The following is a 206,115-nucleotide window of genomic DNA, read 5'->3' on the forward strand; positions in this document are numbered from 1 at the left end:
TGCTCAACCCGCTATGCCACTGGGGAGGCCCATTGATATACATGATATTAAGAAAAAAAGGCCTAGATTGCTTGAAGTAAGCATTGGTAGAAATATGCTATCAAAGTCAATTCTGATACGGTTCAGATGCAAATGAGGAACACAGTGGAGAAAGTGTCTATCATTTTAGAGACTATTAATGCATATTTTCATGAGCAGACAAGTAGTAGAATTATGAATTTTAAATGTGTTTCTAGTGAGATTGTGGGACAAAATGAGGAACATGTTATTGGACCCTGGAGGAAAGGTGATCCATGGTGTAAGTGCCAGGCAACTTGGCTGAATTGTGTTCCATTGTTGGGTGTAAACCAAAACTTGTAGATGATGAACTTAGATATCTAGTTGAAGAGATTTCCAAACAAAGTAGTGAAGATAGAGCCTTGTTTCTCCTTGTTACTTTTTTTTTTTAAGAGTTTTTTTTTTTTTTTTTTTAAGATTTATTTATTTCTTTATACAAGCACTGGGTACAGTCAGATGCACGGGAGGGTGAGAGAGTTCACCAGAGCCAGAGCGGGGAACAGAACAGGCAGACGGATGAAATACACTGCTGAGGGGAGCAGCGGGTGGGGCAGGAGAGATCTGCGCACCATGTGGGACCCTTGCTGGCAGCTGGGGATCCAGCCAGAGCTGCAGAGGCTGCTGGCAGCTTCTCAGCCCAGCAGTCAACCGCTGCACCACCAGGAAAGCCCTCTCCTTGTTACTTCTAATAAAAGTGTAAAGAGATAAATTGAAGATGGAAACAGTGCAAGAGACCTAGAAGACACAGTGAGTGAGAGTGTTCAATATACATGAATTTGAAGTCCCGGAGAATGGGAGACTAGAGCAGAAAAGAAAAACAGAAGATATAATAGCAAAGATTGTTTTAATCTGATATGAGATACTGTTCTAATGATTCAAGATTCTCTTTAAGTACCAAATAGGAGGAAAAGGAAAGCATACATAAATACATTGTTGATGAATTGGTACTACACTTTTTTTCTACCAAAGTTGAACATTCGAATATAATGTCATAATTTCATTTTGAGGTATATCTAACAGGACTGTATGTCTATGTGCACCAAGAGATACAGACAAGAGTATACAGAGAATCATTATTTCCAATAGTCTCTAAATGAAAAGAGCCAAAACATTTTTCTGGGGTTAAATGAATAAATTGTATTCTATTCAAACATGTGCTTTCACAATGCAAATCACCTACAACTACACACAACAACAATTATTTTCACAAAATATATTTTAAAAACTGAAACAGAACAACATACATGATTCAATTTATATAAAATTTTAAAATTAAGTTAGATTCAAAATAATAACTAAATTCATTGGTAGCAAGGAGTAGTAATTGAGGGGGCTCAAGAGACACTTTTTTGGTTTTGGCAGGGATGGTGTTTATAAGGATGTTTTCTTCTTGATAATCTTTTGATCTATACTTTTTTTTTTTTTTTGCTTTTGTATGTGTTTTTTTAACTGTGTTATATAGATTTAGGACACTGTTAGGACATTTCCTTATGATTTGTCACTTAGAAATCTAAAGAATTAAAAATAACAGAAGGTGTCATTTATGCATTTTTGTTTTGAAAGCTTCTCTACCTTTTGAGCTGATGACATGAAACTTCCTGTCTCTAACTAACCTTATTGTCTGTCTAATACGCAATATTGTAGCCTTGATGATTTTGCTCCATTGATGCTGTCTTTGCCCATATCCTTTACTTTCCTGGGACTTGCCCCTTATGAAACACTACTCCTAAGACTGCCATTCACATGCACTGAAACATGATTAAATACCTCAACTTGCCTAAGAGATCTGTCTAATAAAGAGCTACTATAGCCAGTACTGAAGTACTTCTCACTTTTGTATTTTCTCTGTCCAGAACAAATACTGATAATGATGTGGGATGAGTGGGGGTTTCTTGGATCCCTTCAAGAATGAATTCAACAGTGACTTTAACTGGCACATAGCATGTTTCTTAAGAGAGACACTTGAATAGATACAAGCAGGCAAAGGCCACGTTTTTAATGGACAAGGGTGGCCTAATACATTGTTCTTTGGTGGAATTTCTCACTTTAGAATTAGGTTGGTTTACTGTAACATTTGTTAGTCCTCTCTACTCACACCCCATCTCCAGTTTGTGGCCTCACAAAATTTGCATAGCTGGTCATAATGACTATGTTAATCATCCCTATCCCCACCCTGGTTTGGTCCAGGAGGCCAGCAATCTAGACACAGGAGTCAAAGGATTTAGCTTTCCCAGCAAGGTCTACAGTACAACAATCAGATGTTTCTGATGCTACTATCAACCCAAGAGAGACACAGAATTACATTAGGCATATAACACAGTCAATTTTTCAAGTTTCCAGGAATGCAATTGGAGCCAGTTAATAGTTGGTCACTAGTAGGGGGTTTAAGGGCAATACGCTGAGTTATCAATTAATCCTAAAAAGGGACTACAATTCAGTGGTCAGAGTTTAATTCTGTTTATTCCTAATTTTTTTGTCTAGGGGAGTTTTTGTTGCACAATGGAGGAAATCTGACTACAATAACATTTCAGTGTATTGTATTAATTTAAAAACAAATTACATTAGACCACAAATGAACTGTGAAAACATTATGCTAGTTAAAGTAAACCAGATAAAGATAAGCATTTTTTTTTAAAATCCATTTATAGGAAATGTCTAACACAGACAAATCTGTAGAGACAGGTTATTAGGGCCTAGGAGTAAAGATAAAGGGGAATAACTGCTAGTGGTTATTGAATTTCTTTTTGGGGTGATGTAAATGTTATGAAATTAGACAGTGGTGATCACTGTACAATTTTTTAATATGCTAAAAATCACTGAATTGTATACCATGAACTGTAAATGATGAACATAGGTTATTTAGCTGCATATTTTATGCATGTGAAATTTATATCAAAACTATTATGAAAGCTCAGCCCTGAGCTATGAGCACCTCACAAAAAAAGTCAAAAACAATAAAAAATCTTGTTATGCATAGGATTGACTGACTAGCTAGAACACAAAGGTAAAATGAAATGTAGTTTTCATGGCATGCATTTGCGCAATTTAAAATCATGCTATGTGTATGTAATATCTATGGAGATATAATTGATTAACTTAAAATTGTTTTCAGTATTCTTTATTTATTATATGTATGGAAAGTTTTTACTCATGTAGTAATAGACTGGAGCTTTGTTACCTAAATACTTCAAGAAAATTCTATAATAACTGTATTTTACATTATTTGAAAAGGGTGATTACAATGAACCCTTTGTGAGAAAATAAATTATTTTACACACTCCCTAGTCAACTAAAGTTGTAGTTTAGAATTCAGATTCAAACTTGGTTTCTATTTCTGTGTAAATATCCTGTCTGTCTCTCTAGGAGCATTTAGGATTGATTCTCTTGAAGTTCAGAAACATTGGGACAATCTTTTCCTATTTTGTCAATACTGTTTTCTTTTGAATATCTCTGAAAATGTTAGTTATGACAATAAAATTAGCTATGGACTATCTGCAAGGGATATTCTTAAATGACAACTGTTTTGCTGATTGCTGCACTTTTCAAATTAGCACTACAAAGTGAGAGAAAGAGGGATTTCTCTGGAAAATGTAGGAGTCATTTTTGTTTATTGTTTAAAAGTTATGTATCTATCAAGGTACAGTGTACTAGTAACAGAAACCCCTCCCAAGGTACAGTGTACTAGTAACAGAAAGCAAAAAATAATAGTGGGAATAAGATATTTATCAGATTAGTGGAGAAGAAGTTAGCTGTCTTTAGACTCTACTACTACACAACTGTATGTGCAATTGAGATGTCAGGAAGCTGGTGCCATTGCAGCTTTTGCAGCTACTCATACCATAAACAGGTAATCCATGGCACTCATATCTAGACACTAGAACAAGGAATCTGGTCACCACATGTTGAAACTCATGCCTACTGGAACTTGATTGTTGCCTGATTCCAAATTGGCTACCACCTTCTGCTTTCAAATCTGTTTTATCTGCAGAAGTTAAACAACATCTACAATCCTAGATTCAGACTCCTGAGGGAGTCTAACAGAATTTATTCTAGCAGAATACCTGTGGGTCTGCTACTCCTATGCAGCCTATTCGGCCACCATTTTGTCACCTAAACAAGGTCAAAGTGGTCCGGCCAGTTAGGAACAGGAACCCAAACCCTTAAGCCCTTCAGATCAAAAAAGAACACAAAGCTGGATCACACTGGGAAGGTTATGCATCACAAGGTATGTCCAGAATGCCCGGAGGGCTGAGGACGGATGCATAACATATACTCCCGATTTATACATCACGAGGTATGACTGGGAATGCCCGGGGGGCCGAGGACCGATGTATGACAAGGGACCCCAGAAGCTGATCAGTGGAGAGCCTTGTTGATAAGATTAGAACCATGGCTGGGGATTAGGTTGTAGCATCAAGTAGATTAGAAGTATCTGGAGGGCAGATTCACAATCCCTAATCTTCCACACCCTTCCCCTTTCCTTAATCTCCCTAATCTCCTTAAAACCAATTACATGTGTCAATAAAAGGGCAAGGATCTTGCTCTTCAGCAGCATCCTGCATTATGTAGCCTGCTCCACGACTCCCGTTTGTCAGTGTGGTGTTGTCTCGACGCAACAAATACCCTTCTGTTACAGAAAGGGATCTTCATAAAACTGGGAGGTTCCATGTTCCCTGCTCCATCTAACAAAGGGTGGAACTGAATGGAGAGGAAAAGTGAGAGAACACTCAGAGAGACTAGGAGGAGGCACTCATAGCAGAGAGACATGTGAAAAAGTTCCACTTGCTTCTTGGCTTTAGACTTGTACCAGGGAGTTAGGGACTTGGAAAAGACATGTGGGTGAGAGGCCTGTGGGGAAGCTGACAATGTCAGCCTTTATCTTGATTTGTACTTTGATTTTCCTCCTTTCATCCCAGACTTGTCTGGCCCCTTTAGTTGTCTGTCAGAAGTTGCCTTAGACTTGTGGCAAGTTTTCAGGCTTCAGCAACTGCTTTGACCAACCCTATTTGGCTGGGCATTTACCCACGAGGACTATTTCACCGGAAAAACTCTTATCCTTTCTTCTCTTTCTATGTTCATCAACTCTATTAAAGTATTTTTTTTCCTGTTAAACTCTTATATTATAAGAGTATGCTTTGTCTTTATACAGCAGATGGCAGAATCCATTTAGAGCATGCAAGTTTGGGAATCCTAGGGTTACCCCTAGTCTGCACATTAACACTTCTACACATAAACGTCCCCACAACAATAATAGCACTACAAATATGCTACCACCAAATGTAAGGCAGTTATTCCTAATATAATTGAGAGCATTGTCTCCTTTAGTATCAGAATTTGTCCTTGTCCCTGGGGGTATCTTGGGATCTGACTCTAGTTACAGGCTGCAATGAGGGAATGCAATAGGGGTGGAGGAGAATCAGCATTCTTTTGCAAAGAAATGACCTCTGGCAAGGTCATGTGTTACAAAGTCTTCAACAAGGTAACTCACCTTGACAGATGAGAATGGTCTGATTCTATGGGGGGAAAAAAAGGAGTTTCTGAGATTTTGGCATACAACTTCCATTTCTCAAGGTACCATTTTTTCCTACTAAATATCCTAAATTCATATAAACCTGTCTAAAATTGGGGCCACTCTGGTGGCACAAGGGGTTAAGCATCAGCACTCTGAAGCTATCCACAGCTACTGCAGCACAAGTTCGATCCCCAGCAGGGAGGTGACCCACTTGGCGTAGCAGACCTGTCCTGTCTCGCCTGCTGCTCCCCTTAGCAGTGTATTTCAATCAATCTGCCTCTTCTGTTCCCCACTCCGTCTATGGTGAATTCTCTCACCACCCCACACCTTTGGCCTGTACCCTAGTTCTTATATGCATAAATAAATAAATCTTAAAAAAAATCCTGCCTAAAATTTCCAACTTGTGGGTGTTTACTCATTAATTGTTGACCCATCACAGGATGAGATTATTTTATAGCAATGATTCTTAAGAGAGGGGTTGCAGATATTGATGTTGGGGTTTTCAACCCCACAACTACCTTCTCCAGAGAATTTTTGGCAATGTCCAGGTACATTTTTGGTTGTCATAGCTTGAGCCAAGGGGTACAATTATTGCTATCTAGTGGGTATAAGCTAGGGATGTTGGTAAGTATCTCACAATGCATAGCCACTCAGAACAAGGAATTATATAACCCCAAATAGTGATAGTGGCAAGGCTGAGAAATCTGCTTTAGAGAAATCATAGGAGCTTTCTTTGTTTTTGTTTTTTTTTATAACAATTTTTATTCAAGAATTTAAAAACATGGTCTTGTCATCATTCTTCTCTAACGTCTCACAGTTTATCAAAGCTGCCATCCCAACCCAGGTCAGAATTTCTTATTCCCACCTTACTATTCTATTATAACACTTGTTACCAAAGACTGGTCTTCAAGGGACAACTCAGCTCCACCTATCATTAAGTGGGGTAGGGGCCACCATACCTCCCCTTTGTATGGAGATGTCTGTGTAACTGCAATGAAGTCATCACTTCCTTTTCATCCACACCAAGTAAAATAATAAATGAAAAGTTTGGAGGGGCCTCCCTGGTGGCGCAGTGGGTTAAGCACAGCAGTATGAAGCTATCCACAGCCTCTGCAGCACGAGTTCTATTCCCTGCCAGTCACATGGCGCAGCAGACCTATCCTTTCTCACCCACTGCTCCCTCAGCAGTGTATTTCAATCACTCTGCCTGTTCTGCTCCCCACTCTGTCTCCGGTGAATCCTCTCACCCCCACCCTGCATCCACCACACCTCTGGCCTGTACCCCAGTTCTTGTATGCATAAGTAAATAAATCTTTAAAAAAAATTTTGGAGAGGCTAGCAATGTAGTTCACATATTCAGTTGTCCTTTGTGAACCAGAACTATTATCCTTAAATTTATAATAAAATTGTACTTTTCTTGCTACTTAAAAAAAATAATCAAAATCTGCAGCTTTTCACTAAAACCAGGTAAGATGATTCCATTTTATTTTTCATTTCTTCTGTTTTAGTTTTCATGTCTTTTATTTTACTTTTCCCAAGAGCCTCATCTCTTTATCTCCAAATCTCTTGGACTTGGTTACAATCGTTTAGATTTACGACTCCTAGTTTACTTATTCATGCTTAATAATTGTATTATATTCCACAATATCGTTATCAATAGTTACACATGATTTAAAATTTTATTTTCCTTTTCTCAAATAAAAGTTTTTGTTGAATGTCCTATTGTTTTTTTTTTTCATTTTCCTAGAGTGAAGTACTCTAGAAATAGAGTGCCATGTGGTTCTTACCAATTTTTATTTAACTAGAAAGGTTATTGTTATCATCCCTGTATTCCAAATGGTGAATCAGAGACTCAGAGTCAAGTTGATTGTTTTAAGTTAACATCGAAATTCAGGGGCAAAGCCTAAACTCATATTCAGGACTCCAGATAATGTTTGGTACTTTTTGTTTTTACATTTCTTTGTTTTACTGTATCAAGTGTCCATGAGACAGCCTCGGTAAATGAAATGTCAGGCCATTAGGATAAGAGTTGCTCTAGTTCCTGTTTGAACAGGTGGACTAAATCATGGACTAGAGATCCCTGTCTAAACAATTTGGCCCACCACATTGACCATAGGTACCATGATAGAAAAAAAGGGTTAGACCCTAAATAATGATTATCTTAAAATTTTCTGTAGGGAGAAGGCCTAGAGCTCCATGTGCAGTTGGAATGTAAGTTGTTTGCACATGTCTGTATGTAGCCCAACCTAGAACAAGCTATGTCACTTCTTTCCTCTATCCCTTTCTCATAGACCTACCCTTTAAATATCTCCTCCAACTCTCTTCAGGGAGCCTTGCTAATTTTTTCTTTCTGGCATTGGTTCCCTCATGCATAAGTCTCTAATAAAACTTTGCCTGGTTACTAAATCTAGCGCTCTCTGGTGAATTCTTTAAAAATAGGGCAAAGGACTCATTCTTTGGGGTCAAGGCCTGAATCCGCATCAACGATATATTGTTTACCTTTTTATAGACCATTTCTAAATTTAAATCTTTATAAATAAATATAAATATAAAGTTTTATAAGTATTGTTGATGATGCATGTATATCATATTGTCACATTTAGTTTGCTTAGTTGAACAGAATTGTTGACATTAAGATTATCTTGGGCAAAATATTACATTAAGATTGTGGTTGTCACTATTAGGAAGTAATTATTCTTACATTATGTGTAATAATGTATCAATACTTTAAATCTGACCAAAACAAAAGGAGAAACATAATAATGAATTATATAACAAAAATACTTTAACAAGAATATGGCAGATCATTAAGAAATTCACTTCTTTTTTTTTTTTAAGATTTATTTATTCATGCATACAAGAACTGGGGTACAGGCCAGATGTGCAGGAGGGTGAGAGGATTCACCAGGGAGAGTGGGGAACAGAACAGGCAGACTGACCATAATATACTGTTGAGGGGAGCAGCAGGAGAGACAGGAGAGGTCCACCATGTCACCTGGGTATCTCCTGGCTGCGAACAGCTCCACAACGCTGCACTCAACTGCCTGAGCCACTAGGGAGGCCCGATGCACATTTTTCTAAGTGAATGTTATTAATAAGTATACAACAAAGGAAATCCAGTCTCATAACTCTTATTTAACCATGTAGAGAAGGTTTTAGCCCCAGCAACTAGGCTAGAAAAAGTAATTTAAAAGTTCCAGAAAAGGAAGGGAATAGTTCAAGCACTTTTATTTAATGTCATTTCCTCGAAATTTTATATAAATTTCTGATGTTATCCAGTGGACCAGAGCTTAATTACGTAGTCACATATACCTGCATGGAAGTAAGGAAATGTAGTGTCCATTCTTGGGAAGCTTGTGAATAGTTTAAAATTTAGGACTTTATTTATTTTTAATAAGAAATGTAAACTGTTAACATTGATTGAAGCTGGGTGAAAGGTATATAGGAACTCAGTATTATAGCTGCACTCTTCAGTCAGTCTATAATACTTCAAAATTAATAGTTAAAAATGACTGCTAATACTCAATGGCCAGGGGTTTAAAAAATTGGAATGAATTTTGTGCATTATTGGTGGTTATATACACTAGTCTCTAGTGTATACTCAGTGTCTATTTTCTGTTTTAATGAGCAATTGGGAATTATTTATTAAATGTGTGTTTAATCTGGAATACATAATCTATTGGGCTGTTATACAGCTTTAACACCTTTCTCAGTTTATGATTTTTAAAAAATATTTATTTATTTATACAAGAACCAAGGTACAGGCCAGAGGTGTGGGGGTGGGGGTGAGAGTATTCAAAGACAGAATGGGTTGGGCCTCCCCTGGTGGCACAGCAGTTGAGTGCCGGGTTGCAAAGCTGCCCACAGCCTCTGCAGCACCGGTTAGTTCCCCAGCCCCTCGGGGTGAGGGTCCCACATGGCGCCCACTGCTCCCCTCAGCAGTGTCCTTCGTCAGTCTGCCTGCTCTGCTCTCCCCTCTGGCTCTGGTGAGTTCTCTCACCCTCCCGCGCTTCTGACTGTACCCAGTGCTTGCATAAATAAATAAATTAAAAAAAAAAAAAAAAACAACCAAAGACAGAGTGGGTAACAGAACAGGCAGACTGACCAAAATATACTGCTGAGGGGAGCAGCGGGAGAGACAGGAGAGGTCTGCTGCACCATGTGGGTAGCTCCCTCGCCAGGAATCGAACTTGTGCTGCAGTGGCTGCAGATAGCTTCATAGGTTTTGTCTTAACCTCTTGCGCCACCAGAGAGGCCCAGATTTTGGTATCTTAATCCATTTTAAAAAAATAGTTGTATAAGTAAATATTTTGTTTGAAACTGTTGAAGGACTGCCATATATGGTTGAATATGTTGTCCTTATTTTTTTTGTGTTTAAAAGTTTATTGTAAAAATAAATTATCTGAATGAAGGTACGATGTAGGAATCCACACTCATGAGATAATACACAATATACTTGGGATTGGGGACATTTTCCCCTAGATATATTCTTTAATCAGCAAAACTGATTTATATGAAAATGTCGATCCACACTATAATCATCATTAAAACAGGTAATATATTTTTTTCTTAGAGCTATATTTTTCAAAGCATTCAAGAAGTTGTACTCCTAAGGTCAGTTATGTAAAAGATAGGCAAATCACAAATTTTCAGGAAAAAAAATAAAACAAGGCAATACACATGGTATTACATTTCCCTTTCATTTTCGCACATATTAAGACATTTTAAGAAATCCAATTTATGGAAACAGCAAGTAGAGTATTAGGTTTTTTCACAGTGACTTAAGATCGCACCAGTTCTTTTGTAGAAAGCTTATTCCGAATAAATCCTTAAAAAACGAAAGTCAAATTGACATCCCATGGACACAGAACTGAGTAAGGCGCAGGAAGGGCGGAGCCTCAGGGTTTGTGGGCGGAGGCTCGAAGGGTGTGCGCTCCCTTTGACAAACTTCGTCAGTTCTCGGCTCGGCTCGGCTCGGCTCGGCTCCCTCTCGGCTCTTTTCGGCTCCTCCTCCGGAGGGAGCGCTGCGGCGAGTCCAGCGCATGCGTTCTGGGCGCCCGCTGCTCTCAGGGCCGCGCTCTGCCTTGTGTTTTCACTTCCTTCTCTTTAGAGGTGTATCCGGGTCGTTGCTTTTTCTATTGTCTCAGGCAACTGGCCTCGGACTGTGCAAATTCTGGGTCTTTTGTTGTTTCTGTGCAGGCTAATAAAGTTTTTCTTTGTTTTATTATTTTTTCTAGCAGTCTTAACGGGGAAGATCCCTCTCAAGGGCCGCCGTGTGGGCCGTGCTGCTTGGGCCGCGGGCGCCTCGGGCCGAGGAGCGCCTGGGGAAGGGGCGCGAGCGGCCGGGGCCGGTTTCGCCAGGGCTGGGGGGCGGGAGGGGACCTCTGGGCTGCTTCTGGGACGCCCCGGTCTGGTCGGCGGCGCCGCGTTTAAATAGCCTCTGCCGACTTGCTTCCGCGGTGTCGGTCCCCGACCTCGGCGCTGCCTGGGCTCTCGCAGCCACTCCCTAGGTCTCCTCCGAACGACTACCTCACGGATACCTTAGTAAGTGTGTCGGAGGCCTCCGCGGGGAGAAGGCAAGGCCCGCTGCACCCCTTCAGGGAGTGGGAGCAGAGCGGGGGCGGGAGGGTCCTGCGGGAAGTCGAACCCTTCGTGGACGCTCCCCCTCCACGCCCGCGGGAATGAACGCGGCTTTTATTCCTTGGGCTTTGCGGTTTCCTTCGTTGGCTGTACTGGTGTCTTAAATGAGGGAATTCGAGCGAGGTGCAGAAACATTACAAGATAGGCAAAAAAGGTCGGTTTGATTTTGGCCCGCCTGGGTTCGGACCACTGCCACTCCGGCGGCTGCACGGCCGTCCCCAGCTCGAGTTCCCACCCCAACCTTCCCGAGACCGTTGCCTGGAAAATGCATTAGACAGAAATCCCCTGCCCGAGGTCGTCTGTGTTCTTCCTTTAGCACAACACCTCTCTTCAGAGGTTGGTGTGATGATGAATGACGATGTAATATTTTTCTTTTCAACAGTGGATCGCAGCTCCAAGAGGAGGCAGGTGAAGCCTTTGGCAGCTTCTCTGCTAGAAGCCCTCGATTATGATAGTTCAGATGACAGTGATTTTAAAGTTGGAGATGCTTCAGGTAAATGTTTCCTTCTCTCTTCTCCTTTCCCCAGCTTTCTGGAGTTGACTTACTTTCAGGTTTTTTCTTTTTTAAAGACTCCTTGGGTTTTGATTAAAATGCCAATTCAAAGTTAAAGCACATAAACCTCATTTATTTTGTCCATTTGATTTTCCCACATTTCCCACATCCTTTCACTAGATCCTATCATTGCTTCTGTTTTTGTTGAGACTCACTCAGATAATTAGCAGACAGAGAGGGACTTACTTCAAAGATGCACAAGCATTTGTTCATTCTACCACTTAAAATATATTTATGCTTATTTCATGTATAGAGGGGGAATAATCGAGATATCCCAAAGTAAAATAGTATCCTGAGAATAAAGTGAACCATGAGCAGGGTTCTTCTCTTTTCAGATCAGCGCCCTGCCAGGGGAGTTTTGCTTTTTGTCAGTTAGACCTCTTAACAGAATTGACATAGGAAAAAGCTGTATTATGTGTAGGTGCTGGACCTTATGAATTGGGTCTTTCAAAAATCTGATTACTCCTTACACTCTGTGATTTAAAAAATAACTTTTGGAAGGTCATATATCACATTGCGCAAAATTGGGAAACTTAAGAGTATGGTTTTCCTTTATATCTGTTGCATGTGTCTTAACATATACACATACAATTTTAAGCAGATATTTGAGAAGTACATACAAATTATGTTTAAGTACTTTATGCAAAAAATACTAATAAACACAAGCAATAAAAATTATTTATAATTCTATCCCTTTGGATGGAAATTTAAATAAGGTGAGAAATTAAAGCCTTCCAATTTCATCCCTTTAACAGTTTTAAAATATTCTTTCAGAAAGTTTGCCTTTCTTAGTTACAGCTTTCTCCTTGCCTCTGGGTTTTGTTTTTTTTTTTTTTCAGGAATGGTAGGAAGTGATGAAATTAGGTTATGTCCTGTGTTACTATTATTTCTTTTAATAACATCAGAAAGCAAAATAACGTTGTGCTTTACTGAGAATGTTTGTTCCATAACCCCAAGTAATTTTTTATAACAACTTAGAGAAGGAGAGACTTACAACCAGAGTAAAAATATTTACTTGAAGTCACTCCGGCAGTAATAGATCTAAACCTTGTCTTTTGACTCCAGAATTTACATCGTTTTACTGCATAATCCTAGAAGTAGATGGGTGAGCTCTTGAACTGAAACCACGTGTATGTGGTAGTGTCTAATTGAAGTCACTCCCAGCAATCAGAAGTTATTAAATTACCTTGAGTAATTGTTTATTAACCTTTGATTCTTAGCTCTTTCATATCCCCCTTTAGTAGATTCACTGATGTTTGTGCTTCCAGACAAGGGGAAAGAGAGGGAAAGGAATAGAGATAAAATCCTAAACTATTTCAGATATTTTGGTGAAAATCTTAGCCGATAAAAATATTCTTGGCTACAGTGTAGTTTTGGTTTGTTATGGTTGAAATTGTAAACTAACGAAAATAGTTGGGTTTCTGAAGTTTTGACTTACTTAAATATCATTGTGGGAAAAACTCCCAAGCTTAAATTCTTTATTCCATAATTACGTCTATGATAGTAAATACTGACTGCATTGATTATTTTTTTCTATTTGTTTATTGAGATGGAGTCATTCACAGGTATTACTTCTTTTTATAAGGGTTACAAGAATTTAACGATACAAAACACTTTCTCAAAATAATTTGTCATCAGACTAGAGAATCCTAACCTTGTAAATCATAATCAGAATTAATGGGAATTATGTAATATTTGTAAAAAATGGTAATGTGCTTTTTTGTGTATGTTGTTAGATAGCGTTTTCATTCTTTTGCATGTGGTTGTCCAGGTAAAAGTCGTAGGTTGATTTTTGTTAGGCTGATCATTAAAAAATAGTATCTCGCTCCTAAAAGCACTCAAAAAATATATACTTCCTGTTCCTATTGTCACAATACCTAGTCTGTTGTATTCTGTGATTTACTTACATAGCCCCTGTGGAACTAAGATCCCACATTCATCTGTGTAGTTCCTCATATGTTACTGTAAATTAAAATTTAGTAGAAAATGATTTTGTTTAAAATAGTTTATAGTAGAAATTGAAATGTATTTTGTTTTCTTGATTAATGTGCGCTGATGTCACCATAGCTGAGACACTGACTTATTCTTGATCTCTAGATTAAGTGTTTTCTTTTTGAATCCCTTTTCTTCTCTGCCTGGTATTGGACTCTCACAGGAAAGAAGACATTAGACTTACCACTGGTTTTCAAATACGCCGAAGTTGTAGAATCCCAACCCTGTTGATGAATAGATTAAATTGGAGGTGGAAAAATAGTTGAATGTCTGTCTGATCATAGCTTCTTTCAAAACAGTCTCTAAAAATTATTTATTGAATGAACAACTGATTTCCTTAGAACTTAATGTTAATGTTCCTTTTAACTTAATGTTAAAATGATTAGGTTGGGTGGCCTATATTTTTGTTACCTGATTTTCATTTTGAAATTTAAAATTCTGATTATAAAACTTCATATTTGTATTTGATTCAAGATTAAGTATAGAAAATTCTGGAAGGTTAACCTATTCAAAACCCTTGCAGATAAACATTTTACTGATATGCTCTTATGACAGAAAAAGTAAATTTTGCTCAAAAATGTTTTGCCATTGCTGTGATAATCTTCCATCCACCACACCCACCCAACTTTGAAGTCCAAGCTCAGATACTACCTCCGCTCCTATTTGGGGCCAAGAACACATTCTTCTTTGAATTCCTACAACCCTTGCATCCCCTTGAATGTTTCCCATTCTGTATTGCCTTTATTGTATAGCTTATTTCTCTTTTCTCCATTGGACTTTAAGGTCAGTTTGTTGTTGTTTTTTTTAATTACTCTACAGAACCAAACATTCAGTAACTATTTGATGATGAAAAAGAATATCTTGCCATAAGACTGCCAAGTGATAATTTACAGTTAATAAGTCTCTACCTTCAGAAAATTGTGAACTGAAAAGTTTATCTTTTAGAAAAAGTAGAGCTAAATTTTTCATTTTTGATTGGGGTCAGTCAATAAATTTTAAAATAATAAGTCCCAAAAAAGATATTATAATGATTGATAACCACCAGAGGAACTATATGTTGAAATGTTAGGTGCAACCAACTGATGTTAGTGGTTCTGGTTTTGTGGGTCTAAAACAGTGGAATATTGGCAGTTTCATGGTTGATCTAGCAAAAGTGGTTATATTTGAGATTTAGACCTGGGATTGGAATAGGCTGGGAGACATTTAGGACAGAGCATTTAGTAATCTGCTCTAAAAGTGGAATATTTTAAAAGATGAGTACATAGATTACTTTCATTAAACAAGATAAAATAGTATGTCCTCCCAACTCCCTGCTCAAAGTAAATGGTTAACTTTGATTTTTTTTTTTTTTTAAAGATTTATTTATTTATTTATTTATACAAACACTGGGTACAGTCAGAAGCGCGGGAGGGTGAGAGAATTCACCAGAGCCAGAGCGGGGAGTAGAACAGGCAGAGTGACGAAGTACACTGCTGAGGGGAGCAGTGGGCATGGCAGGAGAGGTCTGCGCGCCATGTGGGACCCTTGCCAGTGGCCAGGGATCAAACCAGCGCTGCAGAGGCTGCAGGCAGCTTCGTAGCCCAGTGCTCAACCGCTGTGCCACCAAGGGAGGCCCTGGTTAACTTTGATTTTGAGCCACAGTTTAGTTAGCCCATACTTCCAGAATAATAATTTAACTGGAAGAGTTAATCTAAGACTTTGCTTTGGTAGTATTTTGTGCTTAATCTGACTTTGGGCAAATGGATCAAGAGCTGGTCAATGATTGTGTCATTTTAAGAGTATTTTGCTGAATGTTCTGGTGAATTAACAAAGAAATAGTAATATTAGAGTCATTACATAAAACAAAGGATGCATAGATGATACAAAACTTGTGTTGTTCAAGTCTTTCATAAGAGATGAGACTACTTTAGTCTTGATTGAGCAATTGAGGTGATAAGAGTTGAAGTCGGAACTAAAGGAGGAACAATCTAGGTGGGGGGAACACTAAAAATGTAACAGCTAGAAAATGTCATTTATATTTGGGGATCAAGATTGAGTGAAAGAATAGAAAAGGTAAGCATGGAAAGTTTTAATTGAGGTTTTCTGTTCTAGACCAGGGTTTTTCAACCTAAGGACTATTGGTATTTTGTGTTAGATAATCCTATGTTGTGGAGGCAAGTCCTGTGTATGTGTTATAGGATGTTCAGTAGTATCCCTGTCTTCTATTTACTAAGTGCCATGAGCATTTTCCCTATGTTCCTCTCTACCATCCACCCTTTTCTGGCAATCAGTGTTTGTAGACATTGCCACATGTCTTCTGTGGGACAAATTTCCCCTATTTTAGAGTCACTGGCCTAGACTTTTCTGTAAAATACAAAATAACATAACTAGAACTAGAGTCAGGAATAGAGTATGAAGTGATGTACAGGTTAGTCAAAGCTATGAGAGATGTACAGGTTAGTCAAAGCTAGCTCTAAGATGATAACTGAATAACCTGTAGATTAGTTATCTATTATTTATTGTGTTTGTTTATATTACTAATCACCATTGCATGAGATCATTGAACAGAAAGAATATCTGAATAATTAAGGTTGATGAGCAAAAATGATTGCATATATTGCAAAACTAACATAAAACTGGATTAGATCATACTGATTTTATTGTCTAATATTTATCATGGAAAAAACTTGTGCACTGAATATTGTGAAAGAGTTCTTGAAGGTTGTTTTTTTTAATTTCTGTAACTGTAATAAATTCTTTAACTGCCCATCATTTGAAATAGTAATTGCTTGGAGAGATTCTGATACATCATGTGTTTGAGAAAGGTTACTTTTATTTAACTTAATAGGAAGTAGGGATTTCAATTTTAAAGTTTTTTTCCTAATGTAGAATGCTTTATTATAGACAGAGAATTAACTCCGTCTTTATGCTTAAGGTAACTACACTTGAAATACCTGGCTTATTGTAGTCTACTTTTTGGGGGAGGGAGGTAAGAGCTGATGGATTTAAAACATGGTACAGGGTCATTATTTGAATATGTAGTAATAGGAAATTTTTCATTGTAGCCTACAAAAATATATAGATAGTCAAGGACTCTGATTTTTTTCATTGTCATTATTACCAAGCTGTGCTTAGTAACTAAATATTGTTTATTGCCACTCCTCAAGTGCAGATGTATCAAAAAGAAGTGGTGGTTAATCAGATGAAGATGTTTTTCAGAGATCAAAGAAAGATAAACTTTGATATGTTCCTGATCTTTGAAGATGGAGTTTGAATAATGTGTTACATTTGGAAAATGAAGTGAACTACTAGGATTTATATTTGTGGAGACAAGGTCACATTCTGCTGATAACAAATGTCAAGAATTTAAAACTTTGTTTTTTCTTTAGTCCTGATTACAAAAACAAGATCAAAAAGTATCAGCTTCTTCCTCTGCTTTTAAAAATTAGTTGATTAGCATTGGCAACAACCAAAATAGAATTGCAAATGTTTCTGTCATTCTGTAAAATTACCAAGTAATAGTAAAGATAGATTGGTCTCAGTTTTGGTCAGGTACTCACATTTCCTCCACAGTTCATCTTATTTTTTATCTGCTGTAATATTTATGTTGCTTAAAAGTATTAAGAGTACTTTTTAGGTAGGTACTTCTAAAGAGGTCTCTAGAAGATCACTCAAAAGAAAAATACCTTTACATTTCCTAGCTCTCTTAATTTTGGCATTACTTGTAAGATGTTCCAATTTTCTTTAATCAGTATGCACAGTTGCTCCTCCATTTAGTCAGCTCTGATTATTGTTTATTATATTCTTGTCTAAAAATATCTAGTTATGCCTTTTATTACTTTTTTTACTAAATATTTTATTAATAAGTTGGGTTTAATTCTTATGAGTGGTATAAAATTCCCATAATTGTTTTAATGATTTGTAGAGCTGTTGGACTGAAAAGAACCCATCCATTTGTGAGTGATGTTGGGTCCTTACTCTTTGAAATTCGAAAAGCTGTCAAATCCAAAGGTGTTTCCTAAGTTTAGCACAAACTTATTTGAAAGTAAAATATGACTGGAACGGATAGGAATTTATTTGTAGTTCTTAGTTATCATGCTCATATATATTCATACTTTTCAATGCAGAAACAATGTGTTCGATTATAGGATAGTACCTTAGACCTCACTGAAGGTATTAATGTATTGATAATAAGTTGTGCATATACCATGCTGCCTTTCTAAAATCTTAAAATAGTCTAAATTCTGCAATATACCAGGCTCCAAAATTTTGTATAAGAGATTACTGATTTGCATGATACTGCTCTTGTGTCTTATTGCAAGTTCATTTAGGATAAGAATGTTTTTCACAGCAGTCATGAATAAGCTGTGGGTACCTATGTAATAAGCTTCAGATTAATGATAATGTTATAGCCTTAGTCAACATCTAGTAAATGTTAATCTTTCTCTTTTATATGATTTAACTTTCAGAATATATGTATTACATGTACATATTAAGCAGTCATTTATAAAGAATTTCTAAGGCACTGTAGATTCCAGATACTAATTACAGACAGATTTCTTTGCTTTTGATGTCTAGTTAATTGTAGAGGCTAAGGGTTATGGTAACATTAAAATGGTATGGAAATATTTTTAACCATTATTTTCTTGGTTATTGGTGCAAAAAATTCATTACACTGCAGATTTTTCTGTTGGTATTGGACAGGGCTTGAATATGATTGGTTTGTTTCCAAGGTTTTCTCCTGCACCCATCCTTTTTTCCTCTTCTTCATTATCCTCTTCCCATATACTTTAGATTTAAGTGCAAAGAAGATTAAAAGGTTACTGAGTACTATAAAGCTGAGAGGGCCTGGGTGACTAGGTAGAAATGGAAGAAACTTCCTAGAAAGCTTCTTGTCCTGCACGTACTCATTAGTGTACCAGCCTATCTTTTCAGTGACTATTGTGGTTGCTCATTTCCAAGATGGGTTAGTTTTTAAAAAAAAGTCATCGGTTTCTTTCATTCTAAGGGATAGTTACTGCCTAGAAGCTTAGAAGGTTTAATAATGTCATTTGATATGAACAGTATCCTAAATAGTAGGAAAATTGATCATTTCTCCTGCAATTTCCTGTTCTATGCCATTGTTCTTGTCTCTTTTCACTTAAGTCTTGGTACTTAAAACTGATTTATTATATCAGTAATGTGGTACAAGTTGACTGTCATAAATATATATGCTCATTTTTGCTGGATGAATAGTGAAGTAAATGAAACAGTTTTTTTGTGCTAGATTTTTCTTGTTCTGAATGTCACTCAATGCTTGTAATTCCATATAGCTTATAAAAGAAAGCCAGGATGGAAGATGAATTTAGTCTTAATTTTATTATTATTAAGTTAAAATCAAGTGCCCAAGTTAAAAAGCAGCACATACTTTTAGAAAAAAAATGCCTCTAGGGCACCAAATACAGTTTAAGATATATGACACAAAATACTGTTCCTTTTTTAAAAGCATATTTTAATTTAGAGTTATATATATTCATCTTCATTAGTGTTATATTAACTAAAACCATTATACCAACTTCATTGATTTATTATTTAATCAGGTTGGGAATGTCTACCATCTTCTGACTTAAATTTGTTTATATTGTTTTGCAAGTTATTCACAAACTTTGGTGGTTTCATTTGTGTCAGCGTTGTGTGTGTGTGTGTGTATGTATATACATATGTGTGGTTTTTTTTTCTCATATTTTCAACAGATTCAGAAGGGAGTGGTAATGGAAGTGAAGATCCCTCAAAAGACAGTGGAGAAGGTTCCTGTAGTGATTCTGAAGAAAATATTTTAGAGGAAGAACTGACTGAAGATGTTAAAGTAAAAGAAGAACAACTTAAAAATTCTGCAGTGGAAGAAATATTATCATCAGAAAAGCAGTTAATTAAAATAGAAAAGAAGGAGGAAGAAGAGAATGGCGACAGACCTAGAAAGAAAAAGGAGAAAGAGAAGGAAAAAGAAAAGGAAAGGGAGAAAGAGAAAGAGAAGGAGAGAGAGAAGGAGAAAGAAAAAGCAACAGTGTCTGATAATGTGGCTGCTTCTGCTGCCCCCATCACACCAGCCACAAGTCCTCCTGCTATTAACACGTCTCCTTCTGTCCCCACCACAACGACCTCTGCTGAGGAACAAGTCAGTGAGCCAAAAAAGTGGAACCTTCGTCGAAACCGACCGCTTTTGGATTTTGTCTCCATGGAAGAGCTGAATGACATGGATGACTACGACAGTGAAGATGACAATGACTGGCGGCCGACTGTAGTAAAGAGGAAGGGGAGATCTGCCTCTCAGAAAGAAGGGAGTGATGGCGACAATGAGGATGACGAAGATGAGGGAAGTGGGAGTGATGAGGATGATAATGATGAAGGCAATGATGAAGATCATAGCAGCCCTGCCAGTGAGGCAGGCTGCAAGAAGAAGAAGAGTAAAGTTCTTAGCAGAAACAGTGCTGATGATGAGGAACTGACCAATGATAGCCTGACACTATCTCAAAGCAAGAGTAATGAGGTAGATCAACCCAATTTTTATGATATCTGTCTGTCTGGGGAAAAGGGACTTCTTCTCTAAGTCATTCTACTCATTATATTCAGTGGCTTCCTTGAACTCTATTTCTAGACAGCTGTGGGAGTGGATGAGCACCCTCTAACTGTAGCATTTATTAATTTGGTCAACCATCCTTTATTCGGTATCTACTATTTTGTCACCGTTCTCAAGGAACTCACAATCACCGTCCTCAAGGAGCTCACAATCTATATATTTAGAGAAATGTTTTTGTATCTATGAACTTGGGGAATGGTAGCATTTTCCATTCCCCTTCTATTCCCTCAACCCCATTGTTCATAAGATTACCGAGAGGTACTGAGTGGATTATGAAAACAAAGGTCAATTACTTTCAACTTAGTTATGTCCATAGCCACATAAAATTTAGACTTTTAGAATACTTAGATCAGGGCAATAGACAGTCTAATGATTGTCTCAGACTTTTAGACATTCATTTTAAAGGTTAATTTCTTTACTAGTTATGGCACCCATCATCTGAATCATCACCAAATCTTTAAGATGTATGGGAATATATGTGAACTATATGTTTACATATATTTAGTGAATAAGTTCTACAAAGAAATGAAAAAAAAAATAACATTCCTATCACAAAACAAACATTTCTATCATAAAACTGCAGTAATGACTCAGTTCTTCCACTTGAAGTTCTACTATTGAAAGTTAGGTTTATCCATTGGGCCCAAGATGCAACATTCAAGACTCTTCAGTCAAACATATTTGTGTCTTTTTGTCTGTGTGTTTATGTATATGTTTTTTCAAGAGAAAGACTGAGCTGTCATTTTACATGTAGATGTACCTGTTACATCACATGTAGAACTCTAATAATTTAAGTCTCTCATTTCTGTTCATGTGTTTATGGTCACCAAAATTCACTTCTTTACCTAGCACTTGTTTTGTTTTTTCATTTCACTGAAATAGATTAAATAGGTAGAAAGATTTTCCATCTATGCTTTATCTGTCCTTTTACATTTTTTCTGCTTACAAGTTTTACATAGCAGTGATTATCTATTTTTACTAAGTTTTATTTAAAAATTTAGTGATTTTCTTACCAAAATATTAGCAGGCTCTGAGGGTTACCTATATCAATAGATATGAAACAGCAGCTTACATTTTAGATTATAAATATTGGTTAATTTCTGAGTTGCCCACTTTCATATGAAGAATGTTGCCTGCCTCCAATGCTCATATTTTTTATCTTTAGGTAAAGAAAAATTGTCTTTTGGAATGTAATACAGTATTTATACTGATATTGCAAAGCAGTTTCATATAACCAAAGTGAATTTAGGATAACAGAGGTATGGAAAATCCAATTGTTCGTATTTGATTTAGGCATGTTATTTTAGAGTACTTAGCATTGATTACATATTTGCTGAGAGGATTACCTTTGGCAGTATCACTTTCTTTGTTTTTATTAGGCTGACATTCACACAAGTAGTCCAGCTAATGATAGAGGCAGAATAGATTAGATTTTATGCTAAGGTATGGGGAGCACCTGCACATGTTTAGAAATTTGCCACATAAAATAGATACATTAGTCATTTGTTAATAATATGTAATATATAACATTGTTTAAGAGGCTTTATAGACTGCCCTTTTTGATTCATTTGAAGACCACATGTGTTATTTAGTTTTTCCTACTAGTAATAACTTCCTACTAGTGATAAATAATAGTGCTTTATGTATTTAGGTTAGCATGCCAGAAAGGATGAGATTCCAGACCACTTCTTGGAATACTGCCTTGATAAAGTTGTCAAGAAGTTTTTTCTTATAGTAACTAATTTTTTGTGTGTTAATTTTCCTTTTGCTGTAATCTATGCAGAAGTATAGAAGAACTTTAAAAAGTTAATTTCCTCAATACTATTCTACCTGAAAGATTCATAACTGTTCCCCCCAACTATTATTTAAACTCTTCAATAATAATTGAAAATTATAAATGATGCCCCCCAAATTTTATAATTTTGAAGTTCTTTGGGGGAATGTGATATATTTTTGAGGGAGGCTCTGTTATAACTGTTGCTTTTAATGGTCTCAATATACCTTTCCATATGCCTTGAAATACTCTAGAGCAATGAGTCTCAAACTTGTTGGTCTCAGTTCTGGGTAAAAGGAAATCCTCTCATTACAAACTGACACAGGTAAAAAGTAAAAGATTTTTCACTGCAGCATAAACCACATACTCAGAAACAGATCGGGTTTAATACAAGTGACGTCATTACTAGTCATCTATGGGTACTTTTATGTTTAATTTCAAAAAGACAGGTTTATTTGAAAAAGGAGAAAGAAGAAGAGAGGTACCTGCATAATTACAGGCAGGCAACATTTTTCTCCCCTTTATGCTCAAAAAATTGTTGAGCTCCCACCCTCGCCCAATTATATTTGTGTAGGTTGTATGGACTGATAGTTGTCCTTTCAAATTAAAGCTCAGGCAGGAGAGCTGTTGCTGCTGCTTTGCAAAGGGAACAGATTTGTGAGAAGAAATAACTGCATAGTCACAGGTGAGCAGGAGAGCTGCCCATCTACTGCTACTTTCATAACTTCATATGGGTAGTGAATTAGGCTAAAATGCACTGTAATATTTGGTAGACTTCAGGACCGGTATCCTAAGTACATCACAAAATTCATGTTGATACCCCAGAGAATCAAGACTTCCCAATAGGCATTTTGAACACAACTAATCTACAACTACAAAGTTCTATTCCTGATAGAGTCTCCCATTCTCTAAAAGATAAAAGCAGAGAGTAGAATTAGTATAGTATATACACAGAAATCCATATTGTGAAGGCTATAAATTTGTAGCACAGTGAGAAGATGACTTCTGCTCCTTTACACTACATACAAATTATATGAATTTCATTATTTATCTCTTGGTGCTATTGTCTGGCTAACCTGTCATGTTCAGCTCTGTGGGTCAAATACTGAGTAACTATGTTTCCAGCCAAAGGATCCACAGAGTTTCAGTCTATCAAAAGAGAACAAATTGACAGCAAAACTTTTGAGATAATCAAAACAGGACTCCATTTTCTTTTAAGATATCCAGACAGATGACTCCCTGACTGTTGATATTGCAGTGATAAATTCTAGTTTGGAAAGTAACCTTTGGTGGCTTAAACAGATAATTGGATGAAAATGGGATATCCAGAAAAAACACCTTCATATGTAGAACCTGGCGGACCAAGTATAGTCAGTCTCCATTTATAAATGTTATCTCCTTTAGGCCCAGCATTTAGGGCCTATGGGGATGTTAGGGAAAGGAAAAGTTAGCTCCAGTGGATAACTTAGTGGTTTGGCTACAGAGTTTGGTTTTCTTCTGCTGAGTGGCAGATTTTCTTTTTCTTGTTCTTCAGTCTCTGGAGTGACTGGGTCTCTCTAGTCCACATCTAAACTGCCACTGCTGGTGCTAGAGCTCTCATCTTCAGACCCTTGCATCTTGGTGAAGTTATTTCTTGGAAAATTTCTGCAAAGCTCCCAGTGCCATCAAGGTTCCTCGCTAAATTTTTACATCATGGACCAACATTTTTTTCTCCCCCTTTATGCTCAAAAAATTGTTGAGCCCCTCTCCCTGCCCAATTCTGTTCTGTAGGTTATATTGATTGATAGTTATCCTTTCATATTAAAGCTCAGAAATTGCAAAAAATAAGTGATACAGAAGCACACAAATGGTCAGGTTGGTGATGTTATCCCATGTCTTGTAGCTGGGAAACTTCACATGTACCTGTGATAGAGGCAGTGCAAAAGGCAGCAACTATGCTACTACCATAAATACAGTCTCTACTTTCTCCTGAGAGTGCCCCAGACCACACCTTGAGAACTGCTATTCTAGAACTAGATATTTGATAACCTGCATTTTTTGTATGGGCACTTGCTTTTGTCAATGGAATTATGGCATTTTTTGAATATAGTGCAATCTGAACAAAACTTTATAATATGGTTATATGTTTCTTTAAAACTTTTATTTGAAACTTTTGAATTTCATTAAGGTTATTTTTTAGTCTTTTGAGGTCAGTTCTGAGGCCAAAAATGCAGCATTTTTGTATGTAGCAGTCTTTATAGGTCTTTGAAACTAGAGCTTTGAATGGGAATTAATATGATAGAAAATTATGTCAATATATGGAAACTTTTTCCCCCATAAAGATCTCTGCTATAGATTAGATTTCAGAAATGGAAATTGTCAACAGATTTTTACCCTTAATTTTGCCAAAATTTATAAATAACCACTTGTGTTTGGGCCTAATCATTTGCCTTCTTACAAATATCAGAATAAAACAAATTGCTCTAATACCTAAAGAATATCAATTTGTAACATTGTATAAAAATTGAGATTTTTGAGAAGTTAATCTTTAAAAACTTGGAGAAAGAATTGTTGATCAAACTTCTTGATATACTGATTAATTAGTTAGGGCAAAGGATTTTTAAAATTTTGGCTTTACATGAAGTGTGCTGGAATTTCTTCTGTTAAACACATAACTTAGAATTTATTCTGTTGTATATATCATTTATGATATATATATATATATATTATATATATAAATGAACATCAAACGTATATTAAAGCCCACAGAGAGCATTGGGCAATGTTATCATTGTTGGTGTAAATTTTAAATCCAAACGGAAGAAAGAAAATAATTTACTATAAGTGGTGACTGATTTATTACAATGTGTCTTTTATTTTTGTAGGTACCATTAGATTCCATTAAATTATTCCATAATATTAAAGATAGTCTAGATGATACTCTTGTGCCATTAAAAACCCACTTTTCTGATTTCTATCTTTATATAAAAATATTTTCAATTGATATATTTTGAGGTAAAAACTTTATCTTAATTATTGTTTTCAGAACCTTGAAAGATGGTCTACATCTTCAGAAATATGCTAATAGAAATTGGCACTAAATTGGCTTTTACATTCTGATCATAAGTGTATCTAAACTTATGTTTGCTCTACTAAAGTAAACTTAAATCATCATTTTTTAAGAGAATGTATAATTTAGATTTTTACATTGAAGCATTATCGGTCAGCCACTTCATTATGGCTTTTGTTTCCTCCATTTTTTTTTTTTTTAATATTTAAAAGAGCAGGTTTATTAGAGAAAGGGACAGAAGAGTAAAGGACTCTTGCATAGACATGAACAGGCAGAAAGAGCTGCCCTGAAAGGGACAGGTTTGCTCAGAGGCCTGCATGGCCACAGGTGAGAGGCCTTGAGGAGAGCTGCCTCTGCTGAGGGAGGTCAGTGAAGAAAAGGCCCGGCATGGAACAGGTCATGGGCAGGCAGGAGGCTGCTGCCCTGCAGAGGGAGAGAGTAGGTGAAAAGGAGCATCTGCATTGTCACAGGTGGGCAGAAGAACTGCAGCCCCTCATTTTTTTCTTTGCATTATACTTGTATAGGAGTCTTTTAAGTGATGGGAATTAAAGGACCAGACTGTAACAACACATAACTGTAACACATAACTGTAACACAAGTAGCCTTTCAGTCATTAATCTCTGGTGGTTTGCTAGGTCTTTCCTAATCTGATTTTTTTTTAACCTAGATGTAGTATTGCAAGAAAAAAGTTTTCTTTGGGCTTAAAATGGGAAAGTATATCAAATATCAGAGTTCATTGAGGCTTATACGTTAGTTCATTTTTCTTCTTCCGTCACTTAGAAGAAGTTCAAAGGAAAGGAAAAAGGAAATGAACACGTATAGAAAACTTGGTATGTCAGGAACATTCACGTCATACATTATCTTGTTAATTCTCACAATACCACCTTATGAGGTTCCTGTTATTTTTATTATCTGTATTTTACAGATGAGAAAACTATAGTTTTGATGTTCAATAGCTATTAAATGAGAGCTGAGAATGAAACCCCAAAACATTTGACTTTTTGAAATGTTCTTACATTTGAAGAATAGCCAATGGGATGAAAATTGTGGCAGGTTTTTGTTTTGCTTGCCATACCAAAATACTAGAAACCGTGAGTTTTCTTTGTAGGAAGACTTTTTAGTAATTATGACGATCAAGTGTCACTTTTGGATTGCTGTTTAAGTGATGACTCTAAATATTACCTTTGGATATTAGTTGAGTCTAAAAGGATATAAAAATATTAATATGAAATGGCAGTTACTGAATGGAGAATATAGAACTAATTAATTTTGGTTCTGAATATATTAGGCTCTTAAATGAAAATATGGACTCAAATTCATCTTTATTATATGTAATGCTAGACCCAGTCTGTTAAATATAAGAATAATTATTTTCATTTAAAGTTTAAATCTATAATGCAGGGGATTTAATCAAAAAAAGCAAACTGTTTCCTCTCTTGAAATTTTATCTTTATATTTGTCTATTAATACATCTTCTTTTTCCTTTTATATTATAAATGTGTTTACTGCCAGTTTATACTAGATATTTGTTGACATAACCCTAATAGAGTATTCTTAATCATCTAGCAACAGATCCTTTCTTAGACTATATGCACAAATGTTCCATACTTGTACAATCACATGTACCTGTGCACACTTTCATGGATCTACCATCTAGTAGTTTGATGACCCTGAAACTTATGAATTTCTCTAGTTAAGGAGTATAAAGTCTGTAACTGCCATCAAATACAGATATGCTTCTATGTTATCTTAAATTGATTCATTCCTTTTTAATATATGTATGTCTTATTTCCCCTTGGTAGGATTATAAACTGCCAAAAAAGGAACTCTGTTAGGCTTTTTAAACCTGTATGCAGGATTGACAATTTTGTGTTAATTTTTCATTTTTCCTAGTTTAAGAGGTCAGATTATAATCCAGAATGGTAAAACAGATGAAGAGTTTTTATTTGCTCACCTCCTTTTTCATTTCTTAGAAGAGAAAGAATATGGGAATTGCGTATAATTAAAAAAAAATAGGGAAAGGGTACTTAGAGGGCCCTTTGAAAGGGTCCTTAGAGGTGTTCTTTTAAAATGTAGCATGCTTTGAATTTGCTAAAAGAATGGAGAATGTGGCATAATTTTGGAAATGTATAAAAAATTGAAAATGAGAACTTTATAAGATTACCTTTTAATTTAAGTATGTGATTTTCTGATATATCTTAATATTAGGACTCGCTGATTCTTGAGAAGAGTCAAAATTGGAGTTCTCAAAAAATGGACCATATTCTGATTTGCTGTGTTTGTCTTGGAGATAATAGCGAGGATGCTGATGAAATAATTCAGTGTGACAATTGTGGCATTACAGTTCATGAAGGTAATTTATTTTCTTTCATCTTTTAGAAATGACTGCTTGATACTGCATTTAAATAAATAAAATCAGTTCTACTTAGTAGTATTCTATTCTACATTTTTTCTTCAATATTTTATCATGCTTCATTTGAAATAAGATTTTCTGAATCTTTGTGATAGTGTTAAAATACTTAAAATAGAAATTTTATTGTATGAAATTCCATTTTTTTTCTGAAATGTAATGTTTAGTTTTTAAATGAATTTTAGATATAGAAATAAGTTTAGTAGCATGTTATTCCAGTTAAAATGTATTATTAAAAGAATTATAGTCTAGTCTGCTGACACTATACAGTTGATTCCTTCATAGTAATAATTTTCTATATTGAACTTGAAAGGAGAATTTGTAGAGATCTTATTTTAAAATCAGAAATAGGAGCTGCTGTAATATACTGAAAGTTTTTCCTAATTAAAATTTCAAGACTATTTTGTTTTTTGGTTTTTTTAACTTAACAATTGTTTTTACATAAAATGTAGATTTCCAACTTAATAGAAAAGTTGTAAGAATAATATAAAGAATTCTCATAAACCTTTCACCTAGATTTCCCAAATGGTAACATTTTCCTACATTATGTCTCATTTTGTAGACAAAATGTCCTTTTTATCTTGCAGACTGGATTATGTCAATTCTAGCAAAATGAAATCCAGAGGCATGCATGATACTCATTTGTAATATCTATTTTAGCATCTTTAATCGAATATTTCTTGATCGCTTCTTGGCCTTTTGGCTAAGATCAATTGTAGAATATTTCTTGATGCCAATATTTCATGCCATTAACTTTTTTGAAGAATATTGGGTGGTTCTTCTATATAATGTTCCTAATATGTCTTTTTCTTTTATTTTCTTGTGATTAGATTCAGGTTTTGTGCTTTGGTCTTGAATGCCACAGCAGTTATGTTGTGTTTTCATTATATCATGTTAGGAAGCTTAAAATGTATTTTTGTCCAGTTACTGGTGATATTACTTTGATCGCTTGGTTGAGACAATGTCTTCTAAATTTCTCTGGTAAAATTACTGTTTTTTCTACTTATTTTTTAAATCAGGGCCATGACAATATTTACCACAAGACAATATTTATTTGCCCTTGCCCTTACCTGCCTTTTTGATAGTATAACCCTTCTCCTGAATAATTTTGGGAGTCTATTGTACTTGTGGACTATGTGGAGCCTGTGATTCTTTAGCCAATGCTGTTTTCATATGGAGCTGCCTTCATATGGAGCTGCCAAGCCCCCCTGTGAGAATGCCTCCTGATATTTTTATTCATCAGTTTATTTTTTCAGCAGTGTTTGTTGAGTACCTTTATGTACTAATCATTATGTAGGTCTTAATGATGTAAATAGAATGTACACATTTACTAATCTCATGGAGTTTAATGTCCTTAAGAGAGACATGCAATTAAAAAAAAAAAAATGTTAGGTGATGGTCTGGACCATGGAGAAAAATAAAGTAGGAAAAGGAATACTGAGAATGCTATGGGTAGGTTGAAGTGGTTGGGCAGAAATTTGTATTTTTAAAGGGTGATAAGGGAAATCTTGACAGATAGGCAGTGATGGGAAGGAAGGGAGGGAGCAAACAATATGACTATTTGGAGAAAGCACTCCAGGAGAAAGGAGTATTAAGTATAAAGATCTTGAAGTAGGGAGAAACTTGGAGTGTTTGTGTAATGGCATAGAGGTTAGAGTTGCTGGAACTGAGTGAATGAGCTGGCTAATGGTGCAATTAGAGTTAGAGTCTTGTAGGTTGTAGTTCTTGACTTAGATTTTACTATGATGGATATGGAAAGATATAGATGACTTTTCAGGAGAGTATTTGTATGATTTGATTTATATTTTGGAAGGAACATTCTGACTGCTGGGTTGGGAGTAGGCTACAGTGGGTCTAACTAAGGTAGGAATCAGGGAATCCATTTAGGATACCATGGCAGTGATTCAGGAGAGGACTAAATTTAGAAGTAGATAGAAGCCTTTTGTTTAAATTGTCTGGAATTTAGGTAAGATGTTGGGTCTCAGATATAAATGTGCAACTCATCAGCCTGCAGATTTTATTTAAAGCTGAACTTGTTGTGTGTCCAGGAAGTTGTAAAGTGGACGAGATGGAGAACACTTAACCAGCGAGCTAGGAGAACAGTGGGTAGTGAGTGCCCCAGAGGCCAAGTAAGGAAAATGTCTCAAAAAGGAAAATGAGTAATCTTGTTAAATACTGTCTTTAGAGTCAGATTCCTTAATGCAGTGGTAGACTACAGGTTTACTACCAGGCTACCCATCTCAGAGCTTATGGAAAAAAGGCTCACTGAAAAAAGGCTTACATCACATGGTTTATTAAAATCATGTGGATGTAAAATCCCTGAAGAGAAGCAACGGATGAAAATACAGGGTTAGTTAACACACTGAGGATAGGGTACAAGTTGGGTGGAATGACTACACTACCTGAATTCTGGGTTACACAGTGCTTATATATCCTTCCTGTTTGCCTCTTCCGTCTTACCTGCTTGTGTGGTTATGAGGACTAGCGCCTTCATGGAAGATACCCTGGGACAAAGACACTTAACAGAGATCGAGGGACAAATATGCCTGGCCATAGCTTTAGTTCTTCAGTTTATCTGTGAAATAGCTATGGGTTCTATTTTTGTGTCTTAGACTGTTAGCACATGCAGCAAGAATAAATATCACTGATGGGTGACCAAATTAAGAATTTAGGATATTGCATTCTTCATTCATGTATATCCTGACCCTTCACTGTAGATGACTTAGTAACTAGATGACTCAAGATATTAAGATTTAGTAACTAGATAACTCAAGATATTAAGTATCTCTTGGTTCTTCTGTCCCTTTCTGTTTACTATATACATAGATTTACTTACTTTTTCTTTATACATAGCGTATATATACATAGCATATATGTTTTATCTATGACTTTTTTTTTATAGCAGAGTTGAATATTACTGAACAGTACAAAAAACAATATACTTGTGGGTTTATCGTTGAAATTAGTAACATATGAGGACCATTGATCTTTTTTGATTCTAGAGTGTTCAAGTGAGAATCAAGAATCAAGAGGGAAAAGATAGTGACTAAATGTAATCCCTGAAGAGTTTTTAAGTAAAGCATTGAGATGGGACTTTAGCTAATGGGAATTTAAACCTGCAACAAAGTTGTAGTCAAAATTGTTGGCCTGGACTGCAGTCACTTCAAGACTTGACTGGGACTGGAGTACCTGCTTATAAGCGCACTAATAATTACTGGCAGGCTTAAGTTCTTTTGTGACTGTTGGCCAGAGATCTCAGTTCTGGACAACAGGAATCTCTGTATAGACTGCCCATGGTAGAACATCTGGCTTTAGAATGGCAGAAAGACAATTATATGAGAGAGCTAGTGTCTTTTGTAAACTAGTTTTGAAGTATATGCTGTCATTGCCTTATTCCATTGTTCACACATACCAACCCTGCTGAAATGTTGGAGGGGCTATTTCAAGAGTGTTAGTACCAGGAAGCACTCATCACTAGGGGGTTATCCTAGAAGCTGCCTACCATCCATGCAGAGATTATATAGTCTACTTGTGGAAGTGAACAGTAGAAAGGAAGAGTTGACAATTGATATAAGGAGAGCGAGGGGGAACAATTGCTGGAACAACTTTTCCTTAAACATTTAATGGTTAAACATGATATCTTAATTGTTTTATTTTAGAAAAAACTGTCCATCTTAATATAATACATGAGTATTAAATAAAATGTGTAAAACATAGAACAGAGAGTCCAAATATTCTAACAACCTTGGTTAGTGTTTTTGACATATTTCTTTGTCTTCATTCTTTTCTGTTTTAAAAAGTATGCTTATTCTTAAGTAATCATAATTAGGAAGGCTTTTAAGTTGAGATTTTGCTAAAAGATAGTACTCCTACTGGTATTTATTAAAAGTGTAGCTGTTTGCTTTTCAGAACACTCACTTCATCTGAATGTAAATAGATCTCCTTTTTTGAAATCCAAAGGTTAGAACTTGTCACTTTGTATAAACACCTTTGTGACAAGATCTTGTGACTGATTTGTTATAGGCAGGTACCCCTCACTTGATGTCAGATATCTATATATTTTTTAAAGATTTATTTATTTATTTATTTATTTATTTATTTATTTATTTATTTATTTATGCATACAAGAGCTGGGGCACAGGCCAGCGATGCAGGGTGTGAGAGGATCCAGGAGACAGAGTGGGGAACAGAACAGGCAGACTGAAATACACTGCTGAGGGGAGCAGCGGGCGAGACAGGAGAGGTCTGCTGCGCCATGTGGGTTGCTCCCTGGCTGGCCGGGGATCAAACTCGTGCTGCAGAGGCTGCAGATTGCTTCATAGTGCAGCGCTTAACCCCCCTTGCGCCACCAGGAGGTCCCGATGTCAGTTATATTGATGTACTCTGCACTGTGTCTGAAGAACAGTGTCAGATACGTCATAGTACATGACAGCATTACTTGGTGTACTTGTCAGTAGTAACTCTTAGGTTTAGTTGCTATTCATTAAGTTAAGATAGGGCTATTGCGAACTGTTTCTCTCCCCCCCACCCACCCAGTTGTTTATTTTTTGGTTTACTATTACCCTGGCCCCTTGTAATTTTTATTTCTTACTATGCAAAAATATATCCTCATGAGCATTACTGGATCGTGAAGTTACGTTCAAGTTACAGTCGTTGGGACTTTATAAGTTAGTGGGCACCTTGACTTTTATGTTTTAGGATGTATTTGTGACAGGTGTCATGCATGCTCTCAGTTCTTTTTAATTAATAATACTCTTGTTAAAATCTTTTTTAAAGTGAAAATTGTAATCATAGGTCTAGTGATAGAACATTAAGCACAGAAAGATTGTTTAAAATTTTTAAATGATAACTTTTGTGTTCCTACTTTTTCCTTTTGTATACTGAGAAATAATTAGGATAAATATATTTAGTAGATGAAGTAACTCATGGATGTAATTTGTCCAAAGTCACATAGTTAGAAAGAAAATTGGTTTGGATTATTCATGACCTTGTATAATTCAAAACAATTGAAAGCACTTTTTATATTATTTTTCTTAAAATGTGATACCTGTATGTTGCATGTGTTACTCAGAAGTTGATACTAATTAGATGCCTCTAAAAACTTATTTCTATGTTTATCTATTTGAAAACATGAAAATTCCATATGAGATGGATTTTATGTTTCAATTTTTTATTTTATATGTTTGTCATTATGAAAAGTGGCAGGTGAAAGTGGCAAGTAAAGAATTCTGTAAAGTTTTAGCGGTCGTCATTTTTCATGGCCAGTGAAGTTGAAAAAGACATTTATACATTTGCCGGTTTTCTTGGAGCTGACATGATACCAGTCTTCTAGGTTACAAAGTAAGAATTTCCTAGGAGAGACTTTCAAAAATCATATATTTTTTCTTTCTTTTTTTTTTTAAATCATTTTGAGGTTGATTGTAGGTGGCTTAATGTCCATGCAAATGTTTTTATTTTATATTGTATATTCTTTTAAAAAAGAGAATGAAATTTTGCTTTATTTTAAAAAGGTGAACTGCTGTGATCTACCTTGATTTTGGTGAATGAAATGAATAAAATGGATAGACCCTTGGATATTTCATTGTCATGGTAATTGCCTACTTTGTATGACTACAGACTAAAGAATTTGCTTCAAAGGAACATTATCTTATAAAGAAAATAGATTTTTTTCTTATATTGCATAACCCTCTGAGAAAACAGATTGACAATGTTTTATTTTTTTCTTTGAATACTGTATCTTGTTTACTGTTGCCATCACTGAAAAATTTTCCTTTATTGGTGACTTCAAGTTGCTCCAAAGAAGAAAATTGAATTTCCTTTCATTTCATGATTTGTCATTTTGAAAATGTCTATCTAAGCTGAGGTGATGAAGATGATAATTACCAACCACAATTTAACAATATTAGAAAAACCATGGACATTAATCTCTTTGTTCATATTGTACTCTATACTCTTCTAAAAAATTTTTCTTTGGCACTCTTTTATCTGATTTTTTAGATTATTTTGGGATTCACTGTCATAAAACCTTTCTATAGCATAAGGATGACAATGATTACGGGATTTGCTTGAAGCATCTTATGTAAGTCATAATAGCAAGCCAGTTTTTAGTTTTCTGCATACTAAGCTATTGGCTATAGGTACTACGTGTAAACATTGTGTAAATAAAATACTTTCACTTCACTGTTGATATATTAATTACATCCAGTAAATTGATGTTAGGTACTTTAAAGTTATCTACCCATTGCTTATGGTTCTTTTTTTCTTTCTGGGTGATATGACTAAGTATGTTTATTTATATATTTATTTATTTTAATTTGGGTATCTTTGGTGGTTAGAAGATGTCACTCTCCAATTTAGGCCCCTGTTTTCTGCTTAGTGTGTAACGGGTTCAGATAATCACCTGATCCTACATTATATGCATCTTGTGAATGCATATATGCTTAAATAGTTTTGCTAAAAGATGTTTTATCGTGAGGAAAGTGTCTTCCTTTCTAGAAGAAGAGAAATTATATGTTCTAAAGTTGGTGTATGTTCAGCACAATTAGGAAAAAGAAAACTACTTAGTAATGATTATTATAGTCATTAGAGAAGTGCTTGTTATTGTTAACCATAGATCATCATTTTTTTTTTTTTCAATAGTCTGGGTGAAATTATCTTTCAATTTTTCAGTTCCTCTTTATCAGATTCCTTGTCTATCAGTACTTTGTTGGTGCTAGTACATTCTTCTTTGTATCTTTTTACTGAGAAAGAATTATTCATGGTAATGGATATGACATTTTGTAGTGTGTCTAGTTGGGAACCTTTTCATAGGCAAAATTGAGTTTCAAATTTCAGTGATTAGATACTGGTCTTACCAAGATGTTGACAGTGATTCCTGCATAAATTTCTGGGTGGGGTACCTTCCTGGTGGCATAGGGGTTAAAGGCACTGCTATCAGGCTGTTGCCAGACACTGCAGCATGGGTTCTATCCCCAGCAAGGGAGGTCAACCACATGGCACAGCAGACCTCTCCTGTCTTGCCTGCTGCTCCCTGCAGTGTTTTTCAGTCAGTCCACCTGTTCTGTTCCCCACTCTGTCTCTGGTGAATCCTCTCACCCCCTCACCTCTGGGTTCTTGTATGCGTAAATAAATAAATCTTTTTAAAAAATTTATATAATCTTTTAATCTCAAAATCAAGGAAAATCTTTGATTTTATAAGAATTCTAGTGAGATCTGGAAACCCAAATAACTTTCAATACAATTTGTAATTCCAGATACGCATTTTTGAGTAAATAAGGAAATTTTTGATTTTGATAATTGGAGGGTTTTTGAAATATAATATGTTCTACTCCAAAATGTAAGGAGTTGTTAATATATCTTCTTTGTTCAATACACTTTGAGTATCTTTAAGCGTCATATTATCTGCTTAAAAAATTTAGCTCCTCAGAGTATTGTTATTAGTGAATGAGAAGAAGAAAAATAATCTCCTGTTTGTATTCATTTCAGTTATAGGTAAAGTTTAATATAAGAGAGAAGAATTAAATTTGTTTAAAAAGATCAAATACTTCATAGCTAGAGTTTGGCTGTTATGAACGGGACACACCTGGTCTAATCCTAGTCTGAACTATTGAAATATTCTTTTTTTTTTTTTTAAAGATTTATTTATTTATGTAAGCACTGGGTACAGTCAGAAGTGCGGGAGGGTGAGAGAATTCACCAGAGCCAGAGCAGGGAGCAGAGCAGGCAGAAGGACCGAGGTACACTGCTGAGGGGAGAAGCGGGCAGCAGGAGAGGTCTGCGCACCATGTGGGACCCTCTTCCGGTGGCCTGGGAGCAGCCAGGGATCAAACTGGCGCTGCATAGGCTGCAGGCAGCCTCGCAACCCAGCGCTCAACCGCTGCGCCACCGGGGAGGCCCCTATTGAAATATTCTTAAGAGTTAGTTTAGAGTTGAGGAAAGGAAATTAGTCCTTTCACTTTGTTACATGTAAGTTTTCAATAATTAAGTCAAGTTGGAGTTTTAAGGATTTGTTTTTTGGTGAGGGGGGAATGCGCCACAGGGTGATGACTTCAAAATAATGGGCTCTGATTGGGCAGCTACACATTTGAGTTCTTTCCATTTGACAGAATTTAACTGGTAAAATTAAACTTGAGTTCATGAGCTCAAAAAAAAAAAAAAGAGTTTACGTGTGTTTCTGTGCATTCCTTTTACTTATACTTACTTTGCATTTGATTGTATGAGTTTGTTTTAATCTGCCTCCAAAATTAGATCGAGGTTTTTTTTTTTAAGTTTTTAATGTTGGTTTTGCATGAACATGATCTTACAGATATATTTAAGTGACTAATACAAAGGGAGTTCAATAAATATTACTAATCAATAATTCTTAGACTAAATTTGCTTTCTTTTTAATGAAAACTCGTATTTTTAATAAAAAATTTTGAAACTATAATTTTTCCCTTCCTGTAATGCTTTTCCGTAAGTCTAAACTGATTTAAGAAAGTAATTAATTTCATTGTTTATATACAAAAGTCATTTCATAAAATGATTTCATTTCTGAAATAAACCATTAATTTTTCAGAATACTTCCCTTCTTTTGTGATTTTAAAAATGTGAGTTTAAAAAATAACTTCTATTTTTTATTTTTTACTTTTTTAGGTTGCTATGGGGTTGATGGAGAAAGTGACTCTATTATGAGTTCAGCTTCTGAAAACTCCACTGAACCTTGGTTTTGTGATGCCTGTAAATGTGGTGTTTCCCCTAGCTGTGAACTATGTCCCAATCAGGATGGAATTTTTAAGGAGACAGATGCTGGAAGGTTGGTATTAATTATTTCGTGTTAATAATTTTTGTGTTAATTATTTTGTGTTAATAGTATGTCTGCTTCTAACTGTTCTTCTATCTGTAATTTTCTGAATTGTACACTTATGATTGCTTCATTGTATGTCTTCCCGGCAATGAGAAACTGGGCAGTAGGCTATATAGAACTGGGTGAGGAGGAGAAAAGACCATTTGCTGAGTATTTGCATTTGCCTTTAATCCATCAATGATCCTATCATGAGAGAGATAATAAAGCTTCCCATTTTATAGGTATAGTACCTGAGGCTTAGACCATTGTCATTTTAATTTGATCAGGGCCACAAAGTGGAAAATAGTCAAATTTGAACCCAGATCTATCTACTTAAAAGAGTTTGTCTAAAGTGACAGAACCCATACATAATTTAAAAAGGGGAGATTTAATTTAAAGAATTGTAAAGCTGTGATAAAGAGTAACAATAAGATATTAAAGAATCCTAAAGAATACCCTGGGGTAGAGAGAGTATCTAGGGGATGACAAAATTGGAAGGATGACCCCTTCCTTCAGACTGGGTTTTAGATCTTTTTAAAGAAGGTATAGTTGCAATGTTCTGGATGTCATAGAGGATGCCTGGGCTGGACTTGGTTTGCAGTTCTTGGCAAGGAGGTGACTGGGCACAGGTTGCAGAGAGAGGCTGGAGTAAGTGGTGTCTGTGTTGAGAGGACCACACAAGAGTCATCTCCAGGTTGGGCCTATGTGGTTACTGTGAGACAGTGCATGTGAGTGCATGTGGCTGGTGCAAAGCACTGGCTTGCCCAAGACCTCTTGATAACATACTGAGGAGAAATGCTGAGGGGATATTATTCATTACTGCAGAGCAGATATTGAAGGGTGAATTTGGAGCTGATAGACAATAAATTGGGAACTGTCACAAAGATCTTATTACCAATACTATTCTACTTACTTACTACATTCCCATGTATCTCTATTAACAAGTTTGCAGTTGACATCTTTCATGGCTTCGCAGCAGACTACTATCTGGGATTGGTAACTGAAATACAAGAGTAGTTCCTAATCTTTTTATGTGTCCTGGATCTCTTCCTTCAGCTCTATATGAGAGGGGGTGCCCAATTTAAAACTATTTAATGTTTAAATAAGAACAAGAAAACAACTTATACAAAGTAATAGTATCATTTCTCATATTTTGACATAGAATGGGGTAGAATATGTTTATCTCAAAAAAAGATGATGCTTTTAAATTTAATAAATTTTAATTTAAAGTAAAAAGAAATTTTCCTTATTTTTGCTTCAAATGATAGACAGTCTTTTGAGAAATGTTGCCATACAAGATTGTTGGTATAGCATAGTCTCTACCCTGTGTGTGTTGATATCTAGAAAAAAATGACAAAAATCTTACCTCTTTTTCATTGCCAATCCCCTAAATGAACTAATTATCCTTTATCACAAATGATTTGATATACTGACATGAATCTTGTCTGTATCATAGATATGAGTATTATTTTATATTTTAACTGACTTTAACCTAAATTAGGAAATTTAGGAAAGCATTAAAAGTGTATTGTCAAGTTAACTGCCCATACTTGGATTCTAGTAGACTCTTTACTAACTGGGGTTTTAGATAAGTAATTTAACCTTTCTATATCTCAGTTTCTATATTTTGCTTAACCTTTGTATATCTCAGTTTCTATATCTAAGTACTTTTGAGAGGAATTATGAGTGATTCAGTTAATACAGTTTTTGGAACATATTAAGTTAAGTAAATAAACTTTGCTCCTGCTACTGCTACTACTACTACTTTCTTATTACCAATACTATTCTACTTAAGGTAATCATGGAGTACTAGCTTTATAAATTCTTTCTGGTAAATCTTCTGTCCTGAGTATTGAAATTATGGTGACAAATTGTGTTGCATAAGTTAGGCAACTTTGGAAAACATAGACCTTCTTTTTAGGAAAGAGAATTTGTTTTACCTTCTTTCTTGATATTAACTTGAGAATGCTGTTGGAAAACTATAAAAGTAGCTTTCTCTTCATGATTTGATAATCCATAAAATAGCTAGTAGAGTTTTTTCTCAATGAAGAGAAGGAAGATCTCTAACCATGTAAGTTTACTGAGAGACACTTGTATTGACTCCTATGACTTATATATGTAGTCATTTTCTTCAGTGGTGTAGCCTGGACTTCTGTCACATTGACTGATTAGACTTCTTCCCCTCAGTTTCTGAGAGGAGCTTAAAATTTTACACAGAAAAGTTGTGACTTTATGGGAGAAAACCATCAGGTATATTCTTGTGTTTAAATTTCTATTTTATTTCTTAGGGACAATATTTTATTCTATATTAAGTAGCCTTACAAAACGTAATTATGGGAAAGATAGCTTGCCAGGCACTATGTTGCAAGCTCTTCACATACGTCATAGTTTGCAAACTCCCTACATGGTGCTCTGTTTCTAGTACACACTTAATTAGTAACTTTAGGAATAAATGAAGAAGTGAAAATAACATATTAGAAGTGAGTTTGTCATATATTGTAAAGACACTACATGTACATGGCATATCAAAACTAAATTTGATTCCCATTCTGAAATGAGTCTGTATTTCTACTTAAAGAATTATCTTTCTGCTTAGTTTGTTAACATATGTGAATTTAAAAGACTCCACTAATAGTTTCTATGCTAGAATGACAATTATGACTGATTTTTCGTGAATTCACGTGTGCTTGTTTTCTGCTCCTTTCCTCAATCAATATTTGTCATCAGCTCCAAGCAAAATGGGTGGTCAAGTAACAAGGAATATTGTTCCTTTTAAATATGAGCAACTAGAAACACCAAAAACTATTTATAATAGCTATAAAGAAAAGACCAAAATTGTCTCAACTGTTTGATATGTATTTTAATAAAGACTCCAGTTGGCATCCTTACATGAGTGGTTTGGGAAAATGATAACACTTGTGTGACAATCACATTGAAATGGCAGTTTAAATCTGCAGAACTTGTGTGACTTGTACTGAAACATTTTAAGAAGGTCAGTATGAAGCAAGCAGCCAGCTGTTGAGTTTATCAAAGATAAACTCCTACAGAGTACAGCAGCATTTAATACACCAGTGGAGCATGAAAAACCTGCGTAAATTAAATTGAGAAAGCAGCTGCTTGTTAAAGATGTGTATCTTTATATTGAACTCAACAGGATGCTTTGGTAATGTTGGATTAAAACATTTTATCAAGACTATCTCAAAACCTTGTATTTTCTTCCCTATAAAAAAGGTAATTTTTATGGATTTATAGCTATTTTTCTTAGTAACTATAAAATGATTCTTAGTCTTTAAAATTCATAGTGCATCACAAAACAGAGCCATGTAGCAATCATAGCCTCTTAAACTGATAAAGCAGAATTTGTTGATAATATAATCAGAAGGTTAAGGCAGATTAGCCATCTTATCTTTACCCTTTCTTCATTTTTAAAATTTCAAATCCAGTGATCGCATGTTTTATTTGGTTATTTATTTGGTTATTTCAAAATTCTGATATTGAAAATTTAGAATTTGATCATTTTCCTCTTGTACCAAGAATATCCTTGAACTCTAACCACCAGCTCACACTCCACCCTCACACTCCACCCTCACCCACTTAGCTTGGGTATTTTCTATTGAATTCTATGCACGTTTTATTTGGAGATATATATATCTATATTATATATATATTTCCCCTTAAGGATTATCCAACAGCTTTTAGTAAAAAGTAACAACAGTGTTCAGTATTCTTGAGTGTCTTGACTTATGAGATCTGACCATAGAATTCTTACAGTAGTTATTTGAGATGGTACATATTTTATTTTCTATATGGCATTATATGAAAGAGTTTGAAAGCAAAATTCTATGTTCTCTTTTTATAGATGGGTTCACATTGTTTGTGCCCTATATGTTCCTGGAGTAGCATTTGGAGATATTGACAAGTTACGACCAGTAACACTAACAGAAATGAACTATTCCAAATATGGTGCCAAGGTGAGACAAAGTATTTTTGATTGTTTAAAAGAAAAAGTTTTTAGTTGTTAGTTTACATAACTTTTCAATATCATTGTTGACTATAGAAATATTTACTAGTAACCATGCCATTTGTAGGGCAGTTAGTGCTAAAGCACTTATTAATAGTAATTTACACAGAAAATCAATAAAGTATTTCTTTCATGTATTTTTAACACTGCCTAGTGCTTAGTGAGTTCTCAGACCAAATCATTATTTTTATCCAGTTGGATCAAATACAAACCTAATTTCTGACTTTGCATTTGAAGTGGAATTTATCAAAATTATAAAAAGAGTACAAGAAGCACTCATTATTTTACTCAAATTTCAAAGATTGGTTATATATTTAGGACTACATGATTTGCGTAGGAAATAATTCTCAGCTTTGATATTTTATGAAATGCTTTATATGATTTAGCTTTAGGATTATAGGTAATAAAATGCCCACTTATTAAACTTAGGTATATCACTATATAAACATCTTTGGAATACTAGAACAAATTAGCTACTGGTAGATTTTTCTCTTCATTACTGGCTACTGGGAAATTGGGAAGGGTTACCTTTAAATAACATCAGTACCATTAAATGTGGGTTAGAGTAATCATAGAATGTTGGAAAAAATTCTGATATTGAAAATTTAGAATTTGATCATTTTCCTCTTATACCCAGAATATCCTTGAGCTCTAACCACTAGCCCCATATCTTACCCTCCACCCTCACTTAAGTACTTTCAAGCTTTAGCTTGGGTATTTTCTGTTGAACTATATGCAGCTTCTCTCTCCAGAATTAGCTAAATCCCTTAAGGAGAAAATCAGGTCCAAGCACTCACTTACCTTTCTGGTACTCAAATAATTCTGGACTATCTTGTTACCTCTCTAATACCATTAAAGGGTAGTTTTAAAAAAAAAAAAATTGTCCACAGTTTCTGGTGGCATTAATACAAATTATCTGGCTCACTTATTGGAAAATGAAAGTTCTGCTTTTCCATAGCATCTTCATAATTCACAAGCACAGAACCTAGAAAGAAACTAACAAGTCATTTTCAGTAGGCCCATACTATTACCATAAAGTGAAAGAAAACTAATCCGATATTACTACTACATGTAACTAAAGCCTACAGTGACCTTTAGATAGAAAAGTTATTAAATGTGCAATTGTCAGCTAACTTTTTTTTATTATCCTCTGCTTTTGTTTTGAACTATTATTGGGAAATCGAGTAAAAAATTATGTACTCATTAGTTTTATCTGCAAAATCAAACACAGCATTATGAATTATAATTAGGACAGCTCTTATAGACCACATTGTCTGCCTGTTTCCTACTTCTGATTACTTTTTCCCTTGTGTTCTCAGTTGCTCAGTATTCTAACATTTTAAATAATTCAGATAATTAAAGATTCTGTTTTATTTATTAAATCTTTCTGTTGTCTTATAAGACTATTGTTAGGAAATTTTTCCTTATTGTCAAGCTGAAATCCCTTGCTCAGTTTCATCATATTATAGAAAATTAGGGAGTTATCCTAAACAATTTCAGTACTTTATATCATACACAGCTACTGTTATTGGGAAAAGACTCTGAATGAAGCAGTAGGGTATTAGGATTTGGGAGTATTTTCATACCTGTATTCAGAGTCCTGTTTCTGTTTTCATTCATTGCTGATATATCAGTCTGGTGCTATCTACTCAGTAGGAAGTCACTGTTATGTATTAAAACAACATATTACTGTCTACTGAAACTTTATATTTTCCTCTTCATAGGTTTCCCTCATATTTAATTTACTTAGAATACATTTACTAAACAGTTTTTCCTTTTAATTGTCACTGGCCATATTTACGTTTTTAGCAAGTTTTTTTCTTAATACCAGTGCAGTTTATATTTTTGAGACTAGGTTTTTTGTTTTTTTTTTTCTTCTCTATGGTTAAGATAGGTAAAAGGATTGAAAAAATAAAGCTTTTTGGGGGAGGTGTTGGTGTAATTTCAGCAGTTTATACTTTCGATTTTACAGTTTTTTTCCTTTGTAGACAGAGGCATATAAATAATTGGCTAAGTTATGTATCACTACTAATGTCACCAAATTGATTACTTAAGTTTACTTTTCATTCTTTTAAATGTATTGCAAAACTGCATGATTTCTTTTGTTGTAAAACTTAATTGTTTTGGTGAATTTTCTCTGATTATTTCCATTTTTTTCCTCCAAGCAGTATTTTATTATTCAAGTAAGTGTAGCTGAAAGGCTAAGAACATGGAGTTTATTTATTTATTTTTTTAAATAATAAATTTTATTTTTATATTCCCCATACAATTGCAGCCCCCCCCATTCTGACCCCAATCCCTCCCCTCCCGCCCCCGCCCCCCTAAAAGTGTCTCTGGTTCATAGTTTTTTGTTGATTTTGATTTTCACTTTCTTACAGTTATTCATTTTCCTGGTCCCTTATTTAAGTTTTCTAGATTCCTGCTATGAGTGAGACCATCCGGTATTTTTCTTTTTCTTTTTGGCTTATTTCGCTGAGCATGATCCCTTCCAGCACCATCCATGTTGCTGCAAATTGCATGTGTTTATCTTTTTTGAATGCTGAGTAATATTCCATGGTATATATGTACCACATCTTCTTGATCCAGTCATCTATTTTTGGACATTTGGGTTGTTTCCAAAGCTTAGCTATTGTAAATAGTGCTGCTATAAACATAGGGGTGCAGGTGTTCTTTGGAATTGATGTTTCTGTGTCCTTTGGGTAAATACCTAGGAGTGGAATTGCTGGATCATATGGAAGCTCTATGTTTAGTTTAGTCCAGAAATCTCCACACAGCTCTCCACAGTGGTTGGACCAGTTTGCACTCCCACCAACAGTGCAGAAGAGTTCCTTTTTCTCCACACCCTCGCCAACATTTGTTGTTGCTAGTTTTTTTAATATGTGCCATTCTCACTGGTGTAAGATGGTATCTCATGATAGTTTTGATTTGCATTTCCCTGATTACAAGTGATGTTGAACATTTTTTCATATGCCTGTTGGCCATTTTCATTTCCTCTTCAGAGAAGTTTCTTTTTAGCTCTTCTGCCCATTTTTTGACCGGATTATTTTCTTTGTTGTTGTTGAGTCTCATCAGCTCTTTGCAGATTTTTGTGATCAGTCCTTTATCATTAGTGTTGGGTGCAAAAATGTTCTCCCAGTTGGTGGGGTTTCTCTTTGTTTTTGTTATTGTCTCTTTTGCTGTGCAGAAGCTCTTTAATTTGATGTAGTCCAGCTGTTTATCTTTGCCTTCACTATCACTGCTTTGGGTGATGTGTCTGTAAAGATGTCTTTGATGTGCAAATCACGTAGTGTTTCGCCTATATTTCCTTCTATATATTTTATGGTTTCAGGTCTTATGTCTAGTTCTTTAATCCATTTTGAGTTGATTTTTGTGTATGGTGTGAGGTAGTGGTCAAGCTTCATTCTTTTGCATGTAGCGACCCAGTTTTCCCAGCACCATTTATTGAACAAACTTTAAGAACATGGAGTTTAAATTAAGATTACTTAACCTAGTTTGAAGACTGACTCCTAATTTTTTGTGTTATTTTGAGCAAATTTCTTAACCTGTCTTCACTTCAATTTTCTCATGTATAAAATGGGGAAAGTTGTAGTACCTTTTACATCTATTTGTGTAGTATAGTGGCAAATAATTACATATGTAAATATGTAAAGTGATTAGACTAATGTGTGGCATATCATACCCCTTAAGTAGTAATAGTAATTATTATTTTTATTATATTAGTGGAATTTCAGTTTACTGGAACTGTATTTTTTTTTTATATGAACTCTTGGCTTGTCTATAATTTCTCTTTATACTAACATACTGTTGGCTCACTATTTGTACTTGTTGGATGCTTTGTATGAGAATGCAGTAGTCATTGTTTTGGAAATATCTTTACTCTTCAGTTTTCTTGCTATCCCATTGTAGGAGTGTAGCTTCTGTGAAGACCCCCGTTTTGCTAGAACTGGAGTTTGCATTAGCTGTGATGCAGGGATGTGCAGAGCTTATTTCCATGTGACCTGCGCCCAGAAGGAAGGTCTGCTTTCAGAAGCAGCAGCAGAAGAGGTAGGTTTATTTAAATCCACAGTTGATGAATTTCAAAAGAGTTCTCATGACTCTGTGTGACTTGCAACAATTATGTATCATAAAAGGAATTTACAAGTTTATTCTTAATGTCTTTACCTGGATCTCTGGTCTGAAACTTGTTTATAAGAGTAAACAATATATATTAACTTTTCAGTCTGAAATCTAGTCAGAGATTTGAAAAACATGTTAAAATTTTTATAACGAGACCTGACAGATAAGTGAAACATAAGTGAAACATAATCCAAGGTGTTTTAAAGTATTAAGATGTCAGCATATTTTAAATGGAAATATGAAATTGTATTTGGATAACTTTGCTGTTTCCTCCTAAATAAGTCATCACCCTGTCTTCAGTATATGTATTTCTGCATCTTTACAATTATTTTTAATTCTATACTTTTCCTTCCAGGTTTATTGACTGTAGATTAAACAATTAGCTTTTTTCAAAGTATATTTTGGAGACTCCTTAATATTCTTTAAAGACGTTTGTGAAGTTAAAATCATCTTCAACATATGAAAATGACATACATTTTTTACTCTTAGGTCTCTCACAACTAGCAGTAGAGATTTCAAGATATTATATTATATATAATGATATCACATACTGACTGTGGAAGTGGTGTAGAGAATCCAGCTTTTCTTTTCATATCAGCTCTCTAGACATTAAAGAGATTTGCAGAAATGTAAAGTAGTGCCACTGCTGTCACTGTTTTTGTTTGTAAATTACAGTGTTTTTCATAGAAGTGTTATTTAACATATTCTGGCTTATTGTTATTTTAAAATAAATGAATGGATGCTTTTAAAATTCCTCAATTTTAACTTCTAAATGTTAACTATCTACGGATTTAGTACATATAAGTCGTAGGGTCTTCCCTCTAATTTTTTAAGAATGTCAAAGGAGTCCTAAGACCAAGTTGATTCTGTTGTAAACTTTTATGTAGGCAGGGGATTGAGTGTTTGCTTGGTAATTCTTGTTTTATATTTATGATAGATATGTATTACTGTCTATCCCTCCTCTTGTTATGTTCCTTTTTATTTGGTCAGTTTTCTGTTTTATATTAATATATGTATTATATTGGGCTTTTATCCCATTTGTTTCATAGACAGGAAATAAAGAAGATAATCTGATGAACAATTGTTGAACAAATTTGAGGATATTTTTTATGAATATATGGGCCTATAGCAGTTATATTTTGGATACAGATATCTGTTTTTGTGTGAGTCTCTGATGAGTTGTACTTTGATGAGTGATACTAGATTAAACACTGAGCATTTTCACAACTATTAGGCAGACATAGAGATAAAATTACATAATAGTATCATTTGGATATTATTATCCAAACCAAGATTAGTCTTGGTTACAATACAAAATGGTATGTAGAAGTTCAAACAGGCAATGCAAATGAGACTCAGACCAGATACATTCCAGGTGAGTACCTGTATCAGGCAACCCATAGGTTAAGGTTATTAATCTACTTCTAGAGATCTTTGAGCTATACCATCAGGAAAGTTTCTTTGTAGCCTGTTCTTTTAGAACTTCTTAAGTTTGCTTTTCATGTTATGGTAGATTGTATAGCACCATCCTCTGTTAGTTTTGACAGTAGCAAGTTAACTAATGAAAATGTATGGGTACCTAAATTTGGGATGTGGAGTCTCATGGCATCTGTAGTGACTTAAGAGAGTGCACCCCTCCCTGCCAAGACATTAAAATGGAAATGAAATCAAGCACACTATTTTACTATATAAATAGGTTGCTGTCTGTGGTTCTATATCTGTATCTGTGATGTAATCTGGGGATATTTACAGGGCAAGGTGAAATAAATCAGGAAGTAGAAACAGCCTGAGGTTTTTTTCTTGCCTTGCTGCCTCCAGGAATTCAGGATGCTGGAATAGTAAGATGTGACTTTTCTCCCCATTAACTGCCTTGCTAGGTATACTCTTTTTTTGGGAAATTATTTGAAGCATATTACATATGTTTCTGGTTAAACACTTACAGAATTGGAAAATTATAAAGATTTCGGAACACTATTTTAAAACCTAAGTATTTGTGTGGATCAGTATCAGTGAGATTAACCCTTGACAGTAATCATTCTGTTAAAATGAAGTTTTGGATATTTCTCATGGTTGAACATCTATAGATTAAGATTCATGTAATGTAATAATATATTTAATTTTAAATTTTTAAAATTTTAATTTTAAAACAGACCTATTTGTGTTTCTTCTGTTTCAGTTTTATAAAGACTTTAGAATTTTTTTCTTTTTTAACTGGTTTATTAAGTTGGATTTCCTCTTGATGGCTGTTTCTTATATAGACAATAAAATAAAAGTTGAAAAAAAGAATGTGTACCTCAGTTCATCCAATTATATCATACAACTTACTATATTTTTCATGATGTTTTATACCTTTCTGACATGGTACTATATCTTATTGGTGAGAATCCATTTGAAGTTTTCTTTTTAACCCACTTTGTGAAAATTCCAGGTTATTTAGAATTAAAATCATGCAATAATATATCTTACTATTACTATAACTGAGCTATAGCAGAGGCTTATTTATGTTTCATATCATACAGCCTTAAGGCTACTTATATTCCATCTGAATCACAGAAATATCTTTGAAACAATATGATTATTTATAGATGAAATTGATATTTTCCCACAGCCTTTGACTTAATGGACTGAGATGATTGGTGGATACATTTCAAGGCTTCAAATTGATTTTTAACTATTGAATTGATGCCCTTATATAATTAGGAAAGCCAGAATTGATAAGAAAGGACTCTTGGTGGGTCAGATAATTTAAAATGAATTCATCAAGAAGTTACATTGCTGGGGGAGGGTCACTTCTATCAGTCAACTTTTATCTGATTCGCTATTTAGCATTTAAGGCCCCTTTTTTTGGGAGGGGAGATAAGATTTCAGAAAAGAATTCTCGAGTAAAGTTTTCAAACCATCATTTTTGTGTTGTGATGTTTTGCAAGTTTAATTTCTCACTATTCTTGTTTTGATTTTTCTATTTAAAGAAATTACCTAAGGATATACTAATAGCACACTTCTGGTATTGGAGCATCTATTCATACATGTGTTTCTTAGGTCTTTGGTTTCTGTAAGGTGATGTTCATTGCTACCACAGATTAATTGACTATGCATATGTTAAAGCATATGTTAGCAAATAGGTCAGTTTCACTTTGGTACTTCTCTAAGGCTATAATCTTGTTTAACCATTATTTGAAGTTCAACTATAAGAATATGATTTATTTATTTGGAGTATATGCAGAACATCCATTCCTCTAAACATTTTATAGTCATATTATTTGACACTTAAGTATCTGGACTAATTATTTTGATTCTTACAGCTGTTCCTTTTGTATTAATTAGGAATGCTCATCAGCACATTTTTCAGTAAATTACATAGTGTTCTTTTTCTCAGTTCTTAATGCTATGTATGTCTGTGTGTTTGCTGATTAAAGAATTTATCTTCTAGATATTATCAATTATCTCATTTGATGTATTAACCTCTGTAGCTGTCTGGAAATTTCAGAGCCACGTTTGGAGTCTACTACCTAGGTACATGGGGCCTTTAAGATAGATGTTTTGGTGGTTCATTTAGGCTTTCAGCAACAAGTAGAATACTTTCCTGCAGTGACTTAAGTGGTAATATATTACTCCTATAATATAGCTATCTCATATTACAGGACTATAAAGATAAGTAGTTCTAGGTTGTTTCAGCAGCCCAATGATTTATACTATTTTACCCTTCTGTTTAACTAATACCAGTATATCAATATGCTTTTATGTTTTTCTTCCTTTCATATTTTTTTTTCCTTAAGATTATTGTCTCATGGTCTCAACATCACTGAAATAACTCTAAGCACTATGGTCTTGTGTTATAGAACTCAAAGAAAAAGATGAGGAAAGGGTTCTCTTTTTTATGGAAAGAAAATTTTTCTCATGTTGACTGGTGGATATTTCAGTCATGTAATTTATTAAATAGAAATCATTATTGCCAACATCAGTAGTGAAAAAAGTTAGGAAGGTAAATCTGATAGTTACTGTCAAAGAAAATAGGCTTTGTAAGTAAGGAATATGTTAAGAGGAAATGACTGGGGAAATTAGCCACAACTAGCCTAATAAATTGGCAATTTAACTTCCATTCACTGTAGCATACCTATATATTTAGACCAAATGAAATAATGTTTATAGCAGGCATTAAAATAAGGAAAAGAAGAATTGGGTATTGAAATATAAAATGTAAAAGGTAGGAAAGGTAAGAATGTCACCTTCCCAGTTTCCCTTCTTTGACAGGGAAATGGGGTAATGCTATTTTATGTGGGACCCTCAGAGAAGGTTCGTAAGGTGACATTTCATAATACAAAAGGAGAATGGTGGAGGAGCAAGTGCTTATTTCAAAGGAGAACATTATAGGTAGGAGGACTAGAATAGGCAGACTCTGAAGTAGGCACATGCTTCTTTTGAGGACCAGCAAGGAGAATGGTATGGCTGGTACAAAGTTAGCAACTGGGGTTGGTAAGAGGCAGAATGGAAGTCATGGCAGTCATGGAGCAGGGGGCCATGTCATGTAGGATCTGGAAGACCATGAGAAGGACTTTGGATTTTTACTCTGAGTGAGATGGAAAGTCACAGGACTTTTGCTTAGAGCACATGTGAGGCAACTAATGTTTTAAAAGGATCATCCTGATTATTACGTCAAGTATAGAATGTGGGAAAACAAGTATGTAAGTAGGAAGACCAGTTAGGAATCTTACTGCAATAGATTTGGGGCTGGAAATAATGAAAAATGACGAGTTTGCAGGTATTTGTTGATAGACTGTTTGTAGAGTATAATAGAAAGAGAGGGATCAAAAATGACTTCTCTTTGGCCTAAACCTTTAGTAGAATGGAGTTGCAGATGGAAAAGATTTTAGGACGAGCATAGTTGTTGCCAGAGAAAGAGAAATTGAATGCAGTTTTGGACATGTTGGGTTCAAGATGCTGTTAGACATTGAAGAGGAGACATCAAGTAGGTAGTTGACCATCAGGTAGATAGGGAAGTAGTCAAGACTTAAAAAGTAGTCAAGATATAAAATTGGGAGCTGTCAGGGTATAGATAGTATTTATTGATATGTTGAGATGAATAGATGAAATTGCCTGGAGTGTAAGAGTAGGTAGAGATAAAAGATCTTATGACAGCTGTGGGCTATTTCAGCACTCAAGATTGGGAAGATAAGGACTAATCTACCAAGGAGAGCTTGGTGAGGTAAAAGCTAACTAAGATAGTAGTATCCCTGGGGTTTCAAAGACATGTTTCCAAAAAAAAAAAAAGGGAATGAGCATTTCTGTCAAATAAGGTTGAAAAATGACCACCGGATTTGGCAAAATGGAGGTAATTTTCATCTTGATAGTAACTTTTGGAGTGGCTGGTAGTAGTTATGAAAACTTGGGAATGGAGTAGAATTGAAGATAATATATAACTATTATGATATAAGTAGCTAATAGGGTTAGATTTTTTCTATTTAAGCAGAACTTAGAAGTGTAACAGCATATGGGAACTGAGGAAAGATCTTTAAAACTTTTTTATAAAGAGATTCTACCATATGTTTAGTATGCAGTATGCTGTAAGGAGTGATCAAGTAGAGAAATAAATGCAGAAGAAAGATAGTGTTGCTGGAGGAAAGAGAGGGTGAGATTCAATACACAGTGAAGGAGTTAACTTTAGGTAGCAGAAAAGCAGACTTGGATGGGTTATATGTATTGATTGGAGGATTTGGGAATTCCCATTTTATTACCTTCCCCCTCCCTTCCCAACCCACTCTGGGAAAATAAGAAATAAGGCGAGCAATACTGGCAGGAATAGAGAGGCAATATTGAAGGTGTGAGGGAGAGATGAAGATACTCAACATTACCTACAAAAATTCTAATTGGAAATGTTTTCAACTGCTTAGATGTAGGTACAAGTAGGGAAAGAGTTGGATTTACATTTGTTTCAAGAGTTATTGAGAGAAGACAGGTGAGAAAGAGAACAGCAAGATAATCCATGCTCTGTGCAAAGGATATAACTAATATACCATAGAATAATTAGGTAAAAAGGGAGCTATAGATCATCAGTAAACAGAAAGTTAGTGAATTGGAGATCCAAATGGTTAAACACTTGCTTGAGTCATAGAAAGAGTGAAAAAGGAAAGAGAAAAGGTAATGTTAGAGAATGATATTTTAGGCATTGAATTGTTGATAAAGTACAGAGTTTAGGTATAGTCACAGCAATGTGGTGATTGAAGTGCGATGGAGAAGAGCACTGATGATGTTATAATTGAGAAGATAAATGTGATATGCTGCTAACTCACTATAAGAGTCTAAACTCTTCCCTTAAACACTTAAATTTTATTATTAAGGTACCAGTAAAATATCTCTACACGTTATTAAAAATATACTGTTTTTAAATATACTGGTTTTATAAGGTCTAGTTGCTTCTCAGTTTATAAGTCTTCCTGTGCTAATATGTAACCAGGTGTCTTAAGACACCCCCCCACCCCGCCAAATTTGCATGTGCTAAAGGGATCTAACCATCAGTGCACACAAAGACAAAATATGCTCTTAATGTGAAAGAACTTTAATAGAATTAGTGTGTGTGTAGTGAGAAGAGAAGGAAGAATAATCCAAATTAAATATCTAAAGTTGCCCTTCCCCTTGTGGGTAAGTCCCCAGCCAAACAGGCTCAGTTCTGACTGGGAACCATGGGAAGCGGGGTGGGGGTTGGGCAGGCAGGACCAGGCAAGTCTAGGACAGAAGGAACAAAATCAAAGTGTTACAGGGCAGGAAGAGGGGCACCCAGAACCCCCAAATCTGCCTGCTCTAAATAGGTTCTGCCATCTGCCGCATCAAGACAAAACATTGAAGACCTTTAATGGAAAGGAACTTTAATGCAATTAGTGAACAATACAGAAAAGACAAAGAATATAGTTTCTCATGGGTAAGAATATAGTTTCTAAATCAAGTTACCCATTCTTTCATGGGTAAGTATCCAGCCGAACAGGGTTGGCCCAAAGCAAGGCCCAAAAGCCTGCCACAAGTTTAAAGTATCTTCCAGCAAGGACCCATCGAAAAGGGTCAGAAACAGCCAGACAAGTCTGGAAGGAAAAGAGCAAAATCAAAATAAAGATAAAAGCTGCCATTGTTAACCTCCCACCGGTCTCTCACCCACATCTATTCCAACTACTCCAGGACTGAAAACCACGTACAGCTTCTTTACATGTCTCTCTGCTTCATGAGCTTCCTTTAGGTCTCCTCATTGTTCTCCATCCTGTTTCCTTCCTTTTTCAGTTTCCTCTCCATCTTTTTTTTCCTCCCTACTCAGCTCCACCTTTCTTTGGGTGGGGTAGGGAACCTGGAATCTCCCTTTGCCTAGGCATCACCCTATTACAAAAGTACAAATAAAGATAAGCAGCTGCCTTTGTATCAACCTCTATAAGTTTCTCCATGCATATGCTTCCATGACTCATTCCCAGAAGTACAGGGTGCAAGTCAGGCCACAGAAACAAGAGCTCTCCCTTCTCCACTTGCCTTCCTAGAGACCACCTGCCTTTTGTCTTACATAGTTTCACATGCTGCTAAGCTCTGCCCCCTGGTTCTCAGTAGCAGGTCTAAGGTGACTACTTGTAAGTGGAGGTACCTCCCCATTTTATGTAACTGTAACTCCTATAGTCTCTACTATCAATTTATGCTCATTTGATCTGCTCTGTCAGTACTACTCTGGCAGCTGTGTTGACCAAACTACGCAATCTGGAGGCCCTCAAGCTAAATTTGACCTAAAGATAGATTTTCTTTGATAGGCAAATTGTTAGAAACGAAAACCTTGAATTTAGATACCCTTAGATGGGATAGTGCAATTTGCTACAGGTCCTACAGTTCTTACCATTTCCTATCATTATCCCCTCCTCCCTAACACCATCATTCACTGTTATATTTTTTCCAGTATCTCTCAGACCTTTTCACTTATGCATTTAAAGTCCTTGCCATAGACATATCCAATCAGAAGCTTCCTCTTTAAGTGACTCTAATGATAGTCAATTAGTGACTGAAAAAGACAGATCTTATCATGAATCTTGAGTCAGCAATTTAACATCTCTGGCTTTCTAGTCACAAAATTGACATTAAAATAATAGATCCCACCTCTTGTGGTAGTATAAAGGATAAATAAGATATGTTAAAAGTCACCTGTGCCTGGCACATAGTGGCTATTGAGAAAACTTTTTCCCTTTCCACTGGGTATAGGATCTTCACTCCATTTCTCCAAGCAGATTGACAGGATATTCCAAGTCAACTAATGCATTAATTTGGTCACTATTTTGACTGGTTTAACACCACCAAATAACTAGTGACCTAAACATGGGAGATGTTTAAATCTCTCTAAGATTTCACAGTGGTTTAATATTCAGGGAAATTTGGTTCCAGGACCAAATGCATTCTTTTTAAGATTTATTTATTTATGCATATAAGAACTGGGGTGTATGACAGAGGTACGGGGCGGCAGGGAGGGTGTGTGAGAGGATTCACTGGAGACAGAGTGGAGAGCAGAAGAGGCAAATCTACTGAAATACACTGCTGAGGGGAGCAGTGGGTGAGACAGGAGCAGTCTGCTGCACTATGTGGGTTAGCTCCCTGGCCAGGGATCAAACTTAAGCCACAGTGGCTGGTAGCTTGATAGGACTGAGCCTTTAACCCCTGTACCACCAGGGAGGCTCCCCAAGTGCGTTTTTTTTTTTTAAGATTTATTTTTATTTATACAAAAACTGGGGTAACAGGCCAGAGGTATGGGAGGGTTAGAGAATTCACCAGAGACAAAGCAGGAAGCAGAACAGGCAGACTGACTGAAATACACTTCTGAGGGGAGCAGCAGGCGAGACAGAAGAGGTCTGCCGCGCTATGTGGGTCTCTCTCTGGCCAGCTGGGAATGGAATGCAGGCTGCAGAGGCTGCCGACAGCTTCTCAGCGCTGTGCTCAAACCACTGCACCACCAGGGAGGCCCCCAGGTGCATTCTTAACTTGTTCCATCTTCCCTTTGTTGCACTTCCTGACAGTTAGAGATGACTTGTCAACACCTTGACTGGGTTTCACTTTATAGGAAGGAGAAAGAAGAGGATGTGGTTTCTTTTCAAGGGCTTCCATGTACACACTAAAAACTCAGAGGATTCCAAGTAGTTTGTAGAAGGGGAGAATAACAGTGAAAGATCATTAGCGGTTTCTGGCACAGTTAATATTTGTTTGGTGTATGTGTTATTTAAACAAGTTAATCCCTTGATCATATGGCCTCTAATCTCAAATTAATTAGTTAAAAATATTTATTTGAGGGCCTCCCCTGGTGGCATAGGTGGTTGAGCACAGCGCTGTGAAGCTCTCCACAGCCTCTGCAGAGCCGGTTCCGTCCCCACCGGCCTCGGAGCAACCCACATGGTGAGCAGACCTCTCCTGTTTCACCCGCTGTTGCCCTCATCATTGTATTTCTTCAGTTTGCCTGTTCTGGTACCAACCTTGTCTGGTGAATCCTCTCACCCTCCCACGCATCTGGCCTGTACCTCGGCTCTTGTATAAATAAAAAAAATAAATGAATTTTAAAAAATTAAAGTTATTTATTCCCTTTCAAGTATCTTTTATACTAGACCAGAAATCACTGGTCTTTTTCCTAAGTCAAAATCTTTGTCTTGATGCTTAACTCACCTATGTAAGCATAAATTTTTTATTTACCACTTTAATAGAATAATTTTATAGATCTGGTCATTTTGGCTAAGGTTCAATATAATCTTTTTTTTTTTTAAAGATTTATTTATTTATGCATATAGGAGCTGGGTGTAGCCTGAGGTGCGGAGCAGGGTGAGAGGATTCACTCCAGACAGTGAGGAGACAAAATAGCTGATTAGCTGAAATACTCTACTGAGGAGAGCAGCAGGCGAGGCAGGAGAGAGAGGTCTGCTGAGCCAGGAGGGTTAGCTCCCTGGCCGGGGATCGAACTTGTGCTGCTGTGGCTGCAGATAGCTTCAAAGTGCTGAGACTTTACCCCTTGCTCCACCTGTGAGTCCCCTCAATATAATCTTTATTACCATTTAGTATCTTATGTCTCCGAGATTTAGAGCATTTCATAAAAAAAAAAAAGGAGCTGTGTGTGTGTGTGTGCGTGTGTGTATGTATATGTGTTGATGCATTTCTTACCTAGATTTTTATTTTTATAGCCATATGAAACAGTTATTAAGTCCATTTTACTAATGAGTTAACAGAGGTCAAAAGATGTTTAGCATCTTAATTTGAAATTGAAAAACCAGTGAGTGGTGGAACCAATACTTGTGTCCATGATCTTATATTTCTGTATTCCATGATTTTACCCTTGATGCTACACCATGACATCTATCACAGAATTGGCTCTTATGCATTATATTATTTATCTTAAGGTCTTATTTTTTTAAGGTCATATTTATGTTAAGGTCTTATTTTTTTTTAATTGAAGTAACATTGCAAATTTTACTTGTATTTTATTATCATTTCTCTTTCCATTTTTTTTTTTTTTAAGTGTCTTGATTTCTCTTTGGATTGTAAAATCCCACCTTACTTAGACACTCTTTTAATATAACTTAGATAAAAAATAACTTAGATGGATAGCTTTACCTTTATTTCTCCTTGGGACCAACCTAATATGTGAACTCTTACATTTTGCTGCCTATTGCAGATTATTCTCTTTGGTTACATATTTACAGGTTATTTCTGGTTTTGATAGAGTAAATCATCTTTTTTTATGCCCTACTCTTTATGAATAAAAAATATTTCCTCTGGCCTATTCCTCAGTCAGAAAAATGACTGAGAGCTCTATCTGCTTTCGCATTAGAGAGTTACACGAAGAGTTAAGGGAAATACCTCAAGCATTTTTTTACCAACAATGCTTGGCCTTGTTAATTCATTTTCATACTGGGTATAATCTATCCATTGCTAGCCAGTTAGAAATATCACACCCATCTTTGTTGGCTGTTCCTATGTTTTCTGGATATGTTGTTTTATAATACTAATTTATATATGCACAACTTTTATATTTAATGAAAGTTTCTAGGTAAGATTATTAAAATTCTGTTTATTTAAAATGGTGATTGCTTTCTAAGTCCACATATAACTATATGTAATTCATAAGATTTAATTTCAGTATTTTTAAATCTACAAGGTCCTTTAAAGGAAAATGTGTTGTTAATCTGAAGTTGATACACAGGATTAAGTTTCTAAAGCAACAATCTTTATCACTATAAAAACTATATATAAAAACCACCTCTGTGATTTATTTTTTTTAACCTTTTCATCTTGAGTCTTTTTATTTTTTTAATTTAAATTTCATTTTTATATTCCCCATACAATTACAACCCCCTTATTTTGACCCTAAGCCCTCCTTTCCCCGCCCCCACCCCCCATAGAGTGTCTCTGGTTCATAGTTGTTTGTTGATTTTGATATTTTCTTTCTTATAGTTACTCTTTTTCCTGGTCCCTTATTTAAATTTTCTAGATTCCTGCTATGAATGAGACCATCCAGTATTTTTCTTTTTCTTTCTGGTTTATTTCGCTGAGCATGATCCCTTCCAGCTCCATCCATGTTGCTGCAAATTGCATGTGTTTATCTTTTTTGAATGCTGAGTAATAGTCCATGGTGTATATGTACCACATCTTCTTGATCCAATCATCTGTTTTTGGGCATTTGGGTTGTTTCCAAAGCTTAGCTATTGTAAATAGTGCTGCTATAAACATAGGGGTGCAGATGCTCTTTGGAATTGATGTTTCTGTATCCTTTGGGTAAATACCTAGGAGTGGAATTGCTGGATCATATGGAAGCTCTATGTTTAGTAGGTCCAGAAATCTCCACACAGCTCTCCATAGTGGTTGGACCAGTTTGCACTCCCACCAACAGTGCAGAAGAGTTCCTTTTTCTCCACACCCTCGCCAACATTTGTTGTTGCTAGTTTTTTTTAATATGTGCCATTCTCACTGGTATAAGATGGTAGTATCTCATTGTAGTTTTGATTTGCATTTCCCTGATTACAAGTGATGTTGAACATTTTTTCATATGCCTGTTGGCCATTTGCATTTCCTCTTTGGAGAAGTTTCTTTTTAGCTCTTCTGCCCATTTTTTGACTGGATTATTTTCTTTGTTTTTTTGTTGAGTCTCATCAGCTCTTTGTAGATGTTTGTGATCAGTCCTTTATCATTAGTGTTGGGTGCAAAAATGTTCTCCCAGTTGGTGGGGTTTCTCTTTGTTTTTGTTATTGTCTCTTTTGCTTACAGAAGCTCTTTAATTGTGATTTATTTTAGATGTGACTATCACTGTAGAAGATTCTTCAAAAAGGAAATAATATCTCTTGTATTAGGTTTCTTATGATTGGAGTGAAAAATGTTCACTTTCCCCCTTTTTTTGATACAGGATATAGCGGATCCATTTTTTGCTTATTGTAAGCAACATGCAGATAGATTAGACAGAAAGTGGAAGAGGAAAAACTACTTGGCTCTACAGTCCTATTGTAAAATGTCTTTACAAGAGAGAGAAAAGCAACTATCACCTGAAGCACAGGTATGGGATTCATTCCAAAACTCATGTTTTTCCTTTGATGGTTATGAGTTTCAGATCCCATTTGTTTGCCAGTGACATGCAAAATATAATTATGAAATTTGGTTAGTTATGTAGGAGATGGATTATCATTAAGGTAAATGGAGAGTAAAGTTTGTGGCTGAACACATTGCTTCTCATCTAGTCAATGGAACAGTCATTTATAAAGCGTGTTTCCAATACACTGCGGTATGTGGCTTAGACAAAATTATTGATGTTGACTGTATGTTTTTTTAGTCTATTCTAATGTTCATTTATGCAAAGGAGTTGGTCAGTTTGGCCTTCATTCAAAATAGACTCATATGTAATTTAAGTAAATTTATGGAACCTATTGCAGTTATTGGGAAGAGAAACTTCAGTTTAGTCAAAATAGTTTCTCACAAGACTGATCATAGATTAGAGTAGTTGTTACTAGGAGTAGACTTAATTTATTGTAACCCAAGAATTATACAGTATACATTAAAAACTCATAGTATAATTTGCTTTCATGTAGGTGATTCTGGTCATTTTTTCTTTCTGTAAGTATGGAAGTAAAAAGCCCCAAAGGAAGTTGTTCCACTATAATATCTTTAAAGATTTGTATACGTTTGTTTTATAGGCAAGGATCAATGCCCGTCTTCAGCAATATCGTGCCAAAGCAGAACTAGCTCGATCCACCAGACCTCAGGCCTGGGTTCCAAGGGAAAAATTGCCCAGACCACTCACTAGTAGTGCTTCAGCCATTCGCAAACTGATGCGGAAAGCAGAACTAATGGGGATCAGTACAGATATCTTCCCAGTGGACAATTCAGATACTAGTTCTAGTGTGGATGGAAGGCGAAAGCATAAGCAACCAGCTCTCACTGCTGATTTTGTGAATTACTATTTTGGTCAGTATAGACACTGATACATGCACATTTTCATGTATGAGAATTTGCAAATGAAAATATTTGATATGCAGTTCATTTTAAAAATGTATTAGCTATGCTACATATGTCAAGTAAAAGCATCTTTATTTTCTTAGTAAATTATGAATTATAAAATGCCAGCTATATATATTTGTAATTATAAAGATATTTTAAACAATGTTGGTTTATCTTGTGATCATTTCTATGGCTAGCTTCTCCCATTGTGTATTTTGTTTATGAGCTTTTACTTTCTACTAAAGTAAAATTGGATGTTTAATTTAAATAGAGAGAAATATGCGCATGATTCAAATTCAGGAAAATATGGCTGAACAAAAGAATATAAAGGATAAGTTAGAAAACGAACAAGAAAAGCTTCATGTGGAATATAATAAGGTAAGTTGGATACAGAAAAACCTAACATTAATTGATCTTACTCTTTAATTTTATAGCATTTCTAGTATGTGCTTCACTTAGAAATTCTCTTGGGGTTTTTTCTGCCCTTCCCTTTAGCTCCTACCTTTTCTGTCTTCATTACCACAACAATAAGGCACAAGTTTTTCTGAATTTTTTTTTTTAATTTAGGTAGCATTAGTTTACAAAACACTACTGGTTTCAGGTATACAGATTCTTGTCTCAGTCACTGTATACATGGCACCATGCCCACCACCAAATGTTGAGATACCATCCACCACCAACCAACTTACCCACTCTGATTTACCATCACCATCATTTTGTTTTCAGTGTCTAGAGTTTTTTTTTGTTTTGTTTTGTTTGTTTGTTTTATATTCCACAAATGAGTAAACTGTGGTATTTGTCATATTCCTTGTACTTATTTTATTTAGCATAACCAGCTAAATGTCCACCTGTGTAGAAAACAGCAAGATTTCATCTTTTTTTATGACTGAATAGTATTTGATTCTGTATATACACCACATCTTCTTTATCCAGTTATGTGTTGTTGCGCACTTGGGAGGTTTTATGTCTTGGCTGTTGTAAATAGTGAGTGCTACAATGAGCATAGGGTAGGGGCATTTTTTTTTTTAATGACTGTTTTTATATTCTTTGGGAAAATACCTAGAAATAGAGTTGCTGGCTCATATGGAAGTTCTATTTTTAATTTTTTGAGGAACTTCCACACTTTTCTGTATAGGTTATACCAATTTACATTTTTATCAATAATGCAAGAGGGTTGTTTTTTCTACATAATTTTACCAACTCCTTTTGTTTCTGAACTTTTTGATAATAGACATTCTAAACAATGTGGTGAAATCTCATTGTGCTTTTGCTTTGCATTTCCCTTGTAATAAGTGATGTAGAACTGTTCATGTGTATGTTGGCCATCTATGTGTCTTTTGGTAAGATGGCTATTTGGATTCTGTGCCCATTTTTTAATTGAATTGCTTATTTTTTTGATGTTGAATTATGAGTTGTTTATGTGTTTTGGATATTAATCCCTTGTCTGATAAGTCATTTGCAAATAACTTTTTTTTTTCCAGTGGGCTCTCTTTTTGTTTAACAGATACTTCTTTTTCTGTGTGGCGCTTTTTAGTTTGATATAGTTCTGTTTATAGTCTCTTGTTTTTCTTGCTATGGGAAATGAATTCATAATCACTAAGACTATCAAAGAGCTTATCATGTATTTTTTCCTCTGTGTATTTTATGATTCCAAGTCTTACATTTGTATATATATATTAATAGATGAATGTATATTCTTTTGCATGTGACTGTCCAGTTTTCCCCACTTATTGAAGAGACCCCACCCCACTTATTGAAGAAACTTTACTTTTTCCATTGTATGATCTTGTCTCCTTCACTACAAATTAGTTGTCTATAATGCATGGTTTTATTTTGGGGATTTCAGTTCTATTCCATTGGTGTAAATGCCTGTTTTCATTCCAATACCAGAGTGTTTTGATTACTGCAGCACTGTAGTATATAATTTGAAGTTAGGGAGCATTATACCTCCATTTTTGTTCTTCTTTTCTCAGGATTGTTTTGGCTATTTGGTATTTTTTTCAATTTCATGCAAATTTTACAATTTTTGTTCTATTTTGGTGAAGACTGCCATTGGGATCTTAATTGACTGTATATATTGCTTGAGATATAAAGGCCATTTTGACAATATTGAACCTCCTCCTGATTCATGAACATGGAATAATGTCTTTCTGTTTCTTTGTGTCTTCAATTTCTTTCAACAGTGTCTTAACAAATTTCAGTGTATATTGCCTTCACTTCCTTACATTTATTCCTAGGTATTTTATTACTTTGATATGATTAAAAAAAGCATATTGTTTTCATTATTTCTCCTTCCTCTGGTTTGTTGTTCACATACGGAAATGCAACAGATTTTCGTATATCGATTTTGTAGCCTGAAACTTTACTGTACTTGTTTATTACTGCTACAGCTCTTTCATGGTATCACCCAAAGTTACCCATTCCCTCATGAGTAATAGCCCATCCTAACCGGATTGACTCAAAGTGGGGTTTCTGAGGCCCAAATCTTTGCCATAAGTCTAGGGCACCTTCTGTCAGGCAACCCTAAGTATGGGACAGAAAGGCCCAGGCAAGTCTGGGGTGAAAGGAGCAAAATCAGAATACAAATCAAGGTAACAGCTGCATTGTCAAGCCTCCCCCTGGGTCTCTCATCCACATGTCTTCCAAGTGTTTTTACATGTCTTGACTCCACATATCTTCTTCCATGTTCCCCTAGTCCCTGGTGCAAGTCCAAAACAAGTGGACCTTCTTCACATGTCTCCTCTCCACGTGCCTCCTGGGTTTTCCTTCAAGTGTTCTTCAGTTTCTTTTTGCCAGTCTGCTCCACCCTTCACTGGATGGGATAGGGAAGCTGGAACCAGCCCTCTTTTTGGAGATTTCACTGTTAGAACATGGAATATAAATATCACTATCTTTGACAATATTTATTATTTAAATTTTCATATATTTCATTGCATATTTTAATGGTTTACTAATTTGAATTATTTGTGTTGTAGCTATGTGAATCTTTAGAAGAACTGCAAAACCTGAATGGAAAACTTCGAAGTGAGGGCCAAGGAATATGGGCCTTACTGGGCAGAATTACAGGGCAGGTTAGTTTCTTTCCAGTTGCTATCTCCTTCTGTTCTTGCTCTCTTTATGATTTTTCAAAGACCAGATCTCTAATACAAGGGTGACTTTGCTGACTGAAAAATTCAGTTTTATTAGGGACAGCTAATTCTCTGGAATAATGATTTCTGCCTGAAATACATCTAGAGTTTTGGGAGCTGCCTACGAGAACCTGTGGCTTAATTTGTTTATGTTAAAAAATAAAATGGTTCCTAGCAAATTTTCATTTGCTCTGATTTACTGTCATTTGTGACAAAGCTAAGCTTTGAATCGTAGACTCCTACACATTTTTCTTTCCTCTAGTTTAGCAATTTTAGATTCCTTGCCACAATCTTTTTCTTGAGCTTTAATTAATTTTCTGTCTCTGTTTTTATTTTTTGGATGTAAAAGTTTAAGGACAAACAGAAGAAGTTTATTTTCAAGTCCATTGATTTCAAGCTGTGTTAGAGATGGTTTTTGAAACTTTTGTGTTAAAATGTAGTTTTTCTCTTTCAATAACTATTCTCATGGTTATGGAAAAACTTTTCCTTCATCCCTGAATACTTTCAACCTGTTAAAAGTTTTTGGTGTTTAAAAGAAGAGATATTGTCAAATAGTTATCATTGAATGCTTATTTTTTTAATGTGTGTATAGTTCATAAATTAAGAATTCATATAATTTCAGTTATTTTTTTCAGGAATGGTGGAGACTCACTATGGCCCTTTTATTATGAAAGTAGTTTAATTTTTGAATAAGACTTTTCAAAGAATACATATTTTCACCTTACTAATTTCAGAGGTTTACAGAGAGTCATATTCATCATGCAGTTTGTGTAAATATATTGTTTAAGGAATAATACATATTGATTGTATTGTTCTAGTCTAGTTTCTTTCGTGAACAGGGTATAGGTAGATAACATAAATAATTTAAAATGTGAGGATAAGTAGTTCCCTGTGGAGAACTGACCTTTGTCCCTGTGGTAGGGTATTGATGGATTTCTGAAAGATGGTGTTTTATATTTTATGTTTAGGAAAGTTGCTGAATGTAAACCTATTAGTTAATTTGCCAAGCTAGTATTTGGATTGGTTTGCAAGCTTGTCTCAAAAGAATCTCCTGTTTAGTATAAAAAGTTATCTGCCACAGCAGGACATTTTCATTTATTTTTAAGTGACTTTTAACAGAAGTTCACACATTTCCTTGTGCAAATGTAAAATACACAGTTGAAGAATAATTCATTTGTACTGCTTGCATGACACTTTTTTCCAGTTGGCTGAACTGTTGCCGGCCCACTGGGCCATTGAGAAATGACTTTGATAGATGGTTGCTGTCTGAGAAGCCAGCATACAACAGATTAGTAGAAACCCCAAGAGAATCTCATTCACTTTGTGGAGAGTTTGGTCCAATAAGATAATTTTTCTAATTAACCTATGGAGCACCAGTGTATCTGGGATGTTGAATAAAACAAACGGCCTTAATATTCTTTTTGTTAAGTGTGCTCTGTGTTTGTTTATTTAAGTTTCTTATGTGTTTATCCTTGTTCTTCACTTTTTAAAGCTAAAATATGAGGTTAATTTTCATATTTTAATGTTCCAATGAAAATTGATGAAAGTATGTAAATATAGAGTTGTAATGAAACTCTGTGAGACAAAAACTAATTTTATTCCTTTTTGCCAATGTAATAGCTGGTAAAACAGATTTCTCCTTATATGTTTAGTCAATTTGAGTGTCAAATAGATGAAAATGTTGCTTTATATTTCTTCTTTAAAACCATATAAACTACATTTGTTCAAATCAATAGAAGTTGAACGTACCGGCAATTTTACGAGCACCCAAGGAGAGAAAACCAAGTAAAAAAGAAGGAGGCACACAAAAGACATCTATTCTTCCTGCAGTGCTTTATAGGTAAGTAATGCAATTATGACAGATTAATACTGTACATTTTTAAATTAATACTTTTTAGTAGCAAGATGCTTCAAATGTTTGAGAAAATTAGGTCTGTACCAGACATTCATATTTTATTTAAATATGAGCTTCTGGGTTTCCCATGTGATTTTAGGTAGTGGCGGGTATTACATGTACAGTCTGACTCTATTACCTTTGGATAATAATAGTTAATGAAGATAAGATTTAGAGTTTGAGTCTTTCTACGTTTTTTCCCCTGTGCTCAGTTGTAATAATTTTGTTTTCCAGAACTGTTTTTGCTCTTTACTTTTTCACTCAATATTTTACAGTGTTCACTGTTACAATAATTTTACATAGTCAAGACTTCTTTTAATGGTTAAATTAGTTAGGATCTCACTTTTTCTGTTGTAACAGATACTGAGAAAAGGTTAGAAGAAGCTGTACATACACAAATGTGTGTATTTACATATAATGACTATATGCCAATGTAAATACATAAATACTTCCCTACCTTTTCCTTTCTCAGAAATAGCAATAGTAGTAACAATATCAACCACTATAATCTCCATTCTTTGTTGAAGTCTCCCTCCAGAGGTAATAGCATATCGCTTCCTTGAAACATGGGAAAAGCCATCTGGTGTCCTAGTATATAGTGTGAAGACTTAGCACATTCTCAGTCTAACTCTTCCAAAGTTGTCTCATTTGCAACCATCAGACATATCATTATGCTTTCGTTACAGTTCATTTTTGTTTCAGATATTTTGAGACCAAGTACTGGTTGTTGTGTGGATGTGCTCGAGTGTGTGTGTGTGTGTGTGTGTTTCTAGGAGTATTAAAAAAATACAAATGTTTCCATGCATGGATGACTCATAGGATTTTGACAACTTTTTACATTACCTCTATATATCTATTTATATATCTATATATCTATATCTATATATCTATATATATATATACCCTAGATTTCCAGGTCATGGTACTTGTGTTTTCAGGAATTAACTTGCCTTTTTTGCATGGGAAATATTAGATTCCTTAAAAACAAATAAAAATCCAAAATAATAGTAACAATAAAAGTAAAACCCCCATTCTCTGCAGTATCAATCAGTATTTTTTTAAGACTCAAAATCTGATTTTGAAAAGAGAATTATTTGCATATGCAGTTTATTTATACATCTTAGGCTCTTTGAAAACTTTATGATTAATAAGACAATATATTTAATTTTGTTTGTGAAGTAACTGTTATTTTAGAAAATTGAAAAATTCATTTGTTTATTATATGTTTCTAGAGAAAAACTGAGCAACTGTTAAATAGACTTTAAAATAAAGATGATATTGGACCCTCCCCGTGGCTCAGTGCTATCACCATCATGGCCTGAGTTCGATACCCAGCCAGGGAGCTAACCCATATGACACAGCAGACCTCTCCTATCTCTCCTGCTGTTCCCCTCAGCCATGTATTTCAGTAGATCTGCCTGTTCTGCTCCCAACTCTGTCTCTGGTGAATCCTCTCATCCCCCACACCTCTGGCCTACACCCTAGTTCTTGTATATATAAGGTATTTATTCTCAATATCATCTTTATTTTATTTTATTCATACATTTATCTGAAAGGTTTGACTGTAGAAATATTTAAATTTATGCTAGATGCACACTTTTTGCATACGTTCTAGAATGTATTTAAAACTAATTATTGGCATTATGAAAGATTTGTTAATGAAAAGAATTTTATTTTAACAAAAGAAATAGTTAGCTAAGAGGAAAATTAGAATTTCAAAATATGCTATAAATTAACTTTCACAATGATAATTACTATTCCAATCCTTTATTTGCTGCTTTTATTCAAAGTTGTGGAATTTGTAAGAAGAGCCATGATCAGCATCTTCTTTTATTGTGTGATACCTGTAAACTCCATTACCATCTTGGATGCCTGGACCCTCCTCTTACCAGGATGCCAAGAAAAACCAAAAACAGTTATTGGTAAGTACTATGGAAAGAATTTAGAAGTTAGAACAAGTTTGTTAGTTTCAGCAGTAAAAGATAAAGGGTTATATAATATTGTTTCATAGTAAAGTTTGGGGAACATTTGTAATTGATTTTTTATAATTATTTTTTCAAACTTTATTGAGCTATAATTGATAATGACAAGTTTTGTATCTTTAAGGTGTATAACTTAATGCTATGATATATACACACATACACATTGTGAAATAATTGCACAAACAAATTAGCACAGTCATCATCTCACATAGTTCCCATTTTCCTTTTTTATGGTGAGAATGCTTATGATATAAATATTTATTATAGAACTATGTGAATAAACCTGTAACTTTATTTTAAACATGAATTTTAAGTCAATTGACGTTATTTTGGTATCTTATCAATGAGTTCTTAAGGCATGAATTCTTTATAGTACGTTTGTGATTCTTTTACTTTATTATAAGAACTTTTCAAATGCTTTATTATTTAAAAATTTATCAAAAATTCAGACTTTCATTTGTAACTTAACATTATATTTCTAAACGTCAGTGAAGGCTTTACTTCTGGTTTGCTAGTTATATTTGAGTTCAGCCATTCTTTGCAATTCTAGAAGTTTTTACATCTGTAAATTTTTTCATTAACTGAAGCCTGCTGAATCACTACAGATGTTTGATAAAAACATATCTATGATGAGTTTTATCTTTCCTTAATTTTAGTCCAAGTGAGGGACAGGTGTTCAAATTTTGATAAGCATTCCTTATAGGGTGAATATAGGACATGGAAAACTTTGGTATGCATATGAATGTTCTTTTTCTACTAATTACCTTTCTAATTTTAGAAAACAGTGAACCTGTTACGTATACTCTTTAGTTTATTTAAATCTATTGTATATTTATGATAGGAAAACTATATAATGATGTGCTACTACCCATCTTTTTCCTTTTCAGTGCATTCTCTCATGCCATGTTGTTAGCTTGAAAATGACTACTGTTAAGAGTATTAGTACTATGAAAATTAGTAAATGCTACAAATTACCACTTTTTTCCCTATAGAGTGCCACTTGTTAGCTATTTAGCAGCATACCACTTACTGACCTCTGCTTTAGTCTGTTAGCTTTGCTTCGTCTTTTTCTTAGGAAGAGGGTCCTGTTACTGAACCAATCTTGCGATTGGGTTGCAATCTTTGACTTAAATTTCTACAGAACACAGTGGTATATATTCCTGAATGTCAGCAGTTTCTACTTTTGCTGTCTTTATGCTATGCAAGCTTGCGGTAACATTACTTGCAACTGTACCACACTATATTCATCTCCAGCTAGCATTACTATGCAATATATTACCTTACTTCTCAGATGCCATATTCCACTTACTAGACTGTTCCAAGCACTTGCTATCCAGCTTTTTCTTTTAGTATCAGCACTGGTTTTGTGAAGAGACTAGTTCTAGATCTGTACTTCACTTTATGTACTTCTCTTTTCCTGCATGTGGATATCCAGTTTTTGCAGCATCATTTTGTTGAAAGGGCTGTTCTTTTCCCCTTGATTGGTCTTGGCAACCTTGTGGAATCTTTGAGCCATATATGTGAGGGTATTTCTAGTTTCTTTTCTATCCAGTTGCTTTATTCTTTAAATCTTTTTGCCAGTACCACACTGTTTTGATTACTGTAGCTTTTTGCATTAGGTTTTACAATCAGCCAGTACTAGTCCTCCAGTTTTGTTACTCTTTTTCAAGATTGTTTTGGCTGTATAAGGTCTCATGTATTTTAAGATAGATTTTTCTTCTGTGAAAGAGTCATTGGCTTTCGGGCCTGTCTGGTGGCGCAGGGGTTAAGTCTCTGCACTATCAAGCTATGCCAGCCACTGCAGCCTGAGGCCAGAATTTGATCCCTGGCCAGGGAGCTGACCCACATGGCACAGCAGACCTGTTCTGTCTTGTGCACTGCTCCCCTCAGCAATGTATTTCAGTAGATCTGCCTGTTCTGCTCCCCACTCTGTCTCTGGTGAATCCTCCCCCTCCCTCTGGCCTACACCCCAATTCTTGTAGATATAAATAAAAATAAATCTTTTTAAAAAATTTAAAAAAGAGTCATTGGCATTTAATGAGGATATATTGAATCTGTAGATTACTATTGGGTATTACTGACATTTTAAATTTTTTTTTAAATTTTATTTTATTAATTTTTTACATCATTTTTGCACAATGTATGCATTTTCATATTGGATTCTAGGAAGCTTTACTATTAGTGTCTTGCTGTATTTTTCCTTTCATCATGGAAGTTTGGTGTTCTTCTTGCTTCTTGTATGTCTATTTTCAGCTCTTTCATGTTTGGGAAGTTCTCTTCAGTTACTTCCTTGAATACTTTCTCTGTTCCTGTGTCTCTCTCCTCTCCTTCTGGGATTCCTGTTCGCTTATATTTCCTTTCCTCATGGAGTCAGATAATTCCTTTTTCCATCTTCTCTTTTCTTTTTTTTTTTTTTTTATTTCTGTGTCTTCAAGAGTACTTTATTCATTCTTCCATTTCATCTATTCTGCTTTCATTGCTTTTCCCAGAGTTCTTTAGCTCCTCCATTAATCCTTTGATCGCCGGCATTTCTTTCACTTCCCTCTTTAGGGACTCAATTTCATTCTTCTGATCATTGATTATTTTTCCATATCGTTTTCCACTTCTTTCAGTTTTTTAATTATGGCAATTTTAAATTCTCTATCCGGAAGACTCGTAAATTCCTCTAAGTCACTGGTGTTGCTGTCTGGTGTTTGATTATCTTTTTGTGGTCTGTGTTTTCCCTGGGGACATACTTGGTTGCTTGTAATTTTTCGTCCCCCTGCTGCTTGTTTTCTAATTTGTCCTATGCATTGGGACACTTTGTCCTGGTACTGACCGGCATCTCTTTGGTGTGCTCTTTCTGGGATGTCAGAAACTGGTGGTCCAATCGAGTCCAATACTGTATGCCAGAAGTCCAGTAGGGCAGTGGTATTATGGATATGTTAATGGTCGCTGTCCCTGAAAATCTCCTCCTTCTGTATTTGTTTAATTCCAGAGGTGGGTCTTGAGGTCCCACAGACTGGCCTGGTGATGGCTGCATCACCCACTGGGTTCCAAATCGCTGGATCCCCTCTGGTCTCCAACTCATTGCCAGTCGGGTCCTGGCTTGTGGGGGCCTTCAGCTCACATCTGACTATGGGGACAGCCCTTTCTCGGTTCCATACAACAGCTTTGGTGAGGTCCGGACGCATGCAGAATTCCTTGTCTAAATATGGCACGTCTGCTGGGTGCTTCCCTGCGCCTTGGATGTGCCCTGGCTGTGGCTGGATTCCCTCTCTGGGCTCCGATTAGCTGCCAGGGGGTTCTGGCTTGTGGAGGCCTTCAGCTCACCTCTGACTGTGGAGACAACCCTTTCTTAGTTCCACACAACAGCTTTAGTGATGTCTGGACGCATGCAGAATTCCCTGTCTAAATATGGCACATCTGCCAGGTGCTTCCCTGCGCCTTGGGTCTGTATTATTGATATGGGATGTCTTTATATTTATTTATGTATTTAATAATTTTCAGCACCACTTCATAGTTTTAATTTTATAAGTCTTTTGCAAATGCCTTGGTTAAACCTAATATTTTATTTTATTTATTTTTTTTAAAGATTTATCTATCTATCTATCTATCTATCTATCTATCTATTTATTTATTTATTTATACAAGCACTCGGTACAGTCAGAAGCGTGGGAGGGTGAGAGAATTCACCAGAGCCAGAGCGGGGAGCAGAGCAGGCAGAAGGACTGAAGTACACTGCTGAGGGGAGCAGCGGGCGGCAGGAGAGGTCTGCGCGCCATGTGGGACCCTCCTCCAGTGGCCGGGGAGCAGCCGGGGATCGAACCGGCGCTGCAGAGGCTGCGGGCAGCTTCGCAACCCAGCACTCAACCGCTGCACTACCGGGGAGGCCCCCTAATATTTTATTTTTGATGCTATTTTGAGTGGAATTGTTATTATAATTTTCTTTTAAGATTGTTCATTTTTACTATACATAAATATAGCTGACTTTGCCCACTGATTTTGTATCTTGCTAACTTTGTTAAATTATTTATTATGGACTCTTTAAGGGTTTATATGTAAAAGATCATATAATCTGGAAACAAATAATTTTACTTCTTCCTTTCCAACTTACATGGTATTTGTTGTTTTGCCTATTTGTTCTGACTAGAACCCAGTACTGTGGTAGATGGAAGTGATGAAAATGGGCATCCTTGTCTTACTCCTCGTCTTTAAGAGGAAATGCTTTTAGTCTTTAAGCATTAAATATGATTTTTGCTGTGATTTTTTCATATACATATGGCTTTTATTATATTTCCTATTGCTGTCTACTCTGCATTCTTCCTCTCATATTCCTTAAAATTTTGCTTTAGCAAGTTCCTTTAATACGTAAATTTATAGTTCTTTTTAAAAAAGATTTTATTGATTTATTTTTGCATAGAACTGAGGTGTGGGTCAGAGGTGTGTGTTGGGGGGGGGTGGTGAGAGGAATCACCAGAGACAGAGTAGGGAGCAAAACAGGTAGATCTACTAAAATACACTGTTCAGAGGAGCAGCGGAAGAAACAGGAGAGGTCTGCTGTGCCATGGGGGTTAGCTCCCTGGCCAGGGATCAAGCTCAGACATTCACTGTGGGCCTTTGTTTGGTAGCACTGAGACTTAACCCCTTGGCCACCAGGGAGGCCCCTATATTTCCTTTTTTATAAGCAGAATGGGTCACAAACTCAAATGACTCATTTTTTTTTCCCACTACTACTTATAATCTGTTGTTACAGAGTTTCTTAGTAGGTATAGTCAGCACAATTTGTCACTAACTGAGATTCAACGATATTATAGATGTGACAGAGTAGAGTCAGGTGCAATGAATGACTAATTTTGAAATGTGAAAGTATATGACACTTAAGGAAAAGTCACAATTTACAAAGAACAAACATTTTAATCAGTGCTGAATTTCTTTTGTTGATTCATTTAAACATGCAGCTTTATTGCATGTATTCTTATGATACTCGGATATATGGAATTACTTTATACATTACATTTACTATTTTCTTTCTTGGGAGTGTAAGTGCCTTTCTATATAAATAGTCGTTGTATACCCTATAGTTACATACACCTCTGTATATTTTTATATATTCACATATAACGGGATATTAATTTATAGAAGAAACCACAACTAATGCTGGAAGACAAAAAAAGTAAATGTCTGAACTTAAATGTTTTTCTTCATCTAGGCAGTGTTCAGAATGTGACCAGGCAGGGAGTAGTGACATGGAAGCAGACATGGCCATGGAAACCTTACCAGATGGAACCAAGCGATCAAGGAGGCAGATTAAGGAGCCAGTGAAATTTGTTCCACAGGATATGCCACCAGAACCCAAGAAGATTCCAATAAGAAACACGGTAATTTATTGTTAATTTACTACAATCATCACAAAATTCTAATACTGAAATTTAAAAGGTGAGAAAGACAAAAGGGTGTATATATACTCAGGATCCAAGGAAAGGAAATATGTTAATTGCTATTGGTTATTCTTAAGGGCTTATTATTTTACATTTGAAATATACCATACATACCTGACAGCTTATAATTTATATATTCAAGTTAAAAGCGTGCATATATAATAGACATTTACTGTAACCAACAATCTGCTTCAAAAATAGAACATTACCAACTGAAGCTTTGGAAGTTCCCTGTGAATTACTCAGTAATCACATCCTAATTTATCAACTTTCCTCAATTTTGTATTTCTCATTCTCTACTTTTTTTATAACTGTACTCCAAATGTTAGGTATTCCTAAATAATACAGTTTTATAGTTTTTTAATTTTGTATGAACACAATCAGACTTTTCTGTTACTTGATACTTGGATATTATATTGATTTCATTCATACATGCTGATCTGTGTAGATATAATTCACTTATATTCACTTATCTGTAGTTTTATTGAAAGAATGTTATTATTTGTTCTGTAGATCAGCAGTTATGTTATTTCTGTCTTTTACAAACAATTGTTTTAAATATTCTTGTAAATGTCTATAGCAGCTTGATAAGGAGTTAAGGTATATACCAAAGTATGGATTTGTTTAGTTATCGAATATCTGCATCATTAAGTTTTCCTAGGGAATTCCGATGTTTTCCAAATCAGTTTTCACTCAGAATAGCAGTGAATGATTTTACTGTTGCTCCTAAACTTGTTTTGCCAAATATTTTAAATGTTTTCCAGTGTGGTACATGATACCCCATTATCATTCATTTTATATTTCCCTCAATAATAATCACTTTGAATGGCTTTCTATATTTTTGTACAGTTGTAGTTCCTCTTCTAGGAATTATATTTGCAAGTATTTTGCCAGTTTTTGTTAGTTTGTTAGCCTTTTTTCTCATTGAACATTCTTTGACATCTTCTACAAAGCATTTATATGCCCAAAGCAACTATGTACCCATAGGTTATTATTATTTAAAGGAACTTTGTTATTTTCCCCTAAATTGCGTACTTGCTTCTGCAGCTACATTGTAAGTAACCTTTTAACTTTTCTAATTTTTGTTATTACCACATGCCTGGGAACTCTACCAACTTAAAACACTTTTAAATAAAGGTATAGTGTGTTTGTCTTTCACTAAATGAGCAGTGTGAATTTCTGCTTCAAACCCATGGGGCTGGTTTGCAGTTATGAATTCTTAGGGGAGATGTTTTTTGCTTTCTTACCTTGAGACAGGCAGGCACTTCTCAAAAATCTGCCTCCCTCTGTGGCAGATACAAAGATAATTTAGAGTTAATTGCCATCTTTTGTTGTATTTCAGAGATTTTTTTTTTTTAAGTTTTTTTTTTTTTTTCCCAAAAGTTGTCTTTAATCTGTAGTAACCATCTATGCTGTAACCATTTAATAGACCTTACTGAAAAGAAGTCACCTAGGTTATTCCATTTGTGTTTTGAGCTCCTTTGGAGTTGATGAGGCAAACCTGGAAATTATTCTCTCTTATATGATCAAAATAGTTTGAGATACTTTAAATTAGTCTCATTGAAATAGTTCTATCTGTAATTTAATTGTAATTTAAAAGATTTCTTTTAAGTTTTCACAAATATATTTGTTTACAGATGAACTAGAAAGAATTTTCCTTTTTAAATAAGCATGTTTTTCTTTCTGTTTCCTGTAGTGTTGATGCCAGTGTCTACAGCCATTCTAATCTCTTTGAGAAAAGCTGGTATTACTTCTATGTCTATGTCTATAAATATTATCCTCTGGAGAATTTTTTTAATTTTTCTTATTATTTAAAGAAATATTAAGGACAGTATTATCATCTTTAACATTGGAGTCATCTTATGGAGGGGAGTTTTGCACATATTTATGTGCCACTAGGTCAGTATTACTTGAGATAAAAGAGAATCCTTTAGTAACTTCAAGGATTCTTTTTTTTTTTTTTTTCCTAATTTACCTGACTGCTTTTGCTAGATAGATTTATAAAGAAGCTTTTAGCTTTCCTAATTTAGCCCAATTCCTTTCATCTTCTTCTTAGTCTCTGGTTTTCTTTTGTAAAAGTTTTAGGCTTCTTGTACACATTGATCAGTAAAATACAAGAAGGGATCCAGTGACCAGTAATTTTAGTAAATGTGTTATGGCTATTTTCTCACTTTGGGGAATTCATTTTCATATCGAAGTTCTGAGAAATACCACTGTTTAGTGAAATGGTCACTTTTGCTTATTTTTCCTTTTTCCTGACTTATTTCATTAAAAAGCAGGTTTTTTTCAGGACACATTTTTAATTGTAGTATAGATTCCTAGTTTTGGAAATGGTATTCTGGAAGCCATAGATTATACCTTTATAAGAATCACCTTGGGTGTTTGTTAAAATGTGTATTTTAGGCCCATCCTAGAGTTAATGAATTATAATTATGAGGTTGTGGTAAGCTGACTTCTTAGGTATTATTCTTAAGCACACTAAATCTTGAAAATAACTAGAAGACATTTATGATTATTATTCTTTCTGTTTTCCTCCCTTCTCTCCTTTTCTTCCATCAGCCCATATAGCAATTTAGTAAACCTTTGATGTGCAAGTTCAAGTGGTCAGATACTTATGTGAGAAACCTTAGAATGAGAGATGTAGGGCTCAGTCATTTTAATCATTATCTTACCATCTAGACAATGTTTCTATTGTTATCTTAATTTTTTATCTTTTATTTCTGCTTTAGAGTTGAACTAACATTTTAAATGATTAGATGACATGGTTAAAGATGAAGCTCTCTACTCTCTTTTCTTAGTACACTGTTAAATTATGGGGATCCAGACATTTATCTGCCTAATAATTTATGTAACTAAGTACCTTTCACAGTAAGTAGCTGAATTGTAGCTCCCTTTTATTGTTCCTAGTATCCTTCTCCTTATACTTTTTTTAAATTTTTTAAGTTTTTAAGTTTGTTTATTCTCGCTGGTGTAAGGTGGTATCTCATTATGGTTTTGATTTCTATTTCCCCGACTGCAAGTGATGTTGAACATTTTCCATGTACCTGTTGGCCATTTGCATTTCCTCTTTGGAGAAGTGTCTTTTTAGCTCTTCTGCCCATTTTTTTGATTGGATTGTTTACTTTGTTTTTGTTGAGTCATGTGAGTTCTTTGTATATCTTTGTGATCAGTCCCTTATCAGCTGAATGGAGTGCAAAATTTTTTTTCCCAATAAGTAGGTTGTCTCTTTGTTTTGGCTAATGTCTCCTTTGCTGTACAGAAGCTTTTAAATTTGATGTAGTCCCAGTTTTTCATCTTTTCCTTCACTTTCTTTGCTTTGGGGGAAGTGTCTTTAAAGATGTTACTGAGATGTATATCTTGTAGTGTTTTGCCTATATTTTTTTCTATATATTTTACAGTTTCAGGTCTTATGCCCAAGTCTTTTATACATATTGAGTTGGTTTTTATTATTTATGCATACAAGAACTGGGGTGTAGGCCCGAGGTGCTGGGGATGAGAGGACTCACCAAAGACAGAGTAGGGAAACAGAACAGGTGGATCTACTGAAATACACTGCTAAAGGGAACAGCTGGACAGACAGGAGTGGTCTGCTGTGCCATATCTGGGTTTGCTCCTTAACTGGGGATCAAACTCGGGCAGCAGGAGTGATGGCACTGAGATTTAACACCTTGCCACCAGGGAGGCCCTCCTTACACTTATTTTAGAACATATATTACATTTTGGGATATTTCATCCTTAAGTTCCTTATAATAATGCTTTTTGTTTTTATTTTTCCTGCTGTTATTGATTAAGGTGTAGTTTATTCATAATAGTCATATTATTCTATCAAAATTTTGAAGAAAATTTTATCCTCTAAACATAGGGATTTATGACCTACTCAGCTTCAGTTTCACAAGTCAAAATAGTCTATCATTCAGTTATGATTTCCTTTTTAACTTTCTATCCATTTTTGTTAAATTTTTTGTGTTCCCTTAGGTTACAATGATAACACAACTTTTAGAAAATTAGTTTTAGATTCTTCATGCTAATAAAAATATCTTCTTGTTTTAATAACCCATTTTGAGGAATATATGAATTGATATTTTGTTAATAATTTTATTTTAAAAAATTCAGACTTTACAGTATAACTAACTTTATAGCCCTTTATCTCTTTTGAAGGGCTGTCTGTGGAGTTGTGCTCAAACTGTGGAAAATGTAAAATAAGGATTCATACACAGATTTGAATTCCCATTTTTATTGAGTAGTTTTTCTTATCCCTGCTATTATTTTCTCACTTTTAATACTGTATGTCTTTATGTTCAAAATTAACTTCATGGTGGTAGAAAGGAAATGATAAAAGGAAGGGATTTATAGGTTGGAATCACTTGACTCACTTAGCATTTGCTAATGGAGTGGATTTGGGAAAAAAACAAATTCTTGTATCAATTCACTGACTTTTATACCACTGTTTTTTTATAATTTCTTCTTTCAAATTAGTTGAAATTTTCTTTTTAATATCCTCCTCAACCCATGTTTATAGCTTAGCATAGTATTTATATGAATTTAATAACCACCTACCTGAAGGGATCTAGTAAATCTAATTTGTATACTTTACTAAAAAATATACAAAACATACAAAAAATATTGTGGATTCATGTGACAGAAGATGGTCAAACTGATAAATATACCCTAATCGGCTCACTTGCTAAAAGTTATTCAGATGCCCCTCCCACATGGTCCAGTTGGAGGCAATCATAATGGGAATATTAAATCATAACTCTATTTAGCTTTTAATAGGAAGGACTTATCATAAAGTGATTTGATCGTATAATGGACCAAAGTGGGGTATATTTTTTTAAGATTTATTTATTTATGCATATAAGAGCTGGGGTACAGAGGGGTGGTGAGAGGATTCACCAGAGACAGAGTGGGGAACAGAACAGGCAGATTTACTGAAATACACTGCTGAGGGGAGCTGTAGGCGAGATAGGAGAGGTCTGCTGCAACATGTGGGTTAGCTAGTTGGCCTGGGATAGAACTCATGCTGCAGTGACTGCCAATAGCTTCATATTGCTGATACTTAACCCCTTGTGCCACCAGGGAGGCCCCGGAATCTTTTTTTTTTTTTTTTTAAAGATTTATTTATTTATTTATTTATTTATTTATTTATACATACAAGCACTGGGTATAGTCAGAAGCGCAGGAGGGTGAGAGTATTCATCAGAGCCAGAGTGGGGAACAGAACAGGAAGACTGACGAAATACACCTCTGAGGGGAGCAGTGGGCGCGGCAGGAGAGGTCTGTGCACCATGTGGGACTCTCACCGGCAGCTGGGGATTGAACTGCACTGCAGAGGTTGCGGGCAGCTTTGCAGCCCCGCGCTCAACTGCTGCACCACCAGGGGAGGCCCTTGCCCCAGAATCTATGTATTTTGTATTTTTTCCTTTGTGATTTGGGTACTTCACTTTTTTCAAAGATTGGTAAGTCATAAGAAGATGTGGGAATGTTTTCCTTTATATAAGATGGTTTAATAATGCTTACATTTGTTGAGGGTGCATCAAAAGCTAGACACTGAAATAAATCCTCCCTTTAAAAAGAAACTAGTTAGTATTTAAATATAACTTCGTTTACTTGAAATGAAATTGAGGCATAGAATGCTTGAGTAACTTACCTACAACTGTAAAGATAGTAAGCAGAATAGGAATCATATGAGATAATCTCAATTAAGAACTCACATCTCTTCTGAGGTTTACAGAAGATCATTTAGTTGAGGTACAAATGGAGTTGTAAAATATTTGGTTATTAGGTTGTATAATTGGCAATGTGTTGGGAACCTTCTCATCTGATACAAGAACTTGCATGTGTCTTTTGCAGTGTTATCTGAGAGAAACCAGGCACATTGCTATCTGCTTACTTGCATAACTGAGTTCATTCTCATGAAATATTAGATTCAACCCAACAACTTTTCTTTGTACTTTCAATTGAATGTGAACAGTTTTTCTTTTCTTTTTTTTTTTTTAAGATTTTATTTATTTATACAAGAGCTGGAGTACAGGCCAGAGGCGCAGGTGGTGAAAGGATTCACCAAAGACAGAGCGGGGAACAGAACAGGCAGACTGACTGAAATACACTGCTGAGGGGAGCAGGGGCAAGACAGGAGAGGTCTGCCGCGCCATGTGGGTTTCTCCCTGGCTGGCCGGGATTCGAACCCATGCTGCAGAGGCTGCAGACAGCTTCACAGCGCTGCACTCAACCTGCTGTGCCACTGGGGAGGCCCCAGTTTTTCTTTTCAAGCTTGTGTAAGAGCATTGGCATCACTCCTGTGAATCACAGTGCAGTAGTGTTAAAGTTAATGAAGTCTTTGAAGATTATTCTACTTTAAGGTAATTGATAATTAAAGATAAAGAAAAGAAAAAAGTTATAAGCATCAAATCAATAAGTATATTAACATGATGTGTATATGTGAGCTACCAGTATATATTTATTTTGCTGTTGTTGGTTTGCCTTTTTCCCCTCCAAATTGTGAATACTTTAAACCTGCTCTGGGAATAGAGAGTACATATTTTGCTATAGAAAATGAAGATAGAGGGGCCTCCCTGGTGGCGTAAGGAGTTAAGACGAAACCTATGAAGCTGTGCACAGCCACTGCAGCATGAGTTCGATTCCCCAGCCGGCTGGGGAGGTGACCCAAATGGAGCAGCAGACCTCTCCTGACTCGTCTGCTGCTCCCCTCAGCAGTGTATTTCAGTTAGTTTGCCTGTTCTGCTCCCCACTCTGTCTCTGGTGAATACTCTCACCCCCCCCCCCCATCTCTGGCCTGTATCCCAGTTCTTGTATGCATAAATAAATCTTTAAAAAAAAATAAAAGAAAATGAAGATAGAGAAGCACATAATGATTTTCTTTTCATATTTTTTTCTTTCCTAATTAGTCACTCCAAATATACTACTAAAAAAATTTTGACTACTGCATTTCAGCTTTTTGATGAAGTAACAAATATCTTTTTGATTTGTTCACTTAGTTTGGTCACTGGTAAGAAAAATGGAGCCATAGACTCAGTCTGGGTACTCTAATGCCTGCTTTGTGCCAAAGAAGGCTACTGTGAGAAGAAAGGCATTCACTTTTCCCCCAACAGGCAGTTTCCATTTATCATGGTCAGAGAATGCAACAGGGAATAGAACACTTCAGCAAACCTTACTGTATTTTTATTATTTAGATGCTGAGGAGAGTCATTTTTCATTTTATTTTATGCTGGTACCTTAAGGATTTAGAGAAATCTGAATGAAAACAATGTATTTTGAGATAGTAGACCCAAGGTGAGTAATCTGAGAATTACATTTTTCTCCTAGATTTTTTTCTGCTTAAGGGTGGTTTAAAATAGCCAGAATATTATTTTGAAAATATTCACTAATGATTTGTGTTAAAATAATGGGTTAAAAGAACTATTTCTAAGTGTAAGAGGAAAATTATTATCAGAAAATACAAACATGAAGGTCTCTCTAATTTGATTTTAACATCTCATATTAGGTTATCATCATTTTTTAAAATTATTATTCCAAATGTTATGTAGAAATGTATTTTAAATTTGAATCACTGTAAAAGTAATATGTCACCACTTCCTTGTTAAGGAATTCAGAAACATAATTAAAAGCTCTTGTTTTTCCTCCCAACATCCTCCTCCCTAATGCCATTCAGGAACCCCTTGAACCTACCTTTATTACGAAGATACATATTTTGGAAGGCAGCTATGCTCACCACTATACCGCCAATGCCTCTAGGAGGATACATATTTTGAACCTTGATTATATGACACTTCTTTTGATATATCTGTCAAAATAAAAATGATAATCACCCTTGCGCCATATGGAAAAGTAGCATGGGGATAATTCAAAACATACAAATGTTGAAGAATTAATAAGTGAAAGAGGAATTCTCTGGTTTTAGAAAATTCTTAGTGCATTATTTTCTGCTCTAAAAGTAAGATTTTGTAACATCTGAGACTAGCTCTCAAATATTCCATCTCTAGTATTTGAACATCTTAGTAACCATTATACTCTTTTGTTACTAGGTGCAAATAAAAAGACAAGTCTAAAGAAGAGAAAAGTTTTGAAAAGTGTATGTTCATGTAATTTTTCTGTTATTGTGTATTTTTTACCCTACAATTAGTACCATAAGAAGTAGTTATTAGTATCATTTCATAGATGAAGAACAGAGGCAAAGAGTTTTAGTAACTTGTATAAGGACATACGTATGCTAAGTGATGGAGTCAATGTTCAAACTTAACTGACTCCTGAGCCAGTTATTTATTTATTTATCTATTTATCTATCTATCTATCTATTTATTTATTTAGCATTTTCATTATGTTGCCTTGCCTCACACAATTACTTGGAATTGTTCCTGGAACTTCTCCTTGGGCAAAGTAACAGATTCCCCATGCTTCCAGCTGCTTAGTGACCATAGCACTAAGGATATGATCAGGAAACTGGTAGTTATCCTGGAGAATTAGGGGCTTACACACTCTTGGAATAGCTGGAGGTATGGATGTCAAGAAAGCCATTATCAGGTTGGAGGACCTCTACCAAACATCAGAGAAATTGTCAATGAACTACCCTGAAGCATCAAGTAGGTGGTCAGACCTGACATTAGGTCAGAAACTTGGTTAAGAACTCAGCATTCCCCTATTACAAGTGATGTTGAACATTTTTTCATATGCCTATTGGCCATTTGCATTTCCTCTTGGAGAAGTTTCTTTTTAGCTCTTCTGCCCATTTTTTGACTGGATTATTTTCTTTGTTTTTGTTGAGTCTCATCAACTCTTTGTAGATTTTTGTGATCAGTACTTTGCAAATCAAAACTACAATGAGATACCATCTCACACCAGTGAGAATGGCACATAATAAAAAAACTAGCAACAACAAATGTTGGCGAGGTTGTGGAGAAAAAGGAACTCTCCTGCACTGTTGGTGGGAGTGCAAACTGGTCCAACCACTATGGAGAGCTGTGTGGAGATTTCTGGACCTACTAAACATAGAGCTTCCATATGATCCAGCAATTCCACTCCTAGGTATTTACCCAAAGGACACAGAAACATTAATTCCAAAAAGCACCTGCACCCCTATGGTTTATAGCAGCACTATTTACAATAGCTAAGCTTTGGAAACAGCCCAAATGCCCCAAAATAGATGACTGGATCAAGAAGATGTGGTATATATACACAATGGAATATTACTCAGCAATCAAAAAAAGATAAACACATGCAGTTTGCTGCATCATGGATGGAGCTAGAAGGGATCATGCTCAGCGAAGTAAGTCAGAAAGAAAAAGAAAAATACCAGATGGTCTCACTCATAGCAGGAATTTAGAAAATCTAAACAAGGGACCAGGAAAAAGACTAACACAAAGTAAAAATCAAAATCAACAAGCAACTAGAGACTAGAGACACACTACGGCGGATGGGGGATGCGAGGAGAGGAAGGATTGGGGTCAAAATAAGGGGGGTGCAATTGTATGGGGAATATAACCAAAATGAAAATGCATACATTATGCAAAATGAAAAATGATGTAAGAATTATATAAAATAAAATATTAAAACAACTCAGCATTAATGGCACTCTTCAGTAGGTGGATAAATGAGTTCTTGTGAAGGATGTGAAGTAGTAGCTAATGGAAAGGTTTACAAAGGTGCAGCATCAGAAAAAGCTGAGCATCTTACTACCTTTACCACCTGAAAAATCGCCTTCACTTATTTGTTTCATGTCTGTGGTTCTAACAGAGCTGTACAGGGAGGGCTTCTTTGGTAAATGTGATTTCCAGTCTTTGCATGAGTAAGTTGGTATTGGTAATAATGGGAGTATTGAACACAGACAATCTAGTGTAATAACCAAGTACATTTTTTTTATTTAAATATTTTATATAATTCTTACATCTTTTTTTCATCTTTGCACAATGTATGCATTTTCATTTTGGTTATATCCCCCATACAATTGCACTTCCCCTCCTTATTTTGACTCTAGTCCTTCCCCATGTGTCTCTGGTTTATAGTTGCTTGTTGATTTTGATTTTTACTTTGTATTGATTAGTCTTTTTCCTGTTCTCTTATTTAGGTTTTCTAAATTCCTGCTATGAGTGAGACCATCCAGTATTTTTCTTTTTCTTTCTGACTTATTTTTAAAATGTACTTGTTGAGTCAGAAATAAGTCAACAAGTACATTTTATAAAGTGCCTACTGTAGTGCTTACTTGACTCACAATAGGTGCCCTCCCCCGAAGTAACATTTCCAGACTTCTCCCTGCCCCCTTCTCTTTCCTCTTTGGGAACTACAATATTGTCCTTTTCATGTATATGTTCTCCCAGCTTTGAGTATTGTGCAAGACATATAAGTCTTTGATAAAATGGTCAAGTCAATCACTGACAGAACAAATAGACAGTGACTTGAAGAGTTGCAGAGAGGATAACCTTAGTGTGGGTGGAAGAAAGTGAACTTGGGTTGCTGTTTTTTTCCTTTCAACCTTATTATTATTTAAAAAAGAGAGAGGATTAATTCCTTCTTGGTTTGCTGAATACACAACTGCAGCCTCACAGTGTTTGCCATTCATTTGAGTCACAGGTTTTTCCTCTCCTTTTTTTCTTTTCCTTTTTTTTAGTTAATTAAAAAGAATAACATGGGGAAAGCAGAAAATCTTAAAAGAATAAGGGTTCTTATGATAGATATGTCAGCCTTCGTTAACTCAGTGGCTTTCTTCCTTCCTCTCTTTGGATTTATGGAAGCTACACAAATGAACATATAGGGCCTTTCTTATTACAGACTTTGGCAAAAAAAAGTCCTTTTAATTTTGATAACATTAAGCAGCTCTTACCATCAGAGTTCGTGTAATTTATGTAATTCATTACCAGTGTCAATTTCTAACGTTGACTCTGATGTAATTTATTTTTTAATGACCAAACCTGTGCATTGTGTCTGTACATTCGGTATATATATATATAGCAAATTAATCTATAAAATAGTACTTTTCAGATGTCTAAACATTCTGGAGAAAACTAGTAGCTCTGCATTGATAGTAATAATGGAAAATTTTTTTTAAATATGTTTTTCATTTGTTGTAGGGTTGAAAATGTTTAATCTTTGGTACTGGGGTTTAATGATTATAATTCAACTTATTTTATACTGGGAGAATTGTTTTTCTTCTGTATGAAAGCCTATTTATAGGACTGTGAATCAATTTGTATGACTAACCCCACCTTTTTTTTTTTTTTTAAGCACTTATTTATTTATGTATACAAGTACTGGGATATAGGCCAGAGGTGTGTGTGTGGGGAGTGAGATGACTAGCCCACCTTTAAATGTAAAATGACTATATTTCACATGAAGTGTTTTTCTTTGATTCCTATATTACTTGAGTGAAAAAAAAAACCTTTTGTTTGCCCTTCTTAAACTGCTATGTCTAACCATTCATCCATGAATTTCAGTTATAATATTTCCTTTCCACTAGCTTCAAATATTTTTTTTTTTTCATCCACCAGGTTGTTTCTTTGGACAAAAGAACTTTGTATTTCCATTGACCATAAGCGTTGCTCTTTTACTGATCTGTGATGTATTCACTGTTTAGTATCAATAGTCTATTTACAATTTTATAATACTCAAGTCTTGAGACTTAATTTTCTTTTTCACATCTTTGGAGATCTTACCAGTAATTCATTTATTTCATCTCTATTTTGCTAATTTTCAACTTTATTTCATAGCACTTAGCACATTGTGATTTGTGATGCATGCAACGTAATTCTCTGCCTTGGTAATTTAATCATTAACTTATTTTGTCCTCTTGGGTAAACCTTCAGAGATCACTAAAGGTCTCTGGGAAGTAAAGGGAAGACAGTACTTTAAGATGAACTTTTGTTTATAATGCATCGCAATGCAAGTCTGTGTTCTGTTCATTCAAAGTTGTCAAAATTATAGGCAGTTATCCTTTGCACTGGTGCTTTGGTTACATTTATTCTTCAGTTGAATAAACAGTATAAATTGGCTACATGGGAATCCAGATCTTGCCATACCTTGATTAAGTCTCCTTGTCACTCTTTAACTATGATCAGGTTATTTTCACCATGAATCAATTGTCAGATTGACCACAGACAATTTAGCATAATAACCAACTACATTTTAAAAGCGCCTACTGTAGTGACTAATAATGTAAGGCACCAAATGATGACATGGTTTGCACCCTCAAGGAGCTATGGTGATAAAAAATTGATTCTCAAATAAATGTAATACAAGGATAGTGTCCATATGAAAGGTACAGTTAAGTTGTTCCAGAGGCTAACATGGTAATTGTGAAAGAAAAGAAGAAAGACAGGATTGAAGTGATTAATAAAAACAATAGATTGACTGATATGTTTGGGAAAGTATGTCATTGACTGAGAAAGTCTTCATTTTCCATTAGCCAAAGACTTTGTATGAATAAGCTGAAATTTTTATAGTAGTAGTAAGATTGGTACTTGTGAAATAATTGGAGCCTTTAGCATAAGATTTAGTATAAAAAAGTTGAACCAGGGCCTCCCATGGTGGCGCAGGTGGTTGAGCTCCACGCTGTGAAGCTGTCCGCAGCCTCTCTAGCGCCATTTCGATCCCCAGCCAGCCAGTGAGGGTCCCACGTGGCGCGGCAGACCTCTCCTGTCTCGCCCACTGCTCCCCTCAGCAGTGTATTTCGTCAGTCTGCCTGTTCTGTTCCCTGTTCTGTCTCTGGTGAATCCTCTCACCCTCCCGCACATCTGGTCTGTACCCCGGTTCTTGTATAAATAAATAAATAAAACTTTAAAAAAAAAGTTGAACCACACTGAGGTATCTTTCTTACATGTTTTTTTGGTAGGCCTCTTGATGTCAACAGCCTCTTGCTTTACTAACTTGGCAAAATTTTAATGACATCCATGTCAGAATTCTGACCTACACACCTGTAAGATAATGTTTGTTTTGAGTCATTAAATTTGTGATAATTTGTTATCACAGTGATAGAAACAAATATATAGAGTGACTTCTGTATTTTTTTTAACATAAAACTGAAATAGGAAGATATTTTGTTATACTGTATAAATTAAACTTGAAGTCATAAATGTTGGCAATGAATGACATTCTTTCACACTTTTGGAAAGTTCCAAAAGCGCAGTAGTTTATTCATCTTAAATGCTTTGTATCATTAGATATATGGTGTTATATTATATTTTACAATGTCTAATTTTTTCATAATTGATGGAAATTGAAATAATTTTGAAAGTGGTATTTTTTATTTGGATGTAACTTATATTATTTAATCATTTCAGCAATAATGAAAAATTGGTTCATTACTTTTTCAGTTTAAAATTAAATTTTGAATGAATTATGATTGCTAATAGATTTTTATAACAACTTCATTGAGATATAATTTTCATGCCATAAAGTTCACCTATTTAATTTTGTACAATTCTCTGGTTCCGGTATATTTATAGTGTTGTGTAATGCCTGTTACAACAGTTACTTTTAGAACATTTTTACTGCTTACCTTTTTCCCCCAATCATGTTATACGCATTGTTAGTGACTTCATTTCATACTCTCCTAACCCCAAGCCCTAGCCAACTACTAAATTAATTCACTTTTTGTCCCTAGAGATTGGCCTGTTCTGGACATGGAATAATATAACATGTGGTTGTATTTACATAATAGTTTCAAGAGTCATGTTACAGCTTGTTTCAATACTTTTTATTTTCATAAATACTTTTTATTTTCATATAATATTCCATTACATGGATCTATTACATTTTATACATTTGTCACTGAATGGGCACTTGTGTGTTTTTTTTTTTCTTTTACTTTTTGAATGTTATAGATCATTCTGCTATGGATGTTTATGTACAAGCTTTTTGTGAATGTGAATTTTCACTTATCTTGGATATATGACTAGAAGTGGCACTCCTAGTCATTTCTAGGAATTAGTGGGTTACATGGTAATTCTGTATTTGACGAACTGCCAGACTGTTTTCCAGAGAGGCTGTACTGTTTTCCATTCTCATCAACAGTGTTTGAGGACTATAATTTTTCCACATCTTCACCAACACTTATTATTTTCTGTCCTTTAGATTATATCCATTCTAGTGGTTATGAAGTGTATCTTTGTGATTTTGATTTGCATTTCTCTGTTGGCTAATGACACTGGTATTTCAGAAGAGAATAAAATGCAACTTTTTCTATTTGTGTTATGTAATATAGTATGAAAATACTGTCTCTAGTTGAACTCTCAAGAAATGACAGATTTTGGGCCTCCCCTGTGGCGCAGCGGTTGAGCACTGGGTTGCAAAGCTGCCCGCAGCCTCTGCGGTGCCAGTTCGATCCCCGGCTGCTCCCCGGCCACTGGAGGAGGGTTCCACATGGCGCGCAGATCTCTTCTGCCGCCCACTGCTCCCCTCAACAGTGTACTTCGGTCCTTCTGCCTGCTCTGGTCCCCGCTCTGGCTCTGGTGAATTCTCTCACCCTCCCGCACTTCTGACTGTACCCAGTGCTTGTATAAATAAGTAAATAAATATTTAAAAAAAAAAAAAAGAAATGACAAGATTTTGGGCCTCCCCTGGTGGCGCAGGCGGTTGAGCTCCACGCTGTGAAGCTGTCCACAGCCTCTGCAGCTCCGGTTCGATCCCGGCCGGCCAGGGAGGGTCCCACATGGCGTGGCAGACCTCTCCTGTTGTGCGCGCTGCTCCCTCAGCAGTGTATTTTGTCAGTCTGCCTGTTCTGTTCCCCATTCTGTCTCTGGTGAATCCTCTCACCCTCCCGCGCATCTGGCCTGTACCCCGGTTCTTTTATAAATAAATTAAAATTGAAAAAAAGACAGCTTTTATGTATATGTTGTAATGCATTAGTCAGTCATCTGTTACCACCACAGTCCTCCAGTTTTAGTTCATTTAAGATAAGAGATCAAAACCTAATGTATCTTATGATGAAATTCTAGAATACACTCTGAGGAATAATTGAAAGGTTATTCCCTTAACACCATTTTCTTTTGCCGCCTTTACCACAATTGTAATTAAGTTCTTAGTGTATTACTTCAGTAAATGAATGGACTCTTTTCATAAAAAGCCCTGATCATTCATATTTAAATGTTTACAGTTCTTTTACATGCATGCTAGATTAAGTTCATACAGTAAAACTAGGACCAACACTTAGAATTGTCTTAGAGTACAATATGCTGACTTTTTATTTATTTTATTTTTTGAATATATAAGGCTAAATGACTCAGGGATATTTTTTGGAGGGCTTTGTACACTGAGTACAGAGAGAATTATATGAATATTATGATTTTAAATTTAAGATATCTGTGAAATACCAAAAAAAAAAAAGATCTCTGTGAAATACCTATGATTAAATCCAAGTTCTTTTGAAGTGGTCCTTTACATTTCTAGCCATCTTTATTTTCATAGGTACCCAGCAGCCTGGTTAGCCAAGTACCTCCTGCTTTTATCTGCAATTCTAATACTTTATCTGCATTTAATATTTAGTAATTTTATTAATGTTTGGCTACCATTCTTTATTTTTTTATTCTCTTGCAACTTTCTTGCCAGTCTGAACTCTCTTTCTCCATTCTGGCTGAGAGTTGCCAGTGTCATACTTAAATCTGTTCCTTTGAGAATTAAAAAAAAAAAAATTATGTTAGGCATTTCTCTATACCCTTCTTTTTTAAGATTTGTTTATTTATTTATACAAGCACTGGGTACAGTCAGAAGCACGGGAGGGTGAGAGAATTCACCAGAGCGCTGCGGAGGCGGCAGGCAGCTTCGCAACCCAGCGCTTAACCGCTGCACCACCAGGGAGGCCCATCTCTATACCCTTCTTTAAGATGAAACTAGAATTATAGATCATTGTAATGGCACTAAAAATTTGACTCACTCTTATATTTAAGAATAGGTTTGATTCTAGATATTTTGAAAGCTCTGAGCAATATTATGAATATATTTTACTGCAACTTTGTTGCACTTACATATTTATAAATAATTCTTTTTAAAATTTATTTATGCATACAAGAACTGGGGTATAGGCCAGAGGTGCGGGGCCGGGAGGGGGAGAAGAGGATTCACCAGAGACAGAGTGGGGAGCAGAACAGGAGTGTATTTCTACTGAAATTCACTACTTATGGGATCAGCGGGCTAGCCAAGAGAGGTCTGCTGTGCCATATGAGTTAGCAGCCTGTCCGGGGATCGAACTCATGCCTCAGTGGCTGGCGATACATTGATAGCACTGTGTCTTCAACCCCTGCGCCACTAGGGAGGCCCTAAGTAATTATTCTTATAATTATTTTTTTGGTAACTGTAGATTCATGGACCTGAACTCCCAAGTGGTTAAGAGCTGTCCTATACACCACTATATGTCCACTATTTACCACAGTGTTTGGTTCACAGTGGGTCCTTACTAAGTATTCACAAATGAGTTCTTTCCATCTTCCACTTTGGCTGTGCATCTGAAGCCAGTTTACTTTGAAAGAATTTTTTCTAGCCCTTCATTGTTAGAGGCAGACTGATACCTTTCTCCTAATATATTTATCATATTTCACTGGTGAAACTATTGAATTACTATGAAAGAAGCCTGGAATACTTCTGTTTAAGTGCCTTGTTATTTTCTTTGCATCATTTTCTTGTTTGTTTTCTCTGCATTTTTTTTTAATGTGGAAAATTTTCACTTGCTTTTAGGCAAGAAAATTACCTTTGAAGAAAATATGAATTAGCTTATCCATGTCCCTTTTGAAGTTTACTGTAAAAATTGATGTTGATACTATTTGACATATTTTCTAATAACTTTAATGTACCTTGAAAGCTTTCACATTTTCTGTTCATTTTCTTTACACTTTTTGTCATCTCGTGACTTTTCATCTTTTGTACAAGTACCAAGGGGCCTACCTATCTTTCCTTAGCTTTTTATAACATACATCATCTTCTATAGTCTTTGAAGTTGTCAGATTTTTCTTCCTGCCTCATACATTTTAATTTTGTTTTATATATTTCCTTTCTTGAGAAAGCACATGTAGTAAAAAGTCAAAATACTTTCTAGCAGCTTTGACTGGGACCATTTAGTTTTTCAGGATGCACCTTTTCTTAGGATAATTATTTTGGAAATAGATTTAAGCATATGATTAAATCTGTTTTCCATCTTACTCAATATATGTCAATAGTCTATTTCAAATGGCAGTCTGGTCTGCTTTCACTGTATTTGTATTTAAACTAGTTTTAGGGCCTCCCTGGTGGCAGAGGGGTTAAGTCTCAGCATTCTCGCTACTGTGGCCTGAGTTCAATACCCTGTGAGCTAACCCATAAATGGTGCAGCAGACCTCTTCTAGATCACCCACTGTGCCCCTCAGCCTTATTTTTCAGTATATCCACCTGTTCAGCTCCCCACTCTGTCTCTGGTGAATCCTCTCACCCCTGCACCTCTGGCCTTTATATGCATAAACAAACAAAATAAATCTTTAAAAAAAAAAAAACTAGTTTCACACATATGCAAAGTAGTATCCTGTTTTAACATAGGGAGAGAGACTTTGAGTCCTAAGCACTTGAAAATCTGAAATATGTTTTATATATATAACATATATTAGTACATTTATAGTTTTAAATATATATGTGCATTCACACATTACACACATAATTTTTTTGATGCTAATTTAGTGGAACATTTGGATTCATTTCTATTCAAATGGCTAAAGATTACTAAGTGTTCATGTATTATTTTATGTATTAGTTTTTATACTATTTTAATGAAATTATTATAGTTTTGGAAAGAAAAGGTTATATATGGGTCTTCAGATAGAGTAATTATTGAATCTATTTTCAGACTCAAGGTGATTTCTGAAGTAGTAAACAGATTATGTATTCTCTGTCAAAGATTTTTAAAAGAAAGCCCAGTAAACATTTTTATAGTAAATGGCACCATCCTTACCTCACTGTGACTCACTTGGAAAAGATCACTGTGGGTGTCCTTATCAGGTAATCTTGTTCAGAATTCAGAGGCTCCTGTTGAACTTTGTGCCTTTTGGAAATCCATCTTTTTAATTTATTTCCAGCAATGTGGAAGAAAGAGTAGGTGGATAGACAGATTCAGGATTTTATTTATCTTGAATATGCCATTAACTGTGAGAAGGCATTTATAGAAACATTTATTAAATAAAATGTGTATTTTGCTTTATATTTTTAGACTTATAGTTGTTTTAACTTGTAGTGTCAATCAGAATTGGTCGTAATTGTCTTTCATTTTTCCATGTGTTTTCCTAATCCTGTTAATAGAAATGAAATTAGATAAAAATCAATTCAGTAGCCAGTTGACAAGATACTTTTGGTGATCACTTCATACATTGTGTGCTGACAGCCAACAGAAATAGTTCTTTGTTCACAGCTTGTTTATGCATATAGCAATTTTGTTTTAACTATTTTGTGAGCTTTAATAAATGATTGTTTTCAATCTATTATTTTATAATTGGAAAGCATGCTTATTATTTGGAAAAAAATATGTATATATATAAATAAGCTCTATATTGAAACGGTTTGAACAGCTACCAGAAAGATGCTGACTTTTTTTTAATTCTCCCCTTTTTTGTGTGTAGAACAACTGGGGTATAGGCCAGAGGTATACGGGGTGAGAGGATTCACCAGAGACAGAGTGGGGGGCAGAACAGGCAGATTCACTGAAATATACCGTTAAGGGGAGCAGCAGGCCAAACAGGTGAGGTCTGCTACGCCATGTATGTGTTAGCTTGCAGGCTGGTGTTCAAATTCAGGCCTTAGCAGTAATGGCACTGAGACTTAACCCTTGGGGTGCTCAGGCCCCAAATACTGACATTTTTTCATCAAGATAGAGCTTAAGATTGCTAGCTTGACAGTGATCTTTTAAGGTTTGACTTAATTGTCCTAATTATACAGGGAGGGATTTCTTCTGTTTCATTGAATCACATATGACTTATTTATTAAGTGTCATTTGTATCAGTGTTGATTTGTCACTAAAAAGATAAATCTTATTAAATTTTAAGAAAACAGTACACAAATGAGAATACGAAACCCATTTTAGTTATAGGAAAGATGTTGAGTCATTTGCCTAATCAACCATTTTGACCTTGGGAAAAGTATACATCTGACTTAACTGTAAATTAAATTTTCCTCAGCTCTAAAAAATAATTAAATTTGCTATATGGGGGTCTCCCTTGTGGCACAAGGGGTTAAGTCTCAGCACTATGAAGCTATGGGCAGCCACTGCAGCAGTTCTATCCATGGCCAGAGACACAGCCAACCTCTGCTGTCCCTCCTGCTCCTCCCCTCAGCAGTGTATTTCAGTCAATCTGCCTGTTCTGCTCCCCACTCTGGTGAATCCCCCCTACCACCCCCACACCTCTCGCCTACACCCCAGCTCTTATATGCACAAATAAATGAATAAACTCTTTAAATTTGTTATATGTATTTTCCAGTCAAAATGAGTGAAGTCATTGAAACATTTTGTTTCAGATTTGTAAGCTAATAAATTGGTGCCTAGTAACTAACAGTATTTTATTCTCTTCTAAGTTAGATACACTGCCATTCCCTTTGTTGATGTTTTTATTATCTTTTGTTTTCAAGTAAATGTATCATAGACCGTGAAGAACCAATGATCCAAGCAGCTCAGGTTGTCATTGTTCTCTAGGCAAATATAGTTCTTAAAAAACAGCAAAACAAACAAAAATGGAAATGTGTTAAGATTTGGAGTGAGATTCAGACTTTCATTCACTTTTAAAAACCTAACTGCAAAATGAAGCATAATTTAGAATAAAAACCTTAACTGATCATTTGGAACTTTTAGATAATATCCGTGTTAATTTATAAAGCATGTACTTGTTTAAAAAAATTCTTCCTTCTTGCACATGCCATTTCCACCCTCTGCTCTATTTCTAAAATAATGTGTTAGTCTCAGTGCAACTGATTACCAGTTTATGCATTTTTCTATATGTGAGGCAAGCTCTTTGATGATGGATTTTTTTTATATGAGCCAAAGATGATTTTGTTTTTCTTGCTTTTTTGCATCATTTCTCCTTTTTTAACTCCCTTTACATTTCTGATTCATTCATCTTGAAGATATCTTGTCTGTTGTGATCATAGGCAGTTACATCATCATGGGTACCGTTGTACCACTTCATTAAAACTAGGAAAAAAGCCAATCATAATGCTCAACATTTTCTGGGTTGGAGGAACTATGAAGAGTTGTGTTGGGTTAAATACCCTCTTTTGTTCTATCTATCTATCTATCTATCTGTCTGTCTATATATGAAATATCAGTGTTGTGATAAATGCCGAAAATTGCTATAAATTCCTTTGTTAATGGATCAGGTCAATCACTGTACTGTAGTGGGTACAATATAGTGTCAGTTTGGATCTCCACTCCACTGGGTATAATTCTCTAATTTACTTATGTTATAATGTAGGAATTCTTCATTTAGACATCACAAAGGTGTAATTTATTCAAATGCAAATAAAATATTTGCTTTCTCATGATAATTTTGCTCATGTCTTTTTGGGATTAAATTGTTATTGATAATATTGGATTTGGTATATAAAGAAAATCCTGACTTGAGAATAGAGATATATGGATTTAAGATTTACCTATGATGATTATTGGCTATGTGGTCATAAAGTTACTTCTCTGTACTGCTTTTTTAGAACTTTAAGATGCTGTAGTTACCAGAGACACACTACAGTGGGGGGGCAGAGGGAGGAGAAGAGGGATTAGGGTCAGAAAAAGGGGGTGGGAATTGTATGGGGAATAAAAGCAAAAGGAAAATGCATACATTATGCAAAATGAAAAATGATGTAAGAATTATATAAAATAAAATAATTCATTAAAAGATGCTGTAGTTGATTTAGCCCTTCTTTCTGGCAATTTTTTAGGTTGCTAATCCTATTTAAAATTATTTCAGACATACATAGCAATGATTAATATTGGAAATAAATGCACTTAATTTGAAATGGCATAAATATACTTATTCTAAAATAGCACTTTTATAAAAATATACATAGTTATGCAAGAAGGAATTTATAAGTATAAAAAATGTAACTATGCTATTATATGGTAGGATCACAAACTGGCATTATGCCTTATGATACTAATTACAGTGTGGGTATGAGACTGCCAATTAATGGAATCATACCAGATTGAAATTTCAAAGTGCTAACAAGAAATGGTAAACAATTGTTTATCTTGAAATTAATTTTAAAAATGAACTTGGAACATTCATATACATTCTCTAAAATTTAAATAATTACATGATTCAAATACTAGATGATTTATTTGCTACTTTACTACCTAAAAGATGCGTTGAATAAAGAGAAATATGTAAATATGTGAAGGACTTTGAGCATTATAGATGTTTATGAAACTGAAATGAGTAATTTCAATAGTGGTTGCTTATTTTGATCATGTTATTGAAATGCCCTATAAATTAAGCAAATTGAAAATTAGATTATATAGGAGGGAACAATAACCTTTTTTGTCATTAGTTTGATTATTTGTATTATCTCTATGCTTATGTATGAACTTTAACTGCTTATTACTTTATTAATATAAATTTACTGAACTACATATTAAAATTAATTAAGCCAGATAAGATGAATGACATGATCCTTACCTGTTTTGGATTGAATTTGTTTTGGGGACAGGAATTGAAGAATGAAGGCCTGCACCTGGAATATCACAGAAGGGAAAGATGAATAAATAAATAGTCAAACATTAGACTTTGGGTAGAACTTGGATAAGTATTGTGTTATTAAGGACTCTTCTACACTGATGTTCTCAAACTTTAATACGTGAATGTATGGCATACTTGGGGCTCTTGTGTAGTGTCGTGAGCATGAGAGTCTGCATTTCTAACTAACTCCAGAGAGTGCTGTGTTTATGGGCCATGACTGATATTTTGACAAACAAAAATGAGTACTGTTCTTTGGAAGTAAGAATGAATGTAGGGACGGCATTTAAAGTCCTTTTCTTGATACTGTCTTATTTAACCTCCATTAATATAATTGTAACAGAGAGATTGGCAATACAAGTGTAAATGAATACATAAGTCTGTAAATTTACTTCTTTTGAATGACCTTAGTTAACTAGGTTGTGTGGGGGCAGATTAAACACTATGCAGTTAGCCATGGTATTAAATAACATGGAACTCAGTATTATGTAGAATTAAAATTACAGTTATTTCAGGAAGCATTTATATAATTACATTAGACAGCAATTCTGTTTACAGTTACTTGTTACTTATTCTAACTTGGGGATGTTCCTTGATCTCAACAGTCACAAAATAATTGGTGGATGTGGCGCATCCTTTCTCTTCAAAACTTTGGTATCTGCACCTGGGCATTATCACTCTGTGGAGATTGTGCTCTACATGATGGAGATTTTTAATATACTGACTGCAAATACTATTATACTTGCATTGCTTTTTAATATTTGTATGTTTTCTTTCAACTGGCAAATATATTTTGAAAAATGGGATGTAAATTTTACCTACATAAGTATAAAATTAAGTCATTTATGCCATGTTTTAGTTAATTCTGTTTTAAGCATTTGGGAACATCTCAGATCTTTTCCTTCCAATTTTTTATGATTCTTAAAAATAGGTTATTTCTTTGTGTTATACCAGCATGTATGCATACACACTGAGGCATACAGTAGATGTAATATGAGTCCAGGTATAGCATTTCAGCTACAGAACTCACGTGATAAGTTCAGAAAATTTAAATGCTCTGTGTAAATCATAATTGTGTTGCTATATCTGAAACATTGATAAAATCCTTCAAACAAATTTTGGTGAACTTATTTCGCTATCAGATACTTGTGTTTAATTTAAAGTATGGTGACCATGCCTGAGGGGGAAACCCTATATTGTGAAAAAATAAACAAGGATAAAAAAATTTGTTTCCTGTGACATTATAATAAAGTGCCTCCCCGGTGGCGCAGCGGTTGAGCGCTGGGCTGCGAAGCTGCCCGCGGCCTCTGCGACGCCGGTTCGATCCCTGGCTGCTCCCCAGCCACTGGAGGAGGGTCCCACATGGCGAGCAGACCTCTCCTGCCGCCCGCTGCTCCCCTCAGCAGTGTACTTCGTCCATCTGCCTGTTCTACTCCCCGCTCTGGCTCTGGTGAATTCTCTCACCCTCCCGCGCTTCTGACTATAACCAGTGCTTATATAAATAAATAAATAAATCTTTTTTTTTAAAAAAAAAAAAAGTGCAATAGACTGATATAGCATTAATTAGAAATGCTAATTTTCCAAACATTTAACTTAAGCAGTAATATTTAAGAGAAAATTTATTTTTACTATTGATTAAACTTCAGCATCTTTGTGGATTTTTTTTAGAGAACCAGAGGACGAAAACGAAGTTTCATTCCTGAGGAAGAAAAACATGAGGTTGGAATAAGTTAAGCATTTTTTTATGTAGTCTAAGCTTTGAGAAACTTATTTAAAATTATTTCTGTTTTCTTCATATCCTGCTTTTGTTTTATATTTTGTTTTATTACTCCTTTTTTGTCAGGAAAGAGTTCCTAGAGAGAGAAGACAAAGGCAGTCTGTGTTACAAAAGAAACCCAAGGCTGAAGATTTAAGAACTGAATGTGCAACTTGCAAGGGAACTGGTGACAATGAAAATCTTGTCAGGTAAGTTAGATGCTGAGACTTTCTATTTAGGGGCTTAAGGTTCCATCCTCATTTTGTCATCACAGATATAATGTGGGGGGGGGGGGAAATCATAGTTTAGAATCTTTCTTAAAATCTCATTTAGTGAAAATGTTCTTCAGAAACAATTTCTTCCACTAATTAACATGATTATCCTCTGAATTTAGATGTAATTAAGAGTGATAATCTGTATTTTGAATAGAAGGGAATGAATTTTCTCTTGAGAAGAGAACTTACAGTACTTTATAGAGGCCACAAAATAATTTGATCCAGCTACTTTGTATGAAGATTACTATGTTTTCTTTCATAAAAAAAATAAAATTACTTAGTGTTAGAGCATTATAAAAGTTGATGCTCATTGCAGTGATGATAACAGATACTTTCTATTGACCTGCACTTTATTAGAACTTTCTTACTGTTTATCTGAACAAATGTGTTAAATGCTTCTCTCTTACGATATAAAGAAAGATGAAAAGATGGCCTAGATTCTTTTTTTGTTTTTGTTTTTTTGTTTTGTTTTCTCGTTTCGTTTTGGTACTTTTTTTTAATCAGACATAACATAATCAGGAATATTAGCTGATGTTTGTACAGTGGGTTATTCCTGAGTTACTCAGAAACTGCTTATTTTTATCTGTTTGCCTCTTTTGCTGAGATTAAAAAATTGCTCAAAACCCTCCTTGGCTGGGTCAAATCTGGGTGGGTGAACAAAAGGTGAGTTAATCTAAAAGAGATGTCACCCTTTTTTAAGGACAGTGACATAAAGCAACTTTTAGTATGTCAAGGAAAACTTGTTCAATTTCTTTTAAAATTGCCTTTTGTAATGCCTGATAAATTAATTCAGGACACAAAAAATTAAATATTTCAATAAGAACAAGTTAAGTGATAGATATTATGTAGTTATATGATCTTAAATAATTACTTTTAAAATGTAGTTTATGATTACAAATATAATTTTTATTTCTTTTAATTTCTCAAGTAAAGGTGTTCTATTTTAAAATTTACATGTTTTTTTAATATCACTGAAGAAGAAAAGCAAAAAGTGAAAATTACATTGAAGAAATAGTGTTTCAACAAAATTACCAATGTATATCATATTTGACTAGTGTATTTTGAAGTAGTTCATATATGTTGAGAGAGTTCTTTTGAAGCTCTCATTTAAATTTAGTATAAAGTAGTTCCACTGTCAGCAGTTACACATGGCTAATTTATATTAAAAAAAAAAAGAAACCTCAAGCATAAGTTATAACAAAATGGAGTATATAAGATAAATAACAACAAAAATAAAGGGGAAAAACAAAACATAAAAACAATCTTATATAGTGAACAAAGGTTCAGATTAAAGGGAATTACCTTGGGGTTGAGGTTGATGTTATAAGGCATGATTAATTTAAAACAATGGTTAAAAACTTAAGAGAGCTTGTTATCTTCTTTTAAATTTTTGAAACTATCTGCCCTCTTGGTTTTTTTTAGGTAGTGGATTGATGCAGGCATTTTTTGATGTGTTGTTATTTATTTGTTCATGTAATTGAAAGAAGAATCTAGCTTTTTATTTTAAAAACCATAAGAGCATCTCTAATACATCATCTTTTGTCTTGAAAAAATATGTACTGTCTTCAAAAATAGTTTTTAATAATATTAGTCTAGTTTGTTGTAAATTTTTCATACCTAATTGTGTGAAGTGTCTGGGATTTTGTGTAGGTTTTCTGGAAGGTAAAAATATTTTTGTTACTCTAAAAGTAATGGATGTACAATGTCTTCTTCCTTAGTTTTACCTTGTTAAAAATATACGGCCATAAATATTTATACGTTCATAAATTTTTCTACAAAGGTTTTAAAGAGGTAATGTAGAGGGAACTAAATGTTATATAATTATAAATGTTTTTGAGAACAAAATATACTGGATATAAAGTAATGGTATAAATGTTTTATAGTTGTATTGTGATTGTACTGTTAAAAAATATATACACATGGGCCTCCCTGGGGGTGCAGGGGTTAAAGTCTCAGATCTATCAAGCTATTGCTGGTGTGAGTTCATTCCCCCAGCCAGGTTGCTAATCCACATGGCACAGCAGACCTTTGCTGTATTGCCTGCTGCCACACTTAGCAGTATATTTCATTAGATCTGCCTGTTCTGCTCCCCACTCTCTCTGGTTAATCCTCTTACCCCTTGCATCTCTGACCTACAGCCCAGTTGTTATATGCATAAATAAATAAAATTAAATCTTTAAAAATACATATGTACATACACACACTTATATACACACATTCAGCTTAAGCACTATTGTTCTTGCATTAAAGAACTTTGTTTCATCTATAATTTCATGTATTTGAAAGATAAAGGTAATCATATAAACTAGTATCTACCATTTCCCCTAATGTCAGTTTTGCTTTATAATTAGGACCATTATTGTTTGCAAGTTCCTCTCCTCAGTCCACACTTTTATGAATAAATTGTATCCTAAAAATTATGGAAACATTTTTTAACTTTAATTTTAAGACATTTTAAAGTAGACTTTCTTTTTCTATGAATATTTTTCAGTGATTGGTCAGAGATATATTAGACTGATTTTATCTATTAGGTTTGCTTATAAAATTAAACTTCTTGGGTCATAATTTAATTAATAACCTTCTATTGAATATGCCTTGTTTATTCTCAGGTTCCTTTGACTAATGTACCTGGCCCACTAGAACCTACTGCTTGGTAGCTTTGATTTTGAAACCACACTTCTCTATGTAATTCAGGCTATATAAAAAATCTTTTAGTTTTTGTTCTGTGTGTATATGTGAATTTACACTTTCAACTTTTTAAATATCACTGGGATACTGAGCACAATTGTTAAGTTCTCTGTAATAGTAGGTTCCATTTATTATTTTTTATTTTGCCTTTAAGGTTTTCTCAGGTCCTTGGCAGTTTTTCATCTCTGTTGTATATGACCAAATTAATTTCTGCATTATTGTGCATTTTGTAAATAATTGCTAAGTGGTAGTCAATTCTTCTCTATATAAAAAGTTCAGCAGTATTATTTAGTAATACAAATAATATATATATGTGCTCTGTAAGGGTTTCAATTGGCAGATATGTTCAAATAGTAGTAACTTATTCTTTACCTTTTAGGAAATGTGCATGTCATATTTTTTGTGTAATTATTTCTAAATTATGTTGGACAAAACTTGAATTTGTTGAAATATGTTCTGTAAAATGATTAGACTGAACTATTTGCTCTCAATAAGGGGAACATGAAAATTATCAATGTCTTAAAGATGAAGATATAGTTTAAAGTATTTTATTGGTTTGTTTTATGTTACTTGTTTTTTACCTCTGCCAGGCTATTTTAATTATTCTTAAAAAAATTTTCAGTTTTTATTCAGGTTTTTTTTTTTTTGTGGCGTTTTTCTTAATTGAGGTAACATTGGTTTACAACACTATACATGACTTAGGGGAATAGGTTAACATCTCTTCAGATGAATGTTACCACATTACCCCCACCATTAGAGCATCCATAGTCTTTACCTCAGGCCACTGGGTCCAGTCTCATCTTTGTTCTTACCCCTACACTCTTTCCCCTTCTAGCAGAAGTGGAATCAGAGAAGTGAAATGTAACTATCTGCAGATGACATACATACAAAATTCCTAAGTCTCTACTATAAAACTATTAGAAACAATAAATCAGTATAGTAATATGGCAGGCTACAAAAATCAACATACAAAAAGTCTGTTGTATTCCTATATGCAATTAATGAACTAGAAGAGAAAGAAATCAATAAAACAATCAACATTTACAATCTTATCAAAAGGAATGCATTATCTATGAGTAAACTTAACAAAGAAGGTGAAGGACCTATTTAATGAAATCTATAAGATTATATTAAAAAACAAAACGAGGAAGAAACAAATGAAAAGATACTCCCTGCTAATGGATTGGAAGAATTATCATTATTAAAATGTAGACTTTACCCAAAGCAATATACAGATCCAGTGTGATTTCAATCAAAGTTTCAGGGGCATTCTTTAAAGAAATAGAAAAAAAAATATTATTGAAATTCATGTGCAACCACAAAAGACCCTCAACAGTCAAAGCAATCCTTACCCAAAAAAAAGGAGGGATGGTGGTATCACACTGCCAGACTTCAAACTATATTACAAAGGTATAACAATCAAAGCAAAATGGTACTGAAACAAAACCAGACACACAGAACAATAGAATGAAATTGAAAGCCCAGAAGTAAACCCGTATCATATGTACAGTTTATGACAAGGGGCCAAGAGTATACAATGAAGAAACAAAAACTTCTTCAATAAATGGTATTTGGAAACCTGTAGAGCCACAATGGTAAAGATTGAAACTACACCACCATCACACACTAACACAAAAATCAACGCAAAATATATAAAAAGCATGGATATAAGACCTGAAACAATAAACAATATATAAAAAAACAGAGGGAAAACATTCCACTCTAAGGCTTTAGTGATACATTTGTTTTATGCATTTGTTTCTAACAAAAGAGAATGTAAACTTTTGGGATTACTTCAAACTTAAAAGTTTTTGAACAGCGAAAGAAACTATCACTAAAATAAAAAGCCATCCTACTAAATGGGAGAATTTATTTGCATACCATACATCTAATAATGGACTCATATTCAAAGTCTACAAAGAGCTCACAGAGCTCAAGAAAAAGAAAATAACCCAATGAAAAAATGGGAAGTAGACACTTCTTCAAAGAAGACAGCTACAGTAGCACATGAAAATGTTCATAATCACTTACCGTCAAGTAAATAAAAAATCAAAACCACAATGAGATAAGCACTCTTGTGAGAATGGCCTACATCAAAAAGATCAAAAATAAGTGTTGGAGAGCATGTAAAGACAAAAGGAACCCTCACAATGGAATACCACTCATCTTTCAAAAGATGATGGTCTTGACCTTTGCCACAGTATGGACAGAAGTGGAGGAAATTTTGCTAAGCAAGAGAAGTCAGAAGGAGAAAGACAAATACCAGATGCTGTCCCTTAAAGAAGCAAAACAAAATGTCAAATAAACCAAATTAATATCAGTGCTTAGAAATATGATTGTAGAATTGAGGCTACCAGAAGAGGGGTGCACAAAAAACAAGGAGGGGACACAATGGACTATGGTGGAGCACACTGTGGGTGCCTTGTTGGTGGGCACAGTATGGTAGCATACATCTGAAGGATGTGATTTTTTTACTTGTAACAATTCTGTAAACCAATGTTACCTCAATTAAAAAATAATAAAATGAAAGGTTTTAACTTTAAACTTTTAATTTATTAGTGCTTTGAAAATCTGGTCATTTAGTTTTAAAAAGCTATACTTAATTTTATGGACTAAGTACCAAAAAATAAAAGAATGTCCATATTCAATATATGAATACTGCTAGGATTTATAAGGCATAGGTTCATGCGAGCAGTGTTTAACAGACATTTCTCCCTTTTATCAGTTAGAAGAAAAGAGGCAAATTCTTTATAACGATAACTTTATAATATATTATCCTTGATGATTGCTTCTTAAAAGTTTTTTGTTGTTGTTGAAATACAACCATTGTAATTTGCATATATACAATAAAACATTAAAAATCAAGTTCAAAAAAGTCCAAACCTAAGTAGAAAAGTCATCATAATCACATGTGCTTTCTTTTAATGTTTTAAAATCTGGATTCCTATAAGCTACACAGAACAACAGTTCATGTTATGATGCAATTATGAAACAAGGGAGATGAAATGAACTGATGTAACAGTTTCATGGAAAAATAGTTTGCATTTTAAAATTTATTTATAAATTGTCCCGAGCAATAGTTCTCTTAACTTTTAGGTTTCAAAGCAAAACATTTACCCGTTTGTTCTCCTCTCAAATTTACCCCATTTTGAAATCTTTTAACCTTCTGTTCTATTTATCTCTACATTTCTAAAGAACATACTCATTGTTACTCCTTGAATTGAATTTTTTTTTACATTATCTACTCTGTGCTTATTAAAGCAGATTTGAATTTAGTACACAAACACACTTCTCCCTAACCTTTTAGTATAACACAGTTTCTTATTGTATCAATGGTCAGGTTTCCATCAGTGATTGAGTAAGCAGTTTTCACAGCTGAGAGCCACATGGTGCAGTTAATATACTTCCTTTCTTTTACAACTTTTCTTGGACTTCGAAATTGGTTTGAGTTTTGTTTAACTTCCTGTGCAGCTAGTACTAATTCTTCTCAAAGGTTCCTATAGCTGCCCTGTCCTCAGTACATTTGCACATTTATTACTCTATGAATTCCATTGCACTGTCCCTTCTGCATCTTTCTGTCCATTCACTCCGCTTTGACTACTGCTCTTTAGACCAGCCACAGCTTGCACATCTCCTCCCATATCCAACTGACTTGGAATGTGGAACTAGTTCTAGACTTTTTATTTTATTCCATTATGCCTAATATTTAATCTCATTGTACCAATTGTCTTGATTATTAAGGCCTTAACAGTAAGTTCTTCTGTTATTCCAGGTCCTTTGCATTTTCATGTGAGTCAGAAAAGGTTTCTTTCCAAAAAAGAAATCCTGGGTATGACATCTAGAATGTTCTGATCTAGATTTAAAAATTGTTCTCATCTAGATTTTACTTTAAAAAGAAAGATTTTATTTACTTATTTCTGCATAGAAGAACTAGGGTGTAGGCCAGATTGGGGGCGGGAGATGGGGGCAGTTGGGTTAGAAGATGCACCAGAGACAAAACAGAAACAGGCAGATAGATCTACTGAAATACACTGCTAAGGGGAGCAGTGGGCGAAACAGGTGAGGACTGTTGTGCCATTTGTGTGTTAGCTCCCTGGCCAGGGATCATACTCAGGAACTCAGGCTGTGGAGGTGGTCTGTCACAGTGGTAGTGCTGAGACTTATCCCCTGTGCCACCAGGGAGGCCCCTAGATTTTACTTTTTTCTTGTATTTTTTTGTTGTTGATGAAGTAATGTTGGTTCACAACACTGTTATTAAAAGGTACAGTAGATTCACACCTCTTCAAAGTACTCATAATCCTTCATAGTCTGTTGTGCCACCTTTCCTCATTATTAGCCACCATCAACTTCTGCTTCTGATGGCTTTAATTCTACTGTAAGATTTCTAGGGTTGGATTTGGTTTGGTTTTGTTTGTTCTTTTGTTTTGTTTCTTGATATTACACATGAGTGAAATTATCTGGTATTTGTCTGTCTTCCTCTGACTTAGAATTTTAAAGTTTTTGTTAATTTTTTTTTTAAAGATTTATTTACTTATGCATGCAATAGCTGGGGTACAGACCAGAGATGCAGGGGTTGAGAGGATCCACCAGAGACAAGAGTGGGGAACAGAACAGGCAGACTGACTGAAATACACTGCTGAGGGAGCAGCAGGTGAGACAGGAGAGGTCTGCTGCGCCATGTGGGTTGCATCCTGGCCGGCCAGGGATCGAATTCATTCTGCAGAGGCTGTGGATTTCTTCATAGTGCGGTGCCCAAAACTTTTGTTTATTAAAGGACACTATCAATACAGTGAAAAGGCAGTCCAAAAACTGGGAGAAGGGCCTCCCCTGGTGGTGCAGCGGTTGAGCACTGGGCTGCGAAGCTGCCCGTAGCCTCTGCAGCACTGGTTCTATCCCTGTCCACCAGTGAGGGTCCACATGGCGCACAGACCCTTCCTAACGTGCCTGCTGCTCCCCTCAGCAGTGTATTTTGTCAGTCTGCCTGTTCTGCTCCCCGCTCTGGCTCTGGTGAATTCTCTCACCCTCCTGCGCTTCTGACTATACCCAGTGCTTGTATAAATAAATAAATCTTTTAAAAAAAAAAAAAACTGGGAGAAAATATTTGCAAATCACATATTTTATAAGTGATTGATATCAAGAATATATGAAGGATTACAATGCATCATCAACAACAAAATTTGATTAAAAATGAACAAAGGATTTGAATAGATCTTTTTCTCCAAAAGAAATGACCAACAGTAGGGCCTCACTGGTGGCGCAGCGGTTGAGCGCTGGGTTGCGAAGCTGCCCGCAGCCTCTGCGGCGCCGGTTCGATCCCAGGCTGCTCCCCGGCCACCGGAGGAGGGTCCCACATGGCGCGCAGACCTCTCCTGCCGCCCACTGCTCCCCTCAGCAGTGTACTTCAGTCCTTCTGCCTGCTCTGGTCCCCGCTCTGGCGAATTCTCTCACCCTCCCGCACTTCTGACTGTACCCAGTGCTTGTATAAACAAAACAAACAAACAAACAAATAAATAAAAACATGCCTCTATTAAAAAAAAAAGAAAAGAAAAAAAGAAATGACCAACAGCACATGATAAGTTGCTGAGCATTACTATTAATTGGGGAAATTCAAATCAAAACCACAATGAGATACCCATTATAACCCATTAGAATGACTAGTATTAACAAGAAAGAGAGAAAATAACTTGATGAGGATGTAAAAAATTTGACACTTGTACAGCGTTGATGGGAATGTAAAATGCTGCATCCACTACAGAAAACAGTATGGCAGTTCCTCAAGAAACTGAAAATAAGAACTCAAGGATACTGTGCATTCATTCTTATACTATTATTTTTGTTAATAGCCAAAGGGTAGAAGCAACAGTGGTTTCTATCAGTGGATGAATGGATAATGAAAGTGTGATATATACATTCTTTTTTTTTTTTTTTTACTATATGACACTTTATTATTATTATTTTTTTTAATATTAAATTTTATTTTTATATTCCCCCATACAATTGCAAACGCCCCATTCTGACCCCAATCCTTCAAGTGTTACTAGTCTTTAAAAAGGAGGGAGATTGTATACATAGATGAACATGCTATACATAGATGAACCATGGAGATCTTATGCTGAGAGAAATAATCCAGCCACAAAAGGAGAATGTAATACTATATAGGAACTGCTCACTTAGTCAAATTCTTAGAGACAGACTGGTTGTTCCCAAAGCAAGATGACTGGGAAGTTATTATTTAATGGGTACAGAGTTTCCAGCTGGGAAAGTGAAGAAGTTTTGGAGATGGATAGTGATGATGCTTGTACACTAGTGTAAATATACTGAATGCCTCAGAACTGTACACTTGAAATGGTTTAAATGGTAAGTTTTGTGTTATGTATATTTAATCACAATTTTTTAAAAAAATCACAAAATGCCTACAGAGATCACTAACTTTGTGTTGAATACATAGAACAATTGGGGGAACATTAACTTGTTAACATTATTGTCTTCTAATCCATGCACTTGGTATCTCTTCATCTATTCAGATATTCTTTACTCATTTTTTGATATTATAGTTTTCAGTATAGATCTTTTATGTCTATTATTAAATAGATTCCTAAATATAAATTTTTTGCTATCATTGTATGGAAAATTTTGAATGTAGTTTTGAACAGTTTAAGTGTCAAGAGTTGCCAGGTTTTGAGTTGGTCAATTAAGACCGCAAGCCAAGTTGAAAGTTACAGTTAAAATTACTTATTGCAGTGGTATAAGCAAGATGCCACTAAATAGCACTCTTCTTCCCAACAGTATGTAGGTATTTACTTTTTCATGTATCCTTCCTGATTTATGATTCCATAGTATTCTTTTTGCTTGCTTTGTTTTACTTGGTACCCACATAATTCCCACATCATGCTGTCATATACATGCTTGGAAATTATCTATGAATTGTTTTCACTTTGTCCACTAGGTAAGGACAGGGTCTGAACCTTCCATTTATGCAAGTCTAGTACATTATGATACAGGCACTTAATTTATATGCTTGTTAAATTTAATGATCAATTACTAGGTTTGTATACAATTGCAGCTCTATTCAATTAAAATACTTTATTTTCTTTGAGGGCAGGCAGTTCTTTAAATATTTCTGGATTGAGGGTTTTTATCATAAGTGGATATTGAATTATATCAAATGCTTTCTCTGCATCTACTGATATAATCATGTGATTTTTCTCTTCTTGTTTATGTGATGAATTACTTTGATTTTTCTGTGTCCCTAAAAATAAATCCCACTTGGTCATGATACATAATCCTTTCAATGTATTATTCGGTTTGATTTGCTAGAATTTTGTTGAGGATTTTTAAATCTATGTTCGTCAGAGAAATCAGTCTGTATTTCTTTCTCTGTGTGTGATGTCTTTGTCAGGTTTTGGTAACTGTGATGCTGGCCTCAGAAAATGTGTTTGGAAGCTTTCCCTCATTGTCTATTTTTTGGAAGAGTTTGTGTAGGAGAAGTGTTACTTCATTTTTGAAAGTTTTGTGGAAATCACTAGTGAAATCATTTGGGCCTAGATTTACATTCTTAGGAGACTTCTGATTACTGTTTCAATGTCCCTTCTTGTGATTGGTCTGTTCAGGTTTTCTGTCCCTGGTTTAGTCTTGGAGAACTGTAGATTACTGTGATTATACAATCTGTTGGTATAGGTTGACAGGTTTTGTTTTTTAAATTTAAAAACATTTTTAGCTATCAAAAATAACTTATTATTTCTCTCTATATATATTTTATTTGAGGCAACATTGGTTACAACACTCATTTCCTTCAGGTATACGTTACCACAATACGTCCAACACCAAAGCACACATAACTCTCCACCATAGTCCATTTTGCCCTCTTTACGAGAATTCTGCCTGCTCTCTTCTCCCACTCAGGTAGCCTCAATTCTAAAGTCATATTCCTAGGGTTATATTTTACATTAAATGAGAACTAGTACTAATTATGGCTCTGATCTTTATAGCTAGCTATTGACCTGGGATATTTGTTTTGTTTTAATCATTTTTTTTTTTTTAATAGAGGCATGTTTTATTTATTTATTTATTTGTTTGTCTGCTTTGTCTATACATGCACTGGGCACAGTCAGAAGCGTGGGAGGGTGAGAGAATTCACCAGAGCCAGAGCAGGGAGCAGAGCAGGCAGAAGGACCAAAGTACACTGCTGAGGGGAGCAGCGGGTGGCAGGAGAGGTCTGCGCGCCATGTGGGACCCTCCTCAGGTGGCCGGGGAGCAGCCGGGGATCGAACCGGCGCCGCAGAGGCCGCGGGCAGCTTCGCAACCAAGCGCTCAACCGCTGCGCCACCGGGGAGGCCCTAATCATTTTTTTTTTTAATTGAGGTAACATTAGTTTACAACACCATGTATGATTCAGAGGTACCACACCTCTTCAGGTGTATGTTGCCATGCCACACCCACCATCAAGGCACACAGTTGTCTACCCTAGTCCACTGGGACCTCTCCCCACCTTAATTCCCATCCTCCCTTCCCCTCTCCTCACACACATTATAAGGTCTATTCATCTAATAGTACAAATGGTATCTTTCTTGTAATCATATAAAACACATGTGGAAACAGCAATCAAAACTATTTAAAACACCATGTGTTAAGAGAAAATGTATAAATGCATATAAAAGTGGTCTCTGATTTTGCCTGCTTTAGGTTTAAAACTTGTATTAGCTTAAACTAATATACTGAAGTATTTGCTTTTGAGGAAATGTGCCTTGTGTGTTTGTTTTTTTTTTTTTGACATGATTACATCTTTGTCAGATAACTTCAAGCTACAGGAATATTAGAGAATACATGAACTTCATATATTTGTATTGTATTTGCTTATGTGTATAATTATATTTATGTTGTATAGGTATACATATTAAAATATACACATTAAAATGGCATATATTAAAATGTATACCTATTCTTCACATATTATACTGTAGTGCCAGGATGAGCACAGAGCAGGTTTTCTATGATCCTATGCAGGCCAGGTAAAGGAGAGTCTTGGAGCCCTCCATGGCTCTCTCAGGCTTTTATTGAGCTTTACATGTAGTGCAGCAACCAGGTACACAGCAGGCAGGTAGGGTATGGGTGGAGCAGGAGCCTTGCAGCCTCCAACTCCCAGCAAGTCTTCACTCCAGGCTCCTGTCTAATCTTTCTCCCCCTCTCTCTCCTGCCTCTGCTTCTCCTTGCCAGTATCTCAATACTGAGCCAAGGCTCACTGAAGTAAACAACACAGCTTACAACACTGTAACAACTGCAGGTACCCCATCAGGCAAGGCAATCCTAATGGTGGGAGGGCAGAAAAGCCTGAAAACCATTTACCCTACAATCCACCCTCTCAGGGTGTTTTGCTATACAGTCTATATATGTTACATACAATTTTCCCTTAACAAACATAAACGCTGCAGCCATGGCTCACAAAAGAAAATACAACTGACTAAACAACAGAACACAAATAAGTCCAGGCAGGGCAAACCTAGTGGCAAACCTAGTGGCAAAAGATGATTATTGGCACCAGCAGATGATCCACCAGTTCTGCTGCCAAGCGCCCTGCTCATTCCAGGGAGGGGAACCACTCAGGCATCTGGCATGTGTCAGGCATCTGCCATCAAACAACAGGAACTATCAGGCTTCCTGGTCTTCTCTGGCTGTGGTCTTGGCCATAAGCCACACACAGCATCCACCCCCAGGATGCACTCACTCGTGGATTGTACTTTGGGGATAATCGCCCAATCCTTAGGGTTTTCTGTCTGCAGTCACTCCAACACAGGGCTGTCATAGCCACCAATGTAAGACGCAGAACCCTGCACTCAGGCCAACCCATTGCACATGCACATGGGTCGGGGATCCGGGAATACAAGCTCCACATGCAGCCTCTCTTGGGTCCCCTCTTTGGCTGTGGGCTCCACCACAAGCCATGTTCCCCACTCGTCCCCCAAGGACGGATTCCTCAGTTCCTCACCCTTACTCAAGAGTGAGCAGGGCATCACCCACCGGTGATTTTAAGAGATTCACTGGTCTTCAGCATACTCAGGCTGCTTAACAGCCACTCAGGGCTTCTCAACTTAGCATCAGCTTTTGCCTTTCTAAGTTGACTTTTTCCTCTGCCTAGCTGCTGGGCAGTACACAGGCTGCTTTTGTCCACCATGGCCCACTGACCACCCCCAGATTCCCATCTCCTGGGGTGTACAAACAATACCATCCTCTCCCAGGGTTCCCAAAACATAACATTACCCTGCCAAAGCTCCTCCGCCTTCTGGTGGGATTGTCAGTCCAAATCCATCCGTTGTTCTTGTGCCAGCACTGGCGGGCTCCTAATCGTGTTCCTTTCTTCCTTGACGATTCTGCTGCCTCAGGGGTCGTGGGCTGGTCCTCACCAGCCATCTCCTCTGTGGTCCCGCAGTTCCTGGCCCTTGTCCATCTCCTGTGCTCCTGCAGCATCTTTACCTCTTTGTGGAGCTCCTGGACTCTGGTCACCTGTGCTGCCATGGCATGTCCATCGTTGTCACAGGCTCACAGTCTGCTACTCCTCAGTCCCTCCTGAGGTCTTCGGAGGGCTCCACACCCATCTGCATTGAATTATCGGAGCAGACCGGGGTAAAGGAGGAGTCCCGGAGCCCTCAGTGTCTTTCTCAGGCTTTTATTGAGCTTTATATGTAGTGCAGCAACCAGGTACACAGCAAGCAAGGGTGCTGGGGGGACCAGAAGGCCAGGAGGCCACCAGCCTCCAAGCCCCCAGCAAGTCTTCACTCTGGGCTTCTCTGGCGTTCTTTCTCCCCTTTTCTCTCCTGCCTCTTGTGCTTCTGCTTCTGCTTCTCCAGGCCAGTATCTCAATACTAAGCCATGGCCCACAGAAGTAAACAGCACGGCTTACAACAATGTAACAACTACAGGTGCCCTCAGGCAGGGCAATCCTAATGGTGGGAGGGCAGAAAAGCCTGAAAACCATTTACCCTACACATACATACATTTAATTCTCTGTGTATGTAAGTAGCTGTGATGCTATCTCTACTCTTACATTTTGGTCATTAGAATTTTAATTGTTATCTATTTAGAAGTTTTTTTTCAGTCCCTCTGTCTTATTTTGAAGAACAAAATGCCTTATTATAATTGTATATTGAAGAAATTTCTGAATATATACACAGTGATGTGAAAATTTTAGAAATTAATTTGTATTTACCACATATTAACCAAATATAACCACATTGTATTTTAGTTAACACTGGCATTTGTACAAAAATGCTTTATTTTATGATTAAGGATAGAGAGGTCATCAGAACTCATTTTTCCACCCCATTTTACCTTATACATTAATTCTCTAGTTGAGGTATATATCACTAATACATCCAAAATATATCCACTTGATACTGTTAACATAAATAGAGGAGTTAATTAGGAAAAATAGGATACTTTTCCTGTTTATTAAGACAGTATTTTTTTGCAATTGTATATATAATATTTATCTTAATAGTCTCAATAAATGAAATTTAATAAAATGAAAACTTAAGTAATCAGGAAAAATAATACATAGGGTTAAAATTAAGGAATTGGAGGGCCTCCCCTGGTGGTGCAGGCAGTTGAGCTCCACACCTGTGAAGCTGTCCGCAGCCTCTGCAGCGTGCATGCTATCCCCGCCGCCAGCGAGGGTCCCACATGGCGCAGCACACCTCTCCTGTCTTGCCCACTGCTCCCCTCAGCAGTGTATTTCATCAGTCTGCCTGTTCTGCTCCCCGCTCTGTCTCTGGTAAATCCTCTCACCCTCCCGCGCATCTGGCCTGTATCCCGTTCTTGTATAAAAATAAATAAATCTTAAAAAAATATTAAGAAATTGGAATTTTTAGCTAAAACCCTGTAGTCAAGAGGTTGTGTCATAAATGAGGAATGCGGATAACTTCTCTGGGTACCAATTATTTCATTTAGAAAATGAGCAATATATTAAATTGATTTGAAAATTCACTTTAATTCTCACATTCTATGATTTTGTCATACCATAGGCATGAGGAAAATAAATTTGAAAATTAATGTTAAGATATAATTGTTAGGAGTTGGCGCCTCAACTCCATCCAGGGTTCCCAAAGACCACACGGAGCCAGAGATGCAAAAGCAAAAAGGCTTTATTGCTAGCTTAAGCTAGGGCCCAATTCTGCCTGGAGTACTGACACGGCAGTCTCATCAAGTTAAGAGAGGGACCCCTTCCCAGGGTGACAAGCTGTTTTTATACCTTCCTGACAGGCTTTTGGGGACTTTCCACACCAGGGACCGAGTTCAGCCTGATTGGGTATCTCTCCTTGGCACTAGTTAAGTTTCGTTTACCCTTGTCTTGTGGTTTTTACCCCAGCCTTGTGTTTTTTTGCCCGGAAACGAAACTAGGGCATAGCTGTGCCCTTCAAAATGTCTGTTTTCCTTAAAATGGCTGCTGTCTTGCTATGCCTAATTCTTTAATATCTTACATAATGAAGTCTAAATAAGTTATACCATAAAACCTCCTACCAACAGTGCTATTAATTGTGTTATTGGCCCCTATTTTTCTGATTTTTATTTTAATTATATATTTTGTAGACCATAGCCTACTGAAATATATAAGTCAGCTGGTTTTTGCTTTTTACTAATTGAAACACATTTGTGAAAAATGGTTTATAGTAGAAAATGTTTTCTTTTAATCTGGAAAGTTTTTTTTTAATTCTATGAAACAAAAATTATAAATTGAGCTTTTAGATAGGCTAAAATATATTTGTAGATAAAATAGGTATGTTATCTGGTTATTTATAGTGCTTCTTGTATTTACTTGTACTTTATAGTTCTTAATTGTTTTACATGTTTCATATGTTTTGTTTTCAATTAAATTACTAAGAATTTTTCCTTTAATTCTTAATTTTTATTCTTTCTCTTTGAAGCTGTTTAAAGGACAATTGCATTTATACTAAATTGGAAGACTTAAGATTATAAATTTCTGAATTGGCTGTTCTTTTTACAGTGTACTTAATAAGACTCAAAACTAAATATAGTGTTATATAGACCGCTAGGTCCTCCCATTTGGAAGGAATTTCCTCTAATTCTGATATGACTTTCTGGGCTGAGCCTCATGTATCATTAGGAAAATATACACCAACAATTCGATCGACACTGTGAGATGACTTGGTAGCTGACTTTTACCATTGCACATAAATAGAGCAGTTACTCTAAATCACAGAATCACTTTCAGCCAGATAACCACTAAAATCACTGCACTGTGGTTTCCAGAAAATGCCATAATCCTTCAAATGCCACATTAAAACAAGAAAGAAACCACCAGTAGTGCCTTCATAGTTATGTAGAAGGATGAGCCATGAACCAAGTGAAAGATGTTCTGGAAGAACAATAACCTTTCCCTTGATATGTGCATTTCCCATTACATTTTTGACACAAAATGCTACAAAATGATTTAATGGTGGCATTTTGTTTTGCTGACTACTTTTTTTTTTCATTAAAAAGAAACCAGTTAAGCTAGGAACGTAGAGGAAGAGTGACCAAGCACTGAATTCTATTATCAGAATCTCTTTTTTCAAAGTAAATAAATAAAATATTTTAGCAGCATTTACATTGTACATTAACTGTTATATGCAGAATCATTTAGTTCTGTTATATCTTCAGATTGATGTTGCTTGTTCTTGAAATTTCTTTAACATTAATATTTTTCTCCATTGGTGTCGTCTTTTTTTAGTAACCATTGATCATAAATGACATATTAATAATTCAGGAACTCTTTGTTCATTAATTACAAAGATCTCACCTGTTACATGTTAGTGCAGGCCTGCTGTTTTACTGTTACTTTGAATGTGTATCAGTCTATTTGATTTTACATGGAAACAAAGTATGATTAGAATCAGCAGCTTAAAAGATCGATATCTCAGGTTTAAGAGGATGCATTTCTTTTGGGAATGAAGTTACAAGTTGTCCCATATAAAATTAGTACACAACTATTTGCACCTATGAAAACACGCTCAGAAAGAGAAAGTACCTGGCCAAAGCATAGTTTGTAAACTTTTTTAGCACTAGCTGTGGAGTTTCAGTGTTGCTATAGAGTGTCTGGGTATTAATTAGTCTGGTCACACAATTATTGAAGAAACAAAAAGCTTGATGGTTTTTTCCACATTCCTGTTTCTTACTTTTTATTTTTAAATGCATCAGATAGTGCTAATCACTACTTTGATTCCTGCCCACTTCCCAAGATTACAGAAATTTTGATAAAAAGTATAATTTCAATTTAAGGACTTAGAAATTGAATTTGTAATTTCCCAGCAAGTATGCCATTAGTTTCTTTATACCCAGATGACTTTTTCGAGAGAAATCTTTATTGCTCTTTATAAACTCCTTAAGGATAGATTAGTTTTAGTTTCCTAACAAACATTAACTCTGCGGTTTTTTTCCTAAATGCTTCAAAATGGAAGCTGTTTACACTGACTTCAACAATTATTTTCCTTTAATTCCTTGCAAACAGCCATTATCTCAATCAAAAGAACAAGTTTAAACATTATGTAATGTGGGTGTATATCCCCATGCTTTCATTTAAAAATGACTAAATTACTTTTTTAGCGGCGTAAAAGTTTGCCCTATCAAGCTAGTATATTAGCGACCATTAAGTACAGAGTTTTGGATTTTAAGTATACAGAAAATTTCTAAAAAGTTGGGTTTTGTACTTTCATTTGTATACCAACTCTTATGACCTGTTCTGTATGTATTAATGCTACAACAGTGATGAAGATATTTTATAAGAGACTGTTTGTTGAATGATGATGATTTGGTCAAAGATGATAGTAGAAAAGTTAAAAGAACTCCTTTCAAGAACTTTATCACTGTATTTTGGAAAATAAGATAAGCACATGGAAAGTTATAGTACCTTTCATATCATGGTAGTAGAAAATTGAAGTATTGTAAATTGAATGGAGAATAATTTAACAATGTGAATCCAAAGTGTAATTATACAATTTGTAAAATTGATGGCACTTTCTAGAATCATTACAGAGTGTTCAGGTGTTAGCACAATTTTTATGAGAATGTTTTTCGTGATGTTCATTATAATAGTGAATAATATTTGTGATGAACATAAATGCCTAACATTAGGGCAATTGTTAAACAAATTATGGCACACCAAAATTTTCCTCTCTATTCTTTACCATTTATTTAATCATTTAAAAAGAATATTTAAGTTGTGGAAAAACCTTCCTGTAAGTTTAAATTAAAAATAACACATTTTAGGGGTCTCCTTGGTGGCATAGGGATTAAGCCCTCTGGATTGTTTAACCAAGAATTATTTTATTCTGCCCTTTAGTTTTTTAGTGAGAGAAAGAAAACTAGTAAAAAAGAAAAGTGAATAACCTAGTTTCTTCAGCATTTTTTCTCATGAGTTCTATAACAATTGTTGAATTATTTATGGTTTTCCTTTGAATCTTATCTGAATACTTCATGGTTTCCTTAAAAGTGAAATCCAAAACTCTGGAAACATTTAAAAGAAATACTTTTCAATTTATGTCTACATTCCTAAAATATTTAGGCATGTTTGAGAAAATCATTGTGGGTGGAAAGAACAGGATAAAGAAGTTGATCACCTTGTGACTATACTATTCAAAGTGTGACCTTATGATGTGACTTCAGCATAGAATTGTTCATGCATTCTGTGTCTGTTATTTTATATAAAGTACAAAGATAATGGATGAAGCTAAGGACACCACATATGATTTCATTCATAAATAGGCAGCCACTGAGCACTATAAGAATTGATATAGATTCAACTACATGAAAGTAATGTTTTAAGTAAGCACTCCAAATAATAGCAAGTGAAGGAGTACTACTTCAGATGAAACTTAGGCATATAGTTGCTCGGTAGATCAGATCAGCACAGACAGCTACACAAGGAAGACAGGCCTAGCAAAAACTAAATCATTTGGATTTAGTCACATACAAATGATGTTACATCTGTCACCAACTTTAAAGAAACAAAAATTATACAGACTGATTTTTCAAATCAGGTTAGTCTTCTGTGCTAATTATGAAAGAATTTTAAAATTTCCTGATTGTGTCAAGGGCCTTCTGACATGATTTGTAAGTGTAGATCCTTTTTAAAAAGAAAGTTGTATTTCACATAGGGTATTGAACACATTTACCAAAGATTTCTTTGACTGCGCTTTTTGAAACTTTCATTTGTAAAAAAATTATGAGATCTGTTTTTCTCTATCCTTTTGAAAATAAGTTTCCTGTGTTTATTCTTATCAAATTGTTTTATAATATATTTAATCATCATGAAAGATAATAAAATTATTCCTTTATCAAATTGTTATATGGAAAACCTATAAGAGACATAAGGATGTAGAGGATCATGGGAATGTTCCTAAAAGGATTGGGTCTTGAAAATGAGCAGCTTTTAGGAGATTCAGTTGGGAGGTAGCAAATCCTTCAAGAGAACGGATGAACATGAATAAAGACACAAGGTATAGTCATGTGGTAAAGCTGATGATTAGGGCCTGTATTCAGATTAAATTTTTTTTTTTTAAAGATTTATTTATTTATTTATACAAGCACTGGGTACAGTCAGAAGTGCGGAAGGGTGAGAGAATTCACCAGAGCCAGAGCAGGGAGCAGAACTGCGCGCCATGCTGGACCCTCCTCCGGTGGCCGGGGAGCAGCCCAGGAGCAGCCCGGGATCGACCTGGCCTCGCAGAGGCTTCGGGCAGCGCTCAACCGCTGCGCCACTGCGGAGGCCCGATATGACTGGATTTAAATCTACTATCCTGGTGTTTTCTGTTGATCCCATCTATTGTTTCCTTTTAAAAAATGTAACATTGATTTATAACATTGTGTAAGTTTTAGGTGTTATTATTATACATGTGTGTACAAAAGTTTATTTTTTGTTTTTTACTGTATTTGTTTGTTTTGTCCATATACTTTTCTGCCTGCTTCTACAATGAAGTATTTTTTTATGATTCATTTTAGATGAATTATTTTCTTTTTTAGACTTTTTTTTTAGAGTAAGAATTTTTATTTATTTATTTTATTTTTTTAACATTTATCATTTTTTAAAAAAAATTTTTAGACAATATTTGCTTCCCCCCCCACCCGCTCAGATTGAGTCCCCATAGAATTTCCTTCCCCAAGGCACCCGTGCACCATCACCACAGTCCCCTGTGCTCCTCCCTCCCTCCCTCTGATCCCTCTCCCTCCTCCTCCCCTGCAGTATGTCTCTGGTTTATAATTGTATTTAGCCTTTTTAAAAAAATTTTTTTTACTAGTTACCCTAGAGTTTATAATTTACATCCTTAATGTTTCACTGATTCTCTTCAAGTTATTATTTTACTACTTCATAAGTTTTAGAAGATCTTATACCCTTGTCCTTTCAGTTCTTCCCTTGTATTTCTTGTGCTATTAAATGGCTATTTCTGCATATTACTGAATTTGCTTTCACATATAATTAAATATAAGAAAAGAAAGGTTTTTTTTTTATCTTTGCTTAAAATATTTCTGGAACTTACATATTTTAATGTAGCTCCAAACTTCTTGGTTGTGTCATATTTCTTTTGCTCTTGAGAGAAATAAGTGTTCTATGCAAGTAGGTAAGAATAATTCAGGTAACTTTTAAAGACTTATTAACAGTCAAGTGTTCACTGAATGACAGTACAGAACTCTTGAGAGTCATAGACACGGGAATATTCACTTTCACCTATTTTTTCCCATAGACCTGGTAGTAGACTGAATAATGCCTAACACAAGAATTTACCATTACCAGATAGCAAGCTTTGTTCCAAGTGTTTTATGCACTTATTTAATCCTTAAACTCTATGAAATGGTACTGTTTTTATTCACATGTCAAAAAGAGAAAACTGGAGTATTTAAAGGTTGTATAATTTTGCAAGATCTCAGGCTAACAAGGGATAGAGCCCAGCTTTTTATCCAGTAAGTAGTACTCTCCAGGATCTGCATTCCTCTCCATTCTTATGCTTTTTCTCAATGAATAATAAGTACTGAGGATAAGATAGGTTATTCTGTATTTAACTCAATTTTGTATGTGAACTTTAACTGTTTATTTCCTGGTGTTTTGATGATCGGGGCATCCATTTAATCCTGGAAGTAATTGAAAATAAAGATCAGTTTTATTTTCCTTGGCTGGGATTTTGAGAAAATTAATCCCTAATGCTTCTAGGTATCTGTGACACATACTGAAATAATGTTTTTTCCCTGTGGTATTAGTTATATGCCAAATTGAGAAAAGTAAAAAATGTCACATAATTTTCAATGTTCTGTGGTTCAGATGAGAATTCCTATAATCAGCTACAAAATGATCCTTGAGTGATGTAAATTTCAAGTAGCACTATCATCTCATTTGAGACATGAGATAAAAACTCCACTTTGAGTCTTTAGTGTTTTGTTTTGTTTTTATTTTGAACCTTGCTCTCATCATCATGAGATTAAAGATTGTTACATTTCTAGTTGTTCCTTATTTGGGGGGTATCTCTTTATATATTTATATTTATATAAATATATACATATATATGTGTATATATATATAATCTCAATTTCAGCACTATGCTTTGAATAAATTAGAACTTGGAATTCCATTTCAGTTTGCTGAGATGTTTAATCTTGACCATGGTTAATTTCTGAAGAGGTTAATAGCTTTGTCAGTTTGTTAACTTTTTGGATAGAAAGGTCTTCCTTAATCATATGGTTTTCCCAGTAATGCAAAGTTTATTTTGGTGCTTATATTCTTTCTAAATACCGATTATATGCATGCATGAGTACTTGCAAGTAATGTCCAGCTCGGATTAAAGCCATGCATATTTTCTGTACAGAAGATGATTTTGTGTCATTCCTCCCCATCAGTAACTATCATCAAATCTGTTTAAACTCATTTTTATCCAGAGTTCTTGAATGCTTATAGAGACCTGACAATTCTGCATGTGGTAGAAATGGAACTGGACCGTTTTCTAGTTCATAAAGAGTACTTACGTAGGATGCCACTTCTTGAGCAGAACCTAGCAGCTTTGTAATACCTCATAGGTATTAGGATAGATGTGCAGTTTTGTTGTTTCAGGGTCTCTAATTTGTCTCTGATTGTCTAAGAGACAAATTGTGTGGCATAATTGAGCAGTGGATTTTTATGTAAAATTTGGTTTGAATTATGGGGCTTAGCAAGTATTCAAAAGTAAGTCAAGATAAACTTCCTAAAAAAAAAAAACCATTGTGGTCAACAGGGTACTCTCTAGGAGTTAAAATACTTTCTTGGGTTTACCAATTTCTGCTGGTATTTTTATTCAAGAATTTTCTGGAATTTTGACATCACCGTACTGCTGGGGGAAAAATAAACTATTATCTTCAGATGATTTCAGTGAGCTCAGGAGATTTTATCTTTGCATCTGTTTGTCTTATTGATAATATCTTGCCGCTGTGTCCCCAAAAGTTCTGGGATATAGACCTTTTTATTATTACCATTGCAGCTGCGGGGAATTATGATGACACCTGGAACCGATAATACTTTATCATAAAAGCTAAAGTAGTAGATACAAGACAACTGTTAGAAGGGGCCTAGCACCTACTCTAATTTATCACATGTGCTTATAGCGGACATTCATATTTTCTGGATTACCACTTGGGATTACCATTAAGGTAGTAGTCCTTATTACTTACTATCATAATTTATTTTGTTGGTGAATTAGAAATTAGAGGGAGGAGGGCCTCCCCGGTGGCGCAGTGGTTGAGCACTGGGTTACGAAGCTGCCCGCAGCCTCTGCAGCGCAGGTTCAATCCCCGGCTGCTCCCCAGCCACCGGAGGAGGGTCCCGCATGGCGCACAGACCTCTTCTGCCGCCCGCTGCTCCCCTCAGCAGTGTGCTCTGCTCCCCGCTCTGGCTCTGGTGAATTCTCTCATCCTCCAGTGCTTCTGACTGTACCCAGTGCTTGTATAAATAAATAAATAAATAAATAAATAAATAAATAAATAAATAAATAAACAAACAAATAAATAAACAAACAAATAAATAAATCTTTGAAAAAAAAAGAGATAGAAATTAAGGGGGAGGAGAAATTTGAGATATTGAGCTGTTAAAAACTGACCTAATTTTTGAACCTTAAGAGCAATTTTTACCATGTTGTTATTTGGCTGTATTTGAATACTGTCCCTTACAAGCACACACACACAAAGGCAAGGTTAAATCTATTGAATAGCTCCATTCTCATCTGAAAGGTTCCCTTCCCTTCATATTCTCAAAGTTCATTGTTTACCCCCTCCCTTATATCTAATTCAATTACTTGCGCAGTATCATTATAAATAAGAATTGATGAATTATAACTACTCCCCAAAATTGGTATGTTTGTCTCTCTCTACTTCTGTCTATAAGGCATTTTTCTCCTTCATTTTTCCTTGTCATAACTCTCAGTGGTGGCATGTTGTAGAAATGAAGACTTAAAATATTTAAAGGGAGGTGTGTGTGTATGGGGAGCTGTATTGTAAATCTGTATACTTGCTCAATTTTACTGTAAATCTAAAACTTTTCCAAAAATAAAGTATGAATAAAAAATTTAAGACAGGTAAGTGGAAACATCAATATATTTATTTAAAAATTTTTCTTTATTATAAAATTATATATAAATAAAAAAGTTTAAATCATAATTTTATGGCATCTTAATATATTTATTTGTATTCATATAATTTTAATGATTCTGTTGAAAATATTAAAAAATATAGCTGTTGTGTATTATTTGAAAGCTAAGAATATTAGAATAACTTAGAACCATTTTTTTATCGTGAAATTTCTTGACATCCATTTTCTCCCTATCTCGTTATTTTGGGTCCCCTACCATGTTGTTCTCTGCTCCTTATCTGCTTCAGTGTTTCCTCTTCTCTCTGTGCTCCTCACTTCTGATTCGCCCTCCTTGAGTCTCACCCTATGCCTTAGCTTTCCTCATTTGTATTGTCAATGAGTAACTGTGGTTCTGTAGCTCTAATATACCTTCATTTTTCCAGTTGTCTGGGTCTCTCTCTTGCCCAATAAATGACACAAACCTGAACTCTACACCAATATCCTCCCTCTATTCGGAGCAGGCCTACTTTAGCATGCTCCATTGAAATTTTGTGTTCTTTAGACTTCTCTATGCTGTAAGACCTCTCTCTTACCCTAAAATATTCAGTAAATGTTAATGGCAGTTTTAGAACAATGGTATTTGGAGAATATTTGGAGAATTGAATATTTTAGGGTAAGAGAGGTCTTACAGCAGAGCTGTAATTAAATGCTTTATATTACTGTACTTTGTACTTTATATTACTGTACTTTGAAATTAAATGCTTTATATTACTGTACTTAGAAATTACATGGCCATTTCTGTCAACCAGGAATATTGCCCTTTTTTTTTGTCTTACACCCAATTTCTTAGAAAGAAATGCCCAACATTTTAGGTCAATGTCTTTAGAACTAAAATAATGTTGTATAATATGCAGATATTATGTTCTAAAGAGGGTAATATTTACTTAGAAAATAAATTGGTCTTGTGAAAGAAACTTGAAGTTATTTTTTTGAAAAGTGCTTTTTAATTAGTAAAAGTTGAGAAGAGGTCCTTAGTTTTTGACATATTCATAGTTGAATAATAAAGTCTAGCTGGCCCTGAATTTTTCATATTAAGGTGGTATTCTGATAATTTGGACTGAAAAGAAAATGTCCCCTTGTAATATATTTTTTCTTTCTTAATTAAATTGATTTAATGAATTTGTACAATGTGTGGAATGGCTAACCTGCCTCACACAGTCAGAATTTTTAGTATGTTGCATTCTTTGACCTTCAAATCTATATTGACTCTATACCTTTAAGTGTGTTTGTATGATTTATACATATTTTCTATGTTATATGTTATGAATTGAATTTTTAATTTTTAAATAAATGCATTATAAACATAATTTTTATTTCAGAAAAACAGAAGCCTGAGCATGACATAAATTACATAGCGAAGTGTGGTATTTGTATAGTACTCAGATTTAGAGTAGTAAACATCATAATTTTAAGAGCAGTGGAATAGTTCTTATTTCACTCATTTACTTTTCAGTGAAATTTAATTTTATAATTTATCTACCATTGAAATGTGTTAATGCTATTAATTTAGACAGAAGGGATTGTCATTTACTCAATGATTTGGAATTTGTTTAAAGACTTGGATGCTACCTGCAGTTTGACTACTGGCTAGATGAGTAGCCTTGAATTATGTTACTTTTAAAGTAATTTTCTCACCTTTAAGATATACACATGAAAACCTCATTTTTCCTCCAATTTTGTCACTTTCATAACTTGAAGAGGTTCCAAAATAAAAATTCTATGCAGTACTGAAAAGGATGTTGAAGTCTGTAATTTGACCATCCAACTAACCCTCAAATCATCTGCCCAGCATTACTAGTAAGTGACATGGAAATATTTCTGCCAAGGATAGAGATGTGTTAGTAACCCACACCCTCTTAAGGCAGCTGTCATCATTGGCAGCCTCACTGTCCACATTAGCTGATAAACCTCTCAATCATTTAAATCCTTCAAGTCATACAAAACAAGCATAATCCAATTTCTGGTATTAGAAGTCCAGCTATATTGTTTTCTGGTTTTCCTTTTTTTCTTTTTTCAAAAGCAACCATCTTTTTTTCCCTGTTCCCATTATAATAAGATTTGATTTATATTGATATTGTGTATTTTAAACATGTGAAATAGACAAAATTAATGAAATTAGAGGTGAAATAAATTTGAAAATATGAATTTGAAAATAATGAATTTTAGATTTGATGATAGGTTTTGAAAGTCATTTTTAACATTTGTAATTGAATCCGAGAAAGATATGAATTATAAATTTTAAGGATTGGGAATTATAATACTAGATGTTTACTGTAGTTTACTAGATGTTTACTGCTAGATGTAATGCTAGATGTTTACTGTGTCTCAGGTTCTATTCTCTACTCACTTCAGCAGTCCTATGGGATAGGTATGACACTACTTTAGAGCTTAGGTAACTGAGGTACAGAGACACTAAACATCATGAAATAGAAATGATTTCAATTATATATTGAGTTACATGCTAGTTTCTTCTATTCCAATAAATACTGCTTTAGTGTTCGATAAATCTAATGTTCTTCATGTAGTTGCTGAGATTGATAGATACTTATTATGGGCCAGTCAGTGTACTAATGCTTTCCATATTTTATCTCATGTAATCCTCATAACAATTCCATTAGATAGTGATTTTAACCCAATTTTATGGATGAGGAAAAAGGGAAGAATTACTTGTATAAGATCATAGAACTAGAAAATGGTGAAATTGAAGTTTCAGTGCAGGCAGTCTTGAATATAGTAACTCAGGTCCAATCATTAGGCATACAGCTTCACCAGCCTGTCTGCTTTAGCTTATTTGTCTTTGTGGGGACAAAAGAAGTGGATAATTCCTCTTGAAAATCAGTTCCGACTATATCAGATACAGACTACCGGTACACGCACCAAGGAAGTCCTTTGACAATGGTGAATTCTTTTTTTTCTACGTAAATTTATAAGACTCTTGCTAGGTACATGCGGTACATATAAAGCCCCAAAATGATCTTTAATGTAAAAAAATCATGGTCTTTTAGCAGCCAAGAAAAGTCACATTGCTTATTCTTGCTTCAAGGAATGTTGCAATATTAAATAAAATTTTAGGATGGAGGAATATTAGCAATGGCTTTTAGTTATTTCTTCAAAGTTAAACTTTAAGTTAGATTTAACTGTATTTAAAGCAGATTTCCATGTATCTAATTTATTCAAATTCCTGTCAAAGTTAAATACAAGCACCTTTGGGTCTGTCTACTATTTTCCCACCATTTGTGCATGCAATTAAAAGTTAATTGTGCTTCTGTGATAAATGGTATGGTTGCTTCCTCTTGCATTATGCTTATCCAGTAGTGCTTAACCTGCATACAAAACACTTCTCAGAATGTCTGATTCAAGAATGTGCTTAAAGCTCTTCATTTAGAGACTAGAGCACTAAGAAAAGTTTGTTCATGTGATTGTTCATCATGGGAATTCAGCTATTCCATGTATATGTATTTCCTTGGTATTCATTAAGGAACCTCAACTCTTTCTATTTCTCATATCTTGATAAATACATTCTCTAAAAACTATGTTTCACATTATATTCTTTTTATTTCTTGTGCAACTTTGCTTTTGCTTTCTTTGTAGGTTATTCAGTTTGGCATGGTAACTATTCTCAGTAGTGCTCTTTTTGTCTGTGATTGTGCCACTTTTCACTTTCTTTTTCTCAGTAGAACTTAGAAGCATTAAACACATCTATCTAACAGTTAAGTATGAAAATGAACTTTTTATATGATGTGTGACTATTTGATAGTTTCATCTTACCTACAAAGATACAAGTAAATGAAGGAAATGATAATTTTTTTTACTGCAGTTATAAAAAACGATACTATTAATCACAAAGCTCCTAACATTTTTCCTGTGAAAATACACAAAGTACCAAGTAAATATGTGTCAAAAAGGAAATACAACAAGCACTAGAGGATGTTTTAAGAAATAAATTGAAGTAAATGAATGAGTTTTGAAAAAATGTACTAAAGTTATTAGTACATTTATTAATCAGTGACCAGGTATTTATTGTGAGATATATCTACTATCTTTTTTTGGTGGCAGGATTCACTAAAATAGTTAACTGGGATGTATTTTTCATAATTGCAATCAAACAGTTCTAGTGTAGTCTATAAAAGAGGAAAGACAGCTTATGCACAGGGAAGAAGAACCAACGGAGTATTTCCTCCCTGAGACCTTATAGTAGTATAGAACCAGCCCTATAATGTACTGATTAGATGTACTTGTTTTCAGCACAGCTGCATGCTTTTTCAAGCATTATTAAATTGTCTTATTTGATCAAAAAATAGCAAACTACTAATTTTCCAAAATACACTACAAATACATTTGCTGTGTAAATGAAAGTTCCTCATTGATATATTATTTTCCTTTTTGTTTTTAAAATAGATTTATAACAACTAAATGTAATAATAATAAAGTAAGAGGAGACAACTCAATGTTTTTGGTGATAAAATAGTTCCATTTTAAACACTAATAACCTATACAAGATCATGGCATTTATGTTTAGGGTATCTATCTCTCTGGACCAGATTATAGGTTTTTTTAATCTATTGTGGTATTTTTTAGTATGTTTCATAAAACATAGTACAGAGCTGCTATGATCTTGAAATGTTAATGTTCTTTTTTTATCACTTTACTGTGTAGATACCCTTCATGAGACCCAACTCTGCCACAACTCATCCTCGGAGGCAATCCCGGAAACCTTTTATAAGTGTGATTTTAAAAATGTGGATAACACTCTCAATAGAGTACATAAAGTAAAGGAGAACAGCTATCTGTCCTTTTCATAAGCTTATCACAGCAAAAAGTTGCTTTTGCTTGTCAGGTTTGGATAGAATGTAATTGATTGGTTTGTTACTTTGACTGACAAGGCAGTTAATTGGCCTGTGTGAATCTTTTCCTATTTTTTCCTTCTACTTTTTTTTTGCACTAATCAGAAATATTTGATATTTGCATTATTGAAAATGCAAGATAATGTATTGTCAGAATTGTCCTATTAAGTAATGTCTTTTCTTCTTGCTGCTTTGGCAAATGATACACAATGTTTGGACTTACTGAAGAGTTATGGAAGCTTGTAGGACTTAAATGCAATGTGCTACTCTCCTTTTTATTGATGGACAATACCAGTAACAAACAGGAAAAACAATGCATTCCATTAGTCTGCTGTTATGTCTCATCCAACTTAATACATGTATTCATAGATGAAATGCTGCATTGGAAAACAATTATAGACACTTCTAGCAAATATTATTTATAATATTTAGCAAAAGTGAAAGACTTGTGAAGCATTAAACATTCTGGTTTTGACTCACTAGTCCTAGTGAAAAGTACTAATAATAGCATGAAATTTTATGACTTTAGATTTTGAGCTCGTAAATAAGAGTATGTTTGTGTTGATCTCTAGAGATTTCTTTTTTAGTGATACCCAAATTTACTTAGTCTTTATTGATTTAATGTGAACTTCCTGTGTTCATTTTAAATTTATTTTTCTTGATCTTGATTATGGAGTTATGAAATAAGGCAGGAGATACAAAGCATTAATGACTATACAACCTGCCTGCTGAAAGATCTTCATCAACATCTGTATCTTTCCAGAGGTATACAGAATTGATATTTGATCTTCAAGCTTTAATGATCCAGTTTTAAAGTCAACGACACCAATATGTTGAATATTCCATCACTCCATCTTGAACTGATTTAGAAGAGACTTTGCTGAAATTGAAATGACAAATACATGTAAATTGCCAACACGTCTCTTGGAGTTTATTGATTTATAAATGTGGCTTTAGACATCTTTTCAGGTATAGTGGTTATTGAAAATAGTTCAAACTAGAAATAGAGTAGGCAATGTTATAATCAAAAGCAAATGTAAATACAAAATGCTATATGTTAGTGATCTATAGTTAAGTAAGGAACCATATTATTGGATAAGATGTTTAATAATAAAAGTAACATGTTTATAAAAATATGTATAAAATGAGGTCAACTTATCAAAAGATCGTAGAATACTGGAGGAAAAATATTAATAAATTGTAGCAAAGCTAATAGGCTTTTTTTTATGAATAAGAAAGTGTTTACTATTTATAACTATATAAGCTTAAGAACAAGTTGGTAATTGTTGCTATTGCTAAACTCCTGCTGATTTTAGGAAAAAATGACAAATTGCCATTTTCTTAATAGAATATGTTTACATGATTAGTCCCTGGTCCTTTTTTGATGCATAGTCAGAAATTAATACTGGACATTTTATTTTAGAATTATGAGAAATCATTAAGACTTTAGGTTTTGGTGTCAAATCAAAATCCTTCCTAACTTGATTCTAATTAAAATTTACATAACATCATTCTCCATCTTGCAGTGTTCAGTGGTGCATATGCTATTTCATGTTTGGTGCTGGCCCTAGGGATGTTTGTTATACACTACCTATATAAACTGCATAATCAAAGACCACTGATCCTACAAACCGGTACTTGGAGTAAAAGGATTTTCAAAGAGAATAGAACACTTTCTCCTAAAAATCTAAATGCTCTCATATTTCTGCACTAAAAATTAACAATTCCCCATAATCAATCCAGAAACTCTTTGAAGGAGATGTAAGTGTGTATATAAAAATATGCACTAAATGGTTCATACTTCACAGACATATGTAAGAGAAGTGGCATTACGGGTAAATAATGGCTATTTGTCATGGCAGAAAATATTAAAATATCAGAAAGGAAATTAAATGACTCCAAAATACAAGAATAACATAGTGGCATATAGCAATGGTTTTCAAATACTGTGTGTCAGAATAATTGGAAGGATTTATTGAAACAGGGATTGCTGCCCAATTCCCTTACTTGTCCTCCTCCACCCCACTTTACTGTTTCCTCCTGTTGTCTCTCTGCAGTTTCTGATTTAGTGGAACTGGGATGAGGCTTGAAAGTTCACATTTCTAACAAGTTCCCAAGTGATGCTGATACTGCTGGACAGGGACACCACCTTGAGAACTATTTGTATATATTATGTTTCAAATCATTGTGTTGTGCTCCGCATTAATAAATGTGGCTTTTATCTGTTTTTAAAAGTCCATCGCATTTTCAAGTTGTTTCTAGAGAAAAGACTTTGTACTAGTTTCACCTACATCACATGCAATACAATTCAATTTCTTTATTTTTATAAATTCAGTTAAACAAATATTTATTTTATACCTATTATGGTGACAGTGCTACTTTATATGTAGAAGCGAATTGAGGAACATAATGGTCTTTGTCCACAGTTCACTAAATTCTTTGGTAAAAAATGATTTGAAATTAGGGTTATGTTTCAACATTGAAACGAAATTTAACCTTAGCTTACCCATATCAAATTAAATGATAATTATATATCATTGTTATTCATGTGTTTCTTGACTGCTTATTTGATTTTACACTAATGCTGTTAAAAATAGATTGGTGACCAATAAATAATATTATTCACACTCATCTTATTTCCCTGTTTTTACATCTGGTTACTTATTGAGACACTTTTTAAAAAGCTTAAATTTTTTTTGACAGAACTTAACCACCGTTTTATTTAATTTACAATATGAGAATATTTTATGAATATTTCTACAAAAACTATTTTAAGTAAATCAGAAGGACTTTCTGTAGCAAAGTGGAATGTTAATTTTGAATTTTTTTTCAAAATTGTTTTTGACGATTGAAGCTTAAGAGTCAACTTTAGAGTTGTAAAGCATATGAAGGCAGAATTGTTTTCCTATATGTCTTGAGTCAGTACTTTGTAAATTTACAAAATGCTAAGCATTGTGATTAAAAAATTTTTCTGAAGTGGACATTCTTTGCAAATACTTTCTTTATAAGAATGTAGTTCTCTTTTCCCTAGCCATCACTCTTAAGACTTTCTGCAGGCCTGCTGATAAGTCACTGCTGTTCAGGTACACAAGATGTAATGAAATTGGATGCCCATGCTGGGCTTTGTAAATAAAATGAGATTGTCCCCCAGCCATTATCTCATTTATCTGATTTACATTGTAAAATCAAGATCTACACTATTGATTAGAACATAATTAGTTAATTACGAACAGGGAAATACAAAGTTGTGTGGGGCTTGAGCACAGCAGGTTGTTCTGCTGAAAAAGTTTCCAAGGGCATGAGCAGATGGAGATCAGTTTATTAAAGAACAAAGCAGACATGTTTCAGGTATGGAAATCTCATTCTCTCATGGTGAGAATAGGTACTTGACCCTATTGTCTATTTTATATGAATTCTATCGTTTCATGTTTTATTTTTTGTTTTCACTCCTAATCTTGTAACCTGGCTGTTCTGGGTCATATAAGTAAGTGATTGACTATTAACTATGAATCTGGATTTTGATAATTATTTTTTTGATTATTATACTTTCATATATGAAGCATATTTTTGTCTTATCCATTCATTATTGCCTGTGATGAAAGTCTCTAGTGGCATTAATGACAATATGTTCAAAACCTCCCATTTGCCCTATTTTTGTGAAATATAGTATTAAAGACTTTTTTCATTATTTTGTTTAGAAAATTCTCTTATAGGGCCTCCCAGGTAGCACAGCAGGTTGAGCATAGCACTGTGAAGCTGTCCGCAGTCTCTGCAGTGCCGGTTTTATTCCAGGCTGGCCAGGGAGATTCCCACATGGCGTGGCAGACCTCTCCTGTCTGGCCCGCTGCTCCCTTCAGCAGTGTATTTTGGTCCTTCTGCCTGTTCTGCTCCCTGCTCTGTCTCTGGTGAATTCTCTCATCCTCCCGCGCTTCTGGCTTGTAACCCAGTGCTTGTAAAATAAATAAATCTTTAAAAAAACAAAAAGAAAAAAAGAGAAAATTCTCTTATGAAAAGGTCAACTAAAGTTAAAAATGTAAGAAAAAGAAGTCTTTATTGATATTTAATATTATTCTGATATGGTTAGAATGTAGAATTTTGTGCAGACTTATATTATTTTGAAAATGGTTTAGCTCTTGTGCCACATTCCTACAGTTTTTCCATCCATGTTAAATTGAGTAATTGAAATACGGCCAGAATCTGTCACTACTTGTTAATAGATATGTGTATTTATTTAAACTGGTAGTGAAATTTTTATTTAAGTAATGTTTATATTTAAGGCCAATTTTTTTTAATACTATGCAGCAGAATTTTCACATAGAAATAATGTAAAGGTAAAAAATTTCAACCCATCAATTCCCTTAATATTTAGTGTTTTTTTTTTTTAATCTGAGTGAGCACATATATTAGTATATTCAGAATCAGTTCTGTATTTTACTCTATCTAGATTTGGAAGGCATCTAATGAAAAAAATCCACTAATATAATGAATAGCTATGATTGTGGATCCACTTAATCATAGAAAATGTGCATCCTTTCTTCTAGTCCTATTGTCTGGATTTTTTTTTTTCTCCCTGAAGTTCAACTTATTATCTGACTGTATGTTATTTGTTTGTAAAATGCAATTGATTATTTTGGTTAATTTTAAAAAGTAGTTATGTAGTGTACTTTTCTACTAAAATTACCATTGTAAATTAAGGGAGCTAAATCTTTTGAAACAGTGGCTTTTTCCATGTCTCTTAGACACAGGAAGATATAAATCATTTGTTTCTTTTTACTTGTGTGCATTTTCTCAAAAATCGGTGAACATTACTAACTGCTTATTGTATAGATCATAATACATATGATTATAAATCATTTTCTTCCTCTTCTTTGTCTAGGGTGCTATACTTAACCATATGCTAAGTAAGTATTTTAAATACATACAGAACTATGTTTATTTGGTCATTGCATTTTGATAAGTCAATTTGTAAAGGACCACATATATAGAGAGAGTTGCTTTATTATTTGCATTTGTATCCACTATGAATCTGATAACCTAAATACCTAGTCCTTAGTAAGAATCTAATTAAACTTTCAGGTTTCCTTTTATACATGGGATTCATTTTATCTCACCTAAAATTGTAATTTAAAATGTCCTATAGTGTTATTGTTCAATAATTATTAGGTGTTTAATGAATATATCTTCAAGTATCCAAGTTGCATTTTTTTACAAAAATTCAGTGTTTCTTTATGTTAGCCTAATGTTCTCTTAATATTTTAAGACTTTGCCTCCTATTTAATAGTTGCTCTTAGTTTTCATTACATGGTCATTGGTGTTATTTAATAAAGTATATATCTCTGTGTTACATCTCTATGTTTTTGTAGGTTAATGACTGCTTTTGCAAAAGGTTTTTAAGTTGACTGACACAATTTGCTTAAGTTTACAAAGCAAAGTGGTGTGTGTGTGCGCGTGTACGTTCACACGTATGTTCACACGTACACACACACATGTAAAATAACAGTTTACTTTTTGACCATCCATTTCTATTGTTCTTGATTTTAGGGTTTTTTTCTTTATATGGTATTTCATATTTGTCTATAATATATTCTTGCAAATTCTCTCAAGTTCACATGTATCATTCAGGATAGTTTTACATAAAGCTATATATTTTTAATTCAATATTCTAGTATAGAAACAACCAGATTTTTGTACATGAAAATAGTAGACATCGTTAGAAAGAACTTATTGTATATTGTTTATTTCAAGATTGATTTCTTTTTTTGTGTTTTCTACTGGGTTTTGGCAGTTCTTCAGGGTATTATCTACTTCTTTTTTGCTGTTTAGTATTGGAGTTTAAGTTTTTATTTACTGGTGATAATGAGTTTTATCTTGAAAGAACTCCCATATCACTCTAGAATTCTAAGAAAATACTGCTTTTTCTCTCAGACCCATTACAAATTATGTAGTGCTCCACATGTAGACTACATTGTTCTAAAAGGTGTCATTAGTGAAAAAATCACTAAGAATTAGGTTATTTCCAAATGGTGTATAATTTAGCATTATCTTCTAGCATATAAAACTTCTATTCCCTTTAGTATTCTTGAAATAAAAGATAACTTGATGTTACAATTAATTGAAATTTAGTGAAAATTGAAACTATGTCAATATATCAAACTTAATCTCAATTTGTTAGCTGGAATCTGTAGATATACCAACAAGAATTACCTGCATAAGTGAAATTGAAAGATAATGAATTCTGTCTTTGTTTTTACGTTCCTGGTGATGTTTGGCTCCCTTAAATACTAGAAATAATTATGAGTTATAATGTAAATATGCAATAATTAAGCTCTAATTTGATATGAACATTAATAACTTCACTTATCATGAGCCCATATTAATGGCAATCTGAACTTTATGGAACATTGCCTGAAAACCTGAAGTTAAGCAAAAAAAGATTATAATTAACCAGACTTATGTTCATGTACTTAATAGAAGTTTTCATTTTCACATCTCTTTTTCAGTTTGCGTATTCTTAATAAGTTTAGTGATCTGGTTTCTGAACTCCAACAAATTGGGGAAATGCTGTTTAACAAATTCACTGACAATAGCAGAAGACAAGGCCTGATAGTTTACAAGCAAGTAAAACCTTGAAAACCTGTAAGAGTTTAATACAAGAATTCAAATGGAACCGCAGACTGATAGCACTCGGTCTGTTAGAACCAGCAGCATCTGTTGTTCACACTGATGACCCTGAGATAAATTATATTTAATACAGTTTCTTGATGAAGCAAAGAATGTAGTTCTTTTTAAATTTCCTATCAAAAATGATTGAAGTACTAGTCTTCATGCTTAAAGGAATATGACCTTAACTACCTAGAAATCTCAGCCTTCTCATAAACTCAGACATGCTTATATTCTGAAGGTTCCTATAACTATATATATATATATATATATATATATATATATCTTCAATGTAATGGAAATTTTAGCTATTGAAGGATAAAAAATGTTGAATTGAGAAGAGAAAACAAAAAATTGTATGGCCTTGCTATTTACTCCATATGTTATATTTGGAGTTAGCTATGTTTTTTCCTATTATTTTTTTAATTCCAGAGCAACAGGCTTTAACATCTCAATTGCTTTAAAATACAGTTTTGAGAGTTTATTTGTAATACTGACATCATAAAGTACTGTTACTTTTATTTGATTTTATTTTTCCCATAGCTAGAATTATCATAGTAAATAATTTTTCAGGTCTCTCTGAGTCTGAAAGAAAGTTTATGGAAAAATGCATAACTTTTATTTAGTTCATAGACAGTAGTAGAGGAAGTAATATATAAACTTATGACATGTGATTATGTTTTTAAGTGTCTTGTACCCTTGTACCTGAATTTAGTTAAGTTGCTATCTCTAAATTTCTTGATTCCTGAAATGGACCTTTGGGAGACTGGTTTTGTAGCATGACATGAAATTTTTACTGTGAATATAGATTTATCCCTCTTTATTAGAATGGTTTTTAAAAATCAATTGTTTTTATTTGTGTGTTTTCATGACGATAGCGCCTTCCCTTTTTTTTCTGATAAAGGTTGTTGAATAATGATATTTTATGTTTGTTCAATTATAAGTCTTATAGCCTTTTCCCCTTGGGTTTATTAGTCATGAATTTTTCAACTTTTTAAGATTTGAAATCCGTAAGAGAAACTATATAAAAAGAATCTGGCAGACTGTTTTGAAGAAAGGTTTTTTTTTTATTATTATTTTAAAAATCTCAAAGAAAATGAGGAATATAATCTCTTCTGTAAGATATGTGCATCATTGTTATTTGTTGTTAAATTTTGGTCTTGTTTTTCCAACTGATGCAACATTCTTTTTCACAACACTGAAATAATACACATCTTTCTTCATTGTCAGCAGGATGAGATTGTCTGAAACGAAGAATAGGTATGATAGTTTTCTTAGATTTGGCAAAACCACTATCAGAACATTTGTTAATAAACTTTATAATGTACTAGGAAGTACATTGATAAAACAAATGTCCTAAGAGGAAGTGACAGGTAAATTTTCAGAAAATTTTAATGGAAATATTAATTTTTTAGAATATTACTTATTTGCTCTAGATTATGTTATTATGTGCTATAAATATAAAACAATCTATCTTAACTTGGAGAAAGAATAACAAGGTCTACGTATGTATAGCGTTGATTAGGCTTATTCTATCCTAGTAGAGTTCTTTAGACTTTAAAAAAAAATTTAAATCACAATGTATTGGCTTAAATTCATAATCTTGAATTATATGTATTTTGTTCAATGTTTTTAAATTAATGAATGAACAAATGATTCATACTTGAAGTTTAAAATTGAAATTGTGATTTTTTAAAATTTTGAACATATACAGCAAAACACATGCATTCATTCATATATTCTTAACAGTTCTCTCAAAGTGTTCTGAATGACATTTCTTTTGTTTGTTAATTTTATTGTTGTATTTCAGGTTTAGATTTTCATTTTCATAAACATAAATTTAGTAATCTTGTGAACCAAGGATAGAATTACAAGTGTTAAAGCTGAAATGTACAATAATTTGGGTTTGTCTTTGAAAGAGATGATTTTTATATTATTTATATGTACCATAAGTTTGTTTACCCTGCAGGTGTGATGAATGCAAACTGTGCTACCATTTTGGCTGTTTGGATCCTCCTTTGAAAAAGTCTCCTAAACAAACAGGCTATGGATGGATATGTCAGGAGTGTGATTCTTCTTCTTCTAAGGTAAAGGGAGAGTGAAGGGGTGGAAATTTACAAGAAATAGTGTTTACCTTCATTTTGATAGCTTTTGCATATCACCTCATTATCTACCTAACTTTAAAGTGAATTGGAAGGTAAAGGACCAATATTTTAAATGCTCTTTAAGAATATTTTTGCTTAAATTAAGGAACAGCGCTACTAAATTATATACATTTTCCCTACGAAATATTTTAGCTGCTTTGTGTATTCTTATATTATTTTATCATTAAATACTGCTCTAGTAGCAAAAAATAGTCACCCTTTGCTAATTTACCACACCTAGAGAATGGCAGGGAAATTTTATCTTGAATTGTAAGAATTTTTTTTACAATATATACATATTAATGTGTATAAATGTTAACCAACAATATTAATATATATTAATATGAATAAATGGTAAGTCCATTTTATTTTGTGGATGATTCATCTTGAAATGTAAAAGGTATATAAGAATGTTTTGTAAAATCTGTTCTTTGAAAAAACTGGTTTTTATATGTATGAAAGTGTATTTCTGATAATTATTTTAACAAAGTAGATAGAATGAAATTTCTAATAAAAATTCATTCCCCATTCCCCCAAAATGAGCTACTGAAGTTGTACCTTTTTAATGTCAATATTGAAACCTTAAATTATGATAATCTAAAGTTTAAGATTATTATGTATTTCTTTAAAATATGTGAGTGAATATTAGACTCCTAATAGTTTGAGTCATTTGACTCAAACATGTTTGCATTAAGACATTCTAATCTACTGTGGGTTAATCAAATTCTTCCTCAAATAGACATTAGAAATTGAATATCTATTGTAATATGGACATCAAGCCATCTTTTAAAAATGACACCAAGGCATTTGCGTACAATAAATTATAACTGGTACTGAATTCCCCTCTGATCATGGAATCAAAAAATATTTTTTTTCTTCAGTTAAAATGATTTACTTCAGCTTTCTAAGATGTACTGCAAAAGTTTATTAAAAATTGCAGAAAGCACTTAGTTACAGAAAAACTATTTAAAGAGCTTTTAATAATCATATTTTATTATTTTTTGTATTTGTATAATGATTATTAAAACAATATGCACTTTGTTTAATAATCAAGCATCTTTGCCTTAGGGTATAAACTATACTATACTATATAGTAAGAATGATTTTCCATTTTATTAAGATACAGTTTTAAGAGGGAGCATAATTTAAAATACATTCCTAAAATTATATTTATGTGAAAAAAATTAATTTACTATTGATCACACTTAATTTCAGTTTGAATCATATATGGTGATGTTAACTTTAATAACATGACTAAGGCATTTTCTACCAGTCTTTTGTATTCCTTTCCCCATTCTAATTAATAAGGAATCTGTGGGCAAGAACCCTGAGACTATGTAAATATAATCTTCTTCATAAAACTTTTGTTTTATTCAGTGGATCATATTGGTTGTTATCTTTATTTTGATAATTTGTTCGGATTGTCCAAAATTTGACTAGTGAAAACCACTTTAGACAAGTTTCTTCCACTTCAGTTGGCATCCATGTCCTTTTGACTTGATCCCATCAATCTCTCTTCCTATGTCTCTATAGATACTGAAAATATTCTAATTTTCTCCCTTTCCTTATTTTTAATATCTCAACAGAAAATTGTTTCTCCCATTGTCCTTAACATATCTTACATGGTTAATCCCCTGATATGTAACTAATATTTTGTCACTGTCTGTCACCCATCCCACATGGACACTTATACCCAATAATGACTCTCTTACTGAACTGTTGAGGGGGAGGAGATGGAGTGAGGATGAAATTTTATATTTTTTTGCAAGCTTCTGTGATGATTTTAACGAGCAGTTATTTGCATTTTATAAACCGCAGTTTATTGCATTTTATGATTTTTTCAGTTATTAAAAATATTTTGGAGGTAAATAACTTTAAAAAATTTAAAATAAATCCATGTAATGTGTATAACTCAAATTAAACTTCAACATACTGACACTTTAAAATTATTTTGCATGCAAATATAAGCTATTAGATAGACTTAATAGTTGTTGTTTTTTTTAATGTAGGATATAGGTCCCTATTTGTTGTTTTCTAAGGTGTACTTGATATAGATCTCAGCAAGTCTGTCTGGTAGTTTCAGCAGCAGCACCAAAATGAAGATAACTTATCACACATAGTTAAATGGATATGTGTAAATGTTTATTTTAAAAGTACTTTATCCAAGGCATTTATTTTCACAAGTGTTACTAAGTATTTCAATATATATTATGTATTTTACAGTGATTGTGCTACTTATGTTTCTAACTTTTCATCCTGTTTAAACTCTGTTATATGAAAAACCAGTGCATACACTTGACAGCTCATTTATGACAGCTCCAAGATGAGCTGTCTTAGCTTAGAGACCTGCATTTGTTTCATTCTTACTTGATCTTTCTAGTGTACTGATCTTTTTTGAGCAGTAATAAATTGAGCCATATATATTGAAATCTCATCTAAATCCCTAAGGAAGCTTTTCTGGAATTACAAACACATATCCCACTAGCTGGTACAAGTGGTACTTGTACTTCTTGAGAATCATTTGTATTAGAAATCTCTGAGTAAGGGAAATAAGAATTTTTTTTCATTCTTATTTTCCAAACTTTCTGCATTAAGTAACTAGAATTCTATACCTGAGATGTCAAAATGACATCTATAAATATTGTCAAGTAAAACAGTTATTGAGAATTTTGCCTCTTTAAGAACTGAACAGAATAATCTCTCCAAGGAATATCTTGCCACAATACATTAAACAAGCACATTTAATTGAATCTGGTAATACTGGAAATTGAATGTCTGAATTTTATGTATTATGAGGATTTATGAAAAATATAAAATTAAAATGAATTATCCTTCAAAGTTCCTTTAAATTTGAAGAATTTAACTGGGCCATAAAAAATAGCATTTTAATATTTTAACTATTCATTTGACCTCTGGGATTTTATCTGACATTAGGTTGAATTTTAAGTTTCTGAGTTTAGCACAGTTGACAGAGAAGTCATTTTCAGGTAAAACATATACAGTTTTGGACATTCTCTTATCATTTGTGTGACAAGCATTAGTGCTTACAACAATGTGTTTTACTAAGCTATGATGTTCTTGATTTGCCTTTTTATGATACAGATATGTAAAGGTATAGAGTAGAATTGTTTATATGTTATTCTGCATTAGAATTCCATAGAACAAATATGTGGTAGTTTGTGGTGTAGGTATTCTCCATCATGGCTATAACGAAGTATTTAAATTTCAGATTTCCTCTTTGCTAGTGTTACAGATAAAGCCCACAAACTTCCAGTTGATCAATTATCTTACCCTAGACTATGTTCAGACTGTTGCCAGTTACCCTAGAATTTTTTCTGGTAGGCAAAATTGCTTGCATAAATGTCTTCTAAGACCTTGCTTTCTAACTGAGTGCTGTACTTTGAGACTAAACAATGATTTGTGAATTCAATAAAAATAATAGACATTAACAGTTCCACTAATTATAGTCTGTATTGTGCATTCAAAAAAAATGTATTTCTTTAAACTGACCATTTATGTACTGAACTGACCTCATTATTTTGTCATTAGTACCTTATCAAAGAGATTGTTTACTTGATTGCCCCTTCCATGTTTCTTAAATGTATCCCTAAATAGTAATTTTATCAGGTAACAATTTTCAGCAAACATATTCATTGCTATTATTTAATTCTTTTTTTTTTTTTTTTTTTTTATAGAGGCATGTTTTTATTTATTTATTTGTTTGTTTGTTTGTTCGTTTTGTTTATACATGCACTGGGTACAGTCAGAAGCGCGGGAGGGTGAGAGAATTCACCAGAGCCAGAGCAGGGAGCAGAGCAGGCAGAAGGACCGAAGTACACTGCTGAGGGGAGCAGCGGGCGGCAGGAGAGGTCTGCGCGCCATGTGGGACCCTCCTCCGGTGGCCGGGGAGCAGCCGGGGATGGAACCGGCGCCGCAGAGGTCGCCGGCAGCTTTGCAACCCAGCGCTCAACCGCTGCGCCACCGGGGAGGCCCTCATTGCTATTATTTATAATATAATTGGGGGGTATGGGGAATACCCATATTATCCCCAATTATCCCCCAATTATATTATAAATAATAGCAATGAATATGTTTGCTGAGAATTGTTACCTGATAAAATTACTATTTAGGGATACATTTAAGAAACATGGAAGGGGCGAATATAACCAAAATGAAAATGCATACATTGTGCAAAGATGAAAAAAGATGTAAGAATTATATAAAATAAAATATTTAAATAAAAAAATAAAATAAAATGATGAAAATAGAAAAAATATAAAATTGGGGTATATACTGATCTGTTTAGTTCTTTTTTTTAATTTTTAAAATTGATCTATTTATTTTTAATTGAGGATATATTAGTATACCACCATCAGGTATTGTCACCATAGTATGACCACCACCATCTTACCCACAATAGTTCATTGTACTTCCCTCTATTCTCTTACCCTTCCGCCACCCTCCTCCCCTCTCTGTATGCTTAAGTTCTGTAGTCATCTTTTAAGACTTAGACTTTATGCTTTCCTTATCTAATCCTTAGTTTGGTTTCTCTATATTCCACCTTTAAGTGATAGCACTTAATGTTTATCTTTCTCCTTCTGACTTATTTCACTGAGCATTATCTTTTCCAGCTTCATCCCTGTTGCTGCAAATGACATGAGTTTATCTTTTCTTGATTGCTGGGTAGTATTTCATATATATCACATCTTCTTGATCCATTCATCTGTTTTGGGGCATTTAGGTTGTTTCCACAATTTGGCTATTATAAATAACACTGCAGTAAACATGGGAGTGCAAGTTTCCATTCAAATTAGTGTTTTTGAATTTTTCAGGTAGATTTCTAGGAGTGGAGTTACTGGATTGTATGGCAGTCATTTTTAATGCTTTGAGACTCCTCCATACTGCTTTCCATAAATGCTGGGCTAGTCTGCATTCCCACCAGCAGTGTATGAGGGTTCCGTTTTCTCCACATCCTCGCCAGCACCTATTGTTTCTGGGGTTTTTTTTTTTTTTTTGATATGGACTGTTCTCACAGGTGTGAAATGGTATCTCTTTGTAGTTTTAATTTGCATTTTCTTAGTGGTAACATTATAAACTGGAAAAACCAAGCTATTTTTTCATTAGATGGCATATGGTCCTTAATCATTTACATAGCATGCTGTAGAATACCATATATGATAAGAAACTAAATCATAATTGAGGTAATTAATCAAAGTGCAGTAGGATGCCATACATAGGAATGTCTTTCAAAAATCACCAACTCATACTGTCCTTAAATTTTGAAATAGTTTATGTTTTTTTTATTTTGGATAAAAAAGTCACCCACTAAAAATGTGATAGTTAAGCTGAAGGGTCTTTCTTTACAGTTTTTAAAAATTTAAATTCTACCAGAATTAGAAATACTAAGATTGAGTTATAAAATAACCACTGCCTTAAGACCATTTTTTCATAAAAGTCATTGAAATAAGTATTCGTTAAGGCAGCTTCCACTTGACAATATGCATGATTTCTTTAGGCCCAGCAGAATCTAACCCATTGTTCCTGGAAATAGGTGATGGAAAGGGATTATAAGTGATTTTTTTTTTGTTTGTAATTAGGCAGTAAGGACTATATTTTAACTGAGTCAAATATTACTTCATAATAGTTGTCATGAGTTGTGAAATTTGAAAACCTGTATTGTGAAATGAAACTCATTCAGTCTCTTTGCAAAGATAGTTGAAGAATACTCTAGTTTTGTGCAGTGTCAGATACTTTGTATACAAACTGGAAGATCTTATTTTCTTTTATTCATATCAGTGTTCTGCAATAAAAATTCCTCTTATTCAAAAATAACATGTTTGTCAATGGAGCAAATAAAATTTGTAATGTCATTTAGATTCATTGCACTAAATTCTTTTGTTTGTCAACTCAAGAGTAGGAAATTATTACCTATAAGAAGTTAAAAAAAATGGTTCCCTCTATTTTGACAAATAAAGATCCTTATTGACAAATAAAGATTAACTTTTTATTCTACTGTATTTTACCTGTGACCTAGCTCAGTCACTTAGGTTCTTTTGTGATTACAGACTTCTGCAAGTTGTTTTAACTTTAATATACCTGTCTCTTTTTTTTCCCTCTAGACTGTAATTCATATGCTAAATATAAAGCCTAGTCACCTAAGATGCAATCTATTTTAATGTCTTTTTGAAGGTTTCTTAAAGGTTTATGTTGTAGTGTTATATCTTCATTGAAGTTAAGTTGGTTTTTTGTTAAATGTACCTTCAATAATGGCTACAAATGATTATCTGCTTCGTTGGTTTGAAAAACTCTTTAAAGTATGCTTGTAGAGGTTAAAATTTTTAGGAATCACTTTGAAAAGTTCAAGCTGCATCAAAGCATTTTAATCAGTTCTCTTTTGTGTTCTTGAGGGACTATTATTTTCTCAACTTTTAATAACATGTGGTATTCTGTAAGTTTTTTTTCCTAAAATAAAATTTAGATTACCAGATACTTGTGAACAGTTTCCAAAGCACAGATATATAAGTAGCTTAAAACAAGAAGTGAATACTAGCTATTTCAACATTGTTTTCCTTATTTTAATTCAGAAGTTTCAACATAAATCCCAACATCATTACTTTAGTAAGTCAATTTAAAATGGATTTCCTGTATCTAGTCATTTTGATTGTTAATTTTTCCCAATTCAAGTCATTTTAGGAGAGTTAGAACTAAATAGATATTTTTAGAAAACATTCTTTACTCTTTGCAGGAAGACAAAGTGTTACATAGACATTTCTGCCCTCCCCCCCCCCCCATGATGTTTGCTGACAGTGTGGAAGCTTTGGCCTGTTTACTATATAAAGACTATGATAAGTGCCATTTTAATCCTCCATTTTCTTTGAGTGTTCCAAAGTTTACTACTAATGAATCTGATTTTACAGTTAGATAAACTTTCTTTCTTCAAGATTTAGCTGTTCTACAATCCCCCAATTCTCTCCTCTTTACAACTCTTTCTCCCTTCCTTTTCATTTCCCCTGAGTTAATGAAAGTATATTTGGAAACTTAACACTATAAATTTACGAAATATATTTATACTGCTTTTCATTAAAAAGCTTCCCTGAAATAGGAACCTCCTTAATGGGATCTAATATATCGTTTGTTGCTTTTTTTTAATTCTCAATAGCATTATGAAAAAAAAAAATTCTCCTCTCTGAAATTAATACCTTTAAACAAAAACTCTCCAAATTAATTTTAAATAAGGCAGATGAAAGGAGACAAAGAAAGTGCTTTTAACTGTTCTCCATATTAAATGATTTAAGGACTGTTCAGATTTCTATTTTTTAAAAGAACAATCTTCCCTTTTCATTCTAAAGCAAATAAGTTTTGTTCTTGAATTCAATACAAGATGCAAATAAAAAGTAACTCAATTCTTTCATCCCAATGCCTTTAAACAAGTTTTGTTGGATTCGCTTTTCTCCTGAGTGACTCTAGGGGTTTTCCAGTCTCCCTGAGGTATGAAAGATAAAAAGTCTTTTTCTTTAATATCAAAAATTATAGTCCCGTTTAATGATAAGACTTCAACTCTCAACCAGTTTAAAGCTTCTCTTCTAACCAGCTGAGACCACCTTACTGGGAAAACTGTAGGATTAAAGGGGACCGTTCTGGACTTTGGCTCTTGTTCCTGCTTCCTTTTGTGGATTTTCTTATTTCTCATTGCTACAGCTTTCTTACCTGCTGTTCACTTGGTATGAGAAATACCTTCTCCTGTGAGCTAATTGTGACTTCCTTTTTAGAACCTGTGTTCCTTTTGTCCCCCCTTTGGTTGGCATCTGCTATCCCACTAGATTTTGCTCTTTCTCCAGACCCCTTTTTAGTCTGTCAGAGTCTTGTTTTTCTTTCATGTGTTATTATTTGACCCTAAGGTAAGTACATTCAGACCCTTTACCTGACAAGCTCAGAAGAGCAGTCATTCCCCTGCAGACTGCATCTTTTCTTTGTTGCTCTTTACTGCAGCTAGTTAGAGATGCTTCCCCGCTGAGTCTCTGTGTCTGCTCAGACTCCTAGGGGACAAACTGAGTAATCTTGTGTGTGTGTGTGTGCGCGCGCGCACACACACACACAAATACACAAATCCCTCTTACCCGAGGGACTTCCTATAAAACTACCTCTTCCAGCAGTGAAATCATTATTCCCTTTTCTCTTCTCCATACTTCTTTGATGAGTTACCAGACCAATTTTTGAGTGTGAGCCTTTGAAGAAAAGATTTTCTGAAGGATTTTTACCAGTGCATAGCTTTAAAAATAGGAAATTTTAGACTATTAGTGAGAAATTGAGAAATAAAATTTTATCCACCCCACAAATCCTTTATGTCAAGTAATATATCATATACTCTATAGATTAATCTCACCTCTCTTTCCTGGCCAGAAATAACTGGAGGAATTTATGTACTTAAGTCCACTACAAATTCATACCTCTTAAGTTAAACCATGCCTCATTCCTGTCTACCAGATTTCCTTATAGCAATTATCCCAGATCTTTTGCCTCGTAATCTCAAGTCTCAGTTTTAGTCCAGCATCCTCATTTCTTCAAAATGACTTGTTTGTAACTCATTTCACTGAGGAAAAAGGAGCCTAATCCTCATCTCCTCTCAGCTTTAGAAAAGTCTTTGTTACTTTTTCAGCTTGAATCTTTGTTACTTTCCTTACCTCAGTTTCTTTCTTTACCTCAATTCCTATATCAGAAGAGGGAAAATATACTTTTGTTCTTCATTCAAAAAATCTTTCTTCAGAACATGAATTTCTGTTCTCATAAGCTGTCCTACAGAAGTTTTCCATATCAGTCTTTTGAAGGATTAGTTTTCACATGTCCTTTCAATTCAGGAAACCCAAGGAAGAAGCTATTCACTGCGCATACTATAGGGTAGATTTCAGATTTTATCCCTGAGTTTCAAGGCATCTGTTATTTGACACAGGCTAACATTCCAGGTAGTCTGCCCCCTACTTTTTTGTCTCTCCTCCTCCCCCACTTCCTTCCTTCTCTTACAAATATTATCAAGGTGTTTTATTTTGTTTGTCTTTTTTTTTTTTTTTTAATAGAGGCATGCTTTATTTATTTATTTATTTGTTTGTTTGTTTTGTTTATACAAGCACTGGGTACAGTCAGAAGCGCGGGAGGGTGAGAGAATTCACCAGAGCCAGAGCGGGGAGCAGAGCAGGCAGAAGGGCCGAAGTACACTGCTGAGGGGAGCAGCGGGCGGCAGGAGAGGTCTGCGCGCCATGTGGGACCCTCCTCCAGTGGCCGGGGAGCAGCCGGGGATCGAACCGGCGCCACAGAGGCTGCGGGCAGCTTCGCAACCCAGTGCTCAACCGCTGCGCCACCGGGGAGGCCCCTATTTTGTTTGTTTTCAATGTCCATTTTAAATCCGAGTTTCCCATACTCCCTATGACTAGATTAATTTATTTTGCACTTCTTTGCTAGACTAATCATTTGGTATTTGGTAGATATTTCTTGGAAATTAATATTCATCTTTTTATGAATGGGTGCTTTTTATTAGCTAGATCCCAGAATGAGGAACACTGGGATTGTCTCAGAATGTGAAAATAATCTGAAAGTTACTGTTTTGTATTTTTGCTATATACAACTTGAGGAAGTACAGTTCATTTATATCCATGCTTTCTCTTGATGGACCTACCAATGTATTTGCAATCTATATAGTTTTCAAAAGCAATTCCCATACTCTAATAGGTGGTTGAGATATACTTAGATAATCAGACATGAATCTTCCTTTTAAAAAATATATTCTAGAAAGATAGCTAAGACATGCATGCATATAAATTTTATATAAGATTTGAAGTGTTGGTACTAGATTTAAAGTGTTAAATGCTATTAAAAGGAACAGATAAGCTACTGTGAAAATTGAGAGATTGGGAGCATTGCTTGCCGCTTGAAGAATCAAAAAGAAATTGTGACTACTGTGTCATTTGAATGAAATTATGAAAGCAAGGTATGTAAATCAGAATATAGGTATGAAAGCAAGGTATGTAAATCAGAATATGTGGTATGTAAATCCACATCTTAGTCACTTGGAGACCCAAACTGATGGAGGTTTGATTTCAACATATATAGTCTAAAGCACTGTTGTAGGAAATGTGACTAATAGCAGATTTCTTTTAAAATCATTTCTGGAAATTAATACATCACTGAATCTTATATTCCACAAATTACAAAATTAAACCTATTTTAAGAGCTGGGAAAGTTTAAGGCCACCATGTGCTAGCATACCTTAAAAGCCTTTCTGGTATTTGTAGCAGTGTAGGGAAATCCTTGAGTAGAAGGAATGTGTGTACAATTGGTATGGAGGAAACTGTGTAATAGCATAAAAGGGAGTAATTGTGCTAATAGTTGCTCATGTTTAATTTTTTTTTCTTTCAATAGATTTTTTGGGGAATATTTCGGCTTATAGAAACATTGAGTGAAAAGTAGAATTCCCATATGTCCTCTCATTCCTGCCCCTGTTACTATTATTATCTTCCATTAATGTGGTGCTTTTGTTAAACTGATGAACCAATATCAACACATTATATAAACTGAATTCCAACTTTGTAGTATCATACAAAATAATTTCACTGCTCTAAAAGCTTCACCTGATCACGGACACACTCCCTACCAAATCCCTGGCAAACACAGACCTTTTTACTGTTGTTAGTTTTGCCTTTTCCAGAATGTCACATAGTTAGAATTATACAGCATGCATGGATATATCACATTTATCCATTTACTGATCGTGGGAGGAAAGTATGTGTACAGCTGTTTATTATGATAACAGTATTCTTGTTTGTTTCCAAGTTTTTGGCAATGATAAATAAAGCTACTATAAACGTCTTCCTAAATGACTGTACCATTTTACATTCCCAGCAACCATGATTAAGAATTCTTGTAGCTCCAACATCCTTGTTAGCTTTTAAGTTATCCATGTTTTGAATTTTGACTATTCTAATTGATGTGTGGTATTATATTATTATTGTTTTAATTTACAATTCCCTAGTCACATGATATTGAACATCTTTTCAAATACTTAATTCCAACCATGTAGCTTCTTTCATATAGTGTATGTTTAGATCTTTTGTCTACTTATTAATTGGGGGTTTGTTATTGCTTAATTTTAAGAGTTTTTGGTATGTTTCAGATGCCAGTCCTTTCTCTATATGGGTTTTGCAAATATTTTCTCTCAGAGTATAGGTTGCTGTTTCATTTTCTTAACAATAACTTATGCAGAGCAGGCATTTTTTAATTTTAATGAAGTCCAATTTAATTTTTTTTCTCATATGAATTATGCTATTGCTGTTACATCTAAAAAGTCATCATCAAACCTATTGTCTCCTAAATCTTTTCCCATTGTTATTTTCCAGAGGTTTTATAGTGGTGCATTTTGCACTTAGATATCTGATTTGGGTTGTTTCCAGGTTTTACCTATTATGAATAGTGCTGCAGTAAACATATGGATACAGGTGTTCTTTGAATCAATGTTTTCGTGTCCTTTGGGTAGATCCTTAGGCGTGGAATTGCGGGGTCCTATGGTAGCTCCATTTTTAGTAGACTGAAGAATCTCCAGGCAGCTTTCCATAGTGGTTGGACCAGTTTGCACTCCCACCAGCAATGGAGGAGAGTTCCCTTTTCACCACATCCTCGCCAACATAAGAAATACCTTTTTTTAACTAAAATTCCAACTTTGTTAAGGAGCAATAGTTTCCTGCATTGGTGATGTGAAAAGTAACTTTAGCATTTAATTCATTACTGGGGTTATTTCCAGAGCCTTCTGTAAGAGATAATTACATTGCAAATGAAGACAGCATTCGTTTCCTTCTTCCTCAGGCCACATAGATTTGATTGAGCTAATAATGTGACAGCACCTTGTAATATACTGAAGCCTTTTTAATTTGAAAACCAGTTCTAACCTGATTTAGAAATTGTTTAAAGCTAATTTATAGCTTGCATAATTTTCAGCTGGCCATCCATGGTAAAGGTTGATAAGTGAAAACTGATAAAGAATTAACTTATGATACATTCAGACCTGTCTTATTAAAGTCAACTGGTATTAAAAAACAGGTGAGGGGATGACAGAAGAAAATAATAGGTAAGCTATTTCTTCACTTAAGTAACATCATTGACAACAGTTTACATTTTCCATCTCTTTCAAACCTGGCTTCTCCTTTCTTCACGAAATTAATTCTATTTGCATTTCCTATATTTTGAAGTTCTTCATTTTTCATCATATACTAAGGTCAGTGTGAGGCTGGATACTGTTACCTGCTGTTGTGACTTCCACAATGACAAATCTATTGTATATCATGGTGGCGGTGCTGCTGACAAATAGTTCTGTCTGCATTTTAATTACAAATAGTTTTTTCAACATGTAAGATGAAAGGGAGTTAGAACTCTTCATATTTATGTGGGTAGAAAAATCAGTATAAGCCTTTTTGCCTCTGTAGGCTATTTTTATTTGTTTATTCTAGCATACTTACTTAGGTTGATCCACAAATAATGTAACTACCATAGTAAAGTGTTCTGTATTATGGATGAAGCCAGATTTTAGAATATCAGTATTTACAAGTAAAAAATGAATTGTTTTCCCATTTTATATTTAAATCCTTTGCATGGTTATTACTTTTCCCCTTAAAAAAGGAAACAGTGGATGGCCTCCCCTGGTGGCGCAGGCGCTTGAGTGCCACGCTTTGAAGCTGTCACAGCCTGTGCAGCGCCAGTTTGATCCCGACCTGCAGGCAAGTGTCCCATGTGGCGTGGCAGACCTCTCCTGTTGCGCCCACTGCTCCCCTCAGCAGTGTATTTCGTCAGTCTGCCTGTTATATTCCCCGCTCTGTCTCTGGTGAATCTTCTCACCCTCCCGCGCATCTGGCCTGTACCCCAGTTCTTGTATAAAATAAATAAATAAATCTTTAAAAAAAAAAAAGGAAACAGTGGAGAATGGACATGACTCATGACTTATTGTACCATTGCTGGTAATATACTAATGCATTATTGTGATCAGCAAGTCCATATAATAGTAATATTGGCTTCTGGATTCTTCTCAGGTGGTAGTTATCACCCGACCTACCAGGCTCATCTGGTAACTTTCAAAGGTCTCTCACTGAGACCTATAATTCCCTACACATTTTGTACATACCATCCTAAACATGTCTCTATATCTACCCTTTCAGACATTTGTATCCGTAACTCTGTACATATCTCTGTCTATCAGCCTTTTCAAACCCTTACATACGCTCCTATATTCACCCCTACATTGCCCTTTGACAAGATGCCACTTACATAAACCCTGTATATATACTTATACACTATAATGCAACAAAACTTACTTTCTTACTAAGTGCAGTGTGCCCCATTTTATTCTTTTCTTTTATGTTTCACCTTTAAAACAAATGTTGTTCAGAATTCCCTAAAACCACATTTTGTCTGGACTGGAGCATATTGTATATTTTCACATATAGGTTTATATATTCTTGCTAGGTGTATAGGCATATGAAGATAGATTTAGAGGCAAATATAGATCATTTAGGAGGAAATAATATTTTGTTTGCATTCCAAATTTTGTATAGAGGTTTTTCAAGTTTTCATGATATGATCTGTAATTGTTCAGCAGTGAGGAATCAGTAAATTATATATTTTTTAAAAACCATACAATATGTGAACTGCAAGAATACCCTAAACAGACCTATTTAAAGAAAATAGAAGTTGGGGCCTCCCCAGTGGCGCAGTGGGTTGAGCACAGCACTGAGAAGCTGTCCGCAGCCTCTGCAGTGCAGGTTCGATCCCGGCCTGCCGGCGAGAATCCCACATGGCACAGCAGACCCCTCCTGTTGCACCACTGCTCCCCTCAGCAGTGTATTTCAGTCCTTCTGCCTGTTCTGCGCCCTGCTCCGTCTCTGGTGAATCCTCTCACCCTCCTGCGCCTCTGACCTGTACCCCAGCTCTTGTATAAAAATAAATAAATCTTAAAAAAAAAAAATAGAAGTTGGACCTCCTCTGTGGTGCAGTGGGTTGAGCACAGTGCTGTGAAGCTACCCACAGCCTCTGCAGTACAAGTTCAGTTCCCAGCTGGCCAGGGAGATACCCACATGGTGCGGCAAACCTCTCCTATTTCGCCTGCTGTTCCCCTCAGCAGTGTTTTTGGTCCATCTGCCTGTTCTGCTCCCCACTCTATCTGTGGTGAATTCTCTCACCCTCCTGCATCTCTGGCCTGTACCTCAGTTCTTGTATAAATAAAATAAATCTTAAAAAAAAGAAGAAGAAACTAGAAGTCAAGCAGAGCAGCTCAAATAATAGGATTTGAAAGAGTTTCATATAATAGAATTGATATTGCTATACTTTATGATAAAGTGAAGAACTTCATCGCAGTAGTGGGTTGCAAATTTTGGCATTATCTAAAATTGTTCCCAACTGCATACTGACATTGAGAAATGCTTAATTCCTGCAAACATCTTTGATATATGGTCATTCTGTCATGTAAATATAAAAAAGCCAATACTACTTACTACTTTCTATTATCTGTTAGGTAGCCTCTTTTTTTTATTTGAAATATCTATAAAATTGAAATTAAGTGAAATATGCTTTGAGGAGAATGGGTTTTGTTGTCAGGCAGACCTGAATTTGAATATTTACTATGCATTTAGTAGCTGTGCACTTTGGGCAAATTCCTTAGCCCTTCTGAGTTATAATTTCATCATCAGCAAAGTAAAGATAATGCCTTATTGACATGTTCTTAAGATGAGAGAATAAGATATATAGAATGCCTAGCACAATTCTTTGCCCATTTTAAATCTTCCATTAATGGTAACACATATCACAATTAGTATATATTGGTATTATTGCTATTCTCACATTTATTTTAGTTTATTAACCAAGCCAAGCTATTTTGTTGTATGTATGTTTAATTTTTCATAACTTAAAGGGTAAGAGGTGCTTGTTAACTTAGTGCCCTTTATATAACTGTTAATGTTAAACAGAATTGCTTGAGAAAAATAATAGAATTTATAAATTTGTTCAACTTTTTTCCTTACTTATACTATTTCTAGAGTAACATGGATTTGTAGCACAATACTGTTTTATCATTTCTTTCAACACAGGATTATGTGAATAACATATTATCTAAATATCTCAATTTTGACTCAGTTACTCAGTATCGATTTTTTTTTTAAGATTTATTTTTATGTATGCATACAAGAACTGGACTGTAGACAGAGTTGCAGAGGTGGGAGGATTCACCAGAAACAGAGTGGGGAACAGACTGGGCAGATCTACTGATATACATTGTTGAGGGGAGCCATGGGCAAGACGGGAGAGGGCTATTGTGCCATGTGGGTAGCTTCCTGGCTGGGGATTGAACTCATGCTGCAGTGGCTGCTAATAGTTTGATAGCGCTGACTAACCCCTGCACCACCAAGAAGACCTCTCAGTGTGGAATTTTATATTTAATTATTGATAATAACCGAGATGAGTAGTGCATATGTGTTCGGACTTACTTAAACAAGTACTGTTTGCCTTAAAAATAAGGTAAATTATAAAGTATTGATACAGGAAGAGAATTGATTCCCCCAGGGTTGTTTGAGGAAAATGCCAGTTTATCTTTGAGGATTTTTATTCATAGCAGTATATTTCTAATTTAGAATAGGTAGAGCTTTTAAATATAAATGTAGAAGTGACTTTTTAGATCAATTTGGATAAGTTTTTTGACCTCATTTCCCTCAAGGTTATCTCTGTAGTTAAGAGATTTGTGAATGAATTGTGGAAAACTCATAATAAGTTGCAGGGCCAAGATAAAGACTTTGACTTTCTGTCTTCAAGTTCATTGGTCTTTCCCCTCTATGGTACTAATGTCGGCTACTCATTGATGTACATTATGGTTAAGTCAAGTATAGTATGTACACATTTGTCAGATATTGTGTAACTTTTGTGATTATCTTATTGACTTGTTTGATTATTTAGACAAAACAAAAATATTTTCTTATTTTCATATTATTAAAAACATTTCATTATACTGTGTTATCTGAGTTTAATTCAGAGCATAATTTGACATGGTTCATAAGAAAGTTTAATTTGTGTAGAGATTTATCCTTTGAAATCAAGGACATCATTTTACATGACTGTAATATCTGGCTTTCTGATTATGGTATTCTTGTGTTTCATGTTGTAAACCTAGTTTGAAATTGTTTGTTACTAGAATCTAAGTTTTTACAGCTGTCACTTTATTACTAATATTACAGTTCCTCATAGATACTTCCTTCTTACCATGTTTTCTCCCCAAATTTCAGAATACTGCTTTATGAAAAAAAAGGAAAATAGCACATTTTCCTCAAATTATCAGAATATGAGAATTCTTTGCCTACAAAACTTTAGGTGGCCATTGTTCAAATATCTAGATAACAGAAATAGCAAAGTAAAGTGAATGATTTATTTGAACAGCTTTACTGGTTATTGTATCTACGTTAGGATTTCTTAAACTTGCTTGGGTTGCTGCTATAGATGCTTTTTGGTTAAAATATTTTTTTTTTTTTTAGTCTTTTCTGAAGTTTGCTATAGACAGCACTGTTAACTTTATTGTCAATACAGAATCATTAACTACAAACCTTACTGTCCCAAATGCATAAAATTATAGATTTTAAATTTTCTTAGTAACCTTTGGAATCCTCAGATATAAGCTGGTAGTAATTCTTTTTTTTTTTTTTTTTTTTTTTGTGGGACCCTCGCTGGCAGCTGGGGAACAAACTGGCGCTGCAGAGGCTGCGGGCAGCCTCGCAGCCCAGTGCTCAACCACTGCGCCATCAAGGGAGGCCCCTGGTAGAAATTCTTGATGCCCTTTTCTGTTCTTGTAGTGATACACATAGCAGTTATTCAATGCTCCATAATGGATCATTTTTATCTGCATCTTTGTGTCTTGTTTCTATAGAATAAATATTTATGTTTTTTCATTTTTTAAGAGATATAGATAAAATAGGTTTGAGCTATCAGCTATAATTCATTGCTTGAAAAGAAAGACCTTACACTGATACTAGATGGAAGAGAAAACTATCTGAGTCACTTCAGCAGCAACCTTATAACCAAGATAACATCAGCATTTTCCTTCTTGAAATGTATATTCCCTGTATTAAACTAAGAAAACAGTATTTTATTAAAATTACCTATCATCATAACAAATCTAGCTTAAAGGATATCCTGTTGCATTTGATTGGGAAAAAATAACAACTTGATTTCGGTTTAGTCACACATTCACTAGATAGCATCATCAGAAGACTCCTAAAATGCAAAAATTGTCATTGAAATATGTTAATTTTTCATGGTTTTCTGCATTAAGTTCCCAAAACCAAAGTATTTTTCTTTATAAATATGCATTGCTAAAACTATGACTGCATGGCTAACTGGCTAATGTCATAAGAGTTATTAGTTTGAAAAAATATAGAATTTTCTTTTCACATATAAAATGTAGTCCTGTAATTTGGTACTACTCAAAATTTTTCATGTTTTGGTAAAGTTAAATATTTTTATAAGATAGGAATGATCTATATACCAACCGATCTTAATTAGTTAAAAATTAGAAGTAAAAAAGATTTAAGTTATGTTAGAAATATTTTGTTTTGGGAATGCAAATTTACATTTCTTGACTTGATATTGCCTTTTCAAATGATGACAAAACAACTTGAACTATAGTCTCTCACAATATGCCCTTAAATAATTTTTGAAGATGTTATGCTACAATAATTTATAAATTAATAAAACTTATAAATTTCATTTAACATATATGTTGTCTGTATGTAACTATGTAGCAGTGATTTATTTATTACATTTTTTTATTGCTTCTCATCTATGATGATATTCACTAAGGAATTAAGTGGCAGATTAAGAGCTGCATTTTTTAGTGTATTAATTATTTTGTTTTTATTATGCAGGTAACACATGTTCATTATAGACCATTTGGAAAGTGCATAAAAATGGGGAAAGAACAAAAATCATAATGTACCCCCAGAGATTACCACTACTATTATTTTAGTGTGTTTCTTTCCAGATTTTTTCTTCATGCCTTACTTAACAAGTCTTTATTGTACATTTTATAACTGTAAAACCAGTAATATCTGGAAGTACCATGGTTTCAATGGCAAGATATAATAACTTCTGTCCTCTAAATGATGCTTATGGTTTTTCAGAGAATATATACAAATGAGCACACACATACACAAATGCAATGAAAGACATGAAAAAAGAACATTAAATACTATTAAAACCAATAACAGGGGAATTAGCCTGTTTTGACAGGTCCAGCAAATAGTTTTGATTCTTTTAGAATGTGGTAGTCTTCCCTCCATTGCTTGTATTTACTTGCTGCTCTTTTTAAAACTCCATTGGCCATTTCAATGAAAATCAGAAGGAAAAATAATACTTGTGTGCATATAACCTTCATATCTGAATATTTGCATTATTTTAAAAACCTCTGTGATATAGTCATCATTGCTATAAACTTAAATAGACTGAAAATGAGCAAAACTCCAGATAACTATTAGGCAATTACTTCACTATGAGCAAAAACAGAACTTAGCATTTCCAAATTATTTTTGTGATAATATAAAGTTGCTCATTCACTTATAAGGAAGTATTTTATTTTATCTTGTTGGGTTTTTTTAAAAGATTTATTTATTTATTTATACAAGTACTGGGTACAGTCAGAAACGCAGGAGGGCAAGAGTGGGGAACAGAACAGGCAGACTGACGAAATACACTGCAGAGTGGAGGAGCAGGCGAGACAGGAGAGGTCTGTCGCACCACGTGGGATCCTCCCCGCGGCCGCAGGGGATGGAACCACACCGTGGAAGCTGCGGGCAGCTTCACAGCCCAGCGCTCAACTGCTGTGCCACCAGGGGAGGCCCTATTTTGTCTTGTTTTAATAACACTATCCTGAAACAACTAACACAATACCAGAGGAATTTTATAATTTTATGTCAGTGTACTTAATTAATTTATTTATTTTTAAAGATTTAAAGTACTGGGTACAGTCAGAAGCGCGGGAGGGTAAGAGAATTCACCAGAGCCAGAGCAGGGAGCAGAACAGACAGACTGATGAAGTACACTGCTGAGGGGAGCAGCGGGCGGCAGGAGAGGTCTGCGCACTATGTGGACCCTCACCCTGCGGCCAGGGATTGAACCGGTGCTGCAGAGGCTGTTGGCAGCTTCACAACCCAACTCTCAACCGCTGTGCCACCAGGGAGGCCCAGTGTACTTAATTTAATCAAAGTATAGACCTACTTAAATAATCACATATTTTCTTTCTATCATCATGGAATATGCTAATGAATATGAAAAGTAACATTATATTACATTATATTAAAGATATATGTAATAGAACCATAATCCTATTTCATTAAAACAGAAACAGTATGTTAATGTAATAGGATACTGCATTTTAATATTTCTGTTTCATTTCTATTTTTGTTATAGTTATGTATTACCATCTTTAAATTTATATTAGTATTACAAAGTAAACTGAGAAAAATATAAAACTATATTTCATGTTAAGAAAAAAATTTAATTTACTATTACTATATTAAGTTAACTCTGTTATTATAGTAAAATGTTATGTTTGATGAGCTTATGACAGTATGTTTTATGATTTAGATCCTTATATTTTACAATCAAAATGTCAGAATGCCTACAATGGGAAATTTACATATTTGCAAGTTGTGTCATGAAAGTAAATAATTATAGTATGATTTAATACTTTATTTTTGAAACTTATGCCATGGGAATATGAGACACAGGGACAAAATATGTTGGTTCTTTCAAGAAGAATATCTTCATTTTAAAAGATACTTTCTTTTATAAACATCTTTTAATATCCCATTATTTCAGACACTCTACCATTGACATCATCCCTTTTCCAACTACTATCCATTTTTTTTCAAAGATTTATTTTATTACACAAGAACTGGGGTACAGGCCAGGTGCACGGGAGGGTGAGAGGATTCACCACAGACAGGGCAGGGAACAGAACAGGCAGACTAACGAAATACACTGCTTAGGGGAACAGTGGGCGAGACAGGAGAGGTCCACCTCACCATGTGGGGTTCTCACTGGCCAGCCGGGATTGAACCTGTGGTGCAGAGGCTGCGGACAGCTTCACAGTGCAGCGCTCAACCGCCTGCATCACCAGGGAGGATCCTATTATCCATTTTTATAGAAAAACTATACAGAGTTGTCTGTATCCATATCACATTTTCTTATTCCTCAAAAATTGAAAATGGTTATTAAAAATAGGTGAAAGAATACAAAATGTTATACACTCCTCAATTGCTTTCATTAGATAGTCTCACAACACTAAATTGAAGTTGGGAAGACAATTCTGATTGGACTGATTATTTGTTTATGGTTGAGGGTGTAAAGCAACGTATTTAACAGAATTTTGCTATGTGTGAGCATTTTCCTTTCTTAAACACATCGAGTTCCATGTGGTCATTTCCATTAGAACATGCAGACCTAACAGTTGATACTAAAAGATGTTCATTCTATTTACAGTAAAAGCAGTGGGCTTACTCTGCAAATCATTGCTTTGTTTGTTTGTTTTCTTTTCTTTCTTTCTTTTTAAAAATCAAACTGAAAGTCTTAAAAGACAGGATAGAGAATAAATCCTATATTTTTTTAGGTGGAGATATTTTTATGCTTTAGGAAAGATTTGATTACTGTAAGAAATATACAATATAATGCTTAACAAATAGCCCCAGAAATAGTATTGTCAGCAGTCCAGGCTATGAAGAGTAAATTTTTTTTTTTTTTATTCTTACTGAAAAGCCATTGTTTTACATCCTTACTAGTATTTTCATAGTATAAGATCTCCTCTCTCAAGTGTAATCATGTAGCACTCCCACCACTAAAGCACCCTTAACTCTGGGCTGCCCTGGTAGCACAAGGGGTTAAGGCACAACCTATGAAGCTGTCTGCAGCCACCACAGCACGAGTTCGATCCCTGGCCGGCCAGGGAGCAACGCACATGGCGAAGCAGACCTCTCCTGACTCGCCCACTGTTCCCATAAGCAGTGTATTTCAGTCAATCTGCCTGTTCTGTTCCCCACTCTGTCTCTGGTGAATCCTTTCACCCCTCACACCTCTGTCCTTTACCCACTCTTGTATACATAAATAAATAAATCTTTTTTTAAAAAAGCACCCTTAATTCCACCACAGTCCATTGTGCTTCCCCCCAACCTTCTCATTCCTCCTACTGCCCCTTCTTTGAACACTGAAGATCTGTGGTCATCTTTCAAGGGTTGATTTTTTTTTTTTTTTTAAAGATTTATTTATTTATTTATACAAGCACTGGGTATGGTCAGAAGCGCGGGAGGGTGAGAGAATTCACCAGAGCCAGAGCGGGGAGCAGAGCAGGCAGAAGGACCGAAGTACACTGCTGAGGGGAGCAGCGGGCGGCAGGAGAGGTCTGCGCGCCATGCGGGACCCTCCTCCTGTGACCGGGGAGCAGCCGGGGATTGAACCGGCGCTGCAGAGGCTGCGGGCAGCTTCGCAACCCAGCGCTAAACCACTGCGCCACCGGGGAGGCCCTCAAGGGTTGATTTTTAAAGTTTGTCTTATCTAACCTGTGAAGAGTAATTTTACCAAGATTCTCATAGTCTTTCCATCATTGTAGAAAAATGGCTACTGTAGCTCCAGTCATTACTCTGTGTCCCTGAAATTTAAGAGGAAGGGTGAAGCATAAAATGTCATCTCTCCTTCCCTCTTTATTTTTTTTTAAATGAATAAACTGAATTTTATTTTTATATTCCCCATACAATTTCAACCCCCCACATTTTGACCCCAATCCCTCCCCTCCCTCCCCACCCTCCCAAAAGTGTCTCTGGTTCATAGATTTTTGTTGATTTTGATTTTCACTTTCTTATAGTTATTCATTTTCCTGGTCCCTTATTTAAGTTTTCTAGATTCCTGCTATGAGTGAGACCATCCGGTATTTTTCTTTTTCTTTCTGATTTATTTCGCTGAGCATGATCCCTTCCAGCGCCATCCATGTTGCTGCAAATTGCATGTGTTTATTTTTTATGAATGCTGAGTAATATTCCATGGTATATATGTACCACATCTTCTTGATCCAGTCATCTATTTTTGGGCATTTGGGCTGTTTCCAAAGCTTAGCTATTATAAACAGTGCTGCTATAAACATAGGGGTGCAGGTGTTCTTTGGAATTGATGTTTCTGTGTCCTTTGGGTAAATACCTAGGAGTGGAATTGCTGGATCATATGGAAGCTCTATGTTTAGTAGGTCCAGAAATCTCCACACAGCTCTCCATAGTGGTTGGACCAGTTTGCACTCCCACCAACAGTGCAGAAGAGTTCCTTTTTCTCCACACCCTCGCCAACATTTGTTGCTAGTTTTTTTAATATGTGCCATTCTCACTGGTGTAAGATGGTATCTCATGGTAGTTTTGATTTGCATTTCCCTGATGACAAGTGATGTTGAACATTTTTTCATATGCCTGTTGGCCATTTGCATTTCCTCTTCAGAGAAGTTTCTTTTTAGCTCTTCTGCCCATTTTCTGACTGGATTATTTTCTTTGTTGTTGTTGAGTCTCATCAGCTCTTTGCAGATTTTTGTGATCAATCCTTTATCATTAGTGTTGTGTGCAAATGTTCTCCCAGTTGGTGGGGTTTCTCTTTGTTCTTGTTATTGTCTCTTTTGCTGTGCAGAAGCTCTTTAATTTGATGTAGTCCCAGCTGTTTATCTTTGCCTTCACTATCACTGCTTTGGGTGATGTGTCTGTAAAGATGTCTTTGATGTGCAAATCACGTAGTGTTTCGCCTATATTTCCTTCTGTGTATTTTATGGTTTCAGGTTTTATGTCTAGTTCTTTAATCCATTTTGAGTTGGTTTTTGTGTATGGTGTGAGGTAGTAGTCAAGCTTCATTCTTTTGCATGTAGCGGCCCAGTTTTCCCAGCACCATTTATTGAACAGACTTTCTTTGCTCAATGCATATTTGCTTCTTTGTCAAATATTAGTTGACCATAAATCTGTGGGTTTATTTCTGGATTTTCTATTCGATTCCATTGGACTGTGTGTCTGTTCTTGTTCCAATACCATGCAGTTTTGATGATTATGGCTTTGTAGTATAGCCTGAAATCTGGGAGTGTGATGCCTCCATTCCCTTCTTTTTTTTTTCAGGAGAGCTTTGGCTATTCGGAGTTTTTGGTGATTCCATATGAATTTCATCAATAATTGTTCTATTTCTTTGAAGAATAACATTGAAATTTTTATTGGAATAGCATTGAATTGGTATATTGCTTTTGGTAGGATGGCCATTTTAATAATGTTTATTCTTCCAATCCATGAGCAGGGGATGTCTTTCCATTCTTTGTATCTTCTTCTATTTCTTTTAACAGTGTTTTATAGTTTTCTTTGTAAAGGTCCTTTACCTCTTTTGTTAGATTTATTCCCAAGTATTTGATTTTTTTTGTTTCGATAATAAAGGGGATGGTTTTTTTCATTTCTTCTTCTTCAGATTTATTGTTAGTGTATAGGAAGGCTTCTGACTTTTGCGTGTTGATTTTGTATCCTGCCACTTTGCTGAACTGATTGATGAGTTCAGTTAGTTTTTCTATGGAGTTTTTGGGGTTCTCTATGTATATTATCATATCATCTGCAAATAGTGATAGTTTGACTTCTTCTTTTCCTATTTGGATTCCTTGGATGTCTTTCTCTTGTCTTATTACTCTGGCTAGGACTTCCAGTATTATATTGAAAAGCAGTGGTGAGAGTGGACATCCTTGTCTTGTTCCAGATCTTAATGGAATTGCTTTCAGCTTTTCACCATTGAGAATGATACTGGCTGTTGGCTTGTCGTATATGGCCTTTATGATGTTGAGGTATGTTCCTTGTATCCCAAGAATTTCAAGGGCTTTTATCATGAATGGGTGTTGCACTTTGTCGAAATCTTTCTCGGCATCTATTGATATTATCATATGGTTTTTATATTTCTTTTTGTTGATGTGTTGGATAACGATTGATTTTCGGATGTTGAACCATCCTTGTGTCCCTGGAATGAATCCTACTTGGTCGTGGTGAATTACCTTATGGATACACTGTTGGATTCTGATAGCTAAAATTTTATTGAGGATTTTTGCATCAGCGTTCATTAGGGAAATTGGCCTATAGTTTTCTTTTTTGTGTTGTCCTTGTTCGGTTTTGGTATTAGTGTAATGTTGGCTTCATAGAACGTGTTAGGTATTATACCTTCCTTCTCAATTTTTTGGAAGAGTTTGTGAAGGATAGGCACTAATTCGTCTCTGAATGTTTGGTAGAATTCATTTGTAAATCCATCAGGTCCTGGGCTTTTGTTTTTGGGGAGGTTTTTGATTACCATTTCTATTTCGCTAATTGTAATTGTCTGTTTAGGTGTTCTATTTCTTCTTTATCTAGCTTTGGGTGATTGTAGAGTTGTAGGAATTTGTCCATCTCCTCTAGATTGTTGAACTTGTTTCCATATAACTGTTCATAGTAGTTATTAATTATTCTTTTGATTTCTGCTGTGTCCGTTGTGATTTCTCCTCTTTCATTTATTATCGTATTTATTTGTGCTTTCTCCCTTTTTGCCCTTGTGAGCCTGGCTAGGGGTTTATCTATTTATTTTTATTTTTCGAAGAACCAGCTCTTGGTTTCATTGATCTTTTGGATTGTTTTTTTAGTTTCGATTTCATTTATTTCTGCTTTGGTTTTTATTATTTATTTTCTTCTGCTGGTTTTGGGGTTTTTTTGTTGTTCTTTTTCTAGATCTTTGAGCTTCGAGATTAGGTTGTTTCTTTGAGTTCTTTCTTGTTTCTTGATGTGAGCATCTATTGCTATATATTTTCCTCTTATTACTGCTTTTGCTGCATCCCATACATTTAGGAAATTGGTGTCCTCCTTGTCATTCAATTCAAAGAATTTTTTAATTTCTTCTTTTATCTCCTCGTTAGTCCAGTAGACTTCCAGTAGTGTGGGTTTCAATCTCCACGAGGTAGGAGAGTACCTTGCCTTCTTTTTATGGTTTATTTCTAGTTTGATGCCTTCATGGTCAGAAAAAATGGTGGGTATGATTTCAATCTTGGTGTATCTGTTGATGTTTGTCTTGTGCCCCAGTATATGATCGATCCTAGAGAATGATCTGTGTGCGCTTGAGAAAAATGTATACTCAGATTTTTTTGGGTTTAGTGTTCTATATATGTCTGTTAAGCCCAAGCACTCTAGATCCTTATTTAGAGCTTTAGTGTCTTTACTTATTTTTTGTCTTGTTGATCTATCCATTGTTGATAGTGGTGTGTTGAAGTCTCCCCCTATGTATGTGTTTTCTCTGATGTCTGTTTTCAGAGATGCCAATAGTTGTCTGATATATTTTGGTGCTCCTTTGTTCGGTGAATATATAATGAGTTGTTATTTCTTCTTGAAGTATTGTCCCTTGATCATAATGTAATGACCACTGGGTCTCTTTTTATCTTTTTAAGTTTGAAATCTGTTTTATCTGACATGAGTATAGCTGTTCCTGCCTTCTTTTTTGGTCCATTTGCTTGTAGAATTGTTTTCCATCCTTTAACTTTGAGTCTATTTTTATCTTTTGCAGCTAAATGTGTTTCCTGGAGACAGCAAAAGGTTGGGTTTTGTTTCTTAATCCAGCCTGCAACTCTGTGTCTTTTTATTGAAGAGTTTAGTCCATTTACATTTAGAGTTAGTATTTTTTTTTTAATTTTTTTTTTATAGAGGCATGCTTTTATTTATTTATTTATTTGTTTGTATGTATGTTTTGTTTGTTTATACATGCACTGGGTACAGTCAGAAGCGCGGGAGAGTGAGAGAATTCACCAGAGCCAGAGCGGGAGGCAGAGCAGGCAGAAGGACCGAAGTACACTGCTGAGGGGAGCAGCGGGCGGCAGGAGAGTTCTGCACGCCATGTGGGACCCTCCTCCGGTGGCCGGGGAGCAGCTGGGGATTGAACTGGCGCCGCAGAGGCCGCGGGCAGCTTCGCAACCCAGCACTCAACCGCTGCGCCACTGGGGAGGCCCTAGAGTTAGTATTGATATGTTAGCATCTGTATTTGCCATTGTGTTTGTCTTTCTTTTTTATTTTATTATTTATTCTTTTAAACTTTCTTTGGCCTTCTTTGTTGTTATTCGTCCCTCTGAGGTTCTGGCTTTAGGACTCCTTGTAGTATTTTGGAGTGGGTTTAGTCGTAATAAAATTCCAGAGTTTTGTCTGGGAAGGTCTTATTCTTTCTTCAAGAGGAAGGAGAGCTTTGCGGGATAGAGTATTCTTGGTTGGCATCTGTTTTCTTGGAGTCTGTTGACTATGTCCCTCCACTCTCTCCTTGCCCGTAGTGTTTCTTCAGAGAAGTCTGATGTCAGTCTGATTGGTTTCCCTTTGAATGTTATCTGTTTCTTCCCTCTTGTTAGTTTCATTATTTTTTTCCTTGTCTTGGATTCTTGGGAGCTTTACTATTATGTGTCTTGCTGTATTTTTCCTTTCGTCATGGAAGTTTGGTGTTCTTCTTGCTTCTTGTATATCAATTTTCAGCTCCTTCTTCGCGTTTGGGAAGTTCTCTTCAATTATATCCATGAATATTTTCTCTGTTCCTACATCTCTCTCCTCTCCTTCTGGGATTCCTGTAACTCTTATATTCCTTTCCTCATGGAGTCAGAGATTCCCGAAGTCTTTCTTCGGTCTTTTTCCTTCGTACTTCTCCTTCCTTTTCTGTTTTAGTTCTTTTTATTTCTGTGTCTTCAAGAGTACTTATTCGTTCTTCCATTTCATCTATTGTGCTTTCATTGCTTTTCCCAGAGTTCTTTAGTTCCTCCATTAATTCTTTGATCTCCTGCATTTCTTTTACTTCCCTCTTTAGGTACTCAATTTCATTCTTCTGGTCATTAATTATTTTCCCCTTATCATTGTTTTCCTTTATGACTTCTGTCAGTTTTTTAATCACAGCATTTTAAATTCTCTATCTGGAAGGCTCAGAAGTTCTTCCAAGTACTTCGTTGCAATCTGGTAGATGGTTTTCTTTTTCAGTGTGCTTTTTTGTTGAGAGTTGCTGGGTTGCATGTGGTTTTTCTACTCCCTACTGCCTGTTTTCTAATTTGCCGTATTCCTTGTTACACTGTGTTGCTGGTACTGGCCGGCATCTTGGGCGACCTTCCCAGCTCACCACTGGCTCCTCTGGGGAACTTCTGCTGGGTTCACAAGTCTCCAGCAAAGAAAGGTCCCTGCTGCAAAAATGGCGATGCGGGAACATGCTCCCCTGCATGCCCGGTCTGCCCCAGTGGTGGGTGCTGCTCCCTTCTGGGCTGGAACTGCAGGCTAGAAGGCGCCCTGCATGGGCAAGCCTCCCAGCTTACCTCTGTCTCCTCGGTGAGCCTTCTGCTGGGTTCACACAGTCTCCAGCAAGAAAGGTCCCTGCTGCAAAATGCTGGTGCCGGGGACGCGCTCCCCTGCATGCCCGGTCTGCCCCAGCGGTGGGTGCTGCTCCCCTTTGGGCTGGAACTGCAGGCTAGAAGGCGCCCTGCATGGGCAAGCCTCCCAGCTTACCTCTGTCTCCTCGGTGAGCCTTCTGCTGGGTTCACACAGTCTCCAGCACGAAAGGTCCCTGCTGCAAAATGCTGGTGCCGGGGACGCGCTCCCCTGCACGCCCGGTCTGCCCCAGCGGTGGGTGCTGCTCTCTCTCCTTCCCTCTTTAAAGTTTTCAGCCAGACTTTGATCCCTTTTGCTATACTGAAATGGCTTTTGTTAAGGTCACTTACACTATCTTTCTAGTCTCTTTCTTGTCAGACTCAATAGTCATGCCTCTATTGGAATCTTATCTGCCCTCTCAACATCATTTGACAGTGTTGACCAATCTCTCTTTCTTGAAACATTTCGTTGTCTTAGTTTCTATGATTCCCGTAATCCATACTCCTAATTTTCTCCATATGTAGCTGGCAGCTCCTTCTCAATATTCTAACCATAATCTCCACCTGTTACACAAATTGTATTACCAAGACTGGGACCTTGGGACCCTTTACTTCTTTATTTGTATATTGTTCCACCAGATAATTGCTTAGTCTCTTAACATATATGTTTTGAGTACTTCCAGATGTCTAATACCAGCCCTGAGTTCTTCCTCCAAGATTTAATGTATCCATATATTTGTCTGACATTCCCATTGGGTAGCTAAGACTGTCACAAGCTTAGTACTGCCAAAATAGAATTCATGTTCCCTGATCCTTCCACAGTCCATTATGACTTACCTCTCCCAACTCAATTCTGCCATTTTTGAGTTCCAAAAGCAGGGCTCATTCTGATTTTGTTTATTCCCCAGGTCTACCTATCAGCCTGCCTTGACTGATGTCTTAATTCTTTCCATTGCCATTACAAATACAGTACTCCAAGCTGCCATCTTTTCTGACATATACAGCTACAATGGTCTTGTGCTTTATTGAACTATTTTCATTCTTACCTATCGTCTGCTTTTCTTTATACTGAAAAAAATAAATTTAAGGCTCAAAATCAAAACATAGTACTTAAATTCATAAACCTTCCAGTGGCTTCTCACTGCAAATCAAATAACCAGTATGGATCTATATAGTCATAACAGATATGCTAATCTTCTTGCTCATATGTGCCCTGCTCATATTTACTGCAGGGCCCTTGCTCTGTTCCCTATGCCTGGATATTCTCTTACAGTTTAGTCACAGACTGAATGTTACCTATTTAGTAGATAAACTTCCTTGACTACTTTGTTTAAGAAAATGTATGCTCCCATACTTTTTTTTTTATTTTAATAATAAATTTTATTTTTATATTCCCCATACAATTGCAGCCCCCCCCCATTCTGACCTCAATCTCTCCCCTCCCACCCCGCCCCCCTAAAAGTGTCTCTGGTTCATAGTTTTTTGTTGATTTTGATTTTCACTTTCTTATAGTTATCCATTTTCCTGGTCCCTTATTTAAGTTTTCTAGATTCCTGCTATGAGTGAGACCATCCGGTATTTTTCTTTTTCTTTTTGGCTTATTTCGCTGAGCATGATCCCTTCCAGCACCATCCATGTTGCTGCAAATTGCATGTGTTTATCTTTTTTGAATGCTGAGTAATATTCCATGGTATATATGTACCACATCTTCTTGATCCAGTCATCTATTTTTGGCATTTGGTTGTTTCCAAAGCTTAGCTATTGTAAACAGTGCTGCTATAAACATAGGGGTGCAGGTGTTCTTTGGAATTGATGTTTCTGTGTCCTTTGGGTAAATACCTAGGAGTGGAATTGCTGGATCATATGGAAGCTCTATGTTTAGTAGGTCCAGAAATCTCCACACAGCTCTCCACAGTGGTTGGACCAGTTGCACTCCCACCAACAGTGCAGAAGAGTTCCTTTTTCTCCACACCCTCGCCAACATTTGTTGTTGCTAGTTTTTTTAATATGTGCCATTCTCACTGGTGTAAGATGGTATCTCATGGTAGTTTTGATTTGCATTTCCCTGATGACAAGTGATGTTGAACATTTTTTCATATGCCTGTTGGCCATTTTCATTTCCTCTTCAGAGAAGTTTCTTTTTAGCTCTTCTGCCCATTTTTTGACCGGATTATTTTCTTTGTTGTTGTTGAGTCTCATCAGCTCTTTGCAGATTTTTGTGATCAGTCCTTTATCATTAGTGTTGGGTGCAAAAATGTTCTCCCAGTTGGTGGGGTTTCTCTTTGTTTTTGTTATTGTCTCTTTTGCTGTGCAGAAGCTCTTTAATTTGATGTAGTCCCAGCTGTTTATCTTTGCCTTCACTATCACTGCTTTGGGTGATGTGTCTGTAAAGATGTCTTTGATGTGCAAATCACGTAGTGTTTCGCCTATATTTCCTTCTATATATTTTATGGTTTCAGGTCTTATGTCTAGTTCTTTAATCCATTTTGAGTTGATTTTGTGTATGGTGTGAGGTAGTGGTCAAGCTTCATTCTTTTGCATGTAGCAACCCAGTTTTCCCAGCACCATTTATTGAACAAACTTTCTTTGCTCCAATGCATAGTCTTTGCTCCTTTGTGAAAGATTAGTTGACCATAAATCTGTGGGTTTATTTCTGGATTTTCTATTCGATTCCATTGGTCTGTATGTCTGTTCTTGTTCCAATACCATGCAGTTTGATGATTATGGCTTTGTAGTATAGCCTGAAATCTGGGAGTGTGATGCCTCCATTCCCTTCTTTTTTTTTCAGGAGAGCTTTGGCTATTCGGGGTTTTTGTGATTCCATATGAATTTCATCAATAATTGTTCTATTTCTTTGAAGAATGACATTGAAATTTTGATTGGAATAGCATTGAATCTGTATATTGCTTTGGGAGGATGGCCATTTAATAATGTTTATTCTTCCAATCCATGAGCAGGGATGTCTTTCCATTTATTTGTGTCTTCTTCTATTTCTTTTAACAGTGTTTATAGTTTTCTTTGTATAGGTCCTTTACCTCTTTTGTTAGATTTATTCCCAAGTATTTGATTTTTTTTGTTTCAATAAAAAAAGGGATGGTTTTTTTGATTTCTTCTTCTTCAGATTTATTGTTTGTGTATAGGAAGGCTACTGACTTTTGCGTGTTGATTTTGTATCCTGCCACTTTACTGAACTGACTGATGAGTTGAATTAGTTTTTCTGTGGAGATTTTGGGGTTCTCTATGTATATTATCATATCATCTGCAAATAGTGATAGTTTGACTTCTTCTTTTCCTATTTGGATTCCTTGGATGTCTTTCTCTTGTCTTATTGCTCTGGCTAGGACTTCCAGTATTATATTGAAAAGCAGTGGTGAGAGTGGACATCCTTGTCTTGTTCCAGATCTTAATGGAATTGCTTTCAGCTTTTCACCATTGAGAATGATACTGGCTGTTGGCTTGTCATAGATGGCCTTTATGATGTTGAGGTATGTTCCTTGTATCCCAAGAATTTCAAGGGCTTTTATCATGAATGGGTGTTGCACTTTGTCGAAAGCTTTCTCAGCATCTATTGATATTATCATATGGTTTTATATTTCTTTTGTTGATGTTGGATAACGTTGATTGATTTTCGGATGTTAAACCATCCTTGTGTCCCTGGAATGAATCCTACTTGGTCGTGGTGAATTATCTTTTGGATACATTGTTGGATTCTGATAGCTAAAATTTTATTGAGGATTTTTGCATCAGTGTTCATTAGGGAGATTGGCCTGTAGTTTTCCTTTTTTGTATTGTCCTTGTTCGGTTTTGGTATTAGTGTAATGTTGGCTTCATAGAACGTGCTTGGTATTGTCCCTTCCTTCTCAATTTTTTGGAAGAGTTTGTGAAGGATTGGTTTTGCTCCCATACTTTCTATACTTTCTTCTTTTTCCTACTACATCAAAATGTGGAATAGTCATCCGTTAGCAGTTTATTGTTTGTCTTTACATGTTAGAATTTAAGTTCCATGAGATCATGTTCACTGTTTATTTCTCCGTGTTCTAGAACAGTCTGGCACGTAGTAGATACTCATATATTTGTAGGTTAACAGACAGGTAGAAACATTGCTTTATTATAAGTTAAAGAAATTCTTCAAATGATATAATAATTATAATTTTAGTGAAATACTAAAGTTATAGTTATAAAAAGATGCAAAACTGATATGTTTATTCTGGTATGAAGAGAAAACATTTCTCCTACCATGTACATCTGAGCTCAACTTGGGACCACAGATATTTTGAACTTAAATAATAATAGCTACCTTGATTTGAGAACCTACCATGTTGCATTTGACTGGCATAATTTGCATGTATAATCATACTTTTAATACTAAAAGAGCTTCTTTGAAGTTAGTTTTTTTTTTTTTTTTCACATGCTACAGTAAAGGCAACTGATACTAAGAGGTTATAAACATTCCCAGGGTCGCACTAGTTAAAGTACCAAAGCAAGATTCAAAAATATTTTTTCTGACACCAAAACCTATATATATTGTCTTCTTTATTCAAGTAGATGTTTTGGGACTATCACACAGCTGCTTTTCAATATAAGATCAGTTCACAGAATACACACAAGTGTATGCACATATATAATGCCATCTGAATGTTTTGTTTTTGTACATGGTTTATTTTGTCAAAATTTGATTTATAATTACAATGATTCATTATGGTCAGTACTGACTTATCACAGCAGATACTTTCAGATAGCAAATTAAGAGACACTAATTCTGATTCCAGCTCTTTATTAATAATCTGTGGGGTTCTGGGGAAGTCAGTCATGTATCTAAGAACGGCTTCTCTATCTGCAGAGTAAAAAGAATGGATCAAATGTTCCATCCTCTAAGTAAGTTATCATCTATTTTAAAAATTTTATGTATTTTAATAAAGAGTAATCTGGAAAAGACCATTGAAATCTATGACTTATCTTGACATCTGACTTACCTCTTGAATGCAAATCACTTATCTAATACATTCAATTTGTTCTTCTTTAAAGTGATAATGGGAAGTGTTCATGACATTTAGAGAGATATTTAGAATATGGATACAAAATTTAAGTTGTCTTGTCTATTGTGTTTTGTTTGTTTTCTTCATATTATCAATAGAGGTCCTCACTGATTTCTCTTATTGTTTGTAATAGCTTTCATTGATTTGACATTTCTAGGTATGCACATGTAGGGATAATATTGTCTCCTCTAGCACAATTTTATATTTTGTCTTTTCTTATCTAATTGTGTTGGCTGGTATCTCCAAAGCTATACTGAAAACAGTGGTGTGTTTGTCGTCACCTTGACTTTAGTTGGGATGTCCTAGTGGATACTAACTTTTAAGGTGAAAACATGTATGTTGTATTAGAAAATTATAACACAGATGAGTATATAAAATGTAATATTAAAAATAAACTGGGAATTATGAAAGATATATATGATGCCATCTTCTAAAATGTTAAAATATAAAAACATAGCAAGGAGTGATTAATGTCCACTTCCAGTTCTGTGTATTGGTCACATTTGGTAGGAAGAAAGAAAGGGGAATGAGATGGGGAAGAAATATCCAGAGGGTTTCACATAAGTATTGTAAGTTATCATTATGATTGTTATATTTGCAATATTTCATAACAAAATCATTTGCTGAAGAAACACAGGGTGTATGTTGACTAGATATAAAGGAAATAGAGCAATACATTGAACAAAGTTTTGCATTTCTAATCTGTAAATTTCCTGGGAGAAGGGATCAATTCTATTTGTTGTTTTCTTTGCCCTGAACTTTTATTGGATGAGAGGTATCCACAAAATTGTTACTGAATGAAAAAAATAGTGGAAGGGGGATATTTTTTGATGCATGTCCCTATTCCTTCTTTCTCCTCATTCTTGCATATGCATCATTCATTTTTAAGTAGACTATAGTTCAAATAAGGCATATAGTTCTATTTTTGTATGCTAGAAGCCCACATTTTTTCCCCTAAAGACCACAATATTCCCAAATTTCACATAAAGCTTTCCAGAAATAAATGTTATATTACATATTTATTTTATTGGCTGAGATGTGTATGAAATTTGTAACATAAGTATGAGGTATACTACTTTTGTGCTAAGTTCTGCCATTATTTTAGTCTGCTATATTCATGGGGGCAGTCATATGCCTATTGCTCAGTCTTGTTCCTGTTTTATCATTCTTTTGCAATTGAATATGTCAACAAGACATTTTAAACTGTGGTGAAATACAGAGCGTATGGTTTATTTTCTATTTAAAAGAAAATTGGATAAAGGGACCATATCCTAAATTTTGTGGCTGTGAGAAAATATATACCAGTAATTTAAAAAATCATTTTTAAGTCCTTTTATAATACAGTGGGGAATTATAAATTTGAATTTCTTGGGTAACTCTTGAGCATCTGTTTTATGAAAATTAGCACATTTCTTACATTCAATATTTTGATTGAACAGTGTGATTGCCATATAATGTGACTGTGAAATCATTAGCTTTTATTTTCTCATCTTTACATGTTTAAATTTATAGCTTTATTTTTTGTTGACTCTAGTATTAAGTCAGAATTTCATATTCAATTTAATAATAGAATATTTTTTAAGACCTTCAAGTGTGAAGTCTCAACAAGAGTCTCTTATGGACCTACTTCTAGAGCTCATGACTCTTATTCTTACAAATAGAAGTCTATTTGCTCTTTCTTACAGACAAACTTTAGTGTTAGTAACTGTCAAAGAAGGTTATGTGAGAAAGTCATGTGCCTTGATAATAAATTCTCTTTTCATTAGTTTATTTGAAGGCATAAGAGCAATCATCCCAAGGTAATGGCAGAGTTTTATGTTGCTAGATACATCCTTATGACATTTTCCCAATATCTTTTTGTCTTCAGATATGTCTGTATCTTCATGAGCTTTAGGAATTGTAACACAGCAAATTGTCAGAATGCTTGGGAAAAATGAAAAGTCAGTTGATAATATTTATCAAAATTTCTATAAATAATCTTTAGGTAGTAGAATTTTTGAACTGTTTTGAATTTGAAGATTGCTTTTCCATCAGTTCTGCAAGATTATACTTAGGATCTTTTTGTTTAACTGAGTAATGTGGTCAGTATCCACTGGGTAAAATTGAATGCTTTTGAGAAATTGTTTGAAGCTTTTTAAATTTATTGATCATGAGCCTTTTTCTTTTTTTAAAAAGGTTTATTTATTTATGCATACAAGAGCTGGGGTACAGGCCAGAGATGCAGGGGGTGAGAGGATTCACCAGAGACAAGAGTGGGGAACAGAACAGGCAGACTGACTGAAATACACTATTGAGGGGAGCAGCGGGCCAGACAGGAGAGGTCTGCTTCACCACGTGGGTTGCTCTCTGGCTGGCCGGGAATCGAACTCGTGCTGCAGAGGATCGAACTCATGCTGCAGAGGCTGCGGATTGCTTCATAGTGTGGTGTTTAACCCCTTGTGCCACCAGGGAAGCCTGATCATGAGCATTTTTATTATTTAATGGTATATTTGAAAGACAAATCTTTGGAATCAGAGCTGAATTTGAATCCCAGCTTCTCTGATATCTTTATATGGCCAAAGATAATTCCTTAAAGTTTCTAATCTTCAGTTTTCTCCATGGGAAATGGGGATAATAATACTTATCTTGCCTGGAATTTTTGAAGATTATAGATAATGCATATAAGTACTTGGTATTTAGTAAATATTCAAAAAGTCAATACTGTTATTTGTTTATGTGCACCTGTATTAATAAGGAATGCATTCATATACTCAGGAAATGCTCATTGATAAACTACAGTATAATGGGAATGGCACTAGCTTCTAAGGATACTGTGTTAAATAACCAAAATAGAAAACCTGTTTTCATGTACCTCACAGTCTACAGAAGGAAACAGCATGTAGATAAACAAATAAGGATGTTTCATTCTCCTAAGTGTTTTGAGGAATAATATGAGTTGTGGAGAAAGGACTGGTTTCATACATGAAATCAGAGAATTAATCATTGACATGAAATCAGAGAATTAATCATTGACTGGGAATGTATAAAAAGAAAAGCTAGGCATCCAAAATCAGAGGCAGAAGAATCAGCAAGAACCAGTTGTTCAGAAATGAGAGAGAAGACCAGCATCTTTGGAGCCAAGTGGGTAGTTGGAGAGCTGTACAGAATAAGGCCAGAAATGTGGGAGCGGCCAGATGATATAGGACTTTATAGACAATGGCAGAAGTTTGGATTTTACCCCAAACATGATCCCATTGGAGGTTTTCAAGCAAGGGTGGAATGTAATGTCATCTATGTCTTAGCAGCAATCACTTTTGCTACATGAAGAACAAGTACAAGTGTAAACTGGAAGCTCAATGACTGCTTGGAAGCTATTGTAGTAATCCAGGCAAGAAACAGGATGGCTTGGACTAAGACGATACCAATGGAAATGGAAAGCACTTAGATATATTTTAGAAACTTTTGGAACTAGAGCCAACAGAAATTGGCAGTGGAGTGTAAGAAAAAGAAAGGAATTAAAGAATGACCCCTAGAGTTTGGATTTGAGCATTGGGTGAATCGCAGACCAAGAGAGATATGGGTTTTCATTGTGAGGGGAATCAAGAATTTAACTTTGTACCACGTACACTTGAGGTGCCCATTAAAAATTAAGTGGAGACCTCAACTAGCAGTTGGATATATGAGTTTAAAGTACGGTATCTATATCATTAGGGCTGAAGATATAAACTAGAGATTTGTTATGACATGGGTAGAATTTGAGAACTTCTGAGCCATCTCCAGATAAGATTATTAAAGAGCAACAGAGTTCTAAGGTCAGCATTAAGCAAAATAAAAGCAAGAAATTATATGAAAAACACTCAAAACTAGGGGTGATATCAGTGTTTTGTTGATAAGGATTCTTCAGCAAACCAGTGGAAGTGATCCCTGTCTTTTATTCTTTTTTTGATTGTGGTAACACGATTTATAAGACTGTATATGATTTGAGTTATAGACAGTTTTGTTTTGTTTTGTTTAGAGAGAAGTATATATTCACAGATGTTTCCCACTAGGCCTCATCTGTCTTATCTGGAGTCAGTTAATGTCTCTAATACAGTCCACAGTGATAGTCAAACACATTTGAAAAGAGCTAATAGATTTAACCAGGTTTTTTTAATGGAACTTACTTTGCATTTAAGCTTTATTCCTTTGGCATGGGCTATTTGTTCAAGTAATATTATATTTATAGTAAGGAGTAATTATATTTACCTTGTATTTATGAAGATCTCCCCAACTTAAAATATTGGCCATTATAATATTGTATATATACACATATGTAACAGTAAAACAAAGCTTAAACATTGGGAGGTAAATTACTTTTAATTTCTCTTGCAATTCCAAGGTTCACTATTTCCAAAAATCAAAGAATGCAAGATCATGACCTATTTTGTTGGAAACAGCAGTATGCCTAAAGGGTCTTAAGTCAACTGTGTAGGAACTATATCTGATAGTAGACCTACCTAGATTCCAAGATATTATGTCAGTTGGACTGTAACAATAAGGTCGTTAAGTCAGGGGGGAAAAAAACCATTAATTTCCATTCATCTTTACTTGCAGCATCATATAGACTGTAGGGTAAGTGTAGGAGTCAACTTCAATCAAAGTTGCTAATCAGAGGCCTATGTTGTAATTTTGAAGAATTATTAGTATTTCACTTCTTAGTAGTACCACTTACGAGTGAATGTCCTTGTGAGTAATCATTCACCTGACTTGTTTTTTGTTTGAGCTGACAATAAAATCAAGTTGAAATTGCAAAGTCAATAAATTAAAGAGATGTATGGAATTGGGTTCTGTTTAATATTCTAGTGACGGTTATTCAGAAAGCTCTATTTTTGCAAGAGGATCTCCACTCCCTTCTTGTATATCGTAGGCCATTGATGATTAAAATCTGTATAAAGGGCCTCCCTGGTGGCACAAGGAGTTAAGTCTCAGTACTAGGAAGCTATGCACAGCCACTGCAACACGAGTTCGATCTCCGGCCAGGGAGGTGACCCACATGGCACAGCAGTCCTCTCTTGTCTAGCCCGCTGCTCCCTTCAGCAGTGTATTTCAGTGGATCTCTCTTTTCTGCTCCCCACTCTATCTCTGGCGAAATAAAATAAAATCTGTCATAAAGTTAAACATGGGAGAAGGCAGAAATAAAGCTTTTTTGTACTATCTGTGGGCCTGGATATGTATTAGAGTTTGCATGTATTATTTCATTTTATACCATTAGTATTACCATTGTATAGAAGAGGTGCAAAATGAGGTCAGAATGGTGATTTTTTTTTTTCCTCGAAGTTGCTTAGCTTTGGATAGTATGTGCATCACAGTTAGGATTTGAATCTAAGTTTGCTAGCCACTGACCACAAAGTCCAATTTCCTTCTCTGTATATGCAATTGCATAGAAGAAACAGAACAAATAAAGTAACCATCCAGGGCCATTGTGTAAAGCTAAAACCAGAAAATGCTAGAACCAGTCTTTTATACCGTTCCATGTTATCCTCATTCCTCTTTTTCACTGGACTTCACTTGACATAATGAACTTACTGTTTCTCCCTGAAAATCCGTCCCCACATTCATTGCCCGGCCTACTGATTCTTATCTTTCAGATCTCAAATGTATTTGTTATTTTGGTGCTGATGGAAGGACATCCCTGAAATGTTTAGGTCTTTAAGACACTGTGCTTTTCTTTCATTAAACATATCATGGTTGGAGTTATATAGTTAGTTGACTAAATAATTATTTAAATCATGGATTACATGCTCCATAATGCAGAAACTGTATCTGTCTTACATATAACAGTTTGTTAGTTTTGTTTTCTTTTTGAGCACCTAGCACTATACCTGACCCATAGTTGATAACCAGGGAAGGATACATAGATGGCTTATTCAGCAATCTGGATATCTTTTTTTCCAATAGAGCATTTTAAGATGTAATATTTTGCTAATGTCCTATAACCTAGAATGTGGCATATTGAAAAATACTGTGTACTTAAAGAAGAATTACTTGGTTATAAAAAAAAATTGGTGAAGTCAATGTATTTCAGGAAAGCTTTATAAATGACTTGGTACTTTCCAAATAGTCTCCTTTTTGAATCATTTAAGAATGTATCAATGGGGTGGGCACAGGGGTTAAGTCTCAGGGCTATCAACTATAGCCAGCCACTGCAGCATGAGTTTGATCCAAGGTCAGGAAGCTGATTCATATGGTACAGCAGAAATGTCCTGTCTCACCCACTGTTCCCCTCAGCAGTATATTTCAGTAGATCCATCTGTTCTGCTCCCCACTCTGTCTCTAGTGAATCTTCTCACCCCCTGCACCTCTGGCCTATACCCCAGTTCTTGTATGCAAATGAATAAGAATAAATCTTTTTTTTAAAATGTACCAATGGATGGTTTCATTATGATAGCTGTTTAAAGCAAGTGGTTTTTAAAACATTTAACTTTTTTCTTAATGCAAAGTTCAAGACGTAGAGGTGTTGCTTTTTTTAAATACTGACTATAAAGTAACACTATTGGAGAATTTTCTTGTGTGGAATTTTCTAAAATAGTATTTTTAATTTTTCTTGAAGCAAAATCAACTTTTTTTTCATCCATGAAAAATTAATGTGCTGTAGGAAATATGTTATTTGGACATCTAATGAGCTATTAATTTCCAATAAAACTATGAAGATTAATGGGTTCATTCTAGAGAAAACAGCATTCAACTTGAAATAGATATTTGAGGCAACTAAATCTGGTCACTTGGGAATAATGTTTTTAAAATCCACTTTCTATGCATATTTCTAAAAGATGTAGTCTTTGATGTTGAGTTTATTTTAATAAAAGAACAGTGTAAGTTACATTGAGAAGTAGAGTTTTAAAGATTCACAATACTAATATTTGGGCTTGAAGGAGGCAATATTATTTTGTTGTTTTTTTTAAAGATTTGTTTATTTATGCATACAAATACTCGGGTACAGGCCAGAGGTGCGGGGATGAGAAGATTCACCAGAGACAGTGGGGAGCAGAACAGGCAGATCCACTGAAATACATTACTGAAGGGAGCAGTGGGCTAGACAGGAGAGGTCTGCTGTACCATGTGGGTCACCTCCCTGGCCAGGGATTGAACTTGTGCTGCAGTGACTGCAGCATAGCTTCATAGTGCTGTGAATTAACCCCTTGCCACCAGGGAGGCCCCAGCTATATTATTTTGATGTCCTAACCCAACTCTGTAGAATACTACATTTGCCTGATTTACTTTCTTATTTATTTATCACTAGGTATTACTGAATGACTGTGATTTTACTAGCAGCAATAAATGTTGCTTATATTATAAGCTATCAATACATGGAAATGCCACGACCCCATTATTCATAATTGTGATCATGTCTGCATGCTGATTTGGCAAGAAACTTTATAGTACTTGAAGCCTAATCATCTAACAAAGATAATTTGTTTGCTTCCCTGCTTTTACTTTTGTGTGAGGATAACTTCAGATTTTAAAAGAATTAAAAGTTATAGGAAAAGTACCCAGCATACAAAAATTTATATGTAGTTTTCAGAGGAATCCAACTTCTTTTTATATTTACATCTAATATATAATCATAGAACACTTATCACACCTAAGCCTTAATACAGTCTATTAAGTGAACTATGAATTTATTTTGGATTTTGCCAATTTTGCTACCAATATCCTTTTTCTGGTCCAGAATCCAATCCAGCATCCCCTGTTTCATTTAGAAGTCTGAAGAGGGAGAATTTTCTATCTTTAAGACCGTAAGTTCCTCAGAGGTTATCAAACATACTCATCTTCCAAGAACTTTTCTCTCAGAAGAAAATAATATTTTGATATTCTTATTCCCAAAGTAAGTTAGTATCATATCTTACGTATCTAAAAACTCATATTATGAAAGTTGTGCTTTTTTCATGTTTTTGGGAATACATGAGCTCATAGAATTAGGTTTCTGCTCATTAAGAGTTTACCCCATCTCACACTTAACATTTATCCTTCATTTTATTTCCTTTATTTATTTTTCAGGTTCTTACCTTCTACTCACTGACCTTCATTTCCTTTACTATGAATATGTATCCCCAGAGCGGCTATACTAATACTTAACGGCCTTTCTTCCTAGGTCCTTCCCATAGAAATTCCATCTGGATTTCATATCATACATGGGAAATCCAAAATCTTATTTTTAACTGCCCTATTTCCATGCTATCAAAACCACGGCAGGGGCCTCCCTGGTGGCACAGTGGGTTGAGCGCCGTGCTGTGAAGCTGTCTGCAACCTCTGCGGCATGGGTTCAATTCCGGCCAGCCAGGGAGATACCCACATGGCATGGCAGACCTCTCCTGTCTCCCCCACTGCTCCCCTCAGCAGTGTCTTTGGTCCATCAGCCTGTTCTGCTTCCCACTTTGTCTCTGGTGAGTCCTCTCACCCCCCTGCATCTCTGGCCTGTACCCCAGCTCTTGTATAAATAACTAAATCTTTAAAAAAAAATCCCACTGCAAAGAAGTAAAAAAGTGATAGGAGTTGCTAAAAGTTTAGGAAAGCAAACCTAGTCCACTAGATCTGCTCCAGAATCACGGATTAGAGAAATGTTTGTACAAGTAAAATGGAATTTATTCATGTATGTGCTTATATGAAATTATAAATTTGTGATTATCTTTTTCTCTCCCTTAGTTGCTATTAAAAGATATGAGTTTGTGATTTTAAATAAGGGATTTCTTTGGGTACTATCTTTTTTTTTTAAATCACTGAGAAAAGGTAAACATTTACAAAATAAGCTCTATTTAATAACATGTATTTGAGCTAGGTTTACTAAGAGCCTCCCAAACTACTATAATTTTGAAATACAGTGCTAGATTTTATAATAAAATGTGCAATTTCTGTCATAGGAAAAAGCTTATATTTTTTACAGTAAATTTAATTAAGCTTGTCTCCTAAGTTCATTTCAGTATCAATCATGGCCCACTACAGTTGGAATTCAGTTGTGAAATAGTAGATTAGTTGCCATTTGTATTAAATGAATAAGAATCTCAAATATGCAAAGTCAGGAAATTTAATTGTGGTCTTCAATTGCTTATTCAATGCTTTGGAAAACTGAATGCAGAAGTACAGAAAAAAGGGCCAAAGGTTGTTAAATGTTGCACATCACACACATTTTGCACTTTACTTAATGATCCAAGTGTTTATTACTATGAAGTAAATGCACCATTTAAAGAATTATGGTAGAATTGTAAAGTGTTAAAAACTCTAATTAATTTTAGTCTGAAGCATGCAGCATGCTCATTTTGCCTAAAACATTTTCATTATCATCAGTATTTTTCCAGTTATTAAGATACATTTTTTTCCTCTTTGTGCAGCACTAGCATATTTTCTGTATTAAAAGCACAATCCTAACTGCTGTTGAGAGTTATAATTGGTGTAAGTTTTAAATGATTAAAGAAAGACATTTTTGACCACAAATTGGAACCACATATTATATGCTGATTTTCTGCCCTTGTTCCATAATTAATAGAACAGGTTAAGTTTATCTACTTTTTTTTTCCCCTAACATTTTATAAAGGAACATTATTAAAAGCATATAGATATTTTTTACTGTTTATCTGCATCCAATTATAACAACTTCCTTATTAGTTAAAAGAATACTTAAAATCTAAAGAAAATAAAACATTAGCCACACCTTTTCACTATGTTTTACTGCTACACCAGTGTTTTGTTGCTATGAATAGCAAATTCAGTAAAGTTAAAACTGCGGACCTCATTCACTTTGTAAACATATCCCCATCATTCTTATTTCTGGAAGTGGTTAGATTAGGACAGGATTTAGCAAAGGAAAGTGTATTTTCTGATTATAAAAGTAATCCATGTTCCGAGAAGAAAAGAAAAAAAAATATATGAAATCATTGATAAGGAAATAAAAATGACAGCACCATTATGAACATTTGCAGTACTCTAGAAAGGAATTTTAAATGGGCAGCAGACTATTTTATCTGTGTATTTTGGTGTAGGGGTTACGGGTGCCTTGAATTTTTTTCCACAAAAAAATCTTTGCCTTTAATACTTTGAATTTGGAAAACTTTTATTAAGTAACCATTTTTATTTTGTTTTTCAATCTTTTATACTGAATAATTTTGTTTCATGATAAGTTGCAAAAATAGTACAAATAATTCCCATTTGTTCATCTTCCTTGCAGTATTACCATCTTCTATAACTATAGTGAATTACCAAAATCAGGCTATTAACATCAAAACAATCCTTTTAACTGCTGCATAGACCATATAAAAACTTTGTCCATTTTCTCCCTATTTGTCCTTTGCATGGTCCAGGGTTGCCCATTGCATATGGTCAGCATCCCCTAGTTCTCCCCAATCTGATAGCCCAAGCTTTGTCTTATCTTTCATGTTCTTGCCACTTTGAAAACTTCTGTTCAGTTATTTTATAGAGTATTCATCTGATGTTTCTCATGATTAGATTGAGGTTATGCATTATTGAGATTGATACTATGCTACACACCAGTTGATGTGCCCTTCTTAGTATAGAATACCTAAGAGTTAATGTTAGTATGTATTGGTGGTGTTAATAACCTTGATCACTTGGGTAAGCTGGTGTTTGACAGATTTCTCCACTTGAAAGTATTCTTAAAATCATCTTTAAAGATATAAAGAAAGGGGAAGGTTGTCCCTTTGTATAATCCTACCTTTAAAAGAAATTAAAGCCTGACAATCTATAATCAGCTATACTCAGAGACTATAATTTGAGTTCAAATAGAAATTCCAGTGCTAAAATAATTCACCTCTCTTTGGAATTTGTTCTCCCCTAAGAGAAAGGAAAAGCAGGATGGATAGTTTCCGTAATTGGCATCAATTATTTGAAATTTTATAGAGTACTAAGTCAAATTTGTAAGTAAGGAAAAGTAAAAAACACTTCTATTCCCAATTGATGGTGCAAGCTAAATAGAATTTAAACAAAATCTTGCAAGTTGTATTCTGTGGTAAAATTTAGTTTAAGATTGCAGTGTTTTTACTTAATTCTCTTAGAATAACTCATATTGCCACCTGGAACATTAGACTTTCATTACATAGTCCATGTGTGCTTAGAAATTAATCATTCTTTTCACCATGATAATGCTATCAGTGTAAAAGAAGAATAGCAAAAAGGCTAAGGAAGGGCCTTCCTGGTGTCCCAAGGGGTTAAGCACAGCACTATGAAGCTATCCACAGCCTCTGCAGCACGAGTTTGATCCCCAAGTTGTCCAGGGAGCTACCCACATGGCGCAGTAGACCGCTCCTGTCTGGCCCTCTGCTCCCCTCCACAGTGTATTTCAGTCAGTCTGCCTGCCTGTTCTGTTTCCCACTCTGTCTTTGGTGAATCCTCTCACCCCTGCACCTCTGGCCTGTACCCCAGTTCTTATATACATAAATAAATAAATATTTTAAAAAGGGGGGGGTTCAGGAAATACATTTAGTGATTAGTTTAGTGTAATTGTTATATGAGTATGCATTCTTAAAATTCTACATTAGATCTGCAAGTTTTTACTATCAATGTTTTCTGGGATATGAGTTAACAAGCCTAAACATTAAGAGGTAAACCTGTCGGTCTCCCTGGTGATGGAAGGGGTTAAGCACCACACTATGAAGCAATTCACAGCCTCTGAGTATGAGTTTGATTCCTGGCCTTCGCATGGCACAGCAGACCTCTCCTGTCTCGCCCGCTGCTCCCCTCAGCAGTGTATTTTGGTCATTCTGCCTGTTCAGTTCCCCGCTCTGTCTCTGGTGAATCCTCACACACACACCCCCCACCCCCGTGTCCCGTATCTCTGGCCTGTACCCCGGCTCTTGTATGCATAAATAAATAAATCTTTAAAAAAAAAAAAGAGGTAAACCTGTCTACTTTCCAGTAACCCCAAAGGGTACATTTTCTTTCTAGCTTCTTCAGAACACTTCATGAAACAAATGTCAAACATGTCAGGTCTGTCACTAAGAAAATGATCCGTGTAGCAGGGGTCTTCTTTCATTGGGAAAAACACAGATGTCTTATCTCAGCAAGCAGTGACAAAATCCTGCCATCTATCAGAAGATATTTTTGTTTGCTTTTAAAATCCAGGAGTAAAGAAATACTTCAGCAAAAGCTTACTTTCTTTACCATTTCATTCATTATCAGTCAATAGTTGATGATTTGCTGTCTGAACTATTTTAATACTTTCTTAATCTTTTTTGGGGGGGTCTTTTTTAATTTTATTTATTTTTTAATATATTTTTTGCATTGTTCTTCTTTTGTTTTTTTTTTACAATGTATGCTTTCTCATCTCAGTTATAGTCCCTGTGAAATTACCACCACCATGCTTTCTTAATCTTGATCTACATATCTAGTTCTTTATAAATTGACCTGCAGTGAAAAAACAGACTAGTATTTCCCTACCCCCCAACCCCCCAAAAAAACCTCTAATATTCTTTCTGGAAATGTGTCTAATTTTAACGCTTCTTTTTATAATGATGAACTGTATTGCTGTTATGGTAATTGATGTTATACAATAGTAATGATGATGTTATAATCTCAACAGGATTAAATTCCTTTTCCCTCCCCTTCATAATCCTTTTATACATCTACTTCATAGCTATCGTTGTACAAAGGAAGAAAATTGGATCTTGTACTTATACAAGTGATTTTAAAGCATAGAAAGGCAAGATATTTATGATATATTCTCATCATATTGAAAAATGTGGAATAGCTTTAAATCTGTCCTGAACAGGAGGAAAATTACAAGAGATACACAGAACTATGTTACCAAGAAAAATTCCAAACCAAAAAAACTAGTATTAGAAATATTAAATATGAAGGTAAAATATTAATTTTTAGTCCTCGGGGTCATTTTTAAGCCTTTATATTTCTATTTTGACTTGAGTAGCATTAAAAGGTGCCATGGAGAAATTGATAACCAAACTTATTACATCATAAGTCCTGTTGGTATCAAAACTTGGTAGACTATCCACATGATAAAACCTCCATTCTTTTCCTTGACTCTTTCACCTTTAACCATTTATCTTTAACGTGACACTTTTTCAAATTTCACATTACTTTAAGCTGACCTCTTTTATTTTTTTATTCCACTGTTCCACAAGTTCAAAAAACTTTGAATGGACTCTGACTATATACTAAATGTGCTCTGTTAGACAATAGGAATTTAAGATAAAGAAGAAAAAAGCCCTACCTTGAGGAATATACAGACAAATTCTGTTACCTAACAAAAACTTCATGGTATCTTATCTGCTGACTTAACTTATTGTCAGTATCTACATGAAAAAGACAGTGGAAAGTGTAGAGTAGGATTTGGTTTTTACTAAGGTAATTAAAAAGCATTGTCAAGGAACTCTTGTGTGAAGGTGGAAGTTACTTGTTCATTAATGAATTCTCTAGAATTAGACATAGTATCTAGTATCTCTAGTCAGTAGAGATTAACTAGAAAAAACCATGCAATGGCTACTAGGCTTAGAAAAATATATTAAGATTACACTGCCAAAATAATATTCATAATCCCACCCCTTGTATCCCACATATCTATAATGATTCAGTTTGGTTTATAATATTAATAGATTCTCTAGTTTGTCTGGTATTTACAAAGTCTAGTCTCAGATGCTGTTGAAGTTAGAGATAAAATATATAAAGGGAAACTTTCTCCACTTTCATTAAGTGAGACAGAAATGTGCTCTTTTGACTGGCATTTACTTAATAAAGTCAAGTAAATTATTTATTTGCTTGTATTGAATTTGGTTCTATAAGATACCGAAATGCAGGGTGATGTCTTGGGATACTTAATTGCTTTTCATACTTTAATTAACTCAGTAAAGGGACAATGTTTTTTACTCCAATTAATAAATATGAAATATTTTACTTGGTATATCAGAAATAATAGGAGAACAAACTGCTTTGTATTTGGGTATTGTTGAAGGAACATATATGATGAGATGGGTTACAAGTTATAAGATGAAATGTTTTTCCAGACTCTCATTATTTATACTCTCGAGGTCACCATTTAATATTGAACACAAGATGCACTTCATTCCTATGGAAGCAGACATTATGATGTCACTTCATTTATTCACCATGTTCCACAGGAACCTGCTGTGAATTATGAGGCCACCACTTAGAATCGAAACTTAGAATATTGTAAGTATTCTATAGCCTGACGTGCCCATGTTTCCTATTTTAGAGCTGAATGATTTTCAGATAACATATGGTGGTAGAAGTAATTGGAAAATTGGCAGACCTGTCAAGAAAGTATGCTAGATGAGACAAAAATGCCATATAGAGGCACATAAAGTGTCTCAGAGGTTAAATTTATTGTTTTATATCACAGTAAAGTAAAAATAGCTGATTCACCCCCTAAAAAGGATACTATTTTTAGCAGATAATGTTTTCAAAAGTAATTTTTAGGTTATTGGTAAAATAACTTACTTTCAAAACCAGAAAATTTTAGTCAATGTGCAGTATAAAACAGCACCCACTGTAAATATTTAAATGTTATATAATTTTACCATTTGTGTTTATAGCCATTTCCCTAGGATTACTTGAATCACTAGTTAATAATTCTTCAGAAAAACAGTTAAAATGTATTAAATACAGCTGATAAAATGCCCTAAAGTTTATATTTTAATGTTTTCTAAAATTTATTTCACAGGAAGATGAAAATGAAGCTGAAAGAAAAAATATATCTCAGGAGCTCAGCATGGAACAGAAAAATCCAAAGAAATAAAGGATTTTCTGTAGTGTTTTGAAAAGTTTGCAACTTATGTAGTAGCAGATAAAATTTCTAATTGTAAAATGTTAAATTGTAAAATCTAATTTGCACAATGTTCTCAATAAAGTCGTTGAAATGAAATAGGAGCTTGCATTTGGAATTTGTATTTTTTTAGAGCAATTAAACCTTTAAAAATTAGACTTAAAATATTTTTAAAAGGAGAAAAATCCTTAACTGAAATTTGAGAATAGAGACAGACCTTCTCTTTAGAACAAGTGTTAACACAGTTTGATGATCTGAAAGAAAACATTGAAAGTTGTTTTTTTTCCCTCACCCTTACTAACCTCTATTGTTTCTTCAAGGGCATGAACAGGATTCCTAATTGCTAAAATAAAAAAATACAACATAGTTCCAAAATGAACAGGAAATTCTTGCACATGAAAACAGTGCCGGAAGATGAATGCCATTTTCTTATTTCATCCATGTATGTATCATGTAATACAGTGCTCTAGGATTGCAGGTAAAGACTGAAAGGAAATGATAATTTAACGTTATCTGTAGCAGAAGTACTGCCATGATTTTTAATTCCTAAAATATGTACTAAGAACCTACTATGTCCTGGGCCCTACATACTTCCCCAGATATTTCAAGAGCAATTGTCATCTATGTTTCTTGGGCTTAGGATTTTCTGTTGATCCCTATTTAACAGAATTCTCAGTGACCAGTCATTTTACTCTTCCTGATTCTGATTCTCAAGCTATCATTTGCCAACTGCAACAGGAGCAATGAATCTTTGTGCAGAGCTAAATATTGTTGGCAGATGTCTTTGATTATTTAAGCAGTTTCTTTAAAATGAGAGAACTTTGGAAGGCTTATAAAAGAATGTCAGCTTACAACTTCTTCCCTTAGAGAACAGAATTGTACTTGCCCTAGAGCCATAGTTTTATCACATGCATCTGACAAACTCAATAAAGGTATGACACTGGGCTGTGCTGGCAGCTGTGATTACAGTGGGCTGAAATGGGAAAACCTGCAAGTAGGCAGATAGAAATTCATTGACACATAGCCTGAAATAACGTAACGATAGATATCAAGAAATCTGTCCACAGATTGGACACCCTCATTGAATTTTGGAGCAAAGGCTTTAGGCAAAAGAAAAGCAGGTCAGAGTCTGTAAACAGACTTTGCAGTAAGCAAATACAAAAATTTGACTTTTTCCTCATTTTTACTACTTTTGAAATAGACATTGGTCTTTTTAAAAATACATATTTTCACTTGGAATTCTCTTAGTGTCACCAATTACATTTAGTGTTACTTTTTTTTATTGAAGCAATAATACATGATAATATTGCTAGCATTTATTTTGTTTATTATATTACAGGTACTCTGCAAAGTGCTTAGTATGCATTATGCCACTAATCATCCCTATAACGTATAAGGGAGTTACTATACTTTCCTATTTTACCAATGATCAATGTGAGATTAAGGGAAATTAATTAAAACTAAGATTACATGTAGCTTGTAACTGGCAGAACAAAACTTCAAACAGAAACAGTTTCACCCTGGAATATCACACTTAATCTTTGTGTACTACCTATTAATACCTTACCTATTTAACTTCACTATATTCCCCCCCAAGACATGCAGTCTTCTTTGTTAGCATTCCATTATTCACCTGCTACCTCTTCTTCAGTTCCTTCTCTTCTTAGCCACACTTTAATTCATTTTGAAGACTTTCACTTGAGTGATGTAAGTAAAACAATTTTCACTACCATTTGATCTGCTTCGTTTTTTTACATTGAGATCTAATGGAATAACAGGTATAGAGCATCATATTGCTTCTCTGACCTTTCAAAAACTTTTTGGCTGTTTTATTAGTCTGCAATCATCGTATTGCCCGATACTCTCATTTCTAAAGTAAGTTATGATGCACAGTGACATCTGCCCTGCAGGCATTTTAATTATTTATATGTGACATACCATTAGCCATTTAAAGCACTAATTTGAAATTTTTTCTTTTTTTCTAAAATACCCCTCTTTGTAGGACAGAGTAATAAAGTAGAATTGCTACAAAAATTCTTTATGGAAAATTTGCCATGTGAATAATTAAGACTTTAGGTTTTGTGCATTCATAAGTCTTGTTATAATGCTACAAGGTTGCCCACATTATGTGACTATGATTTAGATTCTTTATCTGAATCAAATTGTGTATTTTAGATATTTTTACATTAAGTGTAATATATTAAATATGGTATTTGTTCAGGTAACCATAACAGAATTCCCCACTTTATTTGAATAAAGTTATGTGTATAATATATATGTTACATAGAATAGTGTTAAATCAGACTGCCAATAATAAATAGGCTAACTGCCTTACACAAAAAAATGTTTTTGCTAAGATATTTATTTATTTTATATTTAATTGATTTATATATATTTTACATCATTGTTCACTTTTTTTTTTACAGTATTTGCTTTCTTTTCTCAGGTGTAGTCCCATAAAATTTCCACCACCAATTCACCCTTTTTCATCTGACTTATTTCACACATCATCCCTTCTAGCTCCATGCATGTTGCTGCAAATGTCATTAGTTTATCTTTTTTGATTGCTGAATAGTAGTCCATTGTGTGTATGTACCACATGTTGTTGATCCAGTCAACTATTTTGGGGCATTTGGGTTTAAACATCAAAAGATTTTGTTTTAGGGCCTCCCTGATGGCCCAAGCAGTTGAGCACAGTGCTGTGAAGCTGCCCGCAACCTCTACTGCTCAGGTTCTATCCTGGCCGGCTGGAGAGATTCCCACATAGTGTGGCAGATCTTTACTGTCTCGCCCACTGCTCCCCTCAAAGAGTGTTTCAGCCAGTCTGCCTGTTCTGCTCCCCACTCTGTCTCTGGTGAATCCTCTCACCCTCCCCCACCTCTGGCCTGTACCCCGGTTATTGTATGCATGAATAAATAAATCTTTAAAACAAAAAACAGCAATCCCTACTGATAAAATTTTGTTGTTGTTGTTTTAAATTTCTGGAGACAAGAAGCCCTAGATTAAGTTCTACCAGGTTTTGATTTCTAGTGAGGATTATTCCTGCCTCATAGATGGTCATTTTACTTTGTCTTCACATAATCTGTGCGTGCATGTTGAAAGTGAGCATGCAGGCTTTTTAATTGTGTCTGTTATAAGGACTCTAATACTATTGGATCAAGGTCCAACATTAATGATGTCATTTAATCATAATTATTTCCTTATTCTAAATACAATCATACTGGGGATGCAGGGTTAGAGTTCCAATATCTGAATACAGTGGCAGGTGGGGGAAGGCTTCAAGGGAACCTATTCACACCATGACACATTAAGTAAGTTCAAATGCCTCCATTATTACAATTCTGGGTTAGGTTAAGGAACACTAAAGCTTGAACAAAGTCCCAATGAAATATCTATGGCAATTTGGGGTCCTTACAAACAATAATTGGGATATGATCTAAAAAGTGATTTTTAAACAGGAAAAGCCATTGCATGATTATATGTGCGTGTTTTGTTTATCTCTATCACCATTATTTAGCTCACTTCCTGACCCGTAGTAGGTTTAACACTAAACTAACCTGTAATTAACATGAAATACTAAGGGCAAAATTTCCTTTATACTTCATGATACTGTATAATTCCCCATCCACTCAATCTAATTATATTCTGTTCATGTTATTGGACTATGTTTCTTCATATCTTCAAAGAAAATAAAACAACTTTTATTCAGGCTGACGAACATCATTTATTAAAAATGATTCTCAGGAGTTTGCTCCTTCTGCTGCTTTACAGAAGAACAGCAGAAGTAGGAAGAGGTGTTAGGCTGTTCTCAAAGGAAATTGCTAAGCACTAAATTGCCCAAGTTGTTAAACTCATTCAACAGAACTTTATTGGGATCTATATGATTTGCACTATTCTGTCACTGGAGATTCAATAACAGAAAAACCCTCTGCTGTCACTGTCTTGAAATTCTTAATGCTTTTTGAAGACGGGCTCCCACAGTTTTACTTTGCACTGTACCTTCAAATTGAATAACAGGTGCCATTAATGTGTTGATTTTCTCTCTAAATCAGTTTTATTACAGTATAATTCACATACAATAAAACAACATTATAAATTGTGTAATAAAATAATTTTGTTGACAAATAGACACACAGATACACACATACACACATACATAATCACCCTGATCTAGATATAAAGCATTAACCATCACTCCAAAAAGTTCTCTCATGCAGTTTTCCCATCGCTTATACATTCCTATATCCACTGATCTGCTTGCCTTCTTGATTAGTTTGCCTGTTCTAAAATTTCATATAAATTAAATCATAACTATTCTTTTTTTTTTTTTGGTTGGGGGGACCCTCGCTGGCGGCTGGGGAATGAACCGGCACTGCAGAGGCTGCGGGCAGCCTCGCAGCCCAGCGCTCAACTGCTGCGCCACCAGGGGAGGCCCAAATCATAACTATTCTTTTGTGTGAAATTTGTTCATTCAGCACAATACTTTGAGCTTCTTCCAGGTTATTGCACAAATCAGTAGGGTTTTTTTTTATTGCTGAGTACTTTTTAATTTTATGATTGTTACAATTTGTGTATCCTTTACCTGTTGCTGGACATTGGAATGGACATTATACAAAAGAAGATATACAACTGGCCAATAAACATGAAAATATACTCACCATCATATCTATCAGGAAAATGCAAATTAAAACCACAGTGAATTACCACTGAATACTCACAAAATGTATGTAACTTGTCTATTATGGCAATAACTTGCCATATGTGGCTGTTAAGCACCTGAAATATGACTAATCTGATTCAAGATATGCTCTGCGTGTAAAAAAATAACAGATTTTGGAGACTTGGTATAAAAAAAGTGTATCAATATTGTAATATGTTGAAATAATGTGGGTTTTTTATTAAAGATGTATTTATTTATGCATACAAGAGCTGGGGTGTAAACCAGAGGTGCAGGGGGGTCTGTGAGAGGATTCACCAGAGACAGAGTGGAGAACAGAACAGGCAGAATGACTGAAATACGCTGCTGAGGGGAGCAGCGGGCAAGACAGGAGAAGTCTGCTGCGCCATGTGGCTTAGCTCCCTGGCTGGGGATGGAACTCATGCTGCTGTGGCTGCTAACAGCTTCATAGTGCTATGTCCTAACCCCTTGTGCCACAAGGGAGGCTCAGATCCCATGTAGCTTTTTTTTTAAAGATTTATTTATTCATACAAGAACAGGGGTACAGGGCAGAGGGTCGGGAAGGTGAGAGAATTCACCAGAGAGAGAGGGGAGCAGAACAGGCAGACAGACCAAAGACACTGCTGCGGGGAGCAGTGGGTGAGGCAGGAGAGGTCTGTCACGCTATGTGGGTTTCTCCCCAGCTGGCCGGGAATCGAACCCGTGCTACAAAGGCTGCAGACAGCTTCACAGCGCTGCGCTCAACCCGCTGCGCCACCAGGAAGGCCCCTGTGTAGCTTTTTTTAGTAAAAATACTTCTTGATGGTTATTCTTTAAGAAATCACTTGTCACACTATGCTCTGTGGTGTGATTCATAAAATTAGTGTTTAATCCTTGACTGTCAGGGAATTTGGAAGTATTGTATACCATTGTGTCCACTGTAGTGGTTGTCTTGTTTTTTTCCAGATGCAACAAAACTGTTGGTCTTTAAATTGAATGTATTCAAAAGAAGATAAAAGGAGAATATTTACTACAAATGTGTCTCTTGTGACTATGTAAAAATTTATTCCAAATTCCTTTGAGAAAGAAGAAATAATTTCAATTAATTGCTTTGATATTTCCCCAATGCCTTGGGTACCCAAAACTTGCACACATTTTTATTGGTTGGATACTAATACCATACAGGACTAGTACAACTTGCATTTAGTGATAGGAAACTAAATAAGACTCACTCTAAATAGTGAAGGTTGATTAGAAATTCCATTTCACATTACCTCAAGAAACAATTTTATGTAACCATGAGTGAGCAAATTTCATCCCCATCCAATCATAGGAAGTAATAAATGTCTCCCCATGGTGAATTCAATGTGGAGTTCATGGTTTTGTTATCTAGAAAGGAAGTTAAGCGCTAACGGCAACAGCATGAAAACATGCAACAATGGCATAATCCTGATTTGTTTTAGAAAAACTATTAATTTCCTGGTTATAAAGACAAGTAGAACTACCCTTTAAAACTGTTGAACCATGAAAGCCATTTTCCTTAAGGCTTTTAAATTTGGGAACAGACTCATGAAATTTATAGCTTTAATGAGATATTCTCTGCCTGCAGTCAAGATGAGAACTAGATCATTGGTTTCCCAGCATGACACCTATGTGTTCTTGTGTGCACTTGAAGTCATTAGGCTCATAATAACACAGCCAACATCACATTAACGTTTGAAAGGTTCACTTTTGTCACTTAGTTTATGTCTTTCATTTGCACCTACAGCATGTTAAATATCTCACTCTGGAAAATAAGATATGCATTATCTGTATTGATACTGTTAGTGGGGTAAAGAAAACACTATTTACATGTTTAAAGCCACAAACAGTAGACAAGTATTCCAGAAAATAATAATCAAATCTCTTGTATATGTAAACCTTAATGTGATGACCTTCCTTGTTGATAATTAAGGATCAGGAAATGTGGATCTCCATGATGCATGTCAGTTCCAACCATTATCATTTTTAATGTTGAGTCTAATCTTAAAGGTGACGCAAGATTATTATTGCTTTTAAAGATAAATGAACTCTGTGGCTAATCAGATTTCAAGACAATGAGAAAGGCTTATTAAACATTATGTAATAATAAGAAAGATGTAATAACCATCCCAGAAATCTGTCATTTTGTGCTCCATGATGAAATAACATGTGAGAGAGTTCTGAAGAAAAAATTAAGACTGTTACCTGCAAAACATCATTATTAATTTTTGATTTACATAATTAAATTCTGTGATTAAGGAAACTAATTCTTTAAGCTTTGTCCTTAAATGTGTGCATATGTTTGAAGGTATTTTATCTGTAAGCATATTATCCCTCTGCCATTTATTGCCGACAATTTCAGATATATATGCAAGTGGAGAGAAGAGTATAATGTGCTCATTAATGAGATTCAACAATTATTAAGATTTTTACCATGCTTGGTTATATATTTTTCCTCTCTCAACAAATTATCTTAGAACAGATCCCAGACGATATGAGAATTTTTAACATATATTTTTGTCCTTTCAATAATTCATTTTTGGTTAGGTATGTTTGATTTATACATGTTTTTCTAGGATAGATAGGTGCATTTTGTTTTGTTTTTTAATGTGAGACACTAATTGGTTGGTATGTAATGGAAGATGGGGCAACAGAATATTCTGCATTGTGCGACTTAGACCACATTTTTAGTGAGAGTCAAAAGAAGATATTTTGGATTTTTTAGTGGTGATGATGTAAAAAATCAGAACACAGAACTTCAGTTCTTATTTGCATTTTTTGCACCTCAGGCAGAAAAATAGACGTAATCAGAACTGCAGATTATAAAGGAGAACACATTTCATCCTTCAGAGCACTGTTGAGCCAAGATAACTTCCTGATTATACTAACAATGGACAAAACCTGTTCATTCGGCAGTGCCTTCAAAAATGTATCTAGTTAGTAAAATCAAATTAACAAATGGAACATCTGTGCAGGTTTTTGTTTTTTTTTTTCCAGACTATCATTTTGGGAAGATATTAGTTTGCAATTTGAAATGTTACATTTGATTATATTTAATTCTAGAAGTCATGAAAAGTCTTATTACAAAGGTTTTAGTAGGCTGTTTGTTTTCTGTGCCCCTAGATATGCTCAATATGTTATTTCTTATTCCCCTTATTTTAGCCCCGGTCTCGCTTCCCCGGGAGAACTTCTGCTCAAAGTCTTTCCTTGACATCTGCATCTTTCCTAGGCTCCTCTAAAATCAAGCTCTTTTCAAAACTAGAATCTCTTTCACACAGAGTTCCACATTCCCCCTTTAGTGATATTTCAGAAGAACAACTGATGAAAATGGTTAACAAATCCTTCACAAATGCATCAGTCAGGCTAGGCTAGTCTATGTTGCGAAAACAAACGGTCTCTGAATTCTCTAAACCAGCAAAAGTTTGCTTCTCACACGTCAATGTCTGATGTGAATCAGTTGACTTTTCTTGGCAATTCTCCAGGCCTCATGGTTTTCGTATTTTCACACTGCAAGTTTTCCATTGAGTGTTCCCCATGGGAAAAGAAAGGGAGAGTGAATCCTTTCTAGTGGGAGGAACAAAAACAAGAAATTTTCAGGATCAAGCACTCCAATAAAAGTTTATAAAGGGTGCTTGCTGTAGCTCACAGAAGGAACAATCAAATACGTTCAGACTTTAGAAAAAAAATATTGCATTAAAAATAATAGTTGAGTCTAGGCGTGGGGTTTTATCAGAAGTGATGGGGGTAGTATTTTGAAGTGATGAAGTAACAATATGCAAAGGTAAACAGTTGTAAAAGGTTAAAGATGATTCACTGTGTCTGGATCCAAGAGCTTGCAGGGCAGGAAGTGATAAGAGTTGCATCTGGAAAGTAGGGTGAGGCTTTCTTGTGAAAGGCTTTGGGAATTTGTTATGGCACTCAGCCTTAGTGATGCAGAATTGGATATTTATTAAAATCAGAAAGGAGTGAGGAAGTGGTAATGGTTGTGAAAGATTGTGAATATAATTAATACTACTGAATTTCATGTTTAATATGATAAATGTTATATATCTATATTTATCACAGTTTAAAAAAGCAATGGAATATACCAAAGCCCATTAAATGTACACTTTAATAATGAATTGAATGGTATATAAATTTTATCTCAATAATGCTCTTTTGAAATTTTATTTAATACTCTATAAATTTGGGGGTATATTTTACATCGATGTGTGTATAAACCTCACCTCACCCCCCACCGAATGCAGGTGATCATCCTTGCCCTTCACCTGACTTCCTCTTCCCTCTCTGGTAACCACTATATTTTTCATAGAGCCTATAAAATATTTTTGTGAATAATGCTGTTTTTTTAATAGAAATAAAGATTTGTCCTAAAAAATAATAAAATCACACGAAAAGTTTTTTAAAAAACTGATACTTGAGGACCATCTAATGATCGGTTAAATCAGAATCTTGAGTAGAGCTGCAGAATCACTTCTGTACGTAATAAGGAACCAGGAAAGAATTTCAATAAGGGGAGTAACATGATCAGATTTGCATTTTGGAAATATCAATCCCTGACTTTTCTGCACAGATCTTTCAGTAGCCACATGAATGTGTATAGAGATTTTATTATAATTGTCAAAACCTGGAAACAACCCAAATATCTCTCAGCTGGCAAATGGATAACCTGCTACATTCATACAATGAAATACCAGTGAGCAACAAAAAGACCCCACTGCTATGGCCTTATTAATTCTGTATTTCTGCTCCCTTACACTTATATGCTGAGGCAGAATCTGCTCTAATTTCCTTTTGGGCTTGTCAGCTGCCCAGCCAAGCTTTTATATTAACTTTAGCTTTGTCACTCAAGTTGGAATCTTCATTTTTCCTTCATTTTTGAAAGTTATGATTTATGTAAGTAAAATTCATGCTTTGAGTGTGCAGTTCTGTGTGTCTTGACAAGTCATACAGTCGTGTAACCACTACTACAATTAAGATGAGGAACAATCTCATCACACCCAAAAATTCCCTCATCCCCATTTGTAGAAAGCAGTGTCATCACCCAACCCAACTCCTGGCAAACATTAATCTTTCTTTCCCTGTACTTTAGCCTTTTCAAAATCTCCTATAAATGAAACGATACTGTAGGTAGCTTTTTGAGTGGAGTTCCTTTCATTTAAATAGTTCATCCATATTGTTTCATGTGTTAGGTGTTTGTTGCTTTTATTGCTGAGTAGAGTTCCATTGTATGGATGTATTCACTTAACAGTTGAGAGGCATTTGAGTTTTCTAGGTTTTAATGATTGTGAGTAAAGTTGCTATAAGCACATTTTTGTACAGATCGTTGTGAGGTCATTATTTTCTGGGGTAAATGCCTAGTGGTGGGATTGCTAGGTAGTATGGTAAGTGTATGTTTACCTTTGGAAGATGCTAAGAAATTTTTACTGGAATGTTTTACATTTCCACTAACAATAGATGGTGATTAGTTTTTACATATATCCACATTCTTACCAGCACTTGGTAGTTTTTGTTTTTGCTTTGCTTTGTCTTTAGCTATTCAAATGGCATTTTATTGTGGCTTTATTTTGCAGTTCCCTAATTAATAGCTGATGGTGTTGGACATCTTTTCATGTGTCATAATCTCTGCTGAGTGCCTTTCAGATCTTTTGCTCACTTTGTAATAGGTTGATTTCAAAGTCATTTTTTGATTCCCTGATTACCTTTAACTACGGTCAAGGTCCTCGGTTATTTCTCCATTACAGTAATCAAATGTTCTTTTTTATCATTAAATAACCTTCTAGGTCCTGGATAGCAGCATCCTCCTATTAGATTCCTATCTTTTTTCATTTGAGGTCATTCTCTCACAAAGCTGGTATCTTCAAACTCCCCTCTTCATCTAAGGAAGCTTTAATTTCTGTTCTTTTGTACTCTGTTCTGGATAACTCAAAATTCCTCACCAATAGCCATAGCTCCAAACTGGCATGTAGCCAAGATTATTTTGCATTGTCTCTTTTTCCCTATGGGTTCACAAATATTTTTTTCTCCCTTCTTCCTTCCCTTTCATGCTGAAGGCTTTCTTCAAATATCTGGGAAACTTTGACTGCCACTGAATTTAAAGAGAGGGCATTATGTACATGGGTCAGCTTGTAGGTTGGTGAGTTTCACCCCAAGAAGCTTTGCTAAGAGAATCCTACACGTATCAGCATCTATATTTTTTTTGTGAGTCATTATTTCCTCTAGGAAGAATACTGTACCCTCTTTCTAAGAATTATGTGTCTTAGGACCATATTCTAGGGGCAAGGGAGCCAGGCTCTAGTGGACCTTATGGGTCTAGTGGCTCAACATATCAACCCACTCAACCTTCCTGTGATCAGTAGGGAGCCTTTATCTCCAGTGGAGTTGGATATGGCTAGGAGTGATTCTTCATTATTTTTTTCTTTGTATTTCTTTTTTTCCACCTGGGTCTTTTGTGTACTATGCTCTTCAAGGTCACTAGTTTGGTGCTCAATTGGGTCCATAGCTCTCGGCAGAATTTTTTAGCTCCTAGATCTTTTTCAATCTTGCAACTGCCATACTTTCTTTTCTAAATCTTGAATTTCTAATTTCTGTTTATTAATTGTATTGCTCAAGTCATTCATTTGTTTTTCTACAATTACTTCCAGTTCTTTAAATTTCATTGTCATGGCATTTGAACTTTCTGTCTGCTAGGAAGACGAGGTCTTCCATATCTTTGTAGTTGGATTCTAGAGAGTTGTTCCCTCCTTGTGGTGACATGTTCCCATTAGGTCTCAAGTTCTCAATTTGTCTTGTGTTGTGGGGGTTTTGTTGTTATTGTTGTTGTTTGGTCTGACCATTGTGCCCATTCTCACCTGGAATTCTGTATTCTCCAGTCATAGCAAGTTGGGAGGTTCAGGGGGAGCCCAAGAGAGCACACTGGGTGGGGGGAGGAAGATACCAATCCTGACACCCCCACCCTGGCTCATAGCAACCCAGAAACCCTTTGTTCACAGGCTCAGTTCCCAGTGGTTACTTGTAGCTTCTGACCACAAACTCTGGAAGCTGTTCCAGAGATGCCAGAGGAGGGCGGGGTGGGAGTGTCTTCAAACTTTCTGAAGCCTGATGTCCTGAAGTCCTCTACCGAAAAGTCTATGTGTTTGGTATGCCTGGCTGTGGTGTGTTTTCCCCTTCACTGTAGCTAGACAGGTGCCATTGCTTGCAGTTTATTTTTGAGCACAGGCCAGAGGTTGTGTGCTAATGGGAGGAGGGGTGTTTATACCCCAGTCTCTGGGAAGCCCGCAGTCTAGAAGCCTGTGCCCAAAAGCCTATGAGTGAGATATGCCCTATCATGGTCCAGAACAAGCCACTAAAGAAACCAAGTTCAGGGTCTCCCTGGTGGTCTAGGAGTTAAGTCTGTGTTATCACCACTGTGGCCTGAGTTCGCTCCCCGGCCAGAGTGCTAACCCACATATAGCGTAGCAGACCTCTCCTGTCTGTCTTGCCTGCTGCTCCTCTTAGCAGTGTGTTTCAGCAAAACCTGCCTATTCTGCTCCCCTCTCTGTCTCTGATGAATCCACGCATGCCCCTGCCACACCCCACCCCTATGCCTCTGGCTTTCATCCCAGTTCTTCTATGCATAAAAAAAAGACCAAGTTCACTGTGGCCTCCTGTAGCCTCCCTGTAGGTGTGGACTAGAGCTTGAGCAGATTGGGTGGGGGAAGAATAAGTGTGTTCCTGGACTCACCAAGGCACAGACACTCCTGAGAGCAGAGGCCACAGCAGGGATGAACATGTGCATCTCTCTGCTGTCAAACCCAGTGCCCATTCACCTGCTTGTCTTTTGTTGCACTGTAGAAAGGGCTACGCTCCCATAGTGGATGATGTTCTCTTCTCCCAGGCTGCATTATCTTTCTGACCTAAAATTGGATCTCTTCTCTTTCTCTCTATAAAAGATCCCTCTTTCTAATTCTCATCAGCCTAAAAGTTTAAATTAACTGTAATAGACCCTTGATCCTCTAACTCTAGAGACCCTACTAATTCTGAAGTCTCAAATGAGATCATCTGATTGGCCCAGTCACATGTTTCCCATATCAAATCAGCTGAGGACAGGAAATGGTAGGCCACAAATGTAGTCACAGCTAGAGCCTCTTTGTTTGAAGGAGACATTTCTCCTCAAACAGGGAACAAAGACTTATCTACTACATGAAGATTAAATAGGTAGTGGACATGGTAAATGTAGTGTTCTGGTATTGGATGGACATTGAGTAACTTCTTTTTCTAAAATAGTTCTAAATTTATGGAATATCTTTAAATTTTTATTAAAACATTTTACTTCCAGATAAACTTTAAAGGTATTACAATCTATTCAGAAAAGAAAGTAAAAGCTAGTAATGTTAGCCGTGTGGCTCAGTGAAGTGACACATGGAGATGGAAACTCAAAGCATGAAGAATATGCCTGTTGAAGAGGCCCTGAATGAGAAGGAAGTGGAGTTTAAGGCACTAGGCCAGAATCTGCAACTGGGTGACCAACACTCAGAGCAAGACCTCGAATTTAATGGGCCAGAATAATATTAAAGTGAAGAATCTAGAACCAAGTTGCTAATGGATTAAAAACTTAAATGAAGCTGTCCATTGAGAAGAAATAGTTTTATTAAAAACAAGGTCTGGGGCCTCCCCGGTGGCGCAGCGGGTTGAGCTCGGCACTGTGAATCTGTCTGCCACCTCTGCCATGCGGGTTCGATCCCAGCTGGCCAGCAAGAATCCCATATGGTGCGGCAGACCTCTCCTGTCTCACCCACTGCTCCCCTCAGCAGTGTATTTCTGTCATCTGCCTGTTCTGCTCCCTGCTCTGTCTCTGGTGAATCCTCTCACCTTCCCGTGCCTCTGGCCTGTACCCCAGCTCTCGTATAAAAATGAATAAATCTTTAAAAAAAAATAAATAAAAGGCACAAAAGGGTATACTTAAAAATAAAACCAAAAAACAAGGTCTGAATTTCAGGGGTAGGAGGACAAAATACATAAAGGAGAAGGAGAGAACTATCTAGAACTTAATTTCATGTTAGTGCTATTATGACTTCATTATAACATTACTTTTCTAAGAATCATACTTTCAAAAATGATGTTGTTTGAAATGTTAGAGATAATGTCAAACGAGACAAATAACTATTGATTTAAAATGTGCTCACAGAATCAGAAGTAATTATCTATTTAGAAGGATAAAATTAAAAAAATATATATTATTTCCAAAACTTTGAGAACAGAAATGTTAGACACAGATTGTCCTTTAAATATTCTCTGCACATACAGGGAAGTTACATGAAGTTTTGCTTATGAAGGTGTCACATTTTCTGCAATTTACTGAACAGACAAAATGCCAAAGGAAAATCTAAACTATTGGTGTCCATATTAGAAAAGATAAAAGAAACCGTGAGCTTACCTTAAAAAAACAAACCACCACCACCTACAAGCCCTCTTATTCTTTATCATTCGGTATCTGTTAAATGTATTTCGCCCCCCTGGTTTAGTGTGTCATAATCCACAAGTCACACTTCCCTTTGATGAGCTGGATTGGATGTACTGGCTTGGGAGGATACAGAGGAACTGGCTCTGGTGTTAGAGGAATGGAGCAAAGATGTCTATTAAACAGTGATCTACTCCTTATAGGAAACCACAAGATCTACTCCTTATAGGAAACCATAGTAACTGTGTACCTGAGCAGAGGAGGCCACAGGGAATAAATGTGCTGTCACAGCTTCTAAATCTAATACTGCCTCTGTGAGGTTTCTATAGCTGAAAGGCTGTAATTAATATCCCAGAACTTTGTGTGTCTGTACTTGTCAAATATACTTCCTATAGATTCCCAATTCTGGCCTCTCTTCGTGTTTTATCAGTTCTTCTACCTTAACATTCAGCTGGGTGACTGGAATATTTCTCTGCTCTGAATTCTCCTGATTCCTGAAGGGGAAAAGGATGAACTCCCAATAGGGGCTGGAGTGGGGAGTTACGGTGTGTTATTCGCTACACTTCAGTTTCTCTCCTCCAGCAAGCTGACACTACCTTTTTTCCCTCCTCAAGTGCCTACTCATACATCACTATCAAGAGAATTAATTTCCTTTCAGTAACCATCCAGTTTATACTTCTATGCCTGTGGTTCTTTTTAGTATTGAAGTCCCCTCATGCTTCAGTTTTTATTAATTTATTTAAAAGCATATACCACTCTTTAGGAGCTGCCTGTTATGAAGAAAATAATGCAAGTCACTTTACAAACACATAATCCACAAATGGTCATTGAAGCTCAGCTCTGCTAGAATAGAAGTGTCAGAATGGAAAGCAAGATGATTTCAAAACTTTGAGCTAACTGTGGAAGGTAAACTCTTAAGGTTACACCTGTCAAAGAAAATAGTCTGGTATTAATCAAAGGTGGCATGCCACATTTTATTCAGGCTACTGCAGTAAGGGAAAGATACCTGTATAAATTCAGCTCAGCTTCACTGAAACAAAAGGCAAGATACCTTTTCAATGCCGGGGTATGAAAAAGGAAGATACTGAAGGATGTGAAGAGAGTTTGATTAATGTAATCCCACCATCTGTGTTCATTGCTGGTGATCCCACCAACTAACCAGAGTTGGCCCTGCCTCCCACAGAGGCTGGGAATCAGGGGCCTGGTTTTTCTTGATAACTACCTTTTAGAGGGAGATGCCAAAGTCATCAAGAAAGGTGTCTGTGGGTTGTAGCTGAACAATACCAAAAGAACAGAGAAAGAATTTATAATCGTTAGTTTTCTAAAGTAAATGCTCTAAGCAAAGGAGATCAGACACATAATGAGGTTTTAGCTGGAGGAAATGGTAAATTATTTTGACAGCACTGAGCCTCTTCAGGTACCATTGTAAATGGTTGAAGTTGTCATCCAGGGAACACAGTCTTGAGCCAATAGAAGTCAGTCTAGTGTTTGTTCAAATCTCTTAGTTTGTGTGGTGAACAAAGTCATTTATGCTCAGAATTTTGCATTTCTCATCCCTGTGACTCCTACTCTTGATATTCATGTTTTTGTGTAATCCCCTCCCTTTGAGTGCAGGTGAGACCTATGACTTGCTTCTAACCAAGTGATTCCAACAAAGATGAAGGGATGAAATAATTAAATTTACGTGATGACGTTGCATAAGATGGTAACATCTCTTGAAGAGACTCTCTACTCACCTGCTGGCTTTCATGAAAGGAGACCCGAGTGGCAAGGAGCTGAGGATGCCTCCAGCCAACAACCCAGAGAAAATGAGGTCCTCAGTCCTATACCTACAAGGAAATGAATTCTGCTATCAGAATCCTTTCCCACTGGAACTGAGTTGAGATGCATCCCTGGACACCTTGGTGGCAACCAAGCAACATGTGCCCAGACTCCTGAGCCACAAAAACTGTGAGATAATGTTGGTGTGTTGTTTTAAGCTAAATTTGTGGTTATGTGTTACATAGAAATAGTTAATACAGTCAGTGCTCTCAGGCATGTTTAGTTGAAAATTGTTCTCATGTCATGCACTTTGAAAAAAAAAAGTTTCACATCCAAGTCCCACAACATACCCAAACTGGGAAATGTATTCAATACCCTCAACTCCCTGAAAGAGTGATTGTACATCTGAGAAATACAGGGAAGAAGCTGTTACCTCATTTTTTTTCCATTATGGAGCCCATTTTGATTTTTTTAAACATTTTGTAAAATCTTATAAAATTAATTTTCAAATGCTTATACCACAAAGTAGTCTTTGCAAAGAGCAATAGCCTTCAGGCTGGGGAATGCATCACCTCAGAGATGCATTAAGACCTGCACCAGGTGTACTTGAGGATGGTAATTTTAAGGGAATTGATTTCCAGATTCTCACTTCTTTATATTCATTTTCCCAAACTATATTCCTGTGAAGGTGTCTTCAGTAGGTTTTCCTTTCTCACTTTATAAAAGAAAGGCATCCTGCCATCCATTCCCAACAAACCCTTAGAAGACAAACAAAAGCAAAATTTAAAGCATTGGCGTCCATGTTGAGAAAGTAAATAACCATAAGATTGGTTTAAAATCATTTGACAAACCACATTTTCTTTTTCTTTTTCTTTTTTACTTTCACATTGTAGAATTGATTATGGGATGGTAAATACTGATATATCCATCCTTGGACATATCTCTGCCAAAGATGGACAGTCTACAACAAATTGGCAAATAAATTCATAAGTGAAAATCTCCTCATAGGTAATTCAGGCAAATTGAAGCGTATACTAGAATAGGGTTAGAACATCCCCCAAGACAAAGTAAAATCCAAAGTCTTGAGCTGCTGTTGCTGAGTGTGGCAGCTTGTCACGAGGAAAGAAAGAGGCTTTAAAGCCCCTACAGTTCATACACGCACCGAGTTAATTCTTATTGCAAGGCAGGAAGGACGCAGCTAATGGAGGAAACTGCGCCAGCCGAACAATGCACATTGAATCCTCAGAAAGACTCGAAAGGTAAGGAGAACTATTTTACTCATATTTTATAAATACACCTACACATCTGTGAGTTAAAAGACTGGGACCCCATCAAGGCCCAAGTGGGCCTTCCCTAATTTCTTTTTCCCCATTTAATGCAACAATTTAGTTTCCTTTTATGGAGATTTCACATCTGCAAAAGATCAGGAAAGCACCAAGCTTGCAGGATGATTTAGCAGCAACTCTAGTCCCCTAGTGTAAGCCTCTTTATGTTGCATCTTACCTTTGAGCATCACACCATTTTTAGCTCATGAGATGTGTATAGAAAGACTGATGTGATTCTAGCAGTCTGAAAGTACTTTGCTATCAAATAATGATATAACTAAGAAATACTTATAGAAACCAAAAATGCAACACCATTTAAATAATGTAAATCACTGAAGGAGAGGAGTCACCCCAGGACCTTATGCTGACTTGATTGTCCATTCCTAAAGTGTATTCAATAGTTTCAAAGCAAATGAACAGTTTAAGTAAAAACCCAAGTGTTTACTATCTCTGAATGAAATATACCGGGAAATAATAATGACCAAAAAAAAAAAAAAAAAAAATTGCAGTTCTCCCAGGAATTTTTCTTACAAGATTAAATACTGGGGGTTTCATAATTTATCTATATCAGTTTCTTTCTTTATATCCAGTCTATCCCCTAAAGAAATTGAGATGGCTTGTAAAAGATATACGATAAGATAGAAGAAAAGAAATATAAATAAATCAAATTAGGAGTAGTTAAAACATAAATTAGAAACCAAGGTCAATAATGGGGAAAGATAGGGTGGAGACAGGTAGGTACTACTGAATTATTAGAGTCTAGTCACAAATTTGGTTCTGAGATTCCTGGAGGCTATTAGAAAATAATGGCTAGACTAAAGGGATTTGATATGTTATCTGTAGGAAAAATATATTTCCCATTAGCTGCCTAATTCTTTAATACCTCACACTAAATATTCTTTGCAGATAAACTTTAAACATGGAAATTTTTATGCAAAAGAAAGTTTTGCTAATTAGAAAGAAATGAAATAGAAGGGTGTTTACAAAGGTGTTTTTCATTGTGAAAACTGATGGTTTCTAAAAACATTATGATAAGGAAAGCTAAGTGTTCCCAGGTTAATCAGGAAAAGTAAGCAAATGCCTGCTGCTTTGAAGGTTTTAATCCAAGATGCTTATCCGACTTCTTTGTTTAACAAATCTTGCAAATAAGGCCTTCTCAGAAGATTCACAGCATTTCTGTAGGAGCTTGAAATGTCAACTGAGCAGGCTTTCTGATGATATTATGCCTGCATAACTTCCTAACAGTTGGGGTGGGGGTGGAAGTGGGAGATAGTAAACTGTGCTTTACATCATAGCTTTTCTAGCAATGATGACAAAACTGGATCAGAGCCAGCAGCAGAGAGCCTCTTTCTTAACAATTACTGGTATTAAAGGTTACATTTCAAATGAAGATAAAGTGATGACTTGTGCGTATAAAAAATGAGCATGTGTTAAAGGTCTTATTTAATTCATTGTTAATGAAGGAACTAGAAAGATGTTACAACCAGTTTAAAGGAAAATCCAGAGAACAGATAGCACTTACCGATCAGGAATATTGAAATACATTTTTTCAAATGGATCCACAGTAACTTTTCTACAAAGAAGCAGTCTAGCCCTTTAACAGACAAATTCATTTGCCTGTCCATAGACATGTATGACTTGCTTTCCCATCAATTGTAAAATAGCTCAAAGGCCATGAAACACTAGAATCAGACACCCCTGGACAGGTGTCTATAATAAATGCTTGATTTTCCATTGGAGATACTTAGGAATCTTCTTTGCTTGTTCTGAACCTCCTTTCATGGGTAAGTAAATATGACCTCCATCTTGGACACTCCATTGGCATTAGCAACACCCCTCTTTGGAGCATTTTGAAGAACATGATATTCTTTTCTACTTGCTGGGATTCAAACGTGGAAAAGTAGCCTCTAATCTTACTTGAAGAAAACAAAATAGAGGGTCCTGAACAGCCCTACTACAGTTCTGTGGACACTTAAGATTTGCCCTAATAACAAGTCTTTCCATTCATAACAGCCTTCAACCTAAGACTAAGCATTTGATGAATGAATAAGATTAGTGAATATGCAGATCTCAGCAACATCAATAAATCTGTTTTGAAGAACAATTATTTAATTCCACAATTTCAAAATAGTGCTCAAATAATAACTTTACTTTTACATATTTAACAAATAAGTAAAATTCATTGCAAGTTTTCTTTTGCCAGATCTTTCTGCTGGTGACAGAAACACTACCTGTTCACCAAACTCATCTCTTCCTCCAGGCGTACAGCTAGACTTATGTCCCAGCTTCCTTTGCAGTTCAATGGAGCTATCTGGCTGAATTCTGGTCAAAGCAGTATGGGTAGAAGTGATTGTTCCACTTAAGTCCATGCCTTCTCCTTGTCCCCCTATCCTCTACTCCATCAACTGGATGAAGAAGACTCTGAGATACACAAGAGGAAGGAGTTCTATTTTGAAAGGAACCTAGGTCTCTGAACTTTGTGTACATTTTTGGACTTTGTGTTAGTGAGAAATAAAATATGTTATATTAAGCTTTTGAGTTTTGTGATTTATTTGCAGTGGCAGTTGGTATTACCTTAACAAATACATATCCCAATTTTTTTTCAAATTTCAATTTTTTTTTTTTTTTTTTTAGATTTATTTATTTGTGCATACAAGAGCTGGAATACAGGCCAGAGATGTGGGGGTTGAGAAGATTCACCAGAGACAGACTGGGGAACAGAACAGGCAGACTGACTGAAATACACTGCTGAGGGGAGCAGCAGGCGAGTCAGGAGAGTTCTGCTGTGCCATGTGGGTTGCTCCCTGGTGGGCGGGGATCGAACTCGAGCTGCAGAGGCTGCGGATTGCTTCATAGTGCGGCGCTTTTAGCCCCTTGCGCCACCAGGGAGGCCCTCAAATTTAAAATTTTAAAAATAGGAAATAATTTCACATTATTTAATAATCTAACAACATAAAAAGTTACACATTGACACTCTCATCTCATTCTTATAGACACCACTGCATGCCCCCCTCCTTTCTGCCCTATAATGAACTACTTTAATAATTTCTTGGCTATCTTTCCAGTATTTCTCTACATATACAAAGAGCATTTGAAAATAATGTGTGTGAATATATATACTTTATTTAAAAAATTGTGCCTCCTGCTTCTCTCGCAGAGCAATGTGAAAGGATGGAATGTGAAAGGCTGACTATCTCATTGGCCTACATAAGTGCTCCTCTCTTTTTCTAGATGCAAAGCATTCCATTGTTGTAGATTAACATGTCACCAGTTGATGGACACTTGTCAACACATCTTCTTGAAAGCACATCATATAATTAGAATAAATCAGTGTCAATTTGGCATTTATCCCCATTTTAGTTGACAGAAGACTATAGGGCCTCTCTTTTCTTCAAGAAGAGACAGATACCTGGAAGATTTTTTTCTTTTATTTACCAAACACACAAAAAATAAATGCATATAGAAAGAGTGAGATAATCAAAGTAAAGTGAGGATGAGCTTGAGTGGAATTGCCCTATCACACCAGATGATAGGCAGCCTGGCAGCCACATTTGTGTCTGCTACATATTATCTTTGTCAACAAAGCATAGAACTGTAGCTGCCCTCAAAGCATCTTCAAACCCTTATCCTTACAAAACACTATTTTTGAGGTCATTGTTAATCTACATATCTGAGCTCTTAAAACTGAAAAAACAAAGGGATAATGATGTTTTTGCCAATTAGAAATCTGTAGCTCTTGGCCTTCATTCTCGCCTCTTTCTCTGCCTCCTGCACATTTTTCTCGGATGTCTAAAATAAACTCTGCATCCTCACCTTCCTATTTTGCTTACATTCGAAGTCAAGGAGCTACCTTTGAGTGTCTTATGCCCTAAAGGCAGGATCCAAGTCCAAATGATTCTTTGCGCACAATGTCACTCATACTAGGTGAACAGCGCATAGGCCCATCTCTGAGGCACACGGGAAGCCAAAAACTGTGTTACCAGCTTTTGCAAGTAGGGAAAGCAGTTTTTTGAGATGCCAGCCAATAAGGAAAACATGGGGAAAATCGTCCTCCCCACTGGTTATGGGACTCTGGGGTTTTTGCTGTTTTTTTTGTTTTTTTTTTTTTTTTCTTTTTTTTTTTACAATTTATTTATTAATGCATACTAGAACTGGGGTGTAGGCAGAGCAGTGAGAGGATTCACCAGAGACAGAGTGAGGAGCAGAACAGGCAGACTGACTGAAATACACTGCTGAGGGGAGCAGCGGGCGAGACAGGAGAGGTCTGCTGCACCATGTGAGTTAGCTCCCTGTCGGGGTATCAAACTTGTGCTGCAGTGGCTGCATAATAGCTTCATAGTGCTGAGACTCAACCTCTTGCACCACCAGGGAGGCTCAGGACTCTGGGTTTTAACAGGTAAGTAGAAGGCTGGGAGAAGTTGGAGCAGGTCAAATAGAGAAGTACAAAGTTCATGGTACGTATGCGTGTGAGCTGTTTATCTCTCTTCATGGGGCTCATGTTTTTCTCCTGGGGTCGGGGTAGGGGTTAACCTGTATTGTGGGGAGGGGAGGAGATTTGGATGGACCATATATCATGGGATAAGTGTCCTTGATGCTGTGCTTGCATGCTAAAATCACTTTCAAAAAAGGCCTATTTCTGTTGCAACCAGTTTGTTATGATCAAGCCCTGCTCTTCCTGTAAAATAAGTGGGAGGGGCTTCTGAAAAAGTAAGTCAAAGAGAGGGAAGATAAAGAGGGAAAAGGGGAAGCAATGAAGCAGCCCCTTTGGAAAAAAACATGCTTAATAACATTTTTCAGAATAAGCTCAATTTCTTGGCTTTCCAAAATGAATCCTGGCCTTGGTTATATAGTAAATGTGGAGGAGGCATAATGTGAACGGGGTTTCTGTGATTCCGGATGCCTAGTTCCAAACGTTATCCTATGCTATTTAAATTAGTTATCGAGGATGTGTTGGTATACATACCTGTGTTTCCACCGTACTCACTAACAGCAATACATGCTGAGAGTATGTTAAGACATCCGTGTTAGAAAAGGTTAGGAACTGAGCATTCTAATGAAATTGTAGATCTTTCTATGTGGAAAGATCCCTGGAGATGAACGTGCTGGACAGAATTCGCACAGAAGATTTCCCTTGCTTTGAGTGCACATAGAATGAGAGTCAGAGATTTGGTCTTCTGATGTCTTTTGCTTTTTTCCTGCCTTACTTTTAAAACCTTGTATTAACCGTGGCTTCAAATATTCTTATTTTAGCAGGTATATTAATGGGCTGTGTTTGACCTATCTGAGTAGTTCCTGGTTTAGATAAGACTTAAAGAAATCATTCATCATTATAAAATTTTTGACCTTTGCAACCATGAGTACTGAAGTTCTCTGTGCCTTATTGAATACAATGAGAGCTTGGGTAGGGGTGGGCGTAGGGGGAGAACAGCTGGCTGCATTGAGACCTGGAGAATGGCAGCAGGTACTCTGGACACGCTGCTCCTCTTTCCACCTTTCCCCTGAGCATCTGATTTGTTGCTGATCCCAAATCTTCTGGGTCAGTATTGCAGAGTGTTAGGAGAATGGATGCTCGTGGATCCGGTGTGTACCCGGTTGAAGAATAACAGCCGCCACACCTAACGTAAGCGCAAGCAAGTGTGGATTTATCGAAGAGGAAAGAACTCCTGACAGCAGGTGGGGTCCAAGGGAGGACGCCCATTTACTCCAGCCTTGTCTATGACTATACACTGCCAGATTTCCTGTTGTCCAATGTGTCAGACTATTGATTAGGCACTATGTGGTCTGGAATTTTTTCTGGTGGTTGTTTTTCGGCTCCCTAATGATCCTGTAACCAGATCTAACTCTAGGTGGTAGCTAGCTCAGCAACACTTCAGTAAAACACTTCAATTTTTCTGGGAGCTGCTTTGTATCTTCTGTTCCTATATTGTTTAAAATCACTGTCCCCCGTGTCTCAGCCTTTCCCATTCCCCAAGTTCTCCTGGTCTCAGTTCCTCTCAAGAGCACATAGGACTGCACCCTCAAGGGCACAAAACAGAAAAAGACACCCTTACTTTGTTATTCTTTGGTGCGCGGTCAGATTTTTCTACGTCAGGGTAAATTTAATATTTCACCCACATGATTTCCTATGCCAACCTGGTCCATGCCTTATTCCAACGTTTACTCAATCGGCATCACATAAAATCATGATTTAACTATAGTGCCACAGTAAATGTTGTTTGTTTGCTCTGCCCTTGAAAGGCAGCAGGGTCTATGTCAAGGCTTCCACTATTAAGGTTCAGACTGTTTCTTCTATTAGCCTGGGGACTATTGGACGTAAAGCATGATTGGTTTACAATGAACATCATGGTAATGTTGGAGTTGTGTGGAGTTAGTGCGGGGTCCTGGGCTTCACTCTGGGAAGGTTTTGTTATAGGGCAGCCCCGATACAAAACGGGGTGCCTGACTGTGGGTCCTCACCCGCGCGCTTAAAAGGACTTATCAATGCTCTACTGCAGGCACACGCGAAAGGTTAATAAAAGGTTTATTTACAAGGGAAGGGCAAATGAGGAAATGTACAGCTCAGGGAGAAAAGTGGGAGACACAGTTTTAAATGCATCCTACCCGATCTGCTGATCTGGAATCCCAAATGGCACTTTGAGAGCTGGCTGCGAGCCAGAGACCGAGCGCCCCCAAGGCCCACGTGTTTGGTTTTTATACCAAACCTGGCTGCTTAACTCCACCCTCAGGTCCCACCGCCACCTTCCCTTTGGTGGTGACGGGATTTGTCTTTCCCAATGTTCTGATGGCTTTGGTCTGGAGTGGGGGTGGAGTCCACAAAGCCTGTATGGGATTAGTGCAGGACATCCTTTCCCCCTAACAATTTCACCAGAGCTCCCCTTTCAGCGGCATGCAGCGAGTTCCCCAGGTGAGTTTCTCCATGAGACAGAGATGTTAGCTATATTTAAAGAACAGTTTTATTTGGGAAAGGGAAAGGGACAGGTTTTGCTGAGAGAGGCCTGCATGGTTGCAGGCAGGCAGCCTTGAGGAGAGCGGCCTCCACTGAGGGAGGTCAGTGAAGAGAAGTCCCGGCATGGTACAGGTCACGGTCAGGCAGGAGGCTGCTGCCCTGCAGAGGGAGAGAGTTGGTGAGAAGAGGCACCTGCATAGTCACAGGTGGGCAGTAGGAATGCCACCCGAGCCTGTGCAGAGACTGTGCTGATATAGTCCTCTTCTCTTGGAAGGGGTCACTCCTCCATGGAGTGGCCTGCTGGTTGCTGATGTTGGGTAACAGGCAAAACTCGAAGGGGATCAGAGATTCCAGGGTGGGCCCAATCTCCATATCTTTACCCTCAGGCCTGTGTTCCACACCCTAGAGGGTCCCAATCTCTGCAGCTGGGTTAAAGGTCATGTTATTCCCCTTGACCCCCATCTCCTAATGTGAGTCAGGTTTTAATCTTGTGAGGCCTCCTTTCCAGTTTTTCTATTCTGTCCTCCATTAGTAACACTGATATTGTCTGTGCAAGGAAACTCCCTTCCCTCTACTCCCCAAACTTTGGAACAATATTCTCTCCCCATCTCTTAATGATTCCGAAATCGCAGGTTTTCAGGCCTAGTCTCCCAGCCAGGAACGGATCCCAGGCTGCAGGGGCAGCGCTGAGCCCCAGACACTAGACTATCACGGGTTGGCGTCTCACGAAGCAGCAGCAAGAACTTTGCAGACGCTCAGGTAAGCAAGTGAGAAGGGGCAGATTTGTTTAGAGAAAGAAAAAGTTTATTGAGGAAAAAAGGAACAGAAGTAAAGTGGGACTCCCGGGCTGTTGGAACCAGGCCAGGGAGAAGCAAGAGAGCTGAAAGTGGAGCCGTGCCTCAGGGAATATATCCCCTCTTTCCCTAATTATTTTAAAGCTCCACCAGTCTCTTTGTGATTGGTAAGGTCTTGGTGGTCTTACTGCCTAAATGTCTCTGTGCCCAGAACTAAGGCTCTGTGTCACAGCCCTTATCATTTTTCTTCATTGTCCTTGATTTGGAATGTCCTGTTAACCTTAGTCCCGGGGTGTTAGATTAGTCCCCTTTAGAATTTGTTGCCCTTATCTCTGGAGCCTTCCTTAACTCTCCTGAAGTCCCTGCACTGCCCTTGAGGCTACCTGATTATCCCCAACTTGCCCTAGGACTCATTACCACATGATCCCAAACCAGACCAATAATTATATTTTATCCCTTTGGCTTCCCTCACAAACATATAATCCAAATTTGAACAATGGGAAGCACTCATGAGGATTTTCTCTGTTAGTGTAACAGGGTGGTCCCCAGAAAAGGGTGAGGTTCCAGGTTTCCTGCCCCACCCAAAGGAGGGTGATGCAGAGCAGGGAGAGAAGAAGCTGCAGGGGAGACTGAGGAAGGAAGGAAGCAGGATGGAGAGCCAGAAGGAGACCTGGAGGGGGCAGATGGAGCAGAGAGACACATGAAGAAACTGCACTTGCCTTTTGGTCGTGAACTGGTTGACACAGATGTGGGTGAGAGACCGGTGGGGAGGTGACAATGGTGGTTTTTGTCTTGATTTTGATTTTGCTCTTTTCCTTCCAGACTTGTCTGGTTGTTTCTGATCCTTTTCTGTGGGTCCCCACTGGAAGATGCTTTAGACTTGTGGCAGGCTTTGGGGCCTTGCTCTGGGCCAATCCCATTTGGATGGGCTTTTACCCACGTGGGGACGGGTAACTTTGGGTGCTTGATTTAGAAACTATATTCTTTGCCTTTCCTGTATTGTTTCCTAATTGTATTGTATTTCCTAATTGTGTTGATGCGGCTGATGGCAGAACTTATTTAGAGCAGGCAGGTTTGCGGGGTCTGGGCTGCCCCTCTCCCTGCCCTGTAACACCAGAACTAGCAAAATCATTTATTTTATCCTGCTCATTTGTGAACTATAAAAACTATGTCTCAGAGTTGCCAGTGTCTTCCCAGATACAGGAAATCCCCAGACAACGATAAGAGCAGAATATCTCATTTCAGGTTCTATATCTGAAGGTCCTGCAGCTGCCCTGCCTAAACCTCCCCCTTTGTGAGCCAAACCGATAATTTTCAAGGAAACCACTTTTGTTTAGCTTATGTTGGGTTTCTGTAAAATATGAGTCCTACTGCACAGCAGACTCCCAAGAGCTTATTTTATAAACTAGCTTGTCAATTTAAATATTTATGCTAAGAAATATAACTGCCAAGTGGATTGGAATATTACTGTAGGCTGGTTAGCTCATACTCTTTCTTCCCTAGAGGATGGCCTACGTGGGAAGCCAAATTATGATGAAAAGGTTGTTTCACAATGTCAGGATAAAAGGAGTAGGTCAATCTCAGGGGGCTCTTTTTAGAAGCCATGGCACTTGAGGGACATAATGTCAGTTAAGTAGGGCAGAACAATTCTGCAAACAAGGCCTTTCTCTCTTGCATAATTCTTAGTGGCATATTGACAAATTCTTTTTTTCAATTTTTCACTTTAATGTTTCTTATCAGTCACCAAGTGATTCCAGCCCCTTTTTCAGATATCATGTAATTTTATACCTTTATGACTTCTCATTGCCCTCACCAACCCCCTCCTAAACTCCTCACTGCGTTTTTCTTCTCTGATTGTAGAAATCCTCCTAGTCTTTTAGGACCTACCAGCACACATCAATTCCTCTATGAGACAATCTGATTTTTTCACAAATCAAAGTTTAATTCCAGCCTCTCCTGTGTTCCCCTTCAGGAGCAAATTACACTCATTTTGCAGTATTGCAAAACGTTGTGTATCTGATGGAGGATAAGAATGGAAAACTTGGAAAGGAGGTGCCAAACTGTTGTAGAGCAACCCCGATACAAAACGGGGTGCCTGACTGTGGGTCCTCACCCGCGCGCTTAAAAGGACTTATCAATGCTCTACTGCAGGCACACGTGAAAGGTTAATAAAAGGTTTATTTACAAAGGGAAGGGGAATGAGGAAATGTACAGCTCTGGGAGAAAAGTGGGAGACAAAGTTTTAAATGAGTCCTACCCGATCCGCCGATTAGGAATCCCAAAATGGCGCTCTGAGAGCTGGCCGCCAGCCAGGAGCCGTGAAGCCAGGAGGCGAGCGATCGCGAGCCAGAGAGCCCAAGGCCCGTGTTTGGTTTTTTATATCCAACCTGGCTGCCCAACTCCACCCTCAGGTCCCAGCCACCCTCCCTTGGTGGTGATGGGATTTGTCTTTCCCAGAGTCTTGATGGCTTTAGTCTGGAGTGGGGGTGGAGTCCACAAAGCCTGTATGGGATTAACTCAGGACATCACTTCCCCATAAAAAAAGACCAGAAACCTGGCTCACACAATACCGGGAGCTGGAGATGGGGGTAGACATGATTAACATAGTCATTAAACTATTAGGGGGAAATGAACCAGCTAAAGAAACTTAAAATCCTTAAGCACCAAGGCACAGACCCAAGCAAAGTGTCAGACTGCATTTAGTGTCATAGGTCAAAGTCCAGATGTAAAGCTAAGGAGATTGAGGTCATTTTAGAATGTCAGGTCCCTTGCAAATTCTACATATTTAATCAGACTCAACAACAAACAAACTACCCACAAAGGAACAAGCCCCTCCCA

General features: G+C 35.4%; 1 protein-coding gene and 1 pseudogene across 8 annotated transcripts; one reads left to right on the plus strand and one right to left on the minus strand.

The window, feature by feature from the left end:
• The first annotated feature begins 10,626 nt into the window (after positions 1 to 10,626).
• PHF14 (PHD finger protein 14) lies at positions 10,627 to 198,058 on the plus strand. Of its 8 annotated transcripts, none has more exons than XR_008550729.1 (19): positions 10,939 to 11,113; positions 11,592 to 11,702; positions 19,466 to 20,259; positions 27,381 to 27,525; positions 36,217 to 36,376; positions 40,266 to 40,377; positions 44,334 to 44,471; positions 56,926 to 57,072; positions 57,707 to 57,977; positions 58,282 to 58,388; positions 60,986 to 61,081; positions 62,875 to 62,978; positions 64,823 to 64,954; positions 70,206 to 70,374; positions 93,777 to 93,827; positions 93,952 to 94,073; positions 130,927 to 131,044; positions 194,066 to 195,471; positions 197,741 to 198,058. XR_008550729.1 is itself a non-coding variant. In XM_037508276.2 (19 exons), coding segments are annotated over exons 1-18 (2,811 nt in total). In that variant the 5' UTR covers positions 10,939 to 11,112; the 3' UTR covers positions 177,703 to 177,721; positions 178,233 to 178,271. The 8 variants fall into 8 exon arrangements, 6 of the variants coding, with proteins under 6 accessions (XP_037364184.1, XP_037364173.1, XP_037364177.1 ...); XM_037508276.2 differs by lacking the exons at positions 194,066 to 195,471; positions 197,741 to 198,058 and adding exons at positions 177,670 to 177,721; positions 178,233 to 178,271; XR_008550731.1 differs by lacking the exons at positions 130,927 to 131,044; positions 194,066 to 195,471; positions 197,741 to 198,058 and adding exons at positions 122,110 to 122,222; positions 123,061 to 123,260.
• On the minus strand, positions 23,184 to 23,761 carry LOC119242828 (ubiquitin-conjugating enzyme E2 E3-like; annotated as a pseudogene).
• Positions 198,059 to 206,115: the final 8,057 nt, after the last annotated feature.

This window comes from Talpa occidentalis, unplaced genomic scaffold, assembly GCF_014898055.3.
Source record: "Talpa occidentalis isolate TD23 unplaced genomic scaffold, MPIMG_talOcc4v2.1, whole genome shotgun sequence".
In the NCBI taxonomy this organism is placed as follows: domain Eukaryota; kingdom Metazoa; phylum Chordata; class Mammalia; order Eulipotyphla; family Talpidae; genus Talpa; species Talpa occidentalis.

What these genes read in the sequence shown, in the direction of transcription:
- PHF14 (XM_037508291.2), top strand. An exon ending in CAGAAGCAGCAGCAGAAGAG is followed by an intron (nt 44,472 to 56,925) that starts GTAGGTTTATTT and finishes TTTTTGATACAG; the next exon opens with GATATAGCGGATCCATTTTT. An exon ending in GTGATTCTTCTTCTTCTAAG is followed by an intron (nt 131,045 to 178,232) that starts GTAAAGGGAGAG and finishes TTTATTTCACAG; the next exon opens with GAAGATGAAAATGAAGCTGA.